We start from the raw sequence: 221,951 nt of genomic DNA, 5'->3' as shown, positions 1-221,951 counted from the left end.
TCAGGGTCCCAAACAGTCCTTCTAGTTGAGGCAACACTTCACCTGCGAATCTGCTGGAGTTATCTATTGTGTCTGGTGTTCCCAATGGGGCCTCCTTTACATTGATGAGATCCGTTCTAAATTGGCGGGAGATTGCTTCATCGTGCACCTCTGCTCCATCTGCTAAGGTGGAACTCCCCAGCAGTCCCAACTTAATTCCCAATCCCATTCCCATTCCAACATGATGGCCCATGGCTTCCTCTAGTGCCACGATGAGGCCATCCTCAGGGCGGAGGTGCACCACCTGATATTCCGTCTGGGTAGCCTTCAACCTGATGGCATGAATATCAATTTCTCCTTCTGGTAAAAAAAAATCCTCTCCCCTCCATTCTTCTATTTCCTATTCTGGCCTTTACCTCTTCTCACCAGCCTATCACCTCCCCCCACCCCCAACCCCTTTCTCTCATGGTCCACTCAGATTCCTCCCAGTCCTTCCTCTCCACCCCTTTACCTTTTCTACCCACCTGGCTTCACAACTTCTAGCTCAATTCTCCTTCCCCTGCCCTCTCCTGCTGCCACTTTTATTATTCTGGAGTCTTCCCTTTTCCTTTCCAGTCCTGAAGAAATGTCTCGGCCTGGATTGTTGGCTGTTTATTTATTTCCGTAAATGCTGCCTCACCTGCGGAGTTCCTCCAACATGTTTGTGTGTTTGTTCCTTTGGTATGGAGCCTTCTCATTGTCCCAATATTTTTCTTACAAAACTGTGTTGTAACTACAACAGCACTTTGAATTACAACAACAACAATAACTAAACTTTAAAGTACAGTGTTATCATCCTAGTTCAGGATGCATTTTTCCCTGAGTCTCCATGGTATTAGTGGTCACCTAGTGTTTTTTCTGCAAGAATATCAAGGGTGGTAGTCTTCCTTGGGCCGTCTCCTTAGGAGGTCTCACAGGGTTGGGTGATTTACTCTTAACTCGATGTCTCAGGTGATTGATGAGATCAGGAGGTGAGTGGTTAGGTTGGAAAAGTGCAACACACAAGTTGCTGCAGGAACTCGGTCAGTCAACATCTATGGACCATTTCCCTTCATAGATGCTGCTTGATCCACTGAGTTCCTCCAGCTTCTTGTGTTTTTTCTTCACATTCCAGTATCTGCAATCTCTCGTGTATTTAAATTAGAAAGATGGTCTTATCCAAACCAATAAGCCCCTCAGTTCTTAATGTCAATCAGAAGGTGCCTTCTCCATTGTGTGTGGTCACGGGCCAGGGATTCCTGCAAATCAGTGGGACTGTTACACTATTTTCAGCAAAGCTCCAAGAATAAAGAGGAATTTTTATTGTCTATTTGGCAATCTCTAAGAAAGGGGCTCAGAGTAATGTTCCTATTATGGGAATCGGGTGTTGGACCAGTGAGTATTGTAGCCTACCATTCAGTAACAGCTGTCTGTAATTATGGCTCCAATGCAAGGGCATGACATTGGTTTACTGATTCTGATAGTGGTGTGGAAAATGCTAATGATAAATGACAGAAGAAATAAAGAGTGGCATTTAGTTCATGAGTTCAGGTAATTTCAGAAGCAAATCATTGCAAAATAATGTAGGAAAAGTGGCAGCATGTTTGTACACAACATCCTCCTACAGGGGCCCTTTGTTGGCTGGGGTTGACCATGGATGTTGCATGCCTGCTGTTTACATGATATGGAAGCCAGGGCAGTATGATTTGGAGAGCAGGCTGTTGCCCGTGTAGCAGGCTCCCTGTCTCCACACAGCTGATGGATCCAAAAGAACTGCAGAGACCAGTACAGTTTGGCAGCAGTGGTATCGCAGAAGTTGCCAGTCAGTGTTGAACTCAACGTGGGATTGCCTTGGGGACTCCAGCTCCAGATTTTTCCTTGGGGTTTACTCCCAAAGCTTTCCCTGTGAGTGGGTATAGCCGCAAGGCAGCAGAGATTCGAGATTAGAGTTTTCCTTCTAGATGAGCTGCCAACCAAGGCTGATGAACCCTATGTGCTCGAGGCAACTAGTTTTAAGGCACCAGTAACACGCCTTTGTCCCTTCTCCTATCAGTAAAAACTGTTCTTCCGGGCTTAGTAGCTAAGCCATATGTGAAGACCAGGAGTTGAACTTGGTTGTCAGAGGCTATTTGAGGTGCACACCATTGGGAGCATTTAATAGATAGTGGGAGCTTATCCCCACTATCTCCCCCAGCTATGACAACCTTAATCATGTTACTGTAATCTCTATTACCAGTCAGGGTCTGGATATTAGGGTTGAATGCCATATTCCGGCTATCTTGTAGAGCTCAAATGCTATTAACCAATTTCTTCTTCTTTTTCAATATTTTTATTCATTTTCACTAGAAGAATACAGAGTACATGAGCATATATATTATGAATCAAAAAAAAGAACAGTATCGAATACATTATATTTAAATCACACTTGCAGTCGCAGTACCCTGTATTCATAATCAAACACATATATTAATTAAATTGTAATTTGAATTGTAATAATTTTATTATAAAAAAGAATCTAAACCCACTACCAAGATCAAAGTTGTTTGGTAAGTAAAGAAAGACGGAAAAAATCCTTATCACATAGTGATTTATGTTATCAACCAATTTAAAATAAAACTTGCCTTTAAAAATGTTAAAGAAATGAGAAAAAAGGACTTCCGGTCAAGATGGTGATGGACTAGTCGCTAAAAACTTCCACTCCGCTCTGTTTCTAATCTCTGCATTCCTTTTCTCCATTTTTAAAAATCGAAATTGTTAAACTTTTTATTCTCCTTCCCGCTTGTGAATATTCCTGCTCTACAATGACCTTAAAGAGTTCCAAACCTGGAAAAAAAGACGTTCCAGTGGCTGGCCAGTCAGGAGATAACATTATCTTGATACTGGATCAGCACCGTCAGGAGAGAAGGGCTGAATTTAAGTCCTCTTTCTGTTCGTTGGAATCAAAATTGGATCAAATCAATTCCAAAGTGGAGGATCATGCCCAATGCTTATCAAGTCTTGTTATGCAAGATTTGGAACAACGTGTTAACGAGCTAGAAAACATTTGTTCCAGCTTGCGCAATACTAATAACAAGCTAACAGCAAAAGTTACCAACCTGGAAAGCCGAAGCAGGCATCAGAACCTACATATCTTGGGCCTGTCGGAATCTATCGAACGTGGATGTCCCACTGAATTTTTTCTCCACTCTGCTATGTGAGATTTTCGGGAAGGACTTATTTTCGACTCTGCTCGAGATAAATACAGCTCACCATTCCTTAGCACCTAAACCAGCTTTGGGACACAGACCACACCCAGTAATTTTACGATTTCAATGCTACCAGATTAAAGATCTCCTGGTCAGGGAAGCTTGGCGGAGAAAGAATTTAGAGACAACACACACAAAATGCTGGTGGAATGCAGCAGGCCAGGCAGCATCTATAGGGAGAAGTACTGTTGATGTTTTAGGCCAAGTCCCTTCATCATGACGAAACGTCGACAGTGCTTCTCTCTATAAGATGCTGCCCAGCCTGCTGCGTTCCACCAACATTTTGCGTGTGTTGCTTGAATTTCCAGCATCCGCAGATTTCCTCGTGTTTGCTGAAGAATTTAGAGTACAAGATTAGTGTTGTTGAGGATTATGCTCCTCAAGTTTTGACTCTACGAGCCAAGTATAGAGAAGTAACGAAGGAGCTATATAATCGTGGATTCAGGCCTTCTCTTTGGTTTCTGGCACGACTTCAAATCACTCTTCCCAGTGGAGACAAGAAGTGGTTAAATTTGGTTGCAGAAGCTCAGAAATGTATTGATAGCCTCCCTATTACTTGGATTTCTTCCGATTCAGTCTGATTAGTTAGATTGGCGGAGAAGCATTAATTTTTGTTTGTTTTCTTCCGTGACCTTTTTTTTCAATTTAATGAATTTTTTCATGGGTGGTTCATTGGGTAAAGTCTGTTTACTTGTTTTTATCTTTCTTTTTCTAAATACTAATTCATATCCTTTTTTTGGATTATTACTTTGAGTCATGCTTAATAAATTTTGGAGGAATTGCTCTATTTTTCACAATGTATAATATTAGTCTGGAGTGCTAAAAGTTTTCTGTTTTTTTTTAAATTGATAAAAGAAGGAATTGATGATGATGTCACAAGACAGGAAGTTGCATTATGGGGTGAATTTTTCTTTTGAAGAGCTTGCTGCTGTTTTTCGGAAGCTGTCTTGTTGTGGGTTGGGAGGTGGTGGGAACTCGAATACCAATATTATTCATAAAACCTTTAGATATTTTTGTTATTCAGGACGTATTTTTGTCCTGTTTTTCTTTGTTTTATATTTTTGTCCCAGAGCTGTTATTCGAATTTCTGACATTACTTATGCCTATTATCCAGTATGTTTTTTAAAGGACAATGGTTAGTCCATTGAATTTTGTGAGCTGGAATGTTCAGAGATTGAACCATCCTGTTAAAAGAAGGAAGGTGTTTTTGCATCTTAAACAGCTTAATGCAGTAATTGCTTTTTTGCAAGGAACACACATTCATAGTTCTGATAACTCTCATCTCATGTCAAGATGGGTGGGGCAGCATTTCCATTCTATTTTTCAGGCTAAAGCTAGGGAGGGGTCTCAATTCTCATAAATCCAAATGTTCCCTTTGAGCTCCATAACAAAGTAACAAATACAAATGGTTGTTTTATCATTGTCTCGGGGAAGTTATATAATACATTGGTAGTGTTGGCTAACTTATATGCTCCTAACTTGGATGATGTGGAGTTTTTTGATCAGTTCTTCTCTCTATTGCCTGAGTTGAGTTCATACTCTCTCATATTGGGTGGTGACTTTAACTGTTGGTTAGATCCAGTTTTGGATCGATCGTCTTCTATTCCCAGACTACCAAGCAAATTTGCTTCATTAATTTAGTCCTTCCTTTCCAATCATGGTATCTCTGATGTATGGTGTTTTCTCCACCCAAATGAGGGAGATTATTCGTTTATTTCACTTGTTCATTACACTTTTACTAGAATTGATTATTTTTAATTGATAATAAGTTGATCCTATCTGTCCATTCTTGCGACTATCAGAGTATAATGATTTCAGCCAGTCACCCTGTCTATAATTCTTCCTGGTTCCCCCATGAAATAAATAAACATTGGTGTTTTAATTCAACCTTACTGTCAGATAATGATTTTGTAAAATTTATGGAGGACAAGATAATTTTTTTCCTAAGTACTAACATATCATCTGAAACTTCAAGTCTGGTGCTTTGGGATGCTATGAAAGCATACTAAGGGGTTAAATAATTTCATACTCTGCGAATTTGAAAAGAAGGACCTATAAAGAGCAATTAGATCTGGTCAATCAAATCCAAAGAAACAGACCAACTATATGCCCAAACTAAAAATCTGGAACTGTATAAGAAACGAGTGGAACTTCAAACTAAGTTTGACCTTATTTCCACTCACCCAATTGAACACCAACTTTTGGAAAGTAAGAGGCGGTTTTATATTTATGGTGATAAATCTGGTAAATTTTTAGTCAACCAACTAAGATGCTTCAAAGCTAAACAACACAAAGCAAGAATTCAAATGGGAAATGGGAATATTACCTTGAATCTTTCTGAAATCAATGACATATTCAGGAATTTTTATTCCCGACTCTATACTTGTGAATCTTTAAATGATAACATTTCTGCCAAGAATTTCTTAAATAGTCTAAATATTCCTACACTTCCTCCTGATCTCAAAGCAAAACTAAATGATCCAATATCACTAGAGGAAATATCCTCAGCTATTTCTATACAGGAGACTGGTAAATCTCCTGGACCTGATGGGTTCTCTGTAGAATTCTATAAATCATTTTTCTCATTGCTTTCACCTCAACTAACCTTGATTTTATCTGACTCATTTAAACAAGGTAAGCTGCCAGCATCATTTAATGAAGATGTATCATTCTTTTAGCAAAAAGGGGCAAAGATCCAACAGAGAGTTCTTTGTACAGGCCAATTTCTTTGCTAAATGTTGATGTTAAAACTTTGCATAAAGTTTTGGCCCATAGATTGGAGAACTTACTACCTTTAACAGTTTCTGAAGGCCAGACTGGTTTTAATAAAAATCATCTCCCTTTTTTCAATATAGGGCATCTATTTAATATCTTATACTCACCTTTAGCTGGGATTCTTGAATGTATTATTTCTTTAGACACCATGAAAGCTTTTGATCATGTGGAGTGGAACTATCTCTTTGCAGTTTAGAAAAATTTGATCTTGGACAGTTTTATTACATGAATTAAATTGTTATATTCCCATCCCACTGCCTCTGTTTTGACTAACTGTCAGCAATCCCAACCTTTCAATCTTAAACGTGGCACCTGGCAAGGGTGCCCTTTAAGTCCCTTACTTTTTGATCTGGGTATAGAGTCATTGGCAATTGTGTTTCGTGGCTGCGCTGATCTGATAGGGATTGGGGGTGGGGGGTGTTGAACACAAAGTCTCTCTTTATGCTGATGACCTTTTACTTTTTATATCAAATTCGACTACCTCTCTACCTTCAATGTTTTCACTCCTTAACAAATATAGCCAGTTTTCTGGATACAAACTTAATTTACATAAGAGTAAACTCTTTTCAATAAACAGGGAAGCACAAATGTTAGAGTTTCACAACCTCCCTTTTAAAGCAGTGAATAATCAATTTACTTACTTTGGCATTACAGTAACAAGGAACTATAAGTGTCTTTTCGGAGAAAATTTTACTAATCTCTTAAATCATATAAAACAGAGCCCAGCACAGTGATCACTCCCTGCATGTCCCTGATGGGTCGAATTAATGTCATTAAAATGTACATACTTCCTAAATTTTTATACTTACTTCAATCTTTACCAATTTTTATTTCTAAAGCTTTCTTCGACTTGTTAGACTCAATTATTTTGTCCTATCTATGGAAGGGCAAACGTCCCCAATTAAATAAAGCTCGCCTTCAAAAACCTAAAAGTGTAGGGGGCATAGCCTTGCCCAATTACCGCTTATATTACTGGGCAGCCAACATACATTGTCTAATCTTTTGGTCTTACTTTTATAATCAGTCTGACTGCCCAATATGGGTGGCAATGGAGTTGAACTCATAAGAAGTATTTCTCCATCTCCACACTTCCTTGCCATCCGCCTAAAGTATAGAAAGTATAATGGTCTTCACGGTTTCTCTCTCTCTAATCCTATCTTGCATAATCATCTCTTTCAGCTTTCCATACACAATTTAACATTTCAAGTCCGGCACAGAAAGGGCATTAGGTGCTTTGAAGATCTTTTTATAGACAATCGTTTTGCATCTTTTCAACAACTGTCTGTAAAGTTCAACTTACCCAACCTACTCACTTCTTTAGATATCTCCAAATGAGACATTTTATCAACCCTTTAAGATCAAACTTCCCCAAGGTACCCAATAAAAATGTTGTTGACTTGTTTCTTCGCATGAATCCATTGTGTATAGGTTTAATACCTACTATTCGAGATAAGTTAGCGACTCTGAGGCAAGCCACCCTTGACAAAATTAAAACTGCCTGGGAGCAAGATTTAAATTTTCCTTTGTCCGATGATGTATGGAATTCAATTCTCAAGTCAGTTAATTCAACTTCTTTATGTGCTCACCATTGCCTGTTACAGTTTAAGGTTGTACACAGGGCTCATATGTCTAAAATTAAATTATCATGTATCTATCCAGCCATTAGTCCCTGTTGCGACAAGTGTGGAGTGTGTGGGGGGGGGGGGGGGGGGGAGGGGTGCGAGGCTTCCCTCATTCATATATATTGGATTTGCCCTGGCTTGGAGAAATACTGGAGAGATGACTTTCCAACTTTATCCCATATATTAATTACTATTTGGAACCTAACCCTCTGATAGCTCTTTTTGGCACCTCAGGAGAGGTTGACATGCATTTGAGTCTGACTAAACATTGTGCACAGTCTTTTGCTTCTCTTTTGGCCAGACGTGCAGTCCTTCTTAGGTGGAGAGATGCTGCCCCACCCACTCATGCTCAATGGCTCAGAGATATTATGCCCTGTTTAGAACTTGAAAGATTCATTATTCACTTCTTAATTTGGACATAAAGTTCCAAAGGGTGTGTGGACCTTTTCTTGAATATTTTCATAATTCCCACTTAGATTAAGGGTCCATCCCTTTTTTTTCTTCTGCATATAAATCCCTTACTTCCAGTTTCTTTCAGTTAAGATTTACCGTTTTTAATGTGTAAACATATTATAGTCCAGGTAGTAGGCAATATACCTTCTTTTTATAAGTACAGCTCTGTGGAGATAAAAGTTCTGTTTAACTTTTCTATATATTGTAAGGTTGGCTTAGAGTCGGGCAATGGGAGGGTGGGGTGGTAACTAACTATATATGATTCTACCATGGGTGCTTTTTTTTAACTGTTATGAACTGTACATGCGATACATTTGTTTTGCACTGTATAAACTTTTTTCATTTTAAAAAGATTTTTAAAAAAGAAATGGAAAAAAGAAAGAAATGGTTTAGAAAATTTGAGTACAAGTGAAATATCTTTTTTTCATTAACTAAACATCTATATTCTGTAGTATGGAATTTACCTGCCCCTTCAAATACCATTGATTTTGGTGTTATTTAAGCATAATCCCCAGTTGCAGCTGAAGGATGATGAGTGAACCAAAATATAGGAAGGAATTTGTTATCACCAATATTCCCTCTAGTGTGTGTGCGCACACATCTTTTGCTACTGGTGCACAAAGGAATTTAAACTGTGCACAAAAGGTTGTCACCCTCTATCTCATTGGCATGTTGAGTATATTTCACGATCGTACACAACTACATTTCCTTTTCCAGTTTCTGATGCAAATGGTGTTGACAACGTGGAGTTTGTGATGAGTTGTCTGCAGATTTTAGAACTGGTTTATTTATACCGTTTTAATTGAAATTATTCAGTGTGCACATGTTGTCACTAGGCAAAAAATTGCACAGTGCAAGATTTTTTGCACACACTAGTCATTACAAGTTAGAGGGAACATTGGTTATCACCACCATTTTTAATTTACTTCTAATCACTGGCCTTTTCCTCATATACTTTCCCACTACAAAATCCAAAGCAGAACTTGAAATTGGGTAATAAACATCTTTAACATTCATTGAGAACATGGCTGATCTTTCATCATAGTGCCATTTTCCCTGCACTAATTCCAGATCCTTTAATACATTAATATTAATATTTGCATTGGGAATAATGAGCCACAAAAATAAAACAGTCCAAAGATACGCTAAATCTGTATGAAGAAGTTTTATCTCATCTCTGTCCTGAATAGCTGACCTTTCAAGATCCTGGCCCTTGATTTAGATACCATAGATAGGGAAAATGTGATGCCTGCATGTTTCAGTGACATTATCTCTCATTCTTCCAAATAGGCCATAACCTACTTCCTCCTCAAAAGAAGAAAACCCATTCACCCTTGGAAACAATCTGGTGAACCAATGTTGCAGTTTATCTACTGCAAGTGTATCTTTATTTTAGGAGACTGGACATGAATACAATATTTCAGATGCAGTCTCACAAGATCCCTGTTTACTTCTAGGAAGATATCTTTTCATGTGTAATTAAATCAAGTCAAGTTTATTGTCATTTAAATATATACATGTATACTGCCAAAAGAGACAATGATTATCTGGATGAGGGTGTAAAGAACAGTAATATACGTAACACACAATAACTTAGGAAAGTAAGAATTAAATCTACAAGTGAATTACACACAGAGAAACAAAGTAAAGTGAATAAATTAAATTTTGTAGGGTACAGTACAAATTATCTGGTGATACTTCAAATGCAATGTGGCAAGGAGTTCAGAAACCTAATGGCCTGAGGCAAGTAGCTGTTTCCTATCCTGACTGTTGTTGTATTTATGGATCAGAGTCTCCTGCTGGATGGTAGAACGTTGAAGAGGATGTTGGATGGATGGGTGGAATCCTTGGTAATACTAAGGACCCTGCATTTGCAGGACTCCTGATAAATGTCCCGGATGCATTGTAGGGAGACCCCTATGATCTTCTTGACCATTCTCACAGTCCTTCATGGGGACTAATGGTCCAATGCTCTGCTGTTCCCATACCAGATAGAGGTGCAGCAGCCTCTCAATGGTCCTTCTGAAAAATTCAGTTAAGATGGGGGGTGGGTGGGGGGAGCCTCACTTGCCTCAATCTCAGGAAGTGGAGGTGCTTCTATTTCTTCTTATTCAAGGAGGTGATATTGAGGAACCAGGTGAGGACGTCCATGATGTGAACTCCCAGGATCTTTGTGCACTTAACTCTCCCTATGGAGGAGCCATGCAAGCACTGAGTTGGATTGTTCATCTGCACCTTTCTAAAGTCCACAATCATTTCGTTGGTCTTCTCCACATTCAGACGTAGGTTGTTGTTTTCACACCAGTCCACCAACTGCTCGGCTTCCTCTCTGTACTCTGATGCAACGTCATTGCTGATGAGGCCAACCACTGTTGTATCATCTCCAAACCTGATGATACGTTTTGAGCTGAATCCTGCAACGCAGTAATCCATCAGCAATGTGAACAGCAGTGGGCTAAGCACACAGCCCTGGGAGTGCCAGTGCTCAGCGTAATGGGACTAGAGACGTTGCTGCCCACATGGACTGACTGTGGCCTTTCTAAGCAGTCCTGGATCCAGTTACAGAGACCCAGTGAGGACAGTTTCTCCACCAGTTTTTGGGGTACAATAACTGGCAAATTTGAACCTAAGTCTATAAACATCAACCTGGCATATGAAGCTCCATTTTCCAGGTGGGACAGGACAGTGTGAAGGGCATTCATACATAGCTTGTCACACCAGACAGTCAGCCATACAGGCCTGGAGCGTGGTGTCAGGATTGGTCTCCTTTCGGATTAACTGGGTCACAGTATGAATGTTCCTGACTCGACACTTGTTTTTTTACGAGGCCGAGTGGCTAGCTCGATGCTCAATCCAGCATAGGCGGAAAGCATGCCCGAGGGGCAGAGGCTATGGTATTGTCAATGGATCGATTTGAGCAATAAGCAAACTGGAAAGGGTCCAATGTAGCCAGCAGAAAGACTTTAATGTGCTCCATGACCAGCAGCTCAAAGCATTTCATAATGGTTGATGTTTAATGCCACCGAATGATAGTCATTTAGGCAGATTACTGTCACCTTCTTTGGCACTGGAGTGATGGTTGCCATCTAGAAAACTGCAGGGACAATGACTGTTCCATAGAGATGATGAATGTATCCATCAGCACCTCTGATAGCTGGGTTTCACAATCTTTTAGCACCTGATCTGGTATGTTACCAAGTCCCACAGCTTTGCGTGGGTTGACCCTGGCCAGGGTCTTCCTCACCTCAGCTTCAGCCAGTAAGAGTGCCTGCTCCCCGGGGGTAGGGATCCCTTCCTTGCCAGCACTTTGTTTTGTTCATTAAACCAGGCATTCAGCTTGTCAGGGAGTGAGGCATCCTAGTCGCTGATGTACAGGGTAGACTAGCAGTCGATAATCCTCTGAATTCCCTGCCACTTGTGCCTCGTGTCTCTGGTAACACAGCAATCATTGTATTTTCTCTGAGAGTGCTCCATTTGTGTTATACTTTCAGTGGATTTGCCCTGGATCCAGCACGTAAATGTCATTATGAAGAAAGCATGGCAGCACCTCAGATTTCTTAGAAGTTTGTGAAGAATGGGTATGTCATGTAAAACTTTGGCAAGCTTCTATAGATGTGTGTTGGAAAGCATATTGACTGGTTGCATCATGGCCTGGTGTGGAAACACCAATGATCTTGAATGACAAAGCCTATAATAAGTAGTAGATACAGCCCTGTCCATCATGGATAAAGCCGTTCCCACCATTGAGCACCATCACAGGAAAGCAGCATCAATCAGTAAGGCCTCCCATCATCCAGGTCATGCTCTCTTCTCGCTGCTGCCATCAGGAAAAAGGTACAGGGGCCTCGGTAACTACACCACCACTTTCACCAGCAGTTATTACCCCACAGCCATCAGGCTTTTGAACCAGAGGAAGTAACTTCACTTTACTGAACTGGTCTCAGAACCTATTTTATTTTCAGATAGCCTACAACTCATTTCCTTATTTATTGCTAATTTATTTATTATTATTATTTTGTTTATTTCTCATTTTATATTTGCCAAGTTTGTTGTCATTTGCACATTGGTTATTCTCCGTCTTATTGGGAAGTCTTTCATTGATTCTATTGTGTTTCTTGTGAATGCCTGCAAGAAATTGAAATCTCAAGTTTGTATATGGTGACATACAGTATATATACTTTGATAATAAATTTACTTTGAATTTTAAAGGCCAATATGTTCCCTAATTGCTTGCTATACCCGTGTGCTTTCAGTGATTATTGCACAATACATCCAGGTGAACATCACTAACTTTCATCATTTTAAATACTCCACTTTTCCATCTGTCCCACTCTGCCTGACCCAAAATGGATGACCTCACGTTTTTCTACATTACCTTTCATCTACTATGCATTTTGGGAAACTATTCCACTGAAGTTTCTGCATTCTCCTTGCAACACTCATTGCCATCTAGTTTTGTATCTTCAGCAGACTTGCATACTTCACACTTGATTCCCTCATCCAGATCATTGATATGGAGTTGGAACAGCTGGGCTCCACACTGAGCCCTATGGTATCTGACAAGACTTCCAGTCAGAAAATGTCCATCTATTCCTACATTGTTTTCTGCTCATTTATTTCCCCAATCCATTTCAACAAACTAATTCTTAACTCAAGAGCTCTAACTTCGTTTAATCTCTTGAGTGGCACCTTACTAAAGGCTTTGTGAAATCCAAATTCATTACATCCACTGGTTTCCTCATCTGTTCTGGTAGAACAACAAAAAAAGATCTGTGAGACATAATAAACTAGATGCTGGAGCAAATAACAAGATATTGGAGGAAACTCAGCAGGCCAGGTAGCATTGGTGGATGGAAAACAACCAATGTTTCAGGCTGTCAAGATGAAGGGTCTTGACCTGAAGCATTGACAGTTTCCTACAACAGATGCTGAGTTTCTTCAGTAGTTCATTTATTGCTCTTGAAACAGTTTTGCTAAATGGAGATTCCCATTCATAAATCCATGTTGAACAATTCAACTATTTTCTTAATAACCTAGTTACAACTTTCTTAATAATTTTCTGTTTTGTTCATAGCAATCTCTCCAAAGTTTGTTTCACCATTGCTCATTCTTTTCAGATCCATTTTCACTTTACTCTTATATTGTTTACTTTGCATTATGTCCCAATATGACCTTTTCAGTCTCAATCTCTCAGGGACTATTCTTTTTCTTTTTATATATTCCTGGACTTTTTTTTACAATCTTTGTTTCTCGCTATTTTATTTGCATTTTCTGCCTTCCCCATCAATATCGAGGTCACCTTTTGCTAAATACTTAAATGTTCCAATTCCTCAGGCTTACTGTTCCACTTGGCAAAATTGTAAATCTTTCTTTTTATCAAATGTTGCTTTTAAATCTCGTTAGCCGTGGATGGACACATCTTAATGCTCTGACTTCAACACAGTGGAAGATCCTTAAGGAACTCATAGGAGAGCATTTTGAGAAATCTACAGCAAATGTGAGAAAGGAGAAAACTGACCATAATGTAATTGATAAAATAGCAGTGGGGAGAATGGCCATTCATCTCAGACAGTCCAATTTTGTTTAATAATCTCTTGAATGACATTTTTGTGAGGCACAAGAAACTGCAGATAACTCAGTGATATCAGGCAAATCTCAAATGTTGCAAGAGTTCATCCTCAAGTGGGGGAGCTCTTGCAAATCATATTTTCAATGGTAACCATAAAAAATACAGAATATGCAAAAAATGCCACAGCATTTTCCTAACCACTTATCTTTTTTTTGTACAAGGGAAAGTACCTACCAGTTACCATTGAGAGGAACCCAAACATCAGTGTGTCTTGTACAAAATTAATCACAAGCTATTGTGGCACTCACCAGATATATAATAGATGTGGCCATTGTCATTAGGGGAGGTGGAGTCACAGCTATTTAATGACAGAGCAAGATTATTTTAAGATGCTGCAGATACATTTTAGAACTTTGATGCAGCATTATGGACTAGCAAACATCCTTGTCTGTAATGAACTCAAAATTGGAGGAAATAAGGCATGGAATCATAAAACAAATCTCTGAAGGACTGAAAGCCAAATTTAACATATCATTTCAAGTCATTTTATAACACTTCAATGTTTACATGACATTATTGAGAATCCAGGCAAGTGAAGCCCAGAGGCAGTTAGGTATCCTTCTTCACAAATCATGAAGTTAGTATCAGATTCATGAAGTGGTTAGGATGGCCAAAAGCAAATTGGCCTTTACTACACGAGGGTTGGAGTTTAGTAAAGGCAAGTATTGTTCAATTGTACAATTGGAAAACCATAGCCTAATTAGGCAGAGCCAGTGTGACATTGTATGGGGCAAGTCATATCTTTCCAAACTGATTTAAGTTTCTTGACAAGGTGAAAAGGGTGATTGATGAAGATAGAACTGTGGAAGTTGTCTACATAGATTTTAGTAAGGCATTTGACGAGGTCCGTCATGGGAAGCTTATCCAAGTGATTAAGATACATGAGACCAATGGTGAATTGGCCCTTTGGATTCAGAACAGGCTTCTCGTAGAAGACGGAGGGTGGTAGCTTTAGGGACTTATTCTAGCTGGAGGTCTGAAATTAGTGGTGTTCAGCAGGGATCTGTTCTATGATCTCTGCTGTTGGTGATGCATATAAATAATCTGGATGAAACTGAAGATAGATGGGTCAATAAGTTTGCAGATGATACAAAGATTGGTGGTGTTGTGTATAGAATAAATGACTAGCAAAGAACACAGCAGAATATAGATCAGTTGCAGATATGGGCAGCACAATGGCATGTGGAGTTTAACCTAGCCAAATATGAAGTGTTGCACATTCGTAGGCCAAGCTTAAGGAGACAGTACACTGTTAAGGACAAGATCTTTTAAGTGTTCAGCATACGGATATTGGTGTCCAAGTTCATAGCTCCCTCAGAGGCTACACAGGTTGATAGGGTGGTAAGAAAGCATATGACAAGCTTGCCTTTATTAGTCAAGGCATGGAGTTCTAAAGTCAGTAAGTTGCATTGCAGCTTTATAAAACTCCAGTTCAGCAACATTTGGAATATTGCATACAATTCTGGTTGCCCCATTAAAGAATATCGACCCCTTGGAGAGGTGCAGAAGAGGTTTACCAGGGCACTGGCTGGATTGGAGGGTATGTGTTATGGGAGGTTTGACAAACCTGGGTTATTTTCTCTGGAGCTGCAGGCTGAGAGATCTATAAGATTATGAGGGGCATAGAAAGAATAGACTGACAGTATCTTTTCCCCAAGGTTGAAATGTCTAATACCAGAAGGCAAGAAGGTTAAATTTTAAAGGAGTTAATGAGGGGGAAAATTTTGTTTTGCAGAGTGTGGTGGGTACTTAGAATGTGCTGCCTGGGGTGGTGGTAGAACCAGGTATACTAGGGACTTTTAAATAGGTGCATGAATGTCAGAAAAATGAAGGAATTGGACATTGCATAGGCAGAAGAGATTAGTCTGATTAACCATTTAATTACTGTCAAATGGTTTGGCACAACATTGTTCTGTTCTTTATTGTACTTGATATTGGAGAGGCTACAGCTAAAGTGTTGGTTTCTGTTTTGACCCCCTTCTTTAAGAAAGATTCTACTCTACTGGCATTGTTGTTACTCCTTTCCATGCCCTGCAGCGCATCAGGCAGCAACTTTGCCATTTCTTTATCACTTTTGTCTGTTAGCTCGACACTCAACCCAGCACAGATAGAAAGCTTGCAAGGAGCAGACCAGATTCCAATCAGGAACCACTCATTTCAAAGTCCAGTGCAGATGCCACTACACCACTGGCTGGCTATTATTGGCATTGATGGCAGTTCAAAAAGGACTCACATAGATGAGAGGATTGTTTTATCGCAAGCTACCCAAGAGATAATATCTACATTGATTGGAGTCAATCAAAATAAATGGTGGTATTATTGAAACATAATACGACAAGAGTAGATGCTGAGGGCTATGACAAGAGATATTGAACTGTTTTCATTGGTAAGAGAATCTTGAACATAGGGATAACATTACAATATTGGGGGCAATCATTTAAAACTGAGGTGGCACAGGGACAACTTAAGAGTGTGGTGAACTTCCACAATTCTTAACCCCGAGAACTATGGGGGTTAGATCATTAGGGATATTTAAGGAGCAAGTTGACACATTTTTGAAAGATGAGAACTCTCTGGAGGAGTGGTGCAGAAAACTAGGTGAAGCCCAGGGTAGATCTGCCATAATCATATTGAATGATGAGTAGGCCTGAAGAGTTGATGGCTTACTCCTGCTCCTAAATTCTTATTGCAAATTGATAGAGTAACTGAGACATCCAACTTTAACAAATCTTCAAGTTACCTGATGTTGAAAAATCGCACATGATCATAATATTAGACCAATTAAGTGAATGCATTATGAATGGAATTACTTTACATACGCACGATTGTTTGGAGGTTGTTGCCCAGTCAGAACTAAAAAAGAAACCCTTCAAATGTAAGGATTGGTAAATTTATATAAAAGGAATATGTTCTCATACACTATAATTGGGGATTTGCATGTTGTTCTGATTGGTTCTTAAGAAGCACATTATTGAAAATGTTGAAGTGGATCAGCAATTAAAAGATTTTAAAATGAGACTCCAGTCAGTCAGCAATGTAGTGTTTATTATAATGTTGATATTTCATACGGAAAAAAAAAAGCAGCAAGAACAAAAGAGCTATCAACAAATTTCACTCAACTTCACAAACCTAATTGTTCAAATCAGGAATAAAAATATGTACTTGTCACACATACTGTCCATTTTAATACAATGAGTTCGTTTAAGTGCCTAGATATTTGCCAAACTTGGAGTTGGGAAAAATGCTTTGAGCTTATTGAACAGTAAGGATTCAAAATGTCAATAAAGACAAAAATTCAAAAGAATATCCCTATGTAGTAGTAGTAGTATTACTTCAACGCATAAGCTGAATATTCATTAACTGAAATATGACTTATTGATCAGACATAATAATAAGCAGGTTCACATTGCTTATAGCTTATAACAAATGATTGTGAACTATTTGCCAGCTGACAGGCACTAATACAATAATCAATATCAAACAGTATTTGATGTAGAAATACATCAAAGAGGGGGAAATATTTCCATGGCTTTTTATGTACAGTCATTAACAAGTAGTATATACAAAAATCTGCGTATATACAGAAGTTAGTTGAGCCCTGGGCCTGTAAGCTTTAATAACAATACAATAAGAAACAGTTAACAGCATGTCACAGATACCCAATTTTAATTTTCCTGCCAAATAAATTGTGATATTTATACTAGTCTGCCTCTCTGCAAATTTAAAGTCCATAATTTAAATTAACAAATGCTATAATTTTGCTGTAGTGCTGACAATGCTCAAAATTTATTAGTGAGATTTCCTGGAAGTAAACTTCAATTCCCACTGCAGCTTTGTCATGCTAGTGATATACATATAGCTACAATAAATAAGTGAGAGTGCTTCACTTTGCAAAGCGTCAATGCATGCAATCATTCTGGACAAAATGCAAACATGTTTAGCTGTTTTATTGCATCTCTGCTGATAGACAGTAATTACATCATAAGCAAGATGGCAAATGCTGTAGGACACTTATGATGCCTTCACTCACTGATATTCTTCTTCAATAATTCTGGAAATGCCACAGCAAAATTAAATCTGATTAACCAGTTCTGGAAGAACTGAAAAGGATTAACAGACCTATGCTAATTACCAAATTTACAGCAATAACCATTAGGGCTTTTCCCTCAACTTTCTTGTCACCATGAATGGAAATGATGAATATAGGAGATAGTTTCACAGCAACTCTATGGTGACTTGGAGTTGGTCGGTAAAACTATCAGAATACTTATGTGAACTGGGAAGGTACAATGTTTAGACAGATGTTGTCCTGATCTAGAAGTTACCAAACATAATCAGGAGTAGAGAACACAAATGATGTTATACTCACTGACCCAGGAGTACAATGACAAATGTGGAGGCCCTGCATATACCAATGGTGATGTTAACACAGCATATATCTGGGTATTTCTAGTTTATATTGTTCAGCAATCTATTGTCTTTCCTAGTCAAGTCAGCAATTTGTCAACAAGTCCCAACCTACAGTAATCCCTGCCAAAAATTCAATAATAAAACTGTTCTACAATACTCAAACCTCTGAGTAGATGATCAACAATTCAGGAGTAGAAATGAAGGAGCCAGGAATTAAGTTAGAAGTCGAAAGGAGTTTGGAAACTCAAGTTGAGTTCATTACCAGGGATGAAAATCATATTTGTAGTACTCCTTAGAGCATTAAAGATGTAATTAAAACCACAAGTAATGAAACAATTACCTCAGTAACACTGCTTAATACTAATTAATCAGATGCACGTGTAGTCCTATTTTGTTTTTTTAGTATTGTACAGAAATTATATTTTCTGGCAGATGTGTAATCCTGACTTTGGAGAGCAGTAAGACTTCTGCACAAACTTCTCCCTGTCCTCTCCCATGCACTTCAAAGACCAAAGAGACACTACTGCAAACAACTGGCTATGTCTACAATCACTAATCTTTGTATCAAGATTCCTACTACCTGTGATAGAATATAGAAAACAATGATGAACTCAGGAGGAACATGGAGAATGCATGAAGAGGAGTGAAAAGTAAGTCTTACAACTACAACCTTAAATCTAACTTTAGGAATGGAAGGTTTGCCTTCTTAAATGTTATTTTGTGTACACTATTAAAATAAATTTTCTTGTATAAAACATTTATGATATTTGATGAAACTTTTATTTATTCTAGATCATTCCAGATTCAAAACAATTCCAATTTCTGTTGTGAAAACTTCCCCAACCAAATTTTCTCCCAATCTTCTTTTAGTCATTGTTACCGCTGGTCAATAAGAGGAGTCTTGTCTAATCTAAAAGGCAAATATATGATAAATTCTTAAGTGAATTGCAATGAAATAATCAGAATGGTTTTGTCACTTGTTTTAATCAATTGGTACAGTTTTTCTGTAGGAAATACTATATTTAAATCTAAAACATCATTACACTTCTAATTTTATCCCTCAAACTACTCCCACGGTCCTGTATCCATCAACATTAAATTGCTCAAAATATTTGATGTGGCCTGAGTTTGGGAGATAGTATATAATGTTCTTGGATACTTTTCATTTTTTAACCAATTATAAACAAGTCACACTTTATTGTACTCCTAGAGACAACTTTGATGTTTGCTGAAAATGTACTAACTACTCAGCTGAATAAATCGCCTATTTTAAAACATTCCAAAAAATAACAAGCAGTGGTACTGTTGCTAATTATGCTACTGTTTACTCTTTTATTCTAAACCACCTTGCATGCAAAGGCACACACATAAACTGAAATTACTCTGAGATTGAGCACAACTCCTCTATTTAGAATAGGGAGGAAAAATAAGACCAATGTACTGTACATATAATCTCAGTAGGCTGGTTATAGTTGTGTACTGTCACAGAAGCTTTTGTGGCATTTAAAAAAAAATTTGTTACATTAATGCCATCAATTCCTGAAACAGCAATCATGTACAAATAATAGCAATGTCAACTACTGTTGGCAGCCTTTTGTGCACATCGAAAGTTGGAAACAAACTCAGGACAAGGTGAAAACAGTGATGGCAAGGTAGATTAAAACAAACAGAACATCCCTGATATAAAGGATTCAAAGGTTTTTCCTCATTTTGACTTCACTGCAGCCCATTAAAATGTGGACTTATCTTTATTAATCCTTGAAAACACAAGAAGCCACCACTATTGTTCAAATCTTCAATTAAAGAAATACACCCTAAAAGAATATGCTTGTGATTCTACAATGTAAATTTAACAAGGAGGGAAACAAGTTGGTCACAGAACCTGTATTAATTCATGTTTAAACTAATTATTCAGCAATATTTTATAACAATACTGATAATGAAAAGTAAAAATACTGAGATTTTCTATGCACTTATCTAATTATAGAGTATCTATTTAAGTCTCAGCAGATACTAAACGATGAAATACAGATTATTTGATATATTATGTAGACTCATAAGGCAAGACCATCTTATAAAATCGGTAACTATTTCTTGCACCAACGTTTATTGAAACTACAAGACAAAGAAAAGGTTTATTTTCTCTTCATATATACTTCTCCCTTCAACACGAAAATTCCAACTCTCTGTTCCTAAAACTCCATACCATACAGATCAACATCTTATGGATTTACAGTCAATCTTAGAAAATCATTTGTGATAATTAGTGTTAATAGTTCATCCAAAATAGGTCCTGTGTATCAAATGAGTTAAAAACTATTTAACAAAATCTACTCAAAATTCACCACAGCCTATTATGAAATATACATAGTGACAGATTAATATTTCCAATGAAGGATCTTCACTAAAGTCTTGTTGTCTTTTCCCTCCAAAACTGTTATCTGATATGCTGTGTGTTCCTGGATTTAAAAATTCTAGACAAAACTGTTTTAAAAACATTTCAAAAGGGTGGATAAAGTTCATTTATCTAGTACTTTACCACAATTCATGTCTCATAGTAGATCATATACAATGAATTACGTTTAAATGGAATGAGTGTAAGTGAAATAGCCTTTTCATATTCAGGAAGTTCCCACAAACAACAACTAGAGTTGTGTAGAGGCAAATTAAATAGACTGAACTGGGACTCCTTCAATAGAGATTAATCAGATAAATATATAATATCCTCTGTTCTATTCTTCCCATTTCCTGATAAGGGCACAAATGAGCTTCCATTTATATTGCATTTTTTCATGCACTTTCATAATGGCCCAATGCACCCAAGGCCAATTAAGTAACTAATGTATAGATACTGCTGTAAAGGAGGAAACCGCTGCCACTTTCCACACAACTGTAACATAAATGTGATAGTTTTCCTATAACATACTGTGGAAGAAAATTGTTAAGTTACTATAATTTTGAATTAAATGTTGTTGTCAAGCTTGACTAGCTAGATATTGCTCAAGATTTGGGTCATGAGGGTGATGGGATCAGAGGCAGACGCTGCCTTGCTTGTGTGAGCTAACGATAGTCCGACATAGACGATGCCAGTAATGAGATATTGTTAATCTTTTTTCGAGATTGTCTAGCAAGTAGCAAGTAGAGGAACTAACTGTAGGCACATCTCTATTTTTGTGCATTGCACGGGAACGTTAGTAATCTTGCTAATAACTAACAAGTGCCTTTGGAATCGCTGATCAAGTATGTTTAGCTGTTGGCTATTGCCCAAAATTTACTGCATAAATTTAAGATGTAACCTGACATTGTCGGAGTCATAAGACAATGGCTCCCCATTATCACGTAATAAAAGGTTAACTGTATACCAAGGTCTGTGCCTTTATTTCTGTTCCCTGACAGAGTAAAGTCTCTCATAGTGATTGGCGATGAAATTCTTTTACAGTAAAGGTAAATTCTTTTACACATTCATTAAAGAATAAATATCGGTCAGAATAATATTTTTAAACCCTTTGTATCTTTAGGATCCATCCAAAGGACAGTCAACTTAACCAAAGTTCAGCAGCTCTGCAGTCTGAGTTAGAGAGATAAAGCATGGAATGAGGCCATTCTAACAAACCACCAAGATTTTACCATTCTCCTACACACCAAGGGCAATTTACTGTGTATAACTAACAAAACAACCTGCACATCTTTAAGATTTGGGAGGAAACAATAACGAGATAGAAATCCACTTAGTCACAGAGAACATGCAAACTCCATATAGACCACAACCAAGATCAGGATTGCACTTTGGAGCATTTCTAGCTGCACCACTGTGCCTCCCCTGTTGCAATGGAGGATTGACCCAAATCACTTTTGCAGTTATGTCTCCGGAGCAGCAGTTAAAAAAAGCACCCAACTGCAAATTTCACAGGGCGAGAGAGCCACTGGCATGCAAATTAGAACTATTTCTGCTAAGTGACTTGTTTACATTACCTCTTATCTCTGATAACTCTTATAATTGGTGGTGAAATCTAATGACTAAAGATTAATTTAAAACATTGAATTAATTATTTTAAAGCCTTAAAACCTGAATTCTACACTTGTTTACCCAACTATTATTTCCTTCTACCTATGGTAGCTATTATTAATACAAACTTAAAAACTACAAACAAAATCAATTCACGTAGAAGAAAATATCAGGAACTTTACAAAAGCAGTTTTATTAACATGCAATTAGTAAATTCCTCAATAGCTGTTAAGTAATAATCCAATTTCGAATTATCTCAGGACGCAGGCAGAATCGCATTCTCAGCTCAACTGTTAATTAAATACAAAATATACTAATGCCCCATAACCTATTGGTCCTCAAACAGAATTAAAACTACCCAGCTTTTAGGTCTATGATAATACTGTGACGATGGCATGTTGATCCATATCAGGAAGACCTAATAAACTGTAATTTTAGTATAACAGTTTTTGTTCCAGTTTTAAGTTACAACAGATAGTATTTCAGCTACCAATGTGTTGACATGCTGAGAATTGTAAATGACAGTAACATCAGGATCTGTTGAATATATTCACTGCATAGGAGAGATTTTAATCCAGCTGCTTCTTTTTGTTGATTGGATTAATTTTTCCCACCTTTCTATTCCAATTCAAATCCCCTAATGCACTCAGCAAGGCCAACCTGTATTTAGCTCAACAATAATGTACTGGCCTTTATACCACACTTTAGTGGCCATATCATATGGGAAGTACAGAGTATGATAGCATAAACTGACAACATTGCAAACTGTCACTCATGGACAAATAGCACTGGCTGATAATCTTCTCTCCTAAATCAAGTACTAAAGCTAGCTGAAAGTGCTCCATGAAGGCTAACTTTGGACAGCTTTGACATCCAAGCTGGAGGGTGATTTGAACTACTTGGATCATTTATAACTTCTCTTTAAAAAAAATACTCCCATCATTAAGGCATTCAAAAATAATTTCAGACAATTGATTCTTAAATTCATTGACTCATTTGGTATCATGAAAAATGTACTTTATATAGTAACAAGTGGGGACAAAATTGCTTGATACTTCAAAAACTCCATCCCATTTCAGAATTTAATCACATTTCTGGGTGCAAAGATGTAATTTCAAAATTGAATGTAGCCATGAAAATCAATTTTCATTTGATTAAATACAAGCTATTAACAGAGGTCCAGAAGGTTGTAAAATACATAAATATTCCTCACTATGGTAACATTCTCCACTGCATTATAAAGTATGCCATCAAAATAATGAAAGACTGATAAGAAAGAACAATTACAAAAAACAAGAATGAATCTATGTCCCTGCATCAAATATTTGACAGGAGTTCATTCATATGTAGGGGATGCCAATCGGTTGGGTACCCTGGAAACAGCCTGTACAAAGCATTTGACTTGGGGATATACAAGTGATCCCAGCATGTCAGAGCACCAGACTTCTGCCAGAAAAGGTAAATCACACAGATTAACTTACTTTGGGAAGGTATATTCATTCATTTTCATGAAGAATCACGTGCACATACTTAGGATGAAAAGCAGTAAAGAAACACTGTAGATACATTGTGCTTCAATCATTAATTGACATTGATTTGGCTGGTCTGAGAAGAAATGAATGTTGAAAATAGCAAAAAAGTCAATTATGTACAGATACATATTATACTCTTCAATACATTTGCACAGTAGGTACATAGCTGGGATAAAACATGAGAACATACAAACTGCTACAGTCTATTAATGTTTAGTAAGGGTTGCAAGGACACATTTCATATCCATCCACCAAGTGGAGAAATTGCTCAATAAATAACTGAATAAATAAACAAATTTTACCTATTGGATAATTCCACATTAAATCAGTTAATTCACATTATACAGATTTACTCTTTATCATGGGCTCACAGCATGTGGATCAAATCAATCCCAAGTCCTTATAAACCAAACACATGGCCTGTATGATAACTTAACATCTATAAAATGCGAAAATACATTTAAATGATATACTAAATACAAGTAAATGGAGGGTAAGGTGCAGATAAACTGCATCAGTGAAAATATTGCAAACGTACACCTCTCCAACCCCCTTTATCTGAATGGTATGAATGGTCATCTGTACTGAATCAATATATTATACCTCAGCCTCCATTGTTAGGGTGCTCCCAAATTCAGTACACTAATAGAAGCTGAGTAAATTTGAAGCTGGAGTAAACAATGACTTATCTCAATAGATTCTCACATTGCATCTAGTGACTTATAGCACCAGAGAACTTTTAAGCAAAATAAATGACAACTCAATTTTAAAAACAAATGTATAGCACAAGAAATTCAAGCTGCAATCACAAAATAAGTAAACATACATAGAGAAACACATTCAAGTATTCTTTTTCATATAAGATTTATACAAGTAATTATTTTTTTGTTTTAGGATTAGAAAATGTTTAAATATCTTGTATTAAAACTAAGTTTTATTTATAATATTGCTAAACATCATGCCTTCAATGATAAAATACCTTTTTGCTGACAGCTACTGACTGCATGAGTTTGGTAATTCACATAGTACTCAGTAAACTTTTGGTAATACCATTAGTTGTTAATCCTTTAGTGTGGTCAACAATATAAATCAATGGCACAGAGCATGCTGTAGCAGGATGCAACAATCAGCATAAAAATAGACTGAAATAATCACCAAATAAATTTACAAACCAGCAATATAAAACTCACTGTGATCTTTAAAAATTAAGTTAATGTGCAATTTAGACAGCTGTCAAAAACCAATTGGGCTTCTCTAGTTTAGATTATCTTGAATTATTAATTCATTAAGACTCTTATTGCCAAACAAATATCCAGTAAACTACTGTATATTCAACCTGAGTATCAGAAGAATTATCTTCTATTTTATATTTTCAATGTAAATTGAAAGATAGTATGTACTGGAAACAGTGAGAATGATACAGTTGATACAAATTAAAAGGTGTACACTTCCCAATGAATTTAACTCTGGACGCAGCAACAAGCAGAAGCAAATGCAAATCTTACATTTCTACAGGGTGAGGAACATCAACTAAATGGAGCAATCAGAGGGGTCAATATTGTTTTCCTTAAGGTAAAGCAGAGGAATTTAATAGAGGTATTTAAGACCCTGGAGTTGATAGAGAAACTATATTGAATGTAAGGTGGATCAGTAACCTGGAGTCACCCATGTGAGGTAACTGGGAAAAGTCTTAAGAGCAAGATGAGATTTAAAAGAAATCTTGACTTAAGGTAACTTTGATTACAGAAAAGGGTGCTGAAAGCAAATTCAATAGTTTCTTTTAAAAAGGGAATTGCTACATTGTTGAACAAGAAAATAAAACTCATTCCTTTTAGGAAATAATAATTTGCTCTTAAGTTTTTAATTTATTCTTACAATGATCTAACATTAGCACAATAGAGTGAACCAGCCTTTCTTTATACTATTAAATTCTATGAATCATTTCCTTGAATGTCTCAAAGTATATCTTAACTGAAAAACCTGCTTTTTAAAATGTGCTCACTTCTGTATAAGCAAATACAACGGGATGCCTTACACAAGATCTCAAAAGCACCAATGAGACTCAATTATTAATCCGCTTATGGTATTATAAGTTGAACAACATTAGCTAGGAGAGAAACAGAAGTTTCTCTTCACAGAGCTATAGGGCCTCTTATGTCCATGAAATGAGACAAAAGATCTTATCTGAAAAAGTTGTACCTCTGACATTGCAGCACTCCTTCCATATTACATTGAATGCTATAACTGTGGAATGGACTCCTATCATAAAAGGTTCTGAATGAATATGAGAATACCATGTTATAGCCAAGGTGACAATTTTACAATAGGTGACAAACACTATCTTGAACACAAGATATATTAAAATACGTTTCACCCAATTTTTATGGAATTAGATGGCACAGTCCATTTTATATTCCAATAAGGACGACTGGTTTGGGGCTACAACTTTAGCATTTTTACATACATCCTTGTGATAAATATTCAATCTCCTTTCCATGGAATCTGTAACACTGCAATGCACAAAGCTTCATGTGTATGAATTGGTATGCAAATACAACAGTAGCAGCTTATTCTTTAAGTTAAACTTTCCAAGAGGTACAATCAAATCTATAACTTGGATGCTTCTTTTGATCTTGAAAGAGTTCAGTAGTGCAGAAAGGTCAACTCCAGGAGTCTCTTCATAGGCAGTCCCTCAGGATACAAGATGACTGGCTTCCATTTCAATTCTGTTGATTCTGAGGTGGATGATGTGGGACACAGAGACTATACCACAAATAGGGCAAGTGATGCATGACAGGACACAAGTGGGTGGTGAGCGAAGTGTGCGCTCCTTTTGTCTTCTACTCTGGACTTTTAGTACATACTCCCAACACACCGACTCATGATTCTCAATAGCATCATGAATGGTCCTTCCCCATCTTGCAATCAAGGGTCAAGGATAGTGGGCAGTGGGTGTGTTATACCTTTTCCAAGGAAGCTTTGAGAAAACTCTGGAACCCTTCTTCCATCCACCTGGGAGCTAACTTACTCAAAGCATAAAAAAATTCTCTAATTCTGCTATTTTGGTCAATAGCATGATGCTTGTGTATTTCCAGTTACCAGCCTCAGATTCCAGGAATCCACATATTCAAGTAATACACGAATCTTAACAATTTGCTGTGTTCTACAGTCCTCACTCAATTAAAAAAATAATTCCATTCACTCATAAGTTGCTTGTATCAAGAGATCTAGAAATCAGAATTTACACCAGTAAGATAGCATTGCTAACATTAGACAATTTCATACATTCAGACCAAATATCAAGCAGAACAAACCAGTGATTAAAAGAACTACATATAAATGCTACTGAGTTCCCAGGGCTTATAGAGTGATACTGACATCCCTATATTTTTTGGAGAATGACATGTTGGAGGTGGCAGGGTGAACTGGCAGTAAAAAATAAACAAAAAACGGGTAATGTAGGTTTTTTTAAATGACGGATGAGTTGAGAGATGCCAGTTAGTCATACCTATCTGTATCTAATTTGGAATCAACATTAGGAATGTAATACACATGACAAAATAAATATAAATATCTGAAAAAGTATAATAGGAAAGAAACATGCGCAGTTTGCAAACTAAGGAGATAGTCTGACTATTGCAGCAGCCTATTTTATAGCCACTTCAATGCAATGTTTATAAATGAAAGAAAATTTGTCATATATACATATATAGCAATTTATCATACAGTGCACAGATTAAATGTTTGGATTATAGCCATATAATTTTCTAAAAATTCAAAACATAAAAACTTGTAACTTGCAATTTTGAGACCGAACTAGAAACACATCTAGGAGAGTATAGTCTATTAGGAAAGCATAACTGCCTTAGTACATATACTTTGGAAACGTTCATTTCACAGGATGGTTTGTTCCTTAGTTTGGTGATGAGGTGGCATTATTGCAGTTTATATAAACTATACCACACAAATAGCTTATGCTGTACATGATACAAGTTCTTAAACTATATTGAGGAATCATTACTTTGCATCTAATCTGCTGATTCAGACAGTGTCTGAGTCCTTGGGGAAGTTTTGCACTGCACACAAAATAAATCCCTCATCAAAAAGAATCACAATTTCAAAAAAAAATACAACTTTAAAAATAAATTGGTTTAAATACATGGTGAATTTTTAGCTCAAATGACAATACTGATTCACCTTCCAGACCCCACCCCATGATGATTCTTGCCCTAATGCCACAGTCCATGAAAAATTAGTAAAATAGATAAGAACTACATGTTAATTGTAGATAAGGAAACATACCTTTATCATCTGAGACATGTTTAGTTATGCATTGTGCTTCCATGTTTATAGCTACCATTGTTTATGTATAACTTAGCTTCCTATTTCTTTTAAGCAAATAAAACTATGGTTGTTTAATACCAAAGGGAAAATAACCTCAGCACAAAAAGTTAAGCTTAACTGCTTACAAGTGAATCACACAACTGGAAACATTACGAAATGATGCATCGGTCTTGGATATTAACAACATAACATACATTCACTAATAGGTTGATTGTGGCACTCTGCAATTCATATGTGTCTAATCAACCACACCTCAGAAGGACATAGGCTAAAGAACAGTGATCCGTCACTGATGAACAATGACCACATAGAACCACAAGATACGGTTGCTGTGTGAGCAGAGCTGTGCAGAAACATTGTTAACACTATCAAACAAATACCACTGCCCCTACTCCCACCATGCCCCCTCCCAGAAGATTCGTAGATCCCATTCTACCAAATTGATCTCTGCTCCAGCTGTTTCCTTTGCTTGAGTTTCACATTCTGCATGTCATAACACAGAACCCAGCTGCAATAAGTGATGTTGTATCATTCTGATGACGTTGTTCCTCTGGAAGAACTTCCTTCTTTATTCTTCAAAAATGATCTGCATAGATTTACTGATTGAAAACAAAATAAGAGATATAAAACTTAATTGCAAGCTTCAAAATGAGCATGTATTCATTACTGTGGGGGTGGGGGGGGGGGGTTCTAGCTCTTGATTTATAGATTCCAGTGTTCCTAGTGACCATTTGCCATGTCAATCATTAAGATACAGAAGACTATACAATTATGGATGACAATCAAAAGAAAGATTTGACTTCTTCTAGCTGCCACCACAGCACAACTCATACATTTCGACAGCAATAAAGAGATGTAACTGAATATCCTCCCCACACCCCACCAAGAGGTCTGTAGTCAATTATGGCATCTTTACTGCTGCATAACTTGGGGTCAACTAAAGCATTAGCGACAAGGGTCAAATTTAGCAGTATCCTGATGCAATTACTTAACACACTGAAGCACTGTAAGTGTAACCAGATGAAAAAGGTCCAGTCTTTTCAGCTGATTTTTTTTAAACGAGAAGATAACTTTCAGCCACATCACTTAGTGCGCTGGCTTGGGGTACAAGTAAGGGCGATTTACGTTCTTATTTGGCACAAAGATGAAAGCTTGACTTGTATTCCTTCACCACAGAAACATGAAGGGAATGGCAGTACAAGTTTCAGATATAATGGTTGATTTATTGCTGCTGATAAAATGAATATTTATGTTACCCATCACAAAATACTTGGTATTATTCTGAAAGGTCCAGGAAGTGTTAAATCTGTTTCTCTTTGCTATCTGACCTGTCAAATGCACAGGAGCAGCAGCCCAGTGTAGGACTGTCTACCCATGGTAACCTTTCAACCCCTGGTTATTATTTAATTACTTATGCCTTAAAATATTAAGATTCTAGTTCTAAACCCTTCTGAAAAAGGCTGGCCTAAAGGTTTGCAGTCTATGGAAAAATTTTCATGTCATTTCTGCCTTAAATGGGCATCTCCGAATTATTTTTTTAAACATTAATTCCCAGTTCTAGATTATGCCATAATTAAATCCACCTTTGAAGATTCTCAGGATTTTTTTTAATGAATCAACAGTCCCTTCCAACCTCTGGTGAATACAAGCCAAGCTTCAAAACAATCTTCTATCTATATGACTGCATCATTCATTCATCCCTTCCCACCTGCCTCTCGTTGTCTCCTAGTATTCTCCCTGCAACCTTAGGAAGTGCAACATTTGTCCTTGACCTCAAATTCATGTGCATCTCTTCCAACCTGGTCTACTGCATTTCACTGCTCATGACGAGGCCCCCTCCACATCAGTAAGACCAAACATACACTAGGCGACAGTTTTGCAGAGCACCTGTGCTTTGTCTGCAATGGTTACCTTGAGCTCCGGTTGCACGTCTGCTGCAGTGAGACCAAACACAAACTAAAATAACACCACCTCATATTCTACTTGAGTAACTTACAACCCAATAGAACGAACAATGAATTTTACAATTTGAGCTAATCTCACCAGACCACCCATGTTTTCTCATCTTCCATCTGCCCATTACTGATTTCTCCCACTTTATCTGGTTCCAACTATCATTTACCAGATGCTGTTCTACCTCTCACCTATACTCAGCATCTTTCCCTTTCTCCTCCCACTACCCCCTGGTCTTGATGCAAGGTCTCAACCCAATATGTCAACTTTTGGTTCTGCAGATGCTCCTTGATCCAGTTCTTTGAACAGAGTATATGTTCAGTTGCCTATTCCAGGTATTATTTCAATAAACCTTCTCTGAAATGTTTCCAACATGTTAATATCCTTCTTTAAGTAAAGACGGAGAACTTCCAGATGTTACCTCAGCAACGCTTAATATAAATGAATATAAATGAGCCTCTTTACTTCTGTATTCAATTCCGTTCACAATCAACAATAACATTGTTAGCATTCCAATTACTAAATTACTATTATGTGCGTAAAAATCATACACTAGGACACTAAGACCCTTCTGCACCTCAAGCTCTGCAATCTCCAAGCACTCTGAATAATACTTTTTGAAAAAAATTTTCCTGCAAAAATAGGCAACTTCACATCTTCCCACATCCTACTCTATTTACCATATCTTTATCCACTTACTTAACCTACCCACGTCCTTTTGTAACCCCCTTAACAGTACTGTGCAAAAGTCTTAGATACTGTAGTACTTTTTGCACAGTACAGAAGTAATTTTATGTATTGCACTGTACTACTGGCACAAAAATAGTTTCATGTGAGTGATAATAAACTGGATGAATGACCTTGCCTGGTGCCTCAGTGCTGGTGTGTCTACACCCATACTACCCACCCCCCACTCCTAGCACTCCTTCTCCACCATCCATTCTACACCCCTCATCCAGTGCTCCACCCTCGTCTTTCCCAACACCTTTTGCTCCCACCAGATTTACAAACTCGCTTTCTGCTCCACATTGACAAATACAGCACTGTGCAAAAGTCTTAGGCACCCAAGTTATACATATAGTGGACCAATCAGCGGTGAGAGCAGAGCACAGAGAAGCGACAAGGTGTCTTGCAAGTTGGCAATGTTTGTTTAAAAGGAGAGCTTTGCAGGCATTTGGGCTCATCCCAGTGCCCAATCAGCAGCGGGAGCAGAGCACAGCAAATTAACTAAAAGTACAGAAGGGACAAGGGTGACGGCCATTGTTGGGAGTAGGTCAGTGGTGAGAGTGTCAGGCTGTAGAAAAGTGACAGTTTGCACCTGAACCAAATATTCTCCCAGGCAGGTTTGTCAGAGCTGTTGAGGAAGGTTTAAAGTAATTTGGCAGGAGGATGGGAACCGGAGTGAAGGGACTCAGGATAGGACGGATAGTAAAAAAGCAAAGATAGCCTGCAGTCAGATTGTCAGGAAGGGCAGACAGATGATAGGACAAAATTACAGCCAGCAGGTTGAGTGTCAGTGCATTGGGGATGCAGAATCAAAAAGGGTAGCAAATACAGAACTCAAAATGCTATATCTGAATGCATTCAGATAGGAAATAAGGTGGATGATCTTGTTGCACTATTACAGATTGTCAGGCATGATGTTGAATCGTGGCTGAAGGAGGTTGTAGTGGGGATCTGAATGTCCACGGTTACAGGTTGTATCAGAGGGATAGGAGGTAGGCAAAGAGGGTGGTTGGCTCTGCTGGTGAAGGATAGCATCAAATCAATAGAAAGATGTGACATAGAAGATGTTGAATCCTTGTGGGTTGAGTTAAGAAACTATAAGGGTAAAAGGGCCCTGATGGCAGTTATATACAGGCCTCCCAACAGTAGCTGGGATGTGGACCACAGAATATAACAGGAAATAAAAAAGGCATGTCAGAAGGAAATATTATGATAGTCATGGGAGTTTTTAACATGCAGGTCAATTGGGAAAATCAAGTTGGTAATGGATCTCGGGGGGGGGGGGGGTGGGGGGGGGGAGTTTGTTCAATGCCTACAAGATGGTTTTTTAAAGCAGCTTGTCGTTCAGCCTACCAGGAGTTCAGCTATTTTGGACTGGGTATTATGTAATGAACCAGAGGCGATTAGGGAGCTTAAGGTAAAATAACCCTTCGGAGACAATGATCACAATGTGATTGAGTTCAGCTTGAAATTTGATAGGGAGAAAGTAAAGTCTGACATAGCAGTATTTCAATGGAGTAAAGGAAATTACAGTGGCATGATAGAGGAATTGGCCAAAGTAAATTGGAAGAAGATGCTGGCAGGGGGAGTGGGGGAAATCTCACTGAAATGTTTCAAATGTTGAAAGGCCTAGACAGAGTAGATGTGGAAAGGATGTTTCCTGTGGTGACTCTGCCCCCCCCCCCCCCCCCCCCCCGCCATCCTTCTAAATTCCAGCAAGTACAGACACAGAGCCATCAAGTGTCCTTGTATGATAATCCTTTCATTCACAGAATCATCCTTGTGAACCTCCTTTGAACCCTCTCCAATGCCAGCACATCTTTTCTTAGATGAGGAGCCCAAAATTGTTCACAATAGTCAAAGTGGGTCTTTGGAATTGAGGCAGCAGCTCTACTAGCTGCACCATCATGCTATTCAAATCATTCTTCAAAGAATTCCGATTGCTGGGTCAAACATGATTTCCCTCTCACTAAATTGTGCTGAATTTACTCTACTACCTTGCATGTTTTTAGAAGTCTCCAGTAGTCACTTGTAACATTTCCCTATGACAGTCTTTAAAGTAAGTGATCTGCAGTTTTCTGCTCTCTGCCACCTTCCCTTTTTAAAACAGGAGTTATGTTTTCTATTTTTTAAATCTAAAAGAATCTTGCTGACATTAAAATAAATAGAAAATTAAAATTAATGCTACAAATTATCTCATTAGCTACTTCTTTTCAGACCATAATATGAAATCTATCAGACCTGGAAACTTGCCACTATCAGCTCTAAGGTATACCCCATACCACTTTCCTAATGATTGTAATTTTCCCGAGTCTCTCCTTCCCTTCTAATTCCTAACATAAAGATATTTTTTTGAATATTACTGTATCATCTTGTGAAGATGTATGTAGAATAACTGTTTATTTGCTATCAGTGTTTTTCATTAATTTCCTTCGTCTCACTTTCTGTTGGGCCAATGTTTGTTAATTCTGTTCTTCGTAGTAACCCAACAGTAACCACCATTAAGCTTGTTAACAAAGATAGGAGAGAACTGCGTGGCCAAATAAAGAGAACAGGAGAAAGCAGCTTCCATCATGTCAAGCCAACATTGCTGAGTACCAGTGTATAACCTGTTCTGTCTGCTCCACCTAGATAGTTTCTTGGAATAGCACAATGGACCCATTGCAGCAGCCTTTGTCCACCAAATTCTTCCAGTCTATATGTAAATTAAAATTAAAATCCCCCCCATGATAATTAGCATTCTTTTTTGACAGGCTCCCATTATTCCCTCCTATTTACTTTATCTTACCATGGGGGTGTAAATACTAATTCAAAGTCTGACTTGTCTTTATTCACCTTATTGCTTTCAAAATCAATTCTACATCCAGGTTTTCCTAAGATGAGATTACCCTCTCTTAGTGCCAAGGTGATCATTAATTAACAGAACAACCTTTCCACCTTTTCCAAGTTTCCTGTTCTTCCTAAATATCATATACCTTTAATATTCTGGAACTAATCTGCATCATCCTGCAGCCAAGTCTCGATAATGTCAATTTTTCCGTTTAAGTGTTCTGTTTTGAATAGTGCACATTGAGATATAAAGCCTTTAGTTTTGTCCTTTTATTATTTTCAAAACCTCTTGTCTCATCTTTTGGCTAATTCCTGAAGTTGTACTCTGTCTTCCTGCCATAGTATCTTGAGCACCTTTAGACTTAATTTAAATTGGGATCAATGTTGGCCAAAGCTCCTTGACAGACAATTAAACCTCATAAACCCCGTAAATAGGGAATTTTATCTCCTTATGATGTTAGTACAGCATTAGTCAGGCAGTGAGTAAAATTCCCTCTCATCATTCAATGGCAGACATGGAGCCTTAAATCATACTATGTATTTATGTATTTAGAAATATAGCATGGTAACAAGCCATCCCAGCCCAAGGAGCCCAGGCCACCCAATTACACCCATATGACCAATTAAGCTAACTTGTACTTCTTTGGAATGCTGGAGGAAACTGGAAGACGGAGGATGAAATCCATGTGGTCATAAGAACATAAAAGCTCCCTACAGACAGCGGTGAAAATGAACCCGGGTTGCTGGCATTGTAATAGCGCTCACTAACTGCAGCCCACAAAATGAACCAGTTCATCATACCTCAATTTTCTGCACACTTAGCAGTAAATTGGAAGCAACTTGGGAGCTCAGGCTTGCTAAGTCTGAAGCGGTAGATGTAACTTTGTAGTAGACCATCAGATTATCCCATCAGTTTGGACAAGACCTCACTCACACTTCAATACACTGCACCTGCTCCCAGATAATAATGCATTGCTTTGGAAAGCCGATTACTTGAGAAACTTAACAGCCATTCAGTTACACAGTATTTTCACATTTGTTTGATCTTTGTATGCAATAAAGACAATAGAGTGTGGTTACTATAGCAATATAACTCACAGCTTAATACAGTTAAAACAGCTTGGTAATTGACAGTGTGAGGTATTTCAAATATTTATTTTATGACAGAAATAAACATAAAAATGTCTAATAGACGTAATTCAAATTTTGCTACCTTGTAACTATGAAGAATATTGTGTAAGGGATAAAAGAAGAAATGCACCATTCTCCAGGAATCTATAACTGAATGGCTGAGAGTGTATCACAAATATATATATAAAATGAAACTTATGGGGAAAGATAGGCACAAGCAACCAGCCTTAAGATACTCAAATTATCCAAATATTTGGTCCTACAGTTAGTAGAAGTGAATACAAAGGTCTATTAAAATATGTAAAGGAGGACAATTGTGATAATACTACAGATTAATTTTTCAGGATCTTAAGGATTCTGCTGAAGGCTGGAAACTTGCGGTCATATTGTTTTAGAGTATTAAGAGTAAATAATAAATACCTTTGTAGGTACATTCAGTATTTCAGGTCAATTCCTTTCATTATGACTGCAATACATGCACTATGTATTTAAAAGCTGCATGATCTCAGACTTTTTACCACAAATCAAAGAGAGCTTAGTTTAGAAAAGTCATAAAAGAATAGGGCAAATGAAGCTAGTGGGTTTGAAAAGGTGTTGTGCATAATAACTGTCTGAACATCTTTGCATGGTTGCTGAAAAGTTCTAAACATTTTTGCTCAATGTTCTCAAGGACACTGCCTATGTGTAAAGTTGTATGTAGGGTAATTGTATGTACTACTATTAACAGACCATAGTTCTTTTTTTAAGGAAAAAGAAAATTGGTCAACAAATGGCACAACTATGGCCCCAATTTAAAAATAAACAATCACTCTTTTGACCTAACAAAAGGACATTAAATATACCATGATGATGAAATAACAAAGCTAGAGTAACATACAAATTTTAAATATATCCTTCCTCTCTATACACTTAAACAAAAAACCCTTTTGATTTAAAATGAGAAAAAAACTGAGATCATAAAGCTTTTGAAGTTTTCTGTACAATAATGGCATTGTAAAATACCATTATTAAAATCCCTCTCATACCCAAAGTCATGCAACCTATGTTAGTGCTGAGTTGAATATTCATTGCATATCAAATATCTGATACATGCACTTTTACTATTTAGAAACAGATACTCAACAAACATTGACAAAAGAGAACAAGGGTTCAGTAATATATTAACTCAATTAATATTGTTATATTAAGAGAAAATCAGAAAGAGAATGTCAATGAATAAGTAATTATCATTTGTAGTATATATTCGACTCAGTACTAATTCTCCACAATAGCACACCTGCCAAGGCACCTATACTCATACCGAAGTCTGAAAGGAACAGGACATTACACTTACAGTTTCACTCTCTCCATCCGAAACTGAACGGACGTGAGAACCATAGTGAAGGGGAGAGTAAATCCAGGCCCTCTCTTCTGTACACTGAATAATCGGAATCAACAGGAGGCACAAAACAGAAACAATGGAAAGCAACAAAAATGGGAAAGAAGAAAGTAACTGCAGGTGAGAAACAAGTTATACATTATATGAATTTCCAGATAAAGTATGTTTAAAGGAAGGCCAAAACAAACACATCAGCAGAACTGCAGAAAATGATGTAAACCTTCTATTGTGGTACAGTAGCTTGCATGTGATTTAACCACCAAAAAAAATTGTGTAAAATGTTCTTAAAAATGAATATTTTGCCTCATTTTATCACATCAAACTAAAAGTGTAAAAAGCAAATAAACAAAATCTGCATTCAAGATGAAAATAATATGTATTTTCCTTTTGAGGTAATGGCTAATGACTACTTCATCCTTGGTTCTCTATTAGTACAAGAAAATTAACAGCACAACAAAAATCAATAGAACAAAGAAAGTTATCCTTCAAAAGTAAATTATTTGTGCTATGAAACTATTAAATGGTACTGGTTCAGTTTTAAAAGATTGCTAAATATTTTACATTAATAATGTTTATTTGGAATACATCACTGCTACATACAGAGGTATATCGTACTACTATACCTATTTTTGGACAAGAACAAAGATTTACAAAGTTATTTGTCAGTACAAAAGGCAATTAGAAAGAATATTCCAAAATTAATATCATGCCTGTGTTCAGTTAGGTGGTCTTGGCCAAACTAATAGGGGAGCTACTGTACAACTAAGTCCTTGTATACAATGGACGTGAACGAGAGGTACAGTATATGAATAAACTTGATTCTAATCACTGTCAAATTACACTTGTTGAAAGGAAGAGAGAGAATGAGTGAGTGAGTTGGAATTGTTAGCAAGTAAGTTGGGAGAAAATGAGCAAGTGAGCTGGGAGAAGTAGTAAGTGTTTGTACACACTTATGAGTAGATGAGTGCTAACTAAACTTTAATTTTTTATCCCTCTTTAAGGAAATGCAACAAAAGCACTCTCTTATTCCAACTGTTTTTTTTTGAGGGGTGGTGTTCTTCTGATTCACTAAGTATTAGTAATATCAAAAGGAGAAAATGCACTACTAATATTTTGAAGAGCTGTAGATTATCTCCACGTAGAATATACTGGGTCTTCAATGCAAGATTACTAAAAATCTGCCTTCCTCGTTGTAAATACTACTTTGATCTCTAACTAGTTCCATCATTTTCCATTTTTATTTCAAATTTCCAATATCTGCAGATTTTTGCATTTCTAATCAAGTAACAAAATGATCTGATGACCAGAAAAAAGTATCAGGTTCAGGATGGACATTCTGTTCTACAATTGCTATAGCTCTTAAACAATAGTGTGTTGAGTTTGTCCATCATACAATACTTTCTGAAGAATATAACAATACATTTACAAAGATAAACCCATTTGTTCTTGAACATTATAATGACTGTAAAAATTGTAAATTTTTGTCTAGACAAAATTGAAACAGATAAGGAAAATATAATACATAAGACATTTCTATGGTAGCCAAGATGCTATTTACGTATATAAATAAACTATGGACAAAATACTGGATTGAGAATTCCAATCATTTTTTAAGCTGACTTAGGAAAGAATTCAAATCATATTTCACCATCCTTTTTTATTATTAAACTTTGAATCTGCCAGTGATTCTTTTAATGTCTTATGAAGTAAAGGCAGATGAACAAAACAATTGCATGAATGAAAACTTTTGATATATTGCATCAATATAACCTGTGGGGGATAATGTGTCACTCTCATTACTTTAAGAGATTAAGCCTCTGAATTTTAGCATCTAATACACCAACTTTAGCACTGATAATGCAGAAGTCACTTTCTTCTTCTTGGGCATTCTCGTGGAGTTCCATGTTAGTTCTTTGGATTCCAAGGAGGCTAATGAAGCCAATGTTGAATCCAGTCTTTATTACAGGTGAAGGAGATTCTTGACCAGGTGAGTGATCACCTTCTAGCTACCACACACAAAATGCTGGAGGAACTCAGGAGGTAAGGCAGCATCAATGGAAATGAATAAACAGTTGACATTTCAGGCCGAGACTCTTCTTCAGGACTGAAAATAACGAGGAAAACACCAGAGTAACGAGGTGAGTGGCAAAGGTAAAGAGCTAAAGAGGAAGGAACCTGATAGGAGAGGGAAGTGGACCATGGGGAAAGGGAAGAAGGAGGAGCTCCAGAGGGAGGTGACAATAAGTAAGAGGCGAGAGTGAGGAAAAGAAGAAGAGGGGAGGGGGAGAGAAAAATAATTACCGGAAGGAGGAACCAGTGTTCATGCCATTGGGTTGGAGGCTACAAGACAGAATATGAGGTGTTGCTCCTCCACCCTGAGAGTGGCCTCAACATGGCACAAGAGGAGGCCATGGACCAACATTTCAGAACAGGAAATGGAATCGGAATTAAAGTGGTTAGCCACCAGGAAACTGGTGGATGGAGTTGAGGTGCACAACAAATTGGTCCACTATTTTAAAATGGGTCTCACCAATGTACAGGAGACATACTGGGAGCACTGGATATAATAAGTGACTCCAACAGATTTTCAAGTAAAGTTGAAGGACTGTTTGGGGAACTGAATTAACATAAGGGAGGATGTGAATGGGAAGATGCAGCACTTAGGCCACTTGCAAGGATAACTGCTAGGAAGTAGATCAGTGGGGATAGGGAATCATAGAGGGAGCGATCCCTGCACTAAGAGGAGAGTGGGGGTGGGGGGAAGATGTCTTTGGTGGTAGGATCCCTTTGGATATAGCAGAAATTGCAGAGAAATATGTGTTAAATATGGAGGCTCATAGAGTGGTAGGTTAGAACAAGAGAAAATCTATCCCTGTTAAGGCAGCGGAAAGATGGGGTGAGCATGGATGTTCAGGAAATGGAGGAGATGCAAGTGAGGGCAGTATCAATGGTGGAGGAAGGGAAACCATGTTCTTTGAAGGAGGAGGACATCTCTGTCCTGGAAAGGAAAGCCTTATCCTGGGAACAGATGTGGCGATGAAGGAACTGAGAAAAGTGAATAGCATTTGTACAGGAGACAGGCTGTGAAGAGGTATAGTTAAGATAGCTATGGGAATTAGTAGGTTTATAAAAGTTCCTCTCCCTCAATTTTTTTATTCTGGGATCAACCCCTTCCCTTCCAGTCCTGAAGAAGGGTCTTGGCCTGAAACGTCAACAGTTTATTCATTTCCATTGATGCTGCCTGACCTGCTGAGCTCCTCTGATATTTTATGTGTGTTGCTTTGGATTTCCATTTGCATTACTTCTGGTGTTTTTATTCCACACACTGTTCTATTTTTGTTGGCTTCTGTGTCTTCCAGATGATAAGACTCAAGATTTACAGTACCATCCTGAAACCTCCTTCCCCATTTTGAATAGTTATGTGCTACAGATACTAGAGTCAGAGGGATGTTACTTTTTTTCCCCACAAAAGCTTTTAAAATATCTTGGCTGCATTACGGTATAAATGGATAACACTTTTGTGCGTTTTTTTTTTACTTTATTCTATGTTCCTAATCCTAATTCTTGTGATTTCAAAACCAATTTAAAACTTTAACAAAGATGGAAGAGATTGGAACTAAAATTAAAAATAGAGACAGTGAACAAAGAACTTTGAAATTTAAATAAAAAGAACCAACTTACACTCTCATCAGAAACTGAAGTGGCTTGGGAACGACTGCGTTGTGAAGAATAAATCCAGTACATTCCATCCGTAAACTGGATGGTAAGAGAAAAACATGGCACACATATAGGAAAGGAGGAAGTGATGGTGAAAAGAATTAAAATAATATTAGTGATGAAATCAAAGAAAAATACATTTAAAGTGATAATGGCACTGTTCTGATGCTGCTTAACCTGCTAAAACATCTCTGCAAACGAAGTTTGAATATCAGTCCGATTGTTCAAATGTTAAAACAGTTTGCAAACCTGAACATTTAGGAACCATGGCATCTCATAAGAATGGAATTGCTTTCATGTTTCCAAAATAATGTTTTCCGACTGGCTTAGATGTCTGCAGAAGGAGATGTGTTGTTATAAAAAGCTACCTCATTTAAAGCTTAATAAAGTCAAGCAGACACAAGACTAAAGCAGAAACCAAAATCTTTTGAGGTCTAACTACTAAGTGGACTGAGAAATAGTGAAAGGAAGATGACAAAAGGAAAAAGGAATATAAATGATTTTAAGTAAAATCCTTCATAAAGGAGTCCCCATGCTGATTTCACAAAAGCAATGATCAGTTTATCCTATGCAGAAATATTTAAACTGGGGTGATCAATTGCTTTACATAAATAATTAATCTTTAACAGTGAGACAGCAGAAAAAAAGCAGTGTTATAAAACCATTTGCTAAACTAGTTAATCTGTTCCAGCTTCCAAGGCAACAAACATCACTTCTGCAAAAATTGCTTCAGCATTCAATGCCGGAGAAGTGTATTTTCATATTCACATTTAGGTCATAAACCACATCTGAAAATATCTGCACAAAAATACAGCATTCCAATACAGGAAATCTGGTTCTATCCCTATATCTCTAAGGAACTTTGAAACTCTTATGTAAAGATGTGAAAAAGCCGCAGTCTCAAAGTCTCTCATTTATTGACTGCATTTCTACATAGTCCTGAGTTTCCTTGCACTTACATTTGCCAAACCTGTATCAAATTAACAATGGAGGTTCAGCAACCAAAACCAAGTCAAAGAACATTTACATCTACAAGGGGCAAAATCAAATTTCATATAATTTATATTTTTTATACGAGTTAGTTTAAACACAATTGTTTACAGTATTTTATATCAGTTTATATATTTGTATTTTACTTTTTAAAATAATTTTAAACTTTTAAAATTGTGTAATAACTAATTGTGTTTGAATACCAGAGATATTTAAATTATTTGACAGCATTTCTGCCTTACATGGCTGAACCTGCCGTGAAAGCATTGCTACTGGGAGTTTCAAATGGAATGCCACACACTATGCAAGATCTCCTTGATGGGTTGGAAAAAAGTCACTAAGAAAATTCTCAAATATTCTTAGAATAGCAGGTTGAGAAGGAATTCAATTCTGAAAGCGAAGAGCCACCTGTAAAACAATCTAGGAGTAATCCGATAAAAGTAATGTGAATGATATTCTTGTGCTGAGAACCAGTGAGGATAAGTAAAACTAAGAAACCTAGAACAATTCACTACATAATGCAACTGAAGTTTTGTCAGATTACGTAGCCTCATTGGGTAAGTGTGCGCTCTCGCTTTTTGGGATTTAGGAATACCACAGAACCATAGAACACTACAGCACAGTACAGGACCTTCAACTCTCCATGTTGTACTGACCCATATAATCCTTTAAAAAAGTACTAAACCCACACTACCCCATAACCCTCCATTTTTCTTTCATCCATGTGCCTGTCCAAGAGGCTCTTAAATACCCCTAATGTTTTAGCCTCCACCACCATCTCTGGCAAGCCATTCCAGGCAATCACAACCTTCTGTGTAAAAAAAAAACTTACCCCTGATGTCTCCCCTAAACTTCCCTCCCTTAATTTTGTACATATGACATCTGGTGTTTGCTATTGGTGCCCTGGGAAACAGGTACTGACTATCCACCCTATCTATGCCTCTCATAATCTTGTAGACCTCTATCAAGTTCCCTCTCATTCTTCTACGCTCCAAAGAGAAAAGTCCCAGCTCTGCTAACCTTGCTTCATATGATTTGTTCTCCAAACCAGGCAACATCCTGGTAAATCTCCTCTGCACCCTCTCCATAGCTTCCACATCCTTCCTATAATGAGGTGACCAGAAATGAACACAATACTCTAAGTGCTGTCTCACTAGAGATTTGTAGAGTTGTAACACAACCTCTCTACTCTGGAACTCAATCCCCCTGTTAATGAAGCCTAGCATCCCACAGGCCTTTTTAACTACCCTATAAACCTGTGCAGCGACCTTGAGGGATGTATGGATTTGAACCCCAAGGTCCCTTTGTTCATCCACACTCTTAAGTAACTGACCATTAATCCTGTACTCAGTCTTCTGGTTTGTCCTTCCAAAATGCATCACCTCACATTTATCCGGATTGAACTCCATCTGTCATTTTTCTGCCCAACTCTGCAACCTGTCTATATCCTCTTATAACCTTCGACAACCTGCAGCTCCATCCACAACTCCTCCAATCTTCATGTCACCCGCAAACCTACTCACCCATCCTTCTGCCTCTACATCCAGATCATTCATAAAAATCACAAATAGCAAGGGTCACAGGACAGATCCCTGTGGCACTCCACTAGTCACCGACCTCCAGGCAGAATACTTTCCTTCCACAACTACCCTCTGCTTTCTTTCTTTAAGCCAATTTTTTATCCAAACAGCCAAGGTTCCACTTATCCCATGCCTCATGACTTTCTGGATGAGTCTCTCATGAGGGACCTTGTCAAATGCTTTGCTAAAGTCCATGTAGACCACACCCACTGCCCTACCCTCATCAATTTCTTTTGTTACCTCTTCAAAAAACTCAATCAGGCTCGTGAGGCACGATCTTCCCTTCACAAAGCCATGTTGACTATCCATGAGTAGACCTTACTTTCCCAAATGCTCGTAAATCCTATCTTTAAGAATCCTTTCCAGTAGTTTGCATACCACCGACGTAAGACTATAGTTTATAGTAATAGTAATAGGTTTCTCCCTATTACCTTTTTTAAACAAGGGAACTACATTTGCCATTTTCCAGTCCTCCGGCACTTCCCCTGCAGCCAAAGAGGATTCAAAGATCATAGCTAATGCTCCTGCGATTTCTTCTCTCAATTCCCACAACAACCTGGGGTGTATCATATCCAGCCCTGGGTTATTAACACATTAACTTTGATACTTTTCAGTTATTTGATTTACTATTGTCCCACACAAAATTTTGCTTGAAATGTTTTCACGCATGGGTAGATTTTATTTCAATACATCTTAATGCCATTAAAATAGCAATGCTGATCACTGTAACAACACTTGTCATATTAAGAGCACGACCTTCAATGTTCAATGAATAAACTTGATGAGTTTCTCTTTGCTATCTCACACCATTTTGGCATAATATTCTTTACTGATGTAATGCAAGTTCCTGTAGTTGCTGCTATTTAACAGAAGTCCAATCCTTTCAGCCAGCTCATAAAGGAACATAACTCAAGTAACCCTCCCAGCTGGTAGGGAGTGTTGTTAATGAATAATAGATGCTGCAATCATAATCAAAGAAAGACGGGACAGTGGCGGGTAAAGAAAAAATCTATCCAAAGAAGACATGTTCTCTGTGTTTACCAACCACAAAGATCTCCAAAAATACAACCAGACACTACTGGCAAGAGGTGCCAGCGAGGTGTCTGTAAGGATATAATGCAGTCTATGAAAGCTAACGTTTTCGGGTATTCTGTAGTAGCTGCTGCCTGGAAATGACCCAGAGTCCAGAAGGCTGAGAGTGACCATGATCTGGAGTTCAAATGTAAATCAATCATAGCATTGTCAGAAGGAGATTGAATTAGTGAAACCTTGTCATTATGTGCAAAAACAAGAATTAGTGAAGTTGTAAATCTCACAGATGACTTCACATATTACAATGCTGTTACTACTCTATCCCAAAAAAAAGGTGAAAATGCAAAACTTGCGAAAAGCTATAGCAACACAGGAGGAGACTCTCAGCAACCATGTCAAAGCTAATCTTATTGTATCTATATTCATCCCATTTACCAACATTTGGTTCATTGCCTATCATGCCTTTCTGTTTCAAGTGTTGGTCTAGATGCTTTTTAAATGTGTGAGCCTTTGCCTCCACTATTTTCTCAGGATGAGTGTTCTGGATTGTAACTGCCTAGTGGGTGGGAAAATTATTTTTCAAATCCTCTCTAACCCTCCAACTGCTCACTTACACCAATGTCCTCTGGTTATATACAGTAAGATATTATTCTATAGGGCTAAGCAAGGTATCTTATCCATGACTCTCATAATTTGATACACCTCTATCAGATTCTCTCCCCCCATTCGCCAGGTCTGTTCCATTGGAAAGAAGTCTAGCCTACCCAGACTTTCCTCATAACATCCTGGCAGAATCTCCTCTCTACCCTCTCCATTGCAATCATGTCCTTTCTTTCCTGCAGCAACCAGAATTACATACAATACTTAGCTGTGGCCTGATGTTTTAAAAGTAGCCAAGAAATGAATTTTCTGATAGACAAAGAAATTTAAGTGAAATAGATCTATTCTGAGTAAAGCAGGTTTTCAATTGCACATAGCTCTTTTCCTTGGCATTGTGTTTGAATGGATTTTGAGGTGACTGCTTTCCCGTACTTACAGTGGATACCTGGTCACACCAGATCCCAACATCAGAAGCCTATATATTGTGTTGGTGCACAGAATTTAGAATGACATATACTTCAAGCTGTGAACACTGTTGAGCTTAATTTTGCAATACAGAAACCAGATAGAAATTGAGGAACAACCCAGATCTACAGCACAGGACAGTGACACAGCAAAAAATTCCTAGGTCTCAACTCACATTCTCCAAAAGCATTCAAGAAAATAGATTGCACAGGAGAGTGTCAAAGAACCCAAAAAAACTTTGATAAGAGAAAGTTATCAAAATGTTCTTTAAAGAGGATTAAAAGCTGAAATATTACATTTAATAGCTTAATACTAAACAGTAATATTCAACATGAAAAATTCAGAACTATCAGTACATTCTCATATAGGCACCACAATAATAAAACAAAAATTAAATCCAGGTAATCTCATATTCAATATAACCTTCCTCAGCTAATTAGATAAAAACAGTGGATTTACAATGATTTTTCATGATTGCAATGTTAATGCAGTCTAGCTTCAACAGACAAAAATGCCCATGGTCAAAGAGCTATGAGTGGGTGTTAAGGAGCACCTTAAAAGGAAGGGGGTTTATAGAGTGAAAGCTGTAGCCAGCCAAGCACGAATGCACAGTAAAGTGGCTGTAAATACGTCTACACATATTGTCAATAGATGTGTATATTCCTGGTGATTATACATAATGAAAGAAATGAATAAACTGTGCCCAAAGAAAATTATTACCTTACCATAATAACTAACTTATATATCTATTCAAATTTGAATAAATAACAATAGGGTTAGGGCTATGATTGATTTAATATTAGCTCTACAGATTTCATGGTTGATTTAATATTAGTGAGTGACCTAACAACTATCCAGTGATCCGAAACAATCCAACTTTTTTGCCTATCAGTTATATATTGTTCATTTAAAATGGCACTGAGGAAGCTTTTGTCATACTATACAGCACGGGGTTTTTGACATGGCCAGTTAATCTTCAGATTACTGGACTAAATATTTCAGAACGTTGCCGTGGTCACCAGTGCCATCTTATTTAGGATTTGGCTTACTTCTATTCTACTTAGTTGTCAGAACTAGCAAGCTGCTGATCATTTTGAAAGCTATATGTCTAAGTTTCACAGAGATATCAAAATACTACCTTTCTGAGGACCACAAGTAGGAAACTGAATAATCAAGAACACTCCCCTTCCTTTGTTAGAAAACTTGGATTTTCTGCCACAGTGGAGCACAACCCTCTAGGACATCTTCAAGACGTTGTGCCTCAAGAAGGTGACATCTATCACAAAGGGCATGCCCTCCTCTCATTACTACTACCAGGGAGGAGAAAGAACAGCTGAAGACCCATACTCAACAATTCAGAAACAGCTTGTTCCCCTTCACTGACAGATTTCTAAATGGTCTATCAATATTATTTCATGCATAGAAACATAGAAAACCTACAGCACAATACAGGCCTTTCAGCCCACAAAGCTGTGCCGAACATGATGATTACCTAGGGCTACTCATAGTCTTCTATTTTTCTAAGCTCCATGTACCTATCAGGAGTCTCTTAAAAGACCCTATCGTATCCACCTCCACCACCATTGCCAGCAGCCTATTCCATGCACTCACCACTCTCTGCGTAAAAAACTTACCCCTGACATATCCTCTGTATCTATTTCCAAGCACCTTAAAACTGTGCCCTCTCGTGCTAACCATTTCAGCCCTGGGGAAAAAAAACCTCACATCATCTTTTACATTTCTATCAGGTCACCTCTCATCCTCTGTCATTCCAAGGAGAAAAGGCCAAGTTCACTCAACCTATTCTCATAAGGCAAGCTCCCCAATCCAGGCAACATCCTTGTAAATCTCCTCTGCACCCTTTCTATGGTTTTCATATCCTTCCTGTAGTGAGGTGACCAAACTGAACACAGTACTCCAAGTGGGGTCTGACCAGGGTCCTATATAGCTGTAATATTACCTCTCAACTCTTAAAATCAATCCCACGACTGATGAAGGCCAATGCACCATATATCTTCAACCACAGAGTCAACCTGCGCAGCAGCCTTAAATATCCTATGGACTCAGACTCCAAGATCCCTCTGATCCTCTATACTGCCAAGAGTTTTGCCATTAATGCTATATTCTGCCATCATTTTTGACCTACCAAAATGAACCACCTCACATTTATCTGGGTTGAACTCCATCTGCCACTTCTCAGCCCAGTTTGGTATCCTATTAATGTTCTGCTGCAACCTCTGACAGCCCTCCACCCTGGAAAAAAGTTGAATTTCCCCATGGGGATGAATAAAGTATCTATCTATCTATCCACAACAGCTCCAATCTTTGTATCATCAGCAAATTTACTAACTCATCCCTTCACTTCCTCATCCAGGTCATTTATAAAAATCACGAAGAGTAAGGGTCCCAGAACAGATCCCTGAGGCACACCACTGGTCACCGACTTCCATGCAGAATATGACCCATCTACAACCACTCTTTGCCTTCTGTGGGCAAACCAGTCTGGATCCACAAATCAATGTCTCCTTGGATCCCATACCTCCTTACTTTCTCAATAAGCCTTGCATGGGGTATCAGGTGGAAGAAAGGGGTGGGAAGTCCTTGCCAAAGAAGTGGGCTTGGAATTCACTGAGTTGGGGGCAAAAGGGGACAAAAGCCCTTGCTAAGGACAGAATGTTCCACCTCAAAGGGTGGGAGGTCAGAGGGAATGGTGAAAATGCAGATTAGAGCTGGGATCAGAGAGGGAAAGAGAGTTAGAGGCATCAGAAGAGAGGAGAGGGTTGGAGTGTTCAAGGAAGGTGGGGTGGGAGGAAGAAGATGAAGGTTTGAGGACCCAAAAGGTGACAGGGAGCCCAAGAGACCTGGGGTTGTGGCATAGTGGTGAGGGAAAGGGAGCCTAGGAGCTTAGTGGCAGTGAGAAAGGTCTTGGCTCGGAGGTGGAGGCGGCTGAGGTACAGGCTGGAGCCAGAGCTGGAGCTAAAGGTCAATGTAATTCTTGGTTTGAAGGTATACAGTGCCATCTGAACCAGAGTTCAGATGAAGTCTGAAGGCATTCAATCGAGGGCTCCCCTCCAAAATCTACGTGTAAACTTGTTGCTGAATCAGGAATGTAGCCAACATAATCAACGACCACACCCAGTCCAGACAACACCCCCCCCCCCCCCCCCACCCTTGCCCCCTTTGGATAAAAGATACAAAAGACTGAAATCATACACTATCAGACTTGAGGTCAGTATTTATCCTGCTATTGTAAGGCGATTGAACTGTTCCTTAGTAAGGTGAGATGGACACTTAACCTCACAATACACCTCTTTATGACCTTGCATGTCACTGTCTACCTGCACTGTACTTTCTCTGTCACTGCAACACTTTATTCTGTGATTGTTTTCCCTTGTATGTTTTACCTTACCTCAATGTCCTGTTACAATGAATTGATTTGTATTTCTACTGTACATCGGTACATATAATAATAACATAATTTACCAATTTTTGCAACTCTCCCTCCAAGTGGGCAAGACAATATGTTTATGATCTAATAAACATGCATAGGTATCAATTGTTATTTGATAGCTCATAAGTGTCTACAACTCTACAAATGTAATATCATAAACAGCAGTTACTCATAAAATATAAACATTAGTGAGCATCATAATGGTAGATTAAGAACCACAATATTACTAAGTAATGTAAAAGATATGCATCCTAAGTAAAAGATGTAGATTCTCATACTCTACAAATGCAGACTTACCAAAAGGCAAGCAGATTACTTAGATTTGAAATTTTTCACATTTTCATACATTGTAGCCAATTTCCAATAACTCTGAAATGCTCAATGATTGAATACAGAGAAGGATGTTCAATTTTGATAGAATTCACAAAGCTACCATCCATGACTAAGCTAAGAGAATGACTTTCAAATGTGGCCGATGCTTAAAAGTAACCGAACTGCAAGAAAGCTAGACTTAACCATCTGTGACCAGTGTTGATAGATAATGGCACAAATTTTAAGCAAGATATCTTCCTGGGCAGGTGTCACATTGTAAGCTTTGCTGTAGGTGGTGGTTTCCAGGGTTAGAGAGCCATCTGTGAAATAATAATGCTCAAATATTTTGTGTGAAACTAGAAATATAATGATACCCTTCAGATTAAATTGCTTTACACAGACTTGATCTGCTTTGCTACAAATCAGGCAAAATTGCCAATTGTCTTTTATACTCACAAAGTAAATGTCTGTTACTGGAACTTCCTCATCATCTTCGTCATCTTCTGCTTCCTCAGAAGCATGGCTGGCTGCCTCCGAGATCTGGCTCACAGTGTCTGCTTCCAAAGTGATAGTAGAACTTGTACGTGCAGATGCTGAAGGAACTTCCCTAATATGAAAATGTATACAGGAATCAGAAGGCTTCCAATATGAAAGAACTCATGAATGTTAATGGGTTTAACTTAACCCACTGAGAAACAGATAACTGATGCATGTGTATGCAGACACTCAATTATTGGGACAGTGCGCCAATACATTAAAAAAACATCTATAGTTCTGGGAGCAGAGCATCAGTACACAGATAAAATGCAAAGTACTTTGAACAATGTTATTTTGTCATGTAGTACACAAATAGGCCATTATGCTCACCAAGTCCCAACTATATCAAACACCTAGCTGGACCAATCACATTTTCCTGCTCACATCCCCATTAACTCCTCACCTTTGTCTTCCCACTAACTTACACTGGGGCAATTTACAGTAGACAATTAACCGAGCAACCAGCGTGCCTTTGGAAACACAAGAGATTCTACAGATGCTGGAAATCCAGAGCAACACACACTAAATGCTGCAGGAACTCAGCAGGTCAGGCAGCATGAACTCCAAAATGTCAACTGTTTATTCATTACTATAGAAGCTGCTTGACCTGCTGAGTTCCTCCAGCATTTTATATGTTTTGCTCAGCATCCCTTTGGCATGTAGGAAGAAACTTCATTTTTAGAGCAACACACAAAGGAGGTAGAGAAACTCATTGGTTCAGGCAGCATCTAAAGGTTTTTTTGGAAGATAAGCTGTATTTGTCACATGTGCCTTGAAACATACAGCAAGATGTGTCTCTTGCATCAACAAGCAAAACAGTCTGAGGATGTGCTGGGGGCAGCTCGCAAATGTTGTCAAGCTCCAGTGCCAACATAGCATGCTTACAACTTACTACCCCTAACGACATGTCTTTTTTCGAAGAGAGGAGAAAACTCATGCAGTCAGTGAGAATGTACAATCTCCTTACGAAGAGTGGCAGGAATTGAACCCGATCTTCTGACCATGGGTGCTGTAAAGTGTTAGACTGACCGTGACATTACTGTGCCACCAATGGAGGGAAATGGTCAATGTTTTGGGTTGAAACTTTTCATCACGACTGATGCCTCCTATTTGTCTCCAATATCTCTTTGTCTCCAAACTAAATTTTCAGGCAAGCAGCCATTTTCTACTTATTACTTAAAGATGCTTAGCTGCACTGCTTTTAAAAATTAGACATTCTTCCAATTCCAATCATCTTTAAACATTTAAATTCACAAGTGCTCAAAGATCAAAGTAAATTTATTATCAAAGTACATATACATCACCATATATTATCCAGAGATTCATTTTCATGTGGACATTCACAGTAAATAGAACTAAACATAGTAGAATCAATGAAAAACCGCACAGGAAGGAGACAAACAACCAATATGCAAAAGACAATAAACTGTGCAAATACAACCAACCAAAAAAACCACACAAATATACAAACAAACAATAAATATTGAGAATAGTGGATGAGCTTAGGAGGATGATGGCACCTAATGGCGACTCCCTGTCTTGCATTTTCGGAAACAGCGTTATTTCTATCTTTGAGATCCCTTTTCTCCCCTTTCAAGGTTCTTTTGAAAACCCTGACCTGGAGTTACATGCTAACTTCGGTAATGGGACCTACTCTCAGGGCCTCACGACCTGCTGCTTTTCGATATGCCAAGGACGCAGCCTAGAAGACTAGCGTGCCTTCAGGGTGCCGGAATCTTTGTGGCTCTGGAGGCCAATTCAAGCCCAGTGCTGCTGCCTGATGCGTCATGGGAGTACACGGAAGACTGAAAGCAGAGAGCTGGCTGCTGGCTGTGTGCCCAGGGACACGAGTTCTTCGGGCACAGAGTTCGGAAAGAGCAACACTACAGACTTTTAACACCATAAATCAGCCAGTTGTTTGTTATGTCTCCCCTCTTGCTGTGAAATGGGGACACATCTTTTTCCCTTATTAGGGAGAGAGAGAGCCTGTGGTATGTCGAATACCTGGTGATGAGTAGTCTTTTGGGGTCCTGCAAGTCTGTGTCTTTATTGATGCTTTGCTGCACATTTGTGTGGTCAGTGGTGGTGGGGGGGGGGGGGGCGGTACTGATGCTTGTTTGCTGGTAGGGAGGGGTCATTGCTTTATTGCTGCTTGTTCGTGGGAGGTGGGAATGGGGGGGAGGCTTTGGGGTTCTAACATTTAACTGCCATTCATTCTTTGGGGCAATCCTCTGTTTTTGTGTATGTTTGCGAAGAAAAAGAATTTCAGGATGTATATCTCTGACATTAAATGTACCTATTGAAGTTGCAGAGTTCTTAAGAGAGTCCATCGTTCGACAAATCACTTTGTATTGGGGTGATTGAAGTTATCCCCTCTGGCTCAAGAGCCTGATGACTGAGGGGGTAATAACTGTTCCTGAACTTGATAGTGTTGGATGAAATAACACCAAGGAATTTAAAGTTGCCGACTCTCTACCTCTAATCCCCTGATGAGGACAGGCATATGGACCTCCAGTTTTCTCTACCTGTTGTCAATAATCAGCTGCTTGGTTTTGCTGACAATGAGTGAGAGATTGTTATTGTTGCACCAATCAGCCAGATTCTCAGTCTCCCTCTTTTATGCTGATTTGTCACTACCTTTGACTCACCCACAACTAGTGGTGTTGTCAGCAAATTTAAATATGGCATTGAAGCTCTACTTTGCCTCACAGTCATAAGTATAAAGCAAGCAGAGGAGGGGGCTAAGCACACAGCCTTGAGGTGCACCTGTGCAAATGGTGATTGTGGAGGTTTTGTTGCCAATCCAAATCGACTGGGGTCTACAAGTGAAGAAACTGAGGATCCAGTTGCACAAAGGAGGTATTGAGACCTAACTCTTGGAGCTTATTGATTAGTTTTGGATAGTATGGAATGCAGAGCTATAGTCAATAAAGAGCATCCTGATATATGAACCTTCACTGTGCAGATGTTCCAGAGCTGAGTAGAGAGCTAATGAAATGGCATCTGCTGTTGACCTGTTGTTACTGTAAGCAACTTGGAGCAGACTCAAGTCACTCCTCAGGCAGGATTTGATATGCTTCATCACCAACCTCTCAAAGCACTTTATCACACTGGATGTAAGTGCTACTGAACAAGAGTCATTGAGACAGGTTACTATGTTCTTCTTGGGCACTGGTATAATTTGAAGCCTGCTTGAAACAGGCGGGTACCTCAGACTGCCAAAGCGAGAGGTTAAAGATATCAGTGAACACACCAGCCAGTTGACTAGTACAGGTCTTCAGTACTCAGCCAGGTACCTCAACTGGGTCGGATGCATTCCATGGGTTCACCCTACTGAAGGATACTTTCAAGTCAGCCTCAGAGACTGAAATTACAGGTTTGTTGTGGGCCATGTGAATTGGTTAAGTTGCCTTGATGTTTTAATGGTCAAAGTGGGTATTAAAGGCATTGAGGTCTTCTGGAAGCAAAACCTCATATGCCTCTTGATTTCACTTTGTAGGAGGTGATAGCATTCTAGCCCTGCCACAGCTGTTAAGCATCTGTTAGTGACTCTTGGAATTGCCACTTTGCATGTCAGATAGCTTTCCAGAGGTATTTCCTGGACCTCTTGTACTTTACTTGATCGCCAGTCCTGAATGCCACTAATCTGGCCCTCATCAGATTGTGTATCACTTGGTTCATCCAGGGCTTCTGGTTGGGGAAGACTCTGAATGATTTTGTGGGGACACACCCACCCATGAGGGCCTTTGAAAAGTTCATGACAACAGTGGCATATTTGTTCAGATCCTCTGATGACTCTAGCCACTTCTTTGCCCCCTGCAACACCTCTTTGTTGTCCTTACCTCTGGAGCCTTTTTCTTTAGCCTCTGCCTGTATGCAGGTAGGAGGAGGACAGCCAGATGATCAGATTTCCCAAAATGCAGTCTAGGATCTAACAGTAGGCATTCCTAATCATATTAGAACAGCATGATCAAGTGGGTGGGAATCCGTGGTGCTCCAGGTGACATGTTGATGATAACAACACACAAAATGCTGGTGGAACACAGCTGGCCACGCAGCATCTATAAGGAGAAGCACTGTCGACGTTTCGGGGCGAGACCCTTCGTCAGGACTAAGAGATTTGGAAGTAGTGGAGGGAGGGGGAAATGCGAAATGATAGAAGACCAAGATGAAGCTAAGAGCTGGAAAGGTGATTGGCGAAAGTGATAGAGCTGGAGAAGGGAAAGGATCATGGGATGGGAGGCCTCGGGAGAAAGAAAGGGGGAGGGAGGAAGCACCACAGGGAGATGGAGAACAGGCAGAGTGATGGGCAGAAAGAGAGAAAAAAAACAAACAACTAAATATGTCAGGGATGGGGTAAGCAGGGGAGGAGGGGCATTAACGGAAGTTAGAGAAGTCAATATTCATGCCATCAGGTTGGAGGCTACAAAGCCGGTATATAAGGTGTTGTTCTTCCAACCTGAGTTTGGATTCATTTTGACAGTAGAGGAGGCCATGGGTAGACATATCAGAATGGGAATGGGACGTGGAATTAAAATGTGTGGCCACGGGGAGATCCTGCTTTCTCTGACGGACCAAGCGTAGGTGTTCAGTGAAACGGTCTCCCAGTCTGTGTTGGGTCTCACCAATATATAAAAGGCCACACTGAGAGCATCGGACGCAGTATACCACACCAGCCGACTCACAGGTGAAGTGTCGCCTCACCTGGAAGGACTGTCTGGGGCCCTGAATGGTGGTAAGGGAGGAAGTGTAAGGGCAGGTGTAGCACTTGTTCTGTTTACAAGGATAAGTGCCAGGAGGGAGATCGGTGGGAAGGGATGGGGGGGGGAGACGAGTAGAAAAGGGAGTCGTGTAGGGAGCGATCCCTGCGGAAAGCAGAAAGGTGGGGGAGGGAAAGATGTGCTTGGTAGTGGGATCCCATTGGAGGTGGTGGAAGTTACGGAGAATTATACGCTGGACCTGGAGGCTGGTGGGGTGGTAGGTGAGGACAAGGGGAACCCTATCCCGAGTGGGGTGGCGGGTGGATGGGGTGAGGGCAGATGTGTGGGAAATGGGAGAGATGCATTTGAGAGCAGAGTTGATGGTGGAAGAAGGGAAGCCCCTTTGTTTAAAAAAGGAGGACATCCCCTTTGTCCTGGAATGAAAAGCCCCATCCTGAGAGCAGATGTGGCAGAGATGGAGGAATAACGAACGGGATGGCATTTTTGCAAGAGACAGGGTGGGAAGAGGAATAGTCCAGGTAGCTGTGAGAGTCTGTTGGCTTATAGTAGATTTCAGTAGGTAAGCTGTCTCCAGAGATGGAGACAGAAAGGTCAAGAAAGGGGAGGGAGGTGTGAGAAATGGACCAGGTAAATTCGAGGGCAGGGTGAAAGTTGGAGGCAAAGTTAATGAAGTCAACAAGCTCAGCACGCGTGCAGGAGGTAGCGCCAATGCAGTCGTCGATGTAGCGAAGAAAAAGAGGGGGACGGATACCCGTATAGACTTGGAACACGGACTGTTCCACAAAGCCAACAAAAAGGCAGGCATAACTGGGACCCATGCGGGTGCTCATGGCTACACCCTTGGTTTGGAGGAAGTGGGAGGAGCCAAAGGAGAAATTATTGAGAGTAAGAACTAATTCCACTAGACAGAGGAGAGTGGTGGTAGAGGGGAATTGGTTAGGTCTGGAATCCAAAAAAAAGCAAAGAGCTTTGAGACCATTCTGGTGGGGGATGGAAGTATATAGGGACTGGACTTGCATGGTGAAAATAAGGCAGTGGGGGCCAGGGAACTTAAAATCATTGAAAAAATTCAAAGCATGAGAAGTATCACGAACATAGGTGGGAAGATATTGAACAAGGGGGGGATAAAACAGTGTCAAGGTATGCAGAAATGAGTTCGGTGGAGCAGGAGCAAGCCCTGGACAGGCAGGTTTGTGGATCTTGGGTAGGCGGTAGAAACTGGAAGTGCGGGGTGTGGGAACTATGAGGTTGGTGGCAGTGGATGGGAGATCCCCAGAGCTGATAAGGTTGGTGATGGTATAGGAGACAGTGGCCTGGTGCTCCTTAGTGGGATCATGATCAAGGGGTAAATAAGAAGAGGTATCAGAGAGTTGTCACTGTGCCTCAGCCAGGTAGAGGTCAGTATGCCAGCCAACAACAGCTCCCCCCCACCCTTTCTCCCGAGGCCTCCCGTCCCATGATCCTTTCCCTTCTCCAGCTCTGTATCATTTTCGCCAATCACCTTTCCAGCTCTTAGCTTCATCCCACGCCCTCCGGTCTTCTCCTATCATTTCGCATTTCCCCCTCCCCCCACTACTTTCAAATCTCTTAGTATCTTTCCTTTCAGTTAGTCCTAACGAAAGGTCTCGGCCCGAAACATCGACAGTGCTTCTCCTTATAGATGCTGCCTGGCCTGCTGTGTTCCACCAGCATTTTGTGTGTGTTGTTTGAATTTCCAGCATCTGCAGATTTCCTCGTGTTTGACATGTTGATGATAATTGGGCAGAGATTTCTTCAAACAAACCTAACTGAAGTCCCTGACAATGATTCGAAAGGCATTGGCATTTCTTGTTTGCTAATTGCAGCATTCAGTACATCAAGTGCTTGCTTAACATCAGCCTTTGGTGGTATACAAACTGCAGTCAGGATTATGGACAAGAACTCCCTTGGTAACTAGAACAGACAGTACTTAATCATTAGGTGTTCTAGGTTGGAGGAACAAGAGTGAGACAAGACCACTGTGTGCAAACTCCACTAAGAGTTTATCATGAAACACAGAGGCCCACCTCTTGCCTTCCCTGAATGTTCTGCAGATCAATCCATTCAGTAGATCGAGAACCCCTTGAGCTGAACTGCCAAATCTAGTGTATTTTGAGTAAGCAATGTCTCTGTGAGACCCCAGATGCTGCAACTGTTCATTTCCCTCCAATACAGCAAGCTTGCCTTTAGGTCCTCAATCTTGTTCTCCAATGACTGTACATTTGCTAGCACCAAACAAAAAAAAAGTTGAGCTTAAGTTTAGACAAACAAACAACAAAATAGCTTGGGGGACCACTTCATCAAGCAACTTCGCTCTGACTGTCACAAAAGGCGGGAGTTCATGTAGCCACCCATTTCAATTCGATTTCCCATTCCAACATGTCAGTTCATGGCCTCCTCTATTGTCATGATGAGACCACTCTCAGGTTGGAAGAGCAACACCTCGTATTCCATCTAGATAGCCTCAACTTGAAGATATGAACAGGGATTTCTTTAACTTCAAGTAATTTCTCCCCCTCCCCCTTCTCTCTTTTTCCAATCCCCATACTGGCTCCCCTTAGTTCTTCTCTGCTCCATGCCTGCCTATTATCTCACCCAATGCCGCTCCTCCTTCCTTGTCTCCCATAGTCCACACTCCTCACCTTCTTCTTTAGCCCTTTATCTCTTCTACCTATCACCTACCAGTTTATACTCATCTCCCTTCCCCCACTTCCTTATTCTGGCTTTTTCTCCTTTCATTCCAGTCCTGAAGGGTCTAACCCTGAAAAGTCAACAGTTTATTCCTCTCCATAAATGCTTCATATCTCAAGATGCTTCATACTACCACTTTATGAGCAGCATTTCTGTCTCATGACGCACCAAGTATACAGCATGGTGTGAATTAAGAAAGTCCATTTCTTGCCTTCTGACCAATCAGGAGTGATTTCCTTTTTCACTTACATTAGTTTGTGTTAGTATCCACAGGGAAGAAACAATTTTTGCACTATTCTTCATTGCACTTGGAAAAAAATCCATACTCATACAATTTCAAAAAAATTTTCATTTGGTTGGTCAATGAGCTGAAAAGTATTCCATGTTTGTGATGAAATAGCAATCTGCCATTCCTACTAACCTTAATTACTGTTATTTTTTATGAATGACAATTATAAATATCACATTCAGATATCCTGAGTAATAAAACACTAACGTTTTTTCTTCCTCCTCTTCTGTTCCTTCCTCCAATGTAGTTTCAGACTCAATTCCAGACTTGGCTTCCAATTCAACCGTGACCTGCTGCAAACTGGCTTCCACTGCCGCGTCATCATTGGATCTAGAGGTAGACAAATCACTTAAAATAGGAACATGCAACACAATTCTGGTGGATTACGAAACACAAGAATATGTGAATATTTACAAGAGGCAATATTTGATTAAAAATGTATTCTTGTATCCTCTCTTTTCCATCAACATAGCTGGTACTGAGCTGGAACAATTCTATGGAAGTCAATAAATCTTAGTTTCTAGATGCAGGATGGGGCACTGTGGGACGGAATGCACTTTGGCATCTTTCTGCCAGAAGACAAATACATGGAACAAATCATCTGTTGACACTTCCGCAAGGTCGTGATGGATAAGTGTTGTGAAAATTATCTCAGCAACAATCAATACCTTTGGAAGAAGTGGACATGAAAAACAGAACTACTTCATTGTTTTGAAGGCACATCACAAATATATACTGTTGATGGGTAGTTAAATAAAAAGACTACTTGAGTGTTTAAATAGTCACTGCCAAATAGAAAACTATGCAAATAACTTCATTCACAGCATAAAGAGGAAAATGACACTACACACATGCTAAAGGGGAGGTAGATAAATGGCCTGTCCCGTATACTCTGAAATTTTATTATGTAAAGAGCAAGAAAGCTCATTTATGGTTCTTTCTTCAAATTAAGATTATTTCAGTAAGTATGTACTTCCCACTTCCTTTCTAATTAAGGACAACATCTGGATGGCATCCAGGCTTGACAAAACACCTTAGTGAAGCCTGCATGTGACACTGTATCGGAAACCTGTGTGAATATATCCAGGCATGTTTTGCGAGTAGTGCTACCGTTATCTTGTTAATGTATGGGTATGAATTGATAAAGGATTAATACCATTTATTTCTCAATCCACTACTGTGCTAATTGATGTCCGTACCCAGCCCAGCCCTGATGTCAGTGCCCAGTACCCAGCACATGTAGAGATATTATTGCATAATATTACTACAAGTTGAGGTACTGCATCCCAAATAAAATAACTGTGTGGAAGGATGCATATACTCATTTTACAGATTCTGCTACACAATCGTGCAGAATGAAATGGAGCCAAGAAGATAACTGCTCTGCATCATGGTGTGGTGGAAAAGATAGGGAGATTGTGGGAATTTGTTGAAGAGATAAAATCCTACAGTGAATCACCATGCAACTCAGAAATGGAGAAATACAAGATGGTTAGTACATATAAAAGAATGTTTCACTTACGCCATCTTTAAATGGCCAATTGCACAACACATGCCCCTCAGACCATAACTCTTTCACAAAACCAACTGCTTAATGACAACATCCCTTTCTCACTCATCACAGCTTTAGAATTTTTTAGCAATTCGCACAATTGACAGATCACACATGCCATCACAATTAACTCCAATAATGATGCCACAGCGACAACCAAAATAGAAAATATTGAAAATAATAGATTCTGCCTGATCTCCATGAGTGAAACAATAACCTTTGATGAGAATGGGAAGGAGCAAGAAGAGAGCTGAGGGAAAAAAAGATCTATAGTGAACTGGACAGCAGAAGTGAAATAATGATTATAGGGGAGAAAGTGAACAAAGATGATAATTGAAGGTACAAGCAGAACAAAAGGTCAGGATGAAGAAAGTATAAATGCACAAAGAGGAATTCTGAAAATGTTGGTTTCAATCATCTCAGATAATCAATTTTGATATGTAAGCCCAGTGTTTTATCAGAATATAAGGTACTGCCTTCTGGTGTCAATGTTACTTTTATAGAAGATAGGCAGCCAAGGAAAAAGGCATTAGAGTAAGAGCAAGATGAAGAACTAAAAGGCGATTGGAAGACCAACTAAGATTTATCATAAGCTCCTCCTCTCTAACCATCTTCATTTACCTGCTGGTATGGCTATAGCAGATGATGACAAGTCATCTAACCCTCGTTGAAGGGTAAAGCAGGATGCCTCCCAGGCAATGAAGGCATCTAAAATGCATCCTCAGTACCCTAGAGACAATTACCACATAGATCATATAGTCTCTCAGCTATCATTATTAAAGCACTTGAGCTGCATCAGGATGAGCTTCAAAAGCCAAGGAAGTTGGAGATAGCAATCATCATGTGCAGAGCAGAAGGCAAAATACTGCAAATACAGCAAGAATGAGAATAAAAATTCAAAGTCAACTACAGATTGGACTTGAATTCAGGATTCTAAATGGGAACACAATGTATTGTGGAAATGTAGTTTATTTCTTCCTTTGAAGAACCATTATCCTCACGTCAAAGTAAATTTGTTATCAAAGTACTTGTATGTCACAATATACAATCCTGAGACTCATTTTCTTGTGGGCATACACACTGGATCTAAGAAGCATAATAGAATCAATGAAAGCCATAACCAATGTGCAAAAGACAATAAACTGTGCAAACACAACAGAGAAAAATAAATAAATAAATAAATAAATAAATAAATAAGCACTAAATATCGAGAACATGGAGAGTCATTAAAATTGAGTCCATAGGTTGTGGGAACAGTTCAGTGATGGGGCAAATGAAGTTGAGAGAAGTTAACCCCTCTGGTTCAACAGCCTGATGGATGAGGGGCAATAACTGTACCTGAACCTATTATAATTATTATTAATACATTTTTATTCTAGATGTATGTAACTAGATGAAGGGATCTTAAATTATATCCTGTTACAGCCCAAATCCCTGGATCACTGACCAATTAATGCTACCACTGTGCTATCGTAGCAGATTAAATCATTTTAATGTGTCCACACTGAACTCATCTAAACAATAGAACTGCTTAATAGAATGCAGTCAGTCATACAAGTATCAGCAATACAATGCCCAGACATAAGACACAGAACTTAGATATCTACAGCACATTACAGGCCCTTCGGCCCATAATGTTGAGCAGACGTGTCCATAAATTAGCAACTTAACAGATAAAATTAAAAAAAAAAACACTTGTAGAAAGAAAATGAGCAAGTTTGATTCTCACCCAATATCCTGCACTGAGGTAAGTGTAGTTTTCCTAAACAAATTTAAAAAAGAACAATAACCATAAAAGATCAGCCATAAACAATAAAAATAATAATACAAGCCAAGGAAGAGGACAATGTGGCAATATAAACATGTAATGCTCACGTTACTAAATGATTTAAGACCATGCAAAATAAATAATGTAACATTTTGACAGAATGTAGCATTGCAATCCTAAATTTACATTTTAAGAAGTTTAGCATTACAGAAATAACATTAACCTATGGGGTGTTAGACAATTATTTTAAGTGTAGTGGGAAAAAAAATGGGAATTTAAACAGTAACACATTCAAACACTAAAAAGGTAAAGTAAAAATTGCTACCTTTACCTTCAAGTTCTTTCACTTGCTCTCAAAACCTCTCCACCTTTTGCTTCACTTTCTCCATTGATGCACCATACAACCTAACTCTTCAACCAAAAGTTTGATCAGATGCCGTAATTCGGCTTGATCAAAGATTTATTTCGTACTGCTTCTGCGAAGCATCTTGGGATGACTTATTAGATGAAGGCAGTACATAAATGGGAGTATTATTTTAAATAAAAACATCAACTAGTACAGCAGAAAATTTGTAAGTAGATTACAAAATGTTAGGTAGGTATGGGACATCACCAGCTTTCAGACATGATTGTACAGAATTTGGCCAGACTTGGGTCTTTACATATAGATATCTTAGACATCTGTAACCTTCTTGCAATCAAATAATAAACACAGGATTTTATGGGTCTTAAATAAATTATTAAATCTTGTCTCAGACATATAGGACATTTTTATATTGATAACTGTTTGCTGCATAATGTACATTATAAAGAGGTCTTAAAATGAAAGTTAATCTAGCAATAACTTCCAAGGCTACTGTGGCATTGCTGATCTACAATGAATAAACAATACATCAAATTTTTAAATTATGCTGAATTGATTTCAATAAACTTGAAATGAGCAAATACTCTTGCCAATACTACACCAACTAATTCTCCTGATTGAATTTTTACTTGGGTTCAAGACATCATTCAGAAAAATGACTGGAGTGGTGTGTGGCAAGGAAGATAAACAGTCAGCACGTGACGATGTTCCTGGTTGCCACAACATATATTTCAGTTTGGCCCAAAAAAAAATAAAAGAAAATGTCCAAAGACCAAAACTACATTGTGTTTCACCAATAATATTCCATACTGGCAATGAGTATAAACGATGTAGAATTTATACTTACATGCAATCTGATTTGAAAATGTTGCACTCAGTGTTTTTGAGATGCACTGATCAGTAGCAGATGGTAAAAACAAGGCAAGCACTTTTAGGTTTTAATAAGGTAATGTGATTTTAAATGTGTATGTGCTGTTATTACTTACCTCAATTCAGTTGAGATAAAAACTTATTTTTAAATAATCAAAAGTATACTATATTAGAGAACTCTAAGAAAAAATGAGAAAGCATCCCACATTGAATCCAAACTAAAATCCAAAAAAAATGTAATAGAAAGAAGAAACTAAGAAGTGTGAGTAGTGGGATCAGCAGAGTGCCTCCTTGGCATGTCAATCTGTTTGCATTCAGAACAATAAGAAGTGATTACCTGAGAAGACATAAGAAACTTGTTGATACAAGATGAATATTTCCTAATAAAGTTATTGGGGTGGGTTAGTGGGTATCACATCTACAGCCAACTAAATAAATAATCATAGCTCCAGCTCACACTACCATACCTATTGTTCCCCTATTGTTGCAGGGCCTGTATGCAGACTGTACAGGAGTTGCACAGGTACAGTATGCTCTCACATATGTTACCTGTGCAGTCAATTATATCTCACAGTCATTTCATTTGGATGACTGGAAGAGCAAAGAACAGAGGTGTGTGCGTGTTTAGAGGAATAGATAGGTTGCTTGTGTGAGAAGGGAGGAAATATCTCACACTATAGTGCTTGGGCGAGGGAAGAAATGGTATGGTAGGATGGACTGGGAGGAGGTGAGGTTTGGAAGTATAGTGTGGAAGTTATAGAAGTTAGATTTATATAAAGAAAAATAGCATGCGAGTTTTCTTTAGAGCTCATTTTGTAAACTGGTTGAGGTTCTCTACTCTCCCCCCATACAAAATTATTATATGCACATTATTTTTCAAAATGTATTTTTAATTCTCAACATTTGTTGGAAGCAAAGCTTAAAATTTTGGTTAGCCTGGAATTAAATCACAGGTTTGATCAGTTTGGGAAATACAGCTCTTTTCAGGTTTTTGTTGATTGCCTAATTTGCATTAAATGATAGGTTGACATGATCCGTTGTGTCTACATGTGTAATAGGTAAATTTTATTTCAGAAGTTATTCTATAAAATTAGTAATGTATTATTTTTCCTATAATTGTTACACTGCTGTGTTGCCATAAAATTTTCAATTACCTATCTATTCTCATCCTATACCTTTTGCAAATAATACACATAAAACATACGTTTAACTAGCAATATTGTTAAAAAAATGAATGATAGTTTGGCCAGATATATAGTGGCAATCCCAAAATATCCCATCTGGCCCACCTCAGCATACAGCATGAAAAATTTGGTGCAGTCCTGCTGAAAACGTATCAGCACATAAGGTAGCTATGAAAATAATACAAGTACTCTCCCCCCCCCCCCGTCGATAAAACATGAAGTAATCTGGCCAAATTGCTTTAATCCAAAGTAAAATGCAGTTGCTGGATACCAGATAGTTGAATTTAGCCAGGACACAGGCTGAAAGCATGGACTTTGCAATATGAAGCATGAAGCACTTTGATCTTCTGAAGCTCTAATTCTTGATTAGAAGATCAGAAAACATGGGATTTATTTATGAATAAATGAACAGAACTATTTGGTCTATCTAGTATAAGTTAACAAAATCTTTAGATTTGCATACATGTGTGACGAAATCTGGAAGAATAAGGAACAGTTCAGCCTCTATCATCAATATTGAAGCTACTCAGTAGGCAAACACTGCAGGGAATTCTCAGTTGAATTATACATGGTTTGTTGCATTTAAAGAGTAAAACAAGTCAAGCTTTCCAGATGAAGGAAAATTGTAATTATGTGAGAGTGAGCAGCCAGTGCCAGTGTTAGAACAGGGAGTTCAGGCTTTGGCTCATAAAGGCTTTGGCGAGTAGAGGCAATAGCTGTAGGTTTTTTTTTTGTTTAATTTTTCTTTCTTTCTTTCTTGTTGCACAGAGGTGGGGATGACAGGCAGGATAGTGGAATGTAGCAAGGCAAGGAGACCTCCAGTATCCCTGATAACTACACCTGCAAGAAGGGCACTCAACTGCAGCATCTTACAGACTGTGTTAATGAATTGGAGATTCTGTGTTAAGCTGGTACAGACCATCTCTGTGACTGCTCTGTTCCTCTCAAGAACAGGTATACTGCTTTGGAAACTGGTGAGGGGGGTGGGGAGGGGAAGAGAGGATGTGACTTAGCAAAGGAAATCCACAGCAGTCAGGTCTCCGGTACTGAGTTTGGCTCTGATGGGAAGGGGCATAAAGAGCCAAGCTGTAGGGATAGGGATTTCAATAATCAGGAGAACATACAAGAGATTTTGTGGATGAGAATGAGATTCTCAAATGGTGTGTTGACTCCTGGGCACGAGGGTCGGGGACATCTCTGATCAAGTCCACAGCATTCTTTAGTGGGAGGGTGAACAGGCAAAGGTCTTGGTCCATGTTGGTATCAATGACATGGGTAGGAAGGGTGATGAAGTCTGGCAAAGCAAGTTCAGGGAATTACTAAGTTAAGGACAGAATTTCCAAGTTGTGATCTCAGAATTGTGTAAATATAAAGTCAGAATCTAAAGGTTCAGTATGGTGGGAGTAATGTTCTGAATTGTGTATAATTCAAGGAGCATTATAGGAAAGCATATGAGCTTAGAGCATAGATCTCCATGTGATATGATGACATTGCAGCCATTAGTGAGACTTGGTAGCAAGAGGTGATGGAGTGGCAGCTCAATTTTCCAGGGTTCTACTGTTTTAGACGTGAAAGAGCGGGAGGGATTAAAGGGATGGGGTGGTATTACTATTCAGGGAAAATGTCACGGCAGTGTTCCAACAAGACAGACTGGACATCTCGCCTACTGGAGGCTATATGTGTGGAACCGAGGAAGAAGAAAGGGATGACCATGATATTGGGATTATATTATTGAGCACTCAATAGTCAGTGGGATTTAGGGGACCAAACGTGTAGAGAAATTGCAGATTGTTGCAAGAAACATAATAAGGTTATGATAGCAAGTGATTTTAACATTCCAAATATTGATCAGAACTCCCATACTGTAAAAGGGCTGGATGGGATAGAGTTGCCTAATGTGTTCAGGGAAGTTTCCTTAATGAATACAGAGGTCCCAACTAGAGCAAGTGCAATATAATATCTCCTATTGGGAATGAGGTAAGGCAGGTGACACAAGTTTGCGTAGGGGAATAATTTGCATTTCATTATCATAATGCCATTAGATTCCAGATAATTGAGAAGGTTAGATCTGGTCCTTGGGTTGAGATTCTAAATTAGAGAAAGGCCAATTTTGATTGGGACAGGCTGTTTTCTGGCAAGTGTGCTTGACATATGGGAGGCCTTCAAAAGTAAAATTTCGAGAGTACAAAGTTTACATCTTCCTGTCAGAATAAAAGAAAAGGATAACAGGTTTAGGAAATCATTGGTTTTTGAGAGACATTGAGGCCCTGATTAAGAAGGAGGAGGAGGAAATACATAGCAGGTGTAGGCAAGGAAAGAACAAATGAGGTACTTTAAAAGTACAAGAAATGCAGAGAATACTTAAGGAGGAAATCATGAGGGCTAAAAGAAGGCTTGAAGTTGCTCTAGCAGACAAGGTGAAGGAGAATCCCAAGGGCTTCTACAGAGCAAAAGGGCAGCAAGGGACACAATTAGTCCTCTTGAAGATCAGAGTAGTCATTTTTGCATGGAGCCAAAAGAAAAAGGGGAGAGATCCTAAATAGAATTTTGCATCTGTATCTACTCAGGATATGATGCAGAGTCCATAGAAGTGAGGCAAAACAACAGTGAGCTTGTGTACCATATACAGATTACAGTGGAGGAGGTGTTCGTTGTCAAAGAAATTAGGGTGGATAAATCCCCAGAGCCTAACCAGGGCACTCCCTTGGACCTTGTGGGGAGCTAGTGCAGAAATTGCAGGAGCCTGTGCAGAGATATTTAAAATGTCCTCAGCACTAAGTGAGGTTCCAGAGGATTGGAGGAGGGGACCACATATATAAGTATTTAGATAGACAGGAACTAATAGTCAGCATGGCTTTGTGCGTAGTAGGTTGTCATATCTAACCAATCTTTAAAAGTTTTGAGGAATAAAGGCAAGGCAGTGGGTGTTGTCTACATGGACTTTAACAAGGCCTTTGACAAGGTCCCGCATGGGAGGTTGGTCAGGAGGTTCAGTCACTTGGCATTCAGGATAAGGTAGTAAATTGATTAAAACATTAGCTTTGCAGAAGCCAGAGAGCGGTGGCAGATGGTTTTTTCTCTGCCTGGAGGCCTGTGAATAGTGATGTCCCACAGGGATCAAAACAGGGTCCATTGTTGTTTAATGTTTATATCACTATCTGGATGATAATGTAGTAAACTGGATATGCAAATTTGCAGATGACACCAAGATTAGGGGCATGGTGGACAGTGAGGAAGACTATCAAAGCTTGTAATGGGATCTAGTTGAGCTGGAAAAATGGGCTGAAAAAAAATGCCAGATGAAAGTTAATGCAGACAAGTGTGAGGTGTTGCCCTTTGGGAAGCCAAAACAGGGTACGACTTACACGGTGAGCGGTAGGGCTCAGATGAATGCGATGGAACAGAGGATTCTGGGAATACAGATAATTCTGTGAAAGTCACAAGTAGTAAAGAGAGCTTTTGACACATTGGCCTTTCTAAATCAAAGTATCGAGTTGAGTACTGGGGATGTTATGTTGAAGTTGTACAAGACGTTATGAGGCCTAATTTGGATTATTGAGTGTAGTTCTGGCTACCTACCTGCTGGAAAGATATTAATAAGATTGAAAAAGTGCAGAGAAAATTTACAAAGATGTTGCCAGGACCTGAGGACCTGAGTTATAGGGAAAGGTTAACTAAGTTAGGACTTTATTCCCTAGAGCAAAGGAGAATGAGTGGAGATTTGATGGAGCTATACAAAATTATGAGGGGTATAGATGAGGTAAATGCAAGCAGGCTTTTTCCACTGAGGTTGGGTATGGGTAAGACTAGAACTAGATGTCATGGGTTAAGGGTGAAAGTTGAACTGTTTAAGGGAAACATGAGGGTGAATGTCTTCACTCAGAGGGTGGTGGGAGTGTGGAACGAGCTACCAGTGGAAGTGGTAGATTTAGGTTTGATTAAGTTGTATTGAAGGCGATGGCCTGGGTGCACATTGATGGGACGAGCTAGACTAGATGGACTGAAGTTCCTGTTTCTGTGCTGTAGTTTTCTATAATTCTATGGCCTATTTATGGACTACAGAAAGCATGACTTGCTAGAAAGTGGTTGAAATAAATACCTCAATGTACCAATAATAGTGGGTTAATTAACCAAGGGCAACATTCACAAATGAGGTCAATTTGTAACTCAAGCAACATGCCATCAATAAATGTCTATCAGGAATCCATGTTCCACATGAAGAGACCAAACTGGGTTCAATATTTTCTATGCATTCTAACTTTTGTCTTGTACAAGGCCAAATTGATTTTCTTCATTATACACTTAACAGACATATTAATACATTGTCTATTTGCTCAGGCACTGACTTTTCACCACCTAGTAAAAATCTAAATAGTGAACTGTCAATAATGTAAAGATCCTTACTTCTATCTATCAAATTCTATCCTGATCCACATTAAGGGCAAGTATATCTGGTGTTGGTCTATCTCCCCAAATATGGTACCCTGGATTTATCAAATGCCTTTCCTCCAACAAATTTGATTTGGTTTGAAAAGGTACGATGTCCTCCACAATACTAACAATTGTACAAGTTGTTTTATAAATTTCAAACTTTGCAGACTAATATCCTTTATCAATACTAAATAACTTATTACGATGCAAGTAACAATAGCCTCCTAACATCAGTCACTGCAGGACTAGCATCTCAATGTATTAACAATCATTTATCCACTTCAACTTTACCCAGCTCTGAATAATTGAGACAAAATATTATAGTTCATCACCTTCTGAAGGCTGAAAATTTATAGCCATAGATTGTAATTGGCCTTTCCTAACAGGAAGCACTGAAGTGCCTCAACTCTTTTGTTCAAATATGTTTGTGCCTAGAAACATGATCTCCAACATCCAAGAAAGCAGCATCCTCTGCATAAATACTTATTTTTAGTTAACAGGTTTTACTTACTAAACTTTTCTGGACTATAGAATGCAAAATTGGATAGGTATATGGACAGGAAAGGAGTGGAGGGTTATGGGCTGAGTGCGGGTAGGTGGGACTAGGTGAGATTAAGAGTTCGGCACGGACTAGGAGGGCCGGAATGGCCTGTTTCCGTGCTGTGATTGTTATATGGTTATATGGTTATATACATGTTACAGAAACTTTCTTTTTCCATTTGTGAATGATAACTGATAAAAGTCCAAGAAAAAAAACTTTCAAATAAATAGGTTACCCACCATAAAGAGGCATGCATGTACACAAACACACACAAAAACAGCTCCAAAGGCTATCTCCAGTCTGGAAGCATAAAAATTACACAAATTGACTTGGATATTTTATCTCCTATCAATCTAGGTCTGTGCTAATAGACACTGGACCTTCATGTGATAATTAGAAGAATGTCCAAACGATTGTCTTGAAGGACTCAAGAAATTAAAAAGAGACAGAAATATTGAATAAAAAAGATAAATAATTCTTCATACCTATAACGGTGATGATGTTCTGAGCCTTCTGATGCTGACTGCTCGGTCATTGATAAAGATGTTGTTGACGACAGAGTTGTTGCTATTGAAGCTGTTGTTGCTTCCTCAAATGAAGGTGGGGTACAAGGAAGGAGATCAGGTCGGCCTAAAAACCCTTAAAAAAAAAGAGAGATTATAACAGAAGGAAGAAAATCTTTTCCCCAGGAAGCATATTTTTGTTGTAATCTAAAGTAAAACAGAATGGTGAAGAACGCTAGTCAACTTAATGCTTTGTCATGTTTTTAAATTGGTTATTTTTCATAAATTGAACTGGACAAACAAGTGTAAAATACTGCAGTTGACCCAGGTATTTGCCAGTTAACATGATTAAAGAGATGGGATATGCAGTTTTCAAAGTTCAACATCTTAGCAGGGTATGGAGTAGTTATGGTGGATTCTGGTTAATTGGGACACATCGGAACCAGTACATTTTGGCCCAATTATGCGACTACCTCAATTAGCCAAAGATCCATGAAATAGTTAAAAAGGTATAAAAACACAAACTAATTTTAACTGAGTAACAAATTATGTATTTAAATGAAATACAGAACAAATTAGATCAATACACTACAGTGGTATAAAACTATGTATCAGCTGCTACGTTATCAAAGGAGGAATTCAGCATACGCTGCTGTGATCTTTTGATTGACTGTAAATGAACAAAATCAGTGCAGACACCTCGCGGCCCAATGGTTGGGGACCACTGGTGTAGATAATGTTTGTACCTTCATACAAAGCTATTGGTGATTGCATCCTCCAAATTTTCATTCTCATTGCAACTGTCAATACCCTCAAATTTTCCATACTTCCTAACTTACTGAAATAGTGAAATCGTTTCAGTTTCACTCTCAGCCATTTTTTCGCACCTCTAAGCCAGTATGCTTGAAAAACAGATCCGAATTGCTGCTTATTTCTCACCAACTATTACAGACAAAAAAAAATCACCTTTTTTTGAACACAAACACATGCAACTGATGCTATTTAAAAACTGTTCACTCTAAGCACAATGTAGTGTCTCACAGTCACACAAGTGCACGTGACTAACAACAGTTAAAACTGTTCGGAAACAGTCTCGTACCCCAATTAAGTGGCATAGTGTCTCAAATTATTGAAAGGAATCCTGGCTATTTTCTCAATAAGTTTTTGTTCTTTAAGAGTTGTCCCAAATAAGTAGCTGCCCTGACTAACTAATGGTCCAATTAGCCCGAATCCACCATATTTTAGTTTGGAAAAATACTCTCAATTTTCAAAAACTGATACATTGGTCAAGGGAATTTTAGGCCACTAAATCAATGTACAGAATATACACCCCATGAGATGCCTCTGTCCTTCACATGCTCACCATCCTCGTTCTGCCCAGAACCCTCTGGGCAGCACCAGTCACCACCCACCCACCATGGACAGAGACTCCACGATGAGATGCCCTGCAACATTTGTAAAGGTAGATTATTATGCATTCTGAACCTTGTAAAAGCACCAGGAAATTGTTACAATGTGCTATTATCATTGTTTGCAATTTATTGTGGAACATTTTTATTATCATCGTTTGCAATTTATTGTGGAACATTTCTGTGTAATAAATAAGGATCTGCTTATGGCAATGTCAAAATAATTTCTATTCAACAATTTGAAGTTAACTAACATTGGTCTTAGGGTTATAGTACAAAAGTTTACAGAAAATAAAGAAATTGTGTATATGTGAGGCTTGCAGAGAACAACTAGTTTCTGCAAGTAGGTTTACTACACACTTCAGAAAGGGTTAAACTGGTAAACAATAATTGACATTGCTGAATGCAATGCCACACAATTATACAGACATGGCTGTATTTAATTCAATCAAAAGACAGTTGAGAGCAGATTAAAAAAAACTATCTTGACAAACCAGTTCATGGCCACCTACGGGTTCCTGGCCAATACCAAAGAAAACAGAATATTTACACAAAAATTAATGAAAAATGAAATGTATCAATTCGGCCTTGTAGATTATTTGGAAACTTTTGTTAAGATTATGAAAAAAAGCTTTCAAAATGGTTCCAAAGGTGATTAAAAGAACGTTTCCAGCTTTTTCAGGATCATGGGTACATTCCTTTAAACATGAAATCACTATTTAATAAAAGTACAGTCACACCGATGGATTATCTTTATTTGATAGATTATTATAGAGTGGTAGATTTAAGTTAGAAAACACATTATTCTTTTTGGTTTTTTTTACGATTAATTATATTAAGAAGTTTGGTTTTAGTATAGTGATTATTATTTCTTTAGAGTTTGGGTGGATCTTTTTTTTTATCCTTTATATTCAGAGTTGTCTTCTACTGATATGGGGGTAGAGTTAGTTTCATTTTTCCTTTTTCTCGGCCTATCTCTGGCTGAGATGGTCTTTTTTTTTCTTCTTGGGTGGGGGGTGGGAGGTCTTTTTCTAAATCTTATGGTTTTTATTCTAGTTTTTTTTAGTTTTTTCATTTGGGCTGATTTTGAACTACAAAAATGTCCGCTATGTCGTCACTTCTGGGTCCGCCCCTTATTTTTGTTCCTCTTCCGGGTACATGAGTTCATAATTTGGTTAACCCTTTATATACCAAAGGGTTGATTTCAGTAATATGGCTCAGAATATTAATTTTGTCTCTTGGAATACTAATGGTTTAAACCAGGCATGGGCAAACTACGGCCCGGGGGCCATATGCGGCCCATTAAGCTTTTTAATCCAGCCCGCAGAACTTGATGAAATTATATTAATAAACCTTGTTAACGTTTTTTCCCCGCAATTCTGGTGTTTTCCCAATAGATGACGCACTCTATATACATTGACCTTTGTTGAGGTGCAGCGTATTATTCCACATTTGCGCTTTACTCTTTGACCTCTCACATACGTTCTCAAAATAAAAAATGCGCTCCAGATCAAATAACGCGCTCCGCATACTGGTGCGCTGTCACTGTTCTGTCCTTGTGCTGGTCGTTGTTGAGTTTTGGCACAGGGGACAATTGAATAAGAAGGAGCAGGACAAGTAGACCTGCATCTCCTACCGTTTTTGAAATAAAGACAGTCAGGAGGAGAGTGATAATGATAATATCTTGAAGGATAACAGAATTTTCAGTGCTTTAAAATAATAACTGTTACTATTAAAAAAAGCTGTATTTTCTTCATTTAATTTTCAGTGTTTTAAAAGTCATTTCAATAAATAGCTAAATACCATGGGACTTCAAAGACAGATATTTTGTTGTAATGCATTTGTTCATTTTCAATTGAAATTAAAGCACATGTTTTCTACATATCCCATGATATTTTATTTTCTCTTATGAGGTGTATTACCAAAACACTCCGTCCATCTGCTCCTGGTCCGGCCCCCCTGTCAAATTTTAGAACCCTTTGTGGCCCACAAGTCAAAAAGTTTGCCCACCCCTGGTTTAAACCATCCGATTAAACGGAAAAAGATTTTCAAAGTATTCCAAAGACTTAATGCTCATATTATTTTTGTACAAGAAACTCATGTGAGGAAAGAGGACAAATATCGCTTTTTTAGGTTTTGGAGGGATCAACAGTATCATTCGAATTCAAATGCCAAAGTTAAGGGAGTTTCAATTTTTATTGACTCCTCTATTGCATTTGTCCAACATGATATCTTTTCGGATCCGAATGGTAGATTTTTGTTAATTACTGGCTTACTTTTCAACAAAAAGGTTGCTATGGTTAATGTTTATGCTCCAAATGTTGATTGTCCCAATTTTTTTAAGTCCTTATTTACTTCCTTACCTAATCTAAATGAATATAAGTTAATGGATGGTGACTTTAATTGTTGTTTAAATCCTTTGATGGACAAATCTTTATCTACTCAGACTTTACCTAATAAGTCAGCCACTTGTATTAACTCCTTTTTGACTGATAATGGAATTTTTGATATTTGGAGATTTCGGCATTCTAAGGACAAAGAGTTTTCATTTTTCTCACATGTTTATCATTCCTACTCGAGAATTGATTATTTTTTTAATGACTCTTGTTTTATTCCATCGGTAATTGGTTGTAATTATGATATTATAGCCATCTCTGACCATGCTCCATTAAAACTTTCTATTAAATTTACGGATACAGCTTCTAGTGCTAGACAATGGCGATTTGACTCTACCTTATTGCAAGATCCAGATTTTATTAAATTTATGAAGGAACAGATTGATTTCTTCTTTTCAACTAATTCCACGGATGATATTTCTTGCGGAACACTTTGGGACACTTTTAAAGCATATATACGTGGACAGATTATCTCCTATTCTGTTGGTCTGAGAAAACACATCAAGATGGAAACTCTTTTATTGGTTGATAAAATTAAAGAGATTGACAAGAAATATTCGATTACTCCTAGCGAGGAGCTTTACAAACAAAGGGTTGAACTTCAAATGGAACATAGTTTATTACTTACATCTTCGATTGAAAATCAATTAATGAAAACCAGATCTGATTTTTATATACATAGTGATAAATCGGGTAAACTGTTAGCTAGTCAATTGAAGAATGCTTTGGTTAAACGTCAAATTACTAAGATCCGTCAGCAGAATGGGGATCTGACAGTTAACCATGATGAGATAAATAAATCATTTCAAGATTTTTATACCTCCCTGTATCATTCCGAATTCCCTAATAATCGTAATACCATGTGTGATTTTCTTGGGAAATTGAATTTTCCAAAATTATCATCAGATGATCTTTCAATATTAGAAACTCCTATTACAGATGCAGAAATTAAAGGGGTTATTTCTTCTATGAATTCTGGGAAAGCACCAGGTCCAGATGGGTATACAGTAGAATTTTTTAAATGTTTTTCCACTACTCTTTCTCCTTGGTTTTGCAGGGTTTTTGAAGAAGCAATTAGATTGGGCAATTTGCCACAATCTTTTTACAGAGCTTCCATTTCTTTAATACTGAAGAAAGATAAAGACCCTACTGACTGTGCATCCTATAAACCAATATCTTTATTGAATGTAGATTCCAAGATCTTTTCCAAGTTACTGGCATCCAGGTTGGAGAAAGTATTACCCCAAATTATTTCGGAAGATCAAACCGGTTTTATTAAAAATCGCTATTCTTTTTTTAATGTTAGGAGATTATTGAATATTGTTTATACTCCTTCACATAGCACTTCAGAATGTGTTATTTCATTAGACACGGAGAAAGCATTTGATAGAGTTGAATGGCCATACTTATTTTATGTGCTTGAGAAGTTTAATTTTAGTCCGACATTCATTTCCTGGATTATACTGATATATCATACTCCAGTAGCCTCGGTGCTTACTAACAATCTAAGATCTCCCTTTTTTCGTTTATTTCGGGGTACTAAACAAGGTTGTCCTCTTAGTCCATTATTATTTGATATTGCTTTAGAACCCTTGGCTATTGCTATCAGAGAATCACAGAACATTTTTGGCATTAAGCGTGGGACAGATATACATAAGTTATCTTTATATGCAGATGATTTATTATTATTTATTTCTGATCCTGAGAAATCCATTCTTGCAGTTTTATCATTGTTGGTTCAATTTAGTGATTTTTCTGGGTATAAATTAAATCTTAATAAGAGTGAATTGTTTCTTTTAAATAGACAGGTTCCAATTTATGGAAATTTACCTTTTAAATTAGTTAATGACTCTTTTATTTATTTAGGGATTAAAATCACAAAAAACTATAAAGACTTATTTAAGGTTAATTTTTTACCCTTAATTGATCAAATTAAATGTTTGTTTACTAAGTGGTCACCATTATCTTTATCTTTGATAGGTCGGATTAATGCCATTAAGATGGTTATTTTACCCAAGTTTTTATATATATTTCAAGCGGTACCAATTTTTATTCCGAAATCTTTTTTTTCTAATGTTGATTCAAAAATTTCCTCATATATATGGCAGAATAAAAATCCTAGGTTAGGTAAAATACATTTACAGAAGGCAAAGAAGGAAGGTGGATTGGCATTGCCTAATTTTAGATTTTATTATTGGGCAGTTAATATCGGATATTTGATATGTTGGTTAAAGGATTGGGATATATCTTTTGGTCCCCATTGGGTGAACTTGGAAATTAATTCTGTACAAGGATTCGCATTGGGTTCTATTTTAGGGACTTCTCTTCCCTTTGCTCTTTCTAAATTGCCGAAATGAATTGACAACCCAATAGTTAAACATACTTTACGTATATGGTTTCAATTTCGGAAATTTTTTGGGTTGACTCAGTTTGTTTTAAATATTCCTATTGTATCCAATTGCTTTTTTTATCCTTCTATTATAGACCAGGCTTATTCAGCTTGGAGGACTAAAGGATTATTACGTTTTTCCGATTTATTTTTAGATAATTGTTTTATGTCTTTTGAGCAATTATCTAATAAATATAATTTGCCTAGATTTCATTTTTTTAGATATTTACAGATTAGGAATTTCTTAAATACTGTACTTCCTACTTTTCCAAATTTTGTGTCTTCAGGTATTTTGGAAAATTTGTTTGAACTAAATCCTTTTCAGAAAGGGCTAATATCAAAACTTTACAATATAATTATGAAGATACGTTCAGAGCCCTTTCATAAGACTAAAAATGATTGGGAAAGAGAACTTAACCTTATTATCCCTATTGAGAATTGGGATAAAATTCTTCAATTAGTTAATACATCATCTATATGTGCCAAACATTCATTAATACAGTTTAAAGTTGTGCATAGGGCTCATATGTCCAAGGATAAATTGGCTCGCTTTTATTCCTATATAAATCCTATTTGTGACAGATGTCATTCTGAGATAGCGTCTTTAACTCATATGTTTTGGTCGTGTCCGCTTTTGAAAAAATATTGGAAAGATATTTTTGATATTATTTCTGCGGTATTGAACATTGATTTACAACCTCATCCTATTACTGCAATTTTTGGTTTACCAATGATGGACTCACTCCATTTATCCCCTTCCACTTGTCGAATGATTGCATTTCTTACATTAATGGCTAGAAGATCTATTTTGTTGAATTGGAAAGAAATTAATCCTCCTACCGTATTTCATTGGCTTTCTCAAACTATGTTATGTTTAAATTTAGAAAAAATTAGAAGTGTGGTATTTGATACTTCTATTAAATTTATAAGATATGGAGACCTTTTATTCAATATTTTCATATGATGTAAAATGACCCTGTTCCAAGCCTATTTGTTTTTCCAGTTTTGATTGTATATATGTTGAGAGGATCGGAGTTGACGACATTGATGATTTTCTATTGTTGTGAGATATTGTAAACAGCCCTTTTTTTCTTTTCTTTTTCTCTTTTTGTTTTTTTTTCTCTATTAGCTATTAGATTATTAGATTAGTTTTTTTTGCATAATTTTTTTTCTTTTTTTCAAAAATATATATTATGATATACCTAGGTTTGACTTGTTTATTTGTATATTGTATTGTTTATGATTTGGGAATACTCATTTATATTGTAATCATTGCTTATGTATTCTCTTATGTTTAGTTTGAAAGTGTATGTTTGTAATCCCATTATCTATGTATTATTTTATTTTGCTGATATTAATAACAAGAATAAAAAGATTGAGAAAAAAAGAAAACACAGGACTAGTTTAGATATTAATAAATCCTTTTAGCAAGGAACAATGAAGTTATAGAACAAATGATCACCTCATTCCACTGAGCATTGAGTATTTGTATATTTAATTAGACTAACTCTGGGCTGCCAAAGATTTCACGTTACAGTGAAAAGAAAAACGCAAGCATAATCAAAATGACCTGCTAAGCTAACTTCAATTGAACAAAGATCTCAGAGGAGAACTTTCTAGATATTGCTCTACCTAACTGGCCTTGAACTTTTAAAACTCATTCAGTGGATTATAGCACAATTCCAAAAACAAAATGCTATAAATGATGAAATTGTGAAAAAGACATCAAAATTCTGCAAATAGTCTGTAATTCAGGCAACATCCACCACAGGAAAAATGCAATGATGACCATATGACATGGGAGTAGAATTAGCCCATTCAGCCTATTGAGTCTGCTCTGCCATTCCATCATGGCTGTTTTATTAATCCTCTCAACCACATTCTCCTGTCTTCGCTTCATAACCTTTGACACCCTCACTAATCAAGAACCTATCAACTTATGCTTTAAATATAACCAATGACTTGGCCTCCATAAGCGTCTGTGGCAAAGAATTCCAGATTCACCACCCTCCGGCTAAAGAAATTCTTTTTCATCTTTGTTCTCAAGGAACACCCCTCTATTCTGAGGCTCTGTAATCTGGTCCTAGTCTCCCTTACTATAGGAAACATTTCCACATCCACTCTGTTTAGGCCTTTATTCCACCTAAATGTAATAGGTTTTCATGACATCCCTCCTCATTCTATTAAAGTCCAGTAAGTATAGGCCCAGAACATCAAATGCTTCTCATACATTAACTTTTTCATTCCCAGAATCATTCTCATGAATCTCCTCTGGATCCTCTCCAATGCCAGCACATCTTTACTTTGATATTTATTTCTTCTACCAAAATGCATGACCTTACACTTCCCCACACTATATTCCATTTGCCACTTCTTTGCCCATTCTTCTAATCTGTTTTAGTCCTACTGGAAACACTCTGCCTTCTAAACACGATCTACCCCACCAACTTATCACCTAGACCGTGTTTCTGGCACTGAGTCTGGCCCTGTGGCCCAGAGGGGTAGGGAACTGAAGAGGGTAGCAGCAGTAACAGGGGACTCTACAGTTAGGGGGACAGATAGTGTTTCTGTGGATGCGAAAAAGAAGCACAGATGGTAGCTTGCCTCCCAGGTACCAGGCTTCGCGATGTTTCTGAATGTGTCCACAATAACCCGAAAAGGGAGTGTGAGCAGCCAGAAGTCGTGGTACACATTGGTACCAACAACATAGGTAGACATCCTAAAACCAGAATGCAGGGAGATAGGAAGGAAGTTGAGAAGCAGGACCTCAAGGGTAGTAATCTTGAGATTGCAGCCTGTGCCAGGAATAGAATGACGTGGCTGAAGAATTGGACAGGGGGCAAGAATTCAGATTTCTGGATTATTGGGACCTCTTCTAGGGCAGGTGTGACCTGTATAAAAGGGATGGGTTGCACTTGAATCCTTGCAGGCAGGTTTGCTAGAGCTGTTGGGAGTAGTTTAAACTAATATAGCAAGGGGATGGGAACCAGTACAATAGAACTGAGGATGAGCCAGCAGGTTTGCAAGTAAATGATGGGGGTAATATGAAGGACAAGCCAATGATTGAGCAGAAATGCAGACAGTGCAAAGAGTTAAGTTGTAGCACAGAGGCAAAATTCTTAAGAGTGAAGAATGGATGACTGAAGGTGATGTACTTATATACATGTAGTATTTGGAGTAAGGTGGATGAACTCGTGGCGCAATTAGAGATTGGTTGTTATGACGTTGTGGGCATCATTGAGTCACGGCTGAAAGAAGGTCATAGTTGGGAGCTAAATATCGAACGATATACTTTGTATCGAAAGGAAGGGCAGGAAGGCAAAGGCAGTGGTGTGGCTCTGTTGGTAAAAAAAATGGAATTACATATTTAGAAAAAGGTCACACAGGGTCAGGGAATGTTAAAGCTTTGTGGCTGGAGTTGAAACTGCAAGGGTAAAAAAAAACCATTATGGGAGTCATATACAGGCCTCCCAATAGTAGCCAAGATATGAGGTTGAGATTGCAAAGGAAGCTGGAAAAGGCATGTCATAAGGGTAATGTCACAATTGTAATGGGGGACTTCAATATGCAAGGAGATTGAGAAAATCAAGTTGGTGTCAGATCGCAAGAGAGGGAATTTGTTGTATGCCTATAAGATGGCTTTTTAGAGCAGCTTGTGCCTACTCAGAGAAAGGCCATCTTAGATTAGGTGTTGTGTAATAATCCAGATTTTATTAGGGAGCTTAATGTAAATGAATCCTTAGGAGACAGTGATCATAACATGATTAAATTTATACTCAAATTTGAGAGGGAGAAGCATAAGCCACATGTATCAGTATCACAATGGAATAAAGGGAATTACGGAGGCATGAGAGAGGAGCTTGCCCAGGTGGATTGGAGGAGGATACTGGCGGGGATGATGGCAGAACAGAGGAGGCTGAAGTATCTGGGAATAGTTCCCAAGGTGCAAGATAGTAATGTCCCACAGACGAAGCTGTTCACAAAATGGCAGGGGTAGGCAACTATGGCTGATGAGGTAAGTTAAGGACTGCATAAAAGCCAAGAAAAGGGCATATAATGTAGCAAAAGTGATTGGAAGTTGGATGATTGGGAAGTTTTTAAAAATCCAACAAAAGGCAACTAAAAAGCCTTAAGAAGGGAAAAGATGAAATATGAGAGCAAACTTGCCAATAATATAAAGCAGGATACTAAAAGTTTTTTCAGTTATATAAAGAGTAGAAGGGAGATGCGAATTGATATTGGACCACTGGAAAATGATGCTGGTAAGGTAGTAATGGAGGATAAAGAAATGGTGGAAGAACTTAATAAGTACTTTGCATCAGTCTTCACCGTGGAAGACTTTTGCAGTGTGCCAGAGGTTTCTGAGTTTCAGAGAGCAGGAGTGAGTGCCATTTCTATTAAAAATGAAAAAATGCTAGGCACACTGAAAGGTCTTAAGATGGATAAATCACCTGGACCAGATGGACTAAATCCTAGAGTTCTGAAAGAGGTTGCTGAAGAGACAGGAGAAGCATTGGTTATGACCTTTCAAGATTCATTTGATTCTGGCATGGTTCTGGAAAACTGGAAAATTGCAAATGTCACTCCACTCTTTACGAAGGGAGCAAGGCAAAAGAAAGGAAATTATAGGCCAGTTAGCCTAATCTCAGTGGTTGGGAAGTTGCTGGGTTCCATTATTAAGGATGAGGTTTTGGGGTACTTGGTGACTAACGATAAAATAAGTCAAAGTCAACATAGCTTCCGTGAAGGGAAATCTTGCCTGACAAATCTGTTAGAGTTCTTCGAGGAAGTAACAAGCAGGGTGGACAAACAAGAGGCAGTGGATGTCATTTACTTGGATTTCCAGAAGGCATTTGATAAGGTGCCATACGAGGCTGCTGGGCAAGATAAAATCCCGTAGCATTACAGGAAAGATACTGGCATGGATATAGGAATGGCTGACAGGCAGGAGGCAGCAAGAGGGAATAAAGGGGGCCTTTTCTGGTTTGTTGCCAGTGACTAGTGGTGTTCCTCAGGGGTCAGTATTGGGACCGCTACTTTTCACACTGTTTGCCATTATGGAATTGATGGCTTTGTGGCAAAGTTTGCAGATGATACAAAGATAGCTGGAGGAGTAGGTAGTGCTGAGGAAGCAATGCAATTGCAGAAGGACTTAGACATATTGGAAGAATGGACAAAAATGTGGCAGTGTTGGGAAATGTATGATAATGTATTTTGGTAAAAGGAATAATAGTGTGGACTATTATCTAAACGGAAAAAAGATTCAAACATCAGAGGTGCAAAGGGACTTAGAAGTCCTCGTGCAAGACTCCCAGAAGGTTAATTTACAGGTTGAGTCTGTGGTAAAGAAGGCTAATGCAATGTTGGTATTCGTTTCAAGGGGAAGAGAATATAAAGCAAGGAGATAATGCTAAGCCTTTATAAGACACTAGTCAGGCTACACTTGGAGTCAACAGTTCTGGATCCTGTATCTCCGAAAAGATGTGTTATCATTGGAGAGTGTCCAGAGGAGGTTCATGAAGATGATTCTGGGAATGAAGGCGTTAACATAACCATTCCTAATTTGTCTAATGTAAGATGACACCACGTATGGTTGCCGTGTTGCAAGCTCCGTTCCAACTTTACAGTATACTTTTAATTTCTGCGATTTCCTTCGCATTTCTCGTTCAAGTAGCAGATCAGAAATGATACTGACTCTCCTGAACATCAAGAAGTTGGCATTTACCCACTACGTGCCGCCTTTTCTATACTGAGATCCCCTATTTGCATGATCAATGGGAGACTCAACACTACACCGCCACTACCTCGGAAGCAGCATTGGAGGCAAGGGAGAAGGGCTGGTGTTGTAGGGAGGTTGAGACGGCATGCTAATCGGCTGCCACTCCCTAGCATACTCCTGGCTAATGTTCAGTCCCTGGACAATAAGCTCTGTGAACTGAGAGTCAGAATCTCCTAACAGCAGGAAACAAAGGAATGCACCATTTTGTGCTTCATGGAGACCTGGATGATGGTGGAGATACTAGATCATGCTAATGAACCCTCTGGGTTCTCCCTGTTCCGGGCAGACAGATGCAAAAACCTCTCTGGGAAGAGTAAAGCAGGTGGGATATGCTTCATGATCAATAATGCCTGATGCAATCCCCAGAACGTGCATGCCCTCAAATCCTTTTGTTCCCCGGATCTGGAGTATCTGGTGCTGCAGTGCAGACCTTTCTGGCTGCCTAGGGAGTTCACGTCTATAATTATCATAGCTGTGTATCTTCCACCACAGGCTAATACTGACCTAGCTCTCAAGGAACTGTACGAGACCATCAGCACCCTGCAGACTGCACACCCAGAGGCTGCCTTCATCGCCGGTGACTTTAATAGAGTGTCACTGACTAAAATCTCTCTGAAGTTTTGCTAACACATCCAGCTAAGCACATGGGGAGATAGCATACTCAACCACTGCTACTCTCCCTTCTGCAATGCTTACAAAGTGCTCCTCTGTCCCCCATTTGGAAAATCAGATCACTCCTCCATTTTACTGTTGACAATGTACAGGCAGAAGCTGAAACAAGAGGTGGCCATAGTTAAAACCATCCACTGTTGGTCCAATCAATCAATCTCTCCATACTGCAGGACTGCTTTGATGACATCAACTGGAATGTCTTCCATGATGAGGATGTCTCCGACTTCACGGAAGGGGTCACAAGTTTCATCTGGAAGTGTATCGAAGATGTTGTCCTCCAGAAGTCAGTCAGGGTCTTTCCAAACCAGAAACCCTGTATCAACATTTCTGTGCAAGCAGCACTTACCACGCAAGACAGAGCTTACATTGCCAAGAAGCCCAAGAAATTGCTTACAGAGCTCAAGAAATGTAGCTACGATCTACAAAGTCATTAAGGCAGTGAAACAACAATAGAGACAAGATTCAGACTCAACTTTCCACCAACAACACACACAGCCTATGGCAAGGTCTGCACACCATTGCAGACTTCAAACCTAAATCTAGTGGAGTTTCCAACATCAATGCCTCTCTCCCTGATGAGCTTTTTCACACTTGATTTGATGTCGCCAGTACTGAGCCCCTGAGGAGACCTGCAAATGATGCGACTGGCAGCTTGGTCATTTATGAGGCTGAAGTACGCAGATGTTTCCAACGGGTGGACAGTCGCAAGGCTGCGGGATTGGACGGCACCCCAGGGAAAGTATTCAGGATGTGCGTGGCGCAACTGAGAGGCGTGTTTACAGAAATTTTAATCTCTCCCTCTCCTAGTGTAGAGTGTCCTCCTGCTTCAAAACATCTACCATTGTCCCTGTACCTAAAAAGACATGTCTGAACGACTGGCATCCTGTCACTCTCACCTCAATAATAAGCAAATGATTTGAGAAGCTGGTCAAGGACTACCACTGCAGCATGTTGATACCCACACTGGACCGCCTACAATACACCTACCGATAGAACCAATCATCACACAATGCAATAGCCACAGCTCTACACACCATCCTTACACATCTGGAGAAGAGGGATACTGATGTGAAAATGCTGTCCTTGGACTACAGTTCAGCATTCAACACCATAATTCCCTCCAGGCTCGACAAGAAGCTCAGAGACCTTGCAGATCACCGGCAGGTGGAAAGAATGGGCTCCCTCACCTCTGCCCCTCTACACAGGTGCCCCTCAGGGCTGAATCTTAAGCCCCCTCTTTTACTCTTTGTATATCTATGACTGTGTCACCACCCACAGCACCAATCTGCTAATTAAGTTTACTGACGACACTAACTGATTGGCCTAATCTCAAATAATAATGAGGCAACCTACAGAGAAGAAGTCATCACACTGACACAGTGGTATCAAGAAAACAATCTCTCCTTCAACATCGCAAAAACAAAGGAGCTGGTTGTGGATTACAGGAGGAATAGAGACAGGCTAACCCCTATAGACATCAATGGATCTGGGGTTGAGAAGGTGAACAGCTTTAAGTTCCTCGGCATAAACATCACCGAGGATCTCACGAGGTGTGTACATACCAGCTGTGTGGTTAAAAAAAGAACAACAGCACATCTTTCACCTCAGACAGTTGAAGAAGTTTGGTATGGCCCCCCAAATTCTAAGAACTTTCTATATGGGCACCATTGAGAGCATCCTGACTGGCTGCATCACTGCTTGGTTGGGAACTGTACTGCCCTCAATTGCAAGACTCTGCAGAGAGTGGTGCGGACAGCCCAGCTCATCTGTAGATGTGAACTTCCCACTATTCAGGACATTTACAAAGACAGTGTGTTAAAAGGGCCCGAAGGATCACTGGAGACCTGAGTCACCCCAACCACAATCTATTCCAGCTGCTACCATCCAGGAAACGGTACCGCAGCTTAAAAGCCAGGACCAACAGGCTCCAGGACAGCTTCTTCCACCCGGCCATCAGGCTGCTTAATTCATGTTGACATAACTGTATTTTTATGTTATATTGACTATCTTGTTATACATAATATTTATTATAAATTACTATAATTAAACATTTAGATAGAGATGTAAGATAAAGATTTTTATTCATGTATATCAAGATGTAAGTGATAAAGTCAATTCAATTCAATTCCAGAATCTTGTGATTCTTGGAAGATCACTGCCAATGCCACCACAATCTCTTCATTTTCCTTTCAGAAACCTGGGGTGTAGTCCACCTGGTCCAGGTGATGTAGCTACCTTTATACATTTCAGCTTCCCAAGCACTTTCACCTTAGTAATAGCAGCTACACATTTCTGCCCCTGATGCTTTTGAAAGATCCATGTGACAAGTTAATTCAGTTTCTCTTTCCATAAACATCCTGTTAAGTATCACCAACATTCTCATTTTGAATGCGCAACAATACTTGGATGAAGGGAATATGATCATAATGCTTCAGCCATCTGGACTATGAACTAGTGCCCCTGCTTTAATGTTTTACTCCAAAAATAACCACAACATTTTGGTTTTCTGCATTAAACGGGTCCATCTGAGACCAATACCATGAAACACCACGAACACCCGCTGCTGCCTGTAAGGAGTTTGTACGTTCTCACTATGAACGCATGGGTTTCCTCCCATAGACCAAAGACATATTGGTTGGTAGGTTAATTGGTCATTGGAAACGTCCTATGATTAGGCTGGGATTAAATCAGAAGGGCCTATTCTCTGGTGTATCACAATAAATAAATAAATAAATAAATAGAAACTATTTAATTCTCAGTATTCTTGGAAGAGATAAATGAATATTCCCAATTCCAAAAGTCAATACATATTCATGGCAATTACCTTCATCTTCAAGAGTTGGGAAGCTTCTAGCTCCCCGGAGGTCATACCGCTTCTCTTCATCTTCTGTAGGAATTTGACTAGCTGAAAAGGCTTGTCCTGGGCCGACATATTTAGGAACTGGTAGAGAGGTTCGTCCTCTCTTAGATGGGGATGATTTCAATGCTGTAAAATAATGAAACTGAAATATTAAATAACCATACACACAAGAGATCTGCATTTGTGGAAATCTTGAGCAGCAGACACACAATGCTGGAGAATATCTGCTACTCAGACACACTCACAGACAAGGAGGTGCTATCATATTCTGGCAAACTGACCTCTACCTTGCTGAGGCCAGACAGCAGCTCTTAGGCACTTCCTCTTACCCCGTTACACAGAACACTACTAAGAAGCATCAAACAACATTCTGCAACATCACCAAACTCATCGACTCTGGAGATCTCCCATCTGTTGCCACCAGTCTCATAGTTCCTGTACTCCACACTGCTTGCTTCTACCTCCTACCCAGTATCCACAAATCTAACTGTCCCAGTAAACCCACTGTTTCTGCCTGCTCCTGCCTCATTGAACACATATCCACAGACCTCAATTCCATTTTGACCCCATTGGTTCTGTCACTTCCTACCTACATCCATGACATTACACATCACTTCAATCAATTTCAGTCCCATACCCCGGATCACCTTATTTTTACTGTGGATATCCAGTCCCAATACACTTTCATCCCTCATCAGGAAGACCTTAAAGTTCTCTGCTTCTTTCTTGACAACAGACCTAACCAGGTTCTCTCCACCATCACAGTCCTCCTTCTGATGGAATAGTTCTCACCCTCAACCTCTTTTGGCTCCTCTCACTTCTAAAACTTCTTTCTCCTCCCCCCTTTCAATCTCTGTAGATAAGATTATTTACTAATATCTTTTACAAACCCACTGGCACTCACAATTATCTTGACTATACCTCTTCCCAGCCTGTCATTTGTAAAAATGCTATTTCCTTTTCTACGTTCCTCCATCTCTGTCACATCTGTTCTCTGGATGAAGCTTTCCATTCTAGAACATCTGAGATGTCCTCTTTTTGTTTTCGAGAATGGGGCTTCCCTTCCACCAGCATTGATACTGCCATCACTCATATTTCCTCCATTTCTCCCACATCTGCCCTCACCAAATTGTTCCATTGCTGTAAGAGGGACGGAGTTCCCCTTCTCTTTACATATTATACCATTGAGCCTCAAATCTAGCACATCATTCCCCAAACTTTCAATGGGATCCTACAACTTAGCACACCTTTCCCTCTCCTTCTTCTCCGCTCTCCATAGAGATCACTCTCTACGTGACTCCCTTGTGCACGCATCCCTCCCCACTAATCTCCCTCCTGGCACTTAACTCTGTAAGTGCGATACCTGACCCTACACCTCCTCCAACACTATTCAGGGTCCCAAAAAATCCTTTAAGGTAAGGTGACACTTCACCTGCATGCCTGTTGGGGTCACCTACTGCATTTGATGCTCCCAGTGTGGCCTCCTCTACATAGGTGAGACATGATGCAGATTGAGGGACTGTTTTGTCAAGCACCTTTGCTCTGTTCACTACAAAAGGCATGATCTCCTAGTGGCTACCTATTTCAATTCGACTTCCCATTCCCATTTCAATAATGCTGTCCATGGCCGCATCTACTGACACAATAAGGCCTAACTGAGGTTAGAGGAGCAACACCTCATTCAGTCTGGGCAGCCTTCAACCTGGTGGCACGAACAATGATTTCTTTAACGTTTGGAAATTACTCCTCCCCTCCTTTTCTCTTTTTGTATTTCCCATTCTGGTTACCCTCTCACCCCTTCTCTTCACTTTCCCATCACCTCCCTTTAGTCTTATCTATCACCAGCCAGCTTGTACTCTGTCCTCCTCTCACGACATTCTCATTCTGGCTTCCACCCCTTCTTTTCCAGTCCTAATAAAGGGTCTCAGCTCGAAATGCCAACTGCTTATTTCCCTCCATAGATGCTGCCTAACTTGCTAAGTTCCTCCAGCATTTTATGTGTGTTACTTAAATGACCATCTTAATTAATAATTTCTATTAGCATTAATCTCCAGCCAGTAGAAATACTACACTGTCCAGAAGTGTGAGTGTGTATGACAAATAATCATTTTGTTGAGTTATTTCAGATCTGTTCTTCCAACAGGCTACAGAGGGACTGACATGATTAGTTTGCTCCAAAAATACAAATTCAGACCTTGTAATATTCCAAAGAGCCTCCAAAGAGAACATCAGACGTACAAAAAAGCTGGATGAACACAGCAGGTCCGGCAGCATCTGTTGAAAGAAGCAGTCAACGTTTCGGGTCGAGATCCTTCGTCAGGACCCAAAACGTTGACTGCTTCTTACAACGGATTCTGCCCGACCTGCTGTATTCATCCAGCATTTTTGTACGTCTTATTTGACCACAGCATCTGCAGTGTACTTTGTGTTTCCAAAGAGAACATAATGCTTACTTACATGAAGACTTTCTGAAGACAGTGTTGCTCATAAATTTATAAAACCTTTCAGCATAGAAGCTTGGCCTATGCACTGATACAGTGTCCTGTAAAAAAAATTCCAAGGGAAAAAAAAAGCACTCAGTTTGAATAGAAATTGTTTTAGGAAATTTAAGGAGAGCCAAAATAGTTAAATCAATCAAATATCAAAATTTTAATTGCCGGGCAGAAAGTTACTCAGAAATCCTGAACTCTTTGTATGGGGCAAAATAATGAATTTTGTCTGACTAGAGATGTCCTCAATTAAATAAAAAAATAAAAATTCAGAAATGTGTTTCTAAAATTAACTCAGTGTTAGCTGATTTTAATCAACACAGTAATTGATTTCAATATACCTGAATAACAGAAGGATTCCTGCTCCTGATCCTAACAAATGAGTCTATATCTACATTATCAACTCAGTATAGGTGCAGACCAAATAATCACTTTGCAGTCAGTTAATCTAGTCACTTGCACTACCTATGATTCTCAGGTACCCACAGAGCTACAGTCCACAGACGATGCTGGCATCTGTGAGATGGATGTGAACCAGAAGGCGTGAAGTTTGCATGTAGTTTCAAAGAAAGCATTGTCCTTTGAGTTTAGTAAATAAATATTGAGCCCCATGTTGGACCAGCAAACCTTTCCACCGAAAGTGTCTCCACATGATGCCTGCTGTACGTTGTTTTGTCAAATAAAGAAGCTGCTTTGTATCTACCTGTAACTCTCTCTCTGGTGACTTCATTCACGCAACAACACTCGGCACAGCACAAACTACACGAACACTGTACAATAAATGTAACTTCTACATTGCAGGAATGTCATTAGAGTAAAACTGGCTCTTGTGTTTTAATATACATCTTGTGTATCTTCAACATATAACCCTTAATTGTAGACCATCCAAGGATGTGATTGCGTTCATCCCAGAGCCTTTTCATTTTACCTTTCTCTTGAAACTAACCATAAAAAAGGCAAGTGCCTAAGAAGAATAATGTGAGCTGCCTTAATGGCCATCTCCCAGTAGCACTCACATCTACAATGATGAAATGCATTGAGAGGTTGGTCACGACTAGACCGAACTCCTGCCTCAGCAAGGACCTGGACCCATTGCAATTTGCTTATCGCCACATTAGGTCAACGGCAGATGTAATCTTAATGGTTCTTCACACAGCCTTAAACCATCTAGACAATACAAACACCTATGTCAGGATGCTGTTCATCAACTTTAGCTCAGCATTTAACACCATCACTCCCAGAATCCTGATTGCGAAGTTACAGAACCTGGGCCTCTGTGCCTCCCTCTGCAATTGGATCTTCGACTTCCTAACTAGAAGACCACAATCTTTGCAAATTGGCGATAATATCTCCTCCTCACTGACAATCAACACTGGTGCATCTCAGGGGTGTATGCTTAGCTCACTGCTCTACTCTCTCTATACCCATGACTGTGTGGCTAGGCATAGCTCAAATACCATCTATAAATTTGCCGATGACACATCCATTGTTGGTAGAATCTTAGATGGAGATGAGAGGGCATATAGGAGTGAGATATGCCAACTAGTGGAGTGGTGTTGCAGCAACAACCTTGCACTCAACACCAAGATAAAAGAGCTGATTGTGGACTTCAAGAAGGGTAAAATGAAGGAACACACACCAATCCTTATAGAGTGAAAAAGAAGTGGAGAGAGTGAGCAGCTTCAAGTTCCTGGGTGTCAAGATCTTTGAGGACCTAACTTGGTCCCAACATATCGATGCAGTTATAAAGAAGGCAAGACAGTGACTATACTTCATTAGGAGTTTCAAGAGATTTAGTATGTCAACAAATACACTCAAAAACTTCCATAGATATACCGTGGAGAGCATTCTGACAGGCTGCATCACTGTCTGGTATGGCGGGGGGGGGGGGGGGGGCGCTACTGCACAGGACCGAAAGAAGCTGCAGAGGATTGTAAATTTAGCTGGCTCTATCTTGGGTACTAGCCTACAAATGACCCAGGACCTCTTCAAGGAGCAGTGTCTCAGAAAGGCAGTGTCCATTATTAAGGACCTCTAGCACCCAGGGCACACCTTTTTCTCACTGTTACCATCAGGTAGGAGGTACAGAAGCCTGAAGGCACACACCCAAATTCAGGAACAGCTCCTTCCCCTCTGCCAACCAATTTCTAAATGGACATTGAACCCGTGAATACCACCTCACTTTTTTATATATATTATTTCTGTTTTTTGCATGATTTTTAATCTATTCAATATTCGTATACTTTAATTGATCTACCTATTTATTTATTTTTTCTTCTTCTTCTTCTGTATTATCTATTGCATTGAACTGCTGCTGCTAAGTAAACAAATTTCATGACACGTGTCTGTGATAATAAACCTGATTCTGATTCTGTTTTGATTCTGGAATAGGGGAAACTAGGAAATGAAATCTTGACAATATTTCAGTTGAATACTCCACATGGAAAACAGACTGTGTGAATGATTAAAAGCGCATTAGTTTGTTTTTAAATATTACTGTATACACAGAACATAGAGTAGGTTAAAGGGTAGGCACATTGTGGGCCAAAGGGCCTGTACTGTGATGTAGTTTCTAAGATCAATCTAACCCTTCCATCCCACATAGCCCTCCATTTTTCTTTCATTCATGTGCCTATCTAAGATTCTCTTAAATATCCCTAATGTACTTCCACTACCATCATCCCTGGCAGTGTGTTCCACATACAGTACCCATAAAGCACGCCTAGAGGTGTTTAAAAAAAAAAACTCTCTCTGACACCCCCCTATATTTTCCAACAAGCACCTTAAAGTTATGCCCCTCATTTTAGCTATTTCTGTTCTGTCCTGTCCTGCGAAAGTTTCTGGCTGTCCACACTATCTATGCTGCTCATCATCTTGTACACCTCTCATCTTCCTTCCCTCCAAAGGGAAAGACCCTAGCTCACTCAACCTTTCCTCATAAGACATGCCCTCTAATCCAGGCAGCATTCTGATAAATCTTCTCTGCACCCTCTCTAAAGCTTCCACATTGTTCCCATGATGAGTCAACCAGAACTGCACACAATTGTGGTTGAACCAGAGTTTTATAGAGCTGTAACATTGAATTCAATCCCCTGACTAATGAAGGCCAACACAACTTATGCCTTCTTAACCACCCACCAACTTGCACTATGTCTTTGAGGGATCTGTGGATGTGAATGCCAAGATTCCTCTGTTCATCCATACTGTTAACAATCCTGCCATTACCCTGTATTCTGCCTTCAGGTTTGACCTTCCAAAGTGAATCGTTTCACACCTTTCCTTATTGAACTCAATCTGCCACTTCTCAGCCCAGCACTGCATCCCATCACTGGCCCATTGCAACCTACAACAATCTTCTGCACCATCTACAACATCCCCAACCTTCCTGTCATCTGCGAACTTACTCACCAACTCTTCCACTTCTTCATCCAAGTAATTTATAAAAATCACAGAGCAGGGAATCCAGAACAGAACACTACTGGTCACCAACATCCAGGTAGAATGTGCTCCCTCCACTACCACTCTAGGTCTTCTGTGTCCAAGCCATTCTGAATACATACAGCCAAGTTTCCCTGGATCACATGCCTTCTAACTCTCTGAATGAGCCTAACATGGGGATCTTTGTCAAATGCCTTCTTAAAATCCATATACACCAAATCTACTGCTCTGCCTTTATCAATTTGTTTTGTGACTTCCTCACAAATTTCAATTAGGCTTGTGAGGCATGACTTGCCCCTTACAAAGGACAATCCCTATTCAGACTCTGCTTCTCCAAATGTTTGTAAATCCTGTTTCTAAGAATCCTCTCCAATAATTTGCCCACCAATGATGCAAGACTCACCAGCCTATACAGCACTGTGCAAAAGTCTTGGGCACATAAATATAGTGACTTATTGGTTAAAATAGGAAGGTAGTTGGGAAATAGAGCTAAGAGTACTAGCTCAGTAATACAGTACTATGTGTTATTTGGTCATTGGAAAAACAATATTCAGTACAGTGCCAAAGTCTTGGGCATTTTAGCTATATATATATGTGCCTAAGACTTTTACAGATTACTGTAATTCATGGGGTTATCCCTATTACCATTCTGGAACAAAGGAATAACATTTGTCACCTTTAAACCTTCTGATTCTATTCCTGTGGTCAGTGAGGACTCAAAGATAATTGCCGAAGGTGCAGCAATCTCTTTCCTCACTTTCCATAGTAACCCGGGGGTATACGCCCATCTGGACCCATGGACTTATCTAACTTAATGTTTTTCAAAAGTTCCAGCACATCCTCTTTCTTAACATTCTTCAAGGTCCTTCTCACTGATGAATACTGAAGTATTTATCAAGGACCTCCCCTACCTCCTCTGACTCCTCATACATTTCCACTTTTATCCCTGATCAGTCCTATCCTCACTATAGTCATCCTTCTGTTCTTCACATGTGTAGAATGTTTTGGGGTTTCCTTAATCCTACTCACCAAGGCTTCTCATACCCACTTCTGGTTCTCCCAAATTGATTCTTAAGCTCCTTCCAGGCAACTTGTAATTCTCAGGAGACCTGTTTGAATCTTGCTTCCTAAACCTTAAGGAAGCTTCTTTCTTCCTCTTGAATAGTTAGCCTACATCTCTTGTAAACTAGAGTTCCTTTACTCTACCATCCTTTCCCTTCCTCAGTCAGACAAACTTATCCAGAACCCCATGCGAGTGCTTCCTAAACAGCCTCCACATATCTGTTTTGTATTTCCGAGTACATTTGATCCCAATTTTGCTTCTAAACTCCTGCCTAATAGCATCATAATTCACTCTTCCACAATTAAATACTTTCTCATACAGTCTGCTCTTATACTGTTCAAGGTTATGGTAAAGGTCATGGAGATGTGGTCGTTGTCTCCTAAATGTTCACCCACTGAGAGATGACACCTGACCAGATTCATTGCCCAGTACCAGATACAGTATGGCCTCTCCTCTCGTCAGCCTGTCTACATGTTTCTTCTTGGACACACCTAACAAATTCAGCCCCATCTAAACCTTTAGCATTAAGGAGGTGCCAATCAATATTAGCGAAGTGGAAATCACTCATGCCAACAACCCTGTTATTTTTGCCTTTTTGCAAACTTTGCCTCCCGATCTACACCACAGTGTCTCTATTATTTGGGGACGGGGTATGGGGGATGGGGGTACCTACAGAATACTCCCAACAGAGTGATTGCTCCCTTCATGTCTCTGACTTCCATCCACACTTACTCAGTAGATGACCTCTCCACAATGTCCTCCTTTTGGTAGAAGGAATAAGGATGTAGCTTACTTACAAAATGGGGAGAAAATACGAAATCAGAAGAGCAAAGGGACTTGGGAATCCTGGTGCAGGATTCCTTAAAGGTTAACTTTCAAGTTAAGTCAGTGGTAAGGAAGGTAAATGCAATGTTAGCACTCATTTCAAAAGGACTAGAATATAAAAGCAAGGATGTAATGCTGAGGTTTTATAAGGCAGTGGCTATACCGCATTTGGAGGATCGTGAGCAGTTTTGGGCCACTTATCTAAGAAAGGATTTGCTGGCACTGGAGAAGGTCCAGAGGAGGTTCACTAGAATGATCCTAAGAATGAAAGGGTCTGTACTTGCTGGAGTTTAAAAGAATGATGGGGGATGTCATTAAAACCTATCAGAATAAAGGGGTATCTCTTTAGAACAGAGATGAGGATTTTTTTAGCCAGAGGGTGGTGAATCTGCAGAATTCACTGTGACAGACAGAGGTTGATAGGTTCTTGATTAGTAAGGGTGTCAAAGATTATGGGAAGAAGGCAGAAGAATGGGTTTAAGAGGGTTAATAATTAGCCATAATGGAATGATGGATGAGACTATTTGGGTCAAATGGCATAATGCTTCTCCTATGCCTTATGGCCTATTCCCTTTTCCTCTCTTGATAGTCATCCAGCTACCTGCTTTCTGCAACTTACCTCCTGACATCTCTGACCTATTACCTTGTGAATGAGCCAAAGGTCATCCAGCTCCAGCTGCCTAAAACAGTCTGTAAGGAACTGCACCCCGATGCAGTTCTTGTAGACTGAAGGTCTCCTAGATCTCTCCCATTTTGCATGAGAAACACATCACTGACCTTGGATCCTCTCTAGTGAGGCACCAATGGACAACAATTGAGAAACCTGACAGAAACGTTAACTTAGCCTCTACCCCTTTTTGCTAGCTCTCCACTCCAAACTTGTCCCACTCCCACAATGTCCACTCTGCTTAAACCTAATTTCTTTTCATTGGCCCTTGCCAAGAAGCTATTAACCCAAACAATTTCAATCTCTGCAGAAAGTCTAGACCAGCCCTGCTACCTTTTCAAGTCTGGCACTTAAAACTTCACAAGCAACTGTCTCTGTGATCTCAATCTCTACAGGAAGTCCCAACAGGCCCTAATCCCATCTTAAATCAGACATTCTAGTAAATTGGTACATGCAACTCTTTATACAGTATGTTCTGTGACTTTAAAATGAAAACTTACACCATCATGAACAAGTGCTTTCCAAGTATGCTCCAGTTTCTTGATCAACCTGAAAATAAACATTAGTTGATCTCTATTAACCTTGTAAATCACTATTTTAAGCCAAGATAAGGTCTTGATTAAAAATTACTATTACCTTTAGCAACTGTACTTAGATAATAAGGTTTAATCCCCACTCTTGAGCATATACAGTAATTGAGGTTAAACTGCAGCAATATAAAACAAACAGTATATTGTTGAGAGAAAGCGCTTCTTGAAAGACATCTTAAATTGTGACCTCTGTTGCATCCTTAAGTGCATGTAATAAATTCCACAGCACAAACTGAAAATATTATCAATATCTGTCCCTTGAGTATCATTTTTAAAGGAGATCAAGTTATTAATCTAATTTCTTTTTCTAATATCTTGTTGTTAGAAAAAATTGAAACTTGGTCAAATGTGGTGGCAATGTCCTGTCAGGGCATTCTACAAACTGGAAACCCTTGGGTTTAGTTCAGCATGAGATCAGCTGTATCAACAAGATACATTTTGGAAAGAGCATCAACAGAAAAAAACACTATTAAAAGTTGTAATGCAGTAAAGGACCAAGTTGCACAGATCAAGTGTTCTGGTCTCCTATCACTGATGCTACATGACTTCCAGCATGGTAGCTGCTACATCTTACAAATTATAACTAAGTTACCTGGGTTATACAGGTAAAAGTTCAGACCTCCTGACCTCCTAAACTATTTAATGAATGCCCAGAAGTCACCTTTGAAATAGTGCCTAAGTGACAAATGTAAATTTTATGAGATGTGGGTGTCCCTGTAAAAACCATCATGTATTACACATCTCTAATTGTTTTTGAGTTGATAGTAAACTGTCACCTTGAGTCACTATCATCTATCTTGCTATTCTTCCTTTGTATAAAGTTAAAGCTGAAACTCTTTCAAGCACTTTATTATTAGCATGAACAAAAGCCTTACCTGTAAGACTGTAAAATGTCAATGATACCAATGTACAAGAGCAGCCTCTCTCCTTTCCCATTCGCTGCTGGAATACCACCCATCCTAACAAAGAAGAGTAAATGTAATTTCATAGTCTGAAAATCTAACATTCTGCAGTGGAATATACAAATCAAGAACACATGAAAACTGAAGGAGTAAACTCCTGACCCTCAGGCCTGCCCCACCAATCAAACTATCAGCTTCAACTTCTATTGTGCCAGTCATACAGGATCCTCAATTTTCCGATCTCTCAAAAAGTTACTTACTTCCTGTTTAAATACTGCTAATGTTCTAGCCTCCACGAATTCTTGGAGAGAAAATTCCAGAGATTAGTAGCTCTTGTGAGAGGAAATTCCTACATATTTCAGTTTTAACAGATCATTTCCTTTATTTTATAACTGTGTCCTTCCATTCAAAGCTGTCCCATTAGAGAAATCATCTCAACATGTACAATTTCATGCTCCAAAAGAATTTTGCATGTTTCCGTAGGGATACCTCACATTCTTCTAAACTAAAATATAAAAGAGGTCTAAGTTTGACTCTTCAAGCTAAGACAAACCGATTATCTCAGGAATTTAGCCAAACGAATCTCTTCTGGATAGCCTTCAATGATAGTATATCCTTTCTTAAATAAGAAACCCAAACTCCGTGACACGTGCAGCCTCACCAATATTATGTACAATTGTAAAAATAATTTTCTGTTTTAAAACTCTAAACCACCAGCAATAAAAGCTAATGTGCATATGTCTCCATATCACTTGCTGTAATGACAAGCTAACTTTGTGTTCCATACACAAGAACACTGTATCTTCTGTACTCTATTCATTTCCAGTCTCATTTATATGGTTGTCTGTCTTTTTTTTATTTCTGCTACTGAAGTTCATGACCTCACACTTCCTACATTGAATTTCATTTGCCAAACATTTTTTCAGTCACCCAACTCATTTCCTATCGCAAAGATTTAATATACTCATAGCCAAGTAAATCTTTGCAGATTTCACAAACAGTATTTTTTTTTAACCATTTTCATTAAATCATAGCACTTGAACATATTTTTCAATGATTTCCATTATTCAAGGGATTTATTTTAAATGCTGGTCACCAAATAAGGGAGGTGGCATAGACAGATTAGCAAACCTTAACCTCATCTTTCTAGTTAAAACGCAGGACTATGCTAGAAACTAGAGTAAAAAGTATATTGCCAGAGGAATTCAGCAGGTCAAGCAGCATCTGTGGAGAAACGTGAACTGCAAACATTTTGGGTTGATAGCCTATATTAAGACTGTTCTGCTTGACCCATTGAGCTTTTTGTTAAGCATTGTCTTTAAATTGTAGTATTTCAACATATCTTTCAATTATTTCCATTATTTAAGAGATTTATTTTAATGTTTAAGTGTTGATCACCAAATGAGGGAAGTGGCCGAGACAGATCAGCAAACCTTAACCTCATCATTCTAGTCAAGACATAGGACAAGTTAGAAAACTGAAGCAAAAAGTAAACTGTTGGTGGAATTCAATTGGTCAAGCAGCACCTGTGGAGAAAAGTGAATTGCAAACATTTTGGGTTGATACCCTACATTAAGACTGTTTTGCTTGACCTACTGACTTCCTCGAGCAGTTTTTTTTTCTTTTGCTCTAGTCTTTCTAGTACTTATTTCACAACTTCAGTCCAGTGTTAAGGCTTTGAGTACCATTAGTAATGTCTTAGACTAGACCTATTCTTCATCTCTATACAATCAGATGGCCAACGTCTTTATGCCTTTTATCTCATAGTAGACTAGTTAGTAACATACTACTACCAACAGACTATAAAACTGCAGTACAATTACCAACAGTGACTCCATGATGCAAACCTTGAATGTTCAGACATGATGAAATTAAGCTATTCTGGATTAGACATATCTGTTTTTCAAAACACTACTCTATAGCTAAGTAGCAGCAAGCAATTTTGAATTCAAGTTATGCGGAAGGTACATTATTAGATTTCAAATTGAGTTTAAGGATGTTCAAAATGAGAAAACCAACTACTTTATTGGTAGGCTCTAAACACCTAGGATGGTGAGTGACATATACACCTCACACTGATGCAGTAGTATGACATTCATAACATTTTGAGAATAAAGCAATATAGTTTTAACATTGAAAGATACTGTATCTTGGTAGCAGTTGAAAGAAACACTGATCGGAGTGATAGAACATTTACAATCATAATGTTTTTAAAACACATGTACACATACGTGTCATCTGTGTCGATGGATTCGCCCCGTGAACTTCCACCTTGAATAGATTCCATCGCTGTGGAATAGAGTGCTTTCTGTGCAATGGGTCGTTTTTCGTCAGAGGTACTTAGTGACCCCTCCAACTGCCTCTCACGTTCTGCTTGGTCCAAATTGTGAACTCCTAACAACAAACTGTAATCCATGATTTTAAAGCTCTCTAGCACCTATTGAAATTGCACAAAAGAGAAATAACATAACAATTAGTCTGCATGTAAATCAGTAACTAAAGGACATCAAATCAGCTAGCATGAAAGCTTCTTTCACAAAGCTGTCGTTCACAAGAAAACACTGGGGGAGAAAAAAGATCCATAAGCTTCTAAAAAGAATAAATACATTTCTGAAACATAGTTTCAAGCTTAGCTCTACATTCCTGATTTTCAAGGTAAATAGAAAGGAAGATAACAAAAAAATTATATGGCAGTGGACATCTATTTGAAAACATTCCAACAGTTGGGATCATACCAAACACAAAGGAAGATCAATGTGACGGTTGCATATTAGTTGTCTCACTACTGCAAGAGTTCCTTACAATTTTATTCCAGGTCTGGCTTCCTTCAGCTAAATTCTCAATAACAACTCTTCCATCATACTGTCAAAGGTGGAAATGATATGAAATGGAACCTTCAGGTGTTCCCATGTGCCTAGTTTCCTTGACCTTTGGTGCCAGAGGTTACAAGTTTCAGCTGGTTCTGTTCCTGTAATTAGGCAAGTTACTGCACTGTATTTTGTATTTACTGCCATGTACACATCAGAGATTTTGAGATGTGGACATACAGATGGATACTCAGGGTATCATACATTGAAAGGTGATCGAACAATTTCACCCTAGAAAAGATTGGTACAAAACCAATACTTCTGGAAACTGTTATCCAAAGGAAATTTTGCTATTTTGGACACATCACAAGAACTGATGACACACTGGAACACACTGTGCTTGAAGGCAAAGTAAAAGGAAGCTGCTCCTGAAGCAGATAGAGGACAACCTGGATCGACAACATCAAGAAGTGGACCAGCCTCATCGCCAGAGATGCAAGAGGTTTGACTGCCGATAGATCGCAGTGGAAGAAAGTGGTCGCCAAGGCTCTGGCAGAGTATGGCACATGATGATGATGATGACACAACAGAGGTATGGTGAGCTGCTGGTGGGTGGAATGAATGTTTAGAGTGGAAGATGAGGCACCTATCAAACAAGCTGCTTTTCTCTGAATGGTGCTGAGTTCAATTAACAGCATTCCATCATGCTTCCAAATTCTTTTAAGATAGAAAGACTAAGATGTCTTATGGCAATTCACCTGCTGCAGGACATCCAGCATCTGAACTATACTTGCAGCCACAGTGTGCATGTGACTGGTCCAATTGAGTTTCTGGTCAACAGTGGATACTGATGGTTAAAAAAGTTAGCAAGGATAATACTACTGAACACCAAGGTAAGTGGTGGCAATTTGGAAAGCTGAATTATTGCAGATGGGCATTGCCTGGCATGTGTGTGTTGTGAATATTGAGTAACAATTAATTGCCCCTGCTGGAATATTGTTTATATTTTACTACATGCATTCACTGCTTCACTTCCTAACCGGAAGACCACAATCTGTGTGGATTGGTAATAATATCTCCTCCTCGCTGACAATTAACACTGGTGCACTTCAGGGATGTGTGCTTAGCCTACTGCTCTTCTCTCTTTATACCCATGACTTTCTACAAATGCCATCTATAAATTTGCTGATGATACAACCATTGTTGGCAGAAACTCAGATGGAGACGAAAGGGCATATGGGAGCGAGATATACCAGTTAGTTGCATGGTGTCATAGCAACAACCTTGCATTCAACATCAGTAAGCCCAAAGAGCTGACTGTGGACTTCAAAAACTGTAAAACAAGGGAACACAAACACAGAGGGATCAGAAGCAGAGTGAGTGAGTTTCCGGGTGTCAGGACTTCTGAGGATCTAACATGGTCCCAACATATCAAAACAGCTACAAAGAAGGCAAGACAACAGTATTTTTCATTAGGAATTTGAGGGGATTTGGTTTGTCACCAAAAACACTTGAGAACTTCTACAGATGTACTGCAGACAGCATTCTGACAGGCTACATCATTGTCTGGCATGGGGGTGGGGCTACTGAACAGGATTGAAGGAAGCTACAGCAAGTTGTAAAATTAGTCATCTCCATTTTGGGTACTAGTCTCCGTGGTATCCAAGACATCTTCAAGGAGGGGGTGCCTCAGAAGGGCAGGGTCTAACGTTAAGGACCTTCTTCACCCAGGACATGCCCTCTTCTCATTCTTACCATCAGGAAGGAGGTACAGAAGCCTGAAAGCACACACTCAATGATTCAGGAATAGTTTCTTCCCCTCTGCCATCTGATTCCTAAATCGACATTGAACCCATGAACACTACCTCACTTTTATTAAATCTGTTTTTGCATTACAGTTGGCCCTCCTTATCCGCGAGGGATTGATTCCAGGACCCTTCGTGGATGCTCAAGTCCCTTATTTAACCTGTTTCAATGCAGTGGACTTTAGGACCCAGCGGAACCCCAGGCCTCATTTAATCTGTCTCAGTGCGGTGGTCTTTAGGACCCGGCGGAGCTCTGAATCTGCAGCGTTGCTGTTCACAAAAATAATCACGATCACGATTGAAAATAAAGTGGAAATAATAAAGCGATCAGAAAGAGGTGAAATGCCATCTGTCACTGGAAAAGTGTTAGGCTACAGTTGGTCAATGATCGGAACAATTTTAAAGGATAAAGTGAGAAAGGCCCTGCCCTGATGAAAGCTACAATTATTACTAAGCAATGCAGTGGTTTAATTATTGAAATACATATGTTTCTTAAGTGTTTTATATGCATAGAAAGGTAAAAATATATACTATTTTCTAAGACAAACATTTGACTAACTGTTGCTAAATAATACTGGATTTAGCTGTTCCAACTTACTAAGTAAGAGAACTTCTGATTTTTTCCGATCCTGATCCACGATACCCTAAGCACATCCTCCCGTATACTTTAAATCATCGCTACATTACTTATAATACCTAATACAGTGTAAATGCTATGTAAATAATGACAAGAAAAAAAGTCTGTACATGCTCGAAGAACGAGTGCTGGAAGAGCACTTCCGGGTTTTCTCGATTCGCAGTTGGTTGAATTCACGCATGCGGAACTCACGGATAAGGAGGGCCTACTGTATTTTTAATTTAACTATTTAATATACAAAAATATACTTTCTGTAATTGAGTTACTTATTTTTTATTGCATTGTACTGCTGCCACTAAGTTAACAAATTGTACGACAAATTCCAGTGATATTAAACCTGATTCTAATTTCCTGAGGAGGTTTAAAGGGCGTTGAATAATATGCAAGCAATTAGTGAACACTGCCACTTTAGACTGTATGATGGAAGAGTCATTATTAATAATTTGCTGAAGAAAGCCAGACTTAGAATAAAACTCTAAGAAACTCCTGCAGTAGTGAGACAACTGACATGCAATTGTCACAGTAATTTTCCTTAGCGCTTGGTACAATCCCAACTATTGGAAAGTTTTCAACTACATGCCCATTAACCTGTTTCATCAGGACTCAAAGCCATGCTTGGATCAATGCTGCCTTGATACGAAGGTCAGTTATTCTCACCTCACCTTTGAAATTCTGCATTTGGGTCACATTTGAATCTACCACCATTTTGCTGTTGAGTGACAGTACACTGGTCCAGTAGGTGTGTGGAAAAATGGCAAATGGAATTCCAGTGGAGCATGACGAATTTAATAGAAGGCAAACAAGGCAAGCAAAAATAAGATAAATAGTAGGATACTAAAAAGAGTCAAAGAGAAAGGCAATCTTGGAAGATGTGCCCACAGATCCAATGCTAGCAGGATAGGTAGATAAAGATGATTACAGTAGATAGGATACTTGCATTTATTTGTAAAACACAGAATAAAATGAGAAATGCTAGAACTGCACAAAATACTAAAAAAGCCAAAGCTAAAACTGTGATCCAATTATATGAAGGATGTAACAGGACAGGAGAGAGGGCAAAGGAGGCTGCTAATCAAGGGACCAGCTGATGATAATGATACATTAGCTCAGAGGGGTTGCTTCTTGAAACAAAGGGGGCTGAAGGGAGATTGAATGAAAATCTACAAATTATGAACAAGCAGCAGAAAGGTTGACTACTAGGGAACAAAAATCTAAAGTAATTGAATGATTAGAGAAAATTAAAAGGAATTGGTTTTGCACCTGAAGAGTCTTAGGGTTTTGGAACTCAATATGTTGAAAAGTTGATAGTGGTAAAACAACTGATACATTTATAAAGTATCATAATGTGCATTGCCGTAATCTGCAGGGCTATAAATGGCAATTGGGGTACAACTTTTAAAAATTCTTTATATAAAATACTTTTCTTTAAGCATCAGAAATTTCAATGATTCTTTGAACGTTCTCTTCCCATCCCAAAAGAAAAATCAAAAGATATCCCATGCTCATACAGTCAATTTGATCACAATTTATGCTTCTGCTATTTCGCGATAAGCAGCTACATTCTTCAATAAAGTTTTCTTGCACTACTCCCTCTGTGCATTTAATATAACTATTCTTAACCCTTCTTTACTATTACAAGTCTGTTTTCAGTGTCGGATGTGGAATTTCCAGGATACTTTCAGCCTCCCCGATGGCCACATCTGCACCAGGTGCATCAAGATGCAGCTCCTTAAAGACTGTGTTAGGGAACTGGAGCTGCAGCTTGAAGACCTTCAGCTTGTTAGGGAAAATGAAGCAGTCATTGACAGAAGCTACAGGGAGGTAGTCACACCAAGGCTACAGGAGACAGATAAATGGGTGACTGTCATGAGAAACAGGAAGGGAGGACAGTGAAGCACCACTGTGGCTGTGCACCTCAACAATAAGTACTCCATTTTGAGTACTGTTAGTGGGGGTGGGGAAGGAGGGGGAAGAGAAACATACCGGCGGAAGCAACAGTGCCCATCTCTCTGGCACTGAGTCTGGTTCAGTGACTGAGAAGAACAGAAAACCGAAGAGCAGGGCAGCAATAATAGGGGACTCTACAGTTTAGGGGGACAAATAGGCGATTCTGTGGATGCGTAAAGGAAACACAAATAGTAGTTTGCCTCCCAGGTGCCAGGGTCTGTGATGTTTCTGAATGCGTCCATAAGCTTCTGAAAGGGAGGATGAACAGCCAAAAATCGTGGTACATATTGGTACCAATGACACAGGTAGAAAAAGGGAGGAGGTCCTGAAACAGAATACAGGGAATTAGGAAGGAAACTAAGAATCAGGACCTCAAGGGTAGTAATCTCGGGATTGCTGTATGTGCCACGCGACAGTGAGGATAAGAACAGAATGTGGTGGCGGATGAATGCGTGGTAGAAGAATTGGAGCAGGGACAAAGATTCAGATTTCTGGATCATTGGGTCTTCTTCTGGGGCAGGTGTGACTTGTATAAAAGTGATCAGGTTGCACTTGAATCTGATGGGGACCAACATCCTTGCAGTCAGGTTTGCTAGAGCTGTTGGGATTGGTTTAAATTAATATGGCAGGTGGGTGGGAACTACTATGGTAGAGCTGAGCATGAGCCAGCAGGTTTGCAAGTAGATGATGGATGTAACATGAATGTAAGGAAAGACAAGCTAATGATTGGATACAACTGCAGACAGAGCAAAGAGTTAAGTTGCACCACAGAGGCAAAATTCATAAGGGTGAAGAATGCAGGACTGAAGGCGCTGTATTTAAGCACACATAACATTTGTACTAAGGCGGACAAATTTGTGGTGCAATTAGAGATTGGTGGGTATGACGTTGTGGGCATCACTGAGTTGTGGCTAAAAGAAGGTCATTGTTGGAAGTTTAACATCAAAGGATATACTTTGTATCGAAAGAACAGGCAGGAAAGCAAAGGCAGTGGTGTGGCTCTATTGGTGAGAGGTGGAACTACATCTTCAGAAAGAGGTGAAATAGGATCACAGAATGTTGAATCTTTTTGGGTGGAGTTAAGAAACTGCAAGAATAAAAAGCCCATTACAGGAGTCATATATAGGCCTCTAAATAGTAGCCAAGATGCAGGGCTGAGATTGCAAAGGGAGCTGGAAAGGGCATGCAATAAGGGTAATGTCACAATTTTAATGGAGGACTTCAATATGCAAAAGGAGATTGGGAAAATCAGGGAGGTGTTGGGAATTTGTTGAATGTTTACGAGATGGCTTTAGAGCAGCTTGTGCGCGAGCCTATTAGGGGAAAGACCATCTCAGAGTGGACATTGTGTAATAACCCAGATTTTCTTAGTTGCTTAACATAAAGGAGCCCTTAGGAGGCAGTGATCATAATATGATTGAATTCATACTGCAATTTGAGAGGGAGAAACACAAATCAGATGTATCAGTATTGCAATGGAAAAAAGAGAATTACAGATGCATGAGAGAGGAGCATGCCCAGGTGGATTGGAGGGGGATACTGGCTGGGATGATGGCAGAACAAAGGAGGCTTAAGTGGGCTAGTTCACAAGGCACAGGGTAGATATGTTCCACAGAAGAAGTAGTTCTCAGATGGCAAGACTAGGCAACAGAAGTTAGGGACTGCATAAAAGCCAAGGAAAGAGCATATAAGGTAGCAAAAATGAGTGGGAAGTTGGATGATTGGGAAGTTTTTAAAATCCAACAAAAGGCAACTAAAAAAGCTTTAAGAAGGGAAAAGATGAAATATGAGGGCAAACTAGCCAATAATGTAAAGCAGGATACTAAAAGTTTTTCTAGTTATATACAGAATAAAAAGGTGAGAGTTGACATTGGACCACTGGAAAATGTGCTGGTGAAGTAGTAATGGAGGACAAAGAAATGGCAGATGAACAATAAGTACTTTGCTTCAGTCTTTATTGTGGAAGACACTGTCTGTAATGCTAGAGGTCCACGAGTATCAGGGAGGAGTGAGTGCCATTGCTATTACAAAAGAAAATGTGCAGGCAAACTGAAAGGTCTCAAGGTGGATAAGTCACCTGGACTAGCTGGACTATATCCCAAAGTCCTGAAAGAGGTTGCTGAACAGATAACGGATGCATTGGTCATGATCTTTCAAGAATCACTTGATCCTGGCGTCGTCCTGGAGGACTGGAAAACTGCAAATATCATTCCACTCTTTAAGAAGGGAGGAAAACAAAAGAAAGGAAATTATAGGCCAGTTAGCTTAACCTCAGTGGTTGGGACAGTGTTGGAGTCTATTATTAAGGACAAGGTTTTGGAGTACTTGAGACTAATGATAAAACATGTCAAAGTCAGCACGGTTTCTCTGAAGGGAAATCTTGCTTGAAAAAATTGTTACGAATTCTTCGAGTAAGTAACAAGCAGGATGGACAAAGGAGAAGCAGTGGATGTCATTTAGTTAGATTTTCAGAAGGCATTTGATAAGAAGCCTCACATGATGGCTTTGTGGCAAAGTTTGTGGATGACACGAAGCCAGATGGAGGGGTAGGTAGTGCTGAGGTAGCCATGCGACTACAGGGCTTAGACAAATTGGAAAAATGGGCAAAAAAGTGGCATATTGTATACAGTGTTGGGAAATGTATGATAAGGCCTTTTGGTAAAAGTAACAATAGTCCAGACTATTATCTAAATGGGGAGAAAATTCAAACATTGGAGGTGCAAAGGGACTTAAAGAGTCCTCATGCAAGACACACAGAAGGTTAATTCATAGGTTGAGCCTGTGGTAAAGAAGGCTAATGCGATGGCATTTATTTCAAGGGCAATAGAATATAAAAACAAGGAGATAATGCTAAAACTTTATAAGACACTTTTTAAGGCTGCACTTGTACCGTCAGAAGTTTTGGGCCCCTTATCTCAGAAAGGATGTGTTGTCATTGGACAGAGTCCAGAGGAGGTTCATGGGGATGATTCTAGAAATGTAAGAGTCAACATATGAGGACCATTTGGCAGCTCTGTGCCTATACTCACTGGAATTTAGAAGAATGCGTGGGGATCTCATTGAAATCTACCAAATGTTGAAAAGATGAGATAAGATGGAAGTGGAGAGGATGTTTCCCCTGGTGGGGATATCCAGAACTAGAAGGCATAGCTTCAAAACCGAAGGGAGGCCTTTTAGAACAGAAGCAAGGAAGATTTTTTTTAGCCAATGAGTGGTAAATCTGTGGAATTCTCTGCCACAGACCACAGTGGAGGCCAAGTCCCTGGTATATTCAAAGCAGAAGTTGACAGATTCTTGATTGGTCAGGACATCAAGGGATATGGTGAGAGGGCAGGTGTATGGGGTTGAATGGACCTGGGATAAGCCATGATGAAATGGCAGAGTGGACTCGATGGGCTGAATGGCCTAATTCTGCTCTCATGTTTTATAGTCTTACGAACACATACAAAAGTAACAATTACTGTCCAAATCACTTTCCTGTGCTTTTTTCCCCCCTAAGCAGTGTGCCAAGACCAGAATATCATTACTGCCATTTTCTTAAACTATTTTCCTTCTAAATGGATACCCATGACTCCCTTCTTACCAGACAATCTCTCTGCAGGGTTTTAATCAATGCACAGTTCGTGTCTGCGTCTAGTAACAATCCATCTGAGAAATCCTGCATGAAGTCCAAGTCTTTAAATGTTGGTTTGGACTTCTCACGTTCCTTTTTTGAAGCCCTTCGTTTATAGGTTGAACCTTTTAAATCATACTTTAGGTGCATCTTCACTACTCGAGGCAACACATTATTCATCACTGCCACTCGAATGTTTTTGCCACCAGACTGAACACAGTAGAGTCCATAAAACTTTGGCAAGAGTGTCCTTGGGTTCTGATTCAGGTTCTGGAAGAAAATAGAGAAAGTGTTTCCAAGTACTCATCTAACAAAAGAACTGGAAACATTAAACAAATGCAGTTTAAGATGCCAAGCAATTGAATCAAACAGAACACAATTTTGTTTTTTTTTTAAACATGCTATGTTTGGAATCTCCAAGTGAAATGGGAAAATGCATGAACATTAAATATAATGTGCTTCCCCTGAAATAACAGGGTGATAGTTGCCACCTAAAGGTGGTGTTAATTTGCCGGCATTTACCATTTCCACCCTCATATGAATAGCTACTTACAAGAAGTATCAGAGGCCAACAGATGGATGTGGATGAATATTCCAGGAAGAACTAATTCTTTCAAAAGTAGAGAAAAATTGAAGGGAGGTGGATGTAGTAATATCACTCACCATGTAATAACCTGGAAGCAACTTTTGCAGAAATTCTGCTTCTTTGTTTATCACAGTCTTTATAATAAATTCATCATCACTTGTCACATAAAAGAGAGATCCACTGGCACCCGGATTGGAAAGTTCAATTAAGGGCTCATTGCACAATGAATACTATGAGAGAACGTTAACATGCAAACATTATTATTATGCAAAAACATTTATCATCTGTAGCTAATACATTTTCCCATAAACACTCCCTTTTTACTTGAATGATCTGAAAAGTATTTTCCTTAAAGATTTCCCTCCTTTAAAACAGAAAAAATGTATTTTCAGGAAACTTCATTTTGCAAGAAAAAAAAACAAATGCCAATCTCTGACAAAATCACCACATAGAACAACATGTAATGCCACAGATAAAACTAACCTTGCAGAAAATGAACAATGTGAGCTGAAATTGTAGATGCAAGGAACAATGCAAAATTGCAAGCCATATTCTAGGGAATCAGCTTGTTGATGAAACATTTTTGTTAAATACACTTTTTATTATATTTTAAATATAAATTATTTAAAATTATATTATTTCCCATTACAGCTTTAATTTCTATATTAAATATACAATCTCCTAGTATAGCTCGGTCACAGCATTCATGAATAACAACAACTGAGAGAGACTAATTATTTACATTATTGATCTTTGTTCACAATGTGCCACTCAGGGAAAAAACGGTAGTCAAATATAAAGACAAAGAGAATTTTTAGTTTTGCTTGTTTTTACAATAAAACCACACATTAACAAATAAATCAATATATGATCCAAAAGCAGACTTAACTGTTTTATACAGTTATAAAGTCTGCTTAATGAGCAACATTGTAAGAGTTTTATAGTACCCTCAGTGGACTTTTATTAGATAATCAAACTCTAAATGAGTAACCGGAATGAGATACAAGTGGGAGAATGGGATTGATAGGATTGCTCTAAGACCTAGTACAGACTCTTTCTATTTCACAAAGAAATAAGAAAGTTGAGAACAGTTTATCCTACCTATTTTTAACCTATCATGTCACTGAATACAAAATTATTTGAATGACAAAGAAGTTGTCTGATCTTTTGATTCCATTGATCAACCATTGATAAAGATCACTAGAGTGAAGTACCTGCAAGTGTTTAAAGTGGCTAGTCCAGAATTTAAACAAGCCATTGACACTTTGTTTCTCTGAAGGAACTATTGATTTTTTCCAATAGATTTTAATTGTCTAGCAAAATTAGAAATATAGACACCATGATTACTAAAATAAGTGGAAAATCTGATGTCCTATGGCAGGTAATTTCCTTCTCTACTCTGAATAGTCTTTTCAGCATCTGTAAAGCAGAATTTTAAGAATGTCCCTTTTGACTGAATGAGTGCAGCCTCAGCAACATACCCTTTCACTCAAAATCCCAGTTTAATTTAAGCTTAGGAAAATATGTCAACTTTAATTTCACAGGACAAAAATTTCTAAAATTCAAAGTAAATTTATTATCAAAATATGCATATGTCTCCAAATACTACCCTGAGATTTATTTTCTTCTGGGCATTCACAGTAGAACAAAGAAATACAATAGAATCAATGAACAAAGACTAACAAACAACCAGTGTGCAAAAGACAAACTGTGAAAATACAATATAATAATAATAATAAAGTAACTAAATAATACAGAAAACATGAGTTGTAGAATCCTTGAAAGTAAGTCCATAGGTTACGTTCAATGAACAGTTCAGTGTTCTGAATGAAATTGTTCACGTTGGTTCAGGAGCCTGATGGTTGAAGGGTAATAACTGTTCCGAACCTGGTGGTATAGTACCTAAGGCTCCTGAACCTTCTTTCTGATGGCACATATCAATGCAACTACAAAAGGCACAAAATAAGCTGTGGAGAGTTAGAAACTTAGTCAGCTCCATCATAGGCACTAGCTTCCATAGTATCCAGGACACCTTCAAGGAGTGATGCCTCAAAGAGGTGGTGTCCATCATTAAGGACTCCCATCACCCACGTCATGTCTTGTACTCATTGCTACCATCAGGGAGGAGGTACAGAAATGTGAAGACACACACTCAACAATTCAAGAACAGCTTCTTTCCCTCTGCCATCCAATTTCTGAATGGACACTGAACCCATGAACACTACCTCACTACTTTTTTAATTTCTCTTTTTGCACTGCTTATTTAACTATATATAAAGTTAAATTAAATAAGCAGTGCAAAAATAGAAATTAAGTAGCGTGTAAGTGTACATATATATATTCACACATATTGTGTATATGTGTGTGTATATATTTTTTACTGCAATCCAGTTTCTTTTTTCTATTATTATGCAATTGCATTGTACTGCCGTTGTACAGGCATCAAATTTCACGACACATGCCGGTGATATTAAATCTGATTCTGAAATGTCTTTGGCAAGTAGTGTTAAGAAAAACCCATTGTATTTTATACATACATACATACATACATTAAAAACAAGAGGATAAGTGGGGAAAGGGTAGGAGTACTCAAGGATAACGGAGATAATTCACACTTGAAGTTAAAGGACATGGGCAACGTTCATAACGAGTAATCGGCACTCACTAAACAGATGGGAATTGAGGACTATGAGATCAGTGTGGGATATACCAGGATATTTTGAGATCAAGAATGAGGCAGTGTTGGGTACTTTGTGGAGTATTATGGTGAATAAGCCCTCAGGGCTGGATAGCATCTACCCAGGTTCATAAGAGAGGAGAATGCTGGGACCTTTGTATCCTCTCTAGCAACAGGCAAGGTCCCCAGGGACTGGGAAATAGCCCTTATTTTCTTAAAAAGGAAAGCAGGGATAAATCCATTGAAATATAAACAAGTAAGCCTCATGTCAGTAGTAAGGAAGCTATTGGAGAGGATTCAGAAGGACAGGGTTTACGAGCTGTTAGAAAATCTTCAGCTAATTACAGACAGTCAGTATGACTTGCGCAAGATAGATCATGTCTTCCAAACTTTTAATGAAGGTTTTGTTTCAATGGTCTGAAGAAGGTGATGAGGTAGTGGATATTGTCTACAAGGACATTGGTATGGCATTTGACAATGTCCATCATGGTAGACTGATCAGGAGAGCAAAATTCATGGGATCCATGGCGACTTGATAGTTTGGATTCAGAATTGGCCTGCCTGCAGAAGACAGAAGGTACTTGCAAAGTTGCTATTCTGGTTGGAGGCCTGTAACCAGTGGTACTCCACAGGGATCAGTGCTGAGACTTCTGTCATTTATGACATACAAAATGAATTGGACAAAGTCATAAATGGGGTTGGTAAGTCTGCAGACGACACAAAAATTGGTCGAATTTTAAATAATGCAGGTTGTCAAAGAATTCAGCAAGATATCGATCAGTTACAAATATGAGTGAAGAAGTAGGGGTTGGAACTTAAAGTAGCACACACAAAATGCTGGAGGAACTCAGCAGGCCAGCAGCATTAATAGAAAAGAGTAAACAGTCAACATTTTGAACCAAAACCCTTCATCAGGACTGAAAAGAAGAGATAAGAAGTCAGAGTAAGAAGGTAGGAGGAGGGGAGGAAGAAGAACAAGGTAGTAGGTTGAAGAGTTGGAGGGCAACAGAGATCACTGAGGGGGAGCAGTGAGAAAGGGTTTCACTGAACTCCCATCACAGGGAAGATTAAAACTTCGAGGTGATCGAGTCGATCACAAACAAGAGAAAACCTGCAGATGCTGGAAATCAAAGTAATACACACAAAATGTTAGAGGAACTCAGCAGGCCAGGCAGCATCTATGGAAAAGAGTAAACAGTCGATGTTTTGGGCCAAAATTCTTCATTAGCACTATAAAAAGAGAAGTCAGAGTAAGAAGGTGGGGGGAAGGGAGGAATAAATGCAAGGTAGTAGGTTGAAGAGTCAGAGGACAGCAGTGATCACAGAGGGGGAGCAGTGGGACAGGAATTCAGTAAGAGACACTTTCTCTTGTTTGAGATGGAACTTAATCCAGGCAAATATGTGGTGATGTACTTTGGGAGGTCAAAAACAAGTAGTATGCAGTTACTGGTAGCCTCTACTGGTAGGCACTGATGTAGAGGGATCTTGGGGTCCAAATCCACAGCTCTCTTAAACTAACATTTTTCCTTTGCTGTTGGTACGTCTGCAACTGTTGATTACTTTTGGGTTTGAGTTACTTTACTTTTGCAGAAGTTATCAAGATAAGTGATTACAGCATTTGAAATCTATATACAAGCTACTACAAAACAACAAAATTAACCTACTGCAGAGGAGGTTCAAGTTTTGGCTGAGCTCAGTATGGTTGCAGCAGAATATCCATTGCAGAAAATTAATATTACTTTATTAGCAAAAGTAGTTTAAACTCCTTGTCTGACATTTCAGTATATTATTATAGATTATTATAGAATAAAGACCTGATTAACAAGGGTATTATCTAGCATAAATAGCTAAATTCAGTGTCCAGGTAAAACAGATGAAAATATTTTTTAAAAAACAGAAAATGCTGAAAATTCAATTCTGATGAAAAGTCATTAAAATGATAACTTTACTTCTCTTTCCACAGAAGCTCACTGAATTATTTATCTCCAATATTTCTTGTTTTTATTACTGATTTTCAGCATTTGCAGTTGCTCTCAATTAATGGACAAGCGCTTTGCCACTGCATACACACATTGCATCAGGCTTTATGACTACTTAAAATCTAATTTGGTTGGCAATTGAAATGCCTATTGTGGTTTTGTGATCATAGGAAGAGGGAGTCCTACATTTGTACTTTAGTTTCAACCTAGTAATAATATTCTGGAACTGACTACTGCAATCTTCCACTGGGTCCGGGGACTGAATTATGACAGAGAAAGTCAGTCAGAGCTCCAGTGTCAAAGCTTTTCTAGCAACCCTTAGTGAACTTCAATTATCAGCACACACTAGTCTGAAAATATATTTTTAAAATATTTTAAAAATCTGTTAAATCAACCCAACCTGATATTAGTGCTGTCAGGAATTATATATTTCCAAATTAAATTAAATTAAATCAAACCAACATTTAATTTACACAATAAATAAAATACCACAATTTAATACGATGAACCCACTAGCCATTAAACTTCAGGTCTGTTTATTCTGCTGTACCTGTTTGCTCGTGCTGCTCAGGAGGCGGGTGAGTGGGGCCCTGAGCAATAGAGTGGCTGATGAGAAATCATGGGAGAATAACGCGGCCATTAATAATCAGGATAGATAGGAGCACAGTAAGAAGAAAGGAAAGGCCATTTGTTTAAACTGCATTTATAATAATGCAAGAGGCTTGACAAGTAAACTGAATGAACTCATGGCATGAATTGATTCTGGAGACTGAGATATCATAGCCATAATAGAAACATATCTAAAGGAAAGGCAGGACTGGCAGCTCAATATTCCAGGATATAGATGCTACAAGCATGACAGAGATGCAGAAAAGAGAGGAGAGGTGTTTGTTTATTTAGCAATACAGTGCAGAGTAGGCCCTCCCATCCCTTGAGCCACACTGCCCAGCAGTCCCCAACAACCCTGATGTAACCATAACCTAATCACACGACAATTTATAATGACTAATTAACCTACCTGGTATGTCTGTATACTGTGGGAGGAAACTGGAGCACCCAGAACAAACCCAAGTTCCACAGGGAGGATGTATAGACTCCTTACAGATGACACCAGAACTGAACTCCAAACTCTGACACACTGAGCTGTAATAGCATCAAGCTAACTGCTACACCACCATGTGGCCTTCTTTATAAAAGATGACATAAACATGATCCTTGGAGAGGTTATTCTTGGAGGATATCCAGGGAGGCCATATGAGTAGAAATGAGAAAGGGGCTGTTCACTCTCGTGGGAACACATAACTGCACCCATGTAGTCAGCGGGAATTGGAAGACAATATGTATAGTGATTGCAGCTAGTTGTAAATAGAGTAAGGTAGCAGTAGTTAAAGAGATTTTAATTTCTCTAATATTGACAGTCCAACCATAATATGAATGGCTTGGACAGAGTGAAATTTGTGAAGTGTGTCCAAGAAAGCTTCCTTGATCAATGTATAGAGGGACCAACACTGGACCACCCCCTGAGAAATGAAGTAGGCAAGTGTCGGCAGGTATTTTGGGTCCAGTGACCATAATGCTAATAATTTTTAAATACCTATGAATAAGGATGGGGTGGATTCGTAGGTTAAGGTCCTGAACTGGAGTAGAGTAAACTTTGGAGCAATTAGTGAGATCTTGCAGAGGTTTATTGAGCAAGAATGTTTGCAGGGAAAGGAGCATCTGCAAAGTGGAAAGCTTTTAAGGTGTGATGTCATGAATTCAAGGCCTGTGTTTCTTGTTGGGATGAAGGACAAGGCTGGCAGGTCTGGGAACCCTACCAGATATTGAGGGTCTGGTTAAGAAAAAGAAGGAAGCATAAACTGTGCATAAGCAATTGGGAACAGGTGAACCTCTCGATGACTATGAGAAGCATAGGAGTGTACTTGAGAGGTAAGTTAGGGGAGCAAAAGAAAATATGAGAATGATCTGACAGGCAAGATGAAGCAAAACTCTGAGTGATTCTATAGGTATATTTAAAGGGTAGATAGGGAGAAAATAGATAGATTTCTTTAAAGATGAACATGCCTGAGTGTGGAACCAAAGGAAATGGGAGAGATGTTTAATTAATATTTCTCTTTAGATTTACTGTAGAGAAACCATGAAGTTGGGGAAATGAGTGGTGTTAGATTGGACCACATACAAATTAGTAGAGAGGAAGTATTGGAGGGTTTAAAGCAATGAAAATGGATAAATCCCCAGGGCCCGAGCTGTTTCATTCTCCTGTGAGAAAACAGAGAAATAATTGCCGAGGGCCTTACAGAGATTTGTGCTTCGTCTCTGGCCATAAGTGAGGTCCTGGAGGAACATAGAGCAGCTATGTTTAGAAAGGATTGCAAAAACAAGACAGGAAACTACAGGCCAGTGAGTACATCAGTGGCAGGTAAATTGCTGGAAGGAATGCCGAGGGAAAAGATCTATGAACATTTGGAGAGACAGAGTCTGATTGTCTGATTTGGGACAGTCTGCATGACTTTGTGCATGTCCAACAAATCTCTTGGGAGTTCTTCAAGGAGGTAACCAAGAGGGGAGATGGGGGTAGGGCAGTGGATGTTGTCTATATGGACTTTAGAAAGACCTTTGACAAGGTCCCTCATGGCAGGCTAGTCTCGAAGGTTGGAATGCATGGGGTGCAGGAAGAGATAGCAGACTGGAGTTATAATTGGCATATTGGTAAGAAGCAGAGGATGGTAGTTTCGGTTGCTTCTCAGACTGGAGGCCTTAATCTGTGTCACAGGGGTCAATGCTGGGACCTTTGCCATTTTTAATTTATACAGACTACCTGAATTTGAATGTACAGGGCATGAACATAAAGCTGACACCAGGCCAGGGCATTTCATTGGGAATACTTCTGATAAAGAGTCTCAGCCCATCATCAGCTCTTTATTCCTCTCCATCAATGCTGCCTAATCTGCTGAGTTCCTCTAGCTTAAAGTATTTTATTAAACTGGAAAGAGCATAGAAAAGATTTATCAGGACGTTGTCTGGACTTGGGTCTAAGTTATAAGGATACTAAGACTTTATTAACTGGAATGCAAGAAATTGTGGGGTGACCTGATAGAGGTATACAAGATCATGAGAGGCATAGATAGGGTGAAAGTATATTGCCTTTTCCCAGGTAGGGAACTAAAATCAAGAAGGAATAGGTTTAAGATCAAAGAAAGGGGCCATCAGTGGCAGCTTTTTCATGCAAAGGGTAGTGCATATTTGGAATGAGCTGCCAGATAGTGTTTGAGATGAGCACATTAGTAACATTTAAAAGCCATCTAGACAAGTTAATGGATAGGAGAAGGACAGAGGTCTAAGCCATATGGAGGTAGATTGGACTAGTTTGCTGAGCAACACAGTTGGCAGCAGGAACAAGTTGGACCAAAGGGCCTGTTTCCATGCTTTATGACTCCACCACTGAACACCCTACCATCCAAACAGAAATAAGATTTCAAAAATATTCACTCTCTCGTCTAAGAACTACTACTTTTGATCATGATCTATGTAGTACTGTAGTACAAAGCATTCTTGCAACTATAATTTACACATGGATAGAACTTCATCAGAATGTAAGGCCTTGAGACTCTAACCAGGTGGCTATTCTTTATCTATGGCAACAGGCAGCATCATAGCTAACACAATCCTATCCCACAACCTGAACCAATAGCCACAATTTCCAGTAGAGGGCACTGGTCATCAATTAGGAACATTCATTTGTTTCTCTCAGGCTGAACTGTAAAAACATACTAAAGACAGGCTTAGTTGTGCCAGAAACAATTCCATAGTACAACTTTGAGATTGGACAAGTCATTTTTATGGATCCACGGAAGTGGCAATTCTGAAATTATTACAGATTTGAATAATTAGCTAAATTCCTGATTTATTTATTTCTATATGTATGATTATAGAATAATTTAATTGTTATACCACAGAAAGATTTGGGACATTATCCCCATGTCAGTTCTCTACCTGAATAATTCTCTAATGACTTTACTCCATAATTTTGCAATTATTTTTTCCACCATGCATTTATACTGTTCCATTTCGAAGGCCACAATGGTTGCTGCCTCTGCACAGCTACAAGCAGTACAGTTTAGATTATAATCAGTGCCACTGTTTCTCACCACACTCTTAATTCAGCAGTTGACATTAACTGTATGGGTTAGACTGGATAAGGACACTAAAGTTCTTTCCCTGAAGGACATTAGTCTGGTTTTTATAACAATCTGATAGTTTTGTGGTCACCATAGACCTCCTACAGTAGCAGAGTAGAGAGCTTCCTAACATGCTGAATCATAGCAGGGTATAGAAACTGCACTGCGGCAGACAGGAAGGTTCTACAACGGGTAGTCAAACCAGCATGGCTTCCCTGCCACCAGGGACATACACTATATACAGAAAGGTGCAGCAATATCATGAAGGATCCCACCCACCCGGCTCAAGGACTGTTTATTTCACTCTCATCAGGGAGGAGGCTGCATAGCACTCAAGAACACCAGTCTTAACAACAGTTACTTTCCCCAAGCAACAAGGCTGATCAACACTTCAATCCACTAACCCACCACCATTACTTTATCATTTCCTGTCAGTCATCTTATGTGCAGACACTCCTGTACCGAGAGTCACTTCAAGTACATAGATCAAAGTATATAAGCTATCTTATGTATTTATATTTTTTATGTTCTTTATCTTATTGTGATTTTTTGTGCTACATCAGATCCATAGTAAGAATTATTTGATTCTCCTCTACACTTAAAATGACATTAAACAATCTTGAATCTTGAAATGATGCCGTTTCTTTAAATTATACATTAATCATTTAATTAAGACAAGATCTAAACTTGGGTCTCTAGATTATGAGCCTAGATCTCTGAATAATTAGTCCAGTAATTTAACTACAATGCCACCATTGCATAAATATCAAATCTTTTAAAGGTGGCGTTGTAGTGTCATTAGAAAACACTACAGAAAACAAATATTTTTTTTTAAAAAATCGGTTTACTTTTAAGTTCTATAACATCATACAAATTTCATTCTTCATTTGCTACAGATTGTCAATTATAGATTCTTGCCAAAGCATTTTCTCCAAAGCCCAACTTTGAAATTGGAAAAGTATATGGCATATATCTTACATACCATGCAATAAAAATTACAAACAAACTCTTTCATTCACTCACCAAAATTTGCTATCATTGCATGCAATTTACAGGAAACAAAAGAGGTGTTCCATTTTCACAGCAAACAATATTCAACTAAAGAGATGCGAAACAATATACAGGAATACACAAAACTTAACTACACTCACCAAATAGTCATCTGGTCGAATGCCAAAGAGTTCCCTAAAGTAACGAAATGCTACTGGAGCATATGTTTTGAATCTGAAGTCAGGAAAATGATGCGCTGGGGTCAAATTACTACCTTCACTGTAAATTAAATGAAAACAATTACAAATCATACTAAAATTAGATGGAAATATTCACTACCAATTTTGTAGAATACATAATTGCATGCAACCAAATGATGTCCCCATTTATTCATAGTCTAATCGAGCACCAGTGATCAGCTTACCTCTCTGTATTTAAACCCACTAAGATTGAGGTGCAGCCCAAAATATAAATGGTGACACACAGTACTAATATCTTACAGAGTTAATCTAAATGTTTACAGAACTAATGATAGTACGTAAACACAGAGATGCTTGAAAATATGATCACAACATAATAAGTTCCCATTTTATTACATATTAATACTTTTTTTTAAAAAAATTCACATTGTGAAAGTAGTTACCTCCTTGCTGCTGATATAGTGCACACTTAGTGAAGGGAATGGACGTTTAGAGTGTAAGGTTCTTATTCTGAAAGATATTGAGTTTCGAATGCTGTTACAGCTGCCCTGACCCACATGAGAGTATTCCATCACAGTGTTGATTTGCCTCGTAATAATGAAAAGGTATTTGGTTGTCCGGAGATGATATTCTCATTGTGGAGTACCAACGCCTCTGATCTATTCAATGTCACAATACACATTAAGCTGGTTCTTTTAAGATTCCCTCATTATTAATGCTTAGGATATTATTCATTGGACACAGTGGTACAAATAGCAGAGTCACTTGTATGGTGCATCAATGGTATGGTGCAAATGTTACTTGCCACATACCAGACCAAGCTGGAATATTGTCCTACTGTTGCTGCATGTAGACATGGACTGCTTCATTTGATGAGAAGTTGCAGATGCAAATGATTTTGTGCAAGTGCAATCATCAGCAAAAAACTTCCACTTCGGACCTGAAGCAGCTAAAGATAGCTAGGCAGAGGCTACTCTCTCAAGGAACTTCAGCAGTAATGTCCTAGAGCTGGAGTGATTTGACTGCCAAGAACCACAACCATCTTCATTTAAGAAAAAATAAGAAAGGGCTCATCAGAATAGTCTATAGGAATTGCTCCGATCACAACATTACAAGAAGAACATAATATCACAAATGAAGATTCAGAAGAGATTTACAAGGATGCTGCAATGTCAGGAGAATCATAGTAATGACAGTAATTTAAAGGAGAGTTAAATGTGATGTGCAAAATCATGAAGGCCCTGAAGAGAATGAACAGGATGGATCTATCTCCATATATATGGAGGCTGACAACAAAGACATCAATTTAGATCAGGTGAAAGAAATAAGGGCAAAAAAGGATTTTTTTTCCTACCATAAATGGAAATCATTGCTCAAATGAGTAGTGGATGCAGTAACTTCACAAGATTTAGGATGTTCCAGACAAGAACTTGAGCCATAATTACAAAATTATGAACCATGATCTTATTGAATGGCAATTTTTTGTTCTGTTTCTTTTGTGCTTAAATGCAGTCACCAAATTGCACACAAGTTCATGCAAAGACTTAGTTGTCAGTTTGAGAATACTTAGTTCTGAATCAGACTGTCAGGATTCAGGCCTGACTACAGCCTAGGTTGATCCTGCGGTCCCAAGGGAGAGTATTTTGCAAATTATGTTGTCTTTTGAATCAGACATTTAGTGGAGTTATCTCTGTCTCTCAGCGAGTTTAAACATTCCTTTGTTTCATTCAGAAGTCTTTTTCTTGTTTTTCTCCAATAACTACACATGGATATTAACCAACTACATATTATGTCATTGACCTGAAAAATTAACTCCATTTAACTGCCAAATGATGTTGTTTGACCCATTATTTCTGATATATTCTGTTTTATCTCAGTGTCCCAGCTTCTGCAATTTTTTAATGTAATTTTCCACTCATTGGTTTGATTATCACCTGCCTACATAACAGTGACTACATTTCAAAAGTTATTCTCAAGCCAAAAAAACACTTCATAATATCCTACAGACACAAGGTATAAATACTAAGGTCCACTCTGATCTCCTGGTGTAATTTTTGAGAATAGAAAATATACTTCAACACTTTCCAACATCAGACACCAGATTCATTAAAATGAAAATCATAAAAAACTTAGCAATTAAAATAGCAACTAACAAAAAATGTACAATCATGCATGGCCAAAAATTTACTTGGAGAAAAGACAGACTTGCCTAGGAAAGAATATGCTTTCAACCACATAGAAATCTTGCATCAGCACATCTCTTTCAGGCTTCGAGCTGAGATTTCCTACCGTGTATCCAATCCCCAGCTGAATGGCTCCTTTGAGAGTAGATGAGCTTGTCTGCAGAATAAACAATCAAATTTTAGGTTTTTTTTGGTACCAGAGCTGAAAACAGTTTGTGCCCTACAGCTTGAATGTATTTCCAGCCATGTCAACTAAGATTAAAAGGTTAAAAAACATCACTTGATCTTATTGCTGAGCACTTCACTGGAGGTAAAAATAATAGATAATTTTAACAGAAACTACTTATCAAGTTAGTACATCTTAACTGAACAAATATCCATATTATCTTTAGCAGAACTGGAGGTTAAAATATTAACAAAATTATATTTCCATAAAAAATCATATATTTTTAGACTTTTTTGTGCAATGAACAATTCTTGCCATTATAATTGGTCATTAATGCTGCATTTTAAAGGCAAGATTAAACCATCAAACAAACTTGACTTGGTTAGGATTATGTATCAGAAGCAGTAGACTGGAAGTTATGTAATAAGGTGATAAGCAGTCCAACTTAATATCACTGCAACATTTAAAGCATATTTTAATATTAGAAATACAGGCAGAAGTATGATTAAATTGGGCACATGAAATAATCAAACCAAATCAACAGAGGTACGCTGACTAGAGTTCAATAAGTAATTGCTTTGCACCATCATCTAAATAGTTTAATGTTGAAAAATGCTCATTTTACAACTTCTAAACTCAAGTTTGAATCTCAACACATTAAGATCATTGGAGGAAAATCTACTAATTAATTACAGCAAACCAAAATTTGCAGTTGGATCATTAAACTTCAATTAAGCAATCAAAGTGGCATAATCCAATTTAGTGGGTAAATCCCAAGACAATCCTTTTGAAATGTTAACCTTTCTCCTTCTTTCAGACACTAATGAAGAATGTAATATCAGCTTCTTTTTTTTGTTAACACTTGACATTGAAAGTTTTTCTTTTTATCTCTACAAATATATAATATATATTCAAATTTAATAATGTGCAGGATGTTCAGTTTCAAAATATTACATAGGAACAAAAAACATTTTAATAGCTATGCCCATCAAATCCAAACAGAATGCTAGTTTTTCCTATGTGTAAAATGTAAAAGTGTAAAACTAATTCGTAACAAGTAAAATGAAAACAGGAACAATTAGGGAAGACAGTCTGCCGATAAGGAATTTTGTTAAATTTGCATATGACCTTAAGACAGAATACCTTTTTGTATGTAGTTTCTCCAGAAGCATCCACTCCCCTGTGTCCCAGCTTCTTGCCTGCAGGTGCATATGTATTTCCAGAAGAAGAGGGCATCTTGGTGGTAAAAGTAAAAGTATTGAATATATTAATTATCAACTTGTATTAAGCACCAGTCATTACAACATTTGGTTGTGAAAAATACATATAACCAAAAAATTTTCTCACCTCACTCAAACCTGGTTTCTTATTCAAAGATTCTGTAAGTGAAGAGAAAGAGATAAAGGATTTAAAAGTAGCAGCATCAGTCTTAAACAGAAACTAAGACAAAAGGAGCAAGTCATTTATTCCCTCAAAAGTGTTGCAACATTAAATTATGCCATAATTAACTTCTACATGCCCACTTTTGCTTTATGCAAACTTCTCTTAATAGGGATTTTTTTCCTTTATTCATACAGGCAGAGCTGAATATCTGTACTTCCAATATTATGTTGAAGGGAAATCCTGCAGTGATGCCTTTTAAACTAACTGACTTTCAATAACCTCCATCGTCGTTTCTGTTACGTACAACTGGTCAAATAGACATCTCCCCCCATTTCCATCAAATTCAGTTTTATTCAAATTCTTCCTTATCACACTCAGTAATATGCCAACGTGTTGTTCATGGGCAGTCACTGCTGCAATTCATCTCTGCTCTTTAGGTTTTTAGTATTGAAGATAATGAGATTTGAGACCAAATGAACCTGTCACAGTCTACACTAAGCATTAGTAAGCATGCTATTACTAAGTAAGCAACTTTTAGTAGTTCTGCCAAACTCAGCTATATTTACTAACTGCCAAGAATAGATCAGGGTGATAGTTAAATCCTGTCTACCTTATCCAGACTCAAATCGATGCAACTACATATATGTGTCATTTTCAGGTTTGATTGGGTATATTCTGCCGAGACATCCGAGTTCATCAGGTCCTGCCAGGGCAGCTCAGTCCAACTCACTGCTTCATTGAGTTCAGTTGGGCCTATTGTCCATGGCTTGTGGCAATGCAGTCTTCTCATTATGGGAGCTGATGGGTGTCTCGACCTAGAACAGGTGGGTGACTGTCTAACATCCATGTTAAACTTGCCCCAATACCATAAATAAGTAGTGAAATCCCCAAACCAGCACCCTCCCCAACAAGAGACTAAGCGCCAGGACTTAAGAACTTTTTAAAAGCTATTATTAATGCTTTTTGAGATAGTGATTTAGATGCATATCATATTTTTTACTGAGTTAAGTATTGTATGTAATTAGTTTTGCTACAACAAGTGTATGGGACATTGGAAAAAAAGTTGAATTTCCCCATGGGGATGAATAAAGTATCTATCTATCTATCTATCTATCATTCTTTAGCAATGACATCAAGTTGCATCAACACCATAGTCAGGTTGTGGTATCTACCATAGACAAGAGTGCCTTCCTTGAGTATGCTGTCAAGTAGTACTCTATGTCAATGGATGTGTCAAGAGTCAGGATCTGATATTCTACAATCTCAAGCTATTTGGAAAATATTTTGAATACTTGGATTTAGTGTGGATTGACCATATCAGATTGTATTTAATGTTCAAATACAGAATATTGGCAATAGACAAACTGCATTTGTTGTGCTCCTTGCAGATGCACCTGAACAACTTTTCATTTAGTTTTAGTCAAAGATGTGACAGCTACCCTGGAGCAGTTTGGCTAGAGGTGTGGCCATTCAATACAACGCACAGGATATTGTCAAAAACCTTCTCTACATCCATATGTAAAGTAAAGCAAATTAGCTGCATATTGCCTTGTAATGGTGGCAATCTCAGAAGGTTCATCCATTTTACAATTCTGGCCAAAGGTGGCTACAAGCACTTATAAGCTTTGTCTTTCTCACTAAGGTGTTAGTTCTGCTGTCTTTGGGTTTAGTTGAATCTGAATATTCCACTATACAAATGTAACCTTTTCTCCCACTAGATGTTTCATTGTCCTCCACTATTCATTCAGTACTGTGGGGTTCAGATACTCTGTCAATGAAATTGCTAGTTTTGTTCAAAAGCATTCTGCTTTCAACAATGCTGTACTGTACTGTGGCTTCTCTAGGTTATCATCTCAATTGTAGGCAAGCTTGTTGCTACCTCAGGCATGTTCTCATACACACTAACTGAACCCAAATTTGATCACATGATTTGAAAGCAATGGTGGAATAAGGGAATATACCAATCTTCAAGGTCACTTTTCATGACCTGGTTTTCAGATAGATTTTGAACAGCTGATTTTTGGCAACTTTTATTAAGCAACACTGTCCATATAATACAATGGGGAGCATCCTTACTGTGAAAACAGCACTATGTATCTGTAAGAACTGTGCAGTGGTCACTTCTACCATACTATCATTAACAGATCCACCTTCAACAGACAAACTTATGATTGTTTCCCTTCTGTTGGTTCTCTCATGAAGACTGGACGACTCCCAAGAACACGTTCCCATCATGTCAGCCAGGAAATAAGGTACCATGCTGGTTATGGTTTCTGTTTTATTTATTGAACATTCAGATTTTTTTTGCAAAATACTTCTCAGAATATTTTAACAAACCAGTGTATGAATTTTGATATTAATAGATTCTACTTATTATGATCATTCAACTGTTTCCAGGCTAATGGTTTATTAGCCATAACAAAAATCAGCATTAACTTAACAAAAACTATTTTGTTTCCGAACAGTTTTACAACTCGTCAATGTTTCATCTTTTCTGATAAAAACAATACACCTGCCTGCACATAAAATTAACGTGCTTGCAAGCAGCCAGAATTTAATAAATGAAAACAATGAATACACCAAAAGCTCAGATCACAACAGCAGCCTGACTATCAAGTCCTGTGCTTCAAAATTGATTGAACTATTAAACAAACTGCCCTAACACAGCTGTGAAACTGAGATCTTACCAGTAAGCCAAGGAAGTGGAAATTGTTGTGTACTTAATATTTCAGTAATATTTGAGTAATATTGCAAATATATTGTTTAAGCATTCTTTGTTGATTAACCACATTGCTGATATTCTTTGATTAAGCTTTTTTGAAATAGTTCATTGCAATTACATGTAAACGTATGTGCATGGTATCTGTGATCATGCCACCACGTCATATGCATGTGCTTCGCTTAAAAGTAAAAATAAACGCACGTGAGGTATCTACTGGCTCTGTGCTTTTCTTTTAAAATTTTTTATGTTTTGGAGTTATAAAACATCACAGCAGCAACAGGGTATTTTTAAAAACAAACCTATGATGATGCTACCTCCCGAAGTGCAGCGAGACGTTCCGAGTTTTAAAAAATGCAGCAAAACTTTCGAGTTTCTTTTAAAGCATAGCATATGGTTTCTTTGGAAAAGGACATTGTGGAAAATGAATAAAATCAAGGATTCATAAACAGTGATACCATGTGATAATAATAATAAGAAAAGAGCAAAAACGCCTGGCAACATCGGAAATACAGGCACCTTCAACTGCATAAGATTTAACTGGATTTTGTATACTGAGCAAATTAAGCAGCATTTTAACACAAATGTAATAGCCAATGAGAAGGGAATGCCAGTTTTGATGAGTGCATTGGATTTAAAAATATCTTATTTGCTTAGAAGTCTGACTGCGCCAACCAAACCAGCTGAAATGAGCTCTGCTGTATTGTGAAAGTAATGCATTAACATTTAGAACCAAAAACGTTGTTGATTACAGAACGCTTTAGGGTTCATAAGCAAAATCAAAACAGAGTCCATTTCAGCATACATGGCTGAATTGAAGAGATTGTCTGAGCATGGTCAGTTCAATGATAGGCTTAATGATGCACTGAGAAATCATTAGTTTGTGTAATCTTAAAAGAAAGCTCCTAACTTTCAAAAACAATTCCTAACTAAAGCGCAACTCACATTTAAAAGAGCAATTGAAATAGCTGTATCAATGAAACAAGCAGCCAGAGAAGCAATTGAGTTAGTCAGGATTGAAAGTAAGCATGAACAAGATTGCAATGTCTAAACCCTAACTCTGCCTGACCAAACAAATTGTGCTACTGTTTTGACAAGGGTTCCCATATCCAAGATCAATGCAGATTTAAAGGCAAAACTTGCCAAAAATGCAAAGGAGGACAAGTACAAAGAGCATGTCAGGCAGACAAAAATAAGTGAACTGCACAAGGAAGAGATAAAGATAAAAAGTCAAGTTGCAGTTTCATAAAAGCAGTAGTCTACGTGCTGTTCATGAAAAAACTGATAATGATGAGACTGACACAGGACTTAAGATTTCAAATGTGAAAACTAACAAGAGATCAGCAATACACCAAAAGTGAATGGCAAATTAATTAAAATGAAATTGGACACTGGCTCAGCTGCTTCAGTTGTAGAGTAACATATGTAACCCTCTCACCAGAGCTTGTACACAAACTTGGCTCGTTAGCTAACTCTGCTAACAGCCATACGATTCAGTGGTGAAAAGGCCACCTTTCATAAACAATATACATCTAGGTTCGGTATGATTTGGGGTTCAACCAAATAGTAAAGTTGGGATGTTCCGATTAAAGAACATTGATTGTAGCTCGTGGTGTAGAAATATTGCTCCATGCAAAGTTATCGTTCGCCAGAAAATTAACAAATCGTACACCTGCATAAAACTATAAAGGAATATCCTTACCTAATTTACAGTTACAGAAATAAAAGAAAAACATATGGGCCTATTACAGTTAAACCAGTCCAATGTGCACATAAATGTTGGAGGCGATTTGTAAGGTGTACCGCTTTACTCACTGAATCCACGGTCTGGGTGAAAGCACCTGCCACTGTCCAAATATCCCTCGACTACCATCTTAAAGGAATTGGCTCTCTCAGGAGTACTGGCCCTTCCTCCTTGGAGTCATTCATCTCCACAAACCATTTCTTACAATGGGGACACTCCTTCAGAAGGCATCTTCCTATGTGCCCCTGATCAGCAGTCCCGCCAAAAGACCCCAAAACAGACTATAAGTCCTGCAGAAATCTGATACCACCCAGCTCTCCCGAATCTCCCACTTTTGACTGAGAGAGGAAGATCTTACAATTTTCTGAGACAACATTCCTAAGATGGACAACATGGCTTCTTATCTTTAACTGAAGTCAACACTCTTACCAGCAGGATACACTGCTTTTGGACTATCGGAGTCTGTGCACGCCAAACAGTTGCTCTCTTTGCCTGGCCACAGTAATGTTAAGCCATCAGAGCTAATGGACCACATGCTGTCTCTCCTGGGAAAACTCTACTCTTGTTCTATTTTTACAGAACTCTTCATACAGCTAATGCCAGATCAAGTTTGCATAGGCCTCACTAATTCACCCATGAAGAACTATAGAGAGCTTGATAAAATGGCTGACAGTTTACACTCAGCTAAGCAGCAGTGTATTGTTCCTCCTCCTTCCACTCTCTCAATAAGCCCAGTCAGCAAGACCCCAACATAAGGACACACATGCCTGCGAAACAGACAACGCAAGGCTTAGTATTTTACCATGCTCGCTTTGCTACAAATGCTACAAAGTGCCTACTGACTTGCAGCTTCGTGGACATCTTTTCAGGGTGACACTTCCTGTGTGACACAAGTGCTCAAGTGAGGGTGCTGCCGGCATCTCCTATTGATGAGAAGGCAAAGAGTGACAAAACCTCACTACAGGCTGCTAACAGTAGCCGGATCCTGACGTACAGGACACAACAGATGATGCTCTGCTTCAGTGGGCGACCTTACATATAGCACTCCATACAGGCTGAAGTGTCTAGACCTCTGCTCAGTGCCGATTTCCTCTGTGCCCAAGGACTATGAGTCGATCTTAAGAACTGCCGGCTTGTGGAGGTCAAGGACTTTGGATCATTACCCTGCTCCCCCAATAAGTTCCCAACAACTCTGTCTTGCATGCACCACTGCATTTGAGTTTACTCAACTGCTGGGTGAATTCCCAAACCTCACCAAGCCCAGTCTCCACATCATAGGTTGTTTACCACATTTCCACAGCCACCCACCAGTCCATGCTCACGCATAGAATGAACCTAGAAAAGCTGGCAACCTTGAAGGCTGAGTTTGCTAACATGGAAAGACTTGGTATTGTACACCTGTCAAATAGCCCCTGGGCTTCGCCCCTCCACATGGTCCCCAAGTCTGATGGTGGCTGCCACCATGTGGCGATTACCGATGCCTTAACAAGGTCACAATCCCCGATCATTACCCAGTTCCACATATCCAAGACTTTTCAGCATAAGTTAATTTTTTCCAAAGTTGATCTAGTTGGGGTTACTATTACAGAGTATTACGTACTCTGTACGTTCAGAGGACATTCCCAAAACGGCTGCGATAACCCCGTTTGGCCTCTGAGTTTCTGCATATGCTATTTGGGCTGAAAAATGCAGCACAGATTTTCCAATGGCTAATGACTCTGTATTAGAAGACTTAGATTTTCTTCCTGTTTATCTGGTTGGCATACTTCTCGCCAGTACATCCAAATTCCAACATGTTTCTCATCTCCGCACACTTTTTCAAGCACTTAAGCCAACACAGGTTGATTATTAACCCTGCTAAATGCTAGTCTGGATTGTCAACCATCAACTTCTTCAGCCATCACATCTCCACAGCAGATGCAAAACCCCTCCCATCAAAATTAGCTGCGATTACAGATTTCTGACTGCCCCACACCACTGAAAACATACAGGAGTTGAGGCATGGTGAATTTCTATCACTGCTTCATTCTGTAAGCTGCTGAACTTGCACTTCCCCTGTATAGTGCACTTAAAGGCAATATCCCAATTCACATGCTTGACTAGTCAGCGGACATGACCAGGGCATTTGATGATACCAAACAAGCTCTCTACAGCGCGACACTACTGGCGCACCTACTCCCCAATTTACTGATAGCCATTACTACTGATGCTTCAAACAATGCTGTGGGTGCTGTACATCAACAGTTGGTCAGAGGTGTGTGACAATCACTCGCCTTCTTGAGCTGGCAGGTTACTCCCCCCAAAAGGAAGAATAGCATGCTTGACTATAAGCTCTCAGTCTTTATCTGGCTGTCTGCCTTTTACACTTTCTTCTAGAGGCTCACCATTTCACAGCATTTGTTGACCACAAACACCTTGTGCTCATGATGGCCAAAATATCAGATCCTTGGTCTGCATATCAGAGTTCACAACTGATATACAACATATCAAGGGTTAAAATAACGCTGTGACTGATTGCCTCTCACAGCCAGCCATTGAGGCCTTACCCATAGGGGTTGACTATGCTGGCATGGCAGTTAACCAAGAAATTACCCAGAGGTCCAGGCTTACTGAACAGCAGTCACGGGCCTGTGGCTGGCTGACATTAAGTTTGGGGAAGCTGGGGTTACTCACCTGTGTGATGACTCAACTCTCAACAGGTCCACCTCTCCCTATAGTGCCCATAAACTGGTGGTGGACTGTTTTTGACTCCATACAAGACCTCTCGTATCTGGGCTGGAAGGTCTCACAGAAACTGGTTGCACTAAAATTTCTTTGGCATGGCCTTAGAAAGGATGTGCATGATTAGACTGCAGCCTATGTGGAATGCCAGCAGGCAAAAATATTAACTGTCATGTTCAAGCACCATTGGCACCTTTTGAGGTCCCTGAGTGACAGCTTGACTATGTCAATGTGGACCTTGATGGTTCCCCTCACACGGTTTCACGCACCTCCTTCCCATAGTGAACTGCACCACCAGGTGGCCAGAGCTCATCCCTTTAGCATCAACAACAGCTGCAGACATGGCTCAGGCGTTCACCTACACCTGGTTTGCTTGGTTTGACACCCATCTGATATTTCCTCTGACCATGGTCATTAATTCATATCACAGCTCTGGGTTGCGATGGCGGAGAACCTCAGCGTTAGGCTACATCACACTATGATGTATTGCCGATAGTCCAATGGCCTATGCGAGTGGTTACACCACTCATTGGCTGCTCTGAGGGCTTCCCTGATGGATGATTGTTGGCATGATAAATTTCCCATCGGTCCTGCCGGGACTCAGAACAGCTACAAAAGAGGACGTGTAGTCATCCGCAGCTGAATTAGTATTCGGGCAGCCATTACGCATGCCAGGTAATTTCATTCCTGCTTAGCTTCTCAACAGCATTCTAACCTCTCCAGTAAACTCAATTCCTATGCACCTATTCCTACCTTCCATCAAGGTGTACAGCACTCATTCCTGCTGATCTACATTCCCCCTCAACTTTTTTTGTCTGCCATGATGCACACCAACATCCCCTTAGCTCCCCTTACGATGGCCTGTTCCCCATCTTAGAACAGAGAGAAAAAACTTTTATCATAGATGAGAGGGGTAAACCTTAACGTATTTCAGTAGATTGCCTTAAACAGGCCCAACAAGATTTGGAGAATTCCACTACCATGCCCATGCCGTAACACAACCATAAATATGCCAACATACCTCTGGAGGAGCCAAAGGTCTTTGCTGTTCCTCCATGCATGGAACATAGAACCCGAGCTACAGACAGGCTCACAATGGCAGTTTTAGTGAATTCTTGGGGGGAGGGGCCTGTGCACATAATTAGTGAAAACATACATAATTCATATCCACCAACATTGTGTGGGGTTCACTGTAAGAGGCTGCTCTGATGTGATGATGTAATTAAGTGCTTTGCATTCAGTATTTGGAATACAATAAATAAGTTATTATGGTTTTCCTTAAACATAAAACAGCTCCACCATTTTTATTTGCGTAAACCTACAGAGTCATTCCACAAAATGTGTCTTAATGGCATTTCAAAGATACTAAGCCTGCAGATACTCAACTAAGAACTTAAACTGGAGAAGAGTTAACTCCTGTAGGGATGACATCCGTTACAGTGAAATACAACAACTAACAAGGCACATTGTGTTTGTTTGTGGTAAAAACAAGAAGGCCAGCATTTGCAGTTATGAGTGGCTGAAACGACTACAACTTGATTGGAGATCTATTCACCATCTGTTGCCACATCCCTTGCAATAGAGTACACTGAAAGTGAATTAAGAAAGGTACTAGATGATGACACAAGTGTTCAAGGATGCCACTGGAAAACTCAAACATATTAAGAGTAAAATAGTGTTATACAAAAATGCCACACCCAAGCTTTGCAAAGCCCATCCAGTTCCTCATACCATACGTGATAAAGTAGCTGGTGAGCTACATCGTATGGAAGCTGAAGGAACTGTTTCCAATGATTGAATGGAGCCCATGGGCAAAACCTGTGGTCCCAGTTGCCTAGAAGAACGGGTCTGTCAGTATACATCAACCCAGTACTGAAAGTAGATCTCTGCCTAGGATAGAGGATATTTTTGCAAACCTCTCTGGAAAGAAACAATTCATCAAAGAGGACTAAGCTGAGACCTATTTACAGATGGAGATGTAAACACTCATCATAAACATTCAGAAAGGGCTTTATCACCATAATAGGCTTTTTTTTGGAGTAGCATCTGCACTTGCACTTTGGCAGAAAATTATGGACTAGGTACTACAAGGCAGACAAGGTACTCAGTGTCACCTGGATGATATTGTTTTTAACCGGTAAGGATGACAAGGAACATCTCCAAAATCTCAGGACTGTTAAAAAGATTAGAAGGTTATTGGCTCAGAGCATGACACAAGTGTGAATTCTTTAAACCAAGCATCATTTACTGTGGTTACATCACTGACATACAAGCATTATGTAAGTGTGCTGAGAAAATTCTAGAGTGGTGGATACCCCAGTGCCAAGAGGTCCATTTTAGGATGTGTCAGTTATTATAACAGGTTCCTGCCAAACCTGGCTACTGTGCTCCACCCCTTGAACTCAACATGACAGAACAGGAAGGAACAGCAATAGATAAAGCAGTGCAAGGTAGCTTTCAAAAAGCTAAAGGAAATTGTAACATCAGATACTGTATTCACCCGTTATGATCCACATTGTCCAATGGAGCTTGCCTGTGATGCCTCAGCTGGATATAGGATATAGTAATTATCATGTTATGAGTGATGGACATGAACTCCTGATAGCTTTTGTGTCACATTCCCTTACCGCTGCAGAGATAAATTGATAGAGGCCTTGAGTCTGGCTTGGGATGTAAACGTTTCAACCAGTACTTGCATGGGAGAGAGTTTACTCCCATTACCGATCACCAACCACTGGTGTCCATCTTCCATCTATAGAAGGGTGTACCACTAACAGCAGCCGCACGAATGCAGAGATGGGTTCTGTTCCTTGGAGAACACAACTACAAGATCAAATTCAGAATGATAACTAATCATGGGCATGTTGATAGATTGTCCCGTTTACCCTTGTAAAAGGAAATACCTGAAAACTGTACAAAAATGGACTCTCCTCTTGATGTATTCTCCCCAATGCAAATTGAAAATTTCTCTATTACAGCAAAGAAGCTCCAAAGGGAAACCATAAAAGACCCCACACAATCTCAGGTATACACGGCCACCCAAAATGGCTAGAATATGCAGCAGAAATCCCAGTTCCCCACTTTTTTCCCAGCACTAGCGTGAACTTTCCCTTAATGGAGGTTGCACTGAGTGGGGATTGAGGGTTGTTGTACCATCCAAGCTGAGGGCTAAAGTGTTGGAAGAGCTACATGCCAGTCATATGGGCGTGGTTAAAATGGAAGGGTTGGCTCAAAGCTTTGTCTAATTGCCTGGGATAGATCAGCAGATTGAGCAGCTTGCCATGCACTATGCTAACACATCCAGAAGATGCCAAGAGCAGTGCCTCCCCAGCTCTGGTAAAGGATTCATGTAGATTTTGCTGGACCATTCATAGCACAAACTTCTTGGTAGTAGTGGATGCAGTTACAAAATGGTCAAAAGAGTTGCCAATAGCCCTCATCACTGTTGATGTGTTGAGAAATCTCTTCTCAAGGGTTGGTCTTCAGTGACAATGGACCACAGTTTGTTGCTGAACAGTTTCAGTCATTCCTGAAAATGAATAGAATAAGGCATAATACATCTACACCGTACCATCCAGCTACAAATGGCTTGGCAGAATGGTTTGTCCAGAGTCTAAGGAACACACTAGCAAGCAATGTCAGCAAAACATACTACACTCACACAGAATCAGAAGCTCAACAATTTCCTACTTGCATATCACAATGTAACACACTCCACAACCAACATGAACTTGCATTCATGCTTGGATCTCCTCGAACCCAAGAACATTTGAAGGTTCCTTAGACAAGGAGGTATGATGTTTCACTCCTGGACGAACAATCCTGACAAGGGACTACAGAGGTGATTAAAAGTGGGTAATCAGAAAGATGAAGGATAGAATTAGACCTTTCTCCTACACAATGGAGATTGCATCTGACATAATCTAGAGACGAGCAGATTCAATTGTTAGAGAAGAAAGGTGGCCAGTGCTATCAGAACCACTTCCTGCATCCCAGAGAGGAGGCCCCTGAAACTGAGATTGTTTCACAGCCACAAGTCTCACCTGCCAAGCAGAGTAATCCCCCCTTGTCAAGAAAGACATTATCCCACAAGAGTAAGAAAGCCTCCACAGTTGATAAATCATTAGGCCTGAATGGGACCATTTAAAATTTACTAATGAGTTGGAGTTTATAGCTAAGCAGGGAAGAGTGTTGTGTATTTAATATTTCAGTAATATTTGAATAATATTGTAAATATACTGGTTGATTAAGCATTCTTTGTTACTTAAATAATTCATTACATACATATGTAAACGTATGTGCATAGCATACATTATCATGCCACGTCATATGAATGCATCTCGCTCAAAGTAAAAACAAAACTAAACATACACACATATCTCCCAGCTCCGTGTGTTTCTTTTAATTAGTTTTTATATTTTGGAGTTACGAAACATAACCAAAGTAGCTCAATTATGCCTTGTCTGTGGAAAAAAAAGACACCCAAATCCAATCCAAGCAACTATATTCATGTTATCCCACTCATCAACAAAATTACACAAGGCATCTTTGGGACATGTTCATTATTAAACTGCAAACTGATGCACTGTTTGGGTTCAGTTAGGACTACTTAGCTTCAGAATTCACTACAGCTTTAAATTTAAGCAAAATCATAAAACCTGATTTCAGGAAGCCATATGAAAGTGCCCTTGCCACCAATACAGCATTTTTGCTAAATGTGGCTTCAACAAACTAAGTAAAATTAATTCAGTGAGAATCACATATGAGAATACAAACACCCACAAGTTCCTCCTAAAGTTATACACCATTCAGGCCAGGAAATGGATTGTTATTTCTTCACTGTTGCTGGCTATGAATCAAGTTTTATTGCCCAACAGCCTCGTGGCAGTACATTTAACATCGGTATATGTGCCTTCTGTTTTCTGTTACTTTTGCTTTAGATGCACTGCTGTGGTTTAAGGCAGAAGCTCACCACCACATTTTTAAAGAAAATTAGGAATGGACAATAAAATATAACTTTGCCAGTGATGTCTGTACCCACAACTTCAAAGAAAATGGTAACAAGATTGTTCTACTTAGATTGGGAGAAGTGATGCAGACAAGGCTGGTGCAGTTCTCTAGACACTCTTGTCTATGCATTTTCCAGCAAGATCACTGGAATAAATACCGTAAGGCTCATTGATAAAAGCCTCAGTTTCCAAATAACGTTTAACAACACACAATTAGATAACTTTTTGGTCTAACACAGATATAAAGTGCACTGTATTTTCCTGCAAACATTCCTCACTAGTCCTTGCAAACACAAACACAATATTTTTTTTTAAAAAAACAATAAATATGAATAGATAGATCAGCGGGGAGTGTGATCCTTCATGAAGTTTCTGGCCCTTTTCAGGCACCTTTTTGGATCTATGTCCTTGACAGCAGGTAAACTGATGCTGGAGTTTTGACTGTCCATTGTAAAGCCTTCCTTCCTGTCTGCCACAGTGCAGTCTCCATATCATGCAATGAATGCAGCTTGTTAGGATGCTCTCAACTGTGTATCTGTAGAATAACATAAGTACAGATAGATGTGAAGAGTCCAGCCTCCTCAGAAAGTAGACAGATTAGCAAGCTTTTCTGATTGTATAAAATGTGTTCTGAGATCATGAGAGGTTATATGAGATGTGCACTCCCAGGAGTTTGAAACTGTAATTTACCTGCACTGCAGGTGACATAGAAACACAGCACAACACAGGCCCTTCGGCCCACAATTCTGTGCCGAACATGTACTTAACTTAGAAATTACCTAGGATTACCCGTAACCCTCTATTTTTTTAAGCTCCATGTACCTACCCAGGAGTCTCTTAAAAGATCTTATCGTATCCGCCTCCACCACTGTCGCCGGCAGCCCATTCTACGCACTCACCACTCTCTGCGTAGAAAACTTATTCCTGACATTTCCCCTGTACCTACTTCCAAGCACCTTAAAACTATGCCCTCTCATGCTAGCCATTACAGCCCTGGGAGAAAGCCTCTGACTGTCCACATGATCAATGCCTCTCATCATCTTGTACACCTCTATCAGGTCACCTCTCATTCTCCGTCCCTTCCAGAAGAAAAGGCCGAGTTCACTCAACCCATTCTCAAAAGGCATGCTCACCAATCCAGGCAACATCCTTGTATATCTCCTCTGCACACTTTCTACAGTTTACACATCCTTCCTGAAGTGAGGTGACCAGAACCAAGCACAGTACTCCAAGTGTGGTCTGACCAGGGTACTGTATAGTTGTAACATTACCTCTCGGCTCTTGAACTCAATCCCACAGTTGATGAAGGCCAATGCACCGTATACCTTCTTAACCACAGAGTCAACCTGCGCAGCAGCTTTTGAGGGTCCTATGGACTCGGACCCCAAGATCCCTCTGATCCTCCACACTGCCAAGAGCCTTACCATTAATACTATTTTCTGTCATCATATTTGACCTACCAAAACGAACCACTTCACACTTATCTGAGCTGATCTCCATCTGCCCCTTCTAAGCCCAGTTTTGCATCCTATCGATGTCCCGCTATAACCTCTGACAGCCCTCCACACTGTCCACAACACCCCCAACCTTTGTGTCATCAGCAAATTTACTAACCCATCCCTCCAATTCCTCATCCAGGTCATTTCTAAAAATCACAAAGAGAAGGGGTCCCAGAACAGATCCTTGAGTCACACCACTGGTCACATGCAGTGCACTTAAATCACTTTCTGTTTTTGTTTTAGAGTTTGATAGGTGTTGGGTGTTCCTGTTCATGAACGATAAAGTTAACATGCAGGATCAGCAAGTAGTTAGGAAGGCACGTGCTATTTTGGCCTTTACTGAAAGATGATTTGAGTGGAGTGGCAGCAAAATCTTGTTCCAATTATACAGCCTACATTGAATCACCTAGAATACTGTACACAGTTTTGATTTGTCTATCAAAAGAAGGATATACTTGTAATAGTTCACTAAATTGATTCCTAAGATTTGTTGTATGAGGAGAATTCTTCGTACATTTTTGTTGAGACTCCAAAATCCTTTTCGAACAGTACAGTATACATGTGCAATACATTGAGAGTGAATTTTTCATGATAACCATGAGTCAATAACTTTCAAAAGTTCAGGTACAAAACAATAACTTGTCAAGTACTTTTTCCTAAAACAGGCTCATACAGAGCTGTACCTCTTCAACTATGAGAAAACTTGCCACAAGCAAAAATATTAAAATTATATTACAAATATAATTGGATAGGAAAGGGAATCATTCAGCATCAATCTAAAGAACAGAATCATTATTAGACTTTGCTCTCTTATTTGTGCTAATTTAGTGTTCTGAAACTACAAACTGAATTTGGATGCCATTCATTTCTCAAAAAGCCTCAAGGCAAATCTGCTTTCTTGAAGGTTTTCAATACCACATTGGTAAAGCCAAATTGTCATTGTGCAAAACAAAATTATAAGATGTTCCTTAGTTGATTCAAGTACAAAATTAAATAGCATCAACAAGCATGGCAAGAAATTACAGCCTCAGTATCTATCACCATACACAATCCTGAGATTCACTTTCTTGCAGGCATACTCAATAAATCCAATAACCCTAATAGAATCAATGAAAGACCACACCAACAGAGTAGACAATAAACTGTGCAAATGCAAAAAGGTAGAAAAAATATAAATAAGCAACAAATATCGAGAGCATGAGATGAAGAGTCCTTAAAAGTGAGTCCATAGGTTGTGGGAACAGTTCAATGATGGAGCAAGTGAAGTTGAGTGAAGTTATTCCTACTGGTTCAGGAGCCTGATGGTTAATGGATTTTACCTGTTCTTGAACCTGATGGTTTAGGCACTAAGGCTCCTGTACCTTCTTCCTGATGGCAGCAGTGAGAAGTATGACCTGATGACGAATGCTGCTTTCCTGCAACAACACTCTACGTAGATGTGCTCAACGGTGGGGAGGGCTTTTCCCGTGATGGATTAGGCTATATCCACTATATTTTGCAGGATTTTCCATTCAAGGGCATTGGTGTTTCCAATCTCCTTAGGAAGTAAAGGCGTTGCTGTGTATTCTTCATAATTGCACTTAAGTGCGGGCCCAGGACAGGTCCTCCAAAATACTAACACCAAGGAAGTTAAAGTTGCTGACCCTCTCCACCTCTGATCTTCTGATGAGGACTGGCTCATGGACCTCTGGTTTCATCCTCCTGAAGTTAATAATCAGCTCCTTGGACCGGCTGACATTGTGTACGAGGCTGGTGTTGTGGCACCACTCAGCCAGATTTCCAATCTCCCTTCTATATGCTGATTCATCCTCACCTTTGATTTGGCCTACGACAGTGGTGTTGTCTAGCATAGCAGCTGTGCTTAGCCACACGGTCATAAGTGTAAAGGGAGAGAAGCAGGAGCCTAAGCACATAGCCTTGTGGTGCACCTGTGCTGATGGAGATGTTGTTGACCGAGTTGGTCCAATATTTCATACAATTTTCAGAAATACAGAAGTAGGAGAATGACTTCCCATTTCTCCATGTGAAAGATCAGCAGATTGAATAATAGATTTGCTATGAAATGACAGAATATCATTGCCCCATTTCTAAGCAGCTTTCAGCTGTAATAAGCCTTTCCCTGTACCACATAAAACCAGCTTATCCGTCACGAGGTAAGACACAAACAACAGCAGCCTGACTGCAGACTATCCATGCAGAGAACAGCACAACAGAAAAACAGAGAACAGCAATTTTACATTGAAAATATTTTGGTTAATACCTCACATCTTGCTAATTCTGTTACAATTTACTTAAAACAAGCAAATGACAATTAGCTAAAGATTTCTCCAATTGCATGGGGCTATTGCTCAATGCACAATAGCACATGTTACAACTTAATGATACAATACCTATTGACTGGCGAAATACTTATCTAAACATATTTCAAAATATGTTTAAATAATTCTTCCACAAATTTTACATCAAAATTATTGAAAGCAGTGAACAAGAATAAAATAATCGACTATACACCCATATAGGCCTGTCATTGTTATTTATATTACACAAGGCAAATACCATTGTTAGTATGGAAGTTAAATCTGCATTATAGAAAATATTTAATCAGCTTGCAACCCCAGCTTCAGCAACTGAGCAACATTATTGATTATTTCGGTGTTGCACTTCCTGTGTAATCTACATTGCTGAATTGGTGTTGTGGGAGCCAATCCTGCAAATAAAAGTTGAGGCCAGGTAATTTATTTAAAAAGTAACATGAAAAATAATGCTGTTTGTAGCTCTTCTGAACTTCATTACCTCATGTTCCATTATCCTCAGCCTACTGATATCCTCAACACTCTCTAATAACTGCCAGCCTTAATACTTTACTCATATAGCTGTTAATGTAACTGTGTTACCTACCACCTTCAGGAAGGTCAATATACATTTCATTTTCAAACCAAGATAGCTCACCCTTAATAGTCCATTTAGTAGGTGCCAATGATGGCTCATGTACCAATGCAATACTCACCTAGCCACTGAGATTTGCCCAACAATGAATGTAATGCTCTCTGGCCTCTAACAGTACAACCTTCTTTTTCCACTTGTACATGCCTTATTGCATTTTTTTAGCTTCTTCGATGAAGGCAAGCACCTACACAGCATTATGCCTTTGTACTTTCCCTCAGAACTTAACAAAATAAAGCAACATCCTGGCCTTTCTCCATGCAACCTCACTTGTTCCCCTTTACTCAAGTACCAGTCTCCTCGTGTAATAATTCCACACAGTAATCTTCACTTTAATGCACATTTGGCCTGCAGTCACAGGCTACAGCCCATTCCACCAAAAAAAAATTCCTAGAACCTTTTTAATTTCCCACAACTTTGTTCACCCCCTACCGTAGTTTGTAGGGGGTTATGACATGCATGCTTTGCCAATAAAAAACCTGAGAAAAGAACCCAAAATGTAGTTGAAAAAAGTTTTATTATTACTTAAATGGCTCTTAACCTATCATCAAATCAAGGGCAGGTTTGTGAGCACCATTGTTATTTATGCAGGAAAGCAACTTCAAGTGATAGTAAATTTATGATTAGAACATAGAGCATGGATATCAGGTATCTGCCAGTTGCTTAGCTATAGCAACATTCTGTTCTTTGGCTTAACACTCAAATGGATTCAATGGGGCAAGCTAGTACAGTAATACATACTAAAGCTCCCATAAAGTTGGATATAATTTGAATAACACATAGGCATATTTTGAAGGTTTTAATGACTACACATTTTGAAATACTTAAGGAACTTTTTCTTAAGGTGTCAATTATTTCCAATGAACCTGTCTGGGCTAGAAAATTAACACATTTCCTTTAGCATCAAATTTAATTTTGAATTTTATATTGAGCAATTAGATTTTTTAAATATTTTAAACTTTTCCTTCGCTTCCCTAGATCCAAGGATTATTTCTCATTTAGATTTAATTAAAATTTCTGCACCTGATTTGCCATCAAATTCACAGCTTTAATTCTCTTCTCTCAGTCTTCGTGCTACTTACTTACCAAAGTGATTGGTAGTTATATGCAAGATTATTTGCCCTGATCACTCAGATTTCATTTAACCAATTTCCTTTGGGTTTCATCACAAAGATATTTCTTTCACTGCAACATCTCCACAGCGGACATCAGCAATGACATACAGTTCAAAATGTCATCTCTCGACAAATGCTGCTCAATTTACCAAATGTTTTAGCATTTTCTTAGTGCTGCTTTATGTTTCTGCCATCTGCAGTTCTATTATTGCTTAGCATATATACTTTTGAATGTTGTGGTATGGAAATTGATAATGGAGATATCACTTAAGGCAGACATAATGTTATCCTCATCAAAATACATGTGTACCCGGGAAGCATTTACAGTTCATCCACTCTTCTCTGATGGCTCTTAGAAAGCTTCTCGTTCTAGATATTGAGGCTGCCAACCGTGAACAACATTAGATATCACAAAGCTGCTATCTATTCAGTCCAGCTAGAAAAGGCCATGATAGCAACATTGCCCCAAGCCCAGCTGTAGCCTCCTAAAATAGACACTGTATTTGAACTCTATCACCAGAAAGATTATAAGCAACTAGAAGAAAAGATGCAAGGATGTCCTTAAAGACCTTGAAAAATTGCAACATGCCCTCTGATTTTTTTGGTAACCCTGGCTAATCCCATAATTGCAGATGATATTGGGAACTAGGTTTGTGTATCAAAAGAGCAGAAGAACCCAGTGTAAGCAGTCCTGCCAGGCTCTTCTTCTTTTACATGTTGAAAAATCTGCAGTTCCCACATTGGTCTCCACAGTCACCTCAAAACAAAACTTGATGCTAATTACTCTTGATCCTCAGGGAATGCATACAAAGAAGCTTACAACTCAAAGCATTCAGCTTCTTCAAAAGTTTGGCTGAAAATAAAAGTTTTTTTAGAAAACATTTTACCTTCTGAAAAGCAAATTGACCTGCATTAAGGACCTTTAGTCATAGTGCCTGTCAGTAGAGGAAGAGTAACAACAAAGCACTAGCAAGCAACTAAGTGTTGACCAAACTCAAAAGATAGCATTTATAAATGCTTTAAAGATTGGGAAGAGATTGGGGAAGTAGGGAAGTACTGGGGAAGTGGGGAAGTACTCTAAGGGACCAGAGCAAGGAGACGCTACAATGCACAGAACATCAGGAGCCATGTGTCTTATTTTAAAAATTACTGATAAATTTCATTAACCAAGGGATATTAACAATGATCAGAAACAAGCATTCAAAACTTGATTTTAAAAGATCATAAACAATCAGCAAAAAGATTCAATATCATAAAAATAAGCTCCAAGTAATAAAAACAAGCATTTATATGAATTCATTAAGTCATAACTCCATTCCCCAACAAATAAAATCTATGCCGGAAATCTACAAGAGGAATGGTCAGAAACACAACACGAACATCTTGGGAAATCCTATAAACATATTTATTATTTAAATTGACCCCTTTCTCAGTTACTGAAGGATCAGAAAATATTGATATCTATTAACAAAAAAAATCTTTTCCGCCTCTGATCATTCCTTATTACATATTGGACTATCCATATATGACAGCCAATCCAGAGATATGAAACCAAAGTAAGACATGCTAATCTGCCAACTACATACTTTGTTTATAAAATGAACATTCCCATGGTCAAATATTCATGGTATATTTCAAGGACTAAGAACAAATAAGTTCTTCCAGCACAGCAACCAATAGTCAGAGATAGATGTGGGGAAATCTGAGGTTATTTACTTGGGTAACAGGAACAGAACATCTTCATCTTTTAAAGAAAGAGAGAACACAGGTAAACATTGTTCAAGTTTATTGTAACCTGACTGTACATACCGGTACATACAATCAGCCAAAACAACATTCCTCCGACCACAGTGCACCCACAAAACACATACCACATACATGCACAGCATGTAAAACAAAATTTTACCAGAAGTTAATAAAATATAATTCAAAATGCATGCAACGTGCAGCACAAGTAAACAATAAACAGCTCTCTGTCCTAGTGACAAGATGTTGGCGGTGACAGGGTATTCATTAGTCTCACAGCCTGAGGGAAGAAGATGTTACACAGTCTGTCAGTCCTAGTCCTGATGTCTGTGTCCCTCCTTCCTGTCAGTAGTGAGTTAAAGAGATTGTGGGACGGATCTTCAATAATGCTTTGGGCCCTTCGTCTACAAAGCTCCCAGTAAATGTCACAAATAGGAGGGAGTGAAACCCTGTTGATGCTCTCAATGTTTTTTTCCAATTCTCTATGGGGTCTTGTAGTCCAATGCCTTGCAGCTTCTGTACCACATGATGCAGGACACTCTCGATGGTGCTCCTGTAGAAAGTTGTTAGAATGGGGCTGGGGAGCCTTGCACACCTCAATCTCCTCAGAAAGCGTAGATGCTACTGTGTCTTCTTGACTAGTGAGGAGGTGCAGGTCCAGGTTAGATCATGTGTTAGGTACACACCCAAGAACTTGGTGTTCTTCACTTTCTCCACAGCAGAGCCATTGATGTGCAATGGAGAGTCATTGACATGTGTCTTCCTAAAGTCCACAATCATCTTTTTTATTTTGTCTTCATTGTGACACAGGTTGTTGTTCTCACACCATTTGACAAGCTTCCCTACCTCCTCTCTTTATGCCAACTCAACGTTGTTGTTGATGATGATGACAACCACTGTTGTATTATCAGCAAAGTAGGATTGGGCAGTGCAGTGGTGAGTCAACAGTGTGAACAGCAATGGTCTGAACACTCAGCCCTGGATGACAGCAGAGCTCAGCATGATGGAGCTTGAGATGTTACTGAAAACAAGGACTGAATACGGTCTTTCCGTCAAGAACACCAAAATCCAGTTACAGAGAGGGGTGTTGAGTCCCAACGAGGACAGTTTACTCACCAGCCTCTAAGGGATGATCATGGTAAGAGCTGAGCTGAAGTCGAACAACAACCTGATATATGAGGCATAATTTTCTAGGTGAGACAGGACAGGATGGAGGAATAAAGCTATGGCGTCATCAGTGCACCAGTTTGAGTGGTAGGTAAAATGGAAAAGGTCCAATGTAGCTGGTAAGTGACACAGTAATATGACATATTACCAGCTGCTGAAAGCACTTCATGACTGTTGAAGTCAGTGCTATTGGCGGTAATCATTTAGGCCAATTATCATCACTTTCTTAAGCTCCAGAATGATGGTGGCTGCCTTGAAACCTGCAGCGAAGGTGGACTGTTTCAAAGTGATATAAAGATGACTGTTAAGTCCTCTATTAGCTGGGCCACACAGTCCTTCAGCACCTGACCAGGTATGATGTCTGGCCTTGCAGCCTTGCGTGCTTTACCCTAGCTAGGAACCTCCTCACTTGGCTATGGCTAGACAGGATGCCTGTTCCTCGGGGGGGGGGGGAACTTTCCTCAACATCACATCATTCATTGCATCAAATCATGCATAGAAGGAATTTAGCCTATCAGGGAGGCGTTACTGTCATTGACTCACAGGGTGGACTTGTAGTCTATTGTAGTCTGTACGCCTTGATATGAGCCTGGTGTCACAAAGATGTCTGTGAATTTTCTGTGAGTATTCACACTTTGTCTTCCTAATGGCACGGGACAGTGCAGCTCTTGCTGATCTTAGAGTCGTCCTATCTCTCGATCTGAAGGCAGTGCCCCAGTCCCTAAGCAGTCCACAAGCTTCTGCAGTCAGCTATGGCTTCTGATTTGTCCTGAAAGTGTAGTGTTTAATCATGGTCAGATCCTCAATGCACCTTCCAATGTAGCCAGTCACCATTCCCACATATTCATCAATGTTGACATGATGACTGTAGGCAGTCACCTCCCTGAATGTGTACCAGTCCATGCTTTCGAAGCAGTCCTGCAGCACTAAGGTAGCACCTTCTAGCCACATCCTGATCTCCATGTAAACTGGTTTGACTCATTTAATCAGTGGTCTGTATGCAGCGATTAGCAAAATGGATATGCAGTCTGACGCGAGGCTCCACGAATGTTGGTGTAAACCATGTCTTATATATTCACTCCTCTGGTTGTGAAGTTGACATGCTGGTAGAACTGTGGTAGGATTGTCTTTAATCTGGCATGATTGAAGTCACCGACAACATTGAAGATGCCATGAGGTTAGTACCTTTAAGGTCACAGATGGCATCATGGAAATCTTGCAGCTCTTCCTCAGCACTAACACTGAGGATGACACAAACAGGAACAATCACAATGGGTCACAGAAGGGTCTGCACTTCACTATTAAAAACTCTATCACCAGTGAGCAGTGGACCACTACCACCGAGACCTTCATACACCATATCTTATCGATAGAGACATACAGACCTCTTACCACTTATATTGCTGTAGGTCACAGCATTTCTATCCGCACAAAAGGAGATTAGACCTAGATGGATAGCAGAGTATGAAGCAGAGTCCTGAAGCTATGTTTCTGTAAGGACAAGTGTGCAGCAGTCCCTCATCTCCTGCTGGTTCAGACACAAGTAATCCAGCTGATTTTCTGGCGATCAGACATTAGTGAATAGAATAGTCGGAAGCATGGGCCTGCAGAGATCCACTTTAAGTCTCATTTGAATATCAGCACACTTACCACATTTCTGCATCCTCATGCAATTTCTGATGGCCACTTCCCCAAGTAGCAGTAGCAGGCTGCAGTGTGCAGTGAGGGCCTGCTCCATATATTATTCTGTTACTAGGCGGCACATTTATTAATCCAGCTTGCAAGGCAGATTTGCAAATTTTAGTGTTCTTTATGATCAGCAGTGTTTTTAATCATAGAAAAGATGAACAGGACAAGTAATTTCACCATTGAATGGAGCCAAAGAGGCCACTGCAACCGTGCGCACTGCCATCTTATGATATCGGTGGTTAGAATGAGCACCGCACTATCTCATGAAAAAGAAGAAACTGATCATGTAGATACAGGTAGCTATTAGAAATTTAGATTGCACATTGGTCTTCATTAAACAGAAAGGGATTGAATGCCATGAATAGAGAAATCTTGCTGCGATTATGCAGAGTTTGATGAGACAACATATCATCTGTACACAAAAATCCGCAAATGCTAGCAATCCAGAGCAACACACAACAAAATGCTGGGGGAGCTCAGCAGGTCAGGCAGCATCTACAGAAATTAATAAATAGTTACTGTTTCAAGCCAAGACGCTTCTTCAGGATTGGGAAGGAAGGAGGGGAGGGAAGGAGACTAGCTGGAAGGCGATACGATGGCTCTCACCAATGTAAAGGAGGTTGCACCAGGACCACCGGACACAACTGACAACCCCAGGAGAAGTGCTAACTCACCTGGAATGATTGTTTGGGGCCCTGAATGGAGGTGAGAGAGGAGGTGCATGTCCAGGTGTAGCACTTAGACCACTTGCAGGGTTAAGTGTCAGGAGGGAAATTAGAGAAGCGGGATGAATGGACAAGAGAATCAAGGAAATGGACAAAGGAAGATATGTTTAGTGGTGGAATCCCTTTGGAGATGGTGTAAGTTATGGAGGATGATGTGTTGGATTCAGAGGCTGATGAGATGGTACACAAGGACAAGAGGACTCTAACATCGTTAAGGTGGCAAGAAGATGAGGTGGGTGCAGATGTTTGGGAGATGGAGGAGATGTGGGTGAGGGCAGTGTCAACAGTGGAGGGAGGGTGACACCATTCTTTGAAAAAGGAGGACATCTCTAATGTTTACAACAGAAAGCTGCATCCTGGGAACAGAGGTGGCAAAGACGACAGAATTGTGAAAAGAAAATAGTGTTTTTACACGAGATGGGGCGGGGGGTGCAGAAAGAGGTATTGTCAAGAAAACTGTGAGTATCAGTAGGTGGATAAAAGAAGTTGGTTGACAAGTTTGTCTCCAGAGGTGGAGACAGAGAGATCAAGAAAGGGAAGGGAGGTATCAGAGATGGACCAAGTGAATTTAAGGGCAGGCTGGATGTTAGAGTTGATGAAATTGATGAGCTTACCATGGGTGCATGAAGCAGGATCAATATAGTCATCAATGTAGCAGAGGAAAACCATAAAACCTAAAAACGCAGGAGCAGAATTAGGACATTTAGTCCATCGAGTCTGCTCCGCCATTCCTTCATAGTCAATCCTGGATCTCACTCAACCCCATACAGCTGCCTTCTCGCTATATCCTTTGATGCCCTGACCGATCAGGAAACAACCAACTTCCACCGTAAAAATACCCAATGACTTGGCCTCCACCACAGTTTGTGACAGTGCATTCCACAGATTCACTGCACTCTGACTAAAAAAGATTCTTCCTTACCTCTGTTCTAAAAGGCCGCCCGTCAATTTTGAGGCTGTGCCCTTAATTCTGGATACTCCCCACCATAGAAAACATCCCCTCCACATCCACCCTATCTAGTTCTTCCAACATTCGGTAGGTTTCAATGAGATCCCGCATTCTCCCAAATTCCAGTAAGGCCCAAAGCTGCCAAACGCTCCTCATATATTAACCCCTTAATTCTCAGAATCATCCTTGTCAACCTCTTCTAGACTCGTCCCAATGACAATACATCCTTCCCGAGATATGGGGCCCAAATCCATTGACAATACTTCAAACACCGCCAGATCAGTGTCTTATAAAGGCTCAGCATTACCTCCTTGCTTTTATATTCTATTCCCCTTGACATAAATGCCAACATTGCATTTGCCTTCTTTACCACAGACTGAACCTGTAATCTACTGGGAGTCTTGAACGAGGGCTCCTAAGTCCCTCCGCACCTCTGATGTTTGAACCTTCTCCCCATTTAGATAATAGTCCGTACTATTGTTCCTTTTACTAAAATGCATTATCATAGATTTCTCAGCACTGTATTCCACCTGACACTTTTTTGCACATTCTTCCAATTTGTCTAAGTCCTGCTGCAATCGCATTGCTTCCCCAGCACTACCTACACCACCTGCCAACTTATCTTCGTATTGTTATGACCCCAGCCCCCTCCTTTGTGAGATTCGCAAGAGCCCTAGTCAAGGGGGGGTCAAATGACCCAAGAGAGAGAGGGAGACGTGCTGAAGACCACGTTCCCCCGGGAAGCAGAATAAAGCGACTCTTTGACTATTGTCTCATGAAGACCACGTGTAAAGCCCTCGGGCAAAGTGGGCTGGTCGCTCAACAAGACAAAAACCTCGGACATAGCCATTGTCTTGGGAGACACCTTTGTGGGATAAGGAACTGGCCTACGTGCAAAATCTCAGGGAAATGTGAGATGGGTGATGGGGGAAGGATTGCCTCCCCCCCCCCCCACCCTGATGGACATCTACAACCCTGCCAGTCCAGATAAAAGGTGGGCTGCCGAGGCGGGGCGCCAGACGCACCAGAAGACGCGCTTGAGATCCTGTGACAGCGTTTTGAGAGCGACAGCCGGTGGTGGGGTTCGTGTGCGTCTTTTCCTTGCCTGGGATTGGCGACCTCACCACGGAAGAACGGCCTAGCTACAGGGGAAGCCACAGATGAGAGTCCATTCCCCAACGAGACTTCCGACTACCTCCTACAGGTTGGAAAACCTGTCGGGTAAATGTTTCATTCTCTCTCTCTCTCTTTCTAACAAAAGTGCACCAACGCGACACCACGACAACGGCAGCTGGTGGAACTGCAGTGACTGCAAAGACTTTTAGATATCCAGCAAACAATATATATCTACATTACCCCTAGACAACGATAGAGCTTATTTCTGATTGATTATTACTATACCTGTACTTTAGATTGAGTTGTGACGACGTACATGATCTGAATGTTTTGTATTAACCATGCGTTTGTGCCCCTTTATAAATAAAAACGTTTGAAAATAGTAGTATCAGGCTTCAGCGGACCCATCTATCTTTGCTGATAAGTCACCCGGTTACTGGGGAACGTAACAAATGGGTTGCTGATCCCGGATTTGAAACCAAAGGGGAGGGTCAGTGAATCGGGCTGTAAGTCCAAACTTAAATGTGGTTACGCAGGTAGCCAGACAGGAAACCAGCAAAGATGGATGTGGGTGAATTTATGAGAAATCCGACTGTAGAGGCGCTAGGGACGGCTACCAAATCAGACTTGGTAAATCTGGCAAAGGGGTTAGGCCTCACAGAGGTGAGGTCATCAATGAAAAAGCAGGAAGTGCGAGGGGTCATAAATCAGTATTACATTGAAAAGGAGGTGTTTGCAGTGGAGGATTTGGAAAATATCCCCGAAAAGAGATTAGCGAGGGGGACAGATCAGGTAGAGTTGGAGAAAGTAAGGTTGGAACATGATCTTCAAGTAAAGCAGCTAGAAGCAGCTGCAAAGGAAAAGGCTGAGGAACGAGCTGCAAAGGAAAAGGCTGAGGAACGAGCTGCAAAGGAAAAGGCTGAGGAAAGAGCTGAAAGGGAAAAGGAACGAGCTGCAAAGGAAAAGGCTGAGGAAAGAGCTGCAAAGGAAAAGGCTGAGGAAAGGGAGCAGGTGTTCAAACTAAAGGAATTAGAGATGAAACGGGGTCATGAGCTCCAGCTAAAGCAGCTAGAAGCAGAAGAGAAAGAGAAACAAAGGAGCCATGAATTGGAGCTGGATAGGCGAAAGCAAGAGCGAAGAGCTCAAGGGCAAGAGAGAGAGGAGGGGTTTGATGTTAGTCGGGCGTTGAAGTTGGTCCCCCCATTCGAGGAGACGGATGTTGATAGTTATTTCTTGCTTTTTGAAAAGGTGGCAGTGAATCAGAAGTGGCCCAGAGAGCAGTGGGTGGCGTTGTTACAAAGTGTGTTACGAGGGAAAGCACAGCGGGCATATGCCGCATTGCCCCCAGAAGGGGAAGGGAATTATGATCAAGTAAAGGAGGCCATTCTCCGGGGTTACGAGTTAGTACCTGAGGCGTATAGACAAAGGTTCCAAAATTTAAGAAAAGGATGGAATCAAACGTATACCGAGCTAGCCCATGAGAAGGGTGTGCTCTTGGACCGTTGGTGCACCGCGGAAAAGGTGGCTGAGAATTATGGGCGTATCAGGGAGTTATTTTTGATTGAGGAATTTAAAGGTTGTGTTCCGGAAGAGATCCGGATGTATTTGAATGAGAGGACGAATCAGTCCATCTCAGAAATTGCTAGGTTCGCAGATGAATATGCCCTAACCCACAAGACAAAGTTTTCCTTGCCAAAAAGTTACCAGAGAGACCGTGGGAACGGTAGAGAAAGTCCGCCGGCTGAGGCAGAGATCCCGCTGGGAGCTAGTGGTAAAATTGAGGAGGAGAGGCAAGACAGCAGGAGAGGTCCTGGCTTGACCTGTTTTAATTGTGGAAAGGTGGGTCATATTGCATCTAAATGCTTTGCTCCGAGAAAGGAGCCAGAGAGAGGGAAAGCAGCGATCCCTATCGGGTGTGCAGTGGTAATCAGAAAATCGGCAAGAGGGTCCCAGGGGAGCAGAGAGTGCGAGGGGTCGGAGATTTATATGTCACACGGAACCGTGTCTGTGAGGAAGGGGGACCCGCCAATTCCCGTACGGATTTGGAGAGACACGGGGGCGGAGCTATCATTAATTAGCCGTAACGTATTACAATTCGGACTTCCGACAGGCGAGGTAGCCCTGAGAGGAATAGGAAAAGGGACAGAAAGGGTGTCTTTGCGTAGGGTCATTTTGGATTGTGAGCTGGTGTATGGATCAGTTGAAATGGGGGTGCCATCAGAATTCCTGAGAACTGACGTGGATGTCCTCCTTGGGAACAATTTAGCAGGAGGAAAAGTTTGGTCGGCCATGACTATGACCCGCCGACCGGTGCGGGTTGAGGCCCCGCCCATAGAGTCCCCGAGCTATCCCGCATGCGCGGACACTCGCAGCCTGTCGAGAGCGACAGCTGAGAACGGGAGCAGTTTAAAATTGGCCAGTTTTGATTTGGCCCAGACGTCTTTACCGACCCTGTGCCACGAGGGTTTCGAGGGTGGTAAAACGAGGAATAGTAATGTAAAAGGGGGTAAGGGAGAGAAGGTAGATCTTCTCTTAGCGAAGAAAAAGGTCCTAGAGGTAGGAAATAAAGATGAGAAACAGATAAAGCTGTTAAAAGGTCCAGGGTTGGACATGGATGATCTGTCTGGTTTGGCAGGACTGTTTGAAGAAGTTGAAAATTCTAAAGGTGTTCCCGATAATGAAATGAGGGCAGTCCTAGATGAAAAGGATGCCATTACCTTGAAGAAGTCTGCTGGGTTGGCAGATGGGGTTGTTTCAGTCCGTGGGGTTGAGTTTACTCCGGAAGTGAGTTGCCCAGAGAGTAACTGGGAGGATCAGGGGAATTTAGAATTTGAAAAGGGTACGGGTATTGAAAGCCTGGAAGAGGCCAATGCCCCGTTTGAGTGTGTCCAAGATGGGGATGCACGTGGTCCTGAACCTAGTCACGGAGCTCAGGAAAAGTCTGAGGTATTTGACTCAGCTGGACGAGACGGTCGTCCTTTCAGAGCAGATAGACTTGGTTCGGGAAAAAAGGGGTTAACCTTGGGAAGTGTGAGTTCCCAGATGGTTGTGCTGAAGGGGGTGTTCAGAATTAATGTGGAGTTTACGAATGGGGAGATAACTGTTGTTGTGGAGGAGAACGGTAAATCTGTAGTTCCCAAATCGAATGAAAAAAAGTTAAAGTCTAGATTGATGCCTGCGCATCGATTACAGGTTGATTTGGAATGTAAAGGTGCCCCACACGCTATTGTTATTCAAGAAAGCGCTGTGAGGAAGCCAAGATTTAAATGCAGCCGGAGAAAAAGGTTCGAACTGAAACACATCAGCCTGCATGGTCTTGACAAAAGGGTTAACTACCTGTGTAGCATTAAAGAATTGGGTGGAAATTCCCATGATGGACTAGGTTGGGGACACGGAGTTAAGGGAATAACCCTCGTGGAAAGGAAAGGCGGGAGAGTACCTCGCCAAATTACTCAAGTTCCCCACGGGGAGACTCTCCGGAAAAGAGGCGATGGTTAATAGAAAATGCCATTTTTAAACAGCAACGCCGGTTGTACGGGTTTGCGTCAAAGCCTGTGACTAATAAAGACAACCCCTTTGGAGACCTGCCGGTGAAATAACACGACCGAAACGATTAGTATTTGGATAAACTTTTGTAGATGCACCTAAGCTAAGATCACACCTCCTTAGTTTTGTTGCTGAAGAAAATAAATAAATAGGTGGTTATTGAGCTGAAGTTTGATGCTACCAGACTTTAGTACGGTACGCGATGTTAAGATATTAAAGAAAGGGACACTGTAATTGTTACCTGTTTGGATGCTGACTTGGATGTATAACGGTAGTACTCTGTGAAGAGAGGAGCTTGTGTATTGTGTTAGAGAAAAAAAAATCTTATAAGACTCTGTACCAACTTGTTTTTAACCGCTGGTAAAAAAACTTTAAGAGGGGAGGTGTTATGACCCCAGCCCCCTCCTTTGTGAGATTCGCAAGAGCCCTAGTCAAGGGGGGGTCAAATGACCCAAGAGAGAGAGGGAGACGTGCTGAAGACCACGTTCCCCCGGGAAGCAGAATAAAGCGACTCTTTGACTATTGTCTCATGAAGACCACGTGTAAAGCCCTCGGGCAAAGTGGGCTGGTCGCTCAACAAGACAAAAACCTCGGACATAGCCATTGTCTTGGGAGACACCTTTGTGGGATAAGGAACTGGCCTACGTGCAAAATCTCAGGGAAATGTGAGATGGGTGATGGGGGAAGGATTGCCTCCCCCCCCCCCCCACCCTGATGGACATCTACAACCCTGCCAGTCCAGATAAAAGGTGGGCTGCCGAGGCGGGGCGCCAGACGCACCAGAAGACGCGCTTGAGATCCTGTGACAGCGTTTTGAGAGCGACAGCCGGTGGTGGGGTTCGTGTGCGTCTTTTCCTTGCCTGGGATTGGCGACCTCACCACGGAAGAACGGCCTAGCTACAGGGGAAGCCACAGATGAGAGTCCATTCCCCAACGAGACTTCCGACTACCTCCTACAGGTTGGAAAACCTGTTGGGTAAATGTTTCATTCTCTCTCTCTCTTTCTAACAAAAGTGCACCAACGCGACACCACGACAACGGCAGCTGGTGGAACTGCAGTGACCGCAAAGACTTTTAGATATCCAGCAAACAATATATATCTACATTACCCCTAGACAACGATAGAGCTTATTTCTGATTGATTATTACTATACCTGTGCTTTAGATTGAGTTGTGACGGCGTACATAATCTGAATGTTTTGTATTAACCATGCGTTTGTGCCCCTTTATAAATAAAAACATTTGAAAATAGTAGTATCAGGCTTCAGCGGACCCATCTATCTTTGCTGATAAGTCACCCGGTTACTGGGGAATGTAACAGTATCATCTGCAAGCTTTGCCACAATGCCATCAATTCCAATTTCCTAACCATGACAAACAGGTAGTGGTCCCAATTCTGACCCTTGAGGAACACTACTAGTCACTGGCAGCAAACCAGTAAAGGTCCCTTTTATTCCCACTCACCTCCTCTGCCCTGTTGGCCATTCCTCTGTCCATGCCAGTATTTTCCTGTAACGTGATAGAATTTTATCTTATTAAGCAGCCTCATGTGTGGCACTCATTATGAGGAAAGGTTGGGGAGTATTACTAGGGATGGCTTCATTCATGGTCTACTTTACAGAGCCATTGAAGGGGGAGGCATAGTTGGGACCCATGTGGGTGCCCATGACTACCCCTTGAGTCTGGAGCAAGCGGAACAGCCAAAGGAAAAACTGCTGAGGGTGACCAGTTCTGCTAGACGAAGGAAGTTGGTGATGGTGAAGAATTGGTTTGTTCTTTTGTCAAGAAAGAAGCAGAGAGCTTCGAGGCCATCTTGATGGGGGATATACAGTGGCATGCAAAAGTTTGAGCACCCCTGGTCAAAATTTCTGTTACTGTGAATAGCTGAGCGAGTAAAAGATGACCTGATTTCCAAAAGGCATAAAGTTAAAGATGGCACATTTTTAATATTTTAAGCAAGACTACTTTTATTTCCATCTTTACAGTTTCAAACAAAAAAGGAAAAGGGCCCGAAGCAGAAGTTTGGGCACCCTGCATGGTCAGTACCTAGTAACACCCCCTTTGGCAAGTATCACAGCCTGTAAAAGCTTTCTGTAACCAGCTAAGAGTCTTTTGATTCTTGTTTGGGGGAATTTTGCTCATGCTTCCTTGCAAAAGTCTTCTAATTCTATGAGATTCTTGGGCCATCTTGCATGCACTGCTCTTTTGAGGTCTATCCACAAATTTTCAATGATGTTTAGGTTGGGGGACTATGAGGGCCATGGCAAAACTTCAGCTTGCGCCTCTTGAGGTAGCCCATTGTGGATTTTGAGGTGTGTTTAGGATCATTATCCTGTTGTAGAAGCTATCCTCTTGTCATCTTCAGCTTTTTTTTTATTTTACAGGCAGTGTGATACTTGCTTCTAGAATTTGCTGGTATTTAATTGAATTCATTCTTCCCTCTACCAGTGAAATGTTCCCTGTGCCACCGGCTGCAACACAAGCCCAAGGTATAATCGATCCACCCCCATGCTTAACTGTTGGAGAGGTGTTCTTTTCATGAAATTCTGCACCCTTTTTTCTCCAAACATACCTTTGCTCATTGTGGCCAGAAAGTTCTATTTCAACTTCATCAGTCCACAGGACTTGTTTCCAAAATGTATTAGGCTTGTTTAGATGTTCCTTTGCAAACTTCTGACTCTGAATTTTGTGGTGAGGACGCAGGAAAGGTTTTCTTCTGATGACTCTTCCATGAAGGTCAATTTGTGCAGGTGTCGCTACAGAGTAGAACAGTGCACCACCACTCCAGAGCCTGCTAAATCTTCCTGAAGGTCTTTTGCACTCAAACAGGGGTTTTGATTTGCCTTTCTTGCAATCCTACGAGCAGTTCTCTCAGAAGCTTTTCTTGGTCTTCCAGGCCTCAACTTGACCTCCACCGTTCTTGTTAACTGCCTTTTCTTAATTGCATTACGAACTGAGGAAACAGCTACCTGAAAACGCTTTGCTATCTTCTTATAGCCTTCTCCTACTTTGTGGGTGTCATTTATTTTAATTTTCAGAGTGCTAGGCAGCTGCTTATAGGAGCCCATGGCTGCTGATTGTTAGGACAAGGTTTGAGGAGTCAGGGTTTTTATAAAGCTTTAAAATTTACATCACCTAGCTTTTCCTAATGATGACTGTGAACAAACCATAGCCCTAACAAGCTAATTGCGATCTGAGACCTTGGTAAAAGTTATCTGAGAGCTCAAATCTCTTGGGATGCCCAAACTTTTGCATGGTGCTCCTTTCCTTTTTTTCCCCACTCTAAAAGTGTACAAAACAAAAATAATACACTAATCTTGCTTAAAATGTTGACAAGAATGCTTCATCTTTAACTTTATGACTTTCTGAGATCAGTTCATCTTCTACTCACTTAACTATTCACAGTAAACAGAAATTTTGACTGGGGTGCCCAAACTTTTGCATGCCACTGTAAGTGTATAGTGACTGAATATCCATGGTAAAAATGAGGTAGTCAGGGCCAAGGAATTGAAAGTTTCTGAGGAGATGGAGCACATGAGAAGTGTCGTGGATGTAGGTGGGAAGAGACTAAACCAAGGTGGATGGAATGGAATTCAGGTATGAAGACAAGAGTTCAGCAGATCTATACGCTGTAAAGTTCTGTCAACTTGCATACAGGGAAGTCAGTCAACAGCAACAAATAAATGAATTGGTTTCTGATTCTGTTTAATAGCCTGCCAGTGAGAATTTCACTTGGCCTAGGAACATGATGGAACAGTGTGGAGGGAGATTACTTCTCATTTTGGAATTAATTTCATACCATGAATGTATAGATAGTAGTTTATCCTGCATCTAACCAATCCTGTCACAGCTAATATTTTTGTCTTCATTTCCAGGGAAGGACTTGCCGCAGCAGTGATGTAGTTCACATTTATTAGTCTAATTCCTCAGATAAGCAGATTATCTGATAAAGAGAGACTGAATAAGATTTACATACACTTAGTTGCATTTAGGAGAATGACAAGTAATCTCACTGTGAAAACAAGATTTGGAAAGGATTCATAAAACACATATTTAGAGGTTGATTGCTCAGGCTAGAGAATCTACAATTAGTGGCCACAGTACTGAGGTAAGAGTTCTGAGATTATGAGAAACTTCTTACTCCAAGAAGCTTTGGATATTTTGTGTTTGATAATATTCAAGCTTGAGAACAATAGATTTTGGACATGGTAAACCAAAAAAATATAGTGATCAGTGAGGCCACACCCAGCGTCAAGTGCAGCTTAGGCTCTCGTAAGAAAGAAAGGATATACATGCATACGAGCCATGGGTAGCTTAAGGAACTAGAAAGCCAGCACCTACTTCTATCTAATGTACATTCTTATGCTCTACACTGATACAATAAGGAAGTATATTTAAAAGAAAAAAACGTCATACACTTCAATTCCTTGTCACTGCTAATTGAGTAATCAGCCACCCATTGTAATGGCGGGAAGGGAGTCAGGCCAATATAACCATATCTGCTAGACATAGAAGGTCAAAACATACATCATCATACAGAATTTGGGTATGCAGTATTGCGTCTTTCTAAAGTACTCTCTTTCAGATGAAATGCTGAACAAAGGCCTTGTATTCCCTTCAAAATGGATACAGAATGGGAATATTGCAAAAAGTAGGGTATCCTGATTATTACGTGATCCTCAAACAATATTATAATAACTGATTGCCTGTTTACTATCAAATTACAATTTTTATTCCCCAGCATAGCTAAGAATTTTGAAGAGCTGAAGTTATAAAATATTATGACCCGACATGTAATGACTGCACCAGAATGGAGTGGAATTTGAACCACCCAAACATACCAGGCAGTCCAGCTTATATTCATTACTACTCAAAGATGTTACTGTGCAGAAAGTCAGCAATCTGTATATTTAATGACAAGAAGTTGAATTTGTTCAGTAACTTTAACAGAACAAAAATATATAGGTTTACTGGTCACAGTAAACATGTTGCATGAAAATTTTCATCAATTGTGATCTAGGAAATAATTTCCTAACAACCACTTATTTTTGCTATAAATTAATGAAGTCTCTTGCTTTAATTATTCAACTGAATTTTATACATAAATTAACTAGAATTTGTTCCCTTGTTAAATTTAAAAAGCAGGGCTACACAGTCTTGCTGAGTGCTTCTGAGATCATGGCAACCAAAATGAAGCATAGAAATGACATGAGGAATGGCAAGTTAATTTTCTAATATGCTCTCTATTTGCTATCATTTCTCACACATTAGCCCCAAAACAATGTTCTATAGGAAGAAATTAAAATTCAGAGCATCTAAGGACAAGTTATTTCAGGGGATATTACAAATCAGATCAAGGAAAAATAGAAATTTGTACTGGCATTTATCCACTTGTACCAAGCCAGCAACTTTCAAGTCAATTCCTCTAGAAGTTTGTTTTTATTTATCCATTTCCCAGTATGTGCAATCTCTTGCATCTCCAGTAACTTACTATTGAATTTACTCTAAATCATATCAAAATGGATCTAAATTAACTACCGGTAATTTCAAAAATTACTGGCAAACTCAATATTAGTGTATATAATGAAATTGACAATAGTAATACACAGTAAAAAATGTTATTTGTTGAAAATACTTGTTTCCTATTTAACTTTTAACATTTTTTTAGCCCAAGTATCTTTCCTTATTGTCCTGAAGGTCAAAATTTGAATTTGCTTCCAGAGGCCACGGTTTACTAATACCCACATAAGTGGCAATTTGACAGTTCTAATTGTAACAGCTTGGGAAAGGTTTCACTGCTAATGTAATGGTTCCTCTGTAGCAACAGTGTTTGGGTTATAACTAGAGATAACAGAGGCTTTGGAATGTGTGACGTTCAATGAGGGGAGTGTTTTTCTTTCTTGTGTGCCCAAAAGTGAAGGATTCACAGGGTTTTTGGTCGGCAGAAGATGGAGAGAGAAGATGCCGGAATGGAGAAGTTATAGACTGCAGGGCAGAGTGGACTTGCAATGTGATTGGGAGTCGGTGACGCCCAGGGTAAGTCAATGGAGAACGAACAGACGGGAAACTCATGAGCTCCAATGGGCACATTAGACTGTTTCATATAATGGGCCCTTTTGTTTTCTTTACTAACCCTCTGGTCAAATTAAGAAGAAGTATAAAGTTCAATCGTTTAATTGCATATGGTGTACTGTTTATTATTTCACGGTACTGATTTGTACAGGGCAAAACATCACACAGCATCCATACAAATTTGATTTTACAAGTTTGGCAGAGCCGGACACTGTCCTCCCCTAGACTAACACCGCTGGCCAAACCTGAGGGTTACAATTGTGGAGGTATTGTTCGGGGATTGATTTCCTTGGATGCTGTTCTAAGTCTGTATTAGTATGGATGCTGCTGGGGTGAAGCGGTGGTGTTCATCCATGGGGGTGACCGGTAACTAACGCGGGTGTGTTGAGTGGGGTAGATATTTGTACTCCAGATGAATTGTTAATTCAACTGTTAAAGTTGTCAGCAAAGTTATGATTGCGGGGTAGAGGTTTGATAAAATGGCGGGCACAGACTTCGTTTAACAGCAGAGTGGGCCGAATTGCAAGTCAAGTTTTCCATAGCTGGGAGCAGAGACTTCAAAGACAGTTCTATCGTTTCAGAACATGCATCAGGAGAAGGGGGAGAAGATTTCTGCCTACCTCTTTCTGCTAGGGAGGCAGCTAAATTGTTTGCGGCACAGTGGGGCCATTCAGGCGGCTGAGGTGGTTCAGTTAAGAATGGACCAGATAGCAAATGGTGCCCAGTCCCAGGACCTAACCGTTTGGGGTCTCTGACTGTCTCATAAGACACGCTCCCCATCCCTCAATCAGAGAAGTACGAGAGGCGTAGAATGCGCCGAAGTTGTGGGAGGACTCCGCCAGCAGGGTACAGTCCTCCATAGTGGTCCGCTGTGGTGAAGCAACCACAGATGGCCTGCCCCAGGGAGTGGTAGATGAGATTGTGGCAGAGTTGAGAACTGAGATGTCCCGATTGTTATCAGCGGGCTTGACCCACCCCCCCATATGATGGAACTGATAGGGAGGCAGATCCTTTAAGGGGGCAGACTATGTGGAGGAGTGCTGCAGTTGGTGTCACACGAGGAGGGAAGTGGCTGGTATTGTCTGTTATAACTCTGGTGAAGAGGGTCACCAGGTGGGAGTGTGAATGACAGGAAACCCTTCAGAGAGTGAGCCCCCGGGTATCTAAGCAGAGAGAATCATTGGGAAAACTTAAGAGACCTGGAGAAGGGATGGTATGGTGTAACAGGGGCGGGAGGGGGGACATTCCCAGCAATATATCAAGTTACACCCTAAAGCAAAGAAGCATATTCCTGAAGGCTGAGTGGGGCCAAGCTCCAGTGTATTGCTACAGATAGAGAGTACTTATGATAGAGACACACTTGACACAGCGTCACAGGTCACTTTGCTATACCGTTCATATTACAACCAGTATTTGATGCATTTACTATTGACGCCATTCAGTGCAAAAGAGATCTGAGGTCTTAGTGTAGGTGATTATCCGTATGATGGTTATTTGTCAGTGAAGTTAGAGATTTCGGAGGCTGATGTGGGAGAGGCTGAGGCCCTTGATACATTAGTGCTAGTTTGGCGGGCCCCGTTGAGAAGGGCAGTGTTTCAATCCTTGTGGGGACCAACTCTCCTAATGTGAAGAGGCTTATGGGAGCCTGCAAGGAGAAAGCTGAAGAGAGCTTCCTGAGAGCATTGTCCGTTCACCCAGTGTTTCGAGTTGCTATTGAGGAAGTGTGTGGCTGCATTGGGCCGAATAACGAGTTTAGACTAGGGACAGTGTAGTTCACTCAGTCCAAACCAATCATGTTACAGCCCAGGGAAATAGCCAGAGTAATGGGAAACCCCAAATTTCCTGGAATGTCCGAGGGTGAGGCCCCCTTGGTAGTTGCTCCGGAAGACCATGAGGAGTCGGGGGAGCCTGCTAGGGTCCTGGTGTGGCCCAAACTGCATAAGTCCTCGGTTGTATAGGCAAACAGGATGGCAGTGATGGTCACGAACACTAAAAATAGGGAGGTCACCTTCAAGCGGGGGATGCCACTGGCGCAACTTTTCCCGGTGATGGTAATGTCTAGTGTCCCTGTGAGAAGCCGGGGAGAAACTAATGGAAAAAGGGGTAAGTTGACTGTTGAGTCATTCAACTTTGGGGAAACACCGGTACCTGCGGGTTGGAAGGGGAGGCTGGTAGAGAAGATGTTGAAGCTGGAAGGTGTCTTTTTCACTGACGAGTTTGATATGGGTTGTTCCAAGAGCTCTCGTCTCACTATCTGGGTGACTGAGGACATCCCATTTAAAGAGATGTTGTGGCAACTGGCCCCTGCAGACGTGGAAGACATTCAGCAGCATTTGTGTAAGTTGAAGGAAGCTGGGATCATCACCGAGTCCCAAAGCCCCTATGCGTCACCAATAGTAGTGGCCAGAAAGAAGAATGGGAAGGTACGGAAGTGTGATCTATGGGACTCTGAACAGGCATACTGTCCCCAACCAGTATATGGTCCTAAGGATCGAAGACATGCTGGCCTGTCTGAGTGGTGCATATTAGTTCAGTGTGCTGGACTTGAAGAGTGGATATTACCAGTTCCCCATGAGTGAGGCTGACAAAGAGAAGATGGCATTTATATGCCCACTTGGATTCTTCCAGTTCCAAAGGATGTCCCAGGGCATATCGGGACCCCCTGAAATCTTCCAATAGGTCATGGAGAAAATGTTGGGAGATATGAACCTGCTTGAGGTATTGCTGTATCTGGATGGCCTCAGTGTTTGGGTCCACCTTGGAAGAACATGAAGCAAAGCTACTCAAGGTGCTGGGCTGCCTGAAAGCTGAAGGGTTAAAACTTTCCCTGGACAAGTGCCAGTTCTGCAAGACGTCTGTTAGCTATGATGAGCACATAGTCTCAAGAGATGGAATAGCTACAGATCAGGCTAAGATAGAGGCGGTGACCATCTGGCCAAAACCCCAGACTGTGAGCACCCTGCGCTCATTCCTTGGGTTCTGTGGTTACTATCAGAGGTTCGTGAGGGGCTACGCAAAAGTAAGTCACCCGTTCAATCAGGTTCTGTGCGGTTACCCTCCCTTGGGAAAGAAAGGGGGGGGGGGGGGGGAAGGACAGGAAGGTGGAGAGTATCTCAGCCTGTCAGAGCCCTTTGGACTGAGGTGGGATGCAAAATGTGAGGAGGCCTTTCAGTCGCTGAAGGAGACGCTGACCCAGGCGCCTGTGCTGGCTTTCACAGACCCCCGATTCCATAAATAATGCATACAGATGCCAGCAGGGAGGGCTTAGGGGGTGTCCTGTATCAGGATCTGGGCACCAGGTTGAGACCTGTTGCGTTTGTCAGGCGGAGTCTGTCGCCCTCTGAGAAAAACTATCCCACGCACAAGTTGGAGTTTCTGGCATTGAAATGGGCTGTGGTGGACAAGCTGGCTGACTATCTCTATGGTGCCGAGTTTGAGGTGAGAACAGATAATAATCCCCTAACTTATATCCTGACCTTGGGGAAATTGGATGCCTCAGGTCATCGGCGGTTGGCGTAATTGTCTGCCTATGATTCCAGCCTGAAGTTCGGGAAGCAGGGACATTGATGCTTTGGCCAACGTGCATTCCTGCCCCGGGGGTGAAAGCCATGTGTTAGTTTGCCATCACGGTGAAGGTAGTTAGAAAGCAAGGGCAGGATCGAGCAGTAGAATAATTGGGAGCTTCGGATGACACCATTCCACAAGTTTACTGTAACCTGATTGCTCTAAAGACAATCCAGTTACCAGAATTGAGTTCTGGGGAAGTGGCAGTTGCTCAGTGAGATGACCCAGGCATCGGTACCATTTGGTCAGCAGTCAAAAAGGGAGACATCTCAGACGGAGAAGACAAATCATGCTGTGGTACCTCCGTTACCGAGAGAATACCCAGGTTGAAGTTGAGGAGCCAGATCCTATATTGGGTCACGTCACCACGGCATTACTAGCTGGTTCTGCCTGAGAAGTATCGGAGGATGGCATTGAAGTCACTTCATGATGATTTTGGACATTTGGGTGTTGAAAATACCCTGTGGATTGCTTAGAGATCGGCTTTACTGGCCCCGATTGAAGCCGGAGCTCAAGGAATACGGCAAGTTGTGCATTCAATGCATATGGAATTGACCCTACTCCCAGGCCTGGACAATAATTTCAACAATCCTGACTCAAGTAATTTTCATTTCTCAGCAACATCCTATTGCCTTCCAAAGAAATATTCACAAAAATTTACGAAGCCTCTTTACTCAACCTTTCATATCTTGTGTCAATATTTCTTTAGGAGAAAAGAATAAAGCTGTTGAGAAATGAATTTCCTGATCTTCATTAATATTCCTCATAGACTAAAGATTGACACCAGTTTATACAAGTAGAAATTAGTCGCAAACATAACACTAAACACTAGAATACTATAGTACAGTACAGGCCCTTTGGCCCTCGATGCTGTGCCGACCCATATATTCCTTAAAAAAGTACTAAACCCACACTACCCCGTAACCCTCTATTTTTCTTTCATCCATGTGCATGTTCAAGAGGCTCTTAAGTACTCCTAATGTTTTAGTCTCCACCACTATCCCTGGCAAGTCATTCCAGGCATAACCCTCTGTGTAAAACACTTACCCCCAATGTCTCCCCTAAATTTTCCTCCCTTAACTCTGTACATATGCCCTCTGGTGTTTGCTATTCGTGCCCTGGGAAACGGGTACTGGCTATCCACCCTATCTATGCCTCTCATAATCTTGTAGACCTCTATCAAGTCCCCTCTCATCTTTCTACGCTACAAAGAGAAAAGTCCCAGCTCTGCTAACCTTGCCTCATAAGACAATCCAGGCAACATCCTGGTAAAACTCCTCTGCAGCCTCTCCATAGCTTCCACATCCTTCCTATAATGAGGTGACCAGACCTGAACACAATACTCTAAGTGTGGTTTCACCAGAGATTTGTAGAGTTGCAACATGACCCCTCTACTCTTGAACTCGATCCCCTTATTAATGAAGCCTAGCATCCCATAGGCCTTCTTAACTATCCTATCAACCTGTGCAGTGACCTTGAGGGATGTATGGATTTGAACCCCAAGGTCCCACTGTTCATCACACTCTTAAGTAACCGACTATTAACCCTGTGCTCAGCCTTCTGGTTTGTCCTTCCAAAATGCATCACCTCGCACTTATCCGGATTGAACTCCATCTGCCACTTTTCTGCTCAACTCTGCATCCTGTCTATATCCTCTTGCAGCCTTCAACAACCTAAAGCTCCATTCACAACTCCTCCAATCTTCGTGTCATCCGCAAACTTACTCAACCATCCTTCTGCCTCTTCATCCAGGTTATTTATGAAAATCACAAAGAGCAGGAGTCTCAGGACAGATCTTTGCGGCACTCCACTAGTCACTGACCTCCAGGCAGAATACTTTCCTTCCACTACTGCCCTCTGCTTTCTTCCTGTAAGCCAAATTTTTATCCAAACAGCCAAGGTTCCACTGATCCCATGCCTCACGACTTTCTGGATGAGTCTCTCATGGGGGATCTTGTCAAATGCCTTGCTAAAATCCATGTAGACCACATCTACCGCCCTACCCTCATCAATTTCTTTTGTTACCTCTTCAAAAAACTCAATTAGGCTCGTGAGGCATGATCTTCTCTTCACAAAGCCATGTTGACTATCCTTGAGTAAACTATACTTCTCCAAATGCTCAGATCCTATCCTTAAGGATCCTTTCCAATAGTTTGCGGACCACCAACGTAAGACTCACCGGTCTATAGTTCCCAGGATTCTCCCTATTACCTTTCTTAAACAAGGGAACTACATTTGCCATTCTCCAATCCTCCGGCACCTCCCCTGCAGCCAAAGAGGATTCAAAGATCATAGTTACTGCTCCAGCGATCTCTTCTCACGTCCCACAGCAACCTGGGGTATATCAAGTCCAGCCCTGGGGACTTATCAATCTTGATGTTTTTAAGAAGATCCAACACTACTTCTTCCTTAATCTCCACATTGTTCAGTACACAAGCCTGTTCTATTTTGACCTCACCCTGATCAAGGTCCTTTTCACTTGTGAATACTGAAGCAAAGTATTTACTTAGGACCTCCCCAAGCTCCTCCACCTCCAGGCACATGTTGCCTTCTTTACCTTTAGCCGCCCCACCTTCATTCTTGTCGTCCTTCTGTTCTTCATGTATGCATAGAATGCCTTGGGGTTCTCCTTAATCCTACATGCCAAGGCCTTCTCATGCCCCCTTTGAGCTCTCCTAAGTCCTTTCTTAAGCTCCTTCCTGGCTACCCTATATTTCTCATGAGCCCCTCCTGCTTCCTGCTTCCTACATCTAACACGCTTCCTTCTTCCTCTTGACGAGTTGCCTCACGTGTTTTGTCAGCCATGGTTCCCTTTTCCTACCATTTTTTTCCTTGTCTCAGTGGGACAAACCTATCCTGAACCCAGCATAAGTGGTCTCTAAACTTCCTCCACATTACTTCTGTGCTTTCACCCTTGAACATCTGTTTCCAATTTATTCTTGCTATTTCCTGCCTCATCCCTTCATAGTTAGCCCTTCCCCAGTTAAGCACTTGCCCATTTTGTCTGTTTTTATCCTTTTCCACAGCTATGCTGAAGCTAAGGGAGTTGTGGTCACTCTCAACAAAATGCTCCCCCACCAAGAGGTCTGCCACCTGACCAGGTCCATTACCCAGAACTAGATCCAGTATGGCCTCTCCTTTCGTCAGCCGGTCCACATACTGTGTCAGGAATCTTTCTTGAACACACCTGACAAATTCAGTCCCATCTATCCCCCTAGCAGTCTGGAGGTGCCAGTCAATGTGAGGGAAGTTGAAATCACCCATAACTACAACCCTGCGTTTCCTGCACCACTCTAAAATCTGCCTGCTTATCTGCTCCTTGGTGTCCCAAGGGCTATTAGAGGGTTTGGTCTTCCTAATGTTTAGATTAGCAGCTCTTCTAAACCTCAATGTCATCAAGCAATGTCTAGAGAGAAAGTGGAAAAGAAGATTAAGGTTGTAGGTAACCTTGAAGGTATTATTAGCAAAGCAATGGATATTGATGAAGATACTCAAATTGATAGGATATAGTTGCAGCAGTTAAGTTACATATCTAGCATTCTGGACTATTGATCTGGAAACACATTCAAATCCCACCATGTTAATGTAACTTAAATAAATAGATTTGGAATAGAAAGCAATGTTGATAATGGTGACTGTGATAGTTTTGTTGTTAAATCTATCTATCTCATTACTGCCTTGAAAAAGGAAATCTCTGTTTCTTGTATAATCCCTGTCTGGATTATATGTACAACTGCAGACACACACCACTGTGCTGGACGCTGTTTGTTCCTACAAGCAGTCAGAAATGAGAAGTGCAAACGAATCATGCCAGCAACATCCACATCCCAAGAGTTGAGCAAAACAGTTAAAGCCCTGCCTAACAAATTCAATTTCTTGGAGAAACAAATTACCAATGGAGAAAAATATGATTGACAGCATTGAAAGTGAAAGAAGGGTGGAGAACGAACTACGTACTCCACCGCAATTACATATCACACATGACATTGATTAGGATGAGTACATATAGAGCGAGAGGGTACTGGCAATAAACAGCGATATTTTGTGGGCAGCTCACATTATTTCTAGATATTCTACAAGATATATTTCTTCTAAACTACGATGGCTGTATTCCACAGCCAGTAATTTCCCTTTAAGAAATGTACTTTTGAACCATCTAAACAAACTAGCAATTTTAAGATATCCTGAAGGATTTGGTGAATTTTACCTTGTGAATGCAGGTACTGCACCTTGAAGTGATTAAGTTCAGCTATTGCCAGAAGAGAAAGCACAAGGATGAACTTTGAGCCAAATTAAAACGTCAAGGCCCGAAAGCAGAAAATGAAGCCAAGATCTCCCATCTGAGCCTGGCTCATCTGCCTGTGTTTGACCCGTCTTCCACTTTTCTTGCTTCTACCATTGGGTGGGAGATGCAGGAGTCCTGGGTCCCACACCACCAGGTTCAAGAACAGTTGTTGCCCCGTAGCCAGGTATTGAGCTCCTGGATCGGCTTCCCTCTCCTCAGTTCTCTCTTTACTCCACAGCCTCTGAACTCACTTTTGGGGACTCTGCAGCTCATTTTCTCAGTATTATCTATTTACTATTTTTGTTCTCTTTTGCACATCGGATGTTTGTCAGTCTTTGTTTTTTTTTAATGGATTCTACTGAACTTCTTTGTTTTCTTGTTGGTGCCTGCAAGAGGATGAATCTCAAGGTTGTATATGATATACATTCTTTGATAATAAATTTTATTTGAATTTTGAACTTGTCGTACAGGAAGATGCAGGACTCACACCAACAGGTTCAGGAATTGTTATTACCCCTAAACCATCAGGTTCTTGAACCAGAAGGATAACCTCACTTGCCCTATCACTGAAAGGTTCCCAATGGACTCACTTTCAAGGACTCTTCATCTCATGTCTTTGATATTTATTGTTTATTTATTTATTATTGTTGTTTCTTTCTTTTTGCACTTGCAAAGTTCGTTGTTCTTCACGCTGTTTGAATGCCCATTTGGTGCGGTCTTCATTGATTCTGTTATGGTTATTATTCTATTTTGGATTTGTTGAGTATAGCTGAAAGAAAATGTGTCTCAGGGTTATAAACAGTGACAAATATGCATTTTGATAATAAATCTACTTTGAAGCTTCCATTTCCTCTTGAATGAGCACACATGCAATTACTGCTGAATATGACAAAACTAATGAGACAGAATTTTGATAAATATATTTTTATCATTACTTTGGAGGAGATGGCACTTGATACAAGTAGTGATTGCATTAAAAATTGTTTGATTGTTGATCTGATCTATAGATTCTGGTCCTAAGATAAACAGTTAACTATTTAAACTTGTGAACTAGCCTATGATTTTCATTACACAAACAACTGTAATAAATCCAAGAACCATTACTTTATTAGAAAGTATTTTCAAGTGAAGCAGTGGTGGACAATAGCTATAACTTGAGCCTCACCAGTGGCAAGTTCTGAACATATTATTAAGAAAAGAAAAACAAAATAAACTGGTTGCTTGCACAAATGGAAGCAGCCAGTCGTGTCATAATACTAGGTAAAGACATGCTCATCTTTAATTCGCATCAAAATAGCATGACTATTTTTTCCTTCAACTTTGCTAAAAGTTATAAATAAAATATCAATGATCATTGAGCAGCCAAAGAAGATGTAAGATTCCTTCTCTGACAGGAGGCCTGTGACCAGTGGTGTGCTGCAGGGATCGTCGCTGGGTCCACTGCCGTTCGTCATCTATAGCAATGATCTGGATGATATTGTGGTAAACTTGATCAGAAAATTTGAGGATGACATCATGATTGGGGTGTAGTGGACAGTGGGGAAGACTATCAAAGCTTGCAGGGGGAGCTGGACCAGCTGGAAAAATGAGCTGAAATAGCCAACGGAATATAAACCAGACAAGTGTGAGGTGTTGCACTTTAGGAGAACCAGGGTAAGACATGCACAGTGAGCAGTAGGGCACTGAGGAGTGCGACAGAAGGATCTGGGAATACAGATCCTTAATTCCTTGAAAATGGTGTCATAGGTAGATCGAGTAATAAAGAAAGCTTTTGGCATATTCGTCTTCATAAATCAAAGTAATGAGTAAAGAAGTTGGGATATTATGTTGAAGTTGTACAAGACATTGGTGAGGCCTAATTTGGAGTATTTTGTGCAGTTTTGGTCATGTAACTACAGGAAAATATGTCAGTAAGATTGAAAGAATGGGAGAAAATTTACAGGGATGTTGCCAGGATTTCAGGACCTGAGTTATAGGGAAAGGTTGAATAGCTTTGGACTTTATTCCCTAGAATATAGAAGAATGAAGGGAAATTTGGTAGAGGTTTACAAAATTATGAGGGGTATAGAAACATAGAAAATAGGTGCAAGAGTAGACCATTCGGCCCTTTGAGCCTGCACTGCCATTCAGTATGATCATGGCTGATCATCCAACTCAGAACCCTGTACCTGCTTTCTCTCCATACCCCCTGATCCCTTTAGCCACAAGGGCCATATCTAACTTCCTCTTAAATATAGCCAATGAACCGGCCTCAACTGTTTCCTGTGGCAGAGAATTCCACAGATTCACCACTCTCTGTGTGAAGAAGTTTTTCCTCATCTCGGTCCTAAAAGGCTTCCCCTTTATCCTTAAACTGTGACCCCTCGTTCTGGACTTCCCCAACATCGGAAACAATCTTCCTGCATCTAGCCTGTCCAATCTCTTTAGAATTTTATACGTTTCAATAAGATCCCCCCCTCAATCTTCTAAATTCCAGTGAGTATAAGCCTAGTCGATCTATAGATAGGGAGGAAAAGCATGTACCATAAATTCCAGTGTATAAGCCGAGAATTTGGCCCTAAATTTTGGTCCTAAAATTAGGGGGTCGGCTTATACAGAGGGTGCCAACTTTGGAAAAATGAATACACGGAAGACAGGTCGTATTTATTGGCTGTTTTTGAGTCAAATTCATTCCACTGTCAACACATGAATTCTTTGAATGGTTTGTTTAAACTCACATCTAGTGGCTGGAGCACGGACATCAAACCACCAGGGATGACTGCAATGTCCGTATTTTCAGCTTTCAATGCTGCTTTTGTCTCACCTGACAAGTGTGCTTTGAACATGTCCCAGACAAGTAGTGACTTTTCCTTCCTGAAACCTTCTGGACGTCGACACCACACCTCTTTAACCCACTTCAAGCAACCCACTTCGTCCATCCAGCAGTGTTCTTGAACATAAACAACACCTCACGGGAATTTTCTGAGCAATCTTTGTTTTTTGTCTCAATACAAGATCACGTCTATTCATAAATTGGGTGCACCAAATTCACGTAGCTTTGAAATTTTTGCTGACCACATGGTGTTTTTTTGGTCCATTCCAACGCTTGAACTCAAATCATTTCTCTGGTAACAATGTATCCACATGATCGCTGGTGATTCACCCACACAAACTTTTTCGTCCAGTTCTGGCCACCGGCATGTTTTCCCGCAGTTTTCACATTTCGTCTTTGGCATTTCCCTCAGCGTGTCCTCTGCCTTTCTCCACTCTCTCACTTGTTTCTCATTTACACTAAACTTCTTAGCAGCTGCGGCATTATTCGTTCCTTCAGCAAAATCAACAATCTTCAACTTGAAGCCAGCATCATATTGCATTCGTTTTAATCTTTTGTACATGGTGGTCGTAAACTCAATACTGAGTACACGTACTGATCCTGCCACCCCGTGTTATGTTTTAACGAGATTATGATGGGCGCTAAATGGTTTCACGGGGGGTTACATTTCAGAGGATTCTTTACTATTGGGAACCTAATCCAAAACTTCCCTCCCTGATTTATTTACGTATTAAGAATTCACTTATAATGCTCTACAATGTGTAGGCTTATTTTCTTAGCAGGTACTGGTTCACAAAATCTCCAGGTTCCAGATCCGGCAAAGCTGAGTACCGGCATGTGAGATCTTGCGGTCTTTTCTGGTTAAATCAAAAACCTCTACAAAAGGGATAGGCTTATACAAAGGAAACATGAAAAAGTCACTTTTTTAAACTTGAAAATGGGAGGGAGGAGTCGGTTTATACTCCGGGTCGGTTTATACACCGGAATTTACGGTGGGTGTTTTTCACTGAGGTTGAGTGAGATTAGAACTAGAGATCACAGATTAAGGATGAAAAAGGAAATGTTTCTGAGGAAAATGAGGGGGATTCTCTTCACTTAGAAGGGTTGAGAGTGTGGAACAAGCTGCCAACAGGTGGTCGATTGGTTTGATATCAACACTTAAGAGAAATTTAGATATAAAGATGGATGGGAGGGGGTTGGAGGGCTATGCTCCTGGTGCAAATCAATGGGACTAGGCAAATTAATAGTTCAGTATAGACCAGATGGTCCAAAGGGCCTGTTTCTGTGCTGTAGTGTTCTACAACCGTATTTATTTCTAACACAGTAGTAGGGCAATTTACACAAACTAATCAGGTTATCTAATTTGGCACCATCAGAATCAGCAGGTTTCCACTGAAATAGGATATGCAATTGAAATATATTCAGCTCAGAAATAACCAATTGTTTTAAAATTGATACCCTATCAACATCTTAGAAAGATCTAACTATATTGGAAATGATTGATACATTATATTTATTTAATGGAGAAATAAAACAAGTTTTTAGGCTGTACACCAGTCCCCTTTTCCTCAAGGCCCTCAAAGACAAATGGATAATATTTCTCCTTAAATATATTTCAAGGACATTTAATCAAGCAACAAGAAAATCATCAGCCAGCCTTCTCAGTTGGATGATTCAACAAGGTGGTTAGCCAATATTTATCATTTAACTAACATTACTAAGAGATTACCGGTATCTGATTATTAGCAAATTGCTGTTCATAAATCCTTAATATGTACATATTAACTGATGAATTTTGATTACTACCATACTTCAGAAAAATTCTCCATTGGTCTGCTAAAATAAATGTGATATCTTCCTTTCAATAGAGCCACTAGAAAATCCTTGACATGTTTTCCAAGTAATATATCTACTGTATCTGCTGTTAAGTTTAATGACATGCTCATTTTAATAATAAATTAGACCAGCAGATATGGACTGAACATACTACGATGGTACCTCACTTCACATTGTCAATGCCTTTCTAAGGATGAAAGCTAAACAAATCAACTTGTAAAAAAGATCATAATGCAGTGCAAACACGAGGAAATCTGCAGATGCTGGAAATTCAAACAACACACACAAAATATCATTTTGTGTGTGTCATAATGCAGTGTGCCCTGTTTAGATGAATATCAATGCTATTATGCCCTCTCATTGGTTGAACAATCATGAGCAACTTGTTTTCAACAATTTGCTAGGACACAAGTTAGACAATCTCTTTTTTTGTTTTTCATCCTGTTACTTTACTAATATTCCCCTCCAATGCCAATAACACTATAAATGAATGAGAACTCTGCAGTGAACCATTAAGTGAGGTTTCAATTTATTCAATAAACACTGGAAAGTTTTCAGACTTACAAACACCAGTATAAACATCATAAACAGTTTTGGTTCACATGTGGTATTGAAATTCACAGTCCAGTTTACAGGAAGCATAGCATGTGTGTGGCAAAACTATTCACTGTAAAAGAACAGGATATGACGTTACCAGAAATTGCAACAATAATTTCACTTTCATCAATATCAACCTGAATCAACAGTAAAAAGCCTCCACTGAGCACATCTAGAGCACATCTCCATGAAACTCTGTCATAGAAAAGCAGCATATATCATCAAAGATGCTCACCACCCAGGCCATGCTCTTTTCTTGCTGCTGCCATCAGGCAGAAGTACAAGTGACTCAGGACTCACACCACCAGGTTCAAGAATAGTTACTACCTCTCAACCATCAGGCTCTTGAATAGAAAAGGATAACTGAGATGTTACCACAACCAAAGGTCTTACCTTAAGGACTCTATCTTGTTATTTCATGCTCTCACTATTTATTGTTAGTAATTTATAGCTGCATTTCAACAGGTTGGTGTCTTCTATGCTCCTGTTCTTTCATTGATCCCATTTACTTACTATTCTATAGATTTGTTGAGTATGCCCGCAGGAGAAAGATTCGCAGCAGGGTTGTACATTGTGACATATACTGAATGTACTCTTGATTACAAATTTTACTTTGACCTTTGATCAACCTTAGCCTGTCTTTCCCTTCGATGAGTTGCTCGAAGACATGCATACAAGGCTGCAGTAATAAAAAGACTACATGCATAAGTCAAGAGAAATTAGCAACATTTCCACAAATTTTTTTTTTTTTAACAGCTGCGCGAATCAACTATTGTTCTGAGCAAGAAATGTTTACATGGCCTAAAAACTGTGCTGCACTTTAAATATTAAAATGTTAAGAAAAATCTAGCTGCACAGCAACAAAACCTATGGGTGTGGGAATACTTCAGTAATTTGCAGCCATGCACCTGTGCAGCTTAAAGGGAGCAGTAGAAATTAGAGTTCTTTTTCTGTACTTGGCTGCTTTTACAGATTGACTTAATTTTCTTTACCAAGAATATTCCAATGAAGAAAACATTTTTCAGAGAACATTAACAAAAAAGCACAAAATTGCTCATTATTGTAACTTATGCTGTTTATTATAGACTGCAAAGCAATATTATAAATAATGTTTTCAAGATTAAAGCTGGAAAAAAAACAGCTTAAAATATCTTCTCAAAGAAAATGCACAATAAGCTGCCTTCATCCAAAATCCACAGGAGCACACATTCCAACATAGATTGAGTAGTAGCTTTAACTCAGTAGTGTCCAAAGACATAATCTAACATCCTCAGTTAAAATTAGATAACTCAATATGAATCAGGAAATGAAAATGAGATCTTCTGATGTGGTAGCTTTCTGCTGCACTTATATTGATGCTCTGTCTCGAAATTAAGGCCATCTCAAAGCACTTAAAACAAACATATTAAATAAACACAAGTTCAATGTATAATTACTGCAACATGTTCAAAGTAAATTGATTATCAAAGTATATGTATGTCACCATATACAACCCTGAGATTCACTTTCTTGTGGGCAATCACAGTAAATACAAGCATAATAAAATCAATGGAAAAACCTCACCCAACAGGATGGACAAACAATCAATGTGCAAGACAACAAACTGCAAATGCAAAAAGAAAAAGAATAATAATATTAAATAAATAAATGAGCAATAAATATTAAGAACATGAGGTGAATTGTCCTTGAAAGTGAGTTCATAGATTGTGGGAATGGTTCTGTGATGGAGCAAATGAAGTTGAGTGAAATTATCCCCTCTGGTTCAAGAGCCCATGGGTGAGGGGTAATAACTATTCCTGAACCTGGTGGTGTTAGTCCTGAAGCTCCTATACTTCTTCCCGATGGCAGCAGTGAGAAGAGAGCACGGCTCAGATGGTGGGGACCCTTGATAATGGATGCTACTCTCCTATGACAGTGCTCCATGTAGATGTGCTCAATGATGGGGAGGGCTTTACCCATGATGGACAGGGCCATATCCACTACTTTTTGTAGACTTTTCTGTGCTTAGCCTCACAATGAAAATAATGAAGTGAGTAATAAAGCAGGGGGTTAAACACACAGACTTGTGCTGATGGAGATGTGGAGGAGATGCTATTGCCAGTCCAAACTGATTAGGGTCTGCAAGTGAGGAAGTTGAGGATTCAGTTGCACAAGGTATCAAGACCTGGGTTTTGAAGATCATTGATTAGTTTTGAGGGGATGATATTATTGAATGCCAAGCAGTGGTCAATGAAGAGCATCCTGATGTATGCATCTTCACTATCCAGATGTTCCAGGGTTGAATAAAGAGCCAATGAAATGGCATCTGCTGTTGACATGTCATGATGGTAGGCAAATTGGAGCAGAGCCAAGTTGCTTCCCAGGCAGGAATTGATATGTTTCATCACCAACATCTCAGAGCACTTCATCACTGTTTTTTTAAGTGCTACTGGATGATGTACATTGAGGCAGGTTACCACATTCTTCTTAGGCACCAGCACAATTGAAGCCTGCTTGAAACAGGTGGATATGTCAGATTGCCGAAGCAAGAGGGTAAAAATATCAGTAAACACTCCAGCCATCTGATCAGCATAGATTTTTACTACATAACAGACTTCTCCAAAAGTGCCTCAATACACAGAAACACGTTTTTAAGTCACTCACCTAATTTACTTAATGTGACAAATATTTTTTTAAAATCTAATTTCTGGCAGAATATAATTACCTAAATCAAAACAACTGAACACTGAGGACATATTGCATACAGAGATATAAATGATGTCAATATATAAATGATTCAATGGATTGTGAAAACATTATGTTCTGTAATGTCACACACTGCTCTAGGCTCTTAAGTAGGTATTGTGTCATTGTTGAGAAAATAAGTTTAGTATAAGGAAATGGAGTTTCTGAGCCTTTAATAAATAGTACATGAAATCAAGAAAGTGCATTCTTGAAGAATTTTTACTATTTTTTAAATTTTAAGATAAGTATGTACAGAAAATTGATCTATTCAAAATTAGTTGTCTTCACCCCCAAAACTATGGCAGCTTTGGAATACAGAGGAACCAAAAAATTATGTTTAAATAAAGAGAAAAGCCATTCTCACAATAGAAGGACTCAACCAAACGTTGCAGCAAGGAGTCCTAGTATAACTGTGGTCTATGGAAATTGGAGAAGCTTTTGAGTATATTGAGTTGCATTGGACTGAAAGATGGTGACTGAATTAATAAACTGCAGATACTAAAAATCTGAAATAAAACCAGAACATGCAAGAAGTCTTCAGCAGATTGAACAGTATCTGTTAACAGAGGAAAAAGTCAAGATTTCAGATCAATGACTCTTCACCAGAACAAAAGAAGTGAGAAAACAATTTGCTAATGCCACCTCTGTCATAGGCTGAATCAAAGGTGGTGACAAATCAGCATATAGGAGGGAGATTGAAAATCTGGCTGAATGGTGCCACAACAACAAACTCTTACTGAATATCAGCAAGACCAATACGCTGATTATTGACTTCAGGAGGAGGAAACCAGAGGACCATGAACCACCCAAGGATCAAAGGTGGAGAGGGTCAGCAACTTTAAATTCTTCATTGTCACAATTTCAGAGGACCTGTTCAGCGCCTCCACTTGTTAGGAGTTGGCGAAGATTAAGCATGACATCTAAATCTATAACAATCTTCTATAGATGTGTGGTGAAGAGGATATTCACTGGCTGCATCACAGCTTGGTATGGAAACACCAATGGCTTTGAACAGAAAATCCTATAAAAAATATAGATAAACACTAGACCATCACTTGTAAAGCCTTCCCCTTCGTTGAGCACATCTACATGATGCATTGTTGCAGGTAAGCAGCATCCATCACCAGGGACCCCCACCACTTAGAACATACTCTCTTCTCGCTGCCGCCATCGGGAAGGTGGTACAGGAGCCTCAGGACTCATACCACGAAGTTCAGTAACAGTTCAGAGGATTACTTCCCTCAACTTAACTTGCTCCATTGTTGAAATGTTCCCACAACCTATAGACTCACTTTCAAGAACTCTTCATCTCATGTGCTTGATATTTATTGCTTATTTATTTATTTATTGATATTATTTATTTCTTCTTATATTTGCACAGATTGGTGTCTTATGCACACTGTTTGAAGCCCATGTTGATGCAGTTTTTTACTGATTCAATCATAGTTATTATTCTATTATGGAGTTATTGAGTATATCCACAAGAAAATGAATCTCAGGGCTGTATATGGTGACATATATGTACTTTGGTAATAAATTTACTTTGAACCTTAACTTTCAATTGTTTTAGATTGGGGGGTGCACCTTATCTGTGATAGGGTAAATCAAGCTTGCCCAGGGGATTAATTTACTTCTGTCAGCACAGAAAGAAAAACAGAAGAACATGGCAGAACATGCAAGATGCACATACCAATTCAGATTCAGATTCAGTTTATTGTCATTTAGAAACCACAAATGCAATGCAGTTAAAAAATGAGACTATGTTCCTCCAGAATGATATCACAAAAGCATATGACAAAACAGACTACACCAGAAAATCCACATAACGTTTGGCAATCCCCAATCCAGAGTCGGGGAGGCTGCTGCGTATTAATATCGCGCTACCGTCTTAGCGCGTTCCCCGGAAAGGAGCTCCAAATCCACCAGACAAACAAGACCAAAACGTAAAGCTACAAGACCTGCTCAAAATCACATAGTTACAACAGTGCAAACAATAGCATAATTGATAAAAGAACAGACCATGGGCACAGTAAAAATAGTCCAAAGATGTTAAAGGACTATAAGTTCAAAAGAAATCACCACACAGTTTCCACAAGTCCCGAGGGTCCCGACAGACTCGCCATCCCACACTGGCGGCAGAAGGCAATACCCCCGCTATGGACTTCCACGGCGCCGCCCGACTCAGCCTCGCAGACGCAGCACACAATGAAAGCTCCATCGAAACCAGCCTCGCAGACGCAGCACACACCGAAAACGACCTGACCACAGCGGACTCCGAGTCCGTCGAACCTCCAAACCGATGACCATCCCCTCTGGCACAGCTTCTCCGAGCACCATCCTCTGCCGAGCGTATTAAGACGGCCCCACCAACTGCCATCGGCAACGCGACCCCGAGAACTGGGGGCCTGTTCTTTCCAGCAGAGTCCCGGACCTCACAGCAGCATCAGTGAAGAAGGTCTTCCTGGAGATTTCCCGATGTTCCTCCGTGCACCCACGTCTGTTTTCAATCGATTATGATTGTGCACGGCACCCCACTTCACAAATAACAGATAATCAGATCCGGAGTAGCCGCTGCAGGCTGTGTCGCACCACCATCTTGGAGTTATATTGCTGGAAATCTGCAAAAATTAAAATTAAAATGGTGGAAAAGACGAGCAGATCAGGCAGTATCTGTAGAATGGAGCCAAAGGAGACTTTAGGATCTGAAATCTGAAGCAACACAAGACACTGGAGGAACTCACTAGATGAGGCAACATACATGGAGCAAAATGGACAGCTGACAGTTTCGGTCAAAATTCTTCACTGAGAGACCAGCTGTGTGACTTTACATTTCAACTGGCTAGTTCTAACACAAGTAGAAAGGTTGATTGAAAAAAATCTGCAAATATTCAAAAGCACAAAGCATCTGCAGAAAGCAAAACAATTAACATTTCAGGTAGAGAATGTGAATTACTTTCACCTTTCACTGAAGATATCCGATTTGCTGAGTATTCCCAGAATTCTCCACTTTTAATCAGAAAAAGCCAGTTACATGAAACAGCTGATTCAACAGCATGTCTAAGGACTACAACATACCCATATTGTCCCATAAGCTTATTCTGGACGTCACTTCAACAATGGATGAGGCCGAAGACAGAAATGTGATAGTTAAAACCACAGGCAATGGAAAGTTCAGGTTTATCACTGCAAACTACGTGGCAGCATTCCGTAAAGTGATTACTCAAACTGCACTTAATTTCTCCAATCAGGTATTGCTGAATTATGAGCAACAATCCAATTCACTACGGTAATTTGAAAAGATGTTGTTGCATCTAATCAGAATGTTTGACAAAAGGCAGAAAGTAAAAGGACACGTGTTGCAAACACGAGGAAATCTGCAGATGCTGGAAATTCAAACAACACACACAAAATGCTGGTGGAACGCAGCAGGCCAGGCAGCATCTATAGGAAGAAGTACAGTCGACGTTTTGGGCCGAGACCCTTCATCAGGACTAACTAAAAGAAGAGATAGTAAAAGATTTGAAAGTGAGAGGGGGAGGGGGAGATCCGAAATGATAGGAGAAGACAGGAGGGGGAGGGATGAAGCTAAGAGCTGGAAAGTTGATTGGCAAAAGGGATACAGAGCTGGAGAAGGGAATGGATCATGGGATGGGAGGCCAAGGGAGAAAGAAAGTGGGGGGGGGGGCACCAGAGGGAGATGGAGAGCAGGCAAGGAGTGATTGTGAAAGGGACTGAGTGAGAAAAAAGAGAAAAGAAGAAAAAAAGGGAAAAAATAAGCAAACAAACAAATAAATAAGGGATGGGGTAAGAAGGGGAGGGGGGCATTAACGGAAGTTAGAGAAATCAATGTTCATGCCATCAGGCTAGAGGCTACCCAGCCGGTATATAAGGTGTTGTTCCTACCAACCTGAGTGTGGCTTCATCTTGACAGTAGAGACAGCCATGGATAGACGTATCAGAATGGGAATGGGACATGGAACTAAAATGTGTGGCCACTGGGAGATCCTTCTTTCTCTGGCAGACAGAGCGTAGGTGTTCAGCGAAACGGTCTCCCAGTCTGCATCGAGTCTCACCAATATATAAAAGGCTGCACCAGGAACACAGGACACAGTATACCACAACAGCAGACTCACAGGTGAAGTGCCGCCTCACCTAGAAGGACTGACTGGGGCCCTGAATGGTGGTGAGGGAGGAAGTGTAAGGGCAGGTGTAGCACTTGTTCCGCTTACAGGGATAAGTGCCAGGAGGGAGATCAGTGGGAAGGGATGGGGTGGACAAACGGACAAGGGAGTCACATAGGGAGCAATCCCTGCGGAAAGCGGGGGGGGGGGGGGGGGGGAGGGAAAAATGTGCTTGGTGGTGGAATCCCGTTGGAGATGGCGGAAGTTAGGAGAATTATACGTTGGGCCCAGAGGCTGGTGGAGTGGTAGGTGAGGACAAGGGGAACCCTATCCCTAGTGGGGTGGCAGGAGGATGGAGTAAGAGCAGATGTGCGTGAAATGGAACAGATGTGTTTCAGAGCAGAGTTGATCATGGAGGAAGGGAAGCCCCTTTCTTTAAAAAAGGAAGACATCTCCTTCGTCCTGGAATGAAAAGCCTCATCCTGAGAGCAGATGCAGCGGAAATGGAGGAATTGTGAACGGTATGGCATTTTTGCAAGAGACAGGGTGGGAAGAGGAATTGTCCAGGTAGCTGTGAGAGGATAGGTGTTGCACTGCCTGCGTATGTGTGGCAAAATGCCACAAGCAGATGAATGGCTGGTGAAGCTGAAAGAGTGAACTAGGTCACATAGGGTACAGTCCTTTTGGAAATCCTCAATTTGGGAGGAACAGGGAATATGCATCACACTATGGAATTTTGTCTAAGAAAAGAACCTATGAAGAGCTTCATTTCAAAATGGAGGCTTGCAAGTAGAGAACAAGAACAAGGGGAGCCACATCCTTGTTCTAGCTCAGGGAGATTGAGTACCTGCAGAGGTGTAGGAGATAGAACATGCACAGTGTAGTTGAGAGCTCCAGCAATGATTCACAGAAGCCACAGGTAAGGATAAATAAGGGATCTCAAAAGTAGTGAGGTGAAAAATCATGTCATTAGAACATATATAATTGTTTCAGAGAAACTGGGAGGAATGCATCCTTAGAGTAAACAAAATAGCAAGAGGTGTAGTTGAGATAGCAACTATATGGATATCAGCTGCTAGCCCATCCTCTAAGACTGGAAAATGACAATCAAAGTATGACATTTTCAAGTTCTGTACAAGTAAAGAGAGCACCACCAATACAGGTTTTAATATAATGGAAAGAATCCTGAGAAAGGTGAAATCCAAGATGGCGGCGCGACGCAGCTTGCAGCAGCCACTCCGGAGCTGATTATCTGTTATTTGTGAAGTGGGGTGCCGTGCACAATCATAATCGATTGAAAACGGATGTGGGGGCACGGAGGAACATCTGGAAATCTCCAGGAAGACCTTCTTCGCTGCTGCTGCTGAGGTCCAGGACTCTGCTGGAAAGAACAGGCCCCCAGTCCTCGGGGTCACGTTGCCGATGGCCGTTGGCGGGGCCGTCTTAATACGCTCGGGAGAGGATGGTGCTCGGAGAAGCTGCGCCGGAGGGGATGGTCATCGGCTCGGAGGTTCGACAGACTCGGGAGTCCGCTGCGGTCAGGTCGCTTTCGGTGTGTGCTGTGTCTGCGAGGCTGGTTTTGACGGAGCTTTCATTGTGTGCTGCGTCTGCGAGGCTGAGTCGGGCAGCGCCGTGGAAGTCCATAGCAGGGGTACTCCCTTCTGCTGCCGACGTGGGATGGCGAGTCTGTCGGGACCCTCAGGACTTGTGGAAACTGTGTAGTGATTTCTTTTGAACTTATAGTCCTTTAACATCTTTGGACTATTTTTACTGTGCCCATGGTCTGTTTTTTTTTATCAATTATGCTATTGCTTGCACTGTTGTAACTATGTGATTTTGAGCAGGTCTTGTAGCTTTAGGTTTTGGTCTTGTTTGTCTGGTGGATTTGGAGCTCCTTTCTGGGGAACACACTAAGACAGCAGCCTCTCCGGACTCTGGATTGGGGATTGCCAAACGTTATGCAGATTTTCTGGTGTAGTCTGTTTTGTCATATGCTTTTGTGATATCATTCTGGAGGAATGTTGTCTCATTTTTTAACTGCATTGCATTTGTGGTTTCTAAATGACAATAAACTGAATCTGAATCTGAATTGAGGATTGTTTCACAGAGGCCACGAAGTTTCAGGCACAGTTAGGGCTCACGTGAGTTCTATAGCTTACTTTATTTTGGTCAGAGTGAGAACAATTGAAGTTGTTCACTGTAAGGGCAAGTTCAGCCACGTAAATCATGATGCGGTTCAAGAACTAAAAGCAACAGCAATATCTGGAGAAGCTAATTCTATAAGATATATTATTCATTCCTCCATCATCTACAACTTTAAAAGACACTTACTTTCTTACTTCTCGTTTCAATGAAGAGAAATTTAAGTGAACATACTGTTTCTTTCTCCACAGATGCTGCCTGAACTACTGATTGCTTCTGGCATCTTATAGTTATACATCTCAGAAATAAGCCCTTTGGTACATCATGTCCATGTCAACCCTACTGTTTATCTATAATAATTGTATTTGTCTGTGTTAGCTCTGTATCCTTCCAAGTCTTGTGTATCTAAGTTCATGTCTAAATCTTCTGTTTTAATAAAAATTGTGATTGAAATAAGCTAATCATTTTAGCCCAAGATCATTTACGTAGGATTTCTTTGGGACCATCTGTCTAGTTACTTCATCGATGTGTAATATCCATCCATCATGTCATTGGTGGAATTGTTTGCTCATGACATTTTCTGTTTCATTTATCTTTCAACAAAACTCACACGTTCTTAGTTAACAGGAACTGAACAATACCCAAATTTAAGCCAACACATGCCAAGTAACATTTGCAAAGTGTCAGAAAGTACCATCACAAAATCCTAATTCTCCTTTACATTAGATTCAGAGTACTACAGCACAGAAACAAATTCCTTGGACCATCTAGTCTCTGCCAGCCTGGTTTTCTGCTCAGTCTTATCTATCTGCAACCAGACCTTAGCCCTCCATATACTATCCAAACTTCTCTAAAACTTTACAATTGAACCTGCATCTACTACTTCTGCTGGCAACTTGTTCTATGCTCGCACCACACTCAGTTTCCCCCTAAATATTTCACCTTTCATCCTAAACCTGTGACCTAAGTTCTAGCCTCATTCAACTGGAGGGGAAAAAGCCTGCATACACCCTATCAATACCCCTCAATTTTGTATACCTCTACATGGAGTCCTAACCAATTCAACATATCCCTATAATTCAGGTCCTCATGTCATGGTAGCATCCAAGAAAGCAAGATCATCACCGTACTTTTATCAATAGCATTGGAGTTGCCACTTACCAATATATTAACTACACCAATAATTTAATACCATAGATATCACAACAGATTAGCATCTATGTTATATATTGAGATATTTGTACACTGATTATCAAACTTGCCATGATGAGGTATAAGGTAAGTTTACTTTGAATATTTCCAATTCACTTTTCTTACTAAAAAAGTTGTGTGCCTTAAACACCAAACATAATATAAATACAATAGTATTGTCTAGCAGTGCAACCTATCCTCATGCCTGTTATCCATCTTGACTGTCAGAACTTGATTGATTCCCTTCCTTATTACTTGCTCCCCCAACCAAACCCAAAACTCTCATACATGTGCTGTTCCCAATTCAACTTCTTCATGGCTTCCTTGATTTCCTCTAACCTGATCTCATGAAGGGAAACCACTCACTCCTCCACATCCTATGAATATCTCTGGTCATTCAAACATTCTCATCTTTGATCTGTAATTGTAGACTTTATAAACAGCAGATCACCAAGTATTCCTTAATTTGGAAAAGATAATACACATTTTCATGATCACATTTTTTTCATGAGTCCCAACAATGAACAAGTTGTATGGTGAAGAAATCAACAATTTAAAAGTAAAAAAAACGTGAAATATACAGAAAGTGAAAAAAACTGAAGAAAAATCAGTATTTATGCTAAGCTACTGTATACTTAGCTTCATACACAAGACATCACAATGCTTTGCAAGGAATGTGCAATAAAAATTTTATCATTTAGCATTTTTCATATCTTCAAGATAGTATTTTCATAGTTTTGAAGTAAGTTTCATATGACAAATATTACTGTGTTGACCAAGACACAAATCACAACTTCAGCTCTTTCAAGGTCTTGCATTTTAAAAATAAAATTACTATCAATTTTAAAAGAAAAACACAATCCTCAAAAATTAAATATGAAAATATATAGAAGGTAGATTGAGTATTCTGTCATCCTGAAAACAAAACTATGTACTGGAGTGTTTGAAGTATTAATTCACTTTTTGATCATCAGATAATCATTAAGCAGACACCAGAACTCCTCTGCTCTTACTGTTATGGGATCTTTTACAATCACCTGAGAAGTCCCATCTATTAAACATGACCTTTGTGCAGTATTTCTTTAACAATGCAGTTATGCATCCATCCAGAATACACACTACTGGGGTTTGAATTCAAAAGCATCTGATTTAGACATCAATTCTCTCTCAACAATTCTTCAAAATAACATTAGGAATTTAAAAAATCCTTTCTCAATTCATTAATCCTTCAATCATAGATGTTTGAAAATCATTAATACTGGAATAATAAAAATAGTGGAAGAAAAAAAACAATACACCTACTTGGTTCTCCACTATTTAATGGAAGGTTCATATGACAAATATTACTGTGCTGACTACCAAGTCACAAGCCATACCTACTTCAGCATTTAAATGTCCTGCACTTTTTAAGAATCAAATTCATATCAGTTTAAAAAACAAAGCACAATTAAATATGAAAATATATAGAAGACAGATTAAGTACTGTCATCCTGAAAACAAATTTTGTCCACTGGAGAATTCACATATAAAGGCTGCAACAAACTTACCATGTTTTGTTATATACAGTAATATGGCAAATAGTGCCTATGACTTTTGCACAGTGCTGTATTTCTCAACGTGGAATAGAGAGCTAGCTTGTAAATCTGTTCAGAGAATGGATGTTGGGAATGGCGAGGGTGGAGCACTGCAGGAGGGGGCAGGTGGCAGAGAAGGAATGCCAAGGGCAGGGGGTGGCACAGGTGCAGACATACCCAGCCCAAGGATGCTTATTTGATTCCAAACAATTGGTTTATTGATCATTACAGAATATCTCTCTGGTGCTTCCCACTCCCTCCCTTCCTCCCACTCTCAGTACACAAGAGATCCATATCACAATCAGGTTTATCAGCAGCAGTACAGTGCAAAAGTCTTAGGCACGACACACACATATATACATGTATATTTATACACACACACACCCACCCCACCCCCCAACCAACCACCCACCCACCCAAGACTTTTGCACAGTACTGTATTTAAGATAGAGATGATAAGTATTTGAAAGATCAAGGAATTCAAAGTTACAGAGAACTAGCACAGGAGTTAAGACTCACATAAATCAACCATAATTGTGTACTGAAAGGCAGGGAAGGCTGAGGTGCCTGTTGACCTACTCTCTAGCTCCTCAAATATGTTTAAAGTTGTTGAATGTCAACAGCTCATATTTTGTTGGACCAACTGAAACTTTATTATGTGAATGTTAGCTGCCAGTTCAAAGCCCTTGCCATAATTTTGTCTCATTCTCAAAGAGATATGGGCAGCTTATTCTCTGAAACATGGAGAACAGAAGCAAACATTCCCACTGAACATTTAGTGCTACTGCAATAAAAGTGCTGATGTAAGTTTGAATTAAATTCATGAAGTAAATGAATGAAGTATTCATGTCTAAAGTACAGAATTATTATGAGGCAAATCAAAACAATCCTCACATCCAAGATTTAAATATAGATATTTCTCACAGTCTAACAAAATGAACAATTGTATGTTTCAACAAAAATGTCAATATTATTTTTGTGAAACATATAAAGTTCAAAGTTAATTCATTTTTAACTTTCACTGATAGTTAAATAAATAGCAATAAATATTCAATTAAAAACTTACAGCATTTTCCAAAAGTGAAAACTGGTAATCTGACAGCAGCATTAAGTTCAAATTGAGGGCTACAACATGAACAGATCTGGGATAATAAACTCAACTGGATGTTAATGCAAATTTCAAAAAAATTGTGCAATTTAGCTTAAATTTAAGATCACAAGTATAATGCTAAACTACAACAATGCCATATTGGAAAGTATATTCAGATTCAGATTATTGTCATTTAGAAACCACAAATGCAATGCAGTTAAAAAAGGAGACAACGCTCCTCCAGAATGATATCACAAAAGCATATGACAAAACAGACTACACCAGAAAATCCACATAACATTTGGCAATCCCCAATCCAGAGTCCGGAGAAGCTGCTGCGTATTAATATCGCGCTACCGTCTTAGCGCGTTCCCCGGAAAGGAGCTCCAAATCAACCAGACAAACAAGACCAAAAACTAAAGCTACAAGACCTGCACAAAACCACATAGTTACAACAGTGCAAACAATAGCATAATTGATTAAAAAAAAACAGACCATGGGCACAGTAAAATTAGTCCAAAGATGTTAAAAGACTATAAGTTCAAAAGAAATCACTACACAGTTTCCACAAGTCCCGAGGGTCCCAACAGACTCGCCATCCCATGCCGACAGCAGAAGGGAATTCCCCCGCTATGGACTTCCACGGCGCCGCCCGACTCAGCCTCACAGACGCAGCACACAATGAAAGCTCCATCGAACCCAGCTTTGCAGACACAGCACACACCGAAAGCGACCTGACCGCAGCGGACTCCGAGTCCGTTGAACCTCCGAGCCGACGACTATCCCCTCCGGCGCAGCTTCTCCGAGCACCATCCTCTGCCGAGCGTATTAAGACGGCCCCGCCAACGGCCATCGGCAATGCGACCCCGAGGACTGGGGGCCTGTTCTTCCCAGCAGAGTCCCGGACCTCACAGCAGCAGCAGCAATGAAGAAGGTCTTCCTGGAGATTTCCCGATGTTCCTCTGTGCTCCCACGTCCGTTTTCAATCGATTATGATTGCGCACGGCACCCCACTTCACAAATAACAGATAATCAGCTCCAGAGTGGCTGCTGCAAGCTGTGTTGCGCCGCCATCTTGGAAAATATATAGATTGTGAAATGCAAATTTCACAGCATTCATTCAGTGTGCAGCACTCAAATCAAATATGTAGATCAAGCAACAGAAACATTTGGATTCCAAATAACTTCCTATAAGGGTGGTGCCACTTTACTGCACACATTTTATAAAAGCACAAGGAAAAAGGAACAAGAAAATCCCTTCACAAAACAAATACAACCCAAATTCATTTTTCAGTCATTTATCCACCAGATCTTTTAACAGAATAATTCATAAAATAGAGAACATACAACCAGGTAAAAGCATGTACAAGATGTTTATTATTCAGAAAATAATACTTGAAAATAAAAGATTTAATATTTTAGAATAAAAATGCACATTTTTCCTAACAAAGACCCCTGAATTCATGGGGGTTTGGAATTCTTCTATTTAAACTTTTCTTCCTCGGCTCTTTTTTTGGGGGGTGGGGGGAGAAAATGTCATGCTAGCAGCAATTATTTTTCCATTCTATCAACTCAATACACATACAAATACTATTTCACTTTCAGAGCCATGCTTATGTTGTGTTTTCCACAATCTTCACAAAAAACAATTTTCATTGTGTGCTGGATCCTTAAGAGTTTTCAAAAGGCAGTGACCCAGATTTAAAAGCAAGCCACACAAATGCATTTTGAAATGAAACAGCAGAACTAGAAAAACCATACAGAGAAGGATATTGTAAATGTAGCTCAGATATACTGACTAATCAGACATCGCTCCTCATTCTTCTTATTCCACATCCAAACTAGAAAATACATAAAGGTCATATCTCCAGAGTCATCCAGCCAGATAGCACGGTTATTGACAATTCAGCCCATTATACTCATGTTGACTATCAATTACCTAGCTACATAAATCCCATTTACACCAATTAGTCCATAGTCTCCCATGCCATAACAACTTCAACTGCTCATCTAGATAGTTCTTAGATGTTTCAAAAGGACCTACTTCCACCATCTGGGATGATAATATTAAATACCTTTTTTTTAAAGAAAAACTGCTTTATCTTCCAACACTAGTGCTGTACTTAACAGTAGCACGTCAGCACTTAAAAGTAGAATCACCAGGCACATAAAACTGGAACAATCTCCTCCAGTTATTAATCAGTTAACTACTGAACAAGTAAAATAGAACCATAGAGCACTACAGCACAGCAAACAGGCCATTCAGCCCTTCTAGTCTGTGCTGAAACTTTATTCCACTAGTCCCATTGAACTGCACTCAGTCCATAACCCTCCAGACCTCTCCCATCCATGTATCTAACCAATTTATTCTTAAAACTTAAGAGTGAGCCCGCATTTACAACTTCAGATGGCAGCTCGTTCCACACTCCTACTGCTCTCTGAGTGAAGAAGTTCCCCCTAATGTTCCCCCTAAACCATTCCCCTTTCACCCTAAAGCCATGTCCTCTCATATTTATCTCTCCTAATCTAAGTGGAAAGAGCCTAGTTGCATTTACTCTGTCTATACTCCTCATAATTTTGTAAACCTCTATCAAATCCCCCCTCATTCTTCTACACTCCAAGGAATAAAGTCCTAACCTGTTCAATTTTTCCCTGTAACTCAACTCCTGAAGACCCAGCAACATCCTAGTAAATCTTCTCTGCACTTTTTCAATCTTACTGATATCCTTCCTATAGTTAAGTGACCAGAACTGTACACAATACTCCAAACTTGGCCTCACCAATGTCTTATACAACCACACCATAACATCCCAACTCCTATACTCAATACTTTGATTTATGAATGCCAGGATGCCAAAAGCATTCTTTACAGATGCCACTTTCAGGGAATTATGTATCTGAACTCCCAGATCCCTTTGTTCCTCTGCACTCCTTAGTGCCCTACCATTTACTGCATATGTTCTACCTTGATTTGTCCTTCCAAAATGCAACACCTCACACTTGTCTGCATTAAATTCCATCTGCCATTTTCTGGCCCATTTTTCCAATTGGTCCAGATCCCTCTGCAAGCTTTGAAAGCCTTCCTCACAGTCCACAACACCTCCAATCTTAGTGTCATCAGCAAACTTGTTGATCCAATTTATCACATTATCATCTAGATCATTGATATAGACGACAAACAATGGTCCTAGCACAGATCCCTGAGGCACACCACTAGTCACAGGCCTCCAGTTTGAGAAGCAATCATCCACTACCACTCTCTCCCACACAGCCAATTTCAAATCCAGTTTACAACCTCTCCATGGATACCTTGTGTCTGAACCTTCTGAACTAACCTCCCATGTGGGACTTTGTCAAAGGCCTTACTAAAGTCCATGAAGACAACATTCACAGCCTTTCCTTCACCTACTTTCTTGGTAACCTCCTCGAAAAACTCTACAAGATTCGTTAAACACAATCTACCACTCACAAAGCCATGCTGACTATCCTTAATCCTTGGCTGTCCAAATACTTGTATATCCGATCTCTCAGAACACCTTCCAATAATTTACCTACTACTGATGTCAGGCTCACGGGCTGTAATAACCTGGTTTACTTTTGGAGCCTTTTTTAAACAACGGAACAACATGAGCTACCCTCCAGTTCTCCGGCACCCGTGGCTAAAGATATTTTAAATATTTCTACCAGGGCCCCTGCAATTTCTACACTAGTCTCTCTCAAGGTCCGAGGAAATATCATGTCAGGCCCGGGGGATTTATCTACCATTATTTGCTGTAAAGTAGCAAGCACCCCCTCCTCTTTAATCTCTATATGTTCCATGACACTACTGCTTGTTCCCTTCCTTCCATATATGCTATGCCAGTTTCCTGAGTAAATACGGATGCAAAAAATCTGTTTAAGATCTCCCCTCTCATGAGGCTCCACACATAGATGACCACTCTGATCTTCTAGGGGACCAATTTTGTCCCTTACTATCCTTTTACCATCATTATACTTGTAGAAACCCTTCAGGTTTACCTTCACATTATCTGCCAAAGCAAACTCATGTCTTCTTTTTGCCTTCCTAATTTCCTTCTTTAGTACGTTCTTACAGACAGACAGACAGACAGACTTTAATGATCCCAAGGGAAACTGGGTTTCATTACAGCCGCACCAAGAATAGTGAAGAAATATAGCAATATAAAACCATAAATATTAAATAATAATAAGTTAATCATGCCAAGTGGAAATAAGTCCAGGACCAGCCTATTGGCTCAGGGTGTCTGACACCACATTTTTATACTCTTCAAGTACCTCATTTGTTCCTTCTTGCCTATACCTGCTATGCACCTCTCTCTTTTTCTTAACCAGATCGCCAATATCCCTTGAAAACCAAGGTTCCCTATGCTTGTTAACTTTGCTTTAATCCTGGCAGGAACATGCAAACTCTGCACTCTCAAAATTTCGCCTTTGAAGGCCTTGCACTTACTGAACACATCCTTGCCAGGAAACAACTTATCCCAATCCACTCTTCCTAGATCCTTTCTCATTTCCACAAAATTGGCCCCTCTCCAATTTAGAACCTCAACTCGACAACCACACCTATCCTTATCCATAAGTAATTTGAAACTAATGACATTATGGTCACTGGACCCAAAATGTTTGCCTACACATACTTCTGTCACCTGACCTGTCTGGTTCCCTAATAGGAGATCAAGTATTGCATTCTCTCTTGTAGGTACCTCTACATATTGATTTAGAAAACTTTCCTGAACACATTTGACAAACTCCAAGCCATCTAGCCCTTTCACAGTGTGGGAGTCCCAGTCAATACGTGGAATGAATCTGGTATCCCTAGTCAAAGTTCCAGTAACATTCATTATTTGCAAACTTCTGATCAGTAACTTTTATATCAAAAATAAGCTGGCTGGTGGCGCAGTGGCATCAGCACTGGACTTCGGAAGTGAAGGCTCCCAAGTTTGAACCCAGTCGCAACCCACCCCCTCCCCCGGTCACGCTTTTCATTTGTGCCGGGTTGAGCGCCGAGCTAGCCACTCGGCTTCGTTAAAAACAAGGGTTGAGTCAGGAACATTCATACCATGACCCTGTTAATCCGAAAAGAGACCAATCCTGACACTACGCGCCAGACAAGAATGGCTGGCTGTCTGGTGTGACAAGCTATGAATGAGTATCAAAAATGAGTTACTCTGCACAATAGTAAAAATTTCATCTCTACTAAAATAGAAATGTTACACATAAAGTTTATTAAGCAAGCAATAATTCAATGCAGGAGATTTAAGGATAAGAGTTGGGCAAATGTTCAGCCCTCGTTCTAACATAAAGTCAGATGAACAAAGATTCAAATACCAGACATGATGAAAATTGTCAAACAATGTAAAATTTCCAATCACAACTTTCATAAAAAAGTTGTGATGCATACAGCTGCATTCACAGAATCATTGTAGTAGAAAATTTATACCACAGAAGGCAACTATTTGCAAATCATGACTGCATTTATTTAAAAAAAATCTAATTTAATCCTATCTGTCAGCACTTGATCCCTAGCCCCGTGCAGGGCATGATTCTTCACAATTACATTCAATATTTTTTTTTTAAATCTGCTGTGTGTTTCTGCCTCCATCAGTCTTGCAAACAGCAAATTCCAGATCTAATGTCTGATTGAGGAAAAATATCTCCATTCATTCTTCACCGAATTATTTTAAATATGCTCCCCCCACCATCCGTTCTGACCTCCTGTAGAGTCAGTATAGTCCCATCAATTTTACTAACTCTATCAAGGCTCCCTTCAGACTTCAGTTCAAAGAAAAGATAATCCCAGCCTCTTCAATATTTCTTCATTGTTACTATTTTCAATAAGCTGTCAACTCCCATTTACAGGAGCAACAGCTTACAAATATCCTGACATGAAGTAGTCAGCATATTTCATGCTTAACTGGCCTGTGAAGAGACCCTTTGCTTATCAACCAAGAACCAGGACTGGTTAACAAAAAAAATAAGGAAATCATCCCAATAGTTAACCATAAAGCATTGTTAGGTTGGAAACTTCATTTTATTTAAGAGAAAAAAAAACTTACAGGCACTGAAAGCAGAGAATCACTCAAAAATCTGTGAATCAAGCAGCAGACGGAGCACAGATGGACACATACGTTCGAACGCTGTTCATAGACTTCAGTTCAGCATTCAACACAATCATTCCTCAGAAACTGATTGGAAAGCTAAGCCTACTGGGCCTGAACACCTCCCTCTGCAACTGGATACTAGACTTCCTCACTGGGAGACCTCAGTCAGTCCGGATCAGAGGCAGCATCTCCAACACCATCACACTGAGCATGGGGGCCCCCCATGCTGTGTGCTCAGTCCACTGCTGTTCACTCTGCTGACCCACAACTGTGCTGCAACACAATATCATCAAGCTCGAATAACATCATCAAGTTCGCCGATGACACAACCGTGGTGGGTCTCATCAGCAAGAACGACGAGTCAGCCCACAGAGAGGAGATGCAGCAGCTAATGCACTGGTGCAGAGCCAACGACCTGTCTCTGAATGTGAACAAAACAAAAGAGATGGTTGTTGACTTCAAGAGGGCACTAAGTGACCACTCCCTGCTGAACATCGATGACTCCTTGGCAGAGATCATTAAGAGCACCAAATTTCTTGGGGTTCAGCTGGCGGAGAATCTCACCTGGTCCCTCAACACCAGCTCCACAGCAAAGAAAGCCCAGCAGCGTCTCTATTTTCAGCAAAGGCTGAGGAAAGTCCATCTCCCACCCCCCCCCCCCATCCTCATCACATTCTACAGGGGTTGTATTGAGAGCATCCTGAGCAGCTGAATCACTGCGTGGTTCGGAAATTGCATCATCTCGGATCGCAATTCCCTGCAGCGGATACTGAGGTCAGCTGAAAAGATCATCAGGGTCTCCCTTCCCGCCATTTCAGACATTTACACTACACACTGCATCCGCAAAGCAAACAGCATTACGAAGGACCCCACGCACCCCTCATACAAACTCTTCTCCCTCCTGCCATCTGGGAAAAGGCACTGAAGCATTCGGGCTCTCACGACCATACTATGTAACAGTTTCTTCCCCCAAGCCATCGGAATCCTCAATACCCAGAGTTTGAACTGACACCAACTTACTGCCCTCTACTGTGCCTATTGTCTTATTTATTATTTATTGTAATGCCTGCACTGTTTTGTGCACTTTAAGCAGTCCTGGGTAGGTCTGTAGTCTAGTGTAGTTTTTATTTCTGTGTTGTTTTTACGTAGTTCAGTGTAGTTTTTGTACTGTTTCATGCAGCACCATGGTCCTGAAAAACGTTATCTCGTTTTTAATGTGTACCATACCAGTAGTTATGGTCGAAATGACAATAAAAAGTGACTTGACTTGAGAATGTCCAGCAACTTGCTGACAGCCATGGCATGTATGGGGTTTTCCAAAGAGAGCCAAGAACAGGATGAACATCAGGAAAATTAAGCAGGCAATGCACACTAGAAAGAAGACTCCAACAGCCAAAATAGCAAGTCTATCCTTCACGTGAATGTTGTTGCCTCCATCTCGTAACAACATATTCAGACAAACCTTACTACCACTTGCCTGGTTGACAAGAAATTGCGAAGGTACTAGATTAACAAAGCCTTTGGGGTAAATTGAATGCTTCATGCTGAGATCCTAAAACTCAGTAGTGAAGTGCATCAGTAACAAATCCACAATCTTATCATCCACATATGGGAAGAAACTCAAAGATGTTGTAATAATTACCATTTTTAAGATATGTGACAAATCTGACATCTCCCTAGTCTGTCACAAGAAAGGTCATCGTCAGGTTTTTCATCAACTGTCTCCTTGCCAAATCAGTCTGGAGTCCACCATCCAGAGGCACTATAGACATGATTGTCACCACGCAACATCCAAGAAGTGCGGGAGCAGCATCAGAACACAACCTCGGACTTCATTAAATCCTCAGACTTTATCATTCAGCAAGCACAGTGGAACAAATTCTTCAATTTCAACTCCCCAACAATCCACAGTCTAGCTTGCTTCTTTCTGCTTTATGATGGTATACCACCCTGGCAATAATAGCAACCAATCTGAGTGAAGACTGGTGTCAACCAAGGTTACATCATTTCCCCAAACCTTTACCTTCAATAAATTTTCCACTGGAATGAGCTAACTTTCAAAACCAAAGTGAAGCTATTCAATACAAACACCAAGACTAGGGGTGTAGTGGGCAGCAAAGTCGCCCTTTTGAAGTAGGTGGGAACCTCAGAATGCAACAGTGAGAGATTGAAGATGTCCTTGAATACTCCTGCCAGTTGGTTGGCACAGGTTTTCAGAGCCCTGCCAGGTACAGCATCAGAGCCTGACACCTTGCAAGGATTCACCAGCTTGAAAGATGCTGACAATTGGCCTCCAAGACAGAGATCACAGGGTCACCAGATGCTGCAACAGTTCACAAAGGTGCAGTTTTATTCTTCCTTTCAAAACATGCATAAAAAGCATTGAACTTATCTGGAAGCGAAGCATCACAGCCATTCACTACATTAGGTTTTGCATTGTAGGAAGTTATGCCTGCAAACCCTGCCAGAGCTGACATGCATCCAATTCCATCTCTAACCTCAATTGGAATTGTTATCTCACCCTTAAAATAGCCAACCATAAGTCATACCTGGAATACTTCTACAGTTCTGGATCACCAGTCTTGAATGCCACAGATTTAATCCTCAGCAGACAATAAATCTGGTTCATCCACTGTTTTTGGTTTGGATATATCCACTATGTTCTTTACAGCACACACTCATCCACACAAGTCTTGATGCAGTTGGTAACTACTGTGGCATTTTCATTCAGACACAAAAATGAATCCCTGAATATTGTCCAGTGCACTGACCCAAAGCAGCTGGAACATGTAAGTAATGCTTGAATTTGTGCAAACTTGGAGGCTGAGCTCCAAAACTTTGCCAACTTGTTCACTAAAACATAATACAAGAACATAAGAAATAGGAGCAGAAGTAGGCCATCTGGTTTGTCGAGCCTGCTCCGCCTTTCAATAAGATCATGGCTGATCTGGCCATGTATTCATCTGCACCTACCTGCCTTTTCCCCATAACCCTTAACTCCCCTACTATGCAAAAATCTATTCAACTTAAATATATTTACTGAGGTAGCCCCCACCACTTCATTGGGCAGAGAATTCCACAGATTCACCACACTCTGGGAAAAGCAGTTTCTCCTCATCTCCATTCTAAATCTACTCCCTGAATCTTGAGGCTGTGTCTCCTAGTTGTAGTCTCACCTACCAGTGGAAACAACTTTCCTGTCTCTATCTTATCTATCCCTTTCAGAATTTTATATGTTTCTATAAAATCTGCTCTCATTTTTATGAATTCCAGCAAGTACAGTCCCAGGCGACACAATCTCTCCTCATAGTTTAACCCCCTCATCTCTGGAATCAACCTGGTAAACTTCCTCTGCACTGCCTCCAAAGGCAGTATATCCTTCCTCAAGGAAAGAGACCAGAACCGCAGGCAGTACTCCAGGTGTGTCCGCACCAGTACCCTGTACAGTTGCAGCATAACCTCCCTGCTCTTAAATTCAATCCCTCTAGCAACGAAGGCCAGCATTTCATTAGCCTTCTTGATAGCCTGCTGCACCTGCAAGCCAATCTTTTGTGATTCATGCACAAGCACTCCCAAGTCCTTCTGCACAGGAGCATGCCACATTTTTTTTTTACCATTTAAATAATAATCTGATCTTCCATTTTTCCTTCCAAAGTGGAAGACCTCATACTTACCAATATTGTACTCCATCTGCCAGACCCTTGCCCACTTACTTTATCTACAGATATCTGCAGACTCTCCATATCTTCTGCACAATTTGCTTTTCCACTTAATTTAGTGTCATCAGCAAATTTAAATACAATATGTTTGGTCCCCTCTTCCAGATCATTAATGGATATCGTGAACAGCCCAGTCAAAACCCCTGCAGCAGACTACTCACCGCTGATTGCCAACCAGAGAAACACCCATGTATCCAAACTCTTTGCTTTCTATTAGTTAACCAATCCTCTATCCATGCTAATACATCACCCCCAACTCTATGCATCCTAATCTTATGGATAAACCTTTTGTTTGGCATCTTATCGAACACCTTATCTAATATCCATCTGTTCCCTCTTCCCACTGTGTTCATTATACTTCAAAGAACTCCAGTAAGTTTATCAAACAGGATCTGCCTTTGCTGAATCCAATGCTGCAAATACTGCTCATATGTTAACCCCTTCATTCCCAGAATTTTCCTCATGAACCTCCTCTGGACTCTCTCCAATGACAACATGTCCCTTCTGAGATATGGACCCAAAACTGTTAACAATACTCCAATTGCAGCCTGACTAGTGTATAATAAAGGCTCAGCATTATCTCCTTGCTTTTATATTCTATTCCCCTTGAAATAAATGGCAACATTGCATTTGCCTTCTTAACCACAGACTCAACCTGTAAATTAACCTTCTGGGGGTCTTGCACACGGACTCCTAAATCCCTCTGCACCTCTGATATTTCAACCTTCTCCCCATTTAGATAATAGTCCACACCATGATTCTTTTTACCAAAATGCATTATCATACATTTCCCAACACTATTCCATCTGCCACTTTGCTACCCATTCTTCCAGCTTATCCAAGTCCTGCTACAATCGCATTGCTTCCTCAGCACTAGAAGATTAAATGAACAAACATCAATGTCATTGGCCAACAACCCCTCCGCTGACACTCAGGACTGGGTTCCAACTGAGTCAATATAATTGCCTCTTATGCCAAAGTAAACCAAGGTTGGCAAGAATTTTTACTCCCAATTCTAATCTATAAACCCTTGTTGGAAAATTGCATCAAATTAAATGGGATCAAAATGATGATATTGATCCCAAGCAGATTGCAAGTCACTTATAATGGCAACTTACCTAATACACCAATTGCTATTCATGCAATTGTTACTCATGGAATTCTATCCCAGCCAGCAGTAAAACACCTTCACAAATGTGAGAATGGAAAATGCTGACAATGATGTTTTCACTTGTATTTTAAGATATTATTAAAACAGAGATTCTTTAATTCAAAGTATGTCATACATATACTTTAATTCTTAAAGGAGTCTTTTACATCAATCCTGCATTTGATCTGGTAAAGCCCACAGTCATCAAGAGAAACATTACAATGTTTTGGAGTAATATTTCAGAACAAGGAAGATGGTTATTATTGCTGAAAGACAATTATCCTAGCAACAGGTATCACTGTAGTGCATCAGACCATGTCCAATCACTAATTACCTCATAGTGTCAGTCATAAAAAAGTCCTGCACAGACACAGGCCTTTTGGCCCATCTAATCCATGCAGAACCATTTAAACTACCTACTCCCATTGATCTGCACCATACCCCTCCATACTCCTACCACTGATGTACCTATCCAAACTTTTCTTAAACATTGAAATTGAACTTGCATGTACCACTTGTACTGGCAGCTTATTCTACATTCTCACAACTTTCTGAGTGAAGAAATTTCCCCATATTCCTCTTAAAATTTTCACCTTTCACCCTTAACCCATGACCCCAAGTTGTAGTCTCACCCAACCTCAGTTCAAAAAGCCTGTTTGCATTTACCCATCTATACCCCTCATTTGTATACCTCCATCAAATCTCTTCTCAATCTTCTACATTCTAAAGAATAAAGTCCTAACCTATCCAATCTTTTCTTATAACTCTGGTTCTTCAGTCCTGGCAACATCCTTGTAAATTTTCTGTCCTCTTTCAACCCTACTTACATCTTTCCTATAGGTAGGTAACCAAAACTGCACACAATACCCCAAATTAGGCATCACCAATGTTTTATACAACTTTAAAATAACAGTCCATCTCCTGTACTCAGTACTTTGATTTATGAAGACCAATGAGCCAAAAGCTTTCTTCAGGACCCTACCTACCTGTGACACCACTTGAATTATGGACCTGTATTCCTAGATCCCTTTGTTCTACAGCACTCCTCAGTGCCCTACTGTTCACTGTGTAAGACCTACCCTGGTTGGCCCTACCAAAGTGCAACACGTCACACTTGTCTGCATTAAATTCCACCTGCCATTTGCAGCCCATTTTTCCACCAGGTCCAGATCTCACTGATAGCTCTGATAGTCTTCCTGTCTGTCCACTACGCCCACAAACTTGATGTCATCCACAAATTTGCTGATCCAGTTAACCACATTATCATCCAGATCATTGACACAGGTGGCAAACAGCAATGCACCCAGCACCGATCCCTGCAGCACTCCACTAGCCACAGGCCTCCAGTCAGAGAGGCAACCATCTACCACCACTCTTGGGCTTCTACCACAAAGCCAATGTTTCATCCAATTTACTACATCATTTTGAATGTCGACCAACTGAACCTTCTTGACAAACCTCCCATGTGGGACCTGGTCAAATGCCTTGCTGAAGTCCATGTAATAACATCCACTGCCTTGCCTTCATCAACTTTCCTGGTAACTTCCTTGAAAAACTATAAAAGATTGGTTAGACACAAACTACCACTCATGAAGCCAGGATGACTATCCCTAATCAATCCATGTCTATCCAAATACTCGTATTTAGTCCCTTAGAATACTTTCCAATGGCTTTCCCACTATTGACGCAAGGCTGACTGGCCTATAATTTCCTCGTTTATTTTTAGAGCCTTTCTTAAACAGCGGAACAACAATCCCCTGGTACCTCTCCTGTCACTAAGAATATTGGGTAAGTGTCTTGGCTGTGGCCCCTGTAATTTCTGCACTTGCCTCCCACAGGATCCAAGGGAACACCACACCAGTATGTCAAGCCCTGGGGATTTATTCAACCTAATTTGCCTCAAGACAGAAAACACCCCCTCGTCTGTAATCTGTATAGGGCCCATGAAGTCAATGCTGCTTTGCCTCACTTCTACAGACTGTGGCTGTCTCCTAAGTAAATACAGATCCAAAAATGCAATTTAAAATCTCCCTGATTTCTTTTGGCTCCACTCATGGATTATCACTCTGATATTCCTTCATTTGATCAGAAATGAGTAAGTTCACAGATAATTGCAAGTTGTTCAATCCTAATCAGGACACTTCAAAAATGAGGTTTTCCACACCAGTATGCAACAAGATCCAGACAAAATTCAGACATGGGCTAGTAAACAGATATTAACATTCTCAACACTCAACTGCCTAGGAATTACCATCTTCAACAAGAGATTATATGACCACATTTTCTTGACATTCAATTGCATAAATACTGTGACTGCGAGAACTGGTCAGAGACTGGGTATTGTATGGTGAGAGACTCATCTTCAAACACCCCAAAGATTTCTTGCCATCCACGAGACACCTCAGGAGCTTAAAGGAATTCATTCCACTTGCTTAGATGAATGCATCCAACTGCACTCAAGCAGTTCTACGTCACATATACAAATCAGCCTATGCTTTTGGAACCTCGTCCACCACCGGCTCAGCTTGCATTTAATGCACCACAATTATTTACCCAGACTACTTGAGCAGCACTTCTCAAACCCCATAACCATTACTATTCATCTTCTCTAGTGCTGGGTCCAAATTCTGGAACTCCCTAGTTAACACCATGTGAGCACCATCACCAGAAGGACTGCAGTGTTTCAAGAATGTGACACAATACCACCTTTTCACAGGCAACTGGGCATGGGATATGAACATTAGTTATGCTGGGAATACCAACATCCTAAAATATGAAATTGAAAACAGTTCCATGATCTGAAATTCACTAACGTTAATAATCAAGTCAGACTAAAGCATTATCCTATTCCATGAACCAACCCATTTATACCTGCAACAAATTCCAAATCAGCTGCTCCTTCCATCCCATGAAACAGTACCACAAAAGATCATTTGATCAGAAGAAACTGCCTTCCCACACTGGAAGTCAAACTCAAAAGAATGTTGTAATTTCACTTCATTCAATATAGAAAAAGATTAATATATCATGTTTCAAATCCTCTGATTTCCAGTAATACTCAGAAAATAAACTTTTCATCAGATTCCTTCAACAGATTACTGCTCTGTTGGATATTTCATGCATTTTCTATTATCGCAAATTTTATTTGTTCTTCTTAGTCTTTTGAAACGACCTGGAGTTCTTTAGATTACTTGCACAATTCACTGCAATTTCAATTATTTCATAATCACAAGATTAGAAATAATGCATAGGCATGGGCTAATACAGAAATAATATTAGTCAATACTGATTAAAGCACATAGTTGAAAAACCAAAAATTTACTCCATGATTCAAAACCAATCTTAGACCCAGGCAACAATGTGCTTTGTGTCTTATTTTGCAGTCATATGTTAAAAGTCCAGATGTAGTGCCAACTTTGTGTGTCTGGCATCACTGGTCATTTGAAAACAGACATCAGATAAATGAGGCAAAAAGATGGTGAATGGGGGAAAAGTAAAAAAAAACACAAACTGAAATAACATGCATTCATGATGTCATGTTAGATCAACTGATGCCCAAACAGTGACTCTTTATTGACTATAAAGCTCAATCTTTCTTGCAAGCAGCTCAACGAATTCAATATCATACCTAGCTTCTGTAATTTAGATTTAATATAGGCAGTTTCAGAAGCAAATACATTACTGTCACTAATCATTACTTTCTAGAAACCATCAAAGGATCTCCCAATCTACAAGCCTCCACAAATCCTCTAAAATAAGGAACGATTACCTGTGTAACGTATTTATTGATTTTGACAGAGTTCAATCTTGAAGGCATTTTGATTTTACACTATTGTCACTGGATTACTTTGCAGCAAATTAATATTAAGGTTCCAAAGCAGTACTCATAAGCTAATATTCATTGATACAATTTAATAAGCTTGAGAACTGATATTAACTTACCAGCAATTACCATGATGTAGCACAGAAACAATAAAGGAAAGCCAATGGTAATCTAGGCACTGCAAGTTAAAAGCAATATGAAGGCTATGGTGAAGTAGCTCACTGGGATGTTTCTAAGGAAGACATTACAACTATATGCAAAAACTATGTAATTATAAGAGGAATATTGCTCCTTAAACTGGAGAAGGTGAGCAGATTCAGTTAGTGTTTTAAAGTCAAAGTACTACAGAAACAAGTAGCTTCCAATACTAGTGGAAATCTGGGGGAGGAGAGATGGAGGAGAGGGCACAAAGAATTACACTGACTTGCAAAATAACCAAACCATCAATGGTTAGAGTTTGAAATTTGGAATGACCTCCCAATTAAGATTTGTAGAAACAGTTTTAATGGAAGATAAAGGAAAACCAATGCACTTATAAAATAGTCATAGGGATGGGTGATGCATCAAAGATTGGGACTAAGTGAGTGTTGCTCTTCCAAGGGATTGATGCAGCAGAATGGGCCAGAATTGTATCCCTTTGTGTTCACTCACTAATAAAAAGATATAGTGGCACTACAGATGGTGCAAATGTGATTTGAATTACATTAGGAGAATGAAGGATTATATCTACTCAAAGACTGAAAAGATTTGACTCTTGAGAAAAATGAACAGAAGCTGGAGGGATAACCTACTGGATGTCTTTAAAAATTTCAATAGACTGGACAGGAGAAAGCACTTCCACCCTAAGCTGGAGACCAAATCTAAACGATATAAATAAAGGTTATTAATGAGCACAATAGGAAATTAAAGGGAAATTTTCCATTTAACGGGCAAGCTAAGTAAGTACATGAAATAGAAAGAATCAAAGACACTTTCATAAGATTAACAATATGTAACTAAATACACATAAAATGGTCCATTTCTTGCTATGCATTCTTAGTATTTATCCACTTCACAAAGATGAGAGTTCTTGATGAAGAGAAGCTGCTACCATGTACAAGCCACCTATAAATCCTAAAGACATGCATACAATTGCTCCTAGCCAATGGAATTGAAATAAATTCAACAGAGAGTTCTATACAATGTTAAATAAATGTACTTAAATGCCTTAATGAAATGGATGGAATAAGCAGCAACTTCAGTTACAATAAACAGGCTTCAAATTGAAACCATTTGGCAAAATATCAAAGCCATTGTAAAACCACAATGTATGATAGATTTTCTGCTTCTCTGAGAAAGGAGGAACAGAAAAAAAAATTCACAAAAAAATGGACTGAAATTAAAATACATTAAAAATGTCAGTTTTGGCTATAAGGTGGGTACACTGATTCTGAAGAATTTGGGATTAAGTACAATTCCTGTAAGGGAACACTGCATTTTTGGAGGATAAATTTTTTCAGGATAAGTGGAATAGAAGCTTCATCTTTCCCAAGTCAACATGATAGATAGATAGATAGATAGATACTTTATTCATCCCCATGGGGAAATTCAACTTTTTTTCCAATGTCCCATACACTTGTTGTAGCAAAACTAATTACATACAATACTTAACTCAGTAAAAAAATATGATATGCATCTAAATCACTATCACAAAAAGCATTAATAATAGCTTTTAAAAAGTTCTTAAGTCCTGGCGGTTGAATTGTAAAGCCTAATGGCATTGGGGAGTATTGACCTCTTCATCCTGTCTGAGGAGCATTGCATCGATAGTAACCTGTCGCTGAAACTGCTTCTCTGTCTCTGGATGGTGCTATGTAGAGGATGTTCAGAGTTTTCCATAATTGACCGTAGCCTACTCAGCGCCCTTCGCTCAGCTACCGATGTTAAACTCTCCAGTACTTTGCCCACGACAGAGCCCGCCTTCCTAACCAGCTTATTAAGACGTGAGGCGTCCCTCTTCTTAATGCTTCCTCCCCAACACGCCACCACAAAGAAAAGAACATAAACTATTCCATAACATTAGTAAAGAAAGAACATTCCTCCAGCTTCCTGACCAATTTCATATCATGCAATCAATGCTACAAAATATAGTATATTCTCACTGGATATCAATTTCATTTTTGATTGTGGATCAGAAATTCCCTTATGAAACAGTGCATTAACTATGCTTCAAAAATAACTAACTGGTTCAAAAACTCTTCAGAATATTCCAAAGATGAAAAGCATTACAATAAATAGATGTTATTTCTTTCAAAAAAAATAGAATGCTGGTTACATAACTTGGAAATACTAAAACAACAATGCTGCTCAAACTAAAAGACAACCAATAAAATGAGTAATTAGTCAGCATATAAATCAGGCAGAAAGGTTAACTCTTGATGGCTAGATAATACCTGAAAGGTTAATCTGTCTCTTTCATTTTAATTCCTAAGCAAGAGCTATATATACCCAAAACTTTCTGTAGATTTCTTGTTATTTCTTCTTCTTTCTAAGACAGTGCATGCCATTCACACAGAAGGTCCTCAGAATTGATGACCGATAAAACGATTTTGCTCTTTTGTTAACTTTATTTAAGGTCATCGTTTCAATCAATAATCAGGAATAAAACAGAACCACTTATTTCAGAATGAATGTCATTTGGGCTTCCCTAATGTTTTGAGGTGCCTGCTGTAGGTAAATATGCAGGAGGATAGAGATTACTGCTGCTCAGCACAGTAAGTACATCAACATCAGCGCTCTCAGGCCAACATTCCATGCAGCGAGACATTCAACCAGCTTGAACAGATGAGTCACGCTGTTCACAAGCCCTACATCAGACTTCTACAATTAAATGATTACCAAAACAACAAGAGAAAAAGCTTCAAGGATTTTCTCAAAGCCCCCCTAAAAAAAAGTTACATCGCCCACCCCTCCCCCTCAATTCATGGCAATCCTTGGACCATGACTGTTGAAAATGAAGCTGCATTCAGGATAATACTGATAATCAAGAGTCTTCATCTGGAGAATATAGAAACCCAGTGACAATGGTGAATGGAACCCATACTCACCCATCACACACTGCCCATTAATTACCCATTAATCACCAATTATGGATCTCAAATTTACTTTACAATCTGTCTCAACTGATGAAGAGGATTGGAAGCAAATCATTTTGACCCCCCCCAACACCTACCCCAGGGAGGGGGGCATCTTTCTCTACCCAAAATAGAGACCAAAGTCCATTGTAGTATTTCAGTGCACCAGAAGCTCCTAGGTTAAATCCAATCATTCCACTGCATTCATTGATAGGGATAGATTGAATGGTATAATGCTTTAGGAATGGAAAAGAGAAAATGATTAAGATCTATCATGTCCTGATAGACTATGTATTTCATTTTTAAGTATTCGTTAACCTTTATTATATGCATTATAAACATCTCATTTCCTTAAAACTAAGAGAGACGAATCACAGACATCCAGCTTTACTTGTCCATCAACCTTTCCCTCATTACTTTCCTGAATCTCAAGCAATTTATAACTGTATTGTGCATTGTTATTTATAAATCTTTCCATGGTCTCTCTTCAGGCCACTCTCCCTAATTTCAAGCTCTCATTCACTAGGATATTTTCCATTGCTTACTGACATTTTACCATCTATTCTTCTGCTACATAAGACAGTGGAACTTACAAGTCAGCACCTACTTTGAATCTGCTAGACATTCCCTTGTCTTACCACCTTTAAAAGCCTTGTTCAAACTGCCTCTCATTGCTTATGATTTCGTTATCTACTCTCCATATAGTTCCCTTCTTGAATTACCCCATATCCTTCACAACATTGCAAACACCTTGTGACAGCAATTGCAGTCACAAAGCACAGTATTTGCATTATATAGTGCCTAAATTGAATGATTTTAGAGAAGTCTCATTTACAAATACTTAATTTTTCATAACTTTGCTTTTTCTGATTTACATTCACATTAACCCAAAGCATTTATTTTTATTGCAAAAGCCCAATTGCACCCAGCATCAATTTGTATTCTGCTTCTGAAGTCATCCACTACATAATGTTACGTGAAATGACATTAAAAATCATTTGGCAAACAATTTTGCGTGACCCCATACCATATTAACTGCTTTATGATGAAAAAGTTAAGATTTCTGACCAAAAATATTACTCCTTTGTTTCTTCCAGTGAAATATCTGCATCATGCTGATAGCAGAGTACTTGTTCCAAGCTCAGCAGGAAATAAACGTTTTCAGTATTTTATTACATGGGCTTTCAGACATAGATTCAATACCCTCAAGGGTTTGTGAGATCATTATTTAGTTTTATACTTAATTTCATATGACCACTTAATTTGTAGTAAGTATTTAGTTTTCCTGTCAATAACTCGCTATCAGAATCAAAGCCATTAGTATCTATAAACGTATTAATACTTGCAAGATGTTCCCATTAGAAAATAACACTGCAAGATTTTAACTCCAATAAGTGGATATCAAACCTACATGATTTCATTTTCCAAAACACATCATAAATACTCCCAAAATGGAAAACACCAACCCAAACAAAAAAAAATTCTCTTCACACCCAAACCAGGATACAAAAGCAATGTGAAATTCTTGAATATTATCAAAATAGTGAAAGGGATCATGCAGAGCTGACCTTCTGCATTTCTTAACCCTCTAATTATTTGCTAAGACATTCCCTTATGAGTAATTTGGTCTTTGTTAACAAGATCATTCAAGCAATGGCAGGTTTATGTAATAAAGTTTAAATATTTGAAAAACGGTTAATGTTTGTGGTACCTTTGAAGAAGTGGCAGTGCTGCAGAGGGCATCTTTCAGAGCAGCAGGATGTCAGTGTGCGCTCTCAAATTCCACATCAGCTGTGCCTTTTTACATAAAAGAGGTTTTTACTGCGGTTGTGTTTCTTGGAGCAGCCTGGATAAAAGTGGTGGTGAGGCAGGCAGCTGAGGGTGGTGGGAGTAGGGACTGTGTATCCGGATCCTGCACACTACCGCACACCGTCGCCCCAAAGGGGTCGGGGTAGACCGAACACCGTAAAACACCTGATCCCCTTCAATGGGGGGCGAGATCCCGGCACCGACCCTCCAGTGGAGAGATTAACATACACCGATCTACGCAGCTATATATTCCCCCTCTTACCTATAGCGCACAGGTCTCCCTCGGCTCCCGCGATCGCCGCCTTCCCGGCCGCCGGTGGTTCGCTCTCACCTCCGGCCTCCGTCGACGCTCCGTCCGGTTCCATTCAGCCCTGACAAGATTTTATATGTAATTACGGAGAAACCTTGCGCTGGGAGGATTTGTTTTTGAAATACGTTACCGGATTCGGTTGCAGTGAGAGCAACCGCTTTGTTTCTGCCGAAGGCGCGAGACTGGTCAGCGACCGGGTTTTCATTCACACGGTAAGTAACAGCCACCCGGCTCCTCGCACCAGCAACAAAAACATCAACGGAGCCCGTTGCCGCGTCGTCACGGCTCCGTGTACACCAGAAACTGCGCGTCATTGCAGGGCGCGTACATCACCGACGTCATCACGGTCAGGTAGACCCCCTTTTCGAAAACGTCATTCATTTCAACCTGATTTTATTACGTCATTGCTAATGTTCAAGCGTTGACCAAGTGTCAGGGCTTAGTTAATCACCGTGGTACTTGTGTGAGCAACCCATGGGAAATCCAACTGGAATTTTTAAATGTTTTAATTTCATTTTCATACTTTCATTTATTAACCCTAACAACATAGAATCTGGGAGAAGGTGGTGTGTTACTCTGAGTAATTATCGTCATGGAAGAGCTAGCTGTACTTCCCAGTTAACTGGTAGAACAGCGTACTGTGAAGATGGAAAAAAAAGCTGGAAGGTGTAGGTGGAGGTGTAGGAGGCCAGATGCTCTGTAATGTATTCTCTCCCAAACTTTGACAACTCAAATCACACTTTACATCATAAAAATATTTTAGAGCATTTAAAAATTCCATCCCATCCATCACATGATTAGATAAATATAAACATATTTACTTGTTCATTTTTCTACCGTGTGAATAATTTTCCAAAATTTCATGGGACATCTGATAATTAAACCAGAAGAGAACTGATGTAATCACAAGCAATGGAATCAGTCAGAATTGTCAATCCTACAACATTTCAAGGTGAGATGTAACACTGTTTATTTATCACCTCTATTAAGAGCCATGATAAGATCCATGTGCAGTTATTTGGGAATTGACACCAATACTTGGTAGAATACTACGAAAAGATTGATCAAAAGTTTTTTTTGAAGGTTAGAAGAACAGTAAAACACTAGAGGCAAAGAATAGTTTAGTCAACAGAATCAAAGAAGTTAAAGATCCATATTGTGAATTTAGGAAATAAACAAGAGCAATTGAAGCTTTATTAGTGAGAATGTTGAAATACATATGTTAAACTTGTCTACGCCATCAAACTTGAACATGCCAATTGTTATGCTCCAAATTTAACTCCATTTTAGTTTTTCTCATGATAGCAATTAACTTTTTTTTGAAGATTCTTTTTTAATTTTAGAGATACAGCTCAGTACCAGACTCTTCTGTCCCAACAAGCACATATTGCCCAATTACACCCATGAGACCAATTAACCTGCTCACCTGTACATTTTTGCATTGTTGGGGGTAACTGGAGCACCCAGAAGAAATCCATGCTGTCACAGAGAGAACTTACAAACTCCTTACAGGCAGTGGCAGGAATTGAACCCCAGTCGCTGGCGCTGTAAAGCATTGCGCTAACCACTAGTCTGCCATGCCACCCAATGGCTTTTTACATGGCAGCCATTCATTAGACATTTCAAGTGAATAATTCAAGTGGTCATTATGTATCTGCAGGCCTTAATAGTACATATTATCAACTATTCATTGGCATATGCATCACAAGTTAGCCCAATCCTATCATAATCTGACTTATTCGGTTATGGACCCAACAACATGAGCTCAGCCCCTGCAGCCTAGTCAAAATGAGCAGAGTGTGCAACTAAATCGGGCATGACTACTGTATGGTTCTGTCATTGTGGAGGGCATGCAGTCATTTCAAAATCTGCCCAGTTTCCTATAAGTATACAGAGACTAGGGAAGGTGCTTGGCTGATTTTCCCTTTCCTAAACTCAGCCCAATGAACAGTGAAAGCTGTTTTAGTTGAGATCAGCTAGAGGAACTCTGCATTTCCTGTAAGGTGAAATGTCATTAGCAAGAAATGTTAATTCCTCCAATAATGTTTCCTGACCAAGCATTTTCCGGTTTTATTTCAAGTTTCCACCATCAACGGTGGCTTGCTTTTGTAAAGAGACTGAGCAGAGGTCTTTGAGTTTTATAACTATTTGGCAAATATTCCATTTTTAAAGAGGCGTTCTTAGACTCATATTATCTGGAAGTCTTATCAGTACCAGAGTTAATAATAAGGCTGCAGATTAGTGATTGCACATTATAATTATCAGCTCTTTAATTACAGTGTGAAGTCATTCCATGCAAAATCTTGCAGCTTCTCTAATTAGAGAAGATGCAATCCTATGGCGTGATTGTGAAATCTATTTCTTGTGCCTTGTATATATTGCAATAGTTTGTGGCTCTGCTGAACATTTGATACACATTTTATTTGTAAAACTTTTTTCTTCATTGATAAAGGTGAAAAACATACAAATGCCTAAAATCAGAAACAGCGAAACTGAAGATATGAGTACACTGTAGGTTATTTAGAGTAAATGCAGAGAATAGACAATGGTTGGAACTGAGCATGTTCCAAAGAACACCAGCTTTATAAAAAGCTTGACAGTTCTGTGGTGCACTCCTGACACTGTTTAGCTTCTGTGGTTTTCTTTTTTGCCTCCTTTGGTGTTACAATTTTTACTTCATCTCAAAAGAGGATGAGTGTTTATTGTGTGCAGTTCCACCAACACCAGCCAAACCCAAGTGGCTGAACTTCAAGTACAGGCCAAGAGAATGGGTGACTGCAGTTAATCTATTAGCACTAGAAAGTGCATTATTGTCACATGTACCAAGATTCAATGAAAAACTTTGTTTTGCATGATATTCATGCAAATCATTCCAAGCAGAAGTACATCAAGGAAGTGCAAAGGGAAAAGCAATAACAAGATGCATGATGTATTGTTGTAGTTACAGAGAAAGTGGAATGCAGGTAAACAAATAGATGCAAAGGTCACAGTGAGGTAGATGGAGAGATCAAGAATTCATTTTCAGTGTACAAGAGATCTGTTGAAGAATCTGAGCCTAGCCATCGTCTGGGCCAAACACACAGATGTTGTCGCTTGAGCAATGTGTTAGATGGTGACTGGCTCATGTGCAATCCATCTCAAGATCCTGTTCCCTTAAACAAACTCACATCCAGCCTTTCATAATCCACCACACCTGAGGCAAATATTGTAAAGCATGATCTCAAATTTAAGCTCTTAACCCCAACTGAACTTACTTTCTTCTTCTGGATTTTCTCAGGCTCCAGAATTCTTCATTCCCCCCCCCCCCTTTTTAATGCACCATCAGAAGTCATGTCTTTATCTACATAGATGAGGAGTGTCCAAACATTTGTACTTATGGGATTGCTTTCAGATTAGAGCAGAAGGCCACTTGTTAAAGTTCCTGTGAGTGCATAAACCCTTAGCTGGATGTCAAGCAACATACAATGCTCATTTGTAAACACCTACTGTAGTTGTGATCTCCACAAATGTCATGGAGTTGAAATACTGAGACAAAACCTAATTGAAGAGATGGGGTCTTCTCTTATGGTGGGGTCTTCTCAAGAGATGGTGTAAATTAAAGGGGCTGAGTTCAGAATGCAGACTCATCCAAATGACTGTGGCTTTTACTCTTTGGGAGATTACTGGTTACCCAAATGTGCACCTTCCCTTTCTGCTGATTACCCCAAATGTCCCACCCAGTAATTATCTCCTTGAAGTCATCCTTTCTCCAAATCTTCACCTGACTATTCCTGTTTAACTTTCCAACTGCATCCCACACCTCAAACATCTCAATTCGCTATCTGATTGCATACCCTCCCCACTCAGATCTCAATCCTCTTTCTATTCTCCATCTATTAAGAATTTCTTTCCACCTCAGCACTCTCTCAGTTCGTAATACCTCCAGCAAACAAACTGCAAGTCTCCACTGTCCCAATTGTCTTTTGATCCCAATTTCTCATCTTTCCAAGCTAGTTCTTTTTTACCACTCCCCATGTTCTACTGCCAAGCCTCAAAAGTTGTTCCAACCATGGACACTGTCATTTTCTTTGACATCCTCGATAATCTTCCATTTCTGCAGCTGACCTGTCATAGAGCGCTGTGAAACACTGCTTTCCTCTATCTATAATATGTCCCCTAATAACATTGAGTCTAATGCATTGTAGAATATCTGAGCCAATAGATTATTCAGTCATGAATGCCATGGTCAAGATTTTATATACAGGCCATAAATTGGATGTCCCTGGTTCTTAATCTTAAGCGTACCCTCTTTAATGTTGTCATCTCCCTCTCCTTCTTTGTATCGCTCCTTAAAATCTATTTCTAGACATATTCTTGGTCCCCCTTCCTAATATCTCTATCTCTGGTTTGTAAACAGTACTTATCTGATTACAGGTCTGTGAAGCACCTTAGGATATTTTCCTGTATTAAGTGTGATAGGAATATACAAACAATGCAGCTTGTCCGAGAAGAGGTGATAAAGTTGAAGAGAGGAAGCAAAACAGAAGTGAACATAATAATAATTTACATCTGATGCCTGGTTATAAGCAGAATAATAATACACAGTACACACAAAGAATACCTCAAGACCATAAGACATGGGAACAGAATTAGGCTATTCAGCCCATTTAGCTCTGCAAGTATCTGAAAAATCTTTTGGTATCCTCTTTTATATTATTGGCTAGCTTACCTTTATGTTTCATCTTTTCTTATTACTTTTTTAATTACCTTCTGTTGGTTTTTAAAAGTTTCCCAATCCTCTAACATCCCATGAATTTTTGTTATATTATCTGCACCCTCTTTTGCTTTTATGCTGTCTTTGACTTCCCTTGTCTGAGATGGTTGCCTCATCCTCACTCTAGAATGCTTCCTTTTCTTTGGGATCTATCTATCCTGCACCTTCTGAATTGTTCCCAGAAATTCTAGCCATTGCTGTTCTACCATATTCCCTGCTGTTGTCCCCTTCCAATCAACTTTGGCCAGCTCCTCTCTCATGTCTCTGTAATTCCCTTTACTCCACGTAATACTGAAACATATAATTTTATCTTATCCCTTTCAAACTACAGAGTGAATTATATCATATTGTTATCACGGGCTCCCAAGGGTTTCTTTACTTTAAATTCCTTAATCAAATCTGGTTCAATACACAACATCCCATCCAGAATTATCTTTTCCCTAGTTGACTCAACTGCAAGGTGCTCTAAAGAGCCAACTTATAGGCGTTTGACACTCCCCTCCCTTGTGATCCGGCACCAAACTGATTTTCCCAATCTATGTACCTGCATATTGAAATTCCCCTTTTATCTGCCTTTTTTATCTCCCATTGTAATCTGTACCCCACATTCTGGTTACTGTTTGGAGGCCTGTATATATCTCCCATCAGGGTTTTTTTTTAACCTTGCAGTTTCTAATTCGACCCATAGGATTCTACATCTTCCAATCTTATGTTAGCTCTTTCTGAGGATATGATTCCATTTTTTATTAATAAAGTTACCCCACTCCCTCTGCCTTTTGATACAATGATATCCTTGAATGTTAGGCTCTCAACCACAACTCAGTGACGCCCACAGTATCGATTCTGGCAATCTCTAACTGCCTACAAGATCATCTCCCTTATTCCAAGTATTGCATGCATTCAAATATAACACCTTCAGTCCTGTAGTCACGTCCCTTTTTGATTTTGGTCCCATGTTACACTTCATCTCATCCCACTGACTGCAATTTTCCCCTATCATCCACCTGTCCTTCTTCACAGACTCCCTTATACCTCCTTATACACCAAATACCCCATCCTTGGCCTTAGCAATCTGGTTCCCAAACTTCCTGCCAAGTTAGTTTAAGCCCTCTCCAACATCTCTAGCAAACGGGCCTGCAAGAAGATTGGTCCCCCTTGGGTTCAGGTGTAACTTTTCCTTTTTGCGTAGGCCATTTGTTCCCCAGAAGAGATCCAAATGAACCAGAAATATGAAATCCTGCCCTTGGCATAAATTTCGCAGACACATAGATAGATAGATAGATAGATAGATAGATAGATAGATAGATAGATAGATAGATACTTTATTCATCCCCATGGGGAAATTCAACTTTTTTCCAATGTCCCATACACTTGTTGTAGCAAAACTAATTACATACAATACTTAACTCAGTAAAAAAATATGATATGCATCTAAATCACTATCTCAAAAAGCATTAATAATAGCTTTTAAAAAGTTCTTCATATTCATCTGCCAAATCATCCTGTTCTTACTCTAACTGACACGTGGCACAGGCAGCAATTCAAAGATTACTGATTTGAGGACCTGCTTTTCAGACTTCTGTCTAACTTCCTATATCCTCCCTTAAGGACCTCATCCCTTTTCCTACCTATGTGATTGGTACCAATATGTACTACGACCTCCAGCTGTTCACTGTCCTCCTTTAGAATGCTGTGGACCCGATCCGAGACATCACTCACCCTGGCACTTGGGAGGTAGGATACCATCTGGGTTTCTCTTTCACAATCACTAAATCTCCTGTCAGCTCCTCTAACCATGGAATCCCCTATCGCTACTTCTCTCCTCTTCTACCCCCTTCCCCTCTGAGCCTGAGAGCCAGAGACCTGACTGAAAGTTACCCATTCCATATAAAAATGATCTTACAAGGATTGTAGGATGAGCTATGCTACATAATATACACTAACACCTTAGAAGATCAATGCTTAGAAACTAGAATTTACCCCAGTTCCCTGAACTTGTGACTTTACTGCCATCTGAAGCTTCACATACAGGACCCTCAATACGAGAAAACATCCCAAGATATTTCAGATTTTGAATCCATTTATTTTTCCTTTCCATATCATCTTGTCCTGAAGGCATTGGGTTAGTGGCCTTCTTATTAAAAAAAAATAAACAACAGATGGCTTGGGGTACAGATCTTGGATGAGTTTGCTGTTGAGGGTCAAACATGAATTTTGTTAGCTCATTGAATACTTCATCATCCATAGCTATTGAGACAGATATACTAACATAACTAATAAAGAAATGTAACAAGTATCTTAAAAGGAAAGATACAAAATAATAGACCAAATAATAAAGAACCAGGACTAGGATAGTGAGCTTCAATTGAAAAGCTAGAACCAGCACACGAGGAAATCTGCAGATGCTGGAAATTCAAACAACACACACAAAATGCTGGTGGAACGCAGCAGGCCAGGCAGCATCTATAGGAAGAAGTACAATCGACGTTTCGGGCCAAGACCCTTCATCAGGACTAACTGAAAGAAGGGAACACACAATTATAATGGACTGGCTTGAGAGTGCTATGTTCTCCATGAGCTAAGTTTCACAGGCAAAGAATGCTTCCTCATACTTTGCATAAGATGACCATTCTTTATATGCCAATATCATCAGGCCTCACAACTACGGGATGAATCTGAGTGCAGCTTCACTGACCCTCACTTACATTCAAGCGTCCATTTTCCAGCAGGAGGCTTTAGTTGGTGAACTGATCTGGCTGAGCTCTTTCCCACAGAATGTGATTAGGGCAGAGGCGTTCCTTTCAAATGTGCAGCATTGAGATTAGATTGTTTGACAGCTCTCATCTGCCAAAGGTTTATGCGTGCTGTCTGTGAAATGTTTTATTTCAATGTCAAGAGGTTAAAATAAAGATATCAATTAAAGCCAACACGAGTGAATCTGCAGATGCTGGAAATAAATAAAAAACACAAAATGCTGGCAGAACTCAGCAGGCCAGACAGCATCTATGGGAGGAGGTAATAACGATGTTTCGGGCCGAAACCCTTCATCAGGAGTGAAGTAACATGGGATGGTCGAGAGGGGATAAGAAGTTGGGGGAGGGATAAAGTAGAGAGCTGGGAAGTGTTAGGCTGGAGGGAAATGGGCTAGGGGGAAGGTGGAGAATTATGGGAAATAAAAGAGAAAGAAAGGTAGGGCTGGGGGAGATTATAGTGAGGGGGAAAAAGAGAGAGAAAGAGAACCAGACTAAAATAATAGATAGGGATGGGGGTAAGGATGGGGGGCAGGGGTATCAATGGAGGTCAGTGAGTTGGTCGCAGGTCGATGGAGCAATACCTTATCTCCCGCCTAGGTAGCCTCCTTCCTGCCGGCATGAACATCCAACTCACTGACCTCCGTTGATACCCCTGCCCCCCACCCTTACCCCCATCCCCATCTATTATTTTAGTCTGGTTCTCTTTTTCTCTCTTTTTCGCCCCTCACTATAATCTCTCCCCCCAGCCCTACCTTTCTTTCTCTTTTATTTCCCATAATTCTCCACCTTCCCCCTAGCCCATTTCCCTCCAACCCATCACTTCCCAGCTCTCTACTTTATCTCTCCCCCCACTTCTTATCCCCCCTCGACCATCCCATGTTACTTCACTCCTGATGAAGGGTTTCGGCCCGAAACGTCGTTATTACCTCCTCCCATAGATGCTGTCTGGCCTGCTGAGTTCTGCCAGCATTTTGTGTTTTTTATATCAATTAAAGCCTACAATTGAAATAGTTCCAAGTGTTGTTCAGGATAATGATGTCACATTTTGTGTTATTTATAATTGGAAACAATAAACAGAATAAGCAGCAAATTGTGATCTCAGTGGGAATACCATCTTGCTGCATTGAGTATCCTTTATTATTAAGCAATTTATTATGTTTCAATAATATCTCTGTCCATACCCTGTGCACTGTTTATTATTTTCAGAATATTAACATTAGAACCATTTTGTTGAAACTCTCTATCCTCCCTCTCAAAATCTGTCATTTGCACTATTAATTTCACTTAGTTAATTTCATTTAGAACATTATTGATTTCTCGCAGTATTATCATCTTGCTGGAGTAATAATTTGATAAATACGAAGTACCGTTAGATATAAAAAATCTGATTCCCTGGAGATTCTTGCTATTCAGGTGCAGAAAGATATTTCCTGTACTCTAAATTCTGTTCTCAGCCAACATTCAAGCATAATATTTTCACTTGAGTTTATTGCATATTTTTACATTAATTTCAAAATAAGCATTATTCATAAAATAGGTATAAGAAATAAAAATATACAATAAACAGTGCATTGTTTTCTTTGCATTCGTAGTGCTCGCCAGTCTATACATTCTTAATGTAATCAGTTATCTACATTTGTAGTGTGAGAATGTTTTGTAATCGAAGAGGTACTTTCAAAGGTCTGAGCCAGTTTCTAGTGGCAGAAGGACCTTTAGCAGCAGTCTTTTCCTGCATTGGCTACATCAAGTTTCGGCGCATCCCTCAGCACTTAACCCTGCCGTCTGGAATGGAATCATTGGAAAGTGATTAGGAGCAGGAAGCCTGACCAGTCACCTAGAGAATCATCCCTAGAGAAGGCTGAGTATTATTTGTTGCCATACGAATAAAGTCAATGCTCTTAATGACATAATTGACTCCTTGACTGATGGGACCTCAATTTTTAAAATTTCCTTCTTGTTTTCAGATCCCTCTCTTTTCCTGCAAGTCATTTGGAAATAAGCTGTACATTTTTATTGGAAGGAGTCAAATGTAGATTTCCAGGAGAAAATCATTATGGATTTGAGTGGGGACAGTTTACCCCTGAGAGCTACAGCAATGGAAGGAATCAAAAATGGAATCTAATGGTCTCCATTATGACAAAATAAGTCAATGAGTTCCTCACACTTGTATTAGAATTGAAGGTGCAAGGTATCAGGAAGAGGGGTTTAGGAAGATGTCTTACCACTGAGAAAAGAAGCCAGAGGTTATCATTTTATTCCTGGATGATCCTGGAATAATTTTCAATTTTGGCAGGTAAAATCAGGAGTAACAGTACTCAATGTGATCCAAGCAATGAAAATGAAAAAATAAAACCAGTTGTATTTACAGTACATGAAATTACATTTTCCAGAACCTATCCTGTGCTAGTTTTTAATCCTAACATCTTTCAATCACCCATCTTTCCAACTTAACTGACACATCACTAACTAGATAATTTGTTCCCCTTTTCTGCAGTCTACCACTTTGATGTTGTTCATCCTGATAAATCAGACCATGCTGACAGTCCTTTGAACATGGCTCCTGTCTCTTTATTCCCTACCTCATATTCCTCTATTTCATGTCTATTAGCAGGGTATTATGCTAATTCACACCAAATATCCCGAACAGCTTCTATTCTGAGCTCTCTCATGCAAAGAGTTTACCGAAGGGACAAAGGAAAAGATTTAAGGGTGAGTTCAAAGTCTCCTTAAAAGTATGCAGTACCTATACTAACTGCTGGGCCTCTATGGACAATAACTGCTTAAAGTGGAGAAGAAACATCAGGTGTGACATGAAGAACATCAAATCCATGCATCGTGGACACTCAGAAGCCCTGTGTAAACAGCAGAAGGTGCACACCACCTCACAGACCTATATTTTTAGCTGGGTTTGACAGAGTGCTTGAGAAGCACACAAACAGGAATCTTGGTTTTGTCATATCCACTTTTACACAGTTTCATTGTGTCATAGAAACAGGACTTAAAGCACAGAAGGCATTCACATGGACAATGTCTGTAACACCTACTGATCTTCCAGTCTTTTAGATTAAATTGAGTCTTGAAGGCTGCTAATGGAAGCTATGGTAGAAAAATGTTTCTATTGCCACCAAAACAACAACAGTTCATTTTCCCACCAGTTGTTACATTAAGACCAAATGCAAAACATCCAAATCCTAAATTAAATCAGTTGCAATCACTAATACTCATTTATTTTAGCAAGTCAACTAAAAATAATCCAATGGTTTGCAGTGTACAAGCTTTACCTAGAGTGATGTAGAGTCAAATTGACCAGAAGATGCCTGATTCACTGGGTTTTAGATAAGTGAGATCTATGATCCAGTGTTCTGCAATCTTCATTGTCCAATTCACACATTCAGAATAATCACCTAGTGAGAGAGCAGAATACACAAAAGAACGTAATTTTCAATAATAAGATTTTAAAGCAGGATTTTCTTTGCAGCCACACTAAAATAACCCATGAAAACTACCCCATTATTTATTTATTTTGAACAGTTTATTTGTTTTTTTTAAATTTTTTTAGTAACTTTATGTCTTTCCACTCCATACAGAGCAAAAGAACCTCTTCCCACCCTGTTACTTGTAAAAGTGCCATTCCCTTCTCTCAAATCCTCCGTCTCTGCCATATCTGCTCTCAGGATGAGGCTTTTCATTCAGAACGAAGAAGCTGTCCCCCTTCTCGAAGAAAGGGGCTTCCCTTCCTCCACCATCAACGCTGCCGTCAACTGCATCTCTTCCATTTCGTGCACGTCTCCGCGCACCCCATCCTCTTGCCACCCCACCAGGGATAGGGTTCCTCTTGTCTTCATCTACCACTCCATGAGCCTCTGCGTTCAGCACATAATTCTCTGTAACTTCCGCCATCTCTAATGGGATCCCACAATCAAGTACATTTACCCCTCCCCCATTTTCTGTGCTCCATGGGGATCGCTCACTATGCGACTTCCCGGTCCATTCAACCCTCCCCACTGAACTCCCTCCTGACACTTATCCTTGTAAGTGGAACAAGAGCTACACCTGCCCCTACACCTCCTCCCTCACTACCATTCAGGTCCCCAGATCGTCCTTCCAGGTGAGGTGACACTTCACCTGTGAATCTTTTTGGGTCATCTATTGTATCTGGTGCTCCCAGTGTGGCCTCTTGTATATCAGTGAGACCTAACATAGATTGGAAGACTGCTTCACCAAGCACCTACACTCTGTCCACCAGAAAAAGCAGGATTTTCCAATGGCAGTCCATTTTAATTCCACTTCCCATTCCCATTCTGACATGTCCATCCATGGCCTCCTCTATTGTCACAATCAGGCTATACTCAAGTTGGAGGAGCAACAACTTATATTCCGTCTGTGTAGTCTCCAACCTGATGGCATGAACATCGATTTCTCAGACTTCTGGTCATGCCCTCCCCCAATCTATTCCCAATCCTCTTTTCCCTCTCTTGCCTTATCTCCTTACCTGCCGATCACCTCTCCCTGGTGCTCCTCCCCCTTTTTCTTTCTTCCATAGACTTCTGTCCTCTCCTATCAGATTCCCCCTTCTCTGGTCCTGTATCTCTTTCACCAATCAACTTCCCAGCTCTGCACCTCACCCCCCCCCAAATTTTCCCTATCATCTCATGTTTCTCCCTCCCCTCTCCCCACCTTTTAACTCTGTCTCCTCATCTTTTTCTCTCCAGTCCTGATGAAGTGTCTCAGCCCGAAACGTCAACTGTTTACTCTTTTCCATAGATGCTGCCTGGCCTGCTGAGTTCCTCCAGCTTTTTGTGTGCATTGCAAATTAACAAATGCCATGTCACATAAGTCAGTGATAATAAACCTGATTCTGATTTGGTGAGAACTGTGAAATTTAGCAGGCAGCCTGTTGTGCCTGTACATTCCCATACCTCCTTTGAAACCAAATATATCCAAGAGAGTAAATGCCAAGACTTCCCACTGTTTGACCCTAGGTCCAACAAATCTCTGGATCTTGCCGTCATGCAAATGGGTCAAAATGAGCATAGGCTTAACAGCAGTGTCTAGTATAATGATCAGGATCCCAATAAAGGAGATAATTGTCATTCTTCGATTGTTGGGGAGTTGAAGCTGGACAATGGCTCTTCTTTGCTTCCCTCACCAACCCCACCTTCCTCCAGTTCATCTCTCCATAGATGTGTGTGTGTGTGTGTGTGTGTGTGTGTGTGTGTGTGTGTGTGTGTGTGTGTGTGTGTGTGTGTAAAATATGCCACACTGCCCACTACGTCAATGCCAACAATAATGGACCTATTCATAGCAACCCCATTTTGCAGCATTTGACCCATAGCCTTCTATCCCTTGGCAATTCACGTACACGTATACGTACTTATTAAGTGTTGTGCAAGTGCCTGTTGTGTGGGTTCATTGTCCATTCAGAAATCAGATGATGGAGGGGAAGGAGCTGTTCCAGAAATCTTGAGTGTGGGTCTTCAGATTCCTGTGTGTACCCGTTCCTTGTGGTAGCAATAAGAAGAGTGCATTTGTTCTCAGAACCCTCCTATACCTCTTACCCCTCACCCTATACCTTTGTAGGTTAGCATTACTCTTCCGCCCTGGGTGATTTTGGTCACTTATACAGTAAGTCAATGCCATGCAAATGATGTATCAAGCAACACACACAAAATGCTGGTGGAACGCAACAGGCCAGGCAGCATCTATAGGAAGTAGTACAGTTGACGTTTCAGGCTGAGACCCTTCGTCAGGACTAACTGAAAGAAAAGATAGTAAGAGATTTGAAAGTAGAAGGTGATTGGCAAAAGGGAGAAAGAAAGGAGGAGGGGAGCACCAGAGGGAGATTTCTTTCTCCCTAGGCCACCCATCCCATGATCCTCTCCCTTCTCCAGCTCTGTATCCCTTTTGCCAATCACCTTTCCAGCTCTTAGCTTCACCCCTCCCCTTCCAGTCTTCTCCTATCATTTTGGATTTCCCCCTCCCCCTCCTACTGTCAAATCTCTTACTATCTTTTCCTTCAGTTAGTCCTAACATAGAGTCTCAGCCCGAAACGTCGACTGTACTTCTTCCTATAGATGCTGCCTGGCCTGCTGCGTTCCAGCAGCATTTTGTGTGTGTTGCTTGAATTTCCAGCATCTGCAGATTTCCTCATGTTTACAAATGATGTATCCATTTGTTGACCTTTTAAGAGCCATAAGGAATCACAGCAGGAAGCCTGATCTGAGTGTCACCGATGGGATTGCATCAAGAAATGTTCAGGGCTCACCATGGAAGAATAATCCCTGCAAGCCCATTGGCATAGCTATGCTGAAGCCTGTAACATAGCAACAGGGAATGTCCCATAACTAAATCAGTTTAGTAACCTACTGTCCTAAGGCTGCAGAGACCATTCTCAAAACAATTTAGGAAGAATGGATTTGATTACCTGGAATAACCTTCAAATGAAGCAAATACGAAGGAAACAGTGAAGTAGTGCTTCATAACATTTAATCTTGAAATCAACATTATTAATGTTAGATTTTCTTATTTCCAGAACTGTTCCTTAATTATGCATTAGAACTCAAATAAACAGCTTGTATTGTCTTTATTTTATGAAAATGGGATACAGCTGCTGAGAAATACAATGCAGAAGCTATAAATGTATTCTAACCAATACCATCACTTGATCTACCTTGACTTTTATTATTTATAAACTTTATCTGGATTCCTGGTTTTCATGCTGGATATAACAACTCAGTTACTGCTTAGCATGATAGTTGTCATGTTAGCTTCTTTTTATTTCTGCATCAGTCAGTCTCGTTCAAGGTATATTTTGTCCAGCAAATTCATCTTACAGTTTCTGTCATTCTGTAGCTCAGCTGGTGCACTCACGTCCATCATAAGAGATGAAGCTTGGAATAATAAGGTGTGGGTCTTTGGCATTTGTTAAGTGTCTGCCTGACAGTTTAGATAAGTCTTTCTATGAAATCAAGTCTTTTCGGATAGTATGGGGATGAGGACACAATTGTGAACAGAAATGCAAACTCTGTATTAACATTATGTTCTTCTTAGGTATTTTCTCGCGATTAAGGATGAATTACTTTCATTTCAGGTTTGTGAATTCTAATGTGGTTAATTGATCCAATATGGAAACTGTAGATTCTTCCATAGATGGGGCAAACAGTGGCAGATGAAGCAAGCAGATGGATATTTTGTGAGATGGGTCCTCTCCTGCTGCTACACAGGCTGTGTTCTGATGCATAACCCAGAGATTCTTGGGGCTTCTTCTCCATTTTTAGTGCACATAGGCCAAAGGTTTTGAGGAATCATTGAACGTGTTGTATTTTCTCAAGTAGGCTTTAAGAATGCCCACTATAGTCTGGATGAATTGAATTCTATTATCATACATGAGTTTCTCATGAAACCCTTTCTGGAAGTAGGATCATATTCTTGTGGTCAGTGTTGTGGCTCTCAAATCCTTTATCCTTCTGATAAATGGGAGCTTGGAGTAATAGCTTACAGCTATGAGATACCATTTCTTACTGTACATGAACACATCAACACCCATGAGGTGCCAGGACCTGCGCAATATCTTATGAATCACCTTCTCTTACAATTGACCTAATTTCTTCTTTATCAACTGGTCATCATGTATCTTCTGGAGTAATTCTCCTCCCATATTTTGGATACTTTATTCAGGATCAAGCCAGCTGAAGAGCACAATGCAGGATGACCAATAATGTTTTAATGCTGGCTTTACTGGTTTCATCATTTCAACCACCTGTTCATCACTTGCTGACCAAACATCGGTAACTTTTTGTCCTCAATAGTCTCTTCTCTGATCTAATGTGTTTTGTGGATGTCATATTAACTAGGTATTCGGTATTCATACCTAAATCTCTCAACTCCAGTCATGGAGTCCTAGAGCACGAAACAGATCCTTTGGCTCACAAATTTGTGCCAATCATCAAGCACTCATTTACACTAATGCTGCAGTAATGGGCTCTATCTCAAATAACAGTGATTCAGAGTACTGGAGGAAAATGACAACAACCTTTCCCTCAATGTCAACAAAATAAAAGAGCTGGTCATTAACCTCAGGAGAGGGGTTGGTGCACATACTCCTGTTTACATCAACGGTTCTCAGGTTGAGAGGGTTGAGAACTTCAAGTCCCTAGAAGTGAACATCACCAATAACCTCTATTAGCCCAACCACATTGATGCCATGGTCATGAATGCTCATCAGAGCCTCTATTTCTTTAGGAGGCTAATGAAATTTGACATGTCCCTTTTGGCTCTCTCCAATTTTTATCAATGCAACAATAGAGAGCATCTTATCTGGATGCATCATGGCAACTGCTCTGCCCATGACAGCAAGAAACTGCAGAAAGTGGTGGGCACTTCTTAGCACACCACTGAAACTAACCACCCCTCCATAGACTCTGTCTATACTTCTTGCTGCTCCAGTAGAGCAGCTGGCATAGTCAGGGACCCCATACACTCCAGTTCTTCTCTCCCCTCCCATCTGACAGAAGATACAAAGGCATGAAAGTACATACCACCAGGCTCAAGGTCAGCTTCTATCCCACTCCTATAAGACTATTGCATGGTTTCCTAGTACAATGAGATGGTCTCTTGATCTCACAATTTACCTCATCCTGATCTTCCACTTTATTGTCTACCTACACTGCATTTTATCTGTAACTGTAACATTTTATTCTGCGCCCTGTTATAGTTTTACCTTGTACAATCTCAATGCACGTTCGTAATGGATTGAACAGAATGCAAGACAAGTTTTTTCACTGTACCTCAGTACATGTGACAATAATAAATTAACTAGTTCTTTATTCGTTTGTCAGCATTTAGTTTGAACCTGGCCGGCTGGTGGCGTAGCGGCATCAGCGCTGGATTTCGGGGCGAGAGATCTCAAGTTCGAATCCGGCCGGCTCCCTTCTACGCTCTCCATCCATGCCCGGGGTTGAGTGTCGAGGCTAGCAACTCGACCTCATAAAAATAAAAACTACCTGGAGAGGGATGGGCTCTGCCAGGTTTCAGATGCCCAAGACACGTCTTATGATAAGCGATCACCAAAAAGATCGGTACAAAAAGCTTGTCATGACAGCACCCCGATGGCTCCAGCAGGAGTTAAGGGAAGCGCGCGCACACACACACACTTTGAACTTGACTTCTCTGATTCTTCCTATGGGCCTGTGGCAATGACAGTCATGGAATTAGTCATCTATTCCATAGAAAGGATGTCATCTGCCTTACCCACTGCTTTCCTACATCCTTTCTAAGCTTCATGTAGTTTCTGTTGAAACTTGATCTATCTTACTCTAAGGGCAAATAGCATTTGTTGGGTTTTGGAGTGTCTAAATAATGTGCTGCAAAATGTGAAAACTCCTCATCATTCTTCACATTCCAGTATCCGTGTCTGTCATTGTTTCCTGGAAACCTCTACCAATGCCTGTGTAATCTATTTTTCAGGGTTAAAATTGGGTATTGGTCCCTCTTGATCACCTGATCATGGCCAAGGGAGATTGTTAACTGTCCACCATAAATATGTTTAACCAGTTGCTAACTTTAAGGACTTTGTTACCATCCCCACTTCTCTTCTCTGAGTTCCTTTCCAAGCTTTCTCCTCACTCAGTTGTTACTTTATATCATAGGTTTCACTTGAAGCTCAACTGTGATGTATTATTCAAAATCTTCCAGCTGTCCAACCATTCCATTAGGCCATTCTGAAACATTTGATTGAGGTCTGTTTTGCTTCTTATTTGAGGGTGTTTTTAATTGGCATATTGGTTTAAATCTTTGTTGGTGTTTTCTTGGACATCTCATGTTTATTGAGGTAAGAAGTTGTTTCTCACAAATTCTGATTTATTTTTTCTTTCAGTTGTCTATATGAGTCAACTTTGCTTCTTTTCCCAGCACTGATCTGAATTGGCTACACGATGGATGAGCGTTTTCATTTGTCATCTTGTGGTTCCATGGGCTCTGGCTGTGCTATTGTGAGCTCTTCTTCTCCAAAGCTTTCTTCCCTCTGAGCTTCAAATGAGTTGGTGTTCTACCCCTGCATCCACTTCCTTGAATTTGCAATCATTGACCATGTTGCCAGGCCTTGAATGACAACCAGTAGCAGTGTCAACTGGTTCTTATTTCAAACCTTGGAACTCATATTTCTAGATAAAATGAGTTGATCTTGGATCGAGGTGTGAACTCATTCTTTGACTGAAATATGGAAAAATAATAAAATGCTGTCTCTCCCATTTACAAAAGATAAAGCTGATCTCTATGATAGTGGTATAGCCACCACTTACACCTGTCAGAAATATGATAGGACTTCGTTTACATTTTTACATGCAATTTTGAGATACCTCCATAAGACGGTTGGCCTCCTAGTTCATCATGGGTTAGTATTGCATGGTGACTCTATGTACATATCAGCACAGATTAATGCTGACTTTGCTTTTCTTTTGTTAAGAGAAGCCATGGTCATTTGCAAACTTTGTGTTTAGGCAGTGCCACTCAGCAGTTTATTCAGTTGTCAGAAAATATGGCAAACAAGTCCAATGCAGAATCAGAATCAGGTTTAATATCCTATCACCAGCAAATATAATGAAATTTGTTAAGTTAGTAGCAGCAGTACAATGCAAACATGATAAAAATAAATAAATGAACTATAGTAAGTATATTTATACATACATTAAATAGTTAAATTAAAAATAGTAGTGCAAAATCAAAAATAATAAAAGTGAGGTAGTGTTCATGGGTTCAATGTCCATTTAGGAACTGGATGGCAGAGGGGAAAAAGCTGTTCCTGAACAGCTGAGTGTGTGCCTTCAGGCTTCTGTACCTCTTTCTTGATGATAACAGTGAGAAGAGGGCAAGTCCTGGGTGATGGGAGTCCTTAATAATGGATGTTGCCTTTCTGATGGACTGCTCCTTGAAGATGTCTTGGATACTACAGAAGCTAGTACCCATGACTAATTTTACAACTTTCTGTATCTCTTGATCCTGTTCAGTAGCCTGCCGCCACCCATACCAGATGATGATGCAGCTTGTCAGAATGCTCTCCATGGTACATCTGTAGAAGTTTTCAAGTGTTTTAGGTGACAAACCAAATCTCCTCAAACTTCCAATGAAGTATAGCCACTGTCTTGCTTTCTTTATAGCTGCACCAATATGTTGGGACCAGGTTAGATTCTCAGAGATCTTGACACCCAGGAACTTGAACTTGCTCACACTCCCCACTTCTGATCCCTCTATGAGGATTGGTTCATGTTCTTTCATCTTACCCTTTCTGAAGTCCACAATGAGCTCTTTGGTCTTACAGACGTTGAGCGCAAGGCTGTTGGCAACTACCTGGCATATCTCGCTCCTGTATGTCCTCTCATCTCCATCTGAGATTCTGCCAACAATCATCAGCAGATTTGTAGATGGTATTTGAGTTATGCCTAGCCACACAGTCATGGATATAGAGAGAATAGAAAAGTGGGCTAAATTCACATCCCTGAAGTGCGCTACTGTTAATCGTTATTATCAATCCACACAGATTGGGGTCTTCTGGTTAGGAAGTCAAGGATCCAATTGCAGAGGGAGGTACAGAGGCCCAGTTTCTTAGCTTTTCGATCAGGGATAGGAATGATGTTGTTAAACATTAACTATAGCATCCTGACATAGGTGTTTGCATCGTCCAGGTGATCTAAGGCCGCATGAAGAGCTATTGAGATTGCATCTGAATTGTGGCAATAGGCAAATTGCAGTGGGTCCAGGTCCTTTGCTGAGGCAGGAGTTGGTTCCAGCCATAACCAACCTCTCAAAGCATTTCATTTCCATAGATGTGAGTCCTACTGGACGACAGTAGCTCACATTACTCTTCTTGGACACTGGTATAATGCAAATCCGACTTACACATGTAGTTACACAAGTGCATAGAAGGGGTCATAGGCATAGCTGTAACATCATCTGGGGACAATGGCAATTAACATTTCCCTTTGCAGACACTGCTTGATTCATTGAGATCCTACAGCTGTTCATTTTTTGCTTCAGCTTCCGGAATCTTCAGTCTGTTGTGTCTCTGTAAATTGGTCATGTGTTCTGATTTCTGTAAAAGACCACTAAACCTACTAGTTTTAGACTTCTAGTTTCCCTTCTTCACTTCTGGAAATAGGAGCAACTTAGTTCTCCAAATATGCCTCAAGATTCAACTTTTTGAACACTGAATTTTCCAATTGCAGGTAAACAGTAGCCCCTAGTATTATTTATTTCTCTTTCCTTCTGATGCTCCCAAGTTCTCTCTAACCCCCACCCTCCATTACTCCAGTTTCATTCCCCTCTCCCAGCTGGTTACATCTGCCCATTGCGTTCACAAAGTCTCCTATCCTCTTCTCCACTGGTCCAAACTACACATTGCACATCACCACTCTCCAATCTGGTTCTACTTATCACTTTCCTTACTTCTCAGAGTTCATAATCTGCAGTGACTTCGTTGTCACCACTTATCACGTTCCAGCCTCTCTCACTACTCCACTCCTTCCTCCCTGAACAGTCTCCATCTCTCTCCTCCCCTGGATCTACCTATCACTTTCTGGCTCCTGCCCCATCCATCCCCATCATCTTTTTACACTTTCTCTCTCCACTTCACACTCTCAATCTCAATACAAGGTCAATTCTGAAGCACTGACTGCCCCTCTGTCCCACAGATGCTACCTGACCCACTGAGTTCCTCCTGCAGACTGTTCTGCCTTATACAAACTTAACACAGGGCCCCTGTGATTTGTGCTTTTTCATCTTTAGTGAAATAACAAACAAATTATTTGGAGTAACATTCGGTATTTCTGGTGTTGCTCTGGATTTCCAACATGTGCAGGATCTCTTGTGTCTGGTTTATTTGCAGTTTTGTGCAAATATTCACAACATTTTTTTACATATACAGTTGATTCCAGTCAATTGGGACACATCAGGGCCAGTACGTGTTAGTCTAATTAAGTGGCTGCACCAATTACCGAAGTTTCATGAAAAGGTATATAAAAAAAAGGCAATCTACCGTTTAACTGAGTAACAAATTATGTATTAAAATGAAATACAGAACAAATTAGAACACCACCAATACTACTACAGTATTATAAAACTGATAGTTATTGAGAGCATCCAGCATACGCCGTGTTCTTTTGAATGACTGTAAATGAGCAAAAATCAGTGCAGACACCGAGTGCAAATAATGGACTGCCTTCATACAATGCTTTCAATGGCATTGTATCCTTCAAATCTTCATTTTCATTGTAACATTCAAGATGATTGTCGAAACCTTCAAATTCTTTATAGTTCCTAACTTGTTGAAGTAGTGAAATTGTTTCATTTTCACTCCTGGCCGTTTCTGGCATCTCCAAGCCTGAATGCTTAAAACCACAGAAACCAAAGCAGTTCTGAATTGTCTTACTGCTTATTTCTTTCCAACTATCAGTGACAAAAATCACAGCTTATTGAAGACAAACACAAACAACTGATGCTATTTAAAAATTTATCGCTCTAAGCATGGTGTAGTGTCTAACAGCCACACAAGTGACTGACACTAGCTAGAAACTGTTCTGCAACAGTCACTTGCCCCAATTAAGTGGCGTAGTGTTCCATATAGACAAAGGGTATCCCGGCTATTTTCTCAACTAGTTTTTGTTCTTTAAGACTTGCCCCAATTAACCAGAATCCACTGCACTAGATCATTTGTAGTAAATTTACCTACAGTGTGGTATGTCCCCCTAAACCTATCATTCATCACAAGTGTTAACTTATGACATTGCATTTCCAAAAATGCCAAGAAGCTTTCCTCCTCTCCTCATCATTCAATGCAGAGCTCTCTGTGGAACGAGTATCGATGATGGAGGATGAGTCATAATTATAACCATGAGTCAGAAAATGGTGATGTTTTTAACTGAAAAGGTACTTAGCTAAAAAGTATACATTATCTGAAGAAAAACTAATGTGATGCTACACAATGGGCTCCCACCAGTTCTGACGAGACCTCCAGGAGTCAAATCCTACCACGAACAAGGTTCAAGAAAAGACTTTACGCATTTGTGATCTCAGTGTGAACCCAGTTCAACTAACTTCGCAGTGGCAGAGCTACTAGAGGTTATCTATTGCGCTGTGTGAGAGGGTGTTTGAGATAATGGGGTTGGGAACAGATGATCGTTTGAGGGTAGGAGAGATCAGACTGGAGTGGCAGGCATCTTACTGTTAAGGAGCAGAAGGGTCAGATGTAATGTGAGAGAGACATTGGGCAGAACAACATTAGTAATAATCAAGGTGACATTGGTTAGATAACATTTGCAGTGAAGCGGTGGAGGTGGAAATGGGAGTAAACACTAAGTTAGCCACTTAAAGCAGGACCAAGGTAGAAACTGGCAGACACCCTGACTCTACTAAAATGGCACTAGGTTATGCTGACTACTATAAGTCCCTACCCTCGTTTCAGGCTTGTTTTGGCCTGTGAGAGCCCACTGCTCCCGTGGCTTGTGTATGCAGAAGACTTTTGTGAGAGTAACATGAAGGCATGTGTTGCATAATATTTGGTATTTTGGCATTATTGATCATCCATTGCAGCCTCTATGTATTTAGTGGGCAGCGTTCAACTACTTAGCATGCAGTAATGCTGTGCTATGCGATTGAATTTGCGTCACTTTTGCTTGCATGTACTTTAAAATTGCATTGAGGTTAATGATGATTCCTATTTTCTACTTTAATTCTTTTGAAATTGGACATTCTTTATTTTACAGAACGAGCAACAGCATAGAGAACGGAACAATCTGCCAGAGAAACTCCACGGGGTCGAGCAGCCGAATTGTCAACGTTTCGGGTCAGTTTTGACCCCAGAAAACTGACAATGCTTTCCCTCTCGCAGATGCTGCTCAACCCACTGAATTCCTCCAGCAGATTCTTTATTGCTCCAGATTCCAGCATCTGCAGTCTCGTGTTTCTACAACAGAGAGAATGGTGTTTGTCCTCCAACATTCATTTTAAAGAAAGAAGTGAGGTGAGCAGTTTGATTTTAATGAGAATACTTACAGTTTCCATCCACCTGAATCCAAAGACCAGGCATCTGATGATACATGTGGTTGGATACACTATGCACTCACCCTCCAGACCAGAGCTTCCCACCAGGGTAATGCTGCACTTCCTTAGCCAGTCATACTGACGTATTTTCCTTGGATGCTGAGAGGATGATTTCTATTATCCAAGATACAGACTTACTGCCTGCTCCCAACTAAGGAATGCTGCTGTTTCACAGAGTGAGGCCATTGCCTTGCACGAGGGACTATTTGGAACAATTGCTGGGAGCTCGGCCTCCACGTGGGCACACGTGAAGATCACAGTCATCCTGAACATATCTTCTGTAACAAAACCCAGGTCACAAGAGCTAACTGATGAAGGTTAGGTTGCAATCCCACCCTCA

The 221,951-nt window shown here is 39.9% G+C and overlaps 1 protein-coding gene across 5 annotated transcripts; it reads right to left on the bottom strand.

The window, feature by feature from the left end:
* Window positions 1–16,745: 16,745 nt before the first annotated feature.
* Window positions 16,746–199,297, bottom strand: LOC140739968 (phosphatidylinositol 4-phosphate 5-kinase type-1 gamma-like). 5 transcript variants are annotated; one of them, XM_073068680.1, is made up of 19 exons: window positions 198,968–199,297; window positions 118,241–118,272; window positions 118,037–118,129; window positions 116,754–116,884; window positions 114,506–114,623; window positions 104,598–104,750; window positions 103,905–104,204; window positions 95,357–95,562; window positions 93,099–93,182; window positions 92,134–92,182; window positions 85,609–85,693; window positions 83,116–83,277; window positions 67,629–67,782; window positions 59,715–59,747; window positions 56,641–56,763; window positions 48,634–48,784; window positions 39,712–39,786; window positions 35,986–36,069; window positions 16,746–28,612 (listed from the first exon to the last, which is right to left on the bottom strand). In XM_073068680.1, the coding sequence occupies exons 1-19, from the start codon at window positions 199,068–199,070 to the stop codon at window positions 28,610–28,612; spliced, it is 2,139 nt and encodes a 712-aa protein (XP_072924781.1). In that variant the 5' UTR covers window positions 199,071–199,297; the 3' UTR covers window positions 16,746–28,609. The 5 variants fall into 5 exon arrangements, with proteins under 5 accessions (XP_072924781.1, XP_072924783.1, XP_072924782.1 ...); XM_073068682.1 differs by lacking the exon at window positions 39,712–39,786; XM_073068681.1 differs by lacking the exon at window positions 59,715–59,747.
* Between the last annotated feature and the right edge of the window lie 22,654 nt (window positions 199,298–221,951).

Source organism: Hemitrygon akajei, chromosome 16 (assembly GCF_048418815.1).
Source record: "Hemitrygon akajei chromosome 16, sHemAka1.3, whole genome shotgun sequence".
Classification (NCBI taxonomy): Eukaryota; Metazoa; Chordata; class Chondrichthyes; order Myliobatiformes; family Dasyatidae; genus Hemitrygon; species Hemitrygon akajei.
This window is presented reverse-complemented; position numbering and strand designations above follow the sequence as displayed.

Coding starts and splice junctions, on each gene's coding strand:
- LOC140739968 (XM_073068680.1), bottom strand. CDS start 199,070: ATGGAACCGGACGGAGCGTCGACGGAGGCCGGAGGTGAGAGCGAACCA. Junction 59,748..67,628: donor GAACATCATCACCGTTATAG/GTATGAAGAATT, acceptor AAATTTGTTTAG/GAAAACTACACTTACCTCAG. Junction 39,787..48,633: donor CAGTAACAGACATTTACTTT/GTGAGTATAAAA, acceptor CTTACCATCCAG/TTTACGGATGGAATGTACTG.